The sequence below is a fragment of the Hemitrygon akajei genome, chromosome 16, assembly GCF_048418815.1.
Source record: "Hemitrygon akajei chromosome 16, sHemAka1.3, whole genome shotgun sequence".
Lineage (NCBI taxonomy): Eukaryota > Metazoa > Chordata > Chondrichthyes > Myliobatiformes > Dasyatidae > Hemitrygon > Hemitrygon akajei.
Genome location: NC_133139.1, coordinates 63,531,108 through 63,776,763, shown reverse-complemented (window position 1 = coordinate 63,776,763; position 245,656 = coordinate 63,531,108). Strand labels below are relative to the sequence as shown.

At 41.0% G+C, this 245,656-nt stretch overlaps 1 protein-coding gene across 7 annotated transcripts; it reads right to left on the bottom strand.

The window, feature by feature from the left end:
• Window positions 1-23,203: 23,203 nt before the first annotated feature.
• dock6 (dedicator of cytokinesis 6) lies at window positions 23,204-232,732 on the bottom strand. Of its 7 annotated transcripts, XM_073069028.1 has the most exons (50): window positions 232,545-232,732; window positions 189,084-189,174; window positions 186,421-186,596; window positions 185,206-185,274; window positions 182,820-182,949; window positions 180,134-180,346; window positions 175,646-175,731; window positions 169,660-169,726; window positions 167,626-167,775; window positions 167,372-167,452; window positions 165,843-165,999; window positions 163,934-164,058; window positions 163,684-163,777; window positions 162,081-162,243; window positions 146,117-146,234; window positions 141,238-141,308; window positions 137,527-137,665; window positions 133,762-133,863; window positions 131,522-131,608; window positions 127,075-127,306; window positions 125,773-125,937; window positions 112,813-112,988; window positions 108,594-108,698; window positions 106,710-106,799; window positions 105,208-105,303; window positions 102,892-103,032; window positions 102,174-102,287; window positions 97,925-98,095; window positions 93,195-93,334; window positions 90,370-90,539; window positions 89,005-89,159; window positions 86,412-86,594; window positions 82,500-82,626; window positions 81,769-81,853; window positions 80,061-80,157; window positions 79,075-79,209; window positions 77,701-77,853; window positions 73,934-74,092; window positions 72,334-72,434; window positions 72,036-72,228; window positions 65,813-65,956; window positions 64,487-64,618; window positions 58,569-58,583; window positions 50,284-50,409; window positions 45,042-45,131; window positions 41,231-41,467; window positions 38,175-38,318; window positions 30,285-30,391; window positions 29,368-29,535; window positions 23,204-26,977 (listed from the first exon to the last, which is right to left on the bottom strand). In XM_073069028.1, the coding sequence occupies exons 1-50, from the start codon at window positions 232,589-232,591 to the stop codon at window positions 26,935-26,937; spliced, it is 6,360 nt and encodes a 2,119-aa protein (XP_072925129.1). In that variant the 5' UTR covers window positions 232,592-232,732; the 3' UTR covers window positions 23,204-26,934. The 7 variants fall into 7 exon arrangements, 6 of the variants coding, with proteins under 6 accessions (XP_072925129.1, XP_072925130.1, XP_072925131.1 ...); XM_073069029.1 differs by lacking the exon at window positions 58,569-58,583 and having other exon boundaries at window positions 50,284-50,418; XM_073069030.1 differs by lacking the exon at window positions 58,569-58,583.
• Window positions 232,733-245,656: the final 12,924 nt, after the last annotated feature.

Here is a 245,656-nt window from a genome sequence, read left to right as displayed (position 1 = left end):
GTCAATCTAGCACTGTGTTGTTTGTTATCCACAAGCCACCCCAATCAAAATAACCCAAAATAGCAGCAAAAAAGGAGTGACCAGAAACAAATTGTAACGTGAACTAGAGAGTCCAATCCACAAACGGCATCGATTAAAACTTGCCCAAGACCCATGAGTCCAGCACAATCCTCCAGCAGAACAGAGCAAGAGGGAGAGAGACCATTCTAAAGCAGCGAGTGAGAGGCTGGTAGACAGTGCTGAACACTTGCTCACCATCTGCTCTCACCTTGATGATTTAAATCTTCCTTGAGGCTTTAATTGGCAACATTGAGAAGAAATGGAATTAATCAGGGCTTACGCCCCATCTCCAGGCTTCTTGGTCCGAGGCTGCACACTTTGCTTGAACTCCCTCAGTGAATACCTCTGAGACAGCAAAGTGCCAGATTGCTTAATTGGTCTAAAACTACACCACCAAAATGTAGATCAAGGGCTCCAACAGTAGCAGAACCACATTTAAAAGAAAAAGAAGATGTAAAAGAAGTAGTTCAGTGAATCTTCTGGAGGATGTTGCCCTTGGATTGTGTAATCCACTGGCATCATCTTCTTCCGGAAATCTGCCAATCATGTATCAGCAGTTCAATGCATAAAAGCACGCAGACATGGTCAAGAGGTTCAGTTATTCAGACCAAACATCAGAATGGGGAAGAAACGTGATCTAAGCTGTTTTGACCATGAATAACTGTTAGTGCCACACAGTGGTTTGAGTATCTCAGCACCTACAGGTCTCCTGGGATTTTCACACATAACAGACTCTGGAGCAGGGGTTCCCAACCTGGGGTGCCAGCACCCCCAGGGGGTGCGAGATGGAATTTCAGGAGGTGCGACAAGAGTGGCTTGTGTGCTTGAGTGACAAGTCACGAGTCATCACTCAGCCAGCTGCCAGTGTGCCTTGAGAAGTGGTAGTAACATTTGTCCCAAGCACACTCCAGTCTCCCGCTGCCCGAGTCGAGAGAGACGTAAACTCACTCCAGTCTCCCGCTGCCCGAGTTGAGAGAGACGTAAACTCACTCCAGTCTCCCGCTGCCCGAGTCAGCATTGAGGATTCTCATCAGTGTTACCTGGGAGTTACACCTCAGAGTTGAGGAGTCTCATCAATTTACTGTTAACAATTTTTTCTGAATAAATTAGAATCTAATTGCTCAATTTATATTTGCATTTTATGCACTGAGTTAAAAGCTTGTTTTTTTTTAAAGTTAATTTTGTTCACCTGCAGTATTGTATGTGGTTCAAAAATTAGAAATTAGACTTCTTCATCTTCAAAAGTGATATTACTTTTGTAGGGGGTGCGAACGTTAATCAAACATTTCCTAGGGGTGTGGGGCATAGAAAAGGTTGGGAACCACTGCTCTAGAGTTTACAGAAAATGGAGTAAAAAACCAATGAGCAGCAGTTCTGTGGGTCCCTGAGAGAAGTCCTTGTTAATGAGAGAGGTCAGAGGAGAATCGCCAGACTGTTTCAAGCCAACAGGAAGGTGGCAGTAACTCACGCATTACAACAGTGGTGAGCAGAAGAGCATTTCTGAATGCACAACACATTGAACCTTGAAGTGGATGGGCTCCAGAAGCAGAAGACCACAAACATACACTCAATGGCCACTTTATTAAGTTTAGGAGATACCTGATAAAATGCCACAGAGTCTCTACCTTGACTATAATCAATAATTGCACTCCCTGAACTCTCTGAAATGGAAACACCAAGTGTTACAGACCTCAGAGAGAAGTTCCTCCTCATTTCCCTCTTAACTGGGTGGTGGCCCTTATCTTGAAACTGTCTCCTGGTTCCAGATACTCACCCTCCGTCAGGAAAACACCTTCTGAACTTCCTCCTGTAAATCCACCTCAATACCTATAATGCTTCAATAAGATCACCTCTCATCTTTCAAAATTCAAAAGAAAGCACAAAAGTTGAAGAGCAAAGTCAGCAAGTCCAAAAGGCAAGGCCTGAAGGTCAAGCCTGTGAGTTTGGGCCCGGGATTGGAGGTTGGATTCTGAGAGTCTGGGTCCGAGGACAGGAGACCTGGAGGAGGTCTGTCTAGGGATCAGAAGCCTGTCTGTCTGTGTGTGAGGATGTGGGTGGGTGGAATGGTGAGAAAAGGGATTGTTCTGTTGATATTGACTTGTTTTGTTTGTTCTTGTTCTTGCTGCTGTTTGTGTTGTTCTGCTGAACATGGTGAGCATGTTACATTGGTGCTGGAATGGGTAGTGACATTCGCAGGTTCTTTGGGTGTGCCAGTTGCTAACACACATAAAGCATTTAACTGTACATTTTGATGTATAGTAATGTAAAAAATTAATCTGAATACCAGCTCAACCTTCTTTCATTCTACAACAGCTTCTATTGTGTAATAAAACTAATGAATCTTCTTGATACAATGTGCAATGCATGTATTTCTCCTTAAATGTGAGATTAAAAAGTTTCCACATGTAGTCTCACAAAGTACCTTGTAAGTTTAATCATAACTTTCCTACCTTTATACTCACACCATTGCAATAAGTCAACATTGTTCAATGTCCAATGCAAGTACCTCTCCTTAAACATGAGATTGAAACTGTTCCAGATGTATGTGGTCTTACAAGTGCCCTGTAACTTTTATTATAACTTTCCTACATTTATACTCACACCATTGCAATAAGCCAACGTTCTATTAACCTTAATATCTTGCTGTATCTGCATGCCAGTCTTTTGTTCATGTATTCGAAACACCAAATTCACTTAGAACGTAACATTTTGTAGCCTTCCTCCACTTAAGTTAAAATAATTTGTTTTTCACTCATGCTTCCAGCGCTGAAAACTTCATGTTTTAAGACTCCAAATCAGGTTTATTATTACTGACTTGGATGATGTGAAATTTGTTATTTTGCAGCAGCAGTACAGTGCAAAGGCAAAACATTGCTATAAATTACCAAAGTAAATAAATTGTGCAAAGTAAAAAGAAAAAATGAGGTAACATTCAGGAGTTCATAAACTGTTCGGAAATTGGATGGCAGAGAAAAGAAGCTGTTCCTGAATCATTAAGTGTATGCCTTCAAGCTCCTGTACCTCCTCCCTGATGGTGATAATGAGAGGAGGCATGTCCCAGTTGGTGAGAGTTATTAGTGATGGACGGCACCTTCTCGAAGCATCACTTCTTGATGGTATCCCCTATTGTGGGGAGTGTTGTGCCCATGGTGGAGCTAGCTGAGTCTAAACCCTCTGAAGCCTCTTGCATTGAAGACTCATACCAGGCTGTGATGCAAGCGGTCAAAATATTGTACATCCATAGAAACTTGTACGAGTCTCAGGTGGCATACCAAATCTCCTCAAACTCCCAACAACGTCGAGCTGCTGGCATGCCTTCTTTGTGATAGTATCCTTCAATATACCATATTATGCCTTGCCTATCAACTTCTTGCTCTGGTTGTGGGAGAAAAAGATAGAGGGGATGGGAGATGCTAGTTTTTGGCTGGGTAGTGTTTGGCCAGGGGCAATGATGACGTAATACATGCAATGCCTTGTCACTGACGGCTGGCTGTAGATGAACAAGTGTTACGTACCCGTGACACGTGACAGTGGTACCCTTGTCACGTGACTGGGGTTGAAGTTATACTGGACTTGAGGTAATGGTCTTGTGATGGTGGAGTGATGTCATTTTCCCGCCAGTAGAGGTCATGTGACAGGTTTTTTTTTACAGGGTATACAGGTGGGGCAGTTCGTGGCGGGATTTGCCAAGCTGACTTCATGTCCCTGCGTGATTTAATGTGATGACGCAGTTTAGTTAAAAAATGAAGTTTTATATAATGCCTAAAGTTTAAAAGGTCATTGCCAACAGTTTCTTTGCTGGTGGAGAGTGAAGATAAGAATTTGGAAGTTAAAAATCGAGGAGAATCGATTTTTGACGGTGGATTGGTTTCGACCTTATTTGATCCTCACTCGGAAGGATTTCGTTGACTGTTCTCGTGTTAATCTCCGCTGGGATAGCGGGAGATTGAGAATAGTGTGGAAGGAAGGTCAGTGCCTTTAAGCCGTTATATTCCATAAAATTCTTCGTGGGAAAGTTCGACGCCGGGGAGATCGAAGGACAACGACGTGGAAGAGAATTTAAATCGCTTTAAAAAGTCTCTCCTTTTAAATGGACTGTGAGCTTTTGAACTTTCGGCATACCGCTTTAAAGAACTGTTTTTTTTTCAATACCACTTTAAGAACTGTTTGAACTGCAACGCTGTTAAGAACTGTGAATCTGCCGCACAGCAGCTGAATTCCGGTTAAGCTAATGTTTGTTTACTTTTGGGGGGTTTGTTTTCAGTGTTTAATAAACGTGTTATTTGTTATAAAAACCTTGTCTAACTCATATATATTTATTGTTGCCTGAATACGTAACACAAGAAATAATGCTTAAAAAAGCACAGCAATGTTTACAGCACAAATTAAACATAGCTATCTTGGATGTGTCAACATACTACCCAGCTCAAATTTTGCAGGACTAAACCAGGTTGTTTAGAAATACTCCCAGCGCTTTACAGAACACAGGTTGCTCATTGTAGGGTAGGCTGAGTTCAGAATTAGGCTTTCTTGGAAAATGCAAAGCAACATCTCTCCAGGATTATACTTGGGACAGGTTACTCAGTTGACAAGAAAATGAAGGGGTGATAATAGTTGGAACTCACGATCATGATGACCATTTAGCCAGGAATGATCCAGAATGGCAAGCACGTAAACTTCACTCAAACAAAGCAAAGCAAGAGACATTTCAAAACAACATTCTTGCCACCTACACAAGCTGAAAGAATGTAGAGGCATTGTTTCTGATGCATCATCGACTGAGACTACTAAAGTGGAAGCAGAAACTTCCGTGGGAAGCAAAATAATTACGTTCATAGTAAACTTATTATCAAAGTACATATATGTAAACATATACAACCCTGAAATTCAATGAAAGACTGCACAAAAAAGGGCAGACAACCATACGCAAAAGACAAAAAGCTGCAAATACAAAAAGAAAAAAAGAAATAATAATTCTGTAAAGTTCTAATGTTCTAATAATTATTTTTTAAACATATAAACATGAACTTGGGACTGGATAAGCACAGAACATTAAACAAAAAGGAAGGTGCAATTGAACAGCTAATAAAATACAAAATAGAGCAGCAGGGTACAATACAACCGATGGATGAATATGAAACACGTAAGCATCAGGGATATCAGCAAAGAAATAGATCATAGTGCGATAAAGGGAAAACTTTTGACAGAATTTACTTAAAGGCTTAAGAAAATGTGCCAAACAGAGCCCAATAGTAAAAATACAACAAATGCAATAAACATTTTCATTATACCCATATTAATGCATTCTTTTGGCATAATATCTTGGTCTGAAACCAATCTGGAAAATTTAGAAAGAAAAATGAGAACTGAAATTACAGGTTTTAGAAAACACTGTGTACACTCAAACGCACTTGGATTAACAATACCTAGGAAAGAAGGAGGAAGAGGAATTACAGACTTTAAAAAATTTACAGACTGGTCAGATCAGATTTCTGAGGATATATTTTCGTCAATGAAAACAGGATTCAGCACTCCACGTGAGCATATGCAACTCTAAGTATACATGACTAAACTTAAATAAAAGTACAACCCAGAGGCATGATGAAATTATCACTATAGATGAAGAGGTTAACCAGTGGAAGAGCACGACTCCTCATGGAAGACATCCTCATGGTCTGAGCAGACTAGATGTCGACAAGGAAGCCTCGAGCACCTGATCTCAGAGTTGGAGACGCTTCCCAGAAATGGAAGGGTTCCTTGTGGCAATACAGGACCAGGTGATTAACAGAGCAAAATAAATCAAAACTACATAATAGAAGACCAACAAGACGATAAATGCAGGATATACCAAGTGAAGCCAGAAACTTTCCAACACATTACAGGATCCTGCAGCAGTTTAACTCAATCTGATTACTTACACAGGCACAGTTAAGTGGCAAACATCACTCACTAAAATCTTGCTTTACAATACAAACTTATAAAGGACACCATAGCTTACTATATGTACAAGTCTACCATATGTCCAGTTTTAGAGTCAGAGTCCTATAAATTATGACATATTTGTTGTTACAGACAAGTCAATCCATAATGGATTGATTATGGATATAATATTACAGGATAAACATGTAGGATCAACTTACTTAAAAGATATACCCATAAACATACAGAAATCAATCAGTGACAAGCACCAGAAATATGTTGAATTAAAAGAGGAAATTGAAAGACTATGGAACATGATCAGGGTATACGTTGTCCCAATAGTAGTATCTACAATTGGTATCATCTCAAAGTCACTACACAATAGCATTAAACCATTAAGCCTATGCAGCAATATTTATGTAAATCTCCAGAAAACTACAATACTAAACACCACCAGAATAGTTTGAAAGTTCGTAGCAATTGAGAAATTAGTGCACTTGGTTATGCCTGTACCCCAGATTTTACCAGCTGGAGCTGAGAATTTTTTTTTTAAATAATTGGAAAGGGTACAGAGGAGATTTACCAGAATGCTGCCTGGTTTAGAGAGTATGGATTATGATCAGAGATTAACGGAGCTAGGGCTTTACTCTCTGGAGAGGAGGATGAGGTATACAAGATATTAAGAGGAATAGATAGAGTGGACAGCCAACACCTCTTCCCCAGGGCACCACTGCTCAATACAAGAGGATATGGCTTTAAGGTAAGGGGTGGGAAGTTCAAGGGGGATATTAAAGGAAGGTTTTTTTACTCAGAGAGTATTTGGTGCACGGAACACACTGCCTGAGTCAGTGGTGGAGGTAGATAAACTAGTGAAATTTAAGAGACTACTAGACAGGTATATGGAGGAATTTAATGTAGGAGGTTATATGGGAGGCAGGGTTTAAGGGTCAGCACAACATTGTGGGCCAAAGAGCCTGTACTGTGCTGTATTGTTCTATGTTCTAATAAATAAATTAGCAATAAATATTTTGATTTTAAAATAAAAGTCCTTGAAAGAGTCTTTAGGTTGTGAGGACAGTTCAGTGATGGAGCAAGTGAAGTTGAGTGAAGTTATCCCCTCAGTTCAAGAACCTGATGGCTGAGGGGCAATAACTATTCCTGAACCTAGTGCTGTGGGTCCTGAGACACCTGTAGCTTCTTCCTGATGGCAGCAGTGAGAAGAGAGAATGACCTGGGTGGTGGGGTTCCAGATGATGGATACTTCCTTCCTGCGACAGCGCTCTGTGTAGATGTGCTCAGTGGTGGGGAGGGTTTTACCCATGACGGACTGAGCTGTATGCACTGCTTCTTGTAGGATTTTTAGTTCGAGGGCATTGGAGTTTACATTCAAGGGCACTGTGATGCAGCCAGTCAATATACACACCACCACATATCTATAGAAGTTTTGCAAACTTTTAGATGTCATGCCGAATCTTCACAAACTTCTAAGGAAGTAGAGGCACTACCATGCTTTCTTTGTAATAGCACTTAGGTGCTGGGCCCAGGACATGTCCTCTGAAATGATAACACTGAGGAATTTAAAGTTGCTGACCCTCTCCACTTCTGGCACCCCAGTGAGGACTGGCTCATGGACCACCGATCTCATCCTCCTGAAGTCAGTACTCAGCTCCTTGGTTTTGCTGACATTGAGTAACGGATTGTTTCTGTGGCACCACTCAGCCAGATTTTCAATCTCCCTCCTATATGCTGATTCAGCCAATGACGGTGGCATTGTTGGCAAACTTAAATATGGTATTGGTCCTGTGTTTAGCCACATAGTCAGAAGTATAAAGCAAATAAAGTAGATGGCAAAGCACACAGCCTTGTAGTGCATTTAGACAATAGGTTCAGGAGTAGGCCATTTGGCCCCTTGAGCCAGCACGGCCATTCAATGTGATCATGGCTGATCATCCACAATCAGTTCCCCGTTACTGCCTTCTCCCTATATCCCTTGACTCCGCTATCTTTAAGAGCTCTATCTAACTCTTTCTTGAAAGTATCCAGAGAATTGGCCCCCACTGAGGTAGAGCATTCCATAGATGCACAACTCTGAGTGAAAAAGTTTTTCCTCAACTCTGTTCTAAATGGCCTACCCCTTATTCTTAAACTGTGGCCTCTGGTTCTGGACTCCCCCAACATCGGGAGCATGTTTCCTGCCTCCAGTGTGTCCAATCCCTTAATAATCTTATATGTTTCAATCAGATCCCCTCTCATTCTTCTAAATTCCAGTGTATACAAGCCCAGTCGCTCCAATCTTTCAACATATGACAGTCCCGCCATCCCAGGAATCAACCTCGTGAACCTACGCTGCACTCCCTCAATAGCAAGAATGTCCTTCCTCAAAGTTGGAGACCAAAACTGAACACAGTACTCCAGGTGTGGTCTCACCAGGGCCCTGTACGACTGCAGAAGGACCTCTTTGCTCCTATACTCAACTCCCCTTGTTATGAAGGCCAACATGCCATTAGCTTTCTTCACTGCCTGCTGTACCTGCATGCTTACTTTTAGTGACTGATGAACAAGGACACCTAGATCTCGTTGTATTTTCCCTTTTCCTAACTTGACACTATTCAGATAGTAATCTGCCTTCCTGTTCTTGACACCAAAGTGGATAACCTCACATTTATCCACATTAAACTGCATCTGCCATGCATCTGCCCACTCACACATCCTGTCCAAGTCACCCTGCATTCTCCTAACATCCTCCTTATATTTCACACTGCCACCCAGCTTTGTGTCATCTGCAAATTTGCTAATGTTACTTTTAATCCCTTAATCTAAATCATTAATGTATATTGTAAATAGCTGCGGTCCCAGCAGCGAGCATTGTGGTACCCCACTAGTCACTGCCTGCCATTCTGAAAAGGACCTGTTAATCCCTACTCTTTGTTTCCTGTCTGCCAACCAATTTTCTATCCATGTTGGTACCCTACCCCCAATACCACGTGCTCTAATTTTGCCCACTAATCTCCCATGTGGGACCTTATCAAAGGCTTTCTGAAAGTCCAGGTACCCTACATCCACTGGCTCTCCCTTGTCCATTTTCATAGTTACATCCTCAAAAAATTCCAGAAGATCAGTCAAGCATGATTTCCCCTTCGTAAATCCATGCTGACTCTGTTATTGATCCTGTTATTGCTATCCAAATGTGCCATTATTTCATCTTTTATAATTGACTCCAGCATCTTCCCCACCACTGATGTCAGGCTAACTGGTCTATAATTTCCTGTTTTCTCTCTCCTTCCTTTCTTAAAAAGTGGGATAACATTAGCTATCCTCCAATCCTCAGGAACTGATCCTGAATCTATAGAACATTGGAAAATGATTACCAATGTGTCTACAATTTCTAGAGCCACCTCCTTAAGTACCCTGGGATGCAGACCATCAGGCCCTGGGGATTTATCAGCCTTCAGTCCCATCAGTCTACCCAACACCATTTTCTGCCTAATGTGAATTTCCTTCAGCTCCTCCGTTACCCCAGGTCCTCTGGCCACTATTACATCTGAGAGATTGCCTGTGTCTTCCCTTGTGAAGACAGATCCAAAGTACCCATTCAACTTGTCTGCCATTTCCTTGTTCCCCATAATAAATTCACCTGTTTCTGCCTTCAAGGGCCCAACTTTGGTCTTAACTTATTTTTTCCTCTTTACATACCTAAAGCAGCTTTTATATTCTTGGCTAGCTTACCTTCGAACCTCATCTTTTCTCCCCATATTGCCTTTTTAGTAATCTTCTGTTGCTCTTTAAAAGTTTCCCAATCCTCTGGCTTCCCACTCATCTTTGCTATGTTATACTTCTCTTTTATTTTTATACTGTCCTTGACTTCCCTTGTCAGCCACGGTCGCCCCCCTACTCCCCTGAGAATCTTTCTTCCTCTTTGGAATGAACTGATCCTGCACCTTCTGAGTTATTTGTGCTGATGGAGATCTTGGTGGAGATATTGTTGTCAATCGAACTGACTGGAGTCTGTAAGTGAGGAAACAGAGGATCCAATTGCACAAGGAGGCACTGAGGCCAAGGTCATGAAGCTTATTCATTGGTTTTGAGGGGATGCTAGAATTGAATGCTGAGCTGTAGTCGATAAAGAAGATCCTGATGTAGATAGATAGATAGATACTTTATTCATCCCCATGGGGAAATTCAACTTTTTTTCCAATGTCCCATACACTTGTTGTAGCAAAACTAATTACATACAATACTTAACTCAGTAAAAAAAATATGATATGCATCTAAATCACTATCTCAAAAAGCATTAATAATAGCTTTTAAAAAGTTCTTAAGTCCTGGCGGTAGAATTGTAAAGCCTAATGGCATTGGGGAGTATTGACCTCTTCATCCTGTCTGAGGAGCATTGCATCGATAGTAACCTGTCGCTGAAACTGCTTCTCTGTCTCTGGATGGTGCTATGTAGAGGATGTTCAGAGTTTTCCACAATTGACCGTAGCCTACTCAGCGCCCTTCGCTCAGCTACCGATGTTAAACCCTCCAGTACTTTGCCCACGACAGAGCCCGCCTTCCTTACCAGCTTATTAAGACGTGAGGCGTCCCTCTTCTTAATGCTTCCTCCCCAACACGCCACCACAAAGAAGAGGGCGCACTCCACAACTGACCTATAGAACATCTTCAGCATCTCACTACAGACATTGAATGATGCCAACCTTCTTAGGAAGTACAGTCGACTCTGTGCCTTCCTGCACAAGGCATCTGTGTTGGCAGTCCAGTCTAGCTTCTCGTCTAACTGTACTCCCAGATACTTGTAGGTCTTAACCTGCTCCACACATTCTCCATTAATGATCACTGGCTCCATATGAGGCCTAGATCTCCTAAAGTCCACCACCATCTCCTTGTTCTTGGTGATATTGAGACGCAGGTAGTTTGAGTTGCACCATATCACAAAGTCCTGTATCAGTTTCCTATACTCCTCCTCCTGTCCATTCCTGACACACCCCACTATGGCCATGTCATCAGCGAACTTCTGCACATGGCAGGACTCCAAGTTATATTGGAAGTCTGATGTGTACAGGGTGAACAGGACCGGAGAGAGTATGGTTCCCTGCGGCGCCCCTGTGCTGCTGACCACCGTGTCAGACCTACAGTCTCCCAACCGCACATACTGAGGTCTATCTGTCAAGTAGTCCACTATCCAATCCACCATGTGAGAGTCTACTCCCATCTCCGTTAGTTTGTGCCTTAAGATCTTGGGCTGGATGGTGTTAAAGGCACTAGAGAAGTCAAGGAATGTAATCCTCACAGCACAACTGACCCCCTCTAGGTGATGTGTGCATCTTTATTGACCAGATGTTTCAGGATTGAGTGAAGAGCCAATGAAATGGCATTTGTAGACCTATTGTGCCGATATGCAAATTGGAGTGGATCCAAGTCGCTCCTCAGACAGGAGTTGATATGCTTCATCTCCAACCTCTCAAAACATTTAATCACTGTGGAGGTAATTGCTACTGCATGATAGACGGTGAGACAGGTTACCATGTTCTTCTTAGGCACCAGTATAACTGAAGCCTGCCTGAAGCAGGTGGATCCCTCAGACTGCCAAAGCTAGAGATTTAAGACATTGGGGAACATTCCAACCAGCTGATCAGCACAGTCCTTTTGTTCTTGGCCAGGAACCCCATCTGAACTGAATGCTTTCTGTAAGTGCACTATCCTTAAGGATGCTCTCCAATCTGCTTCAGAGACTGAATTCACAACCTCCTCTTTGGAGGCTGTGGGATTTCTTGATGGTTCTGCCATATTTTGACAGTCAAAGTGAGCACAGAAAGCAAAGCTCTGTTATCACCTATATCACTTGATTTCATTTTGTAAGAGGTGATAGCATTCAAGCCCTGCCACAGCTGTGGAGCATCCTTCAGTACTTCGTTTAGTCCGGAATTGCCACATCATTTGGACGCCTTTCCAGAGATTGTACTTGGACCTCTTGCAACTTTCTTGGTTGCCATTATTGAATGCCTCTAATACTGTCCTCAGCAGATTGAGGATCTCATGGTTCATCCAGGGCTTCTGGTTGGGGAAGATTCTGAATGATTTTGTGGTGACACACCCATCTACACATTTTTTTAAAGTGGTATGACCAAAAGTTGTAAGTATTAAAGAACTATTCAGAAACAGAGAGCATTTCCAAAGTCCATGATACCAACACTAGGTACTCATCAGGAACCATTATGTCTGGCTCCACCTTCACCAACCTTCCAGCTTCAGAATGTCTCAGCACAATCTGCTTTTCGATATGAACTTGATTTTACCCCAAAGCTAATGGATAACCCATCAAGTGGCAAGGTTAAAATATTTGCTTGGCTGGTTGCAATTAGATCTCTGTCCCTCCTCAACCTTAGCCGATGCTCTTAACATAGATAGAGACCATATGTAATAATTATTTTATTTAGAGATAGAGCACGATAACGTGCCTTTCCAGCCCAATGAGCCTGCACCGACAATTACACAGGACCAATTAACCTACTAACTTATGCATCTTTGGAATGTGGGAGGAAACTAGAGCACTGGAAAAAGCCCACACAGTCACAGGGAGGACATACAAACTCCTTACAGACAGCAGCGAAATTGAACCTGGGTTGCTGGTGCTGTAATAGCCTTACTCTAATCATTACACTACCGTGCCATGGATGAGATACATTTGCAAAGGCAAGCAAAGCATCCAGTTGAGTCGTACATTCATGAAACTCTTCCCCAACAGCAGAGCTATCCTTGACCTGTTACCCTCTGTCCTTTTCTATCAATAACAGGCTGCAGGTCTAAGCTCCACAAGTGCGACATGGAAACAAGCACCAGACTGAAATAACTGGAGACACTCTATATTGAATGCATAACTAACAGACGTCACCAAACTCTTCAGACTCTGCCTGGCATCCAACTGCACCATGTAACCATGGTCTGAACTGCAGCACTACATTACATATATTACTTATATGCTGATGCATACCTCAAAAGTGTGAAGACACACCTCCAGTAATCGTGTTCACATTTATTTTTTGCATATGTAATGGATGTGTGCAGCTGTCAGAAATCTTTACCTTGCCACTGTACACTGCTACACTTTCTTTGCTACTTTCCCATGCTTCCACCTCGTACGTGACTGGTTTTGGTTATGTATCCCAACAGTCTTCCTTTTCAATACATTGCAGCTAAAGCAGTACCAGTTCTACCCGACACATTCAACATGGCCAGTTTCCCAACACTCTGTATTCAGCTTACAATCGTCCCTCATCTCCCATTTCTCCTTTGGTCCTGTTCTGCCTGAACTCTGCAGATTCATTGCAGCTTGGATTCTCTGCTTCTCCCTGAGTTACTTTGTTCATTCCCATTTTCTTTCCAAATGCTTCAGCCCTGTTTTCAGGGACATCAGCCAAACCACTTGGCCTTCTACCCACTTTCTTCAGGATCCTGCATAACTTCTCTAAACTGAGTTTAATTTTCCACTCCTGATACAATGCCCAACATCCAATACCTTCCCGTCTTTTCAGTTCATACAGAAATGTTACTAAAATGGTCCTACTGATACAGAAAAGGAAATTGGTCTCATCTTATAAACACATGAGATTCCGCAGATGATTTACCCCCTTGTTCCAGGAATGTATGCTGTAAGGTCTGGGAGCATCTATGGACGGGTACAGGCAGTCAATGTTTTGGACCAAGACCCTTCATCAGGACTGGAAAGGAAGACAGAAGCCTTTCCCTCTCTTCTTATTTTGTCATCTTCCTCTTCCTTCCCAGTCCTAATGAAGGGTCTTGGCCTGTGGAGTGGACTGTCTATTTCCCTCATAGATGTTGCCTAACCTGCTGAGTTCCTTCAGCATTTTGTGTTAGTCTCCCCTTAGTCTCATTGCATTAAGTAATAGACAAACACTCTTTTACTGGGTATTTAATCACCTTCAGGCCTCTCACTGTAGATCGGGGTCACCAACCTTTTTTTCACCGTGGACCAGTTTAATATTGACAATATTCTTGCGGACCGGCCGATGGGGGGGGGGGGGGGGGGGGTGGTGGTGGTGTTAATCACGACCGGAATGCAGCAATACTCGAAGGCGGTTCCTTATGTTCAGTCTATTCCGCAATTTAGTGTTCGTGGCTTTCCGCACTTTCTTCTGTCCCGCTTGCTCACGTTATTTTTCTGCTCAAAAAAAATCAACGGGTTTGTCTTGTGCGGGGTGCTTAGACTCAAGGTCCCGAAGCCGTTTTGAGGGCTTCATTGCCTCATTAGACAGCCTCCCGCCCGCCCGCCGTCAGCCCCATGGGTGGGGTGAGAGGACAAGTTCAGGGCCGAAGGTCCGCGTACCGGGTTCACGGCGGTCGCAGTCCGGACAGAGCGACTGACCGAGCGAGGAGTGTGACAGGGCCCGCGCCCGCCCCGCTTGTAGGATCTATCGGCCGACAAAAGTTTCTTTCAGTAGCTCGCAGTGAGGTAGCTGCTCTGCTACTTACAAAACGCTGAGCCCGAATTGGGTCGTCTGCGAATATTTTAGCACCGGATTCCCCACAAACATTCGGTGTGGTAAACAGGTTCAGAGGCGGCGCCCATCAGCAACGGCACTTCCCGCCGGCCGCGCGAGGCCAACCAGTGATCCCTGGTGCGAGGGTATCACTGCGGTTAGGCGACTGATGACTGCACGTGGGTTCAAGTTCAACGGTGGGCATGGCAGGGAATGAGGAAAGGTGCCGCTGACTCATATCGTTTCATATTGCCAAATCATATCATTTCCTCGCGGCCTGGTCGTGTGGACCAATCAAAAATCTAAACTGCGCAGTGGGGTACAGGACACAGTGCCGAATTTTCATTGTCATTCTATGCCTGTAGGAGTGGGAACTTGTGCCTTCTCCAATATAACTGATCGGCTAATTGGCTCTTTGCCCAAACTGCACTCGGCACTTTGGCATAGGCAGCCCATTTTCCCAGCCTTTGTGGTTTACTAGTTTGGGGTTTTCTATGCTTCTCTGAGTGGTGTTTTCATCTCTTTCTTGCATAGAGGCTGGCTGCCCAGATCCTGAGCTGTCTCCCACACATGCTGGAAACTGAGTGGTGCACATTCACTTCTCAGAGGGTAGAAAGTTTGATTACAATGGGTTAGTTTGAGTGAGCTACGGCTTTTCTCTTTGAAGCAAAGGAGGATGAGAGGTGACTTGATGGAGGTGTACGAGATGATAAATGACATAGATAGAGTGGATAGCCAGAGACTTTTTCCCCTAGGGTGGAAATGGCTAATATAGGACATAATTTCAAGGGGTTTACAGGAAAGTATAGGAGGGAAGTCAGAGATAACTCTTTACACAGAGAATAGTAGGTGCATGGAACGTGGGTGGGGGTAGAGGCACCATTAGTGGCATTTAAGAAACTCTTAAGTAGGCACATGGATGATAGAAAAATTGAGGCTTATGTAGTTGGGTATGGTTAAATTGATCTGAAGAGTACAACACTGTGGACCAAAAGGCCTGCACTGTGCTGTAATGTTCCATGTTTGATTTTATTTTTGTAAAGGATTGAATCTCAGTTCAACCAGAGACCCACTTACCCAACTTTATCTGGTGGAAGACCACCCACTTACTGGAATTCTCAATTCAAGTAAGTTGTGATTTCAGAACTTGAATACATTCAACTGAAATCAATCAATTTTGGACACTAAAATCATCAGGGATCTTTGGGAAGGGCAGCAGAGAAGAGCAAAGGAAAATGATTGGACAAGATCATTTTGGGATTCTGGGATTTTCACACACAAGTTTCTAGAACAGGGGTTCTCAACCTGGCATCCATAGACTCCTTGCTAACTGGTATTGGTCCATGACACAGAGTTTAGAGAGTAATGCAAAAAAAAACCCCCAAAAAATCCAGTGAGTGGCAGTTCTGTGGGCAAAAATGCCTTGTTAATGATGGAGGTCAGAGGAGAATGGCAAGCCTAGTTCATCCTGACAGGAAGGTTACAATAATGCAAATAACCATGTGTTAGAACAGTGGTGTGCTGAAGAGCATCTCTGAACATATGACACGTTGAACCTAGAAGTAGATGGACTACAGCAGCAGAAGACCATGAGCTCACACGCTGTGCCACTTTATTAGGTACAGGAGGTATCTAATAAAGTGGCTACTGAATGCATGCCTGCCAGATTCCAGGTACAAAATGTCTGTGTGTATCACAGAAACTTCTTTATCAGATTGGAAATGTGTCAATATTTTACACTTTAGGTAAATTGATATTTTGAGACATCCCCCAAGCACAGGGAGGGTTCAGGGATCTTGTGGTTCGTATTTCGTTTACTTTTATGGTCCATAATTGAGTTAATATCCCATAAATCAGTATCTTCTGGGTAGTTTGACCGTTGCTATGATTTCCTACCCTGTGTCTAACTTTCTCTTTCTACTGTTTTATTGCACTATGATCACAAAATCAAAAATCCCCAGCAAATAACCAAGTCAGATATAATGGAGTTGTTGTATCAGTGCCTTTGAAACACATCTAACATACTCCACCCAATAATACAGTGCACCAGAGGAGAGGATTAAGCACCTTCCGTTCAGGCTCCTCCTCCCATCTCATGAAAATGTGCATTTGTATCATTTAATGATAAAGTATTGAGGTGCTGTTTCACATTTTGGCCAGAATGCTACCAAATTGCCTAGTTAGTTACTTTGCTCAGGTCATGGCTGTGTATTCTGAAATGTTGATTCCTGGAATTTGAAGCTGCTCACTCTTTCCACCTGGGCCCTTCATTGAACCCAACCTAAGTGGCTGCAGCAGGGTCATTTTCAATAATTCAGAAGCAGCTGTTTTCACAGCACCATACTTTTGAATAGTCTATCAACACTACCTTGCTATTTCTTTCACTTTCCATTAATTATTTATTTTTAAAATTTATATTGCTCTATTATCTAGCTGCAAAGCAACAAATTTCACATCGTCTAAGTCTCACACCATCAAGTTCAGGGACAGTTAATGCCCTACAACCACCAGGCTCCTAAACAAGTCTAGATAACTTCACTCACCTCAACTATGAACTGATTCTACAACCTACGGATTCAGTTTCAAAGACTTGATAACTCACGTCCTCAATATTTATTTATTTATTTATTTACATAATTTGTCTTTTCCACATTAGTTGTTTGTCTGTCTTTGTTTTTCATTGACTCTGTTGTTTCTTTGTATCTACTCTGAATGCTAACAAGAAAATGAATCTCAGGGTAGTTATATGGTGTCATATATGTACGTTGATAATACATTTACCTTGAAATTAGTGATAATAAGAAGTGATTTAATGCCCTTCCTTTCTCCCCAGTGACCACTCCCTTCGCAAATGGCCCTACTCTCTCTCTCTACACTCATGACTGTGTGGCTAGGCCCAAATACCATCTGTAAGTTTGCCACAGACATCACTGGTGTTGGCAGAATCAGATGGTGATAAGGCTGATGGTGTCGCAAAAACAACCTTGCACTCAATATCATTAAGACCAAGGAATTAATTGTGTACTTCAGGGAGGGGAAGTCAGGCTTTGCAAAGAGCCAGCAATACCAGGATAGATTAAATAGTTTCCTGATTTGTTGTAAAGTCTTATGACTTGAAAGAGGCTCTGAGGCATCTGAGGCTCTGTTCATACTTGCCAAGTTCCATGTAACGAAATGACTACTTCATAGAGAACCTAGTGATATCCCAGCATCAAGCATGGAAATGGTAAAAAAATTGGTAGAAACTATGGCCATTGTAATGCACCAATCATTTTGCTCATAGCAATATCCAGAACCTACAATGAGGTCCCTCTTGGTGAGATTTTGGAACAGATTACAAATAAAGGCAACATCCTGACGTGGAGAATGAACACATCCTCAATGATCAGGTAAACCAAACGTTACTGACCCTTCAATAAAATGCACCATGTTTCAGGTTGAAAACTATAACACCTTGTTAGAACTAGAATACCATGTCAAATCGGGTGTAGTGAAGTTTTAACAGTCTTTCACAGTCTTCCTGTGGCGATGTGACAGATTGAGCAGTGGAAAGCTTAAACAGTCATATGGTGTAGAGTTAAAGCTGTAACACACCATTAACTGCTGGTAAATTTTGAAGAGCTTTAACTACGACATTGCCAAATACTACAGCATTGTAACAATGACAGACTGAGTTAGGCAATTAGTGCCATGTCAGATGGACCATTTCTGTACTGTTAACATATCATCCAAAACAGTAATAATAAATTGTCAAAAATTCTTAACATTTGGCCCAATTTCCATGATAGAATGCTGTTCAGAATTGTTGGCATTTCTCCCCCAAGAGTCCAGAATTTTGAGACTTATGCAAATACAGAGATAATGAACATTCTGACAGGTGCTCACCACACAGTGCAAAATTTGCAGGTCCCTAGCACTTATGTAAGGACATCTGTCCATTGAAATTCAGCCAGCTTGTAAATGGTGCACAGCCAGCAAAACCATTTTTTAAGACCATAAGACATAGGAGCAGAATTAGACCATTCAGCTCATCAGGTCTGCTCTGCCATTTCATTATGGCTGATCCTGGATTCCATTCAACCCCGTACACCTGCTGTCTCCCATATCCCTTGATGCCCCGACCAATTAGGACTCTATCAACTTCTGCTTTGAATATACCCATGGACTTGGCCTCCACTGTATTCTGTGACAAAGCATCCCACAGATACACCACTCTTTGGCTAAAAAAAGTTACTCCTTACTTATATTCTAAAAAGTTGCTCCTCAATTTTAAGGCTGTGTCCTCCAGTGCTGGATACCCCACCAGAGGAAACATCCTCTCCACATCCACCTTATCTAGTCCTTTCAATATTTGGTAGGTTTTAATGAAATCCCTACACATTCTTCTAAATTCCTGAGAGTACAGGCCCAAAGCTGCCAAACACTCCTCATATATTAACACCTTCCTTCCCAGAATCATCCCTGTGAACCTCTTCTGGACTCTCTCCAATGACAATACATTCTTTCTGAGATAAGGGGCCCAAAACTGTTGATAATACTCCAAGTGCAGCTTGACTACTGTCTTATAAAGCTTCAGCATTATCTCCTTGTTTTTATATTCTATTCCCCTTAATGGCAACATTGCATTTGCCTTCTTTACCACAGGTACAACCTGTGAATTAACCTTCAGGGAGTATTGCACGAGGACTCCTAAGTCCCTCTGCACCTCCGATGTTTGAATTTTCTCTCCATTTAGATAACAGTCTGCACTATTGTTCTTTTTACCAAAATGCTTTATCATAAATTTCCCAACACTGTAGTCCATCTGCCACTTTTTTGCCCATACTTCTAATTTGTCTAAGTCCTGCTGCAATCACAATGCTTCCTCAGCACTACCTACCCCTCCACCCATCTTCATATCATTCACAAACTTTACCACAAAACTATCAATTCCTTTATCCAAATCATTGACAGACAATGTGAAAAGTAGCGGTCTCAATACTGACTCCTGAGGAAAACCACTATTCACTGGCAGCCAACCAGAAAAGGCCCCATTTATTCCCACTCGCTGTCTCCTCCCTGTCAGCCATTCCTCTATCCATGTCAGTATATTTCCAGTAACACCATAGGACTTTATCTCGTTAAGCAGTCTCAAGTGAGGAACCTTATCAAATGTCTTCTGAAAATCTCAGTAAATAACATCACTGGCCGCTCCTTTGTCCACTCTGCTTGTTACTTTCTTGAAGAATTCTAACAGATGTGTCAGGCAAGATTTCCCTTTATAAGAACCATGCTGAATTTGGCTTATTTTACCATTCATCTCCAAGTACCCCAAAACCTTGTCCTTAATAACGGACTCCCAACACTTTCCCAACCACTGAGGTTAGGCTGACTGGCCTATAAATTCCTCTCTTTTGTCTTCCTCCCTTCTTAAAGAATGGAGTGACATTTGCAATTTTCCAGTCCTCTCTGAGACCATGCCAGAATCAAGTGATTCTTAAAAGATCATGACCAGTGCATGTATTCAGCACCTGGGCCTAGAGAAAGTGGTTGATACAGCTCAGTCCATTACAGGCAAAGCCCTCCCCAGCACGGTGCACACTTACATGGAGTGCTGCCACAAGAAAGCAGAATTCAGGTATGGGTCCCAGTTATGCCTGCCTTTTTGTTGGCTTTGTGAAACATTCCATGTTCCAAGTCTATATGGGTATCCATCCCCCTCTTTTCCTTCGCTACATTGACGACTGCATTGGTGCTGCCTCCTGCACGCGTGCTGAGCTCGTTGACTTCATTAACTTTGCCTCCAACTTTCACCCTGCCCTCAAATTTACCTGGTCCATTTCCGACACTTCCCTCCCCTTTTTTGATCTTTCTGTCTCCTATCTACTATAAGCCTACAGACTCTCACAGCTACCTGGACTATTCCTCTTCCCACCCTGTCTCTTGCAAAAATGCTATCCCCTTCTCACAATTCCTCCATCTCCGCCGCATCTGCTCTCAGGATGAGGCTTTTCATTCCAGGACGAAGGAGATGTCTTCCTTTTTTAAACAAAGGGGCTTCCCTTCGTCCACCATCAACTCTGCTCTCAAACGCATCTCTCCCATTTCCCGCTCATCTGCCCTCACCCCATTCGGGATAGGGTTCCCCTTGTCCTTACTTACCACCCCACCAGCCTCCAGGTCCAACGTATAATTCTCCGTAACTTCCGCCACCTCCAACGGGATCCCACTACCACACATCTTTCCCTCCCTCCTCTTTCTGCTTTTCGCAGGGATCGCTCCCTACGCGACTCCCTTGTCCACTTGTCCCCCCCATCCCTTCCCACCGATCTCCCTCCTGGCACTTATCCTTGCAAGCAGAACAAGTGCTACACCTGCCCTTACACTTCTTCCCTCACCACCATTCAGGGCCCCAGACAGTCCTTCCAGGTGAGGCGACACTTCACCTGTGAGTCGGCTGGTGTGGTATACTGTGTCCGGTGCTCCCAGTGTGGCCTTTTATATATTGGTGAGACCCAACGCAGACTGGGAGACTGTTTTGCTGAACACCTACGCTCGGTTCGCCAGAAAAAGCAGGATCTCCCAGTGGCCACATCCCATTCCCATTCTGATATGTTTATCCATGACCTCCTCTACTGTCAAAATGAATCCAAACTCAGGTTGGAGGAACAACACCTTACGTACAGGCTGGGTAGCCTCCAACCTGATGGCATGAACATTGACTTCTCTAACTTCCATTAATGCCCCTCCTCCCCTTCTTACCCCATCCCTGACATATTTAGTTGTTTTTTTTTCTCTCTCTCTCCTCATCACTCTGCCTGTTCTCCATCTCCCTCTGGTGCTCCCTTCTTCCCCCTTTCTTTCTCCCTAGGCCTCCCGTCCCATGATCCTTTCCCTTCTCCAGCTCTGTATCACTTTCGCCAATCACCTTTCCAGCTCTTAGCTTCATCCCACCCTCTCCGGTCTTCTTCTATCATTTCGCATTTCTCCCTCCTCCCACTACTTTCAAATCTCTTACTATCTTTCCTTTCGATTAGTCCTGACGAAGGGTCTCGGCCTGAATCGTCGACAGTGCTTCTCCCTGTAGATGCTGCCTGGCCTGCTGTGTCCCACCAGCATTTTGTGTGTGTTGTTGTTTGAATTTCCAGCATCTGCAGATTTCCTCGTGTTAGCAGAATTCATCATCAGAGACATCCACCATCCGTGCTATGCTCTCTTCTCATTACTACCATCAGATCCTTTTCCAAAAACTCTGAGGGGAAGTTAGCTCTCGCAATCCTCTCTTGAAAAAATTAGCAGCCACGAAATGGGGAGCTAATGCTCACACACTTAGATCACTGCCCTAGCACTCTGCTATGCATCTGCAGAATACTGTGCACCTGTGTGGGGCAGATCAGCCCATGCGATGAAAATAGACCTGTTGCTTAACGAAGCCTGTCAAGTAATCACGGGCACACTGCGCCCCACACCCACTAAGATCATTTACAGACTTGCTCCCCCAGAGATCCGGACACACTACAATAAAAATTGAAAAAGGTAAACAGAACTTGGATCCATGGCACCCATTACAGCATCATGTGCCAAGTTCCAAACGCCTAAAATTGAGGAAAAGCTTTGCTATAGTGGAGGAACTACCGCACAGAACATCCCCCCAAACATACAGGATTGACTTCTGGTAACAAACAGAAGCCAGAACCCCACTAGACAATACAGTGCAAGACCCCGCAGAAATGTTGCCAGACGGGGCACTGCTTGACAGACGGAAGTGGTGCACTCTCAACAGAGCGAGAGCGGGAGTTTGTAGGTCGGGAGACAATATGGTGAAGTGGGGTTTAAAGACCAGTGAATCCTGTGAGTGTGGTGAAAGGGTGCAGAACATTGAACATGTTCTGTGCAACTGCCCACTCTCACCTGATTTAGCTGACACTGACCTGCTCAACATCAACCAAACAACACTAGAGTGGCTGGCTGACTGGTGTGACAAGCTATGATGATGACCATCAAATAGGAGGTACAGGAACACTGGATCCCTCTGAACTGCATGGGTGTGTGGCCCTACAACAACTGAAATAATCCTGCGCACATTGCATTTGCTGCTGCTCAGCTGGAATTTTTCTTTTATATCATGCTTTATTAAAGTGCTGTGCAGTTTTCAGGCCATATAAAAATTTCCAGGCCAGAGCAATGGTTGGACCATGCAGCTGAAAAAAAAAGAAATAATGTTGTACAGAAGCCTGAGATCCTGCACCAGTAGGTTCAAGAATAGTTGTTCGTCAATCTGTCAGTATAGTTTTCATAAATCCTATTTATTATTCTCTAAATGACTGCAAGAAATTGATTTTCAAGGTAGTATATGGTTATATACAGTTTGATAATAAATTTACTTTGACTTGGGTCTGGTCTGGTATAGTGTGTGTGTGTATGTCAAACCCAAGGAACAATACACTGCATAGAGATGTTTAAAGTAAATGCTGAAATTGGGGCAAAATCTTTCAAAGATAAAAATCTCTATTTTTTTTAAAAGTTTACTCTGGTTATACTGAAACAGGAACTTGCTGCTTGCATTGAAAAGCTGACATTATGTAGTGTGGGTAAGCTGAATGCAGACAGCCTTGTTTTTCAGGGTGATTTCCAGGGATGAGACCTGGCAGACGGGCCATCGATCACTGTTTGCAGCTGAAATATTCAATATTTTTGACTGCGAATTATTAGTTTAGTGATCAGTAAAGCATGGGAAAAATCAAGAGTGACAGAATTGGTTGGTCTTTTTATTGACAACATAGATTATTACAAGTTGAAAAGGCAAAAATCATTTCAAAGACATGGTACGACATCCTTCACACTTTCAAATCCATTCCAAACCCTTTACCACAACAAACAAAAAGTGCAAAGGTAATCCAGGAAAAACAGAGTCAACAAATAAGCCTAAGTTAAGCAGGCTGGTTAACACATAGAACTCGAGAACTCCCAGCGATTGGTGCTTTGGAGATGGCCAACAGGTTCATTCCATTTTGACTGAGAATGCTTGTGTTCCATGGCACGAACACATTACCAACAGTGCAGAATAAAAACAATCTGCTGTAAACAAGGAGTTCTGTCCAATAAACAACTTTCATTCAATTAAAAATAAATCATGAATATTAAGGATAAATCCTCAGTCCAGCTATAGTGTCTTTGTCAGTGGGAAGGCTGCTTTCTTCTTCCTCATGACTGGTTGATAATACAGTGAATAGATATGTATGTACAACTGAGAGATGCTGTAATGAATGGATGCTCCTGTATCCCAATTAAAACAGAAAAAGATGTAAGTTGACTGGGAAATGGTTTCACTATTTATTACCTGGTCTAGAATAATGCCCCCCGTGTAAGGTTTCTTTACGAGCCTTATGTGAACGATGCCATATTGTGCACATCACTCTTGTTCATCGACCTGTAAATGCATTCATTGAATTTTCTTATTCCACAGTTTCAGTGGTTGCATTAGTCAATGTTGCATTTGTGATAGTGTTGCTGACAACTTTGTTACGTTATTATGTACAAGTAAGTTTAATATAAAGAGAATTTTAAAAAACAAATTTATAATATGGATCTTGTTCTTCTGAATACTAGTTGTACTTCTGGACTGCCAGCTTTTCTAAAACACACCAATATGGCCATCATTATGGTTTATCTGATCCGTGTCTACTTGCTGCACAATTAAAGAAATGCGAAACAATCGAGCTTTTCAGAGCCTCTCGATTATCTCTTTCAAAGTCTAACCAGCATGACGGACTGGCCCTAAACTCAGTGCACTCTGAACAATGCTATTGTATAATCCTGTACTGCTGTGATTTATGTGATATGGATCTAAATCCTTCCTCCCCAGTATTTTGTGGCACTCTAATATAGGCCATACATTTTCTGAGTGTGTGCCTGCGTATAAGGGTATGCATCTATGTATGCGTGTAGAACAACAGAATCAGCAGTGATCGTCCTACCACTACCACTCTCGGTGGAAATGTACACTAGAGAAAAGATAATTCTGCTGATGTTCTGGAGAGGTACAAACAAAAATACCGCTATCAACTTGACTGCTTGGTCATTGTGAACACAGCACACATAGACTTTCCTTCCTGTTTTTGGAGGCTGGATATGGAAAGTACATCTCTACATGTCTGGAAAATCTTTGGGAGCCCCAGCCTAACAAATAACCAAATAAAACCCTTGGCTACTGGAATTTTTAGTGTTTTACCCACTCAATCTTAAATAATCATGCTCTGTGTAAAATATCCCATTAAATCTTTAAATAATCTGAATAAATAATAAATCATATAAAAAAGAAAAAAGATTACAATTGCCTATTTTTGAAATGACACAGCAGGATTAGGTTTCAAATCACACATGACAGCAATAACAAAAGGTTGTACTTTAGAGACAAAGGCAATCGGGACTCAACAGAAAGGTGGTGGGTTTACCCAGCACTGCCTCTGTCCTGATTCTGATTAGAAGAAGCAAGAGTAAAAGGTAAAAATCTGGGCATATACCTTATGTCAGGACTTATTTTTTTTAAACGAACATTGAAGTCAAGAGGAGAAAGGAGAGCAGTGGAATTTGTTCACTTTTAACAATGATAATTACAGATATAAAAGGCTAGATCAATGTGAATAAAGATTCACATTGGGCTTGTCATAAAATATGGTAATGGATTAAGGGTTAAACTTAAAATGGATTTAATAAAGAGTAATGTATCTGCTTGGAGCAACACAAAATGCTGGAGGAACTCAGGTCAGGCAGTATCAATGTAGGGAATATATAGTCGACATTTCGTGCAACCCTTCAGTATGTCAGCCCGAAATGTTGACCGTTTAATCTCCTCCATAAAAGCTACCTGACCTGCTGAGCTTTTCCAGTGTTTTGTGTGTTGATTTGGATTTCCAGCATCTGTAGAATCTCTTGTGTTTAGCACTTGTTTGGAATTACTTACGTCTGTGCAGAGATGCTTCTACAAGGACTTAGGTAGGTAGATATGTTATTGCAGTACAGCTTTCATTGTATATAGTTGTTTCATATTCTATTTAGAGTCATTATTTTGTCAGCTAAGCCCCAAAACAGAAATTAACATTTAACAGTTGTTATTGTTAAGACCATCAAGCTTTTCATAAAAATTATTTGTCAGAAACATTAAGCATAAGATCACTATGCTGATCAGCCCTCTAACACTGCACTTGGTCATTCCCTTTCTGAAGTGACAATTTAGATAAAACCAAAGTTCATAAAGAACACAGACAACTATTATGGTATGTTTTTACACCTCTAGACATTTTCTATCTTCCTTCAGGAGTAACTTTTCCTTTTAAATGAAGCTGCAGCTTGGTCACCACAACCTCTTCTCACCAGATGGTCTGACAAGTGGTGACACTATTTACCTTTCAACAGGCAGATCTTCTGGATTCTTGTGTCAACTAGGGTTGCAAAGTGAAAGACTGAATTGATAATGTCAAACTCTCTCATATCACTTGGTGCTATATTAACAGTTATGCTATCTGAGTGACTGTTACATCACTAAATAAACTTCTATGTAAAGTAGTGCAAGAAATGAGCAGAAAGGAAATAAACCTCTTCATTAGGAGATATCCATAATGACATAACTCTTTAAGGGGCTGCATTAAACCTCTGCAACTCATAATTACTGTAGAAGAATTAACATTTGGAATGATAGTGGTTCTTAAAAGGTTATTAATACACAAAATATAAGCATAATTGAAAAAGTAATCCAGCAATAAATTATAAGCAGATATTGGATGACTTAAGGCAGTGATTGGTTGGCACCAGAGTGGTCCAGTTGGTTTTCAAGCTATTGGTATTTGATTCTGTAAAAGCATTGATGGAGGGTATTTGAAGGATCATGCTGTCATCTTAAACCGGTGCCAAAGTGCATCCTTCCTGAATTTCAAAAGATACATTCATGATAAGAAAACAAAATTCTGAAAAATTAGTAACCACCTCTTTACAGCTTACCATATGTAAAACCTTAATGGTTGCTCTTGGTGGTTTTAGTATGAGAGTGCACCATATAATACTGTACAGGGCACAAGTGCATTAGACAAGGACATCAAATTAGACAACAGCCCATGTCAGGTTCTAGATGCAGACACAAGGCATTAGAACAATTTTGTTTTAAATACCCTGGTTACTAAAATATCATGGAGTGATGCCATGATCACAGAAAAAAATCTCACACAAATCTAGCAGTCAGACTCACACAGAGCTATGATTCTAATTTTGAAAATAGTCTCCTGTGACAGGATCAGGGAGGTGAAGAAGCAGTTATAAGCAGCCTGGATTCCGTAGACAACTGCCTTAAATTGAATGGGCCCTGAAGAGGAGGCTTTAAAAAGAGGAAACTCTGTATCCTCTGGCCTTGATCCTTCCACATTCATCCTTCATACCAGTTCCTTCATCTTTGAGAGCAAATTTAAAAAATGACTCCACCAGTTCTTTAGATTTCCACTTTACGTAAGCTTGATCTGCTGAAGGAATTACTGAAATAAAACAAAAGCAAAAGTTAAGGGCTGTGGAAATGATTAAAGATAAGCTTTATTCATCATGTTACAAACTTGCAGGTTTCGTTTACTGTGGACTCTCACTTTAAAAGAGCTCTTCAGTGAGGCAGGACTATAATGTTGTTCACTGACTGACTTGCAGCTTGTTTACCTTTAAAACAAGGACACAGACAGTCACAGTCAGAAGTAAGAAGAGAGAGAGAGAGAGAGAGAGAGAGAGCGAACCTGGAAAAGGTAGCAGCTTCAGCATGTCGAAGCTGGGGATTTGGAACTCTGCTATATCCACAAGGGTGGGTTGATTATCCATCCAGTGCACATCGAATGTGTGGCTTTCACTTCGTATAAACCATAGGAGTGGATTTAGAAAAGTCCCGTGGGACCACTCGAAGTTAACCCTTGCCTAGGTATGTTATGTGGTAACTCCTTGAAGATGACATCCCTGAGACAGATCACTTTGGTGGTAATTCATGTGTGGATTTGGAATGGCTTGACAGAGGATCTTCAACCAATGATATTTATTAATTACCATCACGGAACCTGTGGCATTTGACATAATTGCCTTCTCTCTACGTTTTACCTTGGATTACAAATATCTCTCTCCCATCATTTATTCCGTGGATGAACTGAACTTTCATGCTTTACCATCTCAACACTCTAAGCCTTGTTCCCCCAAGCTCAATAGTTTGGGAGTTATATTTACACACACATAACACAGTTAAATTTTGTTTATCTTGGTTAAGTTGCTATATTATAAGTAGATACTAATAAAGATAGTGGTTTTAACATCAACACCAGACTCCAAAGTGTGAACTCTATTGCTGCTGGTTCGTTTCTAAATTGTTACAGTTTGTAACAGTCACAAGCACATCGAAACGTACAGTGAAATTCACTGTTTGTGTCAGGGCACCTGACAAGTTACAAATGTATGGGCACTACCTGAACACCTGTACAGTGCAAAGAAGTCAGCATTTTTGGGATAAATTCCAGGTCAGAGAGTACTTAACAAAGACAGTGTCGCTAGTTGACTGTAGTTGAGAATCATGTTAGTGTAGTGGTTAGTGCATTGCTCTACAGTGCCAATGATGCAGGGTTCAATACAGTCTGAAAATGAGCTGGGGGCCAGCTTACAAGTGTCACCATGTATCCAGCATCAATATATCATGCCCACAATTTACTCACTTTGATTAATTTCTACACCTTTGGAATGTGGGAGAAAACCGGAGAGCACTTGTCGGAAACCCACAGTCACAGACTTACAGACATGCCAGGAATTGAACTTCTACAGCAGCTCAAGTGATCTGACAATAAGATACAATCTAAATACTGAACATCTTACAAAGACAAGAAATGTTAGGAAGAGTTATTGAGGTCTCTTCATCAATCAGTAAGACCGTGGTGAAATTATTCTGCTCTCTGTGAAGCAGCAGCCAACAAAGGTGGGAACAGACGGGCCAGTGTGAGGGGAAGAGGAGCTGGCAAGAGAGGAACAAAGGATGCCAATGGAGATCTCGAGAAAGTAGGAAAAGGCCAGGGTACATTTGGTGGAAGGAGCAGGTTATAGGGGAGGTAAAGATTTGAGGAAGAGTGAGGGGTTGGTAGTCTGTGATTACATTCGAGAAGAGGGGTGGAGTGAACTGTTGGGTAATGTGTGGGATGGGGTTAATTAACAGTTTAGGGTTCAGAAAGTGGTCAATGGTAGTTGATCAATGGGATGTAAGCAAGCTAGGTGAAATGGGAATATCAGGTAAGGGGGTGAAATGATTGGGTAAGGGAGTGAGGGGATTGAGTGAGTAGACAGGGGGAGTGTGTAGGAAGGGTTGGGGGTTTTGTGAGCAGTGCAGGATAGGGCTGTGAGTGAGTGTGGGGAGGGATGGGGGTGTGGGTGAGCAGTGGGGGGAGGTCAGCAAATGAGAAGTGATGGGAGAGGGTGGGAGTTGTGAGTAATGTTGAAGTGAGGAGTGGGAGTGAGCAGTATATGGGGTGAGGACATTGAGCAAGTAAATTTGGCAAGTCGACGGGTCTTGAAATACGGGAGTCGTTTTTCAGAACTAGAGGAATTTTAAAAAACATTTCCCAGAACTGTGAGGAGGAGGGTGCACATTGAACGGGAGGAAGGCAGAAGTGACAGTGGGGAGGAATCACTAAAACATTTGTGGATGGGGGAGGAAGTAAAACAAGTGAGTAGAGAACAAGAGGAAAGGGAGTCTGGATTTTAAAGTTAAGTATTTGACCTGTACTTGAGAGTCATGGAGAGAGTGTGTGGTTACAAAATTGACATATGGGTTGAGTGAAACTGGAATTTCAGAATAAGAACAGAATTTCAATTTAGTCAATGAGGCCCTGCCCTTATTCCAGAGAAGATGCCTTACCGGTGACTTGTATTGGGAATAAGGGTCTTGTACAGCTGGGGAATTTTCCTGTTGATCATGGGTTGCAGTGACTCTTTCAGTCGGTGATAGTTACGCTCCAGCTCTCTGTGGTATTCCTTCTGGTCTGCTCCAATCAGGGTCTTGTTCTTGCGCAAGGCGTCATCACATCTACAGGCAAACACTATTTATTGAAATACACTCATATTTAACTCTTCATTACTATGCAATTAACTTTCAAGGCAGCAAGTGCAGTTTGATGTTAGCTGCAGCAAGATACTGGGAAAATTTGATTCTCGACCTGCACTTCTTTATTTGTTACTTATTTAGAGGTACAGAGAGGAACAGGTCCTACAGGCCCAACACACCGTGCCGCCCAGCAACCCATCTATTTAACATTAGCCTAATCACAGGGCAATTTGCAATAAACAAATTAACATACTAACCAATATGTCTTTGGACTGTGGAAGGAAACCAGAGTACCCAAAGGAAACTCACACGGTCATGGGGAGAACGTACAAACTCCTTACAGACAGTACCAGAAATGAACTCTAATCTCTGATACCCTGAGCTGTAATAGGACAGAACTAACCGTAATGCTACTGTGGGTCTTGTCAGGTGTGTTCTTGATATGGTGGTCTACATTTTACTTATGTCAAATAGAGGTCTATCGTTCCTCAGACTGACATAATACTGGCCAATACCAAACTGGCAGCCACTACTTTCCTAAAAAAAAAATACTGACCAATGAGATGCTGAGTCATAACTGTGCAGCATGAGAAGCTCGTATCTGCTACAGGACAGCTGATATTACAAGGAGTTTAAGTTTAAAGGGGCTACATCTGGTGCTTTCACAGTTACGAGATGAATAATAGTGCAGAGCTAGTCAGCACAGCTTAGACACAAAGAGTCTGACGTACCGTTTCATGAAGTCTTTGAAGCAGAGTCGCAGCTTGTTGTGATGTCGGAAGAGTTTGGGGTCATCTGGAATGTCTGCCAGGAAAACTTGGGCCACTTCCAAAGGTCCCTGTGAGAGTTACAAAGCAAAACCAGCATTATTTCAATCACACATCTGTTACAACTCTACAATCACAGGGATTGTTCATTATTTTTTAACCATGAAGTGGTTTAACAATGCTGTAACTCAAAGGTGAAGAGGTATAAGAGGTTGGAAGTAAACTCTTAAGATACACAATTTCTACTCAACTGTCCTAACAAAGCACTAGTTCTTACTGAAAATGGTCACATGGATACCAGCAGCTCCCGCAGCATAGAACAGTGATCTGTACCTGATAAAAGTGGCTTATGCTTATAGTCTTCTGTTGCTGTAGCTCATCTGCTTCAATGTTTGACATGTTGTACATTCAGAGATGCTCTTCTGCACACCACTGTTGCAACATGTTGTTATTTGAGTTACTGTCGCCTTCCTGTCAGCTTGAACCAGTCTGGCCATTCTCCTCTGAGCTCTCTCAACAACAAGGCACTGCTGCTCACTGCATGTTTTTAGTTACTTGCACTATTCTCTGTAAACTCTAGAGACAGTCGTGTGTGAAAATCCCAGGAGATCAGCAGTTTCTGAGACAAGTCAAACCACCCTGACTGGCACCAACAATCATTTAACGGTCAATGTCACTTTGATCATATTTTTTCCCCACTCTGATGTTTGGTCTGGACAATAACTGAACTTCCTGACCCTGCCTGCACGCTTTTATGCATTGAGTTGTTGTCACGTGATTAGATATTTGCATTAAAGCGCAAGTACCTAATAAAGTGGCCACTGAGTGTATAAGTGAGACGTTCTGATTGCCAGGGTATCACCACTACGTGCAAATCTGTGCCCGTCCATGATCTACACTGGATAGCAGCAGAAACCCTCTTTACCCTCCCTCCCATGTTATTGAATCCTACCTGCCCCATCTTCAAGGTCAATTATAAAAGGGCTGCCATTGACCAGTTTGAGATTAAACAACTGAGCAGAGGACAGGAAGCAGACGGGAATGTTTCTGGAATGCTCAGTACCTCCTTCCACAATGTGATTTAGACCATAACCATAAGACACAGGAGCAGATTTAGGCCATTTGGCCCATTGAGTCTGCTCTGCCATTCAATTATGGCTGACTTATTTTCACCTCTCAACATCAATCTCCTGCCTTCTCCCCATAACCTTTGATGTCCTTACTAATTCGACTTCACCAGCCTCTGTCTAAGGAAATGGACCTCCTTCTACTCTAAGGCTGTGCCATTCAGTTGTAGACTCTCCCACTATTGGAGATATCCTCTGCACACATCATTATTCATGCTTAATCTTTTAAGGGCCAACAGTTCTATTAAAAGTTGTACTTCAACGCATAGGTTACACATAAGGCTCAGGAGCCTGAAGACCCACACCCAATGCTTTAGGAACAGCTTCTTCCCATTTGCCCTCAGATTTCTGAATGAACACTAGCTCACTATTCCTCTTTTACACTACTTATTTCTTTTTGTAACTTAATGATATTTATGCCTTGACACAAAACAACACATTTCATAACATAATAATTCTCAAGTTTGGCAAGAAAGTCATACATTTTATTTTACTCATTTTTATTTAGAGGTGACAGGTTCTTTTTGGCCCAACAAGCCTGTACCTCCCCAATTACACCCATGTGACCAGTTAACCTACTTTCCCATAGGTCTTTGGAATGTAGGAGGAAACCAGAGCACCAGGAGGAAACCCACATTGTCACGGGGAGAATGTACAAACTTGTTACCGACAGCAGAATTGAACCTGGGTCGCTGGCACTGGCACAGCGCTACACTAGCCGCTGCAGTATCGTGCTGCCCCCATAGAACATTTAACCTGTCACGTGGCCAGAAGCCCCAGATGCAGAACTAATCCAATATACATCGGAAGTGGATGATAGAGACAATATCCCAGTTGGTTCTAATTGCACAGCTGGAGGATTGTGTAAATCAGGTTGCCCAATACCTTGGGAGGTGGAGGCCCAAAAGTAGGGTCTAGGACAAAGAGGTGACAGGAACATTAACAGGGGCAAGAGGTGTAAACAGAAAGCGCAAGCTTCAGTTTGCCAGCAGAAAGCAGCAAGGCTCAGCCAGGCAGCAGGAATTACCCTGGACCCTTGATGCGTAATACTTTACCGTACCATTGACATGGTTTCAATTCCCATCTCTGTCTGTAAGGAGTTTCTACGTTTCCCCCTTGACTATGTGGGTTTCCTCCGGGTGCTTTGGTTTTCACCCACATTCCAAAGACATTCAGGTTAACATTGGCAAGTTGTGGGCATTGGCAGTATAAAGATACTTGTGGGCTGCCCTCAGCACATCCCTGGACTGTGTTGGTCACTAACACAGATGACACATTTTATTGTACGTTTTGAAGTTTCGATGAACATGCGATCTTCTCAGAGGATCATCACCTTATTGTTTAAACTGATTATTGACTTCAGGAGGAGGAAACCAGAGGCCCATGAGTCAGTCCTCATTAGGACATCAGAGATGGAGAGGGCCGGCAACTTTAAAATTCTTCAGCATCATCATTTCAGAAGATCTGTCCTGGGTCTAGCATGTAAGTAGCATTACAAAGAAAGCACACAGCATCTCTACTTTCTTAGAAGTTTGCAAATATTTGGCATGTTATCTAAAGCTCTGACAAACTTCTATCGATGTGACAGTGGAGACTGTATAGACTGATTAAATCATGGCTTGGTATGGAAGTAGCAATGCCCCTGAATAGAAAAGCTTACAAAAATTAGTGGATACAACCCAATCCATCATGGGTAAAGCCCCTAGGGATGTCACAGGAGAGCAGCATCCATCATCACAGACCCCACCACTCAGGCCATGTTCTCTTCTCGCTGCTACCATCAGGAAAGAGGTACAGGAACAATACCACCAGGTTCAGTAACAGTTTTTAACTCCTCAACCATTAGGCTTATGAACCAGAGGGGATAACTTCAGAATCAGGTTTGTTGTGAAATTTGTTAACATAGCAGCAGTACAATGCAATACACGATAATATAGAAAAAAAAAGTAAATCAATTTCAGTAAGTATATATACAGTGGCATGCAAAAGTTTGGGCACCCCTGGTCAAAATTTCTGTTGCTGTGAATAGCTAAGTGAGTAAAAGATGACCTGATTTCCAAAAGGCATAAAATTAAAGATGACACATTTCTTTCATATTTTAAGCAAGATTACTTTTTTATTTCCATCTTTTACAGTTTCAAAATACCAAAATGGAAAAGGGCCTGAAGCAAAAGTTTGGGCACTCTGCATGGTCACACCCCCTTTGGCAAGTATCACAGCTTGTAAACGCTTTCTGTAGCCAGCTAAGAGTCTTTTAATTCTTGTTTGGGGGATTTTCACCCATCCTTCCTTGCAAAAGGCTTCTAGTTCTGTGAGATTCTTGGGTTGTCTTGCATGCACTGCTCTTTTGAGGTCTATCCACAGATTTTCGATAATGTTTATGTCAGGGGACTGTGAGGGCCATGGCAAAACCTTCAGCTTGCACCTCTTGAGGTAGCCATTGTGGATTTTGAGGAATGTTTAGGATCATTATCCTGTTGCAGAAGCCATCCTCTTTTCATCTTCAGTTTTTTTTTTACAGATGGTGTGATGTTTGCTTCCAAAATTTGCTGGTATTTAATTGAATTCATTCTTCCCTCTACCAGTGAAATGTTCCCCATGCCACTGGCTGCAACACAAGCCCAAAGCATGATCGATCCACCCGTGTTTAATAGTTGGAGAAGTGTTCTTTTCATGAAATTCTGCACCCATTTTTCTCCAAACATACCTTTGTTCATTGTGGCCAAAAAGTTCTATCTTAACTTCACCAGTCTACAGGACTTGTTTCCAAAATGCATTGGGCTTGTTTAGATGTTCCTTTGCAAACTTCTGACGCTGAACTTTTAGGTGAGGACGCAGGAAAGGTTTTCTTCTGATGACTCTTCCATGAAGGTCATATTTGTGTGTCGCTGCACAATAGAACAGTGCACCACCACTCCAGAGTCTGCTAAATTTTCCTGAAGGTCTTTTGCAGTCAAACAGGGGTTTTGATTTGCCTTTCTAGCAATCTATGAGCAGTTCTCTCAGAAAGTTTTCTTGGTCTTCCAGACCTCAACTTGACCTCCATCGTTCCTGTTAACTGCCATTTCTTAATTACATTATGAACTGAGAAAACGGCTACCTGAAAACGCTTTGCTATCTTCTTATAGCCTTCTCCTGCTTTGTGGGCATCATTTATTTTAATTTTTAGAGTGCTAGGCAGCTGCTTAGAGGAGCCCATGGCTGCTGATTGTTGGGACAAGGTTTGAGGAGTTAGGGTATTTATAAAGCTTTGAAATTTGCATCACCTGGCCTTTCCTAACAACGACTATGAACAAGCCACAGCCCGAACAAGCTAATTAAGGTCTGAGACCTTGGTGAAAGTTATCTGAGAGCTCAAATCTCTTGGGGTGCCCAAACTTTTGCATGGTGCTCCTTTCCTTTTTTTCACTCTAAAATTGTACAAAACAAAAATAATACACTAATCTTGCTTAAAATGTTGAAACGTATGTTTCATCTTTAACTTGATGATTTTTGGAGATCAATTCATCTTCTACTCACTTAATTATTCACAGTAACAGAAATTTTGACCAGGGGTGCCCAAACTTTTGCATGCCACTGTATATGTATGTTACATAGTGTAAAAATTGTGCAAAAACAGAAGTAGTATATATATATTTTTTTTTAAATGGGTTCAATGTCCATTTAGGAATTGTATGGCAGAGAGGAAGAAGCTGTTCCTGAATTGCTAGTGTGCGCCTTCAGGCTTCTGTATCTCCTTCCTGAGGCACTGCTCCTTGAAGATGTCTTGGATACTATGGAGGCTAGTACCCAAGATGGAGCTGACAAATTTTACAACTCTCTGCAGCTTCTTTTGGTCCTGTGCAGTAGCACCCCACCCCATACAAGATAATGCTCTGCATGCTCTCCACAGTACATATATAGTAGTTTGAGTGCTTTAGGTGACAAACAGAATCTCTTCAAAGCCCTAATAAAATATAGCTGCTGTCTTGTCTTCTTTATAGCTGCATTGATATGTTGGGGTGAGGTTAGATATTAGAAGATATCTCAGAGATATTAACACCTAGGAACTTGACCTCACTCTCTCCACCTCTGACCTTTCTAAGGATTGGTTTGTGTTTACTCGTCTTACCCTTCCTGAAGTCCACAATCAGCTCTTTTGTCTTACTGACAACTGAGTGCAAGATTGTTGCTGCGACACCACTCAACTAGCTGGTATATCTCATTCATGTACACCCTTTCATTCCCATCTGAGATTCTACCAACAATGGTTGTATCATCAGCAAATTTATACATGGCATTTACTCACCCCAAAACTGAACTGTTGCCACAACCTATGGGCTCCCTTTTAAAGACTCCATGTCACAATTTCAATATTTATTGGTTATTTATGAATGATTATTATTTAGCTTTTTTGTATTTACATATTTTGTTGTTTTTCGCACATTGATTGTTTGTTACTGATTCCATGGCATTTCTTTATATTTACTGTGAATGCCCACAGGAACATGAATCTCAGGGTTGTATATGGTGATATACATGTACTTTGATAATAAATTTATTTTGAACTTTGATCCCATGGCAGTAACATCAAGGTGTTTCAAACAAGATCTCAATGGTGGAGCTGGCAGAAAACGTAATCAGTGAAGGCAGAGGAAGGCTGCAGCAGTGAAGTCATCTTGCTGAAAATATGAAGAGGGTAAGGGGTACGTGTAGAAGGGGTGGGCGAGGGGTAAGTGTAGCAAAATATGTAGACAGGACCAGGGAGAGGATACGTCATTGGGGAAGTGTAGGAGGACAGGGAAGAGGTAGCTAAAATAAGATGCCAGACAGCATGTGGCAACCACAAAGAAGAGGAACCTTGCGACTACAAGACAATGTGTTCGGCAAAGTATTTTGAGCTATATACCTATTTCGAGTGTTTTGCTTGCATCTATACTTATTCCAAGTACTTCGCTTGCGTCTATGCTCATTCCGAGTATTTCGCGTGCTTAACTATGCGATAGCCAATCAATCGTTGAATTTGAATCAGTAACCATATTTGCGAATGTGGTGCCCCGTTTTTGGGTATAAGTATGACCTTTGTAAACCGACAAATTGGGAGCTGGCTACCTTACGCCCGAAGTGCATGGGGCAACTGAGCAGGTTAATAATTTCAGGTTAACACTGCAAGCCGTGCCACTGGAACCTGACCCCAATCTGTCAAGGACAGTGTGGTGGTTGCCCATACATCAGCCTCTCCATGTTAAACAAAGTGACACATAGGCATTCTACATTAAGGGAATAACCCCTTAGGTGAACATTGTATTCAACTCTAGTGATGATACTACCACCAATGATCACACGTTTGGTAAGTAAAGCTAATCTTTTAATCTTTTGAATCTTGAAGGTAGGAGCAGATAAACAAGAGGATTAAACATACAGAGCTGAGATTATTATAATAATGAAACTTCACATATTGTTAGAAACTTCTAGGTAAAAGAGTAATTGTTCTGTAGCCAGTTTATGTACAAAGTTTGTAGCTTAAAGTAGCACCACGAGTGGTTTAGGCAGTGTCAGTCATGTTTCCATCAACCAGAAGTCCTTGAGTCAGTCCTCATCTTTTAGTGATATTTTTGTTTCAATATATGTTTGATAATAATCAGATGAAAAATATTATCACTATCCCTACAACTGACTTTTATGGCTATCCAGCGTATGGTATGAAGCAGAGTTAGAAAAACAAATGATCTTCCACTCACATCAAATTCACAAATCAAACTCAGCCAGGTCATGGCTGCAGGGAGCTTCTAAATTAAGGAATTTCAGCAATTCTCAGATGTCATCTCTAATTTATACTGCTGTAGGACCTGATATAAACTCTCACTGAAAGTGCATAGGAATAATATTTGCTCATGGCAATTATTTATGAATAAACGTTCATGATGATGTATATTTGGAGACTGGCATATGTGAATTCAGGCATGTATGTTGAGTAACTGGTTTACAAGGATCATTCACAACTTGTGAAAAGGAGAAAGAGACTGCATTAATGTGGCAAATGTGGATGCGGTTGAATGATTACATGGTGAATCAACTGGGTTGCCCATATGCAGAGCACCCCTTTCTTTTTGCTTGAGTTTTTGAATGTGCATGTTTTTCATCTCGGTGGGCCCAGTTTGTAGCTCACGCACTGTAAGTTGCCCAGCATATACAGAAGATTAATGTGATTCAATAAATACATTTAATCCTACTACTCCATTGTCAATTTTGCTCTGTGCATGAGTAACAAATGCCGCTAAGCTACGGGCAGTTTCCTTCAGCTCCTTGGCAGTTTCCATGTAAAACACATTACATGCACGTCGTACCTACAGCACGTTTACAGTGCCAAGAAAACACAAATCTGCTCACCACTGAAAAATGCTCTCCAGCACTTACTGTTAGCCACACTGCAGAAACTGCCAGAAGTTAATGAGCACACAAATTTTATCCAAAAAAGGGAAAAAAGAACAGTCTAGCCCAACAGAAAGAATTTGCATTTAATAGGCAAGAATATAAACAATTTACTCAAATGTAAGGAGGACACTTTAAAGTGGAGGTTGATAGGTACTTAACGAGTAAGGGTGCCATGGGTTACTGGGAGAAGGCAGGAGAATGGGATTGAGAGGGAAAATAAATCAGCCATGATCGAATGGCAGAGCAGACTTGATAGCCGAATGGCCTTATTCTGCTCTTATGTTTTATGGTATTATGGACACAGACACTTTACCTGGTTGACTGTAGTTCCCACACTTCCCTGAAGGACCATTTGCAACATCTTTGCATCAGCCGGATCCTGGTGCGTGGCAAAAGCCAACTCCTGGGTCTTCTTTTGCATGTCCTCGATCGCGACTTCAATTGGAATTAATATAATCTGAAAATGAGAGAAAAGTACATGGAATTTAAGAACATTTATCACATCCTTTGTCTGGAAAGGTGCTTTAATCATGTCTTATACATGCATCCTCAATTACAACCTCAGTCTTCAAGTGCAGGGTTTGGAAACCCTTTACCTTGACAGGTATCACACACAAGATTGCTGGAGGAACTCAGCAGGTCAGGCAGCATCCATGGAAAGGATAAAGAGATGTCGTTTTGGGCTAAAACCCTTCATCAGGAAGTCGACTCTATTCCTTCCCATAGGTGCTGCCTGACCTCCAGAAATGATACTGGTTACCTCTTCATCCCTTTGTCACTTCCATTTATCATATCCTAGCTTCTGGTGCTATTCCCACTCTCCCCTTTTCAGCCTGCCTACTGCCACCATCCATAAGTCATAGGAGCAGAGTAAGACCTGGAGGCATCCCTGTCCTCCCCAGGATCCACCTATTGCCTGCCGTCTCTTGCCACCTTTCTATCCATCTCTTATACTACTCATCTTCTCTCTATCTTTCAGTCCAGATGAAGGGCCTCAACCTGAAATGCTGACTGTCCATTTCCCTCTATAGATGCTGCTTGACCTGATGAGTTCCTTCAGCATTTTGTGTGTTGCTCCGGATTCCTGCAACTTCAATTCCTTGGTCTCTATCGTGATGCTCAGTGAGACCCCATCATTAGTTCTTGAGTTGCACCACTGACCAGAGACTTAGACATGTAAAGAGCACGGATATCCTGAGGTATTTCACATGATGTCCCAGAGCCTTTTCATTACCTACAAGGTAGAGATTAGCTTTACTTGTTACAGGTACATCAAAAAATACAGTGAAATGCATCATTTGCGTCAATGACTGACACAGTCGAAGGGTGTGTTGGGGTAGCCCGCAAGTGTCACTTTCCTATTGGTGTCAGCATAGCATGCCCACAACTCATCAAGCCTAACCTGTCTGTCTTTGGAATGTGGCAGGAAACCGGAGAACCCGGAGAAAACCCATGCTCCTGTGCCACCCTATAGGTCAGGAATGCAGTGGAACTCTCTCTACTTGTCTGAATGAGTGCAGCTCCTGTTGTTCCCAAGAAACATGTTTGAGCCAGGGTAGCAGATGGAGTTCAAATCACTGTTAGAGATGAAGTGAGTGATTTGGAGAGAAGTCGATGGAGAAGAGTTTTGATGCTTGCCCACCTAACCCAGGTGAGAGGTTGGATCGCACCAAGTGCCAATTCAATTGGATGAGATTGTAAATGGCTTTGGGCTGAGCAGCGCAAGTGTATTGGGGCTCCGGGATCCAGGTCCTAGAACGTGACACTACTCGGCGCTTGTAAAACTTAAACATCGGTCCAGATAGACTGGAAGCAGAGTGTCAGGTACACAGGTTAGGGCCGGGCTGATTTCACTCACTCTCCCATGAATGTTTATTCCTTTCTCTGAGCTGCAGAGGTTGTGAACTGATCCAGGAGCTGAGTGTTTCTGCCTGCTGGAATGATAAACTGGGGACAGCCTTTGGGCCTGCTCTGGATGCCTCAGGAGCTGATCTGGGACTCTGTCTGGTTCGCGATGCTGTTGGCTTGCTTCTATTGTTTACTTGATGTGTATGTGTTTTTTTTCCCCCTCTCCCTTTTTCCGAGCAGTGGTTTTTGTTTTTTTTATTGGGTTATTTGGGTTTCTTGCTTTGTGGCTGCCTGTAAGCACACAAATTTCACAGTGTATAATTTCTACATTTTTTGATAATAAATGTGCTTTGAATCGGGTGGGGTTAAGAAGTTGACTTGTTTGGCACCTCCTCATTTTCATTCCTCCCATCACTGGCTGCAATGTGTACCATCTACAAAATGCATAGTAGTTCCCAGTCTTGATTACCTCTATAGAACATCCCAACCACGAAAAAGGACGACATGCAGATGCACGGGAATGCCACCTCCTGAAATCGCTCTTCAAGTCTCATATATAGCAGATCTGTCACTGCTGCTGAGATCAATTGGAGAAGTACGGTAATGTAGCAGCTAGCGCCATCGATCTGGGTTCAATTCCTGCAGCTGTATGTGAGGAACTTGTACGTTCTCCCTGTGACTATGTGGGTTTCCTCCATGTGCTCCTGTTTCCTCCCACATACCTAAGGCGTATTGGTTTGGGTAAGTTGTGGACAAGCTCTATTGGTGCCGGAAGCATGGCAGCACTTGTGGGCTGCCCCCAAAACATCCTTGGACTGTGTTGGTCATTGATACAAATGATGCATTTCACTATGTGTCGATGTACAATTTTTAATTTCTGGAACTCACGATCCATTGTTGCTGCCTTTTTAAGAATGATTGCAACAGTTCAAAAAGGTATTTCAACACCATCTTCCCAAGGGTTATGAAGGATAGGCAGTAAGCAAATATGTAAAAAACAGAAGAGGCAGTTTCTAAACACAGTTAAGAAAACTGCCATCAATATGTAGGTTGATGTTCAATGAAGATGCATTGTTAGCTTATGTAGATTTTGTTTCACCTTGCTAATTTTAGAATTATAACATGACATCACTGGATATAACTGAGAACCTGGTCTTACTCTTCAGCAACACCTAGGGCAAGGCAAAAGAGTGATCCTGAGTCAGTTTGAGGAGCAGAGAGCTAAAGGGAAAGCACAGCGGACAACAATTCCATGACACCCTACACGTGCAGCAACTGTGGCAGAGCCTACCGTTCCAGGATCGGCCTCGATGGCCACAGTCGACACTGCTCGACAAACCAGTGACTACCAGAAGTGCAGTACCCATGGTCGACCACGACCGACAGAGGCCACAACAACGTCTTACAATTATTAAATAACATGCTTCAGGATCCTTACAAGATTACCAAGCCAAAGATGAGATAACACAGCAAACCTATTCAGAGCTGTGACTGAAATCCTTCTTGAAACAAGATTCTTACCTCTTCCTTGTTCATGACATTGATCCTGGTTTTGATGTAGGGGAAGGCGTGTGAAGTTGTGAGAATCGTCTTTCGTTTGTATTGCTCATGCAAGTCTCCGTGGGCACGGCCATCCAATGTGAAGGGTGTGCAGTACATGAAGCAGCGCAAGTTATAATTCTTGTCAAAGTACGTGATGCGGTCTTTCATTTCATAGGTGTCAAAGAATGGCTCAACGTATGTGATTTGTATGTATGCCTGGAAAGAAAAATGGACACTTTCTAATGCTTACAAATTTAACAGGTTAAAATGAAGGAAGGGGAAGTAGAGGGAAAACACAGCGGTTCTGCAGTGGAAAGGGTGAGCAGATTCAAATCTTTGGGCATCAACATCTCTGAAGATCTATCCTGGGCCCAACATATTGATGTTATTGCAAAGGTGGCACACAACTGGATATATTTTATTAGAAGTTTGAGGAGATTTGGTGTGTCACCAAAGTCAAGCAAATTTCTACAGATGTACCATGGAAAGTATTCTGACTGGTTGCATCACCAATGGTATGGAGGCACACAGGATTGGAAAAAGCTGCAGAGGGTTACAAACTTAGCCAGCTCCATAATGGCACTACCCTCCCCACCATCAAGGACATCTTCAATAAGCAATACCTCAAGGAGGCAGCAACCATCATTAAGGACCCTCACCATCCAAGGACATGCCCTCTTCTCATTGCCACCATCAGAGAAGAGATACAGGAGTCTTAAGGCACACACTTAAAGTTTCAGGAGCTTCTTCCACTCTGTCATCAGATTTCTGAACGAACCATGAACACTATCTCATCTTTTGGCCTCTTTTTGCATTATTTATTTTTCATATTTATTATCCTAACTTACAGTAAATCTTTATGCATTGCACAGAACTGCTGCTGCAAAACAACAAATTTGATAAATTATGTCACTGATAATAATAAACCTGATCCCTGATTCTGATGAAGATGAGGGAATTATAAAATTTAAACCTAGCTGAATCAAGCTTAGCAATTTGTGTCCGTGCTTCAGATGAGCATCACCATAGGTTCCCTCATCACATTCTTCCACTTCCAATCTCTGTTCATGCTAGTAGCTCTGGCAGCGAATGCCACAGTCTCTCAATGTCCTTTTCCTGTTTCCGAAGTCACCTGCATTTCATTATCTATCGATTTCAGCTCATCAACTACCTTGTTCCATCTATTCCTTCACAAGAAGGAGGCCATCCATAGAGTAATATAACATAGAAACAGGCCCTTCGGCCCAACTCCTGCATGATGCCCACTGACCTACTGTCATTCATCTTTCAAGATCTTCTCTGTCATTTATCGATATCACAGTTGATCTTCTCGGCACTAGTCTGTAGCACTAAATGCATGTCCCTTGATTTGCTTGATATAAAATAATATGATGACCTTGGTTCTTAATGAACTCAATGACAGAGCCTCCACAGGCTTATGAGTTGAAGAATTCCCCAGATTCTTCTGCTGAATTAAGAAATTTTCTCCTCACCTTAGTCTGAAACACACTACCATGTTAATCTCACTCTTGCTTCTTGATTCCTTAGCCAGAGAAAACATTCTCCCATATCCAACCTGTGAGATGCTGCAAAAATGTTTTCAGTTCTTCTGATCCGTAGAGAATACAAGCCTAGTTCTATTCAACGTCGCTTCGTGTACAAACCTGCCATCCTAGCCCCAGTCTGGTGAACCTTCACTACATTTGCTCGATGGTAAGGACAATTAATCCTGCATAGGGAGACCCAAACTGCACACAGTACTCCAGTTGTGGCCTTGTCAAGGCAGTTTATAATTGCAGTCTAGTTTCCTTATTCCTGTAATCAAATTCTCACACTAATTACCTCTAGTCATGTCCCTTCTGCAGTGTTTCCCCTTCTACTGTCTTAATATTCTTCATGAGGTGTGGAGCACACAAGTGCTTCACCTGTGATCCTCCTCAGTTTTTGCAACAACACACTGCAACTTTTGTAAACTCTGGTTAACACAGTGAAAAGCAGTGGCCCCAGAACAGAATCCTGTTGAACACCATAACCCACTTCCAACCAACTTCGCCTTCAAAGAAATTTTTGTTTAGCTTGCTACCACTGCCCTTCTTCCACACCTTTTAACCCTCTACAACAGTTACACTGTGGCGTCTTGCTAAAGGGCTTTTTAAATACCGTATTCAGCACACACTTCATTGTATATGGTATCATTAGGCATACAATGGATGAACTTCCCTTTCTGTATGTATGTAGTTGTAAAGTTTTAAGTATTCTTGACAATTTTAACTCAGCCTCTACTGAATATTGGAGCAATTGTGAAATTTTGAGGTATGGAACAATACAAGCTTCACATATAGGTGACAGGGAAAAATAAGCTGCATCATAAATGTTACACATGAACTCTCTTAGCATTGACAGAATGACAAAGAGCTACTGCCAAAATGGAGCTCCAGTTCAGGGAATGGAACTTTAATGCATGTCAGTCTAATATTGTTAAATTGTTGATTGGCTTTAAGAGACAAGAAAGGGGGATTTTCACCAGAGGAGCAATATAAAATAAGACTGAATAACTTTAATGTAGTCTCCAGCATAATAGCTTGTGCAATGCCTCACAGCACCAGTAATTAGGATTCAATTCTTGCCTGTTCTCCCCGTGACTGTGTCGGTTTCCTCCAGTTGCTCCCGTTTCCTCCCACATTCCAAAGATGTATGGGTTGGGGTTAGCAGATTGTGGATGTGCACTGGAAGCATGGCTACACTTGTGGGCTGTCCCCAGAACATCTTTGTATTTCATTTTGCATTTTAATGTATAGTACATGTGACAACTAAAGCTAATCTTAATTTTTAATTATATAGGTCAACCATAGTTATGTAATCTGTGCCCAACAAGACCTAAAGATGTGCTGTGTTTGGGCATCAAAATAGTAGTTGACTTAGGCTCAGTTTTCCATGTTTCAACTGCTTTCAGGTCAGGCTTCAATTTTATATCTGAGCACATCTCCCGTCCATTGCACGATGCTTGCTTTGGTACAGAATGACCATTTTCATAGAAAGTGGCAAGCATGGAAAATCTCAGATTGGTACACCCACGGGACTACAGAGAATGGAATAAAAGCACGTGGTTGCAGTAAGGCGGGAGCTTACCAAGGTACATTTGTTTTGGATGTAGCTAATGGTGATAGTGTTGAAAAAAATTTTCAACTAGACTACCTGAATAATAACTGCTCAAATCCTGTGTACCAGACTCAGTCATCCAGCACAGAAAGATGTCCAAGACAATGAGAGGCTTAGATCGAGTGTAGAAAAGGCGAATACGAGGGGGCATAATTTTAAGGTGATTGGAGGAAAGTATAAGGGGGTTGCAAGAGGTAAGTAGTTTTCATCTCCCCCCCCCCCCACTGAGGGGTGGGTGCTTGGAATGTGCTACCCTGGGTGGTGGTTGGAGCTGACATGAGGGACATTTAAGAAATTCTTAGTTGGGCATATTGAGATTGATCTGAGTATATTGAGTAGGTTACAAGATCAGCACAACATAGTGGGTTGAAGGCCTTGTACTGTGCTAGAGTGTTCTATGTTCTACAGTTTGTTCGATGAAACAGGCCGACTGTTCTGCCTATCTACACTAATCTCATTTGCCCACGTTACCTCTGTATCCTTCCATGTACATAGGATACCCTGTGCCAAAGGTATCCATCTATACCTTGCCTATTTAAGGTGAACTAAGTTGTTAACCTGGGTAAAGTACTTTGGTATTAACTATTCACATTTTCATGGTGGGTAGTTTTATCTTCTAAGTTGCTGTTACCTTGTTAGGATCCAGTTTAGCTTTGTCGACTGGATTAGAATCTTTGATAATCTCAGCGGCCTCTTCCCCAAACCGATCCCGGTAGAACTCCTATCACAATACAGAACAATTTTAATTACAGGGAACAAGAACAAAATATAGAACCCATTTAATCACAGCACCCATAGCTGTGAAAATTCCCTACTTTCATCTAGTTCCTTTGAATTTCATGTTTCACTCTGCCTCTAGTGTGCTCAAGAACTTGCTTAAAGTTTTCTCATCATGTCTCTGTTACTTCTCTTGCCAATAATATTATTTGGTATCAACTCTTTACGAATGGGAGTAAGTGTTTCTCTCTCTCACCCCTCCCACCCCCCCCCCCCCCCACTTTCTCTATCCTTCCCTGAATTTAAACATTTCTATCAGACACCCCTGTAATCTCTTTAGTTCCAAGACAACAACCCCATGTCCCTGCTTCTTCGGTCTATCCACATTACTGAAGTACTCCATCAAAACATTATTTCCATAAATTTCTTCTGCTTGTTCTTGTATCCTTCCCTGAAACTTTCAAGTGATGTACTTGATGTCCTTAGGTCTTCGGTCTTGCAGCCTTTTTAGAATTTTTGCACTCTAATTTATCTTGTCTCTTCCCATTCTTCCAGCAAAATGGAACACTTTGCATTTCTTACCATCAAGATTCATCTGACATCCATTTGCCCATTTCACCATACAGTGCCTATAAAAAGTATTCACCCCCCGTTAGGTTTCATGTTTTATTGTTTTACAACATTGAATCACAGTGAATTTAACTTAGCTTTTTTGACACTGATCAACAGATAAGACTCTTTCAAGTCAAAGTGAAAACAAATTTCGACAAATCGGTCTAAATTTATTACAGTTATTAAACACAAAATAACTGTATGCATAATCACTCACCCCCTTCAAGTCAGTATTTAGTAGATACACCTTTGACAGCAATTACAGCCTTGAGTCTGTGTGGATAGGTCTCTATCAGGTTTGCACATCTGGACATTGCAATTTCCCCCCATTCTTCTTTACAAAACTGCTCAAGCTCTTTCAGATTGCATGGGACCGTGAGTGAACATGCCTTTACAAGTCCAGCCACAAATTCTCAATTAGATTGAAGTCTGGACTCTGACCTGGCCACTCCAGGACATTAACTTTGTTGTTTTTAAGCAAATCTTGTGTAGCTTTGGTTTTGTGCTTGGGGTCATCGCCTTGCTGGAAAACAAATAGTCTCCCAAATAGCAGTTCTCTTGCAGACTGCATCAGGCTTTCCTCCAGGATTTCCTTGTATTTTGCTGCAATCATTTTACCCCCTACATTCACAATCCTTCCAAGGCCTGCTGCTGTGATGCAGCCACCACCATGGCTCATGGTGTGCTTTTGTAATTTATTTTTTTATTGAAGTTCATCATCAAACAAACATTTCCATAAGATGTATTTCAGACATTGTACATATATATCATATAATCATATATATCACAAATTTCCACAAAGTATTTATCTGAGGTATACACTTATAGAAAAGAGTGGAAAGAAAAGACAAGCCAAAGGAAAGAACTATGTACAAATAGGGAGTGATCTTTTTTTTTACAACAGATTCATTGATTTGTGAGAATAAAATCAGGCCTATGAGGCATTATGTAGTTAAACCATTTTCCCAGTATGAATCAAATTGTTCCAGACTAACAGATGCTGTTATCTTCTCCATTTTGTAAATGTCCATTGTAATTTCCATCCATGTATTTAAAGTTGGGCTCTCCTGTGATAACCATTTCCTAGTAAGAGTCTTTTTACCAGGAATATTCATTAAATATTTATCTCGTTTCAACTATTCTTGGGGTATATATCCAAAATATATGGTCTTACTCTCTAAGGGTATTTCACATTTAAAGATGTCTTGTAGGGCATTGTGTATCCCCCTCCAATAGTTTTTGATAATAGGGCAGTCCCAAAAAATATGATAATGATTTGCATTTTGATTTCCACAATTCCTCCAGCAAACAGGGAGGTTACTATCATAATGGGATTTCTGAGAGGGTGTAAAAAAAAATCTTATCAAGTTTTTCCATCCAAACTCCCTCCATTTCTGTGAACTGGTACACTTCCATTGAGACCTCCATATTGTCGTCCATTCTTCCTCAGATATAATTATCTCTCCTTCCTTCTCCCATTTTGTTTTAATTTATGAAGTCAAATGTGTTTTAAGATTTGACAACCCCTTATACATGCTTGAAATGATTCTACTATCATTATCTGAATTATATGCTTTTCTAAAGAGCTCTATCAAGCATGTACTTGCCTTGGTTACATTTTAAAGCATCTTATTAACATATTGTCGCATCTGTAAATACCGATAAAAATCTTGTTTTTCTAATAAGTGTTTCTCTTTACGCATTTCAAAACTGAACAGTATTCCTTCTTTCATTATGTTGCAAAGAACTGTTATTCCTTTAGCTGTACAGTCCTTAAATCTAGCATCCAATTTATTTGGTGTAAAATCCGAGTCATATGCACACCATTTAAGAATTGCAATATCTCCCTCTAGATTATATTCTTTTATAGTAGTTTTCCATATTTTAAGAGTCAATTTCACCCATGGGTTATCAATAGTATTTATGTACCTTTGCAGGTTGTTATCAGCCAAAATTGCTTGTATGGGGATGGGAAGTACCCGCTCCTCAATGTTTTTCCATTGAGCGTCATATGATGGGTTGCACCAACATATCACAGCCCTCAACTGTGCTGCAAAATAATAATCTCTAAGAGAATGTAGGCCCCATCCCCCCTTTTCCTTTGCTAATTGCAAAGTTTTGAGACGAACTCTAGGCCTTTTACCCTGCCAAATATACCTTGATAGCAAAAAAAAACACAAAATGCTGGCAGAACTCAGCAGGCCAGACAGCATCTATGGGAGAAGGTAGTGACGACGTTTCGGGCCGAAACCCTTCATCAGGAGTAAAGTAACATGGGATGGTCGAGGGGGGATGAGAAGTGGGGGGAGGGATAAAGTAGAGAGCTAGGCTGGAGGGAAATGGGCTGGGGGAAGGTGGAGAATTATGGGAAATAAAAGAGAAAGAAAGGTAGGGCTGGAGGGAAAAAAGAGAGAGAAAGAGAACCAGACTAAAATAATAGATAGGGATAGGGGTGAGGCAGGGGTATCAACGGAGGTCTGTGAATTGAATGTTCATGCTGGCAGGTAGGAGATAAGGTATTGCTCCATCGACCTGTGGGTGGCCTCATCTTGACGGTAGAGGAAGCCATGGACAGACATGTCGGAGTGGGAGTGGTCTGTGGAACTGACGTGTGTGGCCACAGGGAGATCCCGCTACTGCTGGAGGACTGAGCGCCGGTGTTCGGCAAAACGGGCTCCCAGTCTGTGGCGGGTATCCCCAATGTATAAATGGCCACATCGGGAGCACCGGTTACAGTATATCGCCCCAGTTTTCTCGCAGGTGAAGTGGTGCCTCACCTGAAAGGACTGTCTGGGGCCTAGGATGGTGGTGAGGGAAGAAGTGTGGGGGCAGGTGTAGCACTTCTTCCGTTTGTAGGGATGAGTGCCCGGAGGGAGGTCGGTGGAGAGGGATAGGGGGGATGAATGGACAAGGGAGTCGTGTAGGGAGCGATCCCTGCGGAAAGCCGAGAGTGGGGGGGAGGGGAAGATGTAGCTGGTGGTGGGATCACGTAGGAGGTGGCGGAAGTTACGGAGGAAACCTTGTTTCCATTCATTGAATTGATTTTGATTAATCTCTATTGGTAGGGTCTGAAACAGATATAACAGTCTGGGCAGTATATTCATTTTAATAGACTCAATCCTTGAACTGAGACTGAAAAAAGGAATCAGGTTCTATCTTGCCACATCTTCCTTCATTTTTTTATATAAAGGCTGATAATTACATTCTGATAATTTTGCCAAATCTTTTGGCATAATGATGCCCAAATATTTGAAAGACTCTGTGTGCCATGCCCAGAGGTATCGACTTTCAATTTCCCTTGGTGGGCTATAGTAATATGAAAGTAATTGGGTTTTATCTATGTTGATCTTGTATCCTGATAATTGACCATATTGTTCAAAGGATTGCATCAATTTAGGTAGAGTATGTTGGTTGCCCTAGATAGATCAAAATGTCATCCGCTTAACATGGTGTGCTTTTGATGATGTGTAGTGCTTGGCTTCAGCCTGAGCATACAGTCTGATGGCCAGAAAGCTCAATTTTGGATCCATTAGACCATAGAACTTTCTTCCAGTTAACTTCAGTCTCCGATACGCTTCTGCTTGTTCTTGAATCCTTCCTAGAAACTTCCACGTGAGTTTATTTTCAACAGTAGCTTTCTCTTTGCTATTCTCTGATAAAGCTGCGACTGGTGAAGCACCCGGCCAACAGTTGTTGTATGTGCAGTCTCTCCCATCACAGCCACTGAAGCTTGTAACTCCTCCAGAGTTGTCATAGGTCTCTTGGTGGCCTTCCTCACTGGTCCTCTTCTTGCACGGTCACTCAGTTTTTGAAGACGGCCTGCTCTAGGCAGATTTACAGCTGTGCCATATTCTTTCCATTTCTTGATAATTGACTTAACTGTACTCCAAGGGATATTCAGTAACTTGGAAATAGTCTTGTATCCATCTCCTGACTTGTGCTTTTTTATAATCTTTTCGTGGAGTTGCTCAGAGAGCTCTTTTGTATTCATGGTGTCGTTTTAGCCACAATACTGACTCACCAGCAGTTGGACCTTCCAGATACAGGTCTATTTTTACTACAATCAATTGAAATACCTTGACTGCACACAAGTGATCTTCATTTAACTAATTATGTGACTTCTAAAACCAATTGACTCCTCCAGTGATAATTTGGTTGTTATATTAAAGGGGGTCAATACTTCTGCAGTCTATTATTTAGCGTTTTATATTTGTAATTAACTTAGATCTCACTTTATAGAGATCTGTTATCACTTTGACATGAAAGTCTTTTTCTGTTGATCAGTGTCAAATAAAACCAAATTAAATCCAATGTGATTCAATGTTGTAAAATAATAAAAATGAAAACTTACAAAGCAGGAGTGGGTGTGAATACTTTTTATAGGCACTCTATATCTTCAAGTCTACTACTATCTTCTCTTCTGATTTCTACACCTTCAAATGTTGCATCGTCTGCAGATCTGAGAGCTGTACATGCAAGCCCACGTCTTTAAGAAAAGGAAATTTGCCTAGCTCTGATTCTTGAGAGCTGGCAAACTGACTTACCTCAAGACGATATGAAATCTCTGCCAACTTGGTGATTGAGGGCTCCTTATAGACAAACTCTTGTTCGTCCAAATCTCCAAATTTACAACCATAGAAACCCACTCGGAAATAAGTCCCAAACATCCTCTTTGAATTCTGCAGAAATGTTTCAGGAAAGTGCGTTAACAAATGCAGCAGCAACTCATTTGATCTTCCATCTAACCTCAAATGGCCTTTTATTTTAAAATGGTTAGTTAAAAAGTAAAGTGGTTTATAAAATATCCCTGGATTGACTAGTTCGGCATAATATACAAAATCAGAGCAAAAATGAATACAGATAGCAATTTATCATTAAGGTATTATTTTTGATTACACCTCTGACATTTTTTGAAGGACACCATTAAGTTTATCCATCCTTGTTGAAATACTCTCATCTCAGATTAACTGGTGCATGCATTAAATCATTCACATAACTCTTCTCCTTTAGAAGGGAGTCACCTAATGACAGCATGGTATTTTTGAACTTCTCATACCAGTCTGTGAGGTTTTTCCCAATTTCACCAAATTTGTAGCTGTTTTATAATGTCTGGGATCTAGCACTGAGACTGAAGTCATCAAGTCTGAGATAGGTCATTCATTTGACTCTAAGGAAAATAATTTTTGACATAAATAGACACCACACCAAGGAAACTACAAGAAAAACATCAGTAGCTCATACCACCTATTTAGAATATCAACACATGACAAGGTGAGGCCAAATCACATCCAGGGAATGCACAAAAATATTTTTATCCCATGAAGGATTAATGGGATTGAGATAAATTGAGTTGTGGTAGAAATTAAAAGAAAAAGGAAAGACAGTCCTGGTTAAAGCCACGCACTAAGATTGAACATGGAAGCTAAAAGGTAGAGAGTGGGCTAGGGAAGTGGAATCCTGTCCAATTTGAAAGGCAAGGTTTCAGTTGACTAACTTTGATGAATATTCTACCTGGAAGCTGGTAAAATTGATGAGAAACAATTTGGGGCTGGTGAGAAACAGCCCCAAGAGGCGTCAGCTCAGGTGCTATAGGAACAGTTCTCGCAGCTAGTGGGTGTTGTGATGGTAGATTTTGTGTGACAGCAAGTTTCCCTTTGAAATCAGGACTGAACTTCTGCTTTTATAATATTGATAATTGTTATAAAGTTTATGTTGTAAATACATGCAAGTTTTTATGTATTTATGCACATTTTATTCTATATCTGTCCTTTAACCTCCAACTTTTATTTTTTATATAATTCTTCAGTCTTTATAATGGTTATTTTTTGTAGCATGTCGGCCCCTGACCAACAGAGCACAGCAAATTCCTAGTACATGTAAATGTATATGGCAAATCAAGTTGATCCTTGATCCTCTTCCTTGCCCATAAGAAGTGCTAAAGGAATTGACCTCAGTGCAGCTTAATGAATTAGTCATCCACCTTTGGTTTTGATTCTGATCTGTACTTCAATTTAAAATGCCCATGTTGTCATTAGGTTGTATCTTTGAAGGTTAATTATGCCCTACTTTACATTTATAGGCAAATCTATGACAAGAATGTGAAGTGAAATTCAGTTTCAAATATGAAGTATCAGATACAGTGCTTTGTAAAAGTATTCACTCCCCAACCTTTAGATCACATAAATGGGTATTGCAACTCATTTAGATCAAGATTAGACAAATTTCAGTTGTATTCTGTATATATACCTTGACAATAAAATGATCCTTTGAATTTAACTGACAATTTTTATTTGTGAATCACATGCTTCTTTTTTCCATAATAGAGCCAAAAAAACAGAGAAAATTGTAAATTCAAAAACTGACATGTCAGCAGTTCAAAAATATTCATCCCCCTTTACTCAGTACTTAGTTGAACCACCTACTTAGTTGAACGCAGCTACTATAGTCAGTAATCTTTTTGGATAAGATTCTATTAGCTTTGCATTACATGATGGAGCAAGATTTGACAATTGCTCCTTGCAAAATTCCTCAAGCTGTATCAGCTTTGTTGGGAAACAGCAATGGGCAGCAATCATGAACGTCCTGCTAGAGATGTTCGATCAGGTTAAGGTCAGGACCCTGACTGGGTCACTCAAGGACATCAATTTTTTTCATTTGAAGCCACTCAGTGGTGGTCCTGGCCATGTGCTTTGGGTCGTTGTCCTGCTAAATGATGAACGTCCTCCCCAGTTTAAGCTTTCTGGCAGAGGCTAGCAGGTTTTTATCCAGGATCTCTCTATATTTAGCAGCATTTATCTTCTCATCAATCCTGACGAGGTTTCCAGTCCCTGCTGCTGAAAAGCATCCCCACAGCATGATGCTATTTCCACCATACTTTACAGTAGGTCTGGTGTTACCTGGCTGAAGTGCACGATTAGATTTACAACACATGTACTGCTGAGCATTAAGGCCAAAAATTTCCACTTTAGTCTCACCCAACCACAAGACCTTCTTTCACACCTTTTCAGTATTTTCTAAAAGATGCTTTGCGAAGTCTTTACGCGAGTACGGATATGCTTTTTTTTTTAAAGCCAGGGCTTCTTCCTTGCCACTCTTCCATAAACACCCTTTTTGTGCAAGGCCTTGCACAAGAGATGGTGGAGCTGTGAACTTCATCTCCAGTTGCAGCCACTGACTTCTGCAGCTCACTCAGAGTGACTGTTGGTGTCACAGTAGCCTCTCATACAAGTGCTATTCTTTTCTGGCGATTAAATTTAGACGGGCAGTCTGACCTAGGCGGTGTGGCTGTGGTTTCATGTTTTTGTTCCACCTTTTCATGATGGACTGCACTGAGCTCCAAGGTATGCTCAGTGCCTTAGAGATGGTCTTGTACCCTTCCCCAGATTTGTGCTTCTCTATTATCATTTCCCTGACTTTTCTTGAATGCTCTTTTGGCTTCATTTTGGTTTGCACTATTGAAAATCTACCATATTGTTGGACCCTACAGAAAGAGGGAGTATTTATTATGAATTCATTGAGAACAGGCAATCCTCCAATTTTCTACGTCAACAAATTGGGTGAGTTGGTAATGTAATACATTAGTGCAGTAATTACAAAGGAAATGAATAGTTTTTCAGCCTCACAATTTTGGTTTTTAATTTTTAGTAAATTGTTGACATGTTTTGGAATTTTTCTTTTGATTTGACATGATTGACATTTTTTTGTAGATTAGCCCAAAAATGCTCCTTCAATATATTTTATATTTAGAAACTGAGACAATAAAATGTGAAAACAGTTGTGGGGGTTGAATACTTTTTCCAAGGCATTTTAAGGCTTCCTTATTTAACACACCTTACTATTGTCAGGTCATTGGCTGCAGTCTATCATCACTGCAGGACTTGTTTGTGTCCAGAACAAAGACACAGTAAGAAAATTTATTGTAGACACACCCATCCGGGATAATGCTTTTCACAAAAGCTCCCTTCTTGAAAGTGTTGTACCGCTATTAAAACAAAACCTCACGCCATCTTAAAAGTTTCTTCCACCGAGCAGTTAATCTAGTCAAGAATTCTAGTTAGCACCCCCCACAGCCCTCTATTACCTCAGTCACTGTAAATAGTTTAAACCACTTTTTATAATGCTGTTTACATTGTAAATACACGATGGATTTATGTATTTGTGCACAAATGTACTTTAATTTCTTCATTTATTTTTTAAAAATAATTCTTTATTTTTACTGTTCTACCATTGAATGTTGGTGTTTTTTGTTGCATTTTCTGCCAACAAACCATAGCAAACTGCTAATACATGTAAATATACAGTATATGGCAAATAAAATTATCCTTGATCCATCAACACCTGAACTTTACTGTGTTATTTGCCGATCCAACAGGGCAAATCATACGTGCATCAAATGACAGCTTTTGACTATGGGAGAGACTGACTCGAGCTGGAGACAACTATCAACTGACTTTATGTCACAGGACACATAAGAATGCAGACTTTCATCACATCTTGGGAGGACTTCAAATCAAGTTCCAGAGATGAAAACATATTTAACACAACAGTGGAGGGGGAGGGGGCTTCCCTTCCAAATTTCTTTATTTCTACTCCATCAAAAGGAAAACCCACTTTACCAGATCTAAGATCAGATACCACACTCTTGTACTTTTGAAAATTTATCAATTCTCATGGAACTGGAAGTTGAAGCAATTGGCAGAAACATTTATAAGTGTAAGGTTATTTTAAGTAATTTTCAGTGCAAATTATAAAAAAACACTGTAAATTAATAATAAAATATAGCAACTTACCGCAAGGTGCAGTGAGGGGGACAGTGTGATCAGCAGCAAGCGGAATAAAGGAGAAAGCAGACAGAGAGGATCATCAACTGATAGACTAAACACCAATCACTGTTACATCTAAAGGTTACAGGAGGTCTCCTATGACACTAAGGTGTTCTACTGCTGCCAAAATGGAAAGTGTGAACTAATCATCAACAACTCAGCTATAATATGGTCACATACTTCATTTAAATTTATTTTCCTGACAACCCACCCTAAAATGTGCCTCAACATATTCCACTAGATATTGAATGAATAGATGACTAAATCCCAACCAAGTGTACATACACTCAGTGGCCACTTTATTAGGTACACTTGTATATATGCTCCTTAATACAAATATCTAATCAGCCAATCATGTAGCAGCAATTTAATACATAAAAGCATGCAGACATGGTCAAGAGATTCAATCATTTTTCAGACCAAACAACAGAATGGGAGAAAAAATGTGATTTAAGTCACTTTGACTGTTGTCTGATTGTTGGTACTAAATGGGGCAGTTTACATATCTCAGAAACTTTCACACACAACGGTCTCTAGAGTTAACAAAGAATGGTGCAATAAACAAACAAAATAAAAACCCAGTGAGCAATAGTTCTGCGAAAATGCCTTGTTAAGGAGAGTGGTCATAGGAGAATGGTCAGACTGGTTCAAGTTCAACAATGGTGTGCAGAAAAGCATCCCTGAACACACACCATGTTGAACCTTGAAGCGGATGGGCTACAGCATCAGAAGACCACACTGGGTTCCACTTCTGTGCCTAGTAAAGCAGCCACTGAGTGTAGTTCATTCCAGTTTGGGAAATTAGACTATGCTATTTTGACAGATGGCAAATAAAACGAAATAGACAAATATCCATAAAATATTAGATATAAAAATGTACGGCTCAAAATGAAGAGCATCTCCAAATCTTAAATATCCTTTGAACCATTTAGCAGATGATAATCATATTCCATCAACTTTAAACAGCAGTTGATGGAGGGTGGGTTAGGGATGAGTTAGTGGCTTTATTAAAGCAAGCACCATCTCTCCTTTTGTTTTAAAGTTCTGTTCTGACATAAAACCTGCCAGTTTACTTCAATACACTGGAAAGGAAAAAAAAAGCCAGTACAATAAAAACAGGAATTACTCAGCAGTCAGACAGTATATGCGGGAAGAAGAACAGACCTAATTAGTCAGAATTCCTCAACAATCTGCAGGTTACTCATCACTGCATCTGACTGCTGCAGATTAACGTGTTTTGCAACTTAAGCATAACAGTTTTTATGCAGATCCATTATGATGGCAGATGCTGGAATCTGGTGCAACAAGCAAGTTGCTGGGCGAACTCGGTGAGTTGAGCATCATCTGTGGGGGTGAAGGGGGAACTGTATCTTTGTTTAGTCCACAACCCCTTACAATAATAATCATGTGACAATCTTTCCTATATCAATTTAAATTGCATATTTGCTCCATTCTTAGTGAAGTTGAAATTTTGTTTGGTGTTTGCGATCAGATTTAATAAGTACAATAAAGAAAATTCAGCACAGACTTCTCTGTATGACTCCCACTATATTAACATTATCAGATATTCTGCAAACACAAAATGTGCATGCCTTGATGGAAGTTATTTGGTTATAATATGACTTGAGTGTCAAAATAATGAATTGTGATTCATTGGGAAACAATCAATCAACAAAACAGAATAACCAAGGAACTATCAGGTAACGCAGTATTAACAGCCTTCAGGCAGCCTTCTGGATTGAGTTATTCTCTAAAGAACACTGAAGCCCTCTCTTTAAGAATCCTTAATGAGGGCTTATTTTCCCCCAGAAAGAAAGTGGCTGGGCAATTAAATGAAAAGGCTTAATTTCCAAAAAGGCTTGGGAATTCCCATTATTCTTGATCCTAGCTATCCTCACTAATCTGAGAGTTGGGGTAGTGAAGCCAGCAGAGGTTCCTGGATCAGTTTGCACAAATAGCTCCCTTTTCTTTTTGCAAAGCTGTAGATATTCTCAACACTTAGACAGGAAACCTGAAAGACAAGACACACAACTTTCTAGGAATACCCAGATGCAAAGAATATCTGTGAGCTAAGGCTCAAACTCATTCTTTTGCACAGTCTCCAACCTCCTCGCCCCTTTCAATTATTCCAAAGTAGATTCATTTATTTTCTTTTGGCTACAGTAGCATGACTTGGGAAAGTACACACTCCAAAGCAGGAAACACATGCAGGAGGAGCAGCAGATAGCAGTTCTAAACTACCACATTATGAAGACACATATGTAGAGTAATCAGTTAGTGTGCAGTTTATTTGGTGACCTTAGGCACATTATTGATGAATACAGGAGGAACACACATTACTTTCCAGGATGGAGTGAAGAGAATGGGATTCTCATCTATCACCTAACTGGAAGTTGAAGCTCAGTATTGAACAACATGAAAAATGCAAAACGATAAGAGGCATAGATCGAATGGATAACCAGAGACTTTTTCCCAGTGTGGAAAGTACTAATATGAGAAGAAGTAATTTTAAGGTGATTAAAGGAAAGTATAGGGGATGTCAGAGGTAATTTCTATACAGAGTGTGTTGGGCATGAGGAACACCTTGGCAGGGTGTGGCAGACATATTAGGGGCAATTAAGAAATTCTAGATAGGCACATGGATAATAGAAAAACGGAGACTGTAGGATGGAAAGGTTGGACTGATCTTAGAGTACGTTAAAAGGTCAGCACAATATCGTGGGTTGAAGTGCTTGTATTGTGCTGTGATGTTCTATGTTCTTTTGAGAAACCCACACTCCCAGATTTGCAAAGTCAAGAAGTGGCTCTGCATGGATCATTATTGGGCTAGTTGGAGTGGTTGCGTGTGATGAATGAAATGATCTATACTTAAGTATTACTGGGGTCTGCACTATTGATTCTGCTTCCTTGGGCCAAAGAAGAGAAAAATCTGCTTAAGTCACCATTCCTGCATACTAGCTTTCAGAACCCCTTATGCACGGAGATGGCAAATAAGAGCAGCATAGAGGCTTGGCTCCCATTTTGTTGCAGATGGACTGCTGACAATTGCTTTCCAATTTTAAATGCGAAGCATGGCAGTATGGGGTAGGAACTAGGATGTTAGGAACAATGATGCAGTGCAAGAGCAGACAAATTAACAACCGCCCAAGAGCAGAAATTCTACTGAACACAGTGGTGAGTGGCATGTGGCATAGTCATTAGCGTAACACTTTACCGCGTCAGCAGTTCATTTCCCACCACTGTCTGTATGGAGTTTGTCCATACATTCTCCCCATTCTGCATGGGTTTCTTCCAGGTGGTTCAGTTTCCTCTCACATTCCAAAGATATACAGGTTAGTAAGTTGTGGGCATGCAATGTTGGTGCCAAAGGAAGGTGACCCTTGCAGGCTGCCCCCAGCACATATTCAGACTATGTAGGACGCTAATGCAAAACAATACATTTCACTGTATGGTTCAATGCACATGTGACAAATAAAGCTGATCTTTATCTTTTTTATCTTTACAAAACAATATATGAAGAGGGATGGTAGTGCAGTGCTTAGCGTTAATGTTATTACAGCGCCAGCAACCTGGGTTAAATTCCACTGCTGTATGTAAGGAGTTTGCACATTCTCCTTACATACAGCAAACTGTATGGGTTTCTTCTGGGTGTTCCGGTTTCCTTCCACATTCCAAAGACATATGGGCTAGTAGGTTTATTATTCACATGGGTGTAAATGGACAGCATGGGCTCACTGGCCAGAAGGGCTTGTATCTCTACACAAGCAAAATGGAACCAAACTTTGTAAATAAGCTTTCATTCCTCCCTCCCACTCGACAACAGATGGCTGCCTGAAGTGACGCTCAATGTTGACACTCAAGAGTTAGCTGATGAAACATTAGTGACAACATGGGAATATTTCCCAGCCAGGGTGTGCGCTGTCTCCTCACATCACACAGCCAGTGACATGCAAAAGCTCTATCATTGTACAAAAAAATCCAATCCACACCAAGTCCATGCAGCCTACCTCCCAGCCAGAACTCTGTACGAAGACAGTAAGGGGGTAAGGGGAGAGATAAAGCAAAAAGAGAGACAAAATTCACCAATGAACGCTCAAACAGATCCATGGCTGAATACACAGTTTTGAGCTGTACAGAATCATTGCGGTGACAGTGCGATCAGTATGTTTGTTTTCAAGGCCGTGACTTATAAAGTGATTCTGGTATACAGGAGTGGCAGTATCCCAAATTTAACAAACAACACTACAGAAATGTACACACCAATCACCCAGAGTGAGTGGTACATGTCAGTCAGAAACATAATGAGGACAAAACATCAGTCAGACTCACAGGGAGATACAAATTGTCAGCACCACAGTGAGAGGTACTATTAGTCAGCATTGTGATGGGGGATATACATCTGTCAGCATCACAGTGAGGGAATACACAGTTAAATATACAGACACAGTCAGGGATACAGTTAGTCAGTGTCATGGTGGGGGGGGATATGCCTGTTAATATCATAGTAATGAGTATACCAGTAAGACAAAGTGATGTGGTACATAGTTGGTTTCACATTGAGGGGTACATGGCAATCAGCCTCATGAAAAGGTGTGCACATCAGTCAGGGTCAGTCAGTCCACATCACAGTGCAAAGTACACATCAATGTTAAATGTAAGGGGGATTAATTAACATCTCTGGTAAGGAAAGAGAAGAATTTAAGTTGCTTACTGTAGTTTCTATATATACACCCTAAGATCCTATATTTATATTATATACGTACACCCTGAAATTCATCTGTGGGAAGACAAATCTCAGGGTTGTATACTGCATATATACTTTGATAATAAATGTAATTTGAATCGCACAAGGTTGCACTATGAAGCTCTGCATTTTTCCCTTCATCAACAGAAAATGAGAAAGCCCCAAGTGAGAACACTACCTGTAATTGTTGAGTCAATCCCCCATATAATCTTCATACCTGTGTGCCTGATGCTAAAGCAAGCACAAAGATTATAAACTCTGTTCTAAGGAACTCCTATATCTGCATCTTTTTGATATTGTCATTTCTAAGCTTTGAGTGAAATGCACTATGGGAAGAGGATGTAAAATGGTAAAGGCTGGGCAGTGGTGCATGTCCAGGTGAAGCTTGAATAGGGTTAATAGCAGCTAATCCCTCATCTCAGTATAAAGGGTGGTGACAAACATCCAGCCACACCACATAGACATTAAAGTTCTTAAACTATAGATTGAGATAACAGGAACTCTACAGTCAGTATATCATAATGGAAGCTCTCAGCAAAGCTTCCCCAGAGACATACTAAACTACACTTTTCTCCTCACCCACTGGAGTTAATCACCATTTTTGGAACTATTTGGGAAAGAGAGCAAACTCCAATTGTGGAGGCAAAATTTTTTGGGCCAGACCGCACTGATTGCTAGCCACTTTGTAGTAAACCACTGGCTAGATTCAGCCGGTGCATTCGAGATCTGTGCCATGGACATGTGGGGGCAACCCAGGCTGAGGGGCCAGTTACAAAGCATATCCGTCAGCCACACCTGGCATATCTAGAATGGCCTCATACATTCAAATCAGGCCACTGAACTTCACTGTGAAGTAAGGTGTTTCTTTCCTTCCATCTTTATTTTAAATAGTATTAACATTTTAATTAATTTAAATTGTTCTTTTAAGTAATTTTCAGTTTTTAAAAATATTTAAATTTTATTGAAATGTTTCTAAATATTTTGTCACTAGAGACCTTTTGCAAAACTAAAATGCTTTCTGATAGAATAAGCAAGGACTCAGGTCATCGACAGCCATGAGACCATGAAGAGTGGTCTTGAGCTAGTGTGGGGATGACCAAGAGATGTGGTTCAGATCTAGCCTATTGAGAATATTATTAATCACAAATTCTTAAATACTTCCCCTCACAAAACTTTTGCTTCGTTTTGATTTTAAAATTCAGCATAGGATAAGTACAGCATAAAAACAGTACTGAACTTTAAAGTCAGTTCCTATTGTGTTTGAAGGGTATCAAGTACCAAGCTGGGCTGCACGTTTTTGCAAACTTCTGCTGTGGCCCACAGAACAAATATTTTTCCCTTGTTAAAAATTAGCCAGTAGTCACCTACTTGCACCATGCACTTTTAACACACAGCCATTACTCGAACGAATAAGATTTATGATCCACAACAGATGGCAACCCCATGAAATTGGGATACTTTTTCAAGTGTGCCTCATGTGAGAATGAGCTTCACAGTTAAAATGGGTTTGATCATTGAGATTTAAATCAGATGTAAAGTGATGGAGCTGAAAATTTTAAAGAAATGTTGTAGTTCTGCTCTCATCTCCACTTCTTCATTCAGTTTGAGCTGCACTTAAATCCAACAACACTACGAGAAAAGTAAAGCATATCAACCACCTCTCAAATTAACGTTTCAGGAACTGACTTAAAGAATTTTTTTATAGATGCATTTATTGATACCAGTGAAACTGATTGTGATGCAACAGTCAATTTAAAACATGAAAGAAGGTATGTCTGCACCACCATGTGGCATGATTTGGGATATACAAGCACTGAACTCCAGCTTTTTAAATCTGCTCATAATTTTGCATGATTAAATTTTTTTACACACTGCTTGACTTTCAGTTAAAGGGCAGAAAGGTACTGTATCTCTCGTTGCTGGCTCTACCAAAACTGTAATTGAATCCATTTAGCTCAATCTGAATCTGCAACAGTCCCGGTTATTTAAGTTTGTCTTCTTTTGCATATTGGTCAGTCTTTCTGTGTAGTTTTTCATTGATTCCTACTGCATTTCTTGGTTCTACGTGAATGCCCACAAGAAAATGAATCTCAGGGTGACAGCTACGTACTTCGATGATAGATTTTGTTTGAACTTTGAGTTGAACATCCTGCTCCTTAGGCAATCCCTGGTGGTCGAGATGACTGGCTCCCACCAGGATCTGTAGCTTCGAAGTGGCTGATGTAGGAACTGTGCACTTTTCCACTGTAGTACTTTGGAGAAACGGCAGGAGATGCAGGTGTTTGTAAGGTGATGCATTCCTTCTGTTATGCACTGGGCTACTGTGTATTTCTAACACATGGAATCAAGGTCACATTGCCTTCCCTATTGCTTTTTTCTCACTTTAAGCAGTCATGGGCTTGGGCATTCCCCCAGGAGTAAGTGGGGATATTGCATTTATATTGAGGTCTGATGCCATATTTGAACCTTTGCCTCGGATGGTCTGGTAATCTCTTGCTGTGACAGAGCTCAGAACACTATTTTAGGAGTCTGATATCAAGCGAGTGAATGATGTGACTTGCCAAGCATAACTAATTGTAATTAAGGCCTTGGTGTCAGAGATGTGAGCCTGAAAGAGGACACCAGGTTCGGTCTGCTTCACTTCCTTGTGGAGGCGGCAGTGTTGAAATCTTTTTAATTCCTTTAAGCAATATAAACCTTGAAAAGGCTCACCACTGCTTGAAGACTGAATTTTCTTCATTTATTTTTATTTTTCATTTAGAGATATAGCACGTTAATAGGCCATTCTAACCCAACGAACCCACGCTGCCCAATTACATCTATGTGACCAATGCATACATCTTTGGAATGTGGGAGGAAACTGAAGCTGTTACAGGGAGGTTGTACAAACCCCTTACATACAGCAGTGGAATTGAACCCAGGCTGATGGCAAGGTAATAATGTTCCGTTGCTGTGCTGCCCAGAATTTTGTGCTGGGTTTGAGGTTCTGACCTTCAAACACCATCTCCTAAGTTAAACAAAGGCAATGGCTCACCAAAAGTGACAGTAAGTTTCGGCACTGCTATCGTCTTCGCTGAGAGATGGCTGCTCCCCAGATATGGGAATTGGTCCACAGTTTCCTGTGAAAGTTTACGATCAAAGGGTTGTGTCGAACAATGGGGAGGGGGAGCAATTCGGTCAAGGCTTCTGCAGATGCTGAGTGCAGGGCCCATCTTCAATAAATCAACTAATGACTTTGACATTTGACGCCTGAACACGCATATCCATGTATCGTCAGTGTACCATAGCTCACCTCCAGGGAGACGATCACTTTGGAGAAAGGCTGCATTTTCCATTGAATAGCTTCTTATTTGGGCTGTAGATTAACTCTGCTCCAGAGGAAAGATTGTTGGAGGCAAAATGCAGCACAGTAACAAAATGGTGTTGGACACTGGGCTTCATTGAAACTCTGTCCATTGGTGAGGATGTAGTGTCTGGTCTGACTTATTACACTACTATCATGGCAGAGTCATTGCTGCAGAGGAACTTAACTTCCATACCTTTCTCTTAGTGGGATTAGGACTTACGGATTTGGGCCATAGATGGCCTTGATAGCAGTGAGAAACCTGCATACGTTCTTGGTGTCTCCCACATTCCTGCCATCTGTTCTCTATGTCAGAGATTCTTTTCCTTGACCTCGACTTGCAGGGAGCCATAGCATTGTTTCACCTCTCATGACATGACGAAGTTTCCAAACCAGAAATATTTTGCACTGTCTTTAATTAACTTCTTGATCTCCTGGTCATTGTCATCAAAGCAGTCTTGGCTTTACAAACAACTGCTAGAAGAACTCAGTGGGTCGAGCAGCATAAGCGAAGGGGAAAGGAATGGTTGACATTTTTGGTTGAAATCCTGCATTGGGACAATGTCTCCAGTCCTGGTTATTCTTGGAGTGATACCAACAATCTCAACATAGCTGCCAATTTTAGTTGAACAGGATCCAAAGTTGACAGGAGAACCTGAGGTACTGAATACTAGTTAACTACATAAGGAGCTTGAGAGTTTCCATCATTAAATTTATTGCAGCATGTTTCTTTTGATGCTGGTGTTTTTGGGCCAGATTGATGGAGATAACAGAGGGAATATGGGTATATTTAAAGTGGAGGTTGATAGGTACTTAATTAGTAATGGTATCAAAGGTTATGGGGAAAAGCAGGAGTATGGGGCTGAGAGGCTTGATAAATCAGCAATGACTGAAAAGCAGAGCAGAATGGATGGGCTGAATGGCCTAATTCTGTTCCTTTGTTTTATCGTCTTATGAAATAGGAGCAATCAGTTCAGCAGTTACTAATAGTTGCAGCAAAGGTGACACCTCACCCAGACAATGCTAACAGGCCTGGACCATAAATATCACCATGATATCTTATGCCCATCTCTCCAAAAAAAAGTGTTTTAGCTAAGACAGAGTGTTCTCCAAGCATTTTCTCAGAGAAGGACCCTGCTGGAATTAATCTTTCTGATAGTCTCCTTATTAGAATGCTGCATCTTTTTCCCATTAGTGATGTGGCCCAGGTTTCTTTACCCCTTAAGGTTGGAGTGGAAGTTCTTCCTTCCCACAGCTGTGGCTTTCGTCCAGATCTTTCTGTCTTCTGTGCTGCTAATGCATGGATGTTCAGGCACTGAACTTGAATTCTCTTGCTATACCTCTCTCTTTCCCTTTGAAATGCTTCTTAAAACATACATCTCATTACCTGGTTTAATATAAAACAATTGTTTGCTAATATCTTACTGTTTCAGAATCACTGTTGTGGTTAAATTCTCTATGCTGAAAACTTTTTAACTTGGGCAGGGAAACCATATTATTTTGAATCTCAAATATACAGGCTAGTGTTGACCAATGTGATTGAGGAAGAGAGATATGGGTAAGTGACAAAGGGATATGTGAAGCCCTTTCTCCAAGAGTGTGTGTGTGTGTGGATAAAGAGGGAAGTTTCACATACAAAACACTGCAGTCAACTCAATAGCATTACAGACCAATCCTGTCTTATTTTATAGTATGAGGGGCAATGGAAGTGATAGAAAATGGTTAGGAAGAATATCTTAACTTCCCACCCCAACCCCTAACTCTAAAAATATTCAGCAAATGAATTTCATGCATACTCCAATTACTAAAAAGTCAGTTACTAAGTTGAAGTTCAATACCTGATTAGAGATTTTATTGAAGGCATCTTGTAGTTTTCCATGGATTGTTGCCAGTTTCTTATTGTCTCGGTTGGCTTCATGAATTGGGATCAGGATTTTGTAGACTTCATTAACAGCTTCATACATCCCAGCCTGCCGAGGTCAGAAAGAAAATCAGGTACTGGACGTTGGGACTGAGCAGCAGGACAAAGATTCTTTTTCACCTGTGAACTCATTATGAGTATTATAAAGGCTAATCCTGTCTCATTCTTAAAAACCCAAAATTCCTAGCCGGGGTCTAAATGAAGAAAAAGTCTGTGTTAGAAACAGTCCATCAAGTTACATTAGCTCTACATTTCTACACCATAGTCCTATGGAGTGGTACTCTATGTTAAGAAAGTAATAGTTCTGCAAGGAGACTTCCCTTCATAATTGATCTTTTTAATCTCAGAACATTACAGCACATTACAGGCATTTCAGCTCAAAATGTTGTGCTGACCCTTTAACCTACTCTATGATCAGTTTAACCCTTCCCACCTATATATTCTTCCATTTTTCTAATATCCATGTGCCTATCAAAGTTTGTTTTAAAGGTTCCTGACGTATCTGCTTCATACATTGCCCCTGACAATGTGCTCCATGCACCCACCCCTCTCTGTGCAAAAAATTTACCTCTCACATCTCCCCCCATATTTTCCTCCAATCACCTTAAAATTATGCCCCTGGTATTCGTCATTTCTACCCTGGGAAAGACTCGGGCTGTCCGTTCAATCTATGCTTCTTATCATTTTGTACACCTTTATCAAGTCACTTCACATCCTCATTTGCTCCAGGTCTTACCTCACTCATTCTACCCTCATAAGACATGCTCTCTAATCCAGACAGCGTCCTGGTAAATCTCCACTGTGCCCTCTCTAAAGATGCCACATCCTTCCTATAATGAGACAACCAGAATTGAACACAATATTCCAAGTGTAGTCTAACCAGGGTTTTACAGAGCTGAAACATTACCTCGCGGCTCTTGAACTCAGTCCTCCAAGTAATCAAACTTGAAATCTAGGCTGGGAGCTTAGATAAGGTGACTCTGTGGGTTTGTGAGGCTTGAAAGGTTCAGAAGGAACAATAAATGGTTGCACCCAAGAAAAAGTACTCCCTTCCTCTCTAAGGTATAATCAGATTAGGTGGGAGAATAGGAGGTACGGAGGGAGAGGGGATGAACAGAAGATCGTGAAAGGAAGAGAAAAAGAGAGCGTGCAACAGCAAAAAAGAGACATATTCACAAAATGAACAGGATGGGTTTAGTTTAGAGTCACAAAGCAGAGGAGAAAATGGGCCATATTAATGTACCATTGTAAAAGATGCTGCTGCCTGCTCCAGCAATCCCACCAGGCCAGCTTCCGTGAAATATTTCCCAGCACAAATTCCTTCTTCATCCGGAGAAAGAACATCATCTGATACAGCCGATTCCTCAAGAACATTTGATGATATATTCTTTATGGAGAAAAGTGCACAGAATTAAAAACACAGGTTCCTGTCTTGGCTGAATTTATTGGTTAAGCATGAAGTAAATGGAGACACAAGCCTGCAGATGCTGGAACCTTAAGCAATAAACAAACGCTGGGGGAACTCAGCAGGTCAGGCAGTATGTTAGACATCCAGCACAGTAACAGCCTCTTCTGGCCCATGAGCCCATGCCATCCAATTACATCCATGTAACCAATTCATCTCCTAACCAATACATCTTTGTAACGTGGGAGGAAATCGGAACAATTGGAGGAAACCCATGTAGTCACGGGGAGAATGTACTGTACAGCATTACACAAACCACTATGCAATCATGCTGCCCTTGTGGGGAAAAATGAACAGATGACATTTTGTCAATGCAGAAGGGTCTTCACCAGTTCATAATGAAGGGTCTCAGCCTGAAATGTTGACTGCACATTTCCATCCACATATGCTGCCTCACCTGCTAATTCACTTCAGCAGCTTGTTTTTTAGGGCAACAGATTTTCAAATTCTGCTATAGTTCCTCTGTTTTCTTTCTTCACAAATTACTTCAGCCCTAGAATCTTGAGCATTGTCAAATTCAATTCTTGCACTGCCAACCATAGTGTTTTCCATAAGACATAGGAGCAGAATTATGCCATTTGGCCCATTCTCCTGTCTTCTCCCTGTAAACTTTGATGCTCTTCCTATTCAAGAACCTATCAACCACTGCTTTAAATATACTCAATCACTTGGCCTCCATAGTCGTCTGTGGCAATGAGTTCCACAGATTCATTTCCCTTTCTCTGTTTTAAATGGACACCCCTATTCTGAAGAAGTGCCCTCAGGTCCCAGACTTATCCACTATAGGAAACATCCTCTGCACATTTCCAATCTGTAAAATTCCTTCTGCACACTCTCTGATTCCTCAATACTACCTGTCCTTCACCTATCTTTGTATTGTCCGCAAACTTGATCACAAAGCCATCAATTCCAACATCCAAATCATTGACATATATCATGAAAAGAAGTGGCCCCAAAACAAAGCCCAGTGGAATATCACTAGGCACCAGCTGCCAACCAGAAAATGCTCCCTTTATTACCATTCGCTGCCTCCTGCCAATCAACACTGCTTTATCCATGCTAGTATCTTTCATCTAATACCTTGGGCTTTTAACTTGTGAAGCAACCTCATTTGTGGCATCTTGACAAAGTCATTCTGAAAATCGAAGTATACAACATCAATTAATTCTCCCTTGTCCATCCTGCTAGTTACTTCAAAGAATTCCAACAGATCTGTTTGGCCAGATTTTCTCTTGAGGAAACCATGCTGACTACAGCATATTTTATTATGTACCTCCAAGTACCCTGAAATCACATCCTTAACAATCAACTCCAACTTCTTCCCAACCACTGAAGTTAGGTTAACTGAACTATAATTTCCTTTCTTCTGCCTCTCCTCCTTGTTGAAGAGTGGTGTGACATTTTCAATTTTCCAGTCTTCTGGAACCATTCCAGAATCTAGTGATCCTTGAAAGATCATTACTAATGCCTCCACAATCTCTTCAACCACCTCTTTCAGAATTCTGGGATGTACGATATCTGGTCCAGACGATTTATCTACCTTCAGACCTTTTGTTTCCCAAGATTTTTTCCTTAGTAATGTTAACTTCACAGACTGCCTGAACCCTGACACCTGAAACTTTCACCATTCTGCTACATTCAGTTCGTCTGCCATTTCCTTGTCTTCTATTGCCACGTCACTTCACTTTTTACCAACAGAGCAATGCCACCCCCTCTGCCTTCCTGCCTATCCTTTCAATACAATGTGTATCTTTGAACATTAAGCTCCCAACTATAATCTTTTTTCAGCCATGATTCAGTGATGCCTACAACATCATACATGCCAATCTGTAACTGTGCTGCAAGTTCATCTACCTTATTCTGTATACTGCACGCATTCAAATAACACCTTCAGTCCTGATTTCACTCTTTTCAATTTTGTCCATCTTTTTTAGAACCATAGAACATTACAGCACAGAAACAGGCCTTTTGGCCCTTCTTGGCTGTGCCGAACCATTTTTCTGCCTAGTCCCACTGACCTGCACCTGGACCATATCCCTCCATACACCTCTCATCCATGTACCTGTCCAAGTTTTTCTTAAATGTTAAAAGTGAGCCTGCATTTACCACTTCATCTGGCAGCTAATTCCACACTCCCACCACTCTCTGTGTGAAGAAGCCCCCACTAATGTTCCCTTTAAACTTACCCCCCCTTCACGTTTAAGCCATGTCCTCTGGTGTTTTTCTCTCCTAGCCTCAGTGGAAAAAGCCTGCTTGCATTCATTCTATCTATACCCATCATAATTTTATATACCTCTATCAAATCTCCCCTCATTCTTCTACACGCAAGGGAATTTCAACTCATCCTATTGACGGTGATTTTACCCAACTGTCAGCCTCTCTTTGCTAGGAGTCTCACTTCATAATGTGTCTGTTTGTAAACAAACTGCCTCATCTTCAGTACTATCACTCCAGTTCCCAGCCCCCTGCCAAATTAGTTTAAACCCACCCAAACAACTCCAGCCAACCTGCCTGCAAGGATTTTGGACCCCCTTGGGTTCAGGTGTAACCAGTCCCTTTTGTACAGGTCACATCTTCCCCAGAAGAGATCCCAATGATCCATAAATCTGAACTCCTGCCTCCTGCACCAGTTCCTCAGCCACGCATTCACCTGCCAAATCATCCTATTCTTAGCCTCACTGGCACGTGGTACAGGCAGCAATGCAGAGATTACTCTCCTGGAGGTCCTGTTTCTCAGCTTTCTACCTATCTCCCTATAACCTCTCTTCAGGACCTCCTCACCTTGTCTACCTATGTCATTGGTATTGGGCTTGATTCTTTTTGCATTATATGTCAATAATTTGGATGATGGAATTGATGGCTTTGTTGCAAAGTTTGCAGATGATATGAAGATACATGGAGGGGCAGGTAGTTTTGAGGAAGTAGAGTGGCTACAGAAGGACTTGACAGATTAGGAGAATGGACAAAGAAGTGGCAGATGGAATACAGTGTCTGGAAGTGTATGGTCATACATTGTGGTAGAAGAAATGAAAGGGTTGAATATAACGGAGAGAAAATACAAAAAATCTGTGTCGCAAGGGGATTTGAGAGTTCCTGTGCATGACTCACTGAAGGTTAACTTGTAGGTAGAGTCAGTGGTGAGGAAGACAAATGTGATGTTAGAATTCATTTCAAGTGGACTAGAATATAAAAGCCAGGATGTAATGTTGAGGCTTTATAAAACACTGGTGAGGCCTCACTTTGGAGTATTGTGAGCAGTTTTGGACCCTTATCTTAGAAAGGATGTGCTGACACTGGAAAGGATTCAGAGGAGGTTCACAAAAATAATTATAGGTTTGAATGGCTTGTCTCATGAAAAGGAGATGAGAAGGAATTTCTTAGCCAGTGTGGTGAACCTGTGGAATTCATACCTTAAGTATACATACAGACATGGCCTCAACATCTACCTGTGGCAGAGAGTGACAGATTCTTGATTGGTCATAGTATGAAAGGATACGGGGAGGGAAGCAGGATATTGGGGCTGAGAGGAAAATTGAATCAGCCATGATGAAATGGTGGAGCAGACTTGATGGGCCAAATGGCTTAATTCTGCTCCTATATCTTATGGTTTTATTGTGGGCTGAAAGGCCTGTTCCTGGTCTGTACTGTTCTATGTCAGAATGGGAATGGAAAGTCTAATTGAAATAGGTACCACTGGGAGATCCTGCCTTTTTGCGGCAGAACTTTCACTGTTTATTCGCCCGCATTGATGCTGCCTGACTTGATGAGTGCCTCCAACATTTTGGGTGTGTTGCTCAAGTTTTTCAGTATCTGTAGAATCTCTTGTGTTTATATAATTGGAAGTGATTCATGCTGGTGGTTTATTCATGACTCTTTCACAAAGGTTCACAGTTGCACCAAATTTTCAACAGCTGAGTAGGCAGATCAGACTCTTTTATCCAAAAGTATACATAACTTCTCAGTGATGACTAAAGCACTCTACTGTCAATATCACAGTCAGTTCCTCTTTTGATCAAAGATTCTCAGCAGACGGGATGAATCTTCAAGTGGGCATAGTAACTGAATTTCAGGTCAACAACATTTTGTCAGACCATGCAGTTCTGTTGAAAAATAATCATTCTAACACACTGTCTTCCCTATCAGATGTAACCTGACCAACAGTGTTTCCCAACATCTACTGTTTTCTTACACGGTTTGCTCATTGCTGTACAGCATCAGCGACCACTAATCTGGGTTCAATTCCCACTGTTGTCTACTTTCTCCTCGTGACCTTGTGAGTTTCCTCCGGGTACTCCAACTTCCTCCCACATTCCAAAGACATACAGTACAATTAATGCTAGTTAAGTTGTGGGCATACTATGTTGGCACCAGAAGTGTGGCAACACGTATGGGCTGCTCCCAGCACATCCTTGGACTGTATTGGTCATTGATTCAAAAAGACATTTCACCGTACGTTTTGATGTACTGTACCTATAAAAAAAGTATTTTCCCCCCATCCCTGGAAATTTTCATGCTTTATTGCTTTACAACACTGAATCACAGTGGATTTAATTTGCCTATTTTATTGACACTGATCAACAGAAAGACTCTTTCATGTCAAAGTCAAATCTTTACAAAGTGATCTAAATTAATTACAAATATAAAACACAAAATAATTAATGGCATAATTACTCAGCCCTTCAAGTCAATATTTAGTATTTAGACGGTGCACCTTTGGTAGCAATTATAGCCTTCAGTCTGTGTGGATAGGTCTCTATTAGCTTTGCATATCTGAATACTGCAATTTTTCTCGATTCTTCTTTACAAAACTGCTCAAGCTCTGTCAGATTGCATGGGATCATGACTGAACAGCCCTTTTCAAGTCCAACCACAAATTCTAAATTGGATTGAGGTCTGGACTCTTAACTTGACCACTCCAAGACATTAACTTTATTGGTTTCAAGCCATTCTGCTGTAGCTTTGGCTTTATATTTGCGGTCACTGTCTTGCTGGAAAACAAATCTTCTCCCAAGTTGCAGTTCTCTTGCAGACTGTATCAGGCTTTCCTCCAGGATTTCTACTTTGCTGCATTCATTTCAGGACCTTCCCCAATCTTCCAGGACCTGCTACAGTGAATCATCTCCACTGCATCATGTGAGTTGAGTTCATAGTCACCCACATGCCTTCTGGCAAACTCTAGCTGAGATTTCATGTGAGTTTATTTTCAACAGTAGCTTTCTCTTTGCCACTCTCCCATAAAGCTGCAATTGGTGAAGCACCTGGGCAACAGTTGTATGTGAAGTCTCTCCCATCTCAGCCACTGAAGCTTGTAACTCCTCCAGAGTTGTCATTGGTCTCTTGGTGGCCTCCCTCACTAGTCTCCTTCTTGCACAGTCACTCAGATTTTTTTTATGGTCTGCTCTAGGCAGATTCATTGCTGTGACATATTCTTTCCATTTCTTAATGATTGACTTAACTGTACTCCAAGGGATATTCAGTGACTTGGAAATATTCTTGAATCCATCTCCTGACTTGTGCTTTTCAACATCAGAGTTGCTTGGAGTGCTCTTTTGCCTTCATGGTGTAGATTTTGCCAGGATACTGACTCACCAGCAGTTGGACCTTCTACATACAGGTGTATTCGTACTGCAGTCAATTGAAACACCTTGACTGCATTGAGGTCTCCAAAAACAGATACCCATTTAACTAATTATGTGACTTTTAAAACCAATTGGCTGCACCGGTGATGATTCGGTGTGTCATATTAAAGAGGGGTGGTGAAAAGTTACGCAATCAATTATTTTGTGTTTTATATTTGTAATTAATTTTGATCACTCTGCTTTGACTTTGATAAGAAGAGCCTTTTACTGCTGATCAGTGTCAAAAAGCCAAATTAATTCCAGTGTGATTCAGTGTTGCACAACAATGAAGTATGCAAACTTCCAAGGGGGTGAATACTTTTTAAAGGCACTGTACATGTTACAAATAAAGCTAATCTTTATCTGAAACTTTGCCCACTTACCTGAAAAGTGACACAACCCACGGGCAAGTACCGGCAATCTTCCAGCATGTTGAGGTACTCAGCCACCAGTGCTGCAGAGTGTACCAGGCACTGAGCTGCCTCAGCATGGTTGGCCCGTTCTGAGTGCTTCCCTGCCATGTTCTGCAACCAGGTCAAGCGCAAATCTGGTGACGTCTGGTAACCCTTGGCAATTCTATTAGATTAAGGCATGGTGTTAGCATAACCAGATATGTTTGGGCTTAGATAACACAAAAACACAGGACACAGGGTGTGAAAAGGGATATAAAAGTGTCCTGACCTGTACATCAGATCCATCAACATTTCGGGATCCTCCTGGTGCTCCTTCATTTTCACTGTGTCCGTGAGGATCATGTGCAGATTGAACACCAGGTCTTGGACCTGGACATGAAAAGAACAGTACGTCAAAACACATGCACACTTGTTCAAATAATCCCCCAAAAAGAAAACAAATGCAAAGGTGATTTTGGACCTTCTTCCATTAAAAAAAATATGCATGTCTTAAATATGCAGTCAAGAGACTCATTTGGCTGTGAATTAGTACTCTGTCATCACCTCAAATTAGCTTTCAATGCTGAGTTCCAGACTGTTAAATACATATTCTGTTCACTCCACTTAAGGGACACACAAGAATTCACTGAATCAGTGAAATCTCAACATAGCAAATCACTATTCAGATAAGAAAAATAATGGATTTTTGAAAATATTATCTACCAGAACCAGACTTGGGTTTCTTATTACTGATATGTCATGCATTTTGTTGTTCTGTGGCAGTAGTAGTGTATTACGCAAAATAGGCCATAAAATAATGTCAAGAAATATGTGTAAAAAAATAGTGAGGTCCATGTGTCTGTCAATCTCCGGTCTTTTCAGAAATAAGATAGAAATGTGATGGCAGGGTGGAGGGGGTAGGGGGGTGGTGGTGGGGAGAGAAGGAGGATATATTTTCTCTTCTCTCTCCCATTCGACAGAAGATACAAAAGCCTGAAAGCACATACTGCCATGTTCAGGACAGCTTCTATCCCACTGCTATCAGATTCTTAAACAGACCTCACACTCCACCACATTATGACCTTGCATTTTATCGTTTACCTGCACAGCATTTTTTTCAGTAGGGTTTACACTTTATTCTGCATTGTTATTGTTTCACCTTATTCTGGTTCAATGTTCTATGCAATGATTTGATCTGTTAAACAGCAGGACAAGCTTTTCTCTGATCTGGATACATGTGACAATAAAAAAAAATTCCAAAACCAGAAAATAATGGAAGAGCATATTCATAGTTCTTAATAAACATTTCAGAGGAGAATACAGAGCACTAATAAAATGTAGGCTCAGAGAAGAAATATAAGTTATGAATTCAAGCAAGGCAATCACAAGCTAAAAACTAGGGTCAGGGTGTTCTTCACAAAAGAGTGAGTAATACTTGGTATAAAAATAAATGGTTCATAGCAGCAGAAAGGGTAATAGAGCACTGTCTCTCTCTGTGTTGTCTCTGCCTCCCCATCTCTGCTTCTTCCTCTCTGTCTGACCCCCCACCAACCTCTCTGTCCATCTCTGCCTCTGTCTCTTCCTCCACCCACCTCTCTCTCTGTTCCTCCCTCCATCTCCCTTCCCCCCCCATATCCTTGTTTCCCTCCCTGTCCCTTACCTTCAATGGAAGTGCCAAAAATGGGTTAAAATGCTCTCTTAACCAAATTTGCTTTCTTCTTAATTTTGGAAGTGTCAAAATTAGCATTGTGTATAAGTAACTTTTGTACTGGTCCTCAGACATTTGGCAGGAGAGGTGCTCAGCAATGTTTGTTGTTTCTCAGGCATTAATGACAACTTCTGCAATGTTTCATTACAGAGCTGGCCCAGAACAGGTCAAAGTGTTTTACCTGTTCAGGAAAGGTGGTTTCTCGTAGTTCCAGGTCTTCCTCGGCATATGTCAGGATTGTTTTCAGCGAGCGCCGGAGGTATTCTTCATTGAAGTTTTGGGAAGTCCCCACCAGTGAGGACAGTGACATGGTGACTTGCATTTTCACTCGGGCAAAATTCTTAAAAGAAAGCAAAATGCTTGGTTCAGTTTCTCTAATGTGAAGATAAGTATTCAGTTTGTAAGACAAACTCCCAGTAAGTATTAAGCTACAGTGGGTGCACATACTGTACAATCACTAGGAGTGGATATCAGGTTAGTTTCTTCTGTTAGCTCTACGGTTTTGGGGATATTTTTCTGTTCTTACCAGAACAATGGTCTCTGCTGTAGAATAAACATTGCATAAGAGCTCATCGCAGCCTCTGCATGATAAAACAGTGTGATAATATGCCATCAGTGGAGACAGTGCGGTTACCAGTAAACTAGCTGCAAGTGCTGAGTTTATTCTAGGATATCACTGATTTCTCTATAGACCAATGGGACTCCAAGGTTCAAATCAAAACTCTCACTTGATCCAAAGTGATAAATTATTTTGTTTAATGACTCTAGCTTCACTAGGAATCAGAGAAATTCTCTTTAAACGCATTGCATTATCACATCACCCACTCATTTTTGGCTCATCATTGCAAAGGGGAGATGAGGTTAGATAAAAGGCAGCGAAGGTCTTGCTGTCTCCTCAGTAATGATTTAAATATATAATCTATATAGAAAAGCAAAAAAAAAAAAGACATATGACAGAATTTGATACAAACACAGGAAATATTGGAAATAGTTTGCAGATCAGGCAGCATATGCAGTGAGAAAAACAGAGTTAGTGTTTCAGATTAACACACACACACAAAATGCTGGGGGAGCCCAGCAGGTCAGGCAGCATCATGGAGAGGAATAAACAGTTGACTTTTCGATTCAACAGCCTTCATCAGCCCCGGTCCAAAACATCAATTGTTTATTCCCAGGCCAGGTCTTCTGAAATGATAACTCTGCGGAATTTCAAGTTGCTGACCCTCTCCACCTCTGACCCCCCAGTGAAGACAGGCTCATGGACCTCTGGTTTCCTCCTCCTTGCTGAGATTGAGTGAGAGGTCGCTGTTGTGGCATCACTCAACCAGATTTTCAATCTCTCTCCTATATGCTGATTTGTCACCACCTTTGATTCGGCCTACGACAATGGCGTTGTCAGCAAACTTAAATACAGCATTGGAGCTATACTTAGCCACACAGTCATAAGTGTAGAGCAAGTAGAGCAGGAGCCTAAGCCTTGTGGTGCAACTGTGCTGACGGAGACTGCGGAGATGTTGTTGCCAATCCAAACTAACTGGGGTCTGCAAGTCAGGAAATTGGGATCCAATTGCACAAGAAGCTGTAGTTGATAAAGAGCACCCTGATATATGCATCTTTGAGGTCCAGATGATCCAGAGTTGAACAATGAAAAATAATAATGAAAAATAAGATGGCAAAGGAATTAACCAGGTATTTTGCACTATGGAAGAAATAAGTAACATTCCAAAAACAGAAGCTGGAAACTGAAAGGGAACAACCTTGGGAAAAACTGGGAAAACAAAAGAAAAACTTGGGAGCAATATCCAGAGTGAGCAAGAAATCCAAGCCAGTTAGCATAACACTGTCAGAGAGAAATCATTAGAAACTATTATTAAAGATATGATGGCAGGACACCTAGAAAAAATAAGATAATCAGGCCAAGTTAACATGGTTTTTAAAAAGAAAATCATATTTGGTTGATTGATTGATTGGAATTTTTCAAAGGTGTAATGTGTGCTGCACAAAAAGGGGAGTCAGCTCATGCACTAAGGTTACTGTGGGAAATGAAAGCTCAGGTTGTAGGAGATAATATATTAGTGGGTGGCCAACAGGAATCAGTGCTGGTCCCCAACATGTTGCAATTTATATAAATGACTTCCATGAAGGCATAGAAGATATGTATGGTTGTTAATTTCCCCATCAGCTCAGATATATGGGGGGGGGGGGGGTGAGGGGGAAATGTAGTTTAAAGGTCATAAGGAAGCTTAAAAAAGTGAAGATATAGAGAGGTTAGAGTGGGCAAGGTCTGACAAATGGAGCATGATATTGGACGTTGTAAAATTGTTCATTCAAATTCAGAATTATGTTTATTATTGCTGACAGAGTGTTGTGAAATTTGTTGTTTTGCAGCAGCAATACAGTGCAATACATTAAAAGTTACAATATAACAAAAAATAAGTAGTGCAAAGAGAGCAAAAAAGTGAGGAAGCATTCATGGTCTATTCAGAAAACTGATGGTAGAGCAGAAGCTGTTCCTAAAATAGTGAATGTGCATCTTCAGGCTCCTGTATCTCTTCACTGATGGTAGCAGTGAGAAGAAGACATGTCCTGGGTGGTGAGGGTCCTTACTGATGGATGGCATTTTCTTGAGGCACTGGCTGTTAAAAGATGGGAGGGAAAATGTTTAAAAAAGCATAACATCTAAATGGTGAGAGATTCCAGCTCAGGTGCAGAAAAATATGGATATACTACTGCATGAGTTACAGAAGCCTAGGATGCAGGTTCAGTAACTATTTAAGAATGCTAATAGATATGATTATTTATTGCTAGTGAACTGAAGACAGAGTGGAGTGGTTAGATAGCAAACAGGAGGAAATCTGCAGATGCTGGAAATTCAAACAACAACACACACAAAATGCTGGTGGAACACAGCAGGCCAGGCAGCATCTATAAGGAGAAGCACTGTCGACGTTTCGGGCTGAGACCCATCGTCAGGACTTCGAAGGGTCTCGGCCCGAAACGTCGACAGTGCTTCTCCTTATAGATGCTGCCTGGCCTGCTGTGTTCCATCAGCATTTTGTGTGGGAGTGGTTAGATGTTAATTTTATAGGGTACTGGTGACACCACATCTGGAACACTGTATATTGCAATGGTCTTTTTATTTAAGAAAGGGTAGACGCGTTGAGAACAGTTCAGAGATCGTTTACTAGACTAAACTCTGGAATGAGTGGCTTATCTCATGAGGAAAGCTTGAACAGGTAAGGCTTGTATCTGTTGGGAGAATAGAGTGAGAGGGATTTAACTGAAATATATAAGATATAGAGGGATCGAGAAATATGAATGAAAAGATTATGTTTCTCCTTGCTGAAAAATATACACTCAATGGCCAAGTTATTAAGTGGTTTTCTGCTGTTGTAGTCCACCCACTTCAAGGTTTGATGTGTTGTGCACTCAGTGACCCTCTTCTGCACACCACTGTTATAAGGCATGGTTATTTGAGTTACTGTCACCTTCCTGTTGGCTTGAACCAGTCTGGCCATTCTCCTCTGACCTCTCTCATTAACAAGGTGGCTGCGCCCACAGAACTGCCACTCACTGGATGTTTTTTTTTTGTTTTCCACACCATTCCCTGAAAACTCTAAAGACTTGTGTGTGAAAATCCCTGGAGATCAGCAGTTTCTTGAGATACTCAAACCACCCTGTGTGTCATTAACAATCATTCCATGGTCAAAGTCACTTAGATCATATTTCTTCCCCATTCTGATGTTTAGTCTGAACAACAACTGAACCTCTTGACCATGGCTGCATGCTTTTATGCAATGAGTTGTTGCAGATGATTGGTTGATTAAATATTTACATTAACGTGCAAGTGTACTGGTGTACATAATAAAGTGGCTATTGTGTGTATTTGGATTACTACTGATGTACTGCTCTTACATGTTCAACATTGAAATTAACTGATATACTTACATTGCCAATCTCGAAATTCTGCCTCATGAGGAGGTAGAGTGAAGCACTAGCATGTGATCGGATGGTTCCCACGCTGCTGCTGCAGTGACGCAGGAGTCTCAAGCACAGATCAGCACAAAGCTCGGTGTCTTCCTCAAACAACATTTCTGGAAACTGCACAAACACATTCAGAAAGCAGGGCAAAGAGGTCGCCTCAACACATTCTGATCGACTTGCGTTAGATTGGTGTGTAGAATTATTATTTTCCTTGTATTTTTCTTGTTGTTTAATTTTCCTACGCTTGTTTGTATTTTTCGATAATCACCTATACTGTATATATGTTCAATGAATTTTCCAGTAATGGTACTTCAGTATATTTCTTGAAAATTCATAGTTTTCAGTAGCAGGTGTCATGTCACTTGAATCTGGCTATTCTATAGGTTAATTGTTATCACCGGAATTTTGTTATCTTTAGTCTGAGAAAAAGATGACCACAACTGCTTTTTCCTTTATATTTTCTTTGTTCTCTTTAGTTCCACTTTTTTGTTTGAGTTCTGCTCTCGTAACGTTTAATAAAAGATTCAATATTATTTATTGTTATTTTTCAGTACACAAGCAGAAAGGAGAATGAAATGATTGTAATTCCTGATTTAATGCAGCATTAAGAACAACAAGCATAAAGAACACAAATGAAAAAAACACAATAAATATAAAAGCAATTCTATATAAAACTATGTCAAAGAAGTAACTATTGTATTTATAGACTGATTGTATGTACATGAAGTGACATTAGGTGATATGTATATAGGGGTGGTGGGGTGGGGCTGTTGATCAGTCTGACAGCTGGGGGTTAGTAACTGTTTTTGAGCCTAGTAGTCCTGGTGTGGATGCTGCAAAGCCTCTTCCCTGATGGGTGGGTGGTATTCTTCATGATTTTGCTTGTCTTTTTCTGGCAGCTTTCTGTGTCTATGTCTTTGATGGCAGGTAGGCTGGTCACAAAAGTATTAGGATCTAGTGCTTGCAACTACAAAATGTTTTAATGCTGGAGTGGGAGATTAATATCACTGAACTTCAGTGAAAATATTTTACTTGTGCATTTTAAATATGTATCCCCAAAATAATAAGCTTTTATGAGCTTTTTAATAAGTTTTTATTAACAATTTAGGATTATAATACTGAATTCACAGTGCTTCAATGTATAAAGAACAAATGTATGACAGAGGGTTGCACAGTGGCATGATTACCTATTGGATGAAACTTACTTTGGAACCTGAAGCTCGATCAGAGGTTTCCCAGGCACTAGTTGTATGTGGTCCCACTGGATCCTGAAATACTAGCCAAGACCTAACTTCAAACTTAGATACAAGGTTAATGAAAGTGGGCCATGCTGCTTACCTTGAAAACGAGGGCCCGTTGGGTAGCAAAGCAGTGTTGTAGGAAGAGGGCACTCTGGTTGCAGCCCATGCCATGTAAAATGACTTTCAACACTCCAGTTAACACACTTTCTTTGGATTCTGTCACCATGACTGTCTATAAAATGTAAAACATACAATCAATGTGAAAGCAATGCTCAAAATTCTGGAGAAACAGGCTAGTGGATGCTCATTCTCCTCCCCCAGCTTCTTATTCTGGTTTCTTCCCCCTTCATTTCCAATACTGATGAAGAGTCTCAGGCCAAAATGTGAACTGTTTATTCCCTCCATAAATGCTGCCTGACCTGCTGAATTCCTCCAGCATATGTGTGTGTTGCTCTGGATTTTGGCAGAATCTTTTGTACGTATTTAATCAACATGAGACACCGTCTAAATTAAAATTAGATAGTATCATCCAAACCATGATTTTTTTCATTTATTTACATTCAGTTGTAATTGTTTTTATGTAGTTCATTCACATATTATCTAACAATTCCTTATCCCCTTCTCATTAACCCAGCTTATTGCATTTGGTTTTAATAAATTCTTTTGATTCATTCCAGTTCATACCCTTACAGGCATCAAGCATGGCTCCAATCTCAGGTGCTTTACAGCTAAATCTAAAACACCCAAGTTCTTTAACCAACAGTCCAGCTGATTCCCTGCAAACTACAATGCATTTTATCCTAAACTCTAACTGCTTTTGAACTTCAGCATATTTTGGAAACTGCACGGCAGATATACTAATTATTTTCTTTTCAACAGTGAAATGCTGTAACTCCAACATTGTTTACTTTCAGTTAAGACATGATGACTGATCAGGACATTATAAGACATGAATCAATGGCTGTTATTTGCTTTATGTTACTCTCATGTAACTGGTGCATCTCAGGCTCTTAATCTGACAATCACAGAAGCTAATTGTGGCAAAACTAACCACTTGCTTGGACACAAGATTTAATGCTTTACCTGCACGATGATTTCAAGTGTGTCCAAAATCACAAGGTTAGCTTCAGTAACCAGGTTCCCATCCACTAAGGCATCATGTTCCATTTCAGACTTTGTCCTAAAGAATGTGGGGGAGAGAGAGAGAGGGGGGAAGTGTAGAGGGGGGGGGGGGGAGAGAGAAAAAAGAAAATTTACAGCCCATGGTACAGTTGGGTAATTCAGGCATATTAGTATGGAAACTAAGAAAACATACTGCTTTGCAAGCCTACTCTTGCTGTTTCCCCATATCCCTTAATGTACATACTCCCAAAGTAACCATCTTCCTTTACATATGGGCCAAGAAAAGCATAGGTTGGGGAAAACACTGAAGCAGTGGATCCCCAATAGATGACCTATTACTGAGATAAAGAAATTGATAAGCTTTGTATTTTTTTCTGTTGGAGTCAAAGGTCATGGCTGGTAGTAAAACGCTGGCACGTAGATTTTGCTTGCACACAAAAGTAACTTGCCTGTAGTGGAAGAGTTATGGTACAGGCCAGCAAGGCTTCATTGCATCCACATAAGATGAAACCAGTTACTTCATTAGTGAGCCTGGTAAGTTCAAGCCTGTGCATGTTGGACTTAGAATTAGCACAAGCAAATAGGGAAACTATACTGTATGGGATCATTTTTCATACATCTTAAAAATACACACAAGAAATGGAGAGAATACAGAAAAAGAAACAAAAATTCTGATGTGGAAGGGAACTGTTGGACCTGGTGATCCAGAGGTTCATCATCAGTCAAGAATGATGCATAAAACTTGGTGGCTATTGGCGTTTTATTAAAAGTTACAAGAACAACTCTTTCTACACTCACCACAGTGTGGCTAGGCACAGCTCAAACCCCATCTATAAATTTTCTGACGACACAACTATTAAGAACCCCATCACCCAAGACACACCCTAAACGTTTTAGGAACAGCTTCTTCCCCTCCGCCATCAATCTTCTTTTCGGACAATGAACCCATGACTTATTTTCCCTCTCTTTTTGCACTACTTATTATACACACACACTTCTTATATTGTAGTTTTCTTTATTATGTATTGCAATGTACTGCTGCCACAAAAAAAATTCAAGACATATGCCAGTAATATTAAATCTGATTCTGATTCCAAAGAAAGAAAGAAAAAGAACAAAGAAGTTGTGGTTGTCTTATACTAAAAACTAGTTCACACAGATAAATGAGATTCTATTGATAGGATGCAACCTATGAAACCATCAGGTTCAGTGGCGTGGCATAGGCTGCAGAGAAACTTCTAGAAAAAGGCAGAATTACCTATAACCCAATTACTGTAAGTTCACTGAACAATTACACACATATAGGTGATTATATAAAAATTGTAAGCAAGCATAGGAAAGACAACTACAAGAAAAAATAACAATTCTACACCCTAATCCAACAGAACCATGGCCAATGTTTCATAGATGATACCTGATCCCCTCATTTTCTGTTTTTGTTTCTGATTTTGAGCACCTGCACTTTGCATTTTCATTGGAGATACAGAAGTTGTTGAGCGAGATAATGAGAAAGTAATCAGGGAATTGGAAGGTCAAGGACCTTGGGGGTTTACTTATAAAGTTATGTGCTTGTTCTGCCTTCCATTTATTGTTAGTAATTACTATTCCCTTTTCCCTCTATCATTCTTCTTCATTATTCAAAAGCTTCACTGTCGAAATAGGCACTTACTTGTCAACCTTATCTGTATTTTGCCTCCAGTGAGTGATGTTCTTCCTCCAACGGACATTCTCTTGGCTTCCATATGGGCTTCTCTCTACATCAGGTTGGAAAATAAATGATTTGGACCAGTTACAACAGAGTCCTCTCTCTATTAATCAGGAATTGAACAGATTCAACTTGTTTGAAACGGGGGGGGGGGGGGGGGGGTTATGAATTAACTGTAACAGTTATGGTCATGTTTTATTTTCATCCATTCCACCAGTTTAAGTAACTTCAGGAAATAAAAGGCCACAGAGTATTTTCTACAACTTTGACTCTGATCCCTGGCTCTACAGAGTCTACAAATTTGGGCTCTGTTGGAACTGGTAGGGACTTGATAGTCTCTTCCAAGTTCCTTAATGACATTGCATGCAATGAAAGCTGCTGTCCATGACTTTGATAACAAACACCAATCCAATTAATGCTCGGTGAATAAAGACAATGAAGGGTACATTTCCAGTTTCAAATCATAATATAAACTGACACCAATCTGCATTCATGTGGTACCAATGTACATCCAGCTTCAACACCTTCTTTCCATTAGTTTTCGGTAGTTAAGCAATTCAGTATCAGCATGATGGGTATGGGATAAGCAGGCATTGACCATTTCTGGAAGTGGATGAGTGCATGCATTAAATGAACAACCTCACAGTTCAGCCCCATTCTACAAGGTGTAGACATAGAAATTGCTTTTGCCATACCTCGACTGCGCCGTACCATCTCCTGCCGTGCACCTACGGTGCCAAGAATGGCCTCTTCCAGCCGAGCTTTCATGTCTTGAGATTTCTTAAATGTCAAGCTATTAATCCGTTCAAAAGCTTTTTTACCCTGAAACCAACAAATCAATCATCTCATGAAAACCTTAATAGCAACTGTAAGGCTTCCTTAATTCCTGGTTTATTCTTGCCTTATTTAATTTGAAGAACTGGAGGAACAAGGGGACAACAAGAGGGCAACAGCGTGATTATTAGCTATTGTAAGATGCTCAATTTTGCTTTTAGGTTTTCAAAAAGTTTTACAATCACATGATTAAATACAGTGGATTCCAGTTCTTTGGGATACATTGGGACCAGTACGTTTTGTCCCAATTAAGCTACTGTATCAATTAGCCAAAGCTTCTTGGAAATATTTATAAAAAAGACAAACTACTGTTAACTGAGTATCGAATTATGTATTTAAATGAAAAATTGAATAAATTAGAACACTCTCAAAGCAACTAAAACTGTGTACCTGATCCTAATAGTTATCAATGGAGGAATTAAATCAGAGACTTTTTCTTTTGATTGACAGTAAATGAACAAAATCAGTGTAGATAGTGGACTGCCATCAAATAGTGCTTTCAATGATTGCATCCACAAATATTCATTTTAATTGTAACATTCAATTTGATTGTCGATATTTTCAAATTTTTTGTCATTCCTACCTTGTTGAAGCAGTGAAACGATTTCATTTTCACTCCCGGCCATTTCTGGCATTCTTGGAACCGAATGCCCGAATGCTTGGAACCACAATGTGCAAAACAATTCTGAATTGTTTTATTGTTTATTACTCGCCAACTATCAGTCACAAAAATCACTGCTTTTTGAAAATAAATATGCAAGAGATAGCAACTGTTCTAAGCACAGTGTAGTGTCTGATGACCACAAAACATGCATGCTATTAATTCTAGTTAGAAACTGTTCAGCTACAGTCTCCTGTCCCAATTAAGCAGCATAGTGTTCCAAACAAAGGGAAACCTGGCTATTTTCTCTATTTGTTTGTGCTTTAAGATATGTTGCAAATAAATGTCTGCCTCAATTAACCAACAGCTCAATTAACCAGAATTCATTGTATTTGGAATCAAGCTTAGATCAGGATCAATAAGCTATTGACAGAAGTGAAATTAAAAGTTCACAAATATTACACCAAATTAAGTCAACAAAATTCATTTTATAGCTTTGCCAATAGAAATTACATCAATCAACTTTAGAAGGCTGGGATCTCAGTCATGTTTAATCAAAAATACCAATGGAAACTCCAAATACTGTGCTGACTAATGACAGTTATAACTGATAAGGTCTCACTGGTGATCCATGTTACAGGGACTGTGTTCCTAGATAATGGTCTCTAATGTGAAATCAAACTGAGCATGGGTCAGAAAATGTGAGCTGAAAAAACAATAGTGTTATTGTGAGTAGTTTTGGGCCTTTATTTAAGGAAGGATGTGCTGGCATTGGAGAAGGTCCAGAGGGGGTTCACGAGAATAATCCTGGGAATAAAAGAGTTAAAATATGAGGTGTGTTTGATGGCTCTGGGCCTATAGTAGCTGGCATTTAGAAGAATGGGGGGGTGGTGAATCTCATCAGAACCTATCAAATATTGAAAGGGCTAGATAGACTGGATATGGGGAGGATGTTCTCTATATTGGGAGAGTCTAGGATCAGAGGGCATAGCCTCAGAACACAAGGCTGTCCCTTTAGAATATAGATAAAGAAGAAATTCTTCAGGCAGATGGAGTGTCAATCTGTAGAATTCATTGCCAAAGATGGCTTTAGAGGGCAAGTCATTGGGTATATTTAAAAGGGGAGGTTGTTGGGTTCTTGATTAGTAAGGGCATTATAAGTTACGGGGAGAAGGCAGGAGAATGAGGTTGAGAGGGATAATAAATCAGCCATGATGTAATGGTGGAGCAGATTCAATGGGTCGAATGGCCTAATTCTGCTCCTATGTCTTATGGTCTTTATTTTTTGTCAAATACCTTTCATGAAAGTGCATTTTATTCAGTATCACAGATTTTCCAATAGCAATTTGTGAATTCTGTAAGGGTGAATTTCTGTTACTTGAACTGCTGTAACAGGGAAGGGTCATCTGTATTTAATATAGATTACTGAATATAAAACTTTAGAATGAGAATCAGGTTTATTATCACTGGCATGTCATGAAATTTCTGTTGCTTTGCGGCTGCAGTACAGTGTAATATATGAAATATGCAATAAATGACAAAGAAATAAATACCAAAATTAAATTAGCGCAAATAGAGAACAGAAATAGTGAGTTAGTGCTCATGGGCTCCACAATGTTTGTTGGTATTTGAAAATGGGGGATCACAGCGTCTTCTTTGGGGTGTCAACCAAAGCTATTATTGTCCTTTTTAAACGTACTTTTTTACAATTGTAAGACCCTGCTGGACATTAAGTACTGAAGGTCTACTTGGTGCAGATTGTGTTGCTGTCTGCGCCAGAGAAGCGTTGAGGGAGTTGGTGTGCTAAGAAGGTGTGCAGTCCAACAGTGAGTGATCGTTTTAATTGCTTTTACAAGACCCTGTTGAACATTGTCAATGTGGAATACTGCAAGCCCAGTTTATTGACCTGTTAAAGGATGGCGGGAGAGCTGCATGGCTTCCGTCGTAACAAGGACTAGGCTTCAATTTACGGTACCGTCCATGTACAGCCGCCCAAGAGGGAGGTGTTGGAGTTGGTGTGCTGCGGTGTCAAAGCTGGAATCAGTGCTGACCCCAGTGTTCGCTTAGCAGAAGACAAGAGGTATTGCTGTTGACTGTAGATTTCTGCAACATTCATGGACACAAGGGTTGGACTATACTTTTCTTGTGTGACTATTTTTTTGATATCTTATTTGTGCTTGTACCTTAAATGCTCTTGCTATCTTATATGTGCTATATGTGCCTTGTGCTGTATGTGACTGTGGATAACTGCATGTTGCACCTTGGCCCTGGAGTAATGTTGCTTTGCTTGGCTGTATTCATGGGTATTCATGTATGATTAAATGACAATTAAACTTGAACTTTTGTGTGATCTCTTCCCTCCCCATCATAATAATACCACTTATACATTCTTTCTTGAAGACTCATACACAGCTGCTTGTGTTGCTTTTTCATCGGAGACACCATATTGTGGAAATTGCAGCAAAGCAAGGGTTAAAATGGTGCGCTAACAGAATAGAGCACACTTTGTACTGCTTTACTACTTCTTGAAGTTCACTAAGACAACAGTCAAGATAATAAGCTGACAGAGCCAGTGTGCAGACATAGTGCAGTCACCCAGGCCGAACATGCCCCATTGAAAGTCTAACTCTTATACAGTCTTTCTGTTCAAGCCTGGGAACCAAGGTCACTGAGCATAAAGATGCAAATGAAGGATCCCAGGCAACCCTTACTGTTGAACAGCTATTTTACTAATTTTCAAGTATTATTAACCTTTAACATATAGATTTAAATGCGTTTAACACTTGAAAAATGTATTATGATTGGTACTTAAATATGCAAATGATGGGATTCTGAAGTGCACAAAGTTTCTGTTGAATTAATATTTGAATACAACTATCACTGTATAAAATTAGCAATTCTTTGTTCAAACATCAGACGAGTTTGTTGACAACTGCTCTGAAATTTGCTCTCCTGATGCACAAGTAAATGAAGTGTGACTGAGGAAGTCCAGTTAAACAGAAATGCAAATTAGAGAATTTCCAGCCTCTTACTCAGCAAGACTCCCAGGGGCAAAGAACAAATACACCACCACAACTTTATGGATCACCAATCACACCTGCCAATTAAAAGTGGCTACTGAAAGTGACTTGTAAGAACAGACACTCCTGTCCCTGGAACTCATCGAGTTTACCTTGTATTCGAAGCACGATATGCATAGGTATAAGAGGTCTAATAGACGGTTCAGCTGGAATACTGAGAGGTCTGTGAACCATTTCTGCAGGATCTCCTCGTCTGCATTCTTCAGGACCCAGAGGAAACAGATGAGAAGGATGCGACTTGACTCTGCCGATAGTGTGGCATATTGCCGGCTGGGCTGCAAAGGCACAGAATCTGCATTACAATATAACCACATTCAGGAGAAATGTCTGCAGCTGGACAACAAGGTGGCCCACAGAGCTGAATGAATCAGTTTCTCTAAGTGATTACTACCGTAGATTCCGGACTACAGAGCGCACCTGATTAAAAGCCGCAGGCTCTAATTTTAGAAATAAAATCAATTTTTTAATTGTAAAGGCCGCACCGGATTTTAGGCCGCACCGCTACTTTTAAATATACATACGTATCGGTAACACAAATTACGTTGCATATACTTTTTTACTGAACAGCACGAACAACATTCCAATATCTCCTAGCGACTGGTAAAAATATATATACTGCAGCCTACCAGGAAAAGTTATTGATCGACTTTAACTTAAAAGCAGCGTTTTCGCTCGGGTCTGACGCGCTTGCGTAACGCGATCGGGTCTAATCGGGTCTGACGCGCTTGCGTAACGCGATCGGGTCTAATCGGGTCTGACGCGCTTGCGTAACGCGATCGGGTCTAATCGGGTCTGACGCGCTTGCGTAATGCGATCGGGTCTAATCAGGTCTGACGCGCTTGCGTAACGCGATTGGGTCTAATCAGGTCTGACGCGCTCGGGTCTTGCTTTTCTTCGAGTATTTTCCATGTTGATGAGGGTGAGTACAAATGACTGATTTACAATAATTTAATTGTGAAAGTGCGCTTGATTTATCGTACAATTTCATTGGACCTCTGTGAACTACTCATCAATTTTATTGGTCTACTGTTACGAGGCAAAATGTTTACGAGGCGGCATGAAAAAAAACCATGTATTAGCCGCTCTGGATTATAGGCCGCAGAGTTCAAAGCTGTTCAAAATGTGGGAAAAAAGTAGCGGCTTATAATCCGGAATCTACGGTAATTACTAAACAAAACCCATGTAATCTGGATAAAACTAAAAAACTGTTATTTAAAATAATTTTCTCACCTCTAAGTAGAAATAAGTGGCACAAACTACAATCATTGTATGGTTTGGCAGCACAGCAAGTTAGTTAGACAATGTTTTTATTGACACAATTTGTCAAGATATGTAAAGGGCACAAAACAATATAAATAAGGTGACTTATTTGGTAATGCATCTAGAAAACCAACTTAAAAAATCCAGCTAGCCATCAATTGATTTTGATTTAACTTCACTCTTCTGTAAGTCCATTCCATTTGCTAAATACTAAGGAAATTCCTACTATAGTTGAAAACTTATTTTAAAGGCTTACCAAAGAAGAGCCTTTACCTTTTTTCTAGAATAATTCAAGGAAATTATTAAAATCACTGTCATAGGGAGTTGATCGAGTAGCCTGTAGGTAACTTCAGCAGGAGAATGACACTTGGAGAGAATAAAAAGTGCATGGGCAGAGGAAGTGAAATTTGATGATTTTTTTTCCAATGTATTTATTTATAATTTGTACTTCCACATTTTTAAAACAGTCCCTAGCATGTATTTGTTGCCGAAGCAGGGCAAACTTGACCTTGATGCTAAATGCCTGGTCCAATTTACTAGAAAAACAAGTCACTGATATCCCAAGGTTGGGCAGAAGTACCAGAGCTATATCTATGGTAATGACCCAGTATTCACTCAAAGATATTATAGAACACAGAACATTATACCACAGTATAGGCCCTTGGGCCCACGATGTTGTGCTGACCTTTTAACCGAATCCAACATCAATCTGACATAGCCCTCCATTATTCTATCATCCTTGTGCCCATCCAAAAGTTTCTTAAATGTCCCCAATGTATCTGCTACCACCACCACCCATGGCATTGCTTTCCACTCACCACCTACTCTCTGGGTGTAAAAAACCTACCTTTCTTATTCCCCCATATTTTCCTTCAATCACTTATCTGCCTTATTAGCCATCTCTGCCCTGGAATAAAGGTGTGGCTGTCCACTCTATCAATGCCTCTTATTCCCCACCCCCAGACTTCTGAATGGACAACGAACCCATGAACACTTTCTCAGTATTTTTCCCCTCTCTTTTTGTACTAATTTAATATATACTTTTAAAAATTAATAGTTTTTATTACTATGTTTTGCAATGTACTGCTGCCACATAACAACAAATTTCACAATCTATGCCTGTGGTATTAAACCTGATTCCGATATTTCCAACAGTGGGGGAGTCTAGGATCAGAGGGCACAGCCTCAGACTACAAGAAATTTCCTTTAGAACTGAGATGAGAAGGAATTTCTTTAGCCAGATGGTGAATCTGTAGAACTGGCTATCCAGATAACTAAGGGATCACACAGTTTATTATTTCCTTGCATTTATCTATCATAAAAATGGCAGTCCTCTGTTATGAATTAACTGATTAAAACAAACAAATAAACCAATAAGCATATTGCTGAACAAACTCATTCTGTCATCACCATTTGGTATCCTACCACAACAGGGAGCTGGAAAGGGGCGTTTCTGTTTGGATGGGGCACAGGTGACCCTGCTATTGCCATGGCAATGGTCTGGCTGATCATGCTGCTGTTCTCGTTGTCCACTTCGTCCATCATTGAAGCTGTCAGGCGTCCCTTCTGGTTGCCATTTTCTGTTGAGGAACAGAAGCAGCAAGTACTTGTGATGAGATAAAGTCGATTCTTCCAGTGGTCACAGTACACTTCCTGTCATATTACCACAGCATTCAGGGATTACTCGGATCACATTTATGGTTAAGAATCACAATTTCTGACATTGTAATACCTCAAACTACTTACAAGAATGCCTATCCCCACGTTTGAATCACATTTCTACAGTTTGTTGTACTTCTTCCTCTGAAACTCTATTGTCTTTGCCCCTCATCTCCCTCCTTCACAAGCTTGTTTCAAATGCCAGTGAATTGTTCATCATATGTCTGAAGGCCGGTTTCAAATTCTCCCAGTGCCTTGACTTTCTCGAATTCTCTAAACTCCTCCAGCTCCACAGTCCTCTGACATCTATGCTGCTTTGATTCTAAATTCTTGACTGTGAACCAGGGCCTAAATTCTGAAATTATATTCCTAGATCTTTCAAGGGTTCTTCTTCCTCAAGGCATTCGCTAAAATCTATCTCTGGCCAATCTTTACTTCTCTTGATATGTCAGTGTCAAATACTTGGTAATATTGCTGCAAGTAGTCTCAGGCTGTTTCACAGAACTATATTGTTCATGCTATAAATGAATAGCACAGTAGCATTGCCAAAGCTATATAGCACCAGAAGTTATGGATAAATTCCTGCCGCTGTCCTCAGGGAATTTGTACTTTCTTCCCGTGACCATGTGGGTTTCCGCTGGGTGCTCCAGTTTCCTCCCACATACTAAAGATCAAGATCCAAGTTTATTTGTCACAAGTATGTTGAAACATTCAGTGAAATACACTGATTGCGTTAATGACTAAGACACCCAGAGTGTGTTGGGGGTTAACTTCAAGTGATGCTATACAATCCGTTACCAACATAGCATGTCCAATGTAACACAGTTGTGGGCTTGCTATGCTGGTGCTGGAAGCAGCGTGGCACTTGCAGGCTCCCTCTAGCACATCCTCAGACTGTGTTGGTCGTTGACACAAATGACAAATTTCACTGTATGTTTCAATGTACACATGAAAAATAAAGTTAATCTTTTAATCTGCAATTGTCGCTTCTGCTCTAAGCATTGTGTTCACTTTCAGTAAACGAGTGGGACATGAAATCCTCAGCACTGTGCTTCAACATACTGAATCTTGAACTATGGTTATGTCTAAGCAACTTGACAAAAGAACACAAGTTTGTGCTCATTTCCTTACCCGTGAAGTCATACAGCTGAGGCAGGGTGTCCATCACGATGCCAATTAGAGGAAAATAGAGCTTTGCAACATGAGCTTTTACCTCACAATCAGTGTACCGAGGATCTGCGTCATGACTACACAATAGGTTGTGGATTGCACCAATTGCCTTCTTGTGTAGAAAGAATAAGCTGGGGGATAAAATCATACACACATGCACAAAAGGGTCAAAGTTCAAATTCAAAGTAAATTTATTATCAAAATACGTACATGTCACCATATACTCCCTTGAGAATCATTTTCTTACAGGCATTCACAGTAGACAGAAATATAATAGTATCAATGAAAAACTACACAGAAAGAAACGCGCAAAAGACAAACTTCATATTTTAAAAAAAGTAGGTATATAAATCATACCGAGAATATGAGTTGTAGAGTCTTTGAGAGGGAGTCCCTCTGAAGGGGAGAGGCTGGGAGGGGATGGATGGGTGTGGGTGGAAGGGACATACTTATTCATTGTGGGATCAGTTTAAAGTTGAGGTGAGTGAAGTTATCCACACTAATTCAGGAGCTTGATAGTTGACGGGTAATAACTGTTCCTAAATCTGGGTTATGGGACCAGTTTCTTATACCTACTTCCCAATGGCAGTAGCGAGAAGAGAGCAAGCGCTAAATGCTGAGAGCTCTGAATGGAGGAAAACCTACCTCAAGACTTTAATAGGTAATTGACAAAGACTTGCAGAGGCTCTCTATAAAGGAGGGCTTGGGGGAAGAAGGGGGGAGGGGGGAGGGGGAGAGGGAGAGGGCGCGTGCGCACCAATGGTATGTCAAATTATCGGATATACAAGTAGTCTTTGGGGTGCTACAAGTCTGTCTTTAATTGATGCTTTGCTGCACGCTTGAGTACTTGGTGAGGGGTGCTGATGCTTTTTATGCTGGGGGGTATCATCGCTTTGCTGTTTATGTGTGGGTGGAGGGAGCTGGGGGGGCTTTGGGGTTCTAACTTTTAACTGTCATTTATTCTTTGGGACATTCCTGTTTTCGTGGATGGTTGCTAAGAAAAAGAAATTCAGGATGTATATTGTATACATTTCTCTCACATTAAAAGTACCTTGAAACCTTTGAAGTGCTTTGAGAATTAAGCTGGGAATGAAAAGGTTGATGTATGAGAAGCATTTGATGGCTCTGGGCCTGTACTCACTGGAGTTTAGAACAATGAGGGGGATCTCATTGAAAACTACCGAACATTATAAGGCCTAGATAGATAGAGTGGACGTGGAGAAGATTCCACGTCTGTGATCTTCCCTACTGGGAGACCACAGTCTATGAAATCCGAAATATCTTCTCATGCTGACAATCAACACCAGCTCACCTTAAAGATATATGCTTATCTACCACTTTACTCTCTCTACACCCACGACTGCGTGGCTAGGCATCGTTCATACACCATCTACAAATTTGCCGATGACACAACTACTGCTGGTAGCATTTCAGATGGTAATGAGGAGGTGTACAGGAGTGAGATAGATCAGCTGATTGAGTGGTATCACAGCAACAACCTTGCTCTCAACATCCAAGGAATTGACTGGGGACTTCACGAAGGGAAATTTGAGCGAGTACACACCAGTTCTCATCAAGGGATCAGAAGTGGAAATGGTGAGTAGTTTCAAGTTTCTGGGAGTCAGTATCTCTGAGGATCTAACCTGGACCAAACATATTGATGCAATTATAAAGGCAGCACAACAGTGGCTATATTTCATTAGGAATTTAAGGAAAATTGATAAGTCACCAAAGACTTGCAAATTTCTACAGATGTACCGTAGACAGCATTCTAACTCATCAGCATCTGATATGGAGAGGACACTGCACAGGATTGGAAAAAGCTGCAGAAAGTTGTAAACTCTGCCAACTCCATCATGGGTACTAGCCACTCCAGCATCCAGGACACCTTCAAATGCCAGGTCTCAAAAAGGCAGCATTCAGCATTAAGAACTCCCATCACCCAGGAAATGCCCTCTTCTCATTGCTATCATCAAGGTGGTTGTACAGGAACCTGAAGACACACACTCAACGTTTCTTCATCTTCCTCCCCATCACCATCAGATTTCTGAATGGACAATGAACCCATGAACACTTTCTCAGTATTTTTCCCCTCTCTTTTTGTACTAATTTAATATATACTTCATTTTTAAATTAATAGTTTTTTATTACTATGTTTTGCAATGTACTGCTGCCACATAACAACAAATTTCACAATCTATGCCTGTGATATTAAACCTGATTCTGATATTTCCAACAGTGGGAGAGTCTAGGATCAGAAGTCACAGCCTCAGACTTCAAGGAATTTCCTTTAGAACTGAGATGAGAAGGAATTTCTTTGGCCAGATGGTGAATCTGTGGAATTCATTGCCACAGATGGCTGTGGAGGATGAGTCATTGGGTATATTTAAAGTGGAGATTGATAGTTTCTTCATTAGTAAGGGTGTCAAAGGCTACGGGGAGAAGGCAGGAGAATGGGCTTGAGACAGAAAATAAATCAGCCATTATCAAATGGTGGAGCAAACTCGATGGGCTAAATACCCTAATTCTGTTCTTATGTCTTACGGAGGTGCACAAAGACAAGCCTTGATCCAATCCTGCCCTCACTGCTGCTGGACAATGAGTTGGGAACCGCATCCTGAACTATATTTTGACCTTTACTTGCAAATAATCCTAACCATCTAACCACAAATGAATAAACATCACCAACAACAAGGGCTGAAAAGGGACACCAGAGTGAGTCTGTATCTCTGCATAATTAACACTTGTTTCACTGTTTTCAGTAACTGATAATTTGGTGCTTTTACCCTTCGACATCCGGTTCCAGAATCAAGGCTAGCTCCATCAATAGCAACCCAACCAGGAAGTGCTGCTGTCGAAAAGGCACCGACATCTCAAACATGTTGGCTATCTTCTGATCCTGAACAAGTGTGGAAAAGCCAGAACTCTGAAAAATAAAGCACAGTGCCTTTGTCAGCAGCAAATTAAGAGTTCACAAACCCTCATTGTTTCAATGCCAATTTCTCGGATTTATTTAATTATTCAGAGATACAATGCAGAACAAGCCCTTCTGGCCGCAGAAGAATTTACAATAATCAATTAACGTATTAACTGGTACATCTTTGGACTGTGGGAGGAAACTAGAGCACTTGGAGGTTCACTTATATAAAAATCGTGTGCTCAACAATTCCAAGAAACGTTGCAATTGGCATTTCTGAAAAAAATTACTACATAGTTCACCACCATCAGGCGTGAAGACTGTAAGACATGAGAGCAGATTCAGGCTATTCAGCCTATCAAGTCTGCTTGGCCACTCCATCGTGGCTGAGTTATTATTCCCCTCAACTTTATTCTCCTGCTTTCAACATGCTACCTTTGAAACTCTTGACTAATCAAGAAACTATCCACCTCCACTTTAAATATACCCAATGACCTGGCCTCTACAACTGTCTGTGGCAATGAATTCCACAGATTTTACCACCCTATGACTAAAGAAATTCCCCTTCATCTCTGTTCTAAATGGATATCCATCTATTCTGAGGCTGTGCCTTCTGGTCCTAGACTCCCTAACTATAGGAAACATCCTCTCCCCCTAACTAGGTATTTTAGCATTCAATAGGTTTCAATGAGATCTTGCTCTCCCCTCATTCTTCTAAACTGCAGTGAATACAGGCCCAGAGCCATCAAACGCTCCCCACACATTAACACTTTAATTTCCAGAATAATTTTCATGAACCTTGTCTTGACCCTTTCCAATGCCAGCACACTAGTGCTGTTGCATGAATGAAATCACCGGAGAAAATTACTGGTAGACACAAAGCAGCTTCTTTATTCAACTAAACAAGGCATCATATGGACATGCTTTCGGTCAAAAGGTCTGCTGGCCCAATGTGGGGCTTGATATTTTATGTACCATACATCAAAGGACAACTCCATATTTACAATGTATGGACAATGATTTCTTTGAAACCACATACAACCTTCACACGATTCGCATCCATACCACAGAGGTCCAAATGAATTTTAATCAGTACTGACTAGTCTGAGATTCACAGCTTTTAGGAAACCATTGTTCAAACCTGCACTCCACATAAAATCCACAGTACATATTGAAAGACAGAAGGCTGGTACACAAAGTAATTTGTTAAATGTAAGTGGCCTAAACCCTTAAATCACTCAAACCACTTGCGTAGCAGTTGGCACAATGCTTCATAGTACCAGTGACCCTGGTACAATTCCCACTGCTGTTTGTAAGGAGTTTGTACATTCTCCGTGTCTGCGTGGCTCCCACAGTCGAAAGACATTGGTAGGTTAATTAGTCATTGTAAATTGTCCCTTAATTAGGTTAAGGTTAAACCATGGGCAGTGTGGTTTGAAGGGGCTGGGAGGGGACGGCTGGCTGGAAGGAGGAGGGAGAGTGTCAGCATTGCATATGATCAAAATCAACGCTAACATTGCATTTACCACCAACTCAACTTGTAATTTAACTTTTAGGAAATACTGCACAAGGACCGCTAAATCCCTTTGCACTTCTGATTTTTGAATTCTCTCCCCATTTATAAAATAGTCTACATCTTTATTCCTTTCACCAAAATACATGGCCGTAAACTTCCCTATACTATTTTCCAACTGCCACTTCAATGCCTATTCTCCTAATCCTAAATCCTTCAATGGGCTCTCTGTTTCCTTGACACTACCTGCCCCTCCACTATTCTTCATATCGTTCATAAACTCGGCAACAAAGCTGTCAGTTTGGTCATCCAAATCAATGACATATAAAGTAAAAAAGAGCCGTACCCAACAGCAACCCTTGCAGAACACCACTAGTCACCAGCAGACAACCAGAAAAGCTCCCTTTATATCCACTCAGGAGGTAAAATCAGCAGTACAAACACTAGAGCTCACAACCCAGGTAGTGTTGCCCTTAGATCAGCTTCTGAAAGTAAGACAAGGATCAGACAATATTCAATTGACACTTTGCACGACTAAATTAAAATCAAATCTCATACCAACCTTTCAGGTCAGGCAACATCCATGGAAGGGAATGAAGGAAGGAGGATAAAGGAAGAATAAGGTGGAGTTCATTGAAGAGAGCAGCAAAACTTATTCTGCCTCCTGCCCACTTTCCAGTCCAGATGAAGGGTCTTGGCCCAAAACATCGACTCTTTATTCCCTTGCATAGATACCGTCTGACCTGCTGAATTCCTCCAGTCATTTGTATGTATTGTTCTGAATTTTCAGCATCTGCAGAATCTCTTATTCATCATACCTACCTTTAACTTCTGGGCTAATTATTTGCCTGAGAGCCCAAAAAAAAAGCCATTTCAAAATAAAAGTCTAACGGCCAATTTCAATTCTGTCCCAAGCATCTAGGTTTGAGGTAAAATAAATTCAAACAGTATGGCTGCTTTTAAATGGTCCAAGCTACAATATCTTGCACGGCAGGGCACAGTAACATAGCAGTTAATGTAACACTATTACAGTGCCAGCAACCCAGGTTCAATTCTGCCGCTCTCTGTAGGGAGTTTGTAAATTCTCCTTATGTTTGCATGGGTTCTCCTGGGTACTACTCTGGTTTCCTCCTATAAGTTAAAGGTGTAGGTGTTAGGATTAGTAAATTGTAGACATGCTATGCTGGTGCTGGAAGTATGACAATGCTTGTGGGCTGTGACCTCCCCCCCCCCCCCCACCCCGCCAGCACATCCTCAGACTGTGTTGGTCATTTACACAAATGCTGTATTTCACTGTACGTTTGATGTACATGTGACAAATAAAATAAATCTTATCTCTTTAAAGTGACCCCCACAACTGGAGCAATATGTATTTGTCAAACTATACCCAACATGAACTAGATCAGTGATGCATAAATTGTAATCAACTAATAAATGTGGTGATTTGGATTGGCTTGTAGAACAGTTTCCAATGGATTATTGTATTTAATGCCAAAGACTGCGTGCTTAGTAAATAGGCCTCCACCCAACCTGCTCCAAACACTGCAGGGACTGGAAAGTTATAAACACAAGAGATTCTGCAGATGCTGGAAATCCAAAGTAACACACACAAAAACACAAAAAATGCTGAAGGAACCAAGCAGGCCTATTGCATGCATTTCGTGGGTGTTGCTCAAGATTTCCAGCACCTGCAGAATTTCTTACGCTCTGGCCTGCAGATTACTGTTTCTCCACCAGGAATGGCTCACCAAATCCTAAAATGCGGGCATTTCCAGTGATGTTCCTAGCAGTTGAACTGAGGAATCAAGGGCACTAAAGACAGATGGGTTGGAATACATTGTCAGAAAAATGAGGAGGGAACTGTAAAGGAAAGACCTTCTTCTAAAAGCAGGGCAGAATGATTAGCTTGAGAAGAAAGTTATATTTTAAAGAAATTATAAAATTACTTTAAAAACCATGAGCCCCTTACTACCAATGTCCTTCCCCTCAACATTTTCCTAAATCACTTTGAGGTATATTCAGTGCCAAAGCCATTGGTGGTGGCACTTTGTCCCAGAGTGTCCAAAAATAATAACAGAATAACTGCATTATAGTCAAATAGAATTACAGCTCAGAAACAGGCCCTTTGGCCTATCTAATCAGTGCTGAACTATTATTCTACCTAGCCCCATGAACATGTATCTGGACCATTGCCCTCCATAACCCTCCCATTCATGTACTTATCCCCTTCATGTTCCTTAAATATTTTACCTTTCACCCTCAATCCATGACCTCTAGTTTGTCTCACCCAGCTTCAGTGGAAAAAGCCTGCTTCCATTAGCACTATCTATAACCTTCACAATTTTTTAATATCTCCATCAACTGACCCTTGATTTTCCTACACTCCAAGTCCTAATTGTTCAACTTTTCCCTATAACTCAGGTCCTCAAGTCCCGGCAACATCCTTGAAAATTTTCTCTGTAAAATTTATATTGAAATTTACAGATCATTGTTCCTGTGCTGACTCTTTGAAAGCTTCACTTCATTAGCTGTGACCTCTTGCCCCTTCCCTACAAGAGGTGCAAGTTTTACCTCTTTTATCCAATTTCTCTCTGAAATGGAGGATGGGGGGGGGGACTGGAACTAGAGGTCATGGATTAAAGATAAAAATGAAATATTAAAGAGGAACACAATGGGGAACTTTGTCACTCAGAGGGTGGCGAGAGTGGGTAACGAGCAGCCAGTGACAGAGGTGAATATGGGTTTGATTTCAACAATTAAGAGAGATTTGAATAAGTACATGGTCGGGAGAGGTATGGAGAGCTACGGTCCAGTTGCAGGTCAATGAGATTAGGCAGAATAACAGCACAGATGGGTTGCCTGACCTGTTTCTGTACATAGTGCTCTATGATTCTATGAACGCTGTCCTTCAACTGGCTTCCACCATGCTTTCTAGCAGCGATCTCTGGACTGTAATAACTTGCTGCATCGAATATATGCTCACTTTGCATCTAGATTTCACTCCACTTGCTTGACATTGGTATTTAAACATCTGTCATTGTCACTCTGCAGCACAGTTTCAATGAGTGCAACAGAAATATGCTTACCTGGGAGGTAGCTGAGGAGACTGAAGGGGATGGGGACGCAGGGGGTGAAAGAGTGCTGCATGGAAGGTTCAGAGTGATGTAGTGTTCATGGCTGCAGATAATGCGAATGAAATCCAGCCTTAGAGCTATGAGGGCATTTGGGTTCTGCGCTGTCTGCAGTTTATTGCTGACCTATGGATAAGAGAAAACACAGAGTGCGTGAAAACAAACCACGAACAACATCAATTATTCACAAGTTTAAAACCTTCCATCAGAATCAGGTTTATTACCACTGAAATATCATGAAATTTGTGTTGTGGTAGCAATACAATATATAAAAATTGCTATATGTAGAAAATTACTAAGTAGTGCAAAGAGCAATATACTAAGATAGTATTCATGGATCATTCAGAAAGCCGATGACAGAGAAGAACTGTACTAAAATAAAAATAAAGAGTGCATTTTCAGGCTCCTATACCTTTACCCTGATGGTACGAATGAGAAGACAGCATATCCTGGATGGTGAGGATCCTTCATGATTGGTGCCAACTTCTTTAAGCATCACCTTTTGAATAGCCTAATTTTGCTCCTATGTCTTCTGGCCTTATGTACTGAGTGTTGGGGAGGATAGTGCCCATGATGGAACTGGTAGAACTTACATAGTTATTGTAGTGGAATTAAATAGCTAACAAAGGGTGAAGAACTTAAGCCAGAATCAGTAAGAGAAGATGAAGAACTAAAGTAAGAAGTCAGTAAGAGGTTCAACATCTGGCCTGCACCATTTGTAGAAAGGCAAGTGCAAAATGAAGGTTCTGTGAAATGGACTGACAGATTCTACATTTATGGAGAGACATAAAGGGAAATTATTCTGCAATGAATGGGTCTCAGGCAGTGAGTATTTGCAAATAAAGTGGATTCCGGTTAACTGGGAGACATCAGGAAATGGACAGGAAAGGAATGGAGGGTTATGGGCTGAGTGCGGGCCAGTGGGACTAGGTGAGTGTAAGTGTCGGCACGGACTAAAAGGGCCGAGATGGCCTGTTTCCGTGCTGTAATTGTTATATGGTTATCAGGACCAGTACATTTTGGCGCAATTAAACAGCTACCCCAATTAGCTAAAGTTGCATGGAAATAATTAAAAAGGTATAAAAAACAAAACTACTGCTTAACTGAATAACAACTTGTATATTTAAATGAAATACAGAATAAATTACGACACTACCAATACTGCTACAGTACTATAAAATGATGTATTTGTTTGCAAGAGTTATTAATGGAGGAATTCATTCAGTGTATGTTGCTATGTTCTTAAGAGGAACAAAATCAGTGCAGATACCCAAAGTAATTTTTCAGTTAGTGTCAAATCTTTCCATGGCACCTTGGCAAGGGTTTGGAATTTTATAAAGTCAAAATAAAAAACAAAATTATTAATAATCTCTGCTTTTTGAATTGGTGTCCATTGGACAAAATGGCTAACATAAGTCAAGCACACAACTGACACTACTTAAAACTGCTTGTTCTATGCACAATGTAGGGTCTAACAGTCACACAAGTGCACTTGACTGATGCCATTTAGAAACTGTTCAGTAACAGTTTCAGTCCCAATTAAGTCAAGGGTATCCTGGCTATTTTCTCAATTTTTTTTAAGAATTGTTCTCAAGAAGTGGCTACCCCAGTTAAGCAGAATCCACTACAATTTAATAATGATCAATATTTAATAATTGATAATAGCTTTGGGGATCTTGTGATGTTGTCTCCAACACTGGCAATCCAAGCCAGGAACTCCTCCCTCTGTCATCATTGGGAAGAAAATTTAAAAATTACAGGTGATGAACTCAGAAAGAACAATACTTTGTATTTATATATCTTGTAAAAAATATCGCAAGGCTCCTCATAAGCATACGGTCAAAACAAAACAACTAAGCCACAGAGAGTGATATTCAGTCTCTCATGGCCCCTCCATTGTTCTATGGGATCAGAGCTGATATACATATATACACAAGAAATTCTGCAGATGCTGGAAATCCAAAGCAATATACACAAAATGCTGGAGGAACTCATCAGGTCAGACAACATTTATGGAATAACAAACAGATGATGCTTCAGGCTGAGACCCTTCATCAAGATTGGAAAGGAAGGGGAAAGACATCAGAATAAAAAGGTGGGGAAGGGGAAGAAGGATAGCTCGATCTCCGCAAAGGTCATCTCCATGGTGCTGAGGTTATGAAGACTACCCCAGCTACTGTGCTCCATGCCCATTAATATGATGAACTGATAAGTGAGGTTTTGGGCCTACTCTGGGCTGCTCCGGGGTTCGGATCTGAATCAATTTTGGGTTGGAATGCTTTTATTCACTTCAATTGTTTGCATGATTTGTATTTTTTTCTTTCTTGCTTAGTCTTTTATTTTTTATTCTTTTTTTCTTTTAATTGGGTTCTTTCAGCTTTCTTGCTCTTGTGGTTATCTGTGAGAAAGCAAATCTCAACAATTTATACATTCTTTGATAACAAAAGAATCGTGATTCTTCTTTATAGGTGAAACCAGGTGGGTGGGAAAGACAAATGGCTGGAGAACAAGGAATTTGATAGGGGAGGAGGGTGGACCACGGAAGAAAGGGAAGGAAGGAGGGACACCAGAGCAAGATATATATATAAAACCAGAAGGAAATATCAATAATCATGCCATCAGGTTAGAGGCTACCCAAACTGAATATAAGGTGTAGCTCCTCCACCCTAAGGGTAGACTCATCTTGGCATATTGGACTGACGTGTTGGAATGGGAATGGGAATTAAAATGCTTGGCCACCAGGAAGTTACACTTTTGGCAGATGGAGTGGAGGTTCTTGAAGAAGCGGTTCCCCCAATTTACATCTGGTCTCACCAATATACAGGAGGCCACTGCATTGGGAGTACTGGATAAAATAGATGACCATAGCAGGTTCACAGGTGAAGTGCTGCCTCACCTGGAAGCACTGTTTTGGGCACTGAATGGAGGTGTGAAAGGGCAGGTGTAGCACTTTGCCTGCTTGCAAGGATATGTGCCAGGAGGGACAAGTGGACAAAGGAATCACAGAGGGAGTAATCCTTGTGGAAACTGGAGAGTGGGAGGGATGTAACGATGTGTTAGGTGGTAGGATCCTTGTGGAGATGGCAGAAGATGCAGAGAATGATGTGTTGGATGTTGAGGCTCATGGGGTGGTAGGTGAAGACAAGTGGAACTCTATCCCTGTTAAAGTGGTGGGAAGATGGGATGAGTTCAGATGTCCAGGAAATGGAAGAGATGTGGGTGAGGGCAGCATCAATGGTGGAGGAAGGGAAACCCCGTTCTTTGAAGGAGGACATCTCTGATGTTCTGGAAAGCAAAGGCTCAACCTGGGAACAGATGAAGTTGTGACAAAGAAACTGAGAAAAGGGAATAGTATCTTTACAAGAGACAGGGTGGAAAGAAGTATTCTACCTCAGTGACACTTTCCTCAACCATGCCATTGATTCCTCTATCCAAAAATCTATCAGCTTCTGCCTTGAATATACACAGCAAATAAGCTTCTACAGCTCCCCTGCTTAGAGAACTCTAAAAGTTCACCAAACACTGGATGAACAATTCTTTTCTCATTACTGTACTGCCTTGAACAGCTGTTCCCTTATTCTGAAACTGTGACCTCAGTATTACCTTCATTTCTACCTCGTCATGACCCAAAATAATTGTGCACATTCATTTTCAAGAGAGTATTGTCTATTTAGTACCTCTCTGCACAACAAACCCACTATGCCAGGAATCAATTTGATGATCAGTCATTGCCATCTCTCTAATGCTAGTATTAATGCTAGGGGCAGCATAGTAATGGAGCAGTGTGCATCACACCTTGTCAATCCAGCAACACAGGTTCAATTCCTCCTGCTGTCTGTAAGGAGTTTGTACATTCTCTCCATTCCAAAGATCTGGCCTTGACATCTGAAGCAAACTATGATGGCATGTCGAAATTTGAGAATGGTCAATAAGTCAGAATTGGAAGAATGTTGATTTCTTGGAGAACTATGTGGTTGGGAGACATTAGTGATGGGAGGGGCAAAGAAAAGGAAGTACTTGAAGAACAAGATGAGAGCTTAAAAGTGAAAAAGTACCAAGAGCCAAGGTAGGTCAGCAAACTCTGAGTTAGTCAGCCAAGAGAGACCCTAGGATCACAGAGAGATAACCTTATTGCTACTGGGGTAAAATTTGCATTCTTTTGGACTTCCACCACTTCAGGTCTCCAGAATACCCAGTAAAATACCTGTTTGTAGTACGTGCGAATGAGACTGAAAATATATCCTCGATCCATCAGGGAGAGCAAATCATTGAGAAAGAACGCCAAGCTGGTATTCAGCCGCTCCACCAACTCAATGTCCTGAAAAGATGCACATAAACATAAGACGAAATATCATAAATACTGAAACTGTTAGGACAAAAACAACCTCAAAACATCCAAAGCATTCACAATGTAAAGCGCTGCATTCCGAAGTTAACAGAACCAGTTTTAACAGGCCCAGCTAATACGTGGTGGCATGGTAGCGTAGCAATTAATGCAATTGCTTTACAGCACCAGCAACCACCAGTCAGGGTTCAATTCCTGCCACTGTCTGCGAGGAGTTTGTATGTTCTCCCTGTGTCCTCCAGGTGCTCCAGCTTCCCCCCACATTCCAAAGAGGTATGGTTAGGGTTAATAAGTTGTAGTCATGCTACATCAGTGCTGGAAGCATGATGGCACTTGCAGGCTGCCCCCAGCACATCCTCAGACTATGTTGGCCATTGGCGCAAAACAATACATTTCATTGTTTCTTTCGATGTAAATGTAACAAATAAAGCTAATCTTTTTAAAAATTGAATACTGAGATTACACTGTCTGAGCAGTGCTGTAACCTGTAGAGTGACTAATAAGAAAGCCATTCACATCTCATCCTGGAGTTATCTTCTGAAATTATTAAGTGAAATAAACAATAAACAAATTTTACCTTCTGAAACCTGCTGACAATGTCAGCAGTGATCATGCTGACTAAAGCTGTTATATCATCTACAAATCTCTCTGGGAATCTCAGTTTCCGTGTGGTCTCAAGCTTGTCTGAAAGATGGAGATGATGGCCCATACTTTTCACCTGTTTTAAAACAAGTATCACAAAATCACCTCATTACAGGATGCATTTTCAGAAACACAAAGTCAAACTGAAGGAAGGAGTAATTATACAAGTTCTAGTTTATTGTCATATGCACAAGTGTGGTGAGGTACAAGTACAATGGAAAACTTGCTAACAGCAGGCATAATGATTCAGACAACACACAGGCTATAAGTTATGCATCAACTGATTATAATTAATTGATACATACTAATTGATGAGCAACCACAATACATTATATTCTAAGTGGCAAATGGGGACTCGGCCTCTTCATTTTCCACACAGAAAGCTGTAAGTATCAGCCAGACAATAGGTATAACAGATAAGTTTTAATATATGAATGAATGGGAATATCAAATGGTTGACATGTCATAACAATAACCTTTCCCTCAATGTCAACAAAAGAACTAGCCACTGACTTCAGAAAAGTGTTGTGGGGAGGGCAGGGTTGATAGGGTTGAGAATTTCAGGTTCCTAGGTATAAATATTACCACTAGCCTCTCCTGGTCCAATCACAGCCAACACCTCTACTTCCTCAGGAGGCAAAAGGAATTTGGCATGTCCCTGTAACTCTTACCAATTTTTGTCACTGCACAATAGAAAGCATTTTATCTGGATGGATAATAACTTGGTACAGTAACTACTCTGCATGTGACCACAGGAAATGGCAGAGTATGGACGCAGCTCGGCACAGCAAGGGAAGCAGCTCCTTTCTATGGACTCTGGACCTCTCACTACTTCAGTAAAACATCCAGCATAATCAAAGGCCTCACCCATCCTGAACAATCCCTCTTCTCCCCTCTCCCATTAGGGAGAAGATAAGAAAGCTTGAAAGCACATACCACCAGGCTCAAAGACAACTTCTATCCCACTATTATCACTCTTGGATGGACCTCTCATATGACAAGATGGACTCCTGTCCTCACAATCTACTTTGTTATGATCTTGTGCTTTATACTGCACATTTTTGGTAGCCTTTACACTTTATTCTGAATTGTTATTGTTTTATCTTATTCTAATTCAATGCATTGTGTAATGATCTGATATGTATAAACAGTATGCAAGAATACAAACATAAAAATTTCAGCATCACAAAATGGTGTCACATAGTTCAGACAAAAATTTCACTGAAACTGTACCTCACCCACGTGAACTCTGTCCTATTTATGTGCCTGCTGCTCTGTTATCCAGTTTGCAATGCCCAGTTGGCAGCCTATCACAGTGGGTCCCATCTCTCAGCCAACATCAACACATGTATGTACTTGTCAGAAGGGAACATCAAGAACAGAAACCAGACCTGGCTTATTCCTTCTCTTGTTCAGCAAAGGCTCAGGTCACATTGGAAAAGGGTACAGGAAATTTCAGTATTTCTTATCTAACTTCCCTTCGACTGCAACTTAGTGTCACATTCTGTAGGCAGTTAACTGTACTCTCCACAGGGATAAAGCACTGTGGCCCATTGGGAGTATTTTTCTGAATTTTATTTGTCCTTCCTGTTATCTTTCATACACCGATGCAACGTGCCATTGTCAGTGTAATTGGGTCTTGTAGCAATAACAGTCCAGATGTAATGGATTACCATGCCCATCAGTAACTGTGGCCTTGCAAACTCCCTGGGTAATGGGCATTGTATCAGCTACAGACCATGTGAACTGGGGCACAATATCTACCTGTGGCATTCCCTGAGTAATGGTATGCTGTCAGTCAGTGATTGTCCCTATGTATGTTAATTAGTGTCAGGGAATAATAAGCAATCAGGCAAACATGATAAAATTGGAAATGAAGAACAAAAGTACAAAAGACGTACACCATATCTGTCACTATTAAAACCAAAATGACAAGTTACACCCAATGTGTTGAGAACTGTGCCTCAACTCAAAAGCTGCAGCATCTATTTTTTACTTTTCATCAGATGTTAAAAGAATTGCTGTACAAATTCTGTTTTTAGAACAAGTGGGATGTTAATAAATGACAATAAATCTGTCTAAAAGACTGCAATTCCCTTATTAAATAGGCTGTTTTTAAAAAAAAAACACTCTTTAATGTCCTTGAAAAGATCTAGAGACGTCAGGACTTGAGTCATAGCTTCGATGCCCCCACTTTGAACTAATTGAGGGAAGAGGTAAGAGCAAGTGTTGACTCATCAACTTCACTTACCATCAACTGGAAGAAAAACCAGGCCTGCTGCAAGGCTGACTCCCTCACACTGCTGGTGCTTACCACCCACTGCAAGGCCAACTCCTCATGGAGAAGCTGCATAACACAAACGACAGTCACTAAAATGCACATTTGAAGAAATTTAAAATATCTAAAATTACTTTTAAAAATAACACATATGCTACACTTTAGTACCAACCCTTGGGTGTCCCTGCTGTAATTTTAAGATGAGAGCTACTAAGTACCTTGTGAGGCCCCCTGTTGATTGGGGTTGACCATGGATATTGAATCCTGTCTGTCTATGTGATATGCAAGCCAGGGCAGTACAATATGGAAAGCAAGCTGTTACCCATGCAGCACACTCCCCCCCTTTATGCAACTGATAAATCCAAAGGAACAGTAGAGACCGATGAAGTCTGGCACTAGTGGTGTCGCAGGAGAGGTCAGTCTGTGTTGTACTCAAAGTTGGACTGCCTTGGGGACTCTAGCTCTGGATTTTTCCTCTGTTTACTCCAGAAGCCTTCCCCGCGAATGGGTATAGCTGCAAAGTAGTGGAGGTTTGTGATCAGTTTTCCTTTTCCAAGATGAGCTGCCAGCCATGGCTGACGAGCCCCATCTGCTCAGAGCAACAGGTTTTAAGGCACCAATAACTTGCCTTTGCCCCTTCTCTTGTCAGTAGAAACAGTTTTGTCCGACTTAGTAGCTAAGCCACACGTGAAGGCCAGGAGCTGGGACTTGGTTGTGAGAGGCTATTTGCAACACACAACATTGGGAGCATTTACTGGATAGTGGGAGCTTATCCCCACTACCTCCCCTGGCTATGACAACCTTAAGGAACCCTTAATACGTACAATAATGGGTGTCATGGCAGTGTAGTGGCTAGCACAACGTTTTATAGTGCCAGAATAAAGAATCTATTGGGTTATATGGTGGAAATGTGGTACTCATATTCAGAGAGCAACAGATATCCTGCTAGGAGAGTGTAAGACTCTCAGTGCTGGGATTAATGTTTTAGTTCTGACAGAATATTTTAAGTTTGATCTCCAGAAAAACGGAGTGCCAGATGGTGGCTTTGTTGCATATTTGTAACTGATCAAGTGCAACCTTTGATGGGATTTTAGTGATATCCTCAAGGTCCTCAGAAGCGTTTAGAGACGACAAAAGCTTTGTGTAGGATCATGGTCAGTGGAAAATTGGGAAAACTGAGACCAAGTGGTCAGGAGTGTTTTGCTACCAGAGGCTCTTTGTCCATCAAGTGATAATAACCATTGTCTTGTGCAAATTCAAATATCAGACCACCTCATCAATGGTCATTTCATATTGTGCTAATGAATCACCTCCTTCACAAAGCACAGAAAACATTTAGACAATCATTTCATTAAATCTAAAAGAAACCAATGGCTAAGTATTCAGACTATACTTCACCATCACCATCGTTGCTTCACCATGCACTGAAAATTTTATTTTCCTAGTTTAATGCAAACTGTTTGTTTTACTTCTACCTTTTTGGTTGAAAATCTTGGCTGACTGTGCTGTAAATGAGTGAAGCCGTCCAAAAATGAGGACATGCGGTTGGGACTCCGCTCAGTTGCCTGTGAAATGAGGGACAGGAGCAAGATGGTGTAGAGCAGATATTAGTGGATGGGGGAAAAAAATGAGATGGTGAGTATAAGATAAACAGTCAGTATGAAACAAGAAAGAGGGATGAAGTTAACCAAGGTACATTATACTGGGCCTTCAAGCTGATTTAATACCAACAGAAGCCACTTCAGAACCAATGAACTGATTTCATGAGGAAGATGTACAGATTTTCCATCTGCGTGTTCCCACTTTGTGTATATATTAAACATTATATGGGTTTAATAGCAAAGAAATGGACCATGTGACTATTCAATGCTATGATTATCCTCTGCAAGAACCTCTTCTCAACCTATTTTTCTAAATCTACTTGACCTGCCAAGCACATCTTCCTGCTCTGTATTATGCAGCAACTACATTCTGTTTGTGTTCTCAGCCTGTAACTGCTCCCATTTTCTCACTGATCAGATTACCTCGTTTAGTTTATTTGCAATGTCATTCCAGTTTTACCTTATCAGAGAACAAGTCACTCCCCCTATCAGCTTCTGTTTTTCTTTGATCTGAAACATTAACTCACTTTATCTTCTCACAGATGAGCTCTGATCTACTGGGCATTTCCAGCAGTTTCTGTTTTTATTTTAGATTTCCGGCATTTGCAGGCTTTCTGATTTTCATGTTTTTCTCATTCTTTCTCACTTGCACTTAGCATCCTCTTAAATTCATTGTGCTAACCATTTCAACTATTCTACGGGTAGCAAGTTGCACATTCTCAGCAAGTCCTTAGATAAAGAATTTTTTCTGAATTTTGTATTACATTCATGACATCTCATTTTGGATTCTCCCAGAAGAAAAAGTATTTTTTCTGAGTTTTATTAAATAAATCAACTTCCAATTTTAAAGATATCATTTAAGGCTCCCTTTACATTTTTATTTGTACATTCTTTCTAGATATGCATATTCTCTCCAATCTGATAAGTATTTTATCTGAATTTCCCCTCTATGCCTCCATTTTTTGTGAAATGGAAACCACAATAGCGAATACTTCATATGATCTAACCAAGGTTCAACTATTACCATATAAATAAATACCAACACTGTTACTGAGTTTGTAATAATTGAAAGTCATCATAGGATACCTCAGCCAAGTACAGAGTTGCATAAGCTCACAAAAAAGAATGATATACTCTCAGCTGCAGGGACAAGAAGACCCACTATAGCTTTATATAGGTCACTGCTCTGGTGCTCTCACACTAACCATTCTCCACTCAGCAGTAATGTAACTGGGGATGCTACAAGCCTGTTAACATCTCAGTTTTTGCTTCAAATTAGCAAATGTTTGGCCGCGTCTCACCCGATTCAGCAGTACACATTGCATTCAGAAATACAGCGACTGCAAAACTGGGTTGTATATTCTCTCATTCTAACCAAGTAGCAGTGGACTGGGTGAGCATCCAGTTTCTCAAGCAATGCCAAACCTAGATCATGATCCTGCTTAGGTTTGTATATTAGAGTAATTGGATAATTGATACAATGCTGAGATGAGATTAGTGTGTGTGGAGCTGTACCAGATTGGCCTCAATTTGGTGAGCAGAAGGCTTAGGTTTGGAATTAAGAGCATTCTTTCCTTGCATCTGCTGCCCCCATCACCTATCAGTGGAAGAGAGAGAATGAAGATAAATGATTCAGGTGTGATTTTGGACTGCACTGGCTTGTCCTGGTGGAAAATGGCAAAATGAGAAAGCAATCGATGTGTAGATTGGTGACGATGCTTTGATGAATGTTTTAAGACGAAAACACCAGTTCTGCACCTGCTTGAGATCACAGCTTGAATTGGGATGGTTTCTCCGCAAGACAGCCTTTGGCCCACCGGGAGCGTAAGCAGAATTAACCCAGGAGTGTGAGCGATCGATCCCCTGGCAGGTAAAGGAGGCAGGACAAGGAGGAAACACAAAGTGAAAACAAGAGTCCAGCTATAATACAATCATTCACTGTGAGAACAAAGAGCTGCAGCTGGGATATCACGATAAACCCCTTCATGGATGTACTTAAACTACTGTTTAACTTTGATTTACTTTGACACTTTCTTCTGAACTAACTTGCAAAACATGATGAAAACTGGTTCTGCACTAATCTAAGGACCATAATGCTGGGTGCATAGTGTTAGAGCCTTGCCAAAGCTATGTATTTGTAATGGATATTTATCTATTTAGGAGGTGTATACGCTGGAATGGGTAAAACCATTGAGGCAAGCAGGCCTATTCCTTGACACAGCTCAGTCCCACTTAACTGCCCTCAGCCCAGTTTTCTTTGTACAAACTCTAATTATCTCCTATCCACTTAACCTGTCCAGAATGTTTACCTTTTACAAGTTTAACATACTCCAAATTTTGATTTCCCTTCATAATTTTTAACCTGTACTAAAGGGCCAAATTCAGTCGTACAGCATAGAAATGGGCCCTTCAGTCTACTTGTCCGCATTGACTGTGATGCAGGGTCTTTGATCTGAAACATTAACTCACGTTCTCTTCTCATACTTGCACACTGAGCTGCTCAGTATCTCCAGTATTTTCTGTTTTTATTTTAGATTTGCGGCATCTGCAGTCTTTTGAATTTTTATGTTCTCATTTTTTCTCATCCTCTCAAATCAATTTGTACTAATCACCTCAACTATTCCATGGGCAGCATTAATTCAATTTATCTTCTCACAGCTGTAGTCTGAGCTGCATAGTATTTTCTTTTCTTTGTTAATTCCATTGTTTTGTATTATGTCCATATCCTTCTCTGCCTTTCCTATCCAAATACTTGTCCAAATTTATCTTGAATATTTTAAATTCATCTACCTCTACCACATCCCTTGGCAGCTTGCTCCATAAAATTACCATCCTCTGTTTGAAAGACTTGCCCCCCCCCGCCCCCCCATTCTGGGATGTGTATATTTAATTATAATCCTTAATCTGTCTCAATATATTAGTTCCCTTCTTATTAAAGATAGGCCATTATAGGTCTTCAATAATTAGCCACAAAATGAAGTAACCTCAATATGACTGGCATAGAGACTGCAATCCACAAAGCAAGAAACACTGTTTAGGTTCCTGAATCTGTCAAGTTAATTTACAAGGAAAAGTTAACATATACTGTGAAGTGGAATAATAATTAGGATTACCAAGAAGATTGGACTGGAAAGATTTAATGAGCAAAGTGGCTTTTCTTTCTACTTGTATGCCTCGACATACTCAAGTTAAAATGAAAGCTTTAAGTTTATTTTAACATAATGTTCACCTTTGCTCTGCTTCTAATCTACCTCCCTACAATTGTAAAAACGTTTCTTAGCAACCTTGACATTCTACGTTTTCCTCCCAAATGCCTTCCCATCTTAAAAGATTGAACTTGTTCTCAATTTTTCTTGGCAGCCTTGTAGGATTATCTGTTCTACTTTCCAAACACTGCTTTAAAAAAAAACAGAATCCATATATCTTATGAAAATAGAAGTGCTTCTCAAAAAGGAGAAAGATAAAAGAAGGCCATGGTTAGAAGAGTTTTTTAAGGTTGCTCATATCTAAAGAAAACACAATTGGCTTCGTGGACTGAGTGCACTGCTTTTGATATCATAAAGCACTAATGAGTAATTTTTCTTCCTCACCTGCAAATGAACTCCTGTTGCTTATTTCAGAAGCACAATATAAAAATAAATCAAATGTTGTACATCACGAAGGGTAAAGTATTATCGTGATATCCCCCATTCCCAAGGCGGCCAGTGCCCACTATCCCATGCTTGGACAGGCATGCAAACCCACCTGGGCACTCAGAAACTATTTAGACTGTCAGAAAAAAAGAAAAGCCTTATCACCCTTTATCATCAGCAATTATATCTTTTCATCAGGATTAAACATAATGCACCATGTTGAATATCAGCAAATGAGGGACAGAAATGTTAGAATTAGGCATTATTCTCGGACCTTATTACAAAACTAAGATACTGCTCATAAGGAATTTTCCCTTTGAAAATCTCTAATCAAGTGTAGTCTTAAAAACAAGCACACTGCAGAGGGCAATGGCTCTTCTCAATTAAATCAAAAAATTAATATCTGGCCTGCAACACTGGAGAAGATGAGCACAAACACAGTCCTTCTCTCACCTCATTACTGCCTTTCAATCCTTTAAAATAGTGGGTTAACATAACATCAAGACAGAAATGCAGCTGCAGACCACAACTTTACAACATTTTGTTTTCAATCCACCCCAATAAGCAGAACGTGCAATATCACAATCAAAGTAATCTCCTGTCAGTCACTGAAAATGTAAAGTACGTGAGAAAAGCTGTCAATGATTGGTTCAAATCACTTTTAACTTCAAGACCAATCTGATAAACATATACCAATATAATTTTGAATTATCATTATCCAGTTTATTAATTTCTCCATTACCCCAACATATTTTGCTTTTTGATGTTGAAAGATGTTTTGTCACTTATTTCTAAATATCAGATACACATGACTTAATTAATGGAAACCAATGCCACAGATTCCTGAAGAACTCAAGACAATTATTGCATAAAATGTTGGTTTTCATTACCTTCCTCTAATCATTTCCAGGATTTTTATTAGTGTAAAACATGACCACGAGTTCCAAGATCAAATTGAAATAGAGGTTATTTGCTAGACTTCAACACCCAACAAGTCAGCTAAAGACATGCCAATCTTATCTTTTCAACTATCATAACACTATTAGACCATTCAGCCCATAGAATCTGCTCTGCCATTTAATCATGGCTGATTTCTTTTCCCTCTCAAATTCACTCTCCTGTCTTCTCCCCTTTGGTTAATGGCTTTATAAATAGATAATCTGAAATAAGCAAGCCTCTTCATAACCAATCCCTACTTTCCAGATTAAAATGGAAAAGTTACAGAGTATTCAAAGTCTTAAGGTACTATAATCAAAATACCACCTGGAGCATTTTGCACAATAATAAAATGTCTACCACAAAGCAATGACTCTCCCCTTTAGCTGCACTTTGACCCAAAGCTGATCCAAAAAAAATCAAGCAAAAACATTACATTTGCATCAAATAGATTGAAAAAAATTACCTTATTTTTCTTTACCCCACAAAATAGGGGAAGTTACAAAACTTCCACAATAATGATCTCTGAAGCACCCAAAAAGAAGAGATCACCATGTTATATTCCTGGCAGGACTGCCTTACAATAAAGTAGAACAAACCCTAAAAAAGGGCTAATGTTTATCTTTCTGTAAACACTTTTACAGTGAATAATACTACTTTAAAGTTTTTCAACAGAGTTTCAGGACCTGTATCCCTGCGGTCAAATTATAAATAGTACTGCACAAACAAATCTTTGTTCAAATTTATATTGTATTACAATTCAATATTAAACCTTTTTTCCCATTTGTTTGACAATCAAAACCGAAGCTTTAACTTCAATAAAAGAACTAAAAACACTCATGGGATTCTCTGGCTTGAAAACCCAAATGTAAATTAGCCCACCAAGTTTGCTATGCGTTCCTACATTCGACCCAGAGAACTCGTCCTATCACTTTCCCCACAGACCAATGAAACAATCAAGCATCTAGGTCCTGCCTCCAGTCAGTGACACCATGGTCTTTAATCCTGTGAATCAGATACGCCCTGTCAAATCCAAAGTCTGTTGTACTGGAATGCATTCCATCTCCTCTACAGCACTGCAATGGTGTCCCTAATTATGATAACATTTAAATGGATTGACAAAACATGTCCAACAATGAGGACCCTGCACAAAGCAATTTTGATGATAAGTCTTTTCCGTTACCAGAAATTTAATTTGCAAGAAACAAAGCAATTCTCGTACAGGATGCATTTAAAATCAGAGGCTTACAGGAACTTGGCAAATCTATGTAATCTGTTAAATACTGGAGTAGGCTCACCTGGCAAAAACAGTGATGTTGTACCAAAAACAAACGTTCACAGGCCAACACACTGATATCTGTATCAGTATGATTCAACATTTAAAAAGGGTTCCAATTATTAGGACTTACTTTGCAACCCATGATCTTTTTCACCTCATCATCTGGAGTTGTAGGCGTTGTGGCAAGATCTGGATTGCTGTTGCTGATACTCTTTGAGCGAGACAGGTTTAGACTGGTTGGCCTGGTAGCGGCACGAGACAAAGTGGCATACTGAATGGGACCTGCATACGACGGACTGCTTGACCCTACAGTTGTATAAAATAGTAACAAGTAAGTGACAGACCAATCATTGCATTTGTCTAGTATATTGGTGAAAATTCAATGTAGAAAAAGTTCAGATTAACTTTACAAAATGTAATTCACCATAACTTCATCCATGGATGATACTGAGTGCAAACTTATGTCAGCGCTCCTATATACAGCAATGGAGAAGCACAACCATCCTTTGAATGAACTGTTCAATGCAAGCCAGGCTTGACCTCATTGACAGAGTTAAAATATTGTAATACAGAAGTAAGGACATGAATATCTGAAATACTCACCATCCATGGAGGTAAAAACAGAGTGCTTCAGGTCAATTACTTTTTATAGATAGATAGATAGATACTTTATTGGTCCCAAATGAAATTAGTGTCACAGCAGCATTACAAGTGTACAGACATATAAATATTAAAAAAGTAGTAAGACAGGATAAAAAATAAGTTACCTCAAACAGTCCAACAGGATGGGGGGTCATCACTTCCCTGGCTATAGGTTGACTCATTATAGAGCCTAATGGCTGAGGGTAAGAATAATCTCATATAGCGCTCTTTGGAACAGTGCAGTTGTCTTAGTCTATTACTAAAAGTGCTCCTCTGTTCAGCCATGATGGCATGCAGAGGGTGAGAAAAATTGTCCAGAATTATCTGTAGGGTCCATTGTTCTACCACAGCCTCCGGTATGTCCAGCTTGACTCCTATGACAGAGCCAGCCTTTCTAATCAGTTTATTGAGCCTGCTGGCATCACCCACGTTGATGCCATTGCCCCAGCACACCACCGCAAAGAAGATTGTACTGGTGACAACAAACTGATAGAACATGTGAGGGAGAGGCCTGTGTACTCCAAAGGACCTCAGTTTCCTCAGAAAGTAGAGGCGACTCTGGTCTTTCTTCCTAAAGTCCATCACCATCTCCTTTGTCTTACTGATGTTGAGGTGCAGATGATTCAGCTTGCACTTTTTGACAAAGTTCTCCACCAGGGCCCTGTATTCATCCTCCTATTCTTCCTTTTTACACTCAACTACTGCTGAGTCATCAGAGAATTTCTGCAAATGACATGACTCAGTGTTGTACCTAAAGACCAAGGTCAACAGCATAAACAGGAAGGGAGCCAATACACAGCTCTGTGAGGTCCCAGTGCCGGTTATAACCATGTGTGACACACAGCTCTGAAGCCGCTCAAACTGTGGTCTGGTAGTCAGGCTGTCCATTATCCAGGATAAAATGGAAGTGCCAACCTGAATTAAACAGAGCTTTTTCCCCCAGCAATGAGGGCTGTATGATATTGAAGGCACCTGAGAAATTAAAAAAACATGATTCTCACAGTGCTGCCCTGCTTATCCAAATGGGAGTAGCCTCTGTTCACTAGATAGACAACAGCATTGTCGTTTCCAATGTGCTCCTGGTTGGCAAACTGCAGGGGATCATCAGTCTTTCTATAGGTGCTACCTGCCTGTTAGATTGCTCCAGATTTTTTTTCTGATTTGCTGCATCTACAGTATTTTTTAGACCATAAGACATAGAATCAGAATCCTTTATTATCGCCAAGTATGAGGACACATACAGGGAATTTGATGCCAGTTTCCCTGAGCTCTCTCTGTACAGAATTAAAAGCAAACAAAAACAATAGTGCAAATAATCATAAACTATATACAATGAGGTCCACCTCATTAAATGTACAGGTGGACTTGATTTATAATAGACTAAAATTCAAGTGTTCATAAGACTGATGGCATATGGAAAGAAACTGTTCTTGTACCTATTTGTCCTGGTATACAGTGATCTAAAGCGCCTACCAGAAGGAAGGAGTTGGAACAGGTGATGTCCAGGGTGTGATGGGTCTACAATAATGCTGCTTGCTCGCTTCCTGACTCTAGATGCATATAAGTCCTGGATCCAGGGCAGCTTCACACCAATAATCCTTTCCGCAGCCCTGACGGTTCTTTGGAGTCTATTCTTGTCTTGTTTGGTAGCTGACCCAAACCGGACAGTGATGGATGAACAGAGAACAGACTGGATTATTCCTGAATAGAATTGAATCAGCAGCTCCTGAGGCAGGTTGTACTTCCTGAGTTGACGTAGGAAATACAACCACTGCTGAGCTTTTTTGATAAGAGTGTCCGTGTTGGGTGTCCACTTCAGGTCCTGGGAGATTGTGACACCCAGAAATCAGAAGGTCTCCACAGCAGACACACCACTGTTGAGTACAGTGAGTGGGGGGAGTATTGGGGGGGCTCCTCCTGAAGTCCACTGTCATCTCCACAGTCTTGAGCGTATTTAGCTCCAGATTGTTCTGACCACACCAGAGGGCCAGCCGTTCCACCTCCCGTCTGTATGCAGACTCGTCACCGTCTCGGATAAGGCCAATGACAGTTGTGTCATCTGCAAACTTCAGGAGTTTAACAGATGGATCCTGTGAGGTGCAGTCATTAGTGTAAAGGGAGAAGAGCAGTGGGGAGAGCACACATCCCTGGGGACATCGGTACTGATTGTCCGGGTGCTAGAGATGATGCTCCCCAGCCTCACTTGCTGCACCCTGTCAGTCAGGAAGCTTGTGATCCACTGACAGATGGCGGGAGTGATGGTGTTAAACGCCGAGCTGAAGTCAACAAACAGGACCCTCACAGAAGTTCCTGGGTTGTCGGGGTGTTGTAGAATGTAATGCAGTCCCATGTTGACTGCATCATCCACTGACCTATTTGCCCGATAAGCAAACTGCAGGGGGCCTATGATGTCCTTCAGGTGAGCCAACACTAGTCTCTCAAAGGACTTCATGACCACAGATGTCAAAGCAACAGGCCTGTAGTCATTTAGTCCCTTGATAGTGGGTTTCGTAGGGACTGGAATGATAATGGAGCGCTTGAAGCAATGAGGGACTTCACACAGCTCCAGTGATCTATTGAAGATCCGTGTGTAGATGGGGGCCAGCTGATCAGCGCAGGTCTTCAGGCAGGAGGGCGACACACCGTCTGGGCCTGGCGCTTTCCTGGTCTTCTGCCTCCGGAACAGCTGACTCACCTCCCTCTCACAGATCCTAAGTGCAGGTACAAGGGAGTTGAAGTGAAGGGGGCTAGGGGGAACAGTTTTTGTAATGTGGGGTGAGAAAGCGGATACTAAGATGTCAGGGTGATGGATGATGGGGGTTGCAGGCAGGTCTGTATTTTGGCTGGGGGGAATGAAGGTGTCGAATCTACAATAAAACTTGTTCAGATCGTCAGCCAGTTGATGGCTCTCCACAACCTGAGGGAATGGTTTCTTGTAGTTGGTGATCTCTTGGAGCCCCTTCCACACTGACACTGGGTCGTTGTCTGAAAACTTGTTTTGCAGTTTTCCAATGTAGCGCTTCTTCGCTGCCTTAATCTCCCTTGTCAATGTATTCCTGGCTCGTTTGTACAGAATCCTGTCCCCTTTTCTGTACGCCTCCTCCTTCTCCCGACGAAGCTGCCTAAGTTGTGATGTGAACCAGGGCTTGTTGTTATTGAATGCGCAAAAGGTTTTTGTTGGAATGCACATGTCTTCACAAAAACTGATGTATGAGGTCACGGTGTCAGACAGATCATGAAGATCTGTAGCTGCAGCCTCAAAGACACTCCAATCCGTGCAGTCAAAACAGGCATGAAGTTCCAGCTTTGACTTGTTGGTCCATCTCCTGACAGCAGGCTTAACCAATCTTAGTTTCTGCCTGTATGCCAGGAGAAGGTGAACCAGGCAGTGGTCGGAGAGACCCAAGGCTGCCCGTGTAACAGAGGGATATGCATCCTTTATTGTCGTGTGGCAGTGGTCCAGTATGTTAGTGTCTTTGTTGGGACACTTAATACGTTGTCTAAATTTTGGCAATTCGTGGCTGAGATTTGCCCTGTCAAAATCACCGAGAACAAAGAGCAAGGAGTCTGGATGTTTATTCTCTACTTCAGTTATCTGGTCAGCCAGGTGTTGTAGCGCCTCCTTGACGCAGTCCTGAGGTGGAATGTAGACGCTGACCAGAATAAATAGGAGCAGAACTAGACTGTTCAGCCCATCAAATCTGCTTTGCCATTCCATCATGGCTGATTTATTACCCTCTCAACCCTATTCTCCTGCCTTCTCCTCATAACCTTTGATGCCCTTACTAATCAAGAACCTATCAATCTCTGGTTTAAATATACTCAATAACTTGGCCTCCAGACATCAGTAGCAATGAATTCCACAGATTCACCACCTCTGGCTACAAAAATTTCTTCTCGTCTCTGTTCTAAAGGAACATCCTTCTACTCTGTGGCTATGCCCTCCGGTCCTAGAGTCCCTCACTATAGGAAGCTCCATGTCCACTCTATTTGGGCCTTTCTCAATATTCAATGTGTTTCAATGAAGACCCCCCTCCCCCCATTTTCCTAAATTCCAGGCAGTCCTAGCTCGGAGCCATCAAATGCTCCTCATATGTTAATTCTTTCATTCCCAGGATCATTCTTGTGAACCTCCTCTGAACTCTTTCGAATGCTAATACATCTCTTCTTAGATAGAGATTCATATTTTACCAAGTACCTTCAACTCCAGAATATAGGTGTGGAGCCTATCCCAATTCTCCAAATCAAACAGAAACAAAAGACTTGCAGTTTCCAAACATCTTTTGGAAACCCCTCAAACAATTTCCCCAAACCATTTCAGAGCAATTAGACATAGGTTAAAAAAAAGGGCTTTCTAATTTCCCATAACTTTAAAGATAAAGATTGGCTTAAAGATTTATTTGTCATGTACACCTTGAAAATCAAATCATGCAGTGAAATGTGTCCATTGTGTCATTGAGGATTGTGCTGGGAGCAGCCCACAAGTGTCGCCACACTTCAGGCGCTAACATAGAATACCTACAATTTACTAATCCTAACCATATATTGAATGCGTGAGGAAACAGGAGCACCCCAAGGAAACCCACACAGTCATGGGGGGAAATTACAAACTCCTTGCAGGTAGTGGCGGGAATTGAACCACAAATAGTGCTTGCTAACACTATTGTGACAAACTTTACAAATGCAAGTATTATCTATTAAAGACTGCTGATTTGCTGAGATATCAGAGTAAAGTATTGATTTTCACACAAATGACTGAATTTTGGAACTTCTTAGTGGAAAAGCAGTTGAGTAGCACATAGATACTGGCCCAAGGAATTAAATCAAAACAATTGTTGCCAACCTGGCAAGATACCAAAAAATAAATTGTAATACAGTGACACACACAAAATGCTGGAGGAACTCAGTAGGCCAAGGAACATCTATGGAAAAGAGTACAGTCGATGTTTCCGGCCGAGGAATGGAGGGAAAAGTCCTTGTGTCCTCTTCTATCAGACTTTGCCTTCTCCAGCCCTGTATCTCTTTCACCAATCAACTACCCAGCTCTCTACTTCATCCCTCCCCCTTCATGTTTCACCTTGTGTTTCTCTCTCCCCTCCCCCTCCCACCTTTTGAATCTACTCCTCAGCTTTTTTTCTCCAGTCCTGCCAAAGGGTCTCGGCCCAAAATGTCGATTGTACTCTTTCCCATAGATGTTGCCTGGTTTACTGAATTCCTCCAGCATTCTGTGTGTGTTGCTTGGATTTCCAGCATCTGCATATTTTCTCTTGTTTGTGACTGGAGTAATACAGTGAAGACTATATTGGCAAAGATCATCTATTTAGGATACTGTAGGTAACAATAAGGTGGAATTAATCTGCATTGGTAGGATTGGATGAGGAAACAAATAGTGGCCAGAAAAAAATAATCTCTGACCAACCTTGGATTAAACAAAAAAGTTTGGCAGCCTGGCACCTCTGGCGATACACCATAACTACAATAATCAGTCAGAGTACCTATCCAGATTGCATCAGTCTGGATTGTGCATTCAACAGCTGAAGTGTAATGGAATACTGGAGTGTTGAAAGAAGTGCCTCTTAAAATAAGGTCTGGTCTTGTTGTTTAATAAAACAGTTGAAGCAGACCTTGCTCTTAACTTTGCAGAGCTTGATGAGTTTTTCCATCCCAACTTACTTTCAAGGAGAAAGACAGCACACTATAAAAAAATCACATAGCTATAGTAACACTTTATTCAGTATGCTATGATAACTATAAACTTCAATTCTCAGATATCCAAAGCAGGATGTTTCTACAATGTGACCAGTGAATAATGACAGATGTCCAAGAGTAGTTGAAGGCTCCACAATCTGACAAAAATTGAGATGATGACACAAATCATAGAAATGCTGTAGCTATGTTGCTGACAGATAAAACTACTGTCTTGAATGCAAGGAGTGCATTTATTTGGCTGAAGACTGACAGATAACACTTTTGTCAACTGGCATTGAGCTGTGAAACACCTCTATTTACAGAATAAAAACTAGAACATTGTGTAACTTGCTGGTGAATCATCATGTGCTGAAGTTACCAGCAAAAGGTAACTTTTTATGTAACTGAATTGCAAGAAAAGGATTAATAGCCATCTTTTAGAGACTGAGTGTTCTTTAAGAAGATTAAAATGGTTGAATGTGGATCGTTTGGGCACTCAAGAAAAGGGATCCTGAGCATGGAAGTCCGAGTAAATTTATCAAAGTAGGTATGTCACAATGAGATTCATTTTCTTGTGGGCATTCACAGTAGATACAAATAAATAAATAGAATCAATGGAAAAACTACACACCAACAAAGATCGAAAATACTAATTTGCAAAAGACAAACTGCAAGTACAAAAAAAATCAAATCATAATTACTAAATTAATAATACTGAGAACATGAATTGTAGAGTCCTCGAAATTGAGTCCATTGACTGTGGAATCAGTTCAGAGATGAGGTGAGTGAAGTTATCCTTTGGCTCAGGAACCTGATGGTTGTAGGGTAATAACTGTTTGCAATCCTAGTGGTGTGGGACCCAAGGCTCCTGTACCTCCTTCCTGGTGGCAGCAGCTATAAGAGAGCATGGCCTGGATGGTGGGGTGGGGGGGGGTCCTTGATGGATGCTGCTTTCCTGCGGCAGCGCTACTTGTAGATGTGCTCAGTGGAAGGGAGGGCTTTTCCTGTGATGGACTGGGCTCTACCTTTTGTAGGCTATTAGTATTGTTTGTAGTTAGATCACTTTTGTTATAGCACAGTAGGTTTGCTGCTTAATCCAACCTTTAGTAAAGCTCTTCACTGCTAGCTTGCATTGTAAGTTAAATTTGTCTAGGTAAAAGTTATAACCAGTGTAAATGACATTTAAATTGATCAAATAGTCGTATACAAGTGTTAAGGACTCACTCTTACTAGTTAATGTTTTCATGTTTCCTTTCTGATAGTATATTCCGGTATTAGTTGAAGAAAACAAACATTGAGCAGATAGTTTCACTAACAAGCACAGGATAAACAGTGATCTAAAATACCACAAATGTTTAACAAACCCTCGGCATTGCACCACATTTTCAAACTAATATAACTACAGATGTAACAGCAGCAAAAAAAAATCATATGTTAAATGTGTTGAACTGGTCTCAGCTCCTATTGACAGCAATATGTGAACAAAGCAGCAATAGCTGAATATAATTTAGGATCTATGAACCAGTTAGAGAAAAAAAATTTGGATTGACTCTCTGACCCTGTCTTGATGCCAGACAGGGTGTGTGCTGCCTTTATGGCAGTTATTTAGTTTATAATATTTTCGCTTAGTAATTCATTTGTTAGCATTTTTTAGTTAAAGTTAGGATTGTTTAAGTAAATTCATATGTCTGTAATATATCACGGCTGTGATGACGTCACATCCGGTTTCGCCGCGTCTTGTGGGAAAATACCAGTTTGGGATAAACGCAAGGGTGGAGGGGCGCTCACATGTGGCAGTTCAGCGCGAGTAAGGTTGTTCTCTACGCACCAGAGACACAGTGAAAGCAACGCTGTAAGTCATGAGATAATCGATATGTTGAATTAAAATGTTAACGCTGATTCTGTTAAAAGTGACGACGGTCGATAAGGTTTATGTTTTCGTTAGTTAAAGAGTCGGGATAGTTTGTGTTGAAGTGTATTTAAAGCAGTCAATGGAGCAGGTAGATTCTGACCGTATGCTGCACTTTAATGTAATGTAGTTATTGTAGTTTTACCTTTGCAAGTATTCACGATGTAAATGTGATATTTAGAAGGAAACAAACACTGTACCAATCTTGTATTGTTTTATCAACAGTTTTCACCATACGTTAATGTGAAGAGTGAACAGTAAATGGTTAATCTTACTGCGACCTTACATTGACTACGGTTTACCTCGACGTTTAATTCGGGTTCCGTTACACCCGAGCGAGAACGTTACAGTGAAAAAGCGGCATTATCAGGTGTTTCAAGTGCAGCAATGACAACTCGGTCCAGCATCAAGTCGTTGCCATCCTGCGACAGGGGCAGTAGGGCATCAAGTAAGGCCACCCAAGCAAGAGCTAAAGCAGAAGTCGCCAATGTGCGAGCGCGCTTTGCCAAACGAGAAGTAGAAATAAAAATGGAAGCGGCTGCCAGAGAAGCCGAAAACAAGAGGAAAGAGGCTGCCAGAGAAGCCGAAAACCAGTTGGAAAGAAAAAGGGTAGAGGCAAAGTTAGAAGTGCTGAAGCTAGAACGAGAAGCAGAAGCTGCCAGGGTGGAAGCAGAGTTAATAGAAGATGCTGAAGAAATGCATGATCCGGTTGACAGAAAATCTACTTCAGAAAAGATCAGGTTGGAACGCACAAGAGACTATGTCCAATCTCAAATAAACTGGAAGACTTGTTCTTCCGCTCCACACCCATTTGATAACGTCCCACTTCATGAGGAGTCTCAGAGAGGCCCGACCGCTCACATCCATCCGAGGAAATCAATTTACGCGTGCAACTCCGCGACAAATCCAGGAATGAAAGGGCTCACGACAAGTACTTCTCGACACCAAACTTACCAGATTTGGGGAGAAGAGAGGCAAAGACCGAGTCCAGAACAGCAAATTCCATAACAGATGTACACCTTCAGTCATATACCCGCAGACATGTTTCCTCAGCCCACATGCCACTTGCAGTCGAACCCGTAGCACGGTATTTAGCACAACGGGATCTCGTCACTTCAGGACTATACCAGTTCGACAATAAACCTGAAAATTACCGTGCATGGCACTCCACATTCACCAACGCTATCGACGGAGTCCAGCTCAGAGCAACCCAGAAGTTGGATCTTATGGCGAAATGGCTGGGAAAAGAATCATGCGAACAGGTGAGACGCATCTGTTCAGTGTACATCAACAAACCCGAGCTAGCATTGAAGAAAGCATGGGAGAGACTTCAGGAGGGCTATGGGGCCCCTGAAATTATTGAAGCGGCGCTATGCCAACGTTTGGGAAATTTTCCTAAGGTGTCAGCCAAGGACCACACTAAGCTAAGAGAACTCGGAGATTTACTCATGGAGATTCAAAGCGCCAAAGAAGATGGCTACTCAGCTGGTCTAGTATACCTAGATACTCCAACCGGGATTAGACAAATCGTGGACAAACTTCCATTTGGGCTGCAGGACAGGTGGTTGTCCGTTGCCTCAGAGTACAAGGAAGATCGCAGAGGTCGATTTCCTCCCTTTGAGTATTTCACTAGGTTTGTGTGCAAGGAGGCGAAGAAGCGAAATGATCCTAGCCTCAGGTCCAGGAAGCAGTACAACTTACACCAAGCCAGATAAATCCTCTTCGAATAATTTCAACATTAATAAACCAGTCTCAGCACTTAAGACTGAAGTCTTTACAACTAACAACGACCCTAGCAAGAATTGTCCATTGCATAACAAACCCCACCCCCTCAAAAGATGCAGAACGTTTAGGGAAAAACCCCTTGAAGAGAGGATGGCTCTTCTCAAGGAGAAAAGAATATGTTTTAAATGCTGTTCCTCAACCTCTCACTTTGCTAGAGAGTGTACTATCGCCGTGAAGTGCCCGGAATGTAATAGCACTAATCACGATGGGGCCATGCATCCCGGCCTGTTACCGCGAACCGACAACGCTCCTTCACCCCCACAACAGGAGGGCAGGGAGGGAGAAGCTCACTCCAGGACAACTGTTGTCAGCTCGAGCTGTACAGAAGTTTGCGGTCAAGCTCAGTCAAGCCGTTCTTGTTCAAAGATCTGTCTCACTAAGGTGTACCCTAAGGGAGCCAAAGACAAGGCCATCAAAGCCTATGTAATTCTGGATGATCAGAGCAATCGCTCGCTAGTCAGTCCAGAGTTCTTTAACTTGTTCAACATTGAGAGTGAGCAGTTCCCATACTACCTTAGAACTTGCTCAGGCAACAAGGAAACTTACGGAAGGAGGGCTGAAGGCTTCCATATCGAGTCCCTGGATGGTAAAGTCGTCATCTGTCTCCCTCCACTCTTAGAGTGCAATGAAATCTTGAACAACCGCACTGAGATCCCGACGCCAAGTGCGGTGCTACACCAGCCACATCTCCACCACATCGCCAAACACATCCCAGAACTGGATCCAAGAGCAGAAATACTCCTGCTATTAGGGAGAGATGTTCTCCGGGTACACAAGGTTAAGCAGCAGGTCAATGGACCACACAACGCCCCTTTTGCGCAACGCCTGGATCTGGGCTGGGTGGTGATAGGAGAGGTGTGCCCTGGCAACATACACAAATCGACGGTTAACACACTCAAGACCAATGTGCTAGAGAGTAGCCGCCATTCGATTCTTCAACCCCGCACAAGTTCCATGTGTGTCCAGGAAGCACAACAAGGCTTTAACAAGCGCAAAGTAACTGACGAGGCGCTGGGTCAGTCAGTCTTCGCTCAAACAGAGCATGATAATAAACTTGCTCCATCGGCTCAAGACACCATCTTCTTAAAAACAGAGGACACCAAGGTCTCCAGAGATGAAGCAAATAATTGGGTTGCCCCACTATCTTCCAGAGAACCACACCAGCGACTGCCAAACAACAAAGAGCAGGCAGTCAAGCGGTTCACGCCCTTGCAAAAAACCCTGAAAAGGAAACCTGAGATGCAGCAACGCACCCGATCGACCCACGAGGTACTGTGCACACTAATGGCAGAGGTCACAGCCATTATAAATGCACGACCACTCCTACCTGTGTCTTCTGACCCGGAAAACCCCTTCATACTCTCGCCGTCAATGCTCCTTACGCAGAAGGCAGGAGCTGCCCCTCCACCAGGGGACTTCTCTGATAAGGATTTGTACACAAAGCAATGGAGACAGGAATATCTACCTTTGTTGCAACACAGACAAAAGTGGACAGAACCCCGCAGGAACCTTCAAGTTGGAGATTTAGTCCTGCTCAGGGACAAGCAAATCGCCCGCAACTGCTGGCCAATGGCCAGAATCACTGCCACATTCCCTAGTAGGGATGGACATGTCAGGAAAGTCGAGTTGAAAACTACCGACCAAGGCGATGTGAAAATTTACCAAAGGCCAGTTACAGAAGTCATTCTACTTCTACCTAATGACTGATTTAGAGACTGAAGTTTTGTATTATGTCCATTGTGACCTTACGAAGGTCAAGCGGGGAGTGTGCTGCCTTTATGGCAGTTATTTAGTTTATAATATTTTCGCTTAGTAATTCATTTGTTAGCATTTTTTAGTTAAAGTTAGGATTGTTTAAGTAAATTCATTTGTCTGTAATATATCGCGGCTGTGATGACGTCACATCCAGTTTCGCCGAGTCTTGTGGGAAAATACCGGTTTGGGATAAATGCAAGGGTGGGGGGTGCTCACATGTGGCAGTTCAGCGCGAGTAAGGTTGTTCTCTACGCACCAGAGACACAGTGAAAGCAACGCTGTAAGTCATGAGATAATCGATATGTTGAATTAAAATGTTAACGCTGATTCTGTTAAAAGTAACGACGGTCGATAAGGTTTATGTTTTCATTAGTTAAAGAGTCGGGATAGTTTGTGTTGAAGTGTATTTAAAGCAGTCAATGGAGCAGGTAGATTCTGACCGTATGCTGCACTTTAATGTAATGTAGTTATTGTAGTTTTACCTTTGCAAGTATTCACGATGTAAATGTGATATTTAGAAGGAAACAAACACTATACCAATCTTGTATTGTTTTATCAACAGTTTTCACCATACGTTAATGTGAAGAGTGAACAGTAAATGGTTAATCTTACTGCGACCTTGTTTTCATTGACTACGGTTTACCTCGACGTTTAATTCGGGTTCCGTTACACCCGAGCGAGAACATTACAGGGTGGTTTTGAGTATCTCAGAAACAGCTGAGTTCCTGGGATTTTCATATACAACAGTCTCTAGTTAAGGGTTTATATCCAGTGAGCGGCAATTCTGTGGGTAAAACTGCATTATTAATGAGAAAGGTCAGAGCAGAATGCCCAGATTGTTTCAAGCTGACAGGAAGGCAATAGTAACTCAGATAATCACATGGTACAAGTGGTGTACAGAAGAACCTCTCTGAATGTACACCACGTTGAACTTTAGCAGCAAAAGACAACAAACATACTACACTTAGGAGGTACATAATAAAGTGGCCACTGAGTGTATGCCTTGCTGAGACAAGGTTTGTCCAAATTCCTCTTCAACACTGTAATTGTATGTGATACCACCACCTTACCAGGTAGTGTATTTTCGATATCAATGACTTTCTATGTAAAAAAAAACTTATCCCTTAGATCCCCACTAAAATTCAAATTTAATTGGAATATATAGTTGAGTCCTCATCTCAAAGTCAAGCAGCCTTACTGATTGTTAAATTTCTATTATAAATTCCTAGCCCATATTTAATAATAGGTTATTCAAAGAGCTTTACATTAAGTTTCACCTGGGCTAAATACAGCATTCAAATTTATACATACCAGGGACCTGAGGACCGTGGTCAGCGTCTGGAAGGTGAAACATATAGTATATATAGGATGCCAGCAGGTTGTTGTGTCCATGTTGGTCCAGATTTCCTTCCAGGTTTTTGTGGATCTGACTGACAAGCTGAGCCATTGCTTCAAAAGCAGCTCGACCCAGATTGACTGAAATACAAAAATTCAGAGATTTTATCCTTATTCTGGTTTCTTGTGAATTAGATTAAGCTTTCAGAGTCATAGAATTATGGAACACTACAGCACAGAAAAAGCACCTCTGGCCCATCTAGGCCATGGTGAACTATTATTCTGCCTTGTCCCATCTACCTGCAACTGGGCCTCTATACCCCCTTCTAGTTACGCATCTATCCAAATCTCTTAAATATTGAGACTGAACCCACATCCACCATTTCCGCTGGCAGCTTATTCCACACTCTCACCACCGAGTGAAAAAGTTCCCTCTCAGGTCCCCCTTAAACATTTCACCCTTCACTACCACTAGATCCAGTATTTTGTAACAACAGGGCAAAGTATTAATACGCCAATTTAAGATTCCCCTGCCCTGACTTTTACAGACAACTTATTAACATGCTTGCTTTAAAAATACTCAAGATGGTGCACTGATATCCCTCAAGTGACAGACTATGTTAAAGACTGGAGTACACAAAAAACAATCATAAAAAAAGAACATGGTACTGCAAGTAGTGGTATCAAAAGTTCCATCATTCAGGTAGATTTAGGGTTCTGCAGCACAGTTCAAGAGCCTGATGGTTGCAGGAAAGAAGCTAGGATTCTGAACCTAGTGGTGAGGGACTTTAGGCTTTTGTATCTCCTGCCCAATGGTAACAGCCAGCAAGTGTTGAAAGAACAATAGCCATTCCCTTGAGAATTTCCACAAAGAAAATTCCTTAGTTGAAAAAATATGACCTCTGATCATCTCCTCCATTTATAACTATTTTCCAGAAATGCAAATGAGATAGACTATTTCAACAATCAATTCTCATCTGCTACCAATTGCTATTGCATTCCTAAAAGTCATTTTGCATCAGTACTTAAATGGCAAAATACTTAAGAGATATTTTTTGTCGAAGAATAAATAGAGAGCAGCAATGGTTTGCTTTAAATAGTAGCAATGAACAATCTACTGGAAGAAATTAGGGGTCGAGCAACATCTGTTGTGGGAAAAGACTACCAACATTTTGGGTCGTAACTGTACATCAGGGCTCCAGCATCTGCAGTCCTTTGTATTATCTGCTTTAGGTAATCCATAGCCTCAGTGAATTTGGAGAGAAAGCCTGTTCATACCTATTTGCCCACTGATAACTGGAGGTCGCACAATTAGGAGGATGAGTTTGTTGAGGACATGGTGGACAAATCGAAGAAGTGGCTCCATCTTTGCTGACCGCAGGTTATTTATACTGGCTTTCAGTTCTGCCTCCACATTGTTTTCTGTGATGATCACGTCCTTCAGTCGAAAAGGGAATGAATATTCTTCTAGTACGTGCACTAGAGTGAAAAACTTATCCAGAAATTGGTCCTAAGGATTAAAAGCAGAACTAGCGATTAATCAAGAAATGTGAACATATCTCCAAATGACTACTCATTCGCACCAAGTCAGTTTGTCCTTTTATTCCAAATTCACAGCAATTTTCTTTCAATCATAAAGACCTTTTGATTCAAAGCAACACACACAAAATGCTGGAGGAACTCAGCAGTCAGGCAGCATCAATGAAGAGGAATAAACAGTCGACATTTCAGGCGGAGACCCTTCATTGTGCTGGGAAAAGAAGGGGGAAGAAGCCAGAATGTAGTGGTGGGGGAAGCGGAAAGTAGTGCAAGCTATCAAGTGCTAGGTGAGACCAGGTGCGGGGGAAGGTGGGTAGGTGGGGAAGAGGGGATGAAGTGAGAAGTTGGGAGGTGAGAGGTGTAGGAGGTAAAGGGCTAAAGAGGGAGGAAGCTGATAAGAAAGGAATGGATTGTGAGAGAAAGAGGAGGAGGAGTGCCACCAGAGGTAGGTGATATACAGGTGAGAAAAAGGGGCAAGAGGACAGGCAGAATGGGGAATGGAAAACAAGAGAAAGGGGAGGGGGAAGAAATTACCAGAAGTTAGAGAAATTGATGTTCATGCCATCAGGTTGGAAGCTAGCCAGACAGAATATGACATGTTTCGCCTCCAACATGAGAATGGTGTCATCTCGGCAGTAGAGGAGACCATCGGCTAATAGAACCATAGAACACCACAGCACAGTACAGGACCTTCAGCCCTCCATGTTGTGCTGACCCATATAATCCTTAAAAAAACAAGTTTTAGCCTCCACCACCATCCCTGGCAAGTCATTCCAGGAACTCACAACCCTCTGTGTAAAAAACTTACCCCTGATATCTCCCCTAAACTTCCCTCCCTTCATTTTGTACATAAGCCCTCTGGTGTTTGTTATTGGTGCCCTGGGAAACAGGTACTGACTATTCACACTATCTATGCCTTTCATAATCTTGTAGACCTCTATCAAGTCCCTTCTCATTCTTCTACGCTCCAAAGAGAAAAGTCCCAGCTCTGTTAACCTTGCTTCATATGACTTGTTCTCCAATCCAGGCAACATCCTGGTAAATCACCTCTGCACCCTCTTCATAGCTTCCACATCTTTCCTATAATGAGGTGACCAGAATTGAACACAATACTCTAAGTGCGGTCTCACCAGAGATTTGTAGAGTTGCAACATGACCTCTCTACTCTTGAACTCAATCTCCCTGTTAATGAAGCCTAGCATCCCATTGGCCTTCTTAACTGCCCTATCAACCTGTGCAGCGACCTTGAGGGATGTAGGGATTTGAACCCCAAAGTCCCTTTGTTCATCCACACTCTTAACTGACCATTAATCCTGTACTCAGTCTTCTGGCTTGTCCTTCCAAAGTGCATCACCTCACATTTGTCCGGATTGAACTCCATCTGCCATTTTTTTGCCCAACTCTGCAGCCTGTCTATATCCTCTTGTAACCTTCGACCACCTATAGCTCCATCCATAACTCCTCCAATCTTCGTGTCATCTGCAAACTTACTCACCCATCCTTCCGCCTCTACATCCAGGTCATTTATAAAAATCACAAATAGCAGGGGTCCCAGGACAGATCTCTGCGGCATTCCACTAGTCATCGACCTCCAGGCAGAATACTTTCCTTCCACAACTACCCTCTGCTTTCTTCCTTTAAGCCAATTTTTTATCCAAACAGCCAAGGTTCCACTTATCCCATGCCTCATGACTTTCTGGATGAGTCTCTCATGAGGGACCTTGTCAAATGCTTTGCTGAAGTCCATGTAGACCACATCCACTGCCCTACCCTAATCAATTTCTTTTGTTACCTCTTCAAAAAACTCAATCAAAAAACTAATGTGTTGGAATGGGAATAGAAAGGAGAATTAAAAAGGGTGGCCACCAAGAAAGGCTGCCTTTTGTGGTGAACAGAGCTAAGACGTTCGATAAATCAGTCTCCAAACTACATTGGGTTTCACCGATGTAGAGGAGGCTTCATCGGGAGTACTAGATGACTTCAAGGCCAACTAGAGATAGATAATTGATACTCATGAGTGTAAAAAGAAACCTATAAAAGATAGGAAGGCTGAGCCCTTTGCAAACAGCATTAGAGAGAACGCCAGAGTTCCAATTCACATTCATTTACACAAAGGAATGCTGTTGAGTATAAATTCAGAATAATTCTAGATTCTTGTACATTTCCCTTATTTATAAGAATGATGCAGCTCAGGAGCAACTCATTAGGTTTATATATTTTATTTACTTAGATATACAGCATGGACTAAGCCCTTTGAACCACGCCCAGCAACCCCATCTAATCACAGGACTATTTTCAAAGACCAATTAACCTACCTGGTATGTCTTTAGACTGTGGGAGGAAACTGGAGCACCCAGGGAGAACCAAGGCATTCCACAGGGAGGACATACAGAGATTTCTTATAGAATGGTGCCGGAATTGAACTTCAAACTCTGGAACATACCAAGCTGTAACAGCATCTCACTAACCTTATTCATTCCTCTAACAAGGTTTTCCAGGTGCTTATTCAATTTCCTTTCAAGAAGATATACCGAAACAGTTTTAACTATCATTTCACCAATAAACAAACACAAGAGATCCTGCAGATGCGGGAAATCCACAGCAACACACACAAAATGCTGGAGGAACAAAGCATGTCACCAGCATTTACGGAAATCAGTAAATAGTCATTCTTTTAGGATAAGGCCCTTCATCAGGACTGGAAAGGAAGGGGGAAGATGTCAGAATAAGGTGGTGGGAGGAAGGAAGGAAAGAATGACAAGCTTGAAGATGATAGGTGGAGCCAGGTGTTTGGGGGGCAGGGAATGAAGATCTATTTCAGCAATACATTACAGACTGTAACGAATTACTAATGTTTTTGGTAATTATCCCTGGTAGAACTAGTTACCTACATTTTGAATCCCTACCTTTTGGAATGAAGTTCAAAGTAAATTTATTGTCAAAGTCCAAATATTTCACTATATACTATCTTGAGATTTATTTTCTGGCAGGCATTCACAGTGGATGCAAAGGAATCAGTGAAAAACTACAAACCTCCAATGTGCAAAAGAAGGCAATCTGTGCAAATACAACAAAATAGATAGATAAATAAATAAATAAACAACCAAACAACACTGAGAACATGAGTTGTAGAGTCCTTGAAAGTGAGTCCATAGGTTGTGTTCAGCGATCAGTTCACAGCTGAGATGAGTGAAGTTATCTACTCTGGTTCAGAAGCCTGATGGCTGTAGGATAATAACTGTTACTGAACCTGGTGGTGTGGACCCAAGGTTCCTGTACCTCCTTCCCAAAGGCAGCAGTGATAAGAGAACATGGCCTGTTTAGTAGGCCATCCAGGTTCATGATGATGGATGTTGCCACCACATTGGCAGTTTGGCAATCTGCTGGTACCTCTCCAAAATTAAACAAATTTTAGAATATTATAACTAATACAGTCGCCATTTCTGTAGCCACATCTATCATTTCCAGGGTCTTCTCAGCCTTTAGCACTGCCAGTTTGGCTAATACTACTTCTCTATATTGGTACTTCAGTTAACCCCTGTTATTTTTCACATTGTTATTGAGTGAGTCTTGTTGGAATATGTATGTATGGATGAGACAACTAAAATCTACATAAATGCCCAAGTAATTTGTTGGCACTGAGGAATCTGTATTTTGTTCTTGGAAACATTTACCACATTTTAAAATGAACCTCAAAAAAAAAGGAGCCGAAATTATCCCAAGAAGCAGATTGCATCTCTCCATTCAGTCCAGCGTTTAGATTTCTGGGATGTTTGCACACTCAACCCAAATATTTGGAGAGGAGATTATTCTGAGTTTGCTCTGTTACAAGATTCAGCTGGAAGTTCAGGGGTGACGGAAGCTATAAAGCTGTACTGACTCTGAGTGGTCTGCATGAATTATACACTCCTATAGTACAAAGATTGTAATCTTCGTTTAAAGTCCTTTATGACTGGACTGCCTTAAAAGTCTTCAATAAAAATGTTGTAAAGAGAGGATCGGCGCTTGAGAAGCTATCCTACCATTCTCCTAAAATTTACAATTGCTTGCATTTGCAAATTGTCAAGTCAGTTTTTTTTAGCTGAAAATTTCTGAGTAAAATGTTTCTTCTGAATGGGAGCCAAGTTTTGACAGAGTGGTTTGAGAACTCTCCGAGTGCAGGTTCAGCTAAGCAAGATGCATGTACCTGGGAATGGACTGATGACACGGCCAATATTTCCACATTAAACACTCCTTTGTGGTTGTCGACCCACTTCATTCCTGGCAGTTGGACCTTTGCAAACATGGATTAAGAGTAAAACTTTATATATAAATAAACACACACAAACATATATGTACCATTGTAAGAAAACCTTCAGCAAAGGAGCTATCATGATACAAGACTATGGCTTATCACTAATAGCCTTGACAATTTGGGACATACTAATTGCTATTACCAACCACATTCCAGTAATAATTACTAACACTGAGTGGTAACTTTATTAGGTACCTCTTATACCTCAAAGTGTCCACTAAATGTATGCTGTGGTCTTCTGTTGCTGCAACCCATCACTTCAAGGATCGACGTGTCGTGCATTCGAAGATGATCTTCTGCACACCACTGCTGCAACATGTGGTTATCAGTTACTGTCACCTTGAACCAACCCAGCCATTCTCTTCTGACTTCTCTCATTAACCCACGTTTGCCCACAGAACTGCCGCTCACTGAATCTTTTTTGTTTTTCGCACCATTCTCTGTAAAAACTGCAGACTGTTGCGCATTAATATCCCAGGAGATCAGCAGTTTCCAAGATACTCAAACCACCCCGTCTGGCACAAACAATCATTCCATTGTTAGAGTCACTTAGATCACATTTCTTCCCCATCCTGATGCTTGGTCTGAACAACAACTGAACCTCTTCTCTTGACCACATCTGCATGCTGACCACATCTGAGTTGATGCCATATTATTGGCTGATTGGGTATTTGCATTAAGGAGCAAATGCACAGGTGTACCTAATAAAGTGGCCACTGAGTGTACATATTTCACAATTCTCTGTAAATCAAACTCTCAGGAGGACAATGTTCGCTAGGAAGGAGCTATCTCAACAAGCAACTTCCTTTAAAACAAATCTGTGTGCATTTAAAGAATGAAATGCACTTCCTCTCTATCACAACTGTTTGTCTTCCTCCCATTGAAAAAGAACAAAATGCCAATGTCAGCTGGCGAAGTTATCGCTAAGCCTACAGCAAGTCTTCTAATACAGTGCAACATAAAGTCACCTGGTAGAAGAAGTAAAAATTTAAGAATGACAAAACAATTGATCAAGTTTAACAATCATTCGCAAAAATATTTGTGTTTCATAAACAGCATCTATAAGACTAATAACATGAAAGCAGTCTTTCAGAAAAATATGCACAGTTACAGAGTATAGCAGTGCTGTAAAACAGCAGATTTGGAAACAGAGATATAAGTTTTAGAATGGTCACCTGTTAACCATTTGCAGTTTAATCATTTTATTTTACACACTGTTGGACAAGTTCCTAACTACAAAGTAAAACAGCTTTAAGGATCAACAACACACACAAAATGCTAGTGGAACACAGCAGGCCAGGCAGCATCTATAGGAGAAGTACTGTCAACGTTTTGGGCCGAGACCCTTCGTCAGGACGAAGGGTCTCGGCCCGAAACGTCAACAGTACTTCTCCTATAGATGCTGCCTGGCCTGCTGTGTTCCACCAGCATTTTGTGTGTGTTGTTGTTTGAATTTCCAGTATCTGCAGATTTCCTCGTGTTTGCAGCTTTAAGGATGCTTATTTCATTCCTTACTCAAGAGTTAATTGCCACAGACCGCTGTAGAAACCAAGTCATTTAAAGCAGGGGTTGAAAGGTTCTTGATTAGTAAGGGCGTTAAAGGTTATGGGGAAAAGGGGTTGAGAGGGATAATAAGTCAGCCATGATGGAATGGTGGAGCAGGTTCGATGGGCTGAATGGCCTAATTCTGCTACTATGTTTTATGGTCTAAGAATTGAAAATTCAATTTTATTTTTTCCATCCCAATACTATGAACTTAATTTCATTTTAAAGCTGTAGGTTCAAAACATGTTAACCAAAATTGTGGTTTCATTAAAATTCCCTAATATGGTTTCATGCTAATTTTTATTGTGGACAAACAGCCAATTGCCAACCAAGATCTACAAGGCTGTGGACTGCTGAAGGTAACAAGGGGTGACCAGCTAAACCAGACAATAGTGATTAGATAACATCAAGCTTACATTTAAAGACACAGATGTATAGGAGGAATGGTAGACTGAGATTGGGAGAGTTTGAGAAGAAAAGTAAGAGTCAGTGCAAAAAGTTAATATTTTGATACGAAGTGCAGTATGAGGAGAAAGCAGTTAAACTACCCAGAGAGATGAAGTATTGAAGCATTTAACCATACTTACATCAGGAGTAAGGACTGAGTAACTGGGAGGTGGCCTGTCCACTGACACTGGAAGGCTGAAAGGTCCTGTTCGAAGGCGGCCATGTTGCATCAGAGGGATCCACTAAATAAGCGAGTTACAGAGTTTGAAATTAGAGAGCATACCAATAACAACAGCACGGGGCATCTGCTCTTCAGTTCAAGTTTTCTTGCAGCACCATTGCAAACAAATTATGAGCAACATTGGGACAAATAGCAGGGCTAAACGAAATTGTCTGAAATCCACAATAACACAATAATTTAAATGTATTTCTTCCCTCACAGATGTTAGGAAAAATTAGCCCTTGCTTCAATGAGAACTGACAAATAAATCAGTTCCCCATTTACAATAACAGTGTAGAGTTAATACATGCTTTCCTGAAGTCAGGTTTTGGATTGAGGTGTAAAATTAGTTACTTTTCTTGCAGTTGGACTTTTTTATGCTTGTAATTGTTATATGCACATAATTGCTCAGTGAGTTGTTACAGATGCCTCTGTATTCTTCTGAAGACTCCTTGGTTTCACTGGCAGATGTCATGCTACTTGAACCTAGGTATCTCATTGGTTAACTGTGACCAACGGAATTTCTGTTACCTCTAGTCTGGCATGAGAAGACTATACCACTTCTTTAGTCTGCTGATCTTTTGTTTGTCTCTGGCCATGTTTCTCCCCTATCCATCTTTGTTTTTGCAAAATTTAAGAAAATAATCAAAAGCAACAAGCTTTATGCCTCATTTTTGACTTGTGAAGACCATTTGCATCACTGAGCATCAGCATCCAACACAAGTAAATTCCTAGATCTAACGTAGTTGGTCATCTCATTGCCACAAATGGGAACATGTTTATTCTCACAGTGATTTACGTAGCAAGTAATGAAGATTCCAAGCTAACAGCTGCTGAAAAACAGGTACTTTTCTCCAAATACCCAAACAAAACCTTTTTTAACATGGAACTGTGAACACACAGCAGGGAATAAGTTCTTGAATCAGAACATATTGCTCATCTACTTGACTTCCCTTCTGAGTGACAATAACAGGTACAAGAGTACAGTTCAGAATAATTGATGACAAACAGCTTGGCTAGTCAACTGCCATCTCTTGTAATTATTCATTATAGTTAAATTGCAACCTGAAACAAGTTCACCCTCTTGCTTAGTTTATCAGGATCTATCTGTACTTGATGTGCATCTTTCAATCCATCCACTGATGCATGCAGGGCAAAGTTGTGAGGAAGTTCTATTTTAAACAGAAGCGCTAAAGTATCAGGCCATTGTGATGGCAACTGTTTATTAAATTTAAGTACAGCAAAACTCCAGTAATCCGTTATCCAATATCACATTTGCTCAATATCGGAAATCCCGATCTGGTGAAAGGGAGCAATGAAGCAAATGCATGCATCTGTCCAATTTGATGCTTCTTGAAAGCAACTATTCATAATCTGTGATTTCAACAATTCCAGTCCATTCCCCATGGACCCTGTTCCCACACTTCCAACCCATTTGCCAGGAATTCAATTTCCACATTCTCCATCCAATCACTGGGGTCTCATCTGCACTCTTTCAGTCCATTTCCTGGGTTCCTGGTTCTCCACACTCCCAGTCCACTCCCCATGGACCTGGTCCTACACTCCAAGTCTGTTCATTGGGGACCCAGTTCCCAGATTCCCCATCCAATCATAGTCATAGAAAACTATAATACAGAAACAGGCCCCTTGTCCCATCTATTCTGGGCAAACCATTTAAACGATGGGAGTACACTGACCTGTACTAGGACCGTAGTCCCCCATACCCCTCCCATCTATGAACTTATCCAAACTTCTCATGAACAGTGAAATCAAAACAGAATCAACAAATTCATTTGTAAGGCCAGTGATGTTGTGGGGGTGGAAATGGATTCTCTGATGGTGGTGTCTGAAAAGAGGATGCTGTCCAAGTTGCGTGCCATCTTGGACAATGTCTCCCATCCACTCCATTATGTACTGGTTAGGCACAGGAGTACATTCATTCCACCGAGATGCAACACTGAGCGTCATAGGAAGTCATTCTTGTCTGCGGCCATCAAACTTTACAACTCCTCCCTCGGAGTGTCAGACACCCTGAGCCAATAGGCTGGTCCTGGACTAATTTCCACTTGGCATAATTTACTTATCATTATTTAATTATTTATGGTTTTATTTTGCTATATTTCTACGCTATTCTTGGTTGGTGCGACTGTAACAAAACCCAATTTCCCTCGGGATCAATAAAGTATGTCTGTCTGTCAAAATCACATCCTCCAGTTGCAGTGGCAGCTCATTCCACTTTATCACCACCCTGAGTGAAGTTTCCCCTCACATTCCCCTTAACCATTTCATCTTTTGCCTTTAACCCATGATCTCAAATTGTTGTCTCCCCAACCTCAGTAGAAAAAGCCTGCTTGCATTTACCTTATCTATGCACCTCATAATTTTGTATACCTCTATTAAATCTCCCTTCAATATTCCATGATTTAGGAAGTATGTCTATTCAATCTTTCTTTACAACACACGAAGGTCTTCCAGTCCCAGCCACATTCTTGTAAACTTTTTCTGTACTCGTTCAATCTTATTTACATCTTTCCTGTAGGTAGTCCAAAACTGCATATCTTCCATATTAGGGCTCATCAACATTTTATACAACTTCAACATAACATCCCAACCCTTGTACTCAGTACTTTGATCTAGGAAGGCCACTGTGTCAAAAGCATTTTTTATAACCTTATTTACACGTGACACTACTTTCAATTAATTACGGACCTGTATTCCCAGATGCCTTTGTTCTACTGCTCACCATGTAAGTCCTAAGCTGGTTGATCTTCTCAAAGTGCAACAACTCACACTTATCTGCATTAAATTCCATCTCTCATTTTTCAGCTCATTCAGATCCTGCTGCAAGCTTTGATAGTTTTTCTCGCCGTCCATTACATCCCCAATCTTGGTGTCATCCACGAATTTACTGATCCAGTTAACCACATTATCATCCAGCTCATTGATATAGATGACAAACAACAATTGAGGGCCTGGTTTCCATACACCCTATCCAATGATACTCCTTATCCATTTGCCAGGGCTCAGATTCACACACTCCCTATCCAATCCTTGAGAATCTGCTTCTCATAAACACAAGAGATTCTGCAGATGCTGGAAATCTTAAGGAATACACAGAAAATGCCAGAGAAACACAGCAGGTCAGGAAGTATCTGTGTTGAGGAATAAACATTCAATGTTTCAGGCTGAAACCTTTCATCAGGAACTGCTTCTCATGCTCTCTTCTCACTCATGGTGGGGGGGGGGGGTGCAATGGATCGTACTTTTTTCCTTGTAAAAACCAGCATTGATAATGATATTGCATACTTTGTTGAGACCACTACTTTTTGACATGCATTATCATTACAAATAATTGATGGACCCATCTCTACAGTGTTATCATTTAACACCAAGTAAAAGCTTGATAAATGACATAAAATCCCCCCAGCAGGTCCAAGACTATTTGGTTAGTGGAATGTATCAATATTCAGTGTTTTTGAAATGTGTCCAAAAGGAAGTTTACTTTGGAGATATTTCCAAAAAGTAAACAATTCCAATCTACCAATTAAAATACTAAACACCACCCAATATTTAGTCAACATTAGAAACCTAACTAGGGCCTTAAGCATTATATCAGATTGAAAAGCTCCCTTTGGAGTCCTGCCTTACATTTCATTGACCAATTTAATGTTTCCCAGTCACTTACTGTGTAGCCCACAGGAGTCTCCAGTGAATAACTGGGTTTCTGCTGGCAGCTGATGTGGTAGAAGGTGAAGAGCAGGTGATGATTGTCTGTCAAATTGGCTGGAATTTTCATTTTAATTTCCTCATAAAACTCAGGAGATCTGTAATAATCACATAATATGTCAGTTTTTATCAGATACTCTGGTAAATGAGCACATCTACAAAGAGCACTACCACAAGAAAGCAGCATCCATCATCAAAGACCCCTACCATATAAGCCATGCTCTCTTCTAGGCGCTACTATCAGGAAGAAGGTACAGGAGCCTTGGGTCCCACACCACCAGGTTCAGAAACATTTATTATCATTCAACAATCTGGCTTCTGAACCGGTATGGATAACTTCACTCAACGCAGCACGGAATTGATCATTAAACACAATCTATGGATTCACTTTCAGGGACTCTACAACTCATGTTCTTGGTATTATTTATTATTACTGCTTGTTTATTTTTGTGTTTACACAATTTATTAGTGTTTGTGTGTAGTTTTCATTGATTCTATTGATTTCTTTGTTCTACTGTGAATGTCTGCATGAAAATGAATCTCCGGGTAGTATACAGTGACATATACATATTTTGATAATAAAATTACTTTGAACTTTGAAAGACTAATTATGGTTTCATCACTCACTTTCACCCTCTTAGTTTGAAAAATGCCTTTTCATACCAGCTACTTCTTATGAAGGAGGCACATAATCTTTTATTAAACAATGGGTGAATGCAATCATCTCTGTGATCAGAGCAACACTGCACTCACATAGTTAACTCACTGCCTGTTAAGCTAGAGAGATAAAACCATAAAGAATAGAAACAAGAGTAGGCATATTGCCCCTTGAACTTGATGCAAGATTCAATAAGATCATTGAGCTAGATATTTGCCTCTACCTCATGTTTGCTAAGCTAACTTTCTATATGGCCGCTGACATTTGAAAGGTCACAAACAGTTGCAAATAAACCTTTAACTATATTGCTCTGTTTAACTTCTGGCTGTAAATGGAAACCAGTCCTTAGTTCTTAAGATGTAAATGGAAAGCAGCTTGAAGTTAAAAAAAGCACCCTTTGCAAATTACCTCAGTATTTTGAAGGCACGCTGTCTGTAAAAAAACACGACACCTGCTTTATTATTGCTCAAGAGTAGAGTATAAGACAATGAATTGTTTAATTTGGGTTGTTTCAAAGTTGCTTGTTCAAGGGAGCTTGCAGAACCAGATGGATAACATTATTTAGCAAAGCAATAATTGAAGTGTTTATAGTTGGAAGTTATATGCACTCAGAAGTTAGCTCTGCACCATTAATGATAGCTAGCCAAAATCTATGTCACCAAAAATGCTTTAAAGCCTTTTGTGTTAAAAGGATATATGAGGAAATATCACACGCTTGTGAAGTCACTCAAGTGGGAGAAAGGGGGTACAAATGTAGGGAGCAGTTTAGCTTATGCTTATGCTTATGAAGAGGTCAATACTCCCCAATGCCATTAGGCTTTACAATTCAACCGCCAGGAGTAAATTATGTTAAAGTGCCGGGGTTGATTGTATTTAATGTATTTAAGTAAACTACTTAAGAACTTTTTAAAAGCTATTATTAATGCTTTTTGAGAGAGTGATTTAGATGCATATCATATTTTTACTGAGTTAAGTATTGTATGTAATTAGTTTTGCTACAACAAGTGTATGGGACATTGGAAAAATGTTGAATTTCCCCATGGGGATGAATAAAGTATCTATCTATCTATCTATCTATTGGGAATGGGCTAAAGAGCATCAAGAAACAAGGAAGAACTAGAATCCATTCCTTGAGCTTTGGTGTTTGTCTGCATCTATGTCTTTTTAGCTTATAGGATTTGTACCTGCATTTTGGAAATACTTAATCCTTTATATTTGAGAAATGTTTTGTGCTTTGAAAATGGTTTTTTACAAATCATTTGAAATTGGGATATTTTAAGATAGAAATTCTTGAGTTTTATACATGTTTTAAGAGTGCTGTGCAGATTTAAAATGTATCACTGTAAATAAATGAACTGTATTTTAAATTGGTTTGTTAGCTGGAAGTATCTTCACTTAGAAGGGAGAGGGAAACAAAACTCAAATAGTGGGTATTGGTAGCTAAACTCGCTGTGGAGAATAAACAGGGAAGTAAACTAGTCTTTGAAGTTTGGGTAGTTACAGTATAATCTCCCTTTAGTGAGAGTACTATTTAGTATGTCCAATAGGGCTTAAAGTCTTTCTTTCAGTTTAGAGCTTCATAGTCAGCAAACTCAATACATCATGGCTAATCCAATATCCAATTTCCATATTCATTTTCCTGGAAATGGCCAGAATCCTTGACTACCCTACTGATTACAAATCTATCTCAGCTATGAATACATTCAGGGATTCTGTGGCAACAACTTTAAAAGACTCACAATCCTTGGAGATGAAATTCTTTCTCATCTCAGTCTTATCCTGAGATTATGCCCTCTCGTTCTCAATTCTCTAACAAGGAGAAGTATTGTCTGAGCGTTTAGTCTATACTCTAAGAAACTTCAATGTTGAAATAAAATTGCCTCTTGTTCTTCTAAATCCCAATAGCTGCCACACTTCTGGTGCCAACATTGCATGCCCACAACTGAACTAATCCTAACTGCATGTCTTTGGGATGTGGCAGCAAACTGTAAACCAGTAGGAAGCCCATGCAGTCAGGGGGAGACCTACAAACCCCTCACAGGCGGTAGGAATCTAACGCCAAACTTACAGCTGGCACTGTAATAGCATTACATGAACGGGGGGGGGGGGGGGGGTTATCCGAATAATCCTTTTCTGAACTATCTTGAAATAATATCTTTCTTTTAATAAGGGGACCAAATCTTTTTGTAGCTTTTTTGACCTGATTGCACTGATGTCCTGTATAGTTGTAGCAAGATTTACCTGCTTTTATAGTTCACCATCTTAAAATAAAGGCCAGAATTGCATGAGCATTCCTGTTTACCTGCAGCTAGCTTTCTGTGCTTCATGAACAGGGACACGATACTCACTTGAGCTAGAGCTTTCTGTAGTTTTTCTCTACTGTAACAATCATCTTCAATTATTTTGCCCTACCACCCATCTTTGTAACATCTGCAAATGCCAACCATGAATACATGTTGTAAATAGCTCTAGACCCACAACTGATCCTTGTGACACTCTGAACTAGTGCCCAACCTGAAAATTATACTCTCATCCCTATTCACTACTTCCTGTGAGCTAGCCAGCCCACTATCCATTACAATGCAGGTCAGGCAGCATCAATGGAGGGAAATGAGCAATCAACATTTCAGGCTGAGACCTCTCATCAGATCCTGATGAAAGATCTCAATCAAAAACATTGACTGTACATTTCCCTCCAAAGATAAGTCAGACATGTTGAGTTCATCCAGTACTCAACATGTGTGTGCTTTTCAAGATTTCCAGCATCTGTGGAATCTCATGTTTATCAATTATAATCTATTACCTCCAAGTATCATGAACTAATCTTGCAAACTAACCACATCGATTGGGGCGACACAGTAATGCTATTATCGTGTTAGTGACCCGGGTTCAATTACACTACTCTATGTAAGGGGTTTGTGTATTCTCCCCAGGACTCATAATAACAAGCGGATGCAAAAAACATCTGCACAGCCCCTAAAAGCCTGGTAAGACTTAAGTTTTGGCACTTACTTGTTGTGATACACCACAGCAGAATATGCTTCTCTTGAAAATTCAGCACAGCTGGACTTCCCAAAAATAACCTGCATTTGTACAAAAGACAGAAACAAATTATTAGGTAGCAGCGGGCAGCAGAAGCACACCAGCTGACTGAAAAATAACATTTAAAATTCAAGTAATCAATTATGGCCTTGCAACTGAAAGAAACATAAAATTAAGCGGACATAAAACTGGAAAGCTGCACAAACGGATTCAGGTAAATGCATGAAAGCTTTTAAAAATAAAGCTGCCTTAAGTGGAATGAAGAAGTTAGGACAGGATACTCAAAGCCAACATTAAACAATGAAGAAAAGGAAGGATGAGAAACAAGACCTTGAACTTGAAGCTCATACATTTCCCAACACTGGATTCCATCTGTCAATTCTTTGTCTGGTGTCCTAATCTGTCCAAGTTCCTCTGTAGCCTCTCTACTTCCTCAAAATACCTGCTCCTCCATCTCTCTTCGTATCTCCTGCAGACTTGGCCACAAAGCCATCAATTCTTTAACAAGTCATGGACATGTAACATAAAAGAGACGGTTTGCAACGCAGACCCCTGTGGAACACCGTTAGTCATCGGCAACCAATTAGAAAAGGCTCCCTTTATTGCCACTCTTTGCATCCTGCCAATCAGCCAATACTTTATCCATGCTGGTAACTTTCTTGTAATACCATGGGTTCTTAACTTGTGAAGCAGTCTCGTGTGTAGTGCCACGTAAAAGGCCGTCTGAAAATCCAAGTACATAACTACCACCAATTCTCTTTTGTGTATCTTGCTTGTTATTCCTTCAAAGAATTCCAACATACTTGTCAGGCAAGATTTTCCCATAAGTATGCTGACTGCAGCCTGTTTTATCATGTGCCTCCAAGTACCCCGAAACCAAATCCTAAACAATCAACTCCAACATCTTCCAAACCACTGAGGTCAGACTAACTAGCCTTTAATTTCCTTTCTTCTGCCTCTCTCCCTTCTTGAAGAGTGACGTTTTCCATTCTTTTGCAATTTTCCATTCCTCTGGACCCATGACAGAATAAATTGATTCTTGAACTATCAATTCAAGATGATGTATAAGATGATGAGAGTCATTGATCATGTGGAGTCAGAGGCTTTTTCCCAGGGCCGAAATGGCTAGCACAAGAAGGCTTTTAAGGTGCTTAGAAGTAGGTACGAAGGAGATATCAGGGGTAATTTTTTTTTTCTACGCAGAGAGTAGTGAGTGCGTGGAAAAGGTTGCTGGCAACGGTGGTGAAGGCGGATACGATAGGGTCTTTTAAGAGACTCCTGGACAGGTACATGGAGCTCAGAAAAGTAGAGGGCTGTGGGTAACCCTAGGTAATTTCTAAGGTAAGGACATGTTCGGCACAGCGTTATGGGCCAAAGAGCATGTATTGTGCTGTAGGTTTTCTATGTTTCTATCATTATTAATGCCTTCACAAACACTTCAACCACCTCTTTCAGAACCTTAGGGTGTGTATGATCTGGTCCAGGTAAGTTATCTACCTTTAGACCTTTTAGTTGCCCAAGAACTTTCTCCCTAGTAATGGCAGCTTCACTCTGCCCCTGGACATTCTCAAGCCTTTGCCATACTGCTAGTGTCTTCCACAGGCTTCTGCAAAATACTTATTCTGTTCGTCCATCATTTCCTTGTCTCCCGTTAATACCTCTCCAGCTTCATTTTCCAGCTGTCCAATACCTACTCCCACCTTTCTTTTACACTTTATGTATCTAAAGAAGCTTTTGATAGTCTCTTTAATATTGTTGGCTAGCTTACCTTCGTATTCCATCTTTTCCTTCTTTATGATTTTTAGTTGCCTTCTGTTGAGTTTTTAAAGCTTCACTAACCTCATTTATTTTTGCTCTATTATATGCCCTCTCTTTGGCTTTTATGTTGGCTTTTCTTCAAGAGGTGACATCCAAAACTGAAGACCCTTGCCATTTTTGAACATGTCCTCTTCTCATTATTCCCATCAGAAGGTACAAGAGCCTGAAGACCCACACTCAACTATTCAGAAGCAGCTTCTTCCCTCCATGATCAGATTTCTCCATAGTCCATACATCCATGTAACTACTATGTTGCTCCTTCTTATTTTTGTAATTTATCGTTATTTATCTTTACACTATACTGATTCCGCAAAACAACTAATTTCACATCATTTACATCAGTAATAACAAATCTGATTCTGACTCTTGACTACAGATGCTGGGAACTGGAACAATAGGAAAACAATCCGCTGGAGGGATTCAGAGCATGAAGCAACAGTTGTGGAAGGCAAGAAATAGTCAATGTTTGACTAACAAGTCTCTTTCCCATTCTGATGAAAGTTTTCAACCTGAAATATTAACTGTTTCTCTTTCCACACATGCTGCCTGCCCTGCTTAGTTTCTGTGCACATTTTATGTTAATAAAAGAAATGATCTTGAAGGAGATAGAAACTGAAAAAAGATGTAGTTACGCTGTGAGGAAGACTGAGTTTGGGGTCTGAGTTACAATATAACCACCTTCTCATTAGAAAACTTGTGTGTGAACCTTGACCATAGTCTGGTTTAGACTTGGGTCTAAGGCTTGGTCGAGACTTGCTGCTCGAACACAAGACAGTAAATGGGAAGAATAAACCTTTAGCTGTACAAAGATTCTTAGTTTCATTACGGACATCAATTGGAGACAAATACCAAAGAAAACATCTTGCAACATCTGAGCTAGTTTACTATTTCAACAGTGAAATGGAGAATATTAAGTGTAATGTGTTAACTAATATACATGATGTCTCAAAACAGATGCATCTACAGTTCAATATCCTGTGGGAGTAAAAGTTCTTGCAATCTTCTCAAGTATCAATGATTACACTAAGTAATTTTGGTTCTACAGCAAGTACAGTACGTACTGCTCTGTTAAGTACTTACTCTGCAAAAATATACAAAATAATTGAAAATTAGTTATGTAACTCTTAGTATCAAAAATGCAAAGGGCTGAAATCTGTGTGAAAGAAGTGTGTTAACTCTCACTAACAGTGCAAAATTCACAGACTTTGTCAGTAAATAAATCTCTTCCCAAAGCTCAACTTTGATAAGGTCTAACCCATTTCTGGCTACCACAGAAACCGTCATCTGGAAGAACTTCTTAACTAATTAGCATCTCAGAAAATATGAAGTTTCTCAAACATCTGGCTTCCAGCACCTCTCCCCAGAGCAACATTTCTAGCCTTTACTTTGACCATAGACCATAAGATATAGGAGCAGAATTAGGCCACTTAGTCCATTGAGTCTCCTCCACCATTTAATTGTGGCTGATTTATTATCCCACTAACCCAATTCTCCTGTCTTCTCTGTTATCCTTGATGCCCTTACTAATCAAGAACGTATCAACATCTACTTTAAATATACCCAAAGACTTGGCCTTCACAGACAACTGTGGCAATGAATTCTACAGATTCACCATCCTCTGGCAAAAGAAATTCCTCCTTATCTCTGTTCTAAAAGGACATCTTCGTATCCTAAAGTGACCTTCTGTTCCTAGAGTCTCCCACTATAGGAAAGATCTCTCCACGTCCACTCTATCTAGGCTGTTTGACATTTGATAAGTTTCAATGAGATTCCCCTCCCCCCCCCCGCCATTCTTTTGAACTCTAGTGAGTGAAGCCCAGAATCATCAAATACTCCTCATACCCTTTCATTCCGGAGATTATTCTCATGAACCTTTGCTGGACCCTCTCCAATGCCAGCACATTTTTTCTTAGATCAGGCCCAGTCTAGTCGATTTCTGGCAACAACAGAAACCGGAAAGGCTTCTGAACTAAATAGTGTATAGGAAGATAGGTGGTTTCTCATTTAGTACCTCTGGCTTCCTACACCTCTCCCCACTGCAATGTTTCTGGTCTTAATTTTGATGTTATGTTTATTCCTTTTCAAAATCTGTTTCCTCCTCTTCTATGTGAAGAACCGAATTTCTCACACTCCTTTTCTTCCCTGTTTTCAAATGATAATTTTATTACACTGTCGTATGTATATTCTTCCCTAGCACCTTAAAGCTTTGGCAGTACTAAAGATGCTTTGTTCTGCATTGAGCCCTATCCCCATTACCCTGTTGTGTTGGAATGTAAAGATTCTCTAACAACACACACAAAAAAACTGAAGGAACTCAGATCAGGCAGCATAAATGGAAAGGAATAAAAGTCGACACTTTGAGCCGAAACTCTTCATTAGGTCTGGAAAAGAAGGGGGAAGAAGCCAGAATAAGAAGGTGGGGGGAGGGGGAGGAGTATAATCTGGCAGGTGATAGGTGAAGCAAATTGAGAGGGAAGGTAGGTGTGTGGGATAGGGGGATAAGGTGAGAGGCTGGAAGGTGATGGGGTGGGGAGAAGGGTAAAGGGCTAAAGAAAAAGGAATCTGACGGAGAGAAGAGCGGACCATGGGAGAAAGGTGAGGCATCGATGGAGGCAACAGGTTGCACTTAAGATTCTATAACATTCAATATTTTATGTGCAATTAATGGCAACAGAAATTGAATCAATAGAACTGGCTCACTTCCTGCCTTGTTAAATATCTCCTGATATTATGATAGTACTACAGAGTTAATGAATCTCACAAGTAATCCTGGATATTTGCAAGGCAAAAGGTTAAAGAACCAAGTTTTTTCTTTAAAACCTTCTTTCAATCCACCCCAAAACTAAAGCTTAACATCAAGCCTGATCTTTTTTTCCATGCTGATAATCTCATATACTGCCTTCACTTGCGACTTCTCAATAATGAATACGAATCACATTGCTTTTTCTCAATATATGTTTTGACAGTAGGTATGTGCAATCATATGTTTACATAATAGAGTTGCAAAACATTGATGCAAGATGCTTTTTACCGCCATTGCACTATTGGCATCCTCTCCTGCCATGAACTGGACTTTCACGGCAATATTTCGCACAGACCCTTGACGGCTGCTGAAATTCAAGCTCTGTGGGTAGACGTATACCAGGTTCCTAAAGACAATAATGAAAGTGGGTTAGGACAGACAACGCACAAAGTAATGCCACATACCAGACTTTGTGAATGGTTATTTCAGTTAGAGATACAGCACACTAACAAGTACTGCTGAAGAGGATGGTGAATCGGGAGCACTGGTTACAACAGACAACCCCAACAGATTCACAGGTGAAGTGATGCCTCACCTGGACATACTGTTTGGGACCCAAAATGGAAGTAAAGGAGGAGGTGAATTAGCAGGTGTTGCATTTCTGTTGCTTGTCAGGATGGAGATTAGTGGGGAGGGGCAAACATAGAAACATAGAAAATATGTGCAGGAGTAGGCCATTCAGCCCTTTGAGCCTGCACCACCATTCAGTATGATCATGGCTGATCATCCAACTCATAACCCTGTACCTGCTTTCTCACCATATCCCCTGATTCCTTTAGCCACAAGGGGACTAGGGTATCACGGAGGGGCCAATCTCTGATGAAGGCGGAGATTAGGGGGGTAAAAATGTGCTCTGAAGATGGCAGAAGCTATGAAGAATGATGTGTTGAATATGGAAACTCATGTAGTTAGTGAGGACAAAAGAAACGGTCTCTGTTAAGGCAGTACGAAGATGGGATGAGTGCAGATGTCTGGGAAATGGAAGAGATGTGGGTGAGGGCAGCATCAATGGTGGAGGAAGGGAAACCCCGTTCTTTGAAGGAGGACAGCTCTGTTGTCCTGCAAAGGAAAGCCTCATCCTGGGAACAGATGCGGTGGAGGCAAAGGAACTGAGAAAAGGAAATAGCATTTCTACAGGAGACAGGGTTTTTATAAAAGACATCAGTAGACAGTTTGTCTTCCAGAGATGAAGACAGAGAAACTGATAAAGGGGATAGAGGTGTCAAGAAACGGATCAAGTGAATTTAAGGGCATGGTGGAAGCAGAAAACAAAGTTGATGAAATTGACGACCTCAGCAGGGTGCATGAAGCAGCATCAATGCCATCGTCAATGAAGTGCAGGAAGAGTTGGGGAGCATTATCAGGGAAGGCTTGGAACATGGACTGTTCTAGGTAGCTATCAAAAAGACAGGCATAGCTGGGGATTATGCAAGTGCCCACTGTTACCCCTTGGGTTTAGAGAAAGTGGGAGGAGCTGAAGGAGAAATTGTTGAGGGTGAAAACCAGCTCTGCCAGATAGAGGAGGGTGGTGGTGGGGGGGAACTGATTGGGTATTTTGCTGGGAAAGAGGTGGAGATCTTTAATACCTTCTTGATGGGGTTAGAGGGTATCGGGACTGGACATCCAATGAGAAAATGAGACATTCAAGGCCAGGGAATTGAAAGTTATTGAGGAGACCAAGAACACGTGGTGTCGCAGATGTAGGTGAGAAGGGACTGAACCAAGGGAGATAGAATGGAAATGTGACATGCAAACAAGAGTTCATTGGGGCAGGAACAGGCAGACACAAAGACAGAGATCTAGACAGTCTGGTTTGTAGATCTTGGGTAGGAGGTAGAGTTGAGCATTGCAGGGTAAAGAATCTATGAGCATGGTGGCAGTGGGTGGGAGTACCAGAGCTGATGAGGTTAGTGATGGTGTCAAAGACAATTTTCTGATGGTCCAGAGTGAGGTCCTTTCAAAGGATAAGTAAGAGGAGGTGTCTGACAGTAGGGCAAATCAGACTACCACACTACAACAGTACCCCCCTTTGTCTGAGGATTTAATGGTAAGGTTGGGAATGGTGCAGTGAGAGTGGAGGCAGTGTGTCAGAGAGGGTAATGTTCAAAGAGTAGAGAGGGTAACGTTCAAAGAGTAGAGAGGAGTGCTGAAATCAAGCTGGTTGATGTCTCATTGGCAATTAGAGATGAAAAGACCCAGAAGAAGAAGGGAACCAGAGCTGGGTGTCCAAGAGAAGAAGGTTAGAAACAGGACAAGGGGTCATCGGTGCAGGATGGGAAATCTTTGCCAAAGAAGTAGGCTCAGAGACGGAAGCAACAGAAGAGGAACTCAGCGTCATTGCGGGCATGGAACTCAGAGGTGCAGGTGAGAGGAGACAATGGTAAGGCCCTTGCTGAGAACAGAGTGTTCTGCCTGAGAGAGAAGGTCAGAGGGAATGGTGAACACACAGCAGGGAATAGAATTGGGATCAGAGGGAGAGGAGGGTTGGTGGTGTCAGAGGAGTAGGATCGGTTTGGGTGCGCAGGGAAGGAAAGGTGAGAAGAAGATGAAGGCACTGATGATCCAAGAGGTGACAAAAGAGCCTAAAAGACCTGGAGTTGGAGTGGTGATGGAGGAAGGGGACACTGGGGGGCCCCAGCAACAGCGAGGAAGGTCTCGGCCTGGAGATGGATTGGCCATAAAATGTGGTCTGATCTTCATCTAAGTCACAATCATAGACAAACACAATCTGCCCAAACTAATAAAACACAAACAATTGCATTTTTCATGTCTTTATTTAACACATTGTTGAACCATTCACAGTGCAGGCTGGAAAAAGTACGTGAACCCTCATACTTAACACACAAAAAATGCTAGAGGAACTCAGCAGGCCAGGCAGAATCTATGGAAAAAAGTACAGTCAATGTTTCAGGCCCAACCTTTTAGCTGGACTTGTATTTAATAACTGGTAGAATTAACTTTACAGCAATAACCTCCACCAAACGTTTCCTGTAGCTGCTGATCAGATTTACACAATGGCAAGGAGGGATTTTAGACCATTCCTCCATACAAAACTCTTTCAGTTCATCAATATTTTGGGATCCCTTGCATGAACAGCCTTTTTTAGGTCAAGCCACAGCATCGCAATTGGGTTGAGGTCTGGACTCTGACTTGTCCATTCCAAACACAAATTTTCTTCTTTTTAAACCATTCTGTGGTTGATTTGGTCTTATATTTTCGATCATTGTCTTGTTGCATCATCCAACTTCTATTAAGCTTCAGGTGATGGAATGCTACCGATATTCTCTTGTAAAATGTCTTGATGCAATTTTGAATTCTTTGTTTCCTCAATGATTGCAAGTTGTTCAGTCTCCGAGGCAGCAAAACAGCCCCACACCATGATGCTCCTTCCACCATGCTTCACAGTTGGGATGAGGTTTTGGTGTTGGTGTGCAGTGCCCTTTTTGATCCAAACATTTCAATGTGCATTTCCGCAAAAAAGTTCAACTTTTGTCTCCTCTGTCCACAGAACATTGTCCCAGAAGCGTTGTGGAACATCCAGGTAGTCTTTTGCAAACTTGAGATGTTCAGCAATTTCTCTTTTCGGAGAGCAGTGGTTTCTTCCATGGTGTCCTTCCATGAACATCATTCTCTTTCAGTGTTTTTCTTATAGTGGACACATGAACAGTGACTTTAGTAAGTTCTAGAGATTTCTGCAGGCTTTTTGCTTTTACCCTTGGGTTCTTTTTCACCTCCTTCAGCATTCATTAATTGAATGCTTTTGAAGAAGGCATTACCCCAGAGGTTCACATAATTTTTTGAACCCAAACTGTGATTGTTTAAATAGTGTAATTAGTATTGACAAGAAGTACAATTGTGTGTGTTTGTGTGTTATTAGTTTAGACAGATTGTGTTTGTCTATTATTGTGACTTAGATCAAGATCAGACCACATTTTATGAGTAATTAATGCAGAAAACCAGGTAATTGCAAAAGGTTCACAAACTTTTTCTTGCATCTGTATGTGAACACCGATTCTAACATGAATGGTGTTACACATGGCCCTAGTATACATACAGTGTGATCCTAAATCCTCTGCATTATGAAAAAACTTACAAACATAGCCATTGAACACACCCCTTAAAAGGTAAAATCCCAGGGATTTTCAACAAGTATTGTCATTTATTACCATACCCCCTTTGAAAATGTGATGCATTGTGAGAGGTGGTTAAATGAACAGAAAGGCATTTTTTAATGTAGTTTTTTCAGTACATTAGTGTCTATCACCTGATAAATATTCAATCCCCATTGGGTTAAATGCACTCATTCACTATAATTAAAGTTAATAATCCTTAACGATTATCTTGGAAAATCATGGAAGTTTGTATTGCTCTGCACAGGAACAGAAATACTTGAAAGCAGACGTTTTTTTCTACTGCTGTGTGCGGTATATTAGGTTAATGCTCAAAAAGCCTGTACTGCATTTGTTCCAACAGCTGTCATTGTTCAAAATGCCTGAAGGGCTTCAGACTACATGTACTGAATTCAAAAGAGTCTCTGGGCATCACATTAACCCAGATTTATACATTTCTGCAAAAAAAAATGAAAAGCACACACAAAACAGATGGAATTCTATAAAGTGGAGCCTCTGCACACCTGGACACATGCACCCAAAAAAAAATGAAGTTGCTGGAATCAACATAATTGAGATTTTTATCTTGCAACTTATTTTAAGCTTTTGAATTTTTTTTTATATGTACCATTTATCGACTGTGAAATCTGTCAATTTGTGCAAGGAACCAAGCTTATATTGTATAGCTCTGGAAAGAAGTGAATGTACATCCACTACAGTTCTCTGTGTTGTTCAAGACAAAAAAATATCAAAGTTTAGCTTAAGCTTAAGGGTTTCTGCGGATGCTGGAAATCCAGAGGAACACACACAATATGCTTGAGGAACTCAGCAGGTCAGCCAGCACCTACTGACCTGCTGAGTTCCTCCTACATTTTGTGTATGTTGCTCAAAGGATAGCTGTATTTCTCAAATGTACCGTACATTGAAGCAAAATGTGTCATTTTGCCTTAGTGACCAACAGAGTCAGAAGATGGTGCTGGGGAAAGCTTGCAAGTGTCGCCATGCTTCTGGCACCAACACTGCATGTCCATAACTCACTGACCATGTGTCTTCAGAATGTGGGAAGAAACTGAAGCACCCAGAGTAAACTCACATGGTACAGGGAGAACACACAAAACAGTGGCAGGAAATTAATTCCAATTGGTGATCTCTGGTGCTGTAAAGTGACTGCGCTAACCGCTATACTACCGTGCCACCCAATTACACCAATTAACATTTGCTGACAATTGTTGTCTTAAATCATGTTTTCAGGGTAATGGCCAAATCTGCCTTGAAAATTCAGAACAATGTGTTAATTAAGTATCCCATTATAGATCATTTTACTTGCAAATCAGCAAATAAAGTCAGAAAATTTAGAGTTGTGAATCCCCAAACTGTGATACAACATGTTATCTCTCAGCTGTTTTGCAAAGTGGCCACCCAGTATTACCTCTACTGTTAGAATCAGGTTTAATATCACCTGCATATGTTGTGAAATTTTTTGTTATGTGGCAGCAGTACATTGTAATACACAATAAAAAATCTATAAATTACAATAAAAATATATACTGTATAAAAATTACATTAATTGAGTAACAGAACATAGAAAACCTACAGCACAATACAGGCCCTTCAGCCCACAAAGTTGTGCCGAACATGTCTCTACCTTAGAAATTACTAAGGTTACCCATAGCCCTTTTTTAATGCAAAAAGAGAGCAAAGAAAATGTGATGTAGGGTACATGCGTTCATTATCTATTCAGATATCTGATGGCGGAGGGGAAGAAGCTGTTCCTGAAATGTTGAGTGTGCGTCTTCCAGCTCCTGTACCTCCTCCTTGATGGTAGCAATGAGAAGAGGACATTTCCTGGGTGACTGGATCCCTGAATGACAGATGCCGTCTTTTTGAGGTATTACCTTTTGAAGGTGTCCCTGATGCTAGAGAGGCTATTGCCCATAACGGAACTGGAAAATTTACAACTTTCCGCAGCTTTTTCCAATCCTGTATAGTGGCCCCTCCGTACTGGACTCTGATGCAACCAGTTGGAACACTCTCCACGGTGCATCTGTAAAAAGTTGTGACTCTTTGGTGACATTGAGTGGTTTCACAACAACAGTTGTTGTTGTGACACCACTCAACCAGCTGATCCATCTTGCACATGTATGCCTCATTACTACCATCTGAAATTTTACCAACAATAGTTGCGTCATTGGCAAATTTATTGATGGTGTTTGAGCTATGCCTAGTCACAGAGTCCTGGATGTCAAAACAATAGATCCATGGGCAAAGTACACATCCTTAAGATCTTCCAGTGTTGATGGAGGAGATATTACTCCTTACCTGCATTGACTGTGATCTCCCAGTGAGGAAATCAAGGATCTAGTTGCTGACGGAGGTACAGCGGTCCAGGCTTTGGAGCTTGTTCATTAGAACTAATGGTACAATTATGTTGTACACTGAGCTGTACTCAATAAACAACAGCCTGATGTAGGCATTGCTATTGTCCAGGTGATCCAAAACCAAGTGGAGAGCCAGTGACATTGCTATAGATCTATTGTGAAACAGGCAAATTGCAACTTAGGCAGGAGTTGTTTCTAGTCATGATCAACCTCTCAAAGCACTTCATCACAGTAGATGTGAGTGCAACTGGGTGGTAGTTATTGGGACAGCTCACCGTGCTCTTCTTAGGCACTGGTACGATTGTTACCCTTTAGAAGCAGGTGGGAACCTTTATGCAGCAGTGAGAGACTGAAAATATCCTTGAACACTCCCACTAGCTGGTTGGCACATGTTTTCAGAGCCCTACCAGGTATACCATCAAGGATGTCAGAAAGATGTCCTGACGTTGGCCTCCAAGAAAGAGATCATAGGATCACCAGGTGCAGCAGGGATTCACACAGGTGTACATTCATTCTGCTTTTCAAAGCATGCATAAAAGGCGTAGAGCTCATCTGGGAAAGAAGCATTGCAGCCATTCATGACATTATGTTTCACAAGCCCTGCCAGAGCTGATCTGCTTCAGATTCAGTCTCTAACTTCAAGCAAAATTAATTTTTTGCTCTTAGAACAGCCTTCTATAGGTCATACCTGGACTACATATACAGGTTTCCCCCGCTATTCGAAGGTAGAGCGTTCCTATGAAATGGTTCGTAAGCCGGAATGTCGTAAAGTGAAGAAGCAATTACCATTTATTTTTATGGGAAAAATTTCTGAGCGTTCGCAGACCCAAAAAATAACCTACCAAATCATGCCAAATAACACATAAAACCTAAAATAACAGTAACATATAGTAACAGCAGGAATGATCTGATAAATACACAGCCTATATAATGTAGGAATACTTTTCTACAATTATTGCAGCACTGTCCACTGCAGCGAAAATTTCACGCAAGTGCTCTCAGCAGCACTCACAGCAAAAAACACACAGTGCAAGTGCTCCTGGCAGAAACACACGGCGCAAAGCGCTCCCGGCAGAAACACACGGCGCAAAGCGCTCCCGGCAGAAACACACGGTGCAAAGCGCTCCCGGCAGAAACACACGGTGCAAAGTGCTCCCGGCAGAAACACACGGCGCAAAGCGCTCCCGGCAGAAACACACGGTGCAAAGTGCTCCCGGCAGAAACACACGGCGCAAAGCGCTCCCGGCAGAAACACACGGTGCAAAGTGCTCCCGGCAGAAACACACGGTGCAAAGTGCTCCCGGCAGAAACACACACTGCAAAGTGCTCCCGGCAGAAACACACACTGCAAAGTGCTCCCGGCAGAAACACACGGCGCAAAGCGCTCCCGGCAGAAACACACGGTGCAAAGTGCTCCCGGCAGAAACACACGACGCAAAGTGCTCCCGGCAGAAACACACGACGCAAAGTGCTCCCGGCAGAAACACACGGCGCAAAGCGCTCCCGGCAGAAACACACGGTGCAAAGTGCTCCCGGCAGAAACACACGACGCAAAGTGCTCCCGGCAGAAACACACGGTGCAAAGTGCTCCCGGCAGAAACACACGGTGCAAAGTGCTCCCGGCAGAAACACACGACGCAAAGTGCTCCCGGCAGAAACACACGGTGCAAAGTGCTCCCGGCAGAAACACACGGTGCAAAGCGCTCCCGGCAGAAACACACGACGCAAAGCGCTCCCGGCAGAAACACACGGTGCAAAGCGCTCCCGGCAGAAACACACGGTGCAAAGTGCTCCCGGCAGAAACACACGACGCAAAGTGCTCCCGGCAGAAACACACGGTGCAAAGTGCTCCCGGCAGAAACACACGGTGCAAAGTGCTCCCGGCAGAAACACACGGTGCAAAGTGCTCCCGGCAGAAACACACGGTGCAAAGTGCTCCCGGCAGAAACACACGGTGCAAAGTGCTCCCGGCAGAAACACACGATGCAAAGTGCTCCCGGCAGAAACACACGGTGCAAAGTGCTCCCGGCAGAAACACACGGTGCAAAGTGCTCCCGGCAGAAACACACGGTGCAAAGTGCTCCCGGCAGAAACACACGACGCAAAGCGCTCCCGGCAGAAACACACGGTGCAAAGCGCTCCCGGCAGAAACACACGGTGCAAAGTGCTCCCGGCAGAAACACACGGTGCAAAGTGCTCCCGGCAGAAACACACGGTGCAAAGTGCTCCCGGCAGAAACACACGACGCAAAGCGCTCCCGGCAGAAACACACGGTGCAAAGTGCTCCCGGCAGAAACACACGGTGCAAAGTGCTCCCGGCAGAAACACACGGTGCAAAGCGCTCCCGGCAGAAACACACGACGCAAAGCGCTCCCGGCAGAAACACACGGTGCAAAGTGCTCCCGGCAGAAACACACGGTGCAAAGTGCTCCGGGCAGAAACACACGACGCAAAGTGCTCCCGGCAGAAACACACTGCAAAGTGCTCCCGGCAGAAACACACGACGCAAAGCGCTCCCGGCAGAAACACACGACGCAAAGTGCTCCCGGCAGAAACACACGACGCAAAGTGCTCCCGGCAGAAACACACGACGCAAAGCGCTCCCGGCAGAAACACACGGTGCAAAGTGCTCCCGGCAGAAACACACGGTGCAAAGTGCTCCCGGCAGAAACACACGGTGCAAAGCGCTCCCGGCAGAAACACACGGTGCAAAGCGCTCCCGGCAGAAACACACGGTGCAAAGTGCTCCCGGCAGAAACACACGACGCAAAGTGCTCCCGGCAGAAACACACGGTGCAAAGCGCTCCCGGCAGAAACACACGACGCAAAGCGCTCCCGGCAGAAACACACGGTGCAAAGCGCTCCCGGCAGAAACACACGGTGCAAAGTGCTCCCGGCAGAAACACACGGTGCAAAGTGCTCCCGGCAGAAACACACGGTGCAAAGTGCTCCCGGCAGAAACACACGGTGCAAAGCGCTCCCGGCAGAAACACACGGTGCAAAGTGCTCCCGGCAGAAACACTTTTTCCAGTAACCTTTAAGCTATGAAGCTACCGAATAACACATAAAAATATACAGCCTCTATTAAGTAGAAATAATGTACACCCTGTGTAGTTTCACTTACCGGAATCGGGAGGACAGTGCGGACAGTGATAATGGTGTGTTAGGCTGAGTCGTCGGAGGTTGGGGTGGTGGGAGGTAGAGGACACTGGGGTGTCATCTCATCGTTGTCTGTTTCCATCAGGGCAGGAAGGTCACCTTCTTCTATGTCTGCCTGCCTCAATAGCAAAGGTCGAGTTTCGTCCTCTGCTGTGGCTGATGTGGAAGGCTTGAAAAACGACAGTATGCTTGACTGCTTAGCCTCGCGCATTATTCTATCATACAGTTCTTTGTAAGCACTCAAACCATCCTGCAAACCTGCCCTAAACCTACGTACCCTTTCAAAATTAAAGTCATACTTTTCTGCAATCATTGCAGCGTTGTCAATCGCAGCGAAAATCTCACGCAATTGCTCCACGTTCAGTTCCTGGACATCTTCATTTTCGGGCCGTTCACTACTGCGTTCCGCTTCAATTGTTATCCTACCTCTTCATCAGCTCTTCATCTGTCAGTTCTTGGTCATGGGATGCTAAAACTTCTTCAACATCATCTTTGTCAACTTCCATAAACCCTTAGCCAAACTCACTATGTCCTTACTTCATTCACCACGATCGAAACGCTTTATTATGTCTAGTCTTACGCTAAGTGTAATATCTTTACGCGCTCTTTTAGGTTTTTCCGATACCTTAGAACTCACCTTGCTAGCGGATGCACAAAATAAATCGACATAAAGCACAGATGCTCACAGGCACGTGTTTAAGCAATGCTGGCTAGAATGCAGTTCCGAGGGAGGAGCTAGTCTGCTCGGCGCGCGCTGCCTTTTATCGTAACAGTGAAAACACCTTCTGTAAGCAAAAACAGGTAACTAATGTAGGTCTTTCGTAACAGCGAGTTGACGTAAAGCGAATGTTCGAAAAACGGGGGACACCTGTCCCTCTGGATTGCTGGTCTTCAAAGCCTCAGATCTATCCTTCAGCAGATTATGAGTCTCCTGGTTATCCACGGTTTTTGGTTTGGGTATGCCTGGTATGTTCTCGAAGGCACGTTCTCATTCACACAGGTTGTGATGAAGTCAGTGACAACTGTGGCATACTCATTCAGAATCAAAGATGAATCCCAGTAAATAGTCCAGTCCACCAACTCAAAGCAGTTCTTTAGGTGCTCCTTCACCTCCCTTGATTATACCTTCTTAGTCCTCACCATTGGTGCTAGGGTCTTTTGTCTCTGCCTATACACCAAGGGTAGACGTACAGCCAGATGATCGGACTTTACAAAATGTGGGCATCGATGGCACGGCAACACACACAAGATAGTCCTGACGAAGGGTCTCGGCCCGAAACGTCGACAGTGCTTCTCCTTATAGATGCTGCCTGGCCTGCTGTGTTCCACCAGCAATTTGTGTGTGTTGTTTGAATTTCCAGCATCTGCAGATTTCCTCGTATTTGATCAATGGCATGGTAAGCTTTTGATAGTGGCATACCAGTGGTCAAGTGTATCGGCTCCTCTAGTTCCACAGGTGATATGCTGGTGGTAGCTGTTTTGAAACTTCTTCAAGCTGGCCTGTTTGAAATCCCCCACAATGATAGGGAAGGCATCAGGGTGTGCTGTTTCGTGACTGCTGATCACTGTGCCCAGCTCCTGCAAGTGTCTGCTGATGTTCGCCAGAAGTAGAATGTACACCGCTACTAGGATGATGGTGGAAACCTCTCTCAGCAGATAAAATGGAGAACAGTTGATCACTAGATGTTCTAGGTTGAATGAGCGGGATTGAGACAGAACCACCACATATGCGCACCATGATGAGTTCACCATAAAGCATACTCTACCTCCTCTGCCTTTAAAATAGTTGTCTTGTCCTTTTGACAGATAGTGAAACCATCGAGTTGCAGGCTGTGTCCAAAATGGCAAGGGTGAACCATGTTTCCATGAAGCAAAGTGCACGTCCATCTGGTACTGCAACCTTGCTCTGAGGCCTTCAATTTTATTTTCCAGAGATTGTACATTCACTAGCAAGATAGTTGGGAATGGGGTCTAAGAGCTCTGCATTTCAAATGTATCTGCAGACTGGCTTGCCCTCTGTGCTTCCTTTTTCTTAAAGGGGAATTGCACTCACAACCTGAGTCTGCAGTCTTTGAGTATCAATAGATTAAATATTTTAAATTTCCTAAAACAATGTTGCTTACTGAAGTACCCATGGCTGTGACTGTGAATTCCAGCTGTAGTAGTCCTAAACAGGAAAATTTAATGATTCCCAGCAGAGCTGCATGCTAAGAGTTGCCACTTGTCAGCACCATTTTGTTACTTGTGAATTGTCCAGGTTTACATATTAATAGGCCACTAAACTTGTCACAGCTAGTTACACTCAATAATATCATATTTTTTTACTGAGTTAAGTATTGTATGTAATTAGTTTTGTTACAGCAAGTATATGGGACATTGGAAAAAAAGTTGAATTTCCCCATGGGGATGAATAAAGTATCTATCTATCTATCTATCAATTTTAACTCTTGCGTCATGTACACAAGTTAACTCTAAATGACCAAATATCCATCACTATAATTCCATTTCTTCTTTCTGAATTGTCTGTCACTAGTGCTGACCAATGTCAGTGTGATCTGTGAGCAAAATACAGCTGAAAGATTTTAGGAGGTAGGTTAGTGAGTGAGGCATAATCCAGCAAGACCTGGCATATGAGCTCAATGGACATGATAAAAATTCAGCAAGAACACAGAATTGTTTGAAATGAAGTTGCATATCAATGTGATGCCACTAGAGCATAGGTGTCAAACACAAGGCCCGCGGGCCATATCCGGCCCGCGAGATCATTTTAGATAGATCTATTATTTTAATTATTAATGGCCCGGCGATATGAAGCGCTGATAACACACAAACTACAGATCCCATAATGCAGCGCAACAGCTGCTGATAGGCTACCCGGGAACATTCCCGCGTCAAGCGTCTGTTGCTGTATACAACGCTATTCTGAAGTCAAAGCTAACCCCTAACAACGGCGAAGAGAAAAGTTGATTCTGAAAAAAGAGTCTTTCAAAACTGATGGGTTGCTGAGTATAGTTTGTGAGATAGCCACTGATTTAAGAACACTGTTGATTGAAAGAAGCAACCCATTTATTGCATACTCGCTTGCTGTGGATGAAAGTGCTGATATGACGGACACTGCACAGCTGGCTATCTTCATCTGAGGAGTGGACTCCAATTTGTGCGTTACAGAGGAAATATTGAACATTAAATCGATGCACGGGACAACGACAGGAAAATACATTTTTGAAAATGTATGTCAAAGTGTAACCGACATGAAATTGCCCTGGGACAAACTTATTGGACTTACAACAGATGGAGCACCGGCGATGTGCGGTGAAAAAAGTGGACTAGTGGGAAGGATGCGGGTAAAGATGCAGGAGGAGAACTGTACTGGTGAGTTAACAACATATCACTGCATCATACACCAAGAAACGCTATGTGGTAAAGTCCTAAAGATGGAACATGTAATGAGCACTGTAACACAAGCCGTAAACTTTATCCGAGCTAAAGGTTTAAATCACTGGCAATTTCAGTCTTTTATGCGGGAAATAGATTCAGAGTTTGCCGACATTCCTTATCATACAGAGGTGCGTTGGCTGAGTCGGGGAAAAGTTCTCAATAGAGTTTTTAAGCTCAACAAGGAAATCTGTCAGTTCATGGACAGTAAAGGAAAAGACTCCACAGTTTTGCGGGATGAAAAATGGAAATGTGAGTTGGCGTTTCTGGCTGACATAACAACACACCTCAGCGTCTTAAACCTTCAGCTCCAGCGACGTGACCGCATGATCACTGACATGTATGATGCAGTGACGGCATTTCAAGTGAATCTGCTCTTATGCGAGACACAAATGCACCAGTGCAACTTGCCTCATTTTCCCTGTTGCCAAGTAATGTTGAAACAGGTCGGCGCAATGATGTTCCCAAATGCGCACTTTGCTGATAAACTGAGCGCACTTCGCACTGAGTTCGCACGGCACTTTGGTGACTTTGAAGCACAAAAAATTAATTTTGAGATGCTTCGCAACCCATTTGCCGTCGACGTGGAAACTGCACCTGTACAGATTCAGATGGAGCTGATAGAGCTGCAGTGTAATGGGACACTAAAGGCAAAGTACGACACTGCAGGGCCCGTACAGTTTATTTGGTCCATTCCTGAAGCAATGTCTCAGCTCCGTCTACATGCGGCTCGAACCTTGTGCATGTTTGGTAGCAAATATCTGTGTGAGAAGCTTTTCTCAGTGATGAAGATTAACAGAACATCACACAGGAGTCGTCTCACTGATGAACACCTGCAGTCCATCCTGAGAATCTCCACAACAAAGAACCTTACACCAAACCTAAACGAACTTATTGCCAAGAAAAGATGCCAAACATCCAGCTCTGACAAAACGGCATAAGAGCAAAGAAAACTGAGTGTTTTGATTTGTTGTTGTTTTAACTTTTGCTGAAAAGCACAAATTTTATTTATATTTTCAGGGTTTTTTTGCAGCATGCTCATATTTCTAACTTGTATAATACTGACAGGAGATATTTTTATGGAGAGCAAAATATTTAAGTTATTTAAAGTTTTAGTTTATTTTTTCTGAAATAATATTCCTGTCTGTTTTTATTCATATTTATGTTCAAAAAATGTATAGTTTTAGTGTGTTCAATAAATGTTTATCCTGTTCGGCCCGCGACCTAAAGTGTGCTTTGAGTTTTGGCCCCATGTGCAATTGAGTTCGACACCTCTGCAGAGGGTCCTCAATCCAGACCTCCAAGGACACCTAGTGGCCAAACTCCAGTAGTACCATATTAGAACACAGACTATAAAACATAGGAGCAGAATTAGGCCATTCTGCCCATCGATTCTACTGCACCATATAATCATGGCCAATGTTTTTTCAAAGCCATTTTTCTGCCTTCTCCCTATAATCCTCAGTCCTTTTAACAACCAAGAACCTATCAAAATCTAGCTTAACAGAGACAAGAAATTCTGCAGAAGCTGTAAGTCTTGAGGAACCCACAAAAAAAGCTGGAGGAAGTCAGCAGGTTAATGGAAGGAAATGAACAGATGACACTTCGGCCCAAGACAATTTATCAGGCTGAAAGTCGATGTTGTTCAAACTCTGTCTTACAGACACCTAATAATGACTTGGCCTCCACTGTCCTCTGTGGCACTGAATTCCAAAGTTTCACTGCCCCTTGGCTGAAGAAATTCCTCTTCATCTCAGTTTTAATGGAACATCCTTTGATTCTGAGGCTGTGCCATCAGATCCTAGACTCTCCTGCTGATGGAAACATCCTCTCCACGTTCACTCTACGCAGGCCTTTCTTACATTTCAATGTGATTTCACCCCACCCACCCCCTGAATTCCATCAAGTACAAACCCAGAACCATCAACCACTCCTGCACTCTATCTACACAGAGCATCAGACAATTGTTCTCACATGTAGCTGGCTGCATGTCCATTTTGCTCAGTTAAGAAGTGAGTTAGATGGTCATGGGTTCAAGAGTTACTTTAGAATTTGCGGTACAAAATTCAGATAGATTTCAGCAATAAATAATCAATGAGTTGAGCTGCAGCTGAGGAGGGGGGAGGACCTGTTGATATTTCAGGTCAAAATCTTGCATCAGGACCAAGACAGGAGAGAGAAATAACCAGTATAAAGAGAAGGACAGTGGTGGGAAAGGAGCCAGAGTTGATAGGAGATTTCACTACAGAAAAAAAAGACTTGTATTTAATAAAGGACCTTTCAAAGCTTCAGAATGTCCATATAATTTATTTCTTTTAAGTGTGGATCCAATTTGTGCATGGTAAATTCCTAGAGTGATTAGATAAGATTTATTTTTCCAAAAAATGGCATTGAAGGATAAATACTGACCTCTGAAAATCTTGCACCAATATGTTAACCCTATCTTGCTCCACATGCATACTGCCCTGCTGAGCATTTGCAGCATTTATTATTTCTATTATAAACACTGGACGTCATGAGGGGATAGTCTCCAACCCTTCAAAATAACGCTAGAGGATTTTCATGTGCCAAACAGCAACAGGCATCAACTGAAAGGCAGAGGGAGTGCTACAAAACAGACACAATGTTAAATCAAGCTCTCAGCTCTCCTCTCAAATGGAGCAAAAGGAAGGGATCCTCCACCTATCACTGAGTGTATATGCAACACCACTAATAACAATACCCGTTCAAGTTGCTTTTGGGACTTGAACAGACACAAATATCCAGGTAGTATTTTAAAAAATGGTTAGAATTCAAAAATAATATTTCATTGGCAGTTAAATATTTTATAAATAAAGCTGAAGAAGAAAAATGCTTTAAGCATTTATATTACAGAGGGGGGAGTTTTGTTTAATAGATTGTCTTACAGATCTTTAGGATATTCTTAAATACTTTATGACCACTGAATTACCTGTGATTTGTTCTACAGAAGAGAAACACAATAGGTTAGTTGTATTCAGTAAGGTCCACTGCACAACACAAGATCATCAAGATTCTTCTCCTACATGCTCCATTACAATAGGAATGACACAAACCAACTCTCAAGTTAATATGAATAAGACTTATTATCACCTGTATGTAGTGTATGGGACATAAACCTCTCTTGCTGGAAACTCCAGGATCTCTTTAGTTGGGCGAACTCGTGGATCTGGGTATGGTTTGACGTGTAGCAGCTCGGGAGAGAGACAGTAGTGTGGACTTTCAGGAGCAGGGGATATATCAATCTTTAGTTGAGCTACAAACAGAGTAGAATTATTTCATATGAATGTGGGGGGGGGGAAAATCACAATTTTTTTCACATGCAAATTCTAAAAACAATGATTATACACTCAATGGTCATTTTATTCATCCGTACACCAGCTCATTAAATAGCTAATCAGCTCATCATGTGACAGCAACTCAATACATAAAAGCATGCAGACATGGTCAAGAGGTTCAGCTGTTTTTCAGACCAAACATCAGAATGGAGAATAAATATACTCCAAGTGACTTTGACTGTGGAATGATTGTTGGTGCCAGACGGACTGGTTTGAGTATCTCAGAAGTTGATCCTGACATTCCAACAAAAATTTCCAATCCAAGCCAAACATTTTAGAGGTTGAAGGAAAATGTCAAATATGTTATACTCTACTTTAGTTTCCTATGAGTGTATGGGGTGCCCAGGAAGGGGCAGCACCACTGGTGAAAGGACTTACGTCCATTCTGGAGCAGCTCACTCACCTTTGGTTCCCTCTGGACACTTAACTCTGACCTGTAGCTTTTTGCATGAGACAGTGGCCACACCCTGGTACATTGCTTCAACAGGCAGGCTAATTCTGGTGAGAGTAGATGGCAGGCCTTGTACCCTGGTGAAAGGGACATGCCTGTCCTAGCATGCAAAGTCAGTTCTGGCAGGCTGGGTAAATGAGATTAATAGTAAAATCCAGCAGCCAAGAAGGCGGTTCTGCAACAGTTCACGGAGAACAAAGGGTATGAAAAGGCACAGAAGTCATGGTCATCCACTGCAACCAAGTTAGACCCCAGTTGTGATGACTCATACCACTAAAGCCGGCTTCCAAGGTCGAGAGTGTGGAACTGCCCCAGTGCTATAGCTTTCTCACTTTAAAAACTCTCCTGCATAGGTTTCTACGTTTAGTTCACATCATCTGTACCAACTGCATATTTCCAGAAACAACAGACTATTTAACTATCAATCAATCTCCTATTGATTTCAAAAGGATTTGATGGACGGGACAAATAACTACTCACAGCCAATATGCTGGTAGACCATTTATTTACTCTCAGAATGCAATCTATTCAACCTTATGTTGCCACCTCTCCACTTCCAAAAACTGCAAGATTCATTCAGTAAGCAATGATATGTAAATTGCCCAGGAAAGGTTACATCTTGGAAATTTACCAGTGTGGTTTGTACATATAAGTATCTAAACACTATTTTAGCTTATTTCGCAAGGATGATATTTAGTGTTAGATATTTGTACCCACAGAGTTTGGATAGGTTGTACAGCAAATTCATTACTTCAAATGTAAACACAGTCAAACCGGTACTGGGCATAGCTATATAATAATACTAGGATCAGCAAAAGAGGAAAACAGCAAATGTGCATTTCTTCATTATAGAAAGCCAGAATAGTCACTTATTACACCTTCTGATGCTTCAGAGTTGGTAAGTTACCTGTCACTGGGCGCAGTCTCCTCAGAACAGAAGAGGGTCTCCTCATGTCTGCTAGAAACTTGTACAAGTCTTCGTCACTTAAACGGTCCCCTTCCTGATGAAACAAGGAGAGTGGTACATCAAACCCTGAGCTTGAGAATGCTTCATTGTTAGACAACGTTTGAAATGCATAACTATCTTGGAATCTAGCCACCGAACACAATAAGGAATATTTCTTTTGTGCGTTGCTTACTTTAACTTGATTAGTTACCTGTTTGAAGAAGTTTGTGACGGTCAGAGTAGCTGGCCGAAAGTTGGTATAGTTGCAGGCATCATCTCCAAGGCTCATCCTTTCAAATGTCCTCTTCTTCCGGTCTGTCCATGTACCCTTTCTCTCTAGAAACAATACAAGAGTAAAATGACCATGTCTTCTATGGCTCGCAACCAATTTGCTCCAATTATCAAATGTAAAATGATAACAATCATTTAAAATAACAATCATAATAAAATGATAACAAGCCTGTGTCAGTGCTTTAGTTAGAGCTCTCAAATGTCTTTACAAGTAGAGTTTATTTTTAGATACAACATTTTAGCGTCCGCTCTAATTCCCATTTTAATGAAGCAGTTCCTGCTTTTTTGAACTACCTTGCAGGAAGGTATGAGGAGGAATTTCTGTATCCGGAGGCTGGTGAAATCAGTGAAAATCATTGCCACATGCAACTGTGGAGGCCAAGTCATTGGGTATATTTAAAGTGGAGATCGATAGGCTCTTGATTATCAAAGGTGTCAAAAGTTATGGGGAAAAAGCAGAATAGGGTTGAGAGTGAAAATCAAATAATCGACCATAATTAAATGGCTTTGCAAACTTGACAGGCTGAATTCTTCTCTTATGTCTTATGATGGTCCCATATCACAACAACTTTGCTGCTTTGGATTTATGGATGGAAGAAGCTGTCACATCAATTCACAGAACCTACTGTAGAATATGAATACTAAACTGATGTAAGTCCATCTATCTTATTGGTCTGTACTGGAGAAGCAATAGTCACATTTCAACTAAATCATTCAGCCTCTGCTGACCAGAGAACATAACTCAAGCAAGTTTTTGGGAAACTAAGAGAAAATGGTAATCCCAGAAATAATTATTGTGTTCAAATTATTCCAGTGCCCTCGCCATCCCTCTCACTTTAATCTCCTTGAAATATTTTGAGATCTTTAGATTATTCCATTTCCAACCTCTTGCAATCTAATTTTATTTTTCTCTCTAGTAACAACCCTTCCTTAAGCAGTCCATTCTTGAAGGGTCTTGGCCCGAAACATCCACTGTACTTTTTTCCATAGATGCTGCCTGGCCTGTTGAGTTTCTCCAGCATTTTGTGTGTGTTGCTCGAAGCAATGAGATTCTTTTCTTGAACTATCCTGCTGGATTCATTTCTGTCTCCTTCTGACATCCCTTAATATTATTTCCTTACATTGCAAATCAGAATTTATTAAGTTCTAGACTGTTTATGAATTAAACCAGCACTATCTAAGTTAGATTTAGCCTAGATAGAATGAATGACGTAATGATCCAACAGTAATTCTCCCCAAGAGGAGTTGCAAACTTAGATTCGGACAAGACCCTAACACATTTTTCTGCTGCTTTGTGTCAAATCATTGAACCATCTTAGTTAATTAAAAAAAGTTGAAGGTGCAATATAAAATGCAAAATATAGCTAAAAAGTCTGTTTCTTCTGTAAGACATTGCTGATCTGATCATAAGACATAGGAACAGAACTAGACCATTCAGCTCATCGACTCAGCACTGCCAATCCATCATGCCTGACTATTCCTCTCAAACTCATTCTCCTGCCTTCTTACCATAACTTTTGACACCCTTACTAATCAAGAACTCATCAACATCTGCTTTAAATAGGCCCAATGACTTGGCTTCCACAGCTGTCTTTGGCAATGAATTCCATAGATTCAGTACCCTCTAGCTAAAGAACCTCCTCCTTATCTCTATTCTGAAGGGATGTCCTTCTATTCTGAGGCTGTGCCTTCTGGCCCTCACATCCACTCTATCTAGGTGTTTTAATATTTGATAGGTTCCAACAACATTCCCCCCTCCCACATTTTCTAAAATCCAGGGATGTAATAAGCATCAAAGTACACTTATTTGAGAGCAAGCATTCTCTCACCACTTTCTGAGTCAGAGGAGTCACGTTCCAGGCTCCCGGCACTGTTCACTATGTTCATGAGGTGGATAGCAGTCCATGCAAAGGGCATCCGAAACTTGCCCAATCTGTTGCAGAAGAGCTCTGCTTGATTCTTCAGTTTTTCTACCTTCTCCTTGTGCTGAGGACAGTAATGTAAACAAGGAAAACAACATTCATAAATCTTTTTCTCAATCTGCACAGTGACAGCGAGAGAAGGAAGATCAAGGGGAAAAGAAAGCCAGGGATGAAGAAATGAACTTGCATAAGTGACAGAGTGAGATAAGTGATTATTTCACATAGCAGCATATTCTTGGAAGTATCTCACTTACACATCTGTTACATGCACAACAATTTTCACAAAAAGGATTCAGATAAATGTCAGCAAATAAATAAAATGGCAGCAGTGTAGCAGTTAGCATAATCACTTTACACCTCCAGCAATCACTGAGCGGGCTTTAATTCCAGCAGCTGTCTGTATGGAATTTGTACGTTCTCCCTGTGAACGCATGGGTTTCCTCTGAGTGCTCCCATTTCCTCCCACATTTCAAGGACATATAATTAGAGCTTGGGTTTCTGAGTTCTGGGCATGCATGTTGGTGCTGGAAATGTGGTGATACTTGTGGACTGCCTCCAGCACAATCCTTGGTCATTTGAATTGACACAAATGATAAATTTCACTGTATGTTTCAAAGTACGTGCAACAAATAAAGCTTATCTTTATAATCTCTTTGACTGCTTATTCTGCTTCTAGGTAATAGCTATAGAAGAATATTGACCAGGACACTGAAAGAACTTCCTGCTCCCTGTGGATAATATCATAGAATCTTTAATATTCAGATAAACTGTTGGACCAGATTGGTGAGAAGTCAATGTCTAACAATGCACTCCCTTTCACTCTCTGCTTTCCACAGGAATTGCTCCCTTCATGATTCCTTTGTCCATTCGTCCCTCCTGGCACATATCCCTGCAAGTGACAGAATTCCTACTCCCTCACCTCCATTCAAGGCCCAAATAGTCCCAACCAGTGAGGCAACACTTCACCTGTGAATCTATTGTATCCAGTGCTCCCTAAGTGGCCTCCTTTACATGCTGAAACTGGGGTCTCCGCATTGTCTAAAGGGACTCTGTTCTAAATGGATTTCTTTGTGTTCTGAAGCTGTGTTCTCTGGTCCTAGACTAATAGAAACATCTTCTCCATGTCCACTCTGTCTAATAAGAGAGAGAGTAGACCCTCTCCAAAGCCACCACATCCTTTCTTAGGTAAGGGACCCCAAAACCATTCATTATACCCCAACTGTGGTTTGACCAGTGCCTTATAAAGCCTCTGCATTACATCCTTGCTTTTATATTCTAGTCTCTTTAAAATGAAAGTTTACTTTGCATTTGCCTTCCTTACTACCAACTCAACCTGCAAGTTAATCTTTAGGGAATTCCCCATTAGGACTTCTAAGTCCCTTTGCACCTCTGATTTCTGAATTTACTGTCCGTTTAGAAAATAATTCCCTCCTCACCTTAGTAGAATCAGATTCCTTCATAACCATGTAGGGTTCAGCGCATTCCCCAATGTCACCCTGCTGCAGAACTTTTTCAAGCTGTATTGGAAAGAAAGATTGTGCACTAAATGAAGATTGTTCTATGCTAAATACACTAAATTTAGCAATGACAATGAGCATGAATATTTGTTAATGATCAGTAATAACAAGTTCAAATCCAAATCCAAAAAGGGGTTAATAAATGATACTTCACAGGGAAATTTAGTTCTTACCTTAATTACCAGGAATATGTCAGTGGAAGGATAAGTGATAGAGAAGATGCTAGACCTGGCCAATGTTGAGATGGCAGCATGGGGATTATGAGGGCGGAGAAGGGCTTTCATTTGATCAGAATTCAAATCAAAGTAGAAGTTTTCTGAGATCTACAGTAAATGGCAGGAATAATAACATTAGTTTAATCAAAACAATTTGACAGCTGATATCTAAACCTAGAGCATACTTGGAACTGGAATTGGAGTTGGTTTATTATTGTCACATGTACCAAGCTACAGTGAAATGCTTATCTTCTACAGGTAGTACAAAGTGAAAAAATATCAATGCATAATCAAGTGCAACAGTTACAGAGAAAATGTAGTACATGTAGATAATAAGGAGGAGGATCGCAATGAGGTCAATTGCTAGGTTAAGAGTCCATCTTATTGTGCTACGGAAACATTCAAAAGATTTATAAGAGTGGGACAGAAACAATCCTTGAGCCTGGTGGTATCTAATTTTTATTTGGAGATTTTAAAATGTGTTTCCATATAACAATAGGAACAATTTTTGTTACTATTACAATTGGGATATGGGATGCAATGGTGTAAAATTCCTGATCTAAACTCAGATCTATGATGACAACTGCATCACATAATTCCTCTGGGAATCTGATGTTATGAATGTTACATATACAGTTTCCACATTTGGCTGGACATTGACATCTGCCAGGCTTGTTTATAGTAAGCTTTTGCAGCAGCATGATGCACAACTGGTTAGTCTCCAGTGTGACCAAGATTTTAAGTCAGAACTTCATGGGTTCAAGTCCCATCCCAGAAAATAGAGCTCAAAAATTGAAACTGACAATCAAAACTGAGAGAGACTGCTTTGCTGGAGGCACTGATAATAAACCAAGGGAGAGGCTGTCTGCATTCACAGGTGAAGTAAGCAATCCCACAATATTTTGAAAAGTGACTGATACAGCAATATTTAATCCTTCAACCAACATCTAAAAATAGATTAGTTGGTGATCATCCCATTGCTAGAGATGACAACTTGCAATGGCTGCTCAATCTCCTAACATAGCAATGGCAATGGGCTTAATTGACTGGAAAGCATAAGGCACATCCTTAGAATGTGAAGATCTCAAGTCTCTTTTTATTTTTACCCTGTTAAGCAGCACTCTGCACTGAAGGAGTAGAATAAATAAATCCAGTGTAAAGTGCCTAGTTGCTAATGGCAAAGCAGTAACGGCGGATATGAAGGGAATAGGTTTAGGTGGACAAAATGAGAAAGAATGATCAATATCCACTTGAAAAACCATTTGTTTGCCAACTAAAGAGGATTGGCGATATTGCACTGACAATTAGTGATAGTACAGTTCCCCTTCTTGCAAATACAAGCATCCTATCCAGATGCATCACACCTTCTTTCGGGAACAGTTCTACCCATGTCCGCAAAAAACTCCAGAGATTTGTGGACACATCTCAACACATGATAGAAACATGCCTCCCCACCATGGTCTATTACTACACTTCTTGCTGCCTCAATTAAGCAGCTAATATAATCAAAGGCTCTTCCCACCCTGGACATTCGCTCTTCTCCTCTCTCTAATCTAGCAGAAAATACAAAAGCCTGAAAGCAAGGACAGCTTCTATCCAGCTGTTATAAGACTATAGAAGTCCCTAGTGCGATATTAGAGACTCCTGGCCTCACATCATGGTCTTGCACCTTATTTTCTACCTACACTGCACTTTCTCTATAACCATAACATTTTATTCTACACTCTGATAGTACATGCACCCTTGTACTATATCAATACACTGTTGTAATAAAATTAATCTGTTTAGATGGCAGGCAAAACAAAGTTTTCACTGTCCTTCAGTACATAATAATAAACTTATTGAGCAAAGTTTATTTATATACTTATAGATCTTTGCCACTGCGGTTTTTCTCTCAATCCCATAAGCTTCCTCCAAGACCAGAATGACATTTATATTGATGCAAAAACGTAACTATATATACATGGAAGGATTTTATTTTCAGTCACCAACCTTTCTCTTTTCCTTCACGTCGTACAAAGCAAGAACTCCAAATATTGGCTCAATTTCGATTTCAAACCTTTGAAAAAAGAGCAGAAGACAGAAATGCACTTCGGTAGTAGAAATAAATGTGCAAACTATTTTCTAAACAGGGAGAAAATCCAGGAATCTGAGATGCAGAAGGACTTGGGAGTCCTTGTGCAGAACACCCTAAAGGTTAACTTGCAGGTTGAGTCAGTGGTGAAGAAGGCAAATGCCATGTTAGCATTCATTTCAAGAGGTCTAGAATACAAGAGCAAGGATGTGATGCTGACGCTTTATAAGGCACTGGTGAGGCCTCACTTTGAGCCCCTTATCTTAGAAAAGATGTGCTGGCATTGGAGAGGGTCCAGAGAAGGTTCACAAGGATGACTCCAGGAATGAAAGGGTTATCATACGAGAAATGTTTGATGGCTCTGGGTCTGTACTCGCTGGAATTCAGAGGGATGAGGGAGGATCTCATTGAAACCTTTCGAATTTTGAAAGGCCTAGGCAGAGTAGATGTGGAAAAGCTGTTTCCCATGGTGAGAGAGTCTAGGACAAGAGGGCACAGCCCACAGCCTCAGGATAGAGGGGTGACCTTTCAAAACCGAGATGCGGAGAAATTTCTTTAGCCAAAGGGTGGTGAACTTGTGGAACTTGTTGCCACGTGCAGCTGTGGAGGCTAGGTTGTTGGGTGTATTAAAAGCAAAGATTGATAGGCTCTTGATTGGACATGGCATCAAATGTTACGGGTAGAACGCTGGGAACTGGGGTTGAGGAAGAGATTAAAAAAAAGATCAGCCATGGTGGAGCATGGTGGAGCAGACTCAATGGGCCAGATGGCCTAGTTCTGCTCCTATGTCTTATGGTCTTAAATCAGAGGAAGGAATAAGATCTTTTCTTACAGCATACAGATCTATCGTGGTATTTTAGAATACCGGTTATCTGAGAAAGCAAGTGAGAGCGTACAGCAAATGAGTAAGAGCCAGATGAAACATCAACAAACCAACAATACATTGAAGACAATGTACCATGTTGTGACTCCATTGTATAACATGTTGTTATCCTGAACAAAAGACAAAACATTCTTCACCGCTTACAGTTAAGTATGCTAACTGGATTCTTACAAAACTTACAAACCATGCAATTCTGATTGCAGACTGCAATCTATTCAATCTCAACTCAAAAAGAATCTGATTCCTGCCCTTCCATAACTACCCGCCAAATCCACTGCTTCTCACTGACCCAGGTAAAGAGGGCTTTGAGCAATCTCATTCTGAGTTTTGGAGTGTTCGAAATTCAACGTTGGCTAATATTTGCTAGCAATCCCATCCCAAATGGAAAAGAGAATTATCACTGGCTGTTCTTCTGAGAATAGGTATTAGCCATAACCTTAAAATAGATAGAAACATTAACATTCACCTCAGCTAATCTACAACTTTCCAGAGAGTAGCACATAAAATGCTGGAGGAACTCAGCTGGCCAGGCTTCTTCCGTAGCTGGCCGGCTGAGTTTCTCCAGCATTGTGTGTGTGTTGTTCGGATTTCCAGCATCTGCAGATTTTTTTTCTGTTTGTGCTTTCCAGAGAAATTGACTATAGGCACCAAAAATTGAAACCCATTTATCTTTAAATCCTTCAACCCAGTAAGCTCTGCAGTGACCAAGGGAAACAAAGAGCTTTACTGGAAACTGTGCAAGAGAATGGCAATACTAAAAGGAAGAACAAGTAATAGTAGGAATGCTTGACCAATGCAGGGGAAAGGGAGGGTAATTATTCATACACTCCAAAGTAGCTTATATGAGTTAAAAAAACAACTTATCAGGACTGCAAATCATTTACAATCCAGCAGCTTCAGCAAGTAGGTGCATGCATGTTGGACAAGGATGTGACTGGGTTCAGCCACAACTATTCACACTCAAAGTTCAAAGTAAATTTATTATCAAAGCAGGTATATGTCACTATATACTACCCTGAGATTCATTTTCAGGCATTCCAGTAAGATGGTAGTGTGCTTGGACGCAGTGGCCATTCCGACTCCAATGGAAGGTGTACTTGTTCATCTTATACATCTTATTTTACGAATGCAAGTCACTACTGCATACTAAGAACTTCAAGTATTGCAGGACTAGCCCATCAGCAAGTAACTCAATGGCACTGGAGTTGGACTTGCATACCATTGTTGTGTTGTCACTTGGACCTGTCATCTACTGGTGGGTGGTGTGCAGTGCAAGTGATTATCTTGGACATGTTTATTGTGATCACAAGACTCTATTGGGTATTGGTAACATAGAATACTTCAAGTCTGGTTCACTGGTTTATTAGAAAGACCAACAACGGGGGAGCTGCTTTGCCTCTGTTGTGGCGAGGACTAGGTCCAGGGCGCAGAGTAGCCTGTTGCAGCAGACCAGGGGAGGGGTGTGTCAGAGCCTCTGTGGGGCATGCTGGAATCCATATCTGGGTTGGGGGCTGGCCCTCCGTCGTTGCTGCCCCCGTGTTTGCTCGGTGGAAGAACAAGATGGACCAGCACAACTTACAGTTAATCCTACAGTCACGCCACTCAGGGATCTGTGTTATATTATTTTTTCTTTGTGACTGTTATGTTCTAGCTGATGTGGTTTGTTATCTTATTTCTAATTACTAAATCTCACTGCTTACTTGCAGGTTCACAGCTGTTGTTGATTACTTAGTATTGTATTTTTAAGCAGTCAGCAGGTCGGCTATTTCATATTGTTTGTACATTTCATTTAGACACTAGTAATTAGAAGCACTTTGTTAGGTCGAAGGAATTTCAATCAATATTTGAATTTACTTTTCATGAAAACACCGAAAAGTACTGTCTTTTTACATGAGCTCCTTGCATACTGTAACACATTGGTGAATAATAAAACCTTCAAACTGCAACTATGCTAGGACTGGAGTTTATCTATCTGCCTAGCTTAGGAAATCGGGGACCTCTCAAGTGAGGGCACACTAGTGACTGTATGCTTTTCCGAAATCGTAACATTTGTGCTCTGTGCTGTGAGCAATGTGTTTTGCACCTTGATCACTGTTTTGTTTGGCTATAATCACAAACGGTTGAATGATAATTAAACAAGAACAAAGAAATACGATATAATCAGTGAAAAACTACAGAAAAAGACTGACAAGCAACCAAGGTGCAAAAGAAAACAAACTGTGCAAATACAATTAAAAAAAGATTTGGTTGGTTGGTTGGTTGAATATCTATCTATCTAGATAGATCTAGACTGAGAACCTGAGTTGCAGAGTCCTTGAAAGTGAGTCCTTACATTGTGGAATCAGTTCAGTTGATGTGAGTAAAGTTATCCCCTCTGGTTCAGGAGCCTGATGGTTGAGGGGAAATAACTGTTCCTGAACCTGATGATATGGGACTTCAGGCTCCTGTAACAGCAGAAGAAAGACAGCTTGCCATGGATAGTGGCAATGCTCTTAACAAACAGCCTGCAGATACCCATGGCCGAGTTCACAGAGGAATTGCTCATACATGTTTATTCGTAACATAAAGCAGAAGCTTTAGATGAACAAAGCAAAGAGTTAAAACATGAAGCATGCAGCTTCTGCTATATACTATCATTGGGGAAAAAAGAAAATAAATTATAAATTGAACTCGGGATGAAGTAGTGTCGCATTTCAGGAGGTCAAGTGTAAAGTGACAGTATACTGTTAATGGCTTGACCCTTAACATTTACATGTAGTGAGATCTTGGGGCCTAAGTCTTAAGCTCTCTGAAAGTAGCGACATAGGTGAATGGAGTGGTAAAGAAGGCATATGATATGCTTGCCTTTATTACTTAAAAATCGAATTCCAAGAGTCAGGAAGTTATGTTGCAGCTTTATAAAACTCTAGTTAGGCTGCATCCATATTAAAGGAAGAACGTCAAGGCTTTGGGAAGGGTGCAGAAAATGTTCAGCACCTGTATTAGAGGACATGTGTAATAAGGAAAGTTGGACAAATTTGGATTGTTTTCTCTGGAGTTGTGGAGACTGAGTGAAGACCTGATAAAGGTTTACAAGATTATGAGAGACATAGATAGAGTGGACAGCCAGCATCCTTTTCTCAGGTTTGAAAAGTCAAATACCAGAGGGTGTGGGTGTGTGTGTATATATACACATACATACATATACACACACACAGAGTTAATAAGTCCTTACTTAATAAAGGTGTCAAAGGTTACAGGGAGAAAGCGGAATAATGGGATTGAGTGGGAATAATAAATCAGCCATAATCGAATGCTGGAGAAAATAATTCTGCTAATATGTTTTATGTTCTTATGGGTGACTGGGATGTTGGTAGAGGCAAATATGATCGTGGCATTCAAGATAGAGACATGGATGTGCAGGAAATGGAAGGATATGGGCTTTGTGTTGACAGAAGGTACTAGTTTAGTTGACATTTGATTACTAACCTGGGATTTTTATCAATTTAACCGAGAATTTTTATTTGTAAATCGCATGCTTTTTTTCACAGTAGAACCCCAATAACAGGGAAAATCATAAAACCAAAAAAAAAACAAAATTCAAAAGTTGAAATGTCAATCGTTCTAAAGTATTCATCCCCCTTTGCTCAGCTCCTGGTTGGACCACCTCTCACAGCTATTACAGCCAATAATCCTCATCAATAAGTCTCTATTAGCTTTTCATCACGTGATGAAGCAAGATTTGCCCACTCCTCTTTGTAAAATTGCTCAAGCAGCGCCAGGTTAGTTGGGGAGCGGTGGTGGACAGCAATCTTGAGGTCTTGCCAGAGATGATTAATTAAGGTTAGGACTCTGACTGGACCACTCAAGGACACTGATCTTCTTCATTTGAAGACATGATTGTTCTGACAGTGTGCACCAGATCATTGCCCTGCTGATCCTCCCCAGTTTAAGCTCCCTGCATATAGGAACTCTCTGTATATAGCGGCATTCATCTTCCCATCAATCCTGACCAGATTTGCAGTCCCTGCTGCTGAAAAGTACATCCATAACATGATGCTACATCCACCATAGTTACAGTAGGGACGTTACCTAGCTGAAGTGCACTATTAGATTTATGCCACACATACTGCTTAGTGGTAAGGCTAAAAATTTCCACTTTTGTCTCATATAATCAAAAGCTTTCTTCCACAACTTTACAGTATACCCCTTTTGTGCAATGCCTTAAAGATTGTGAAGCCATGAACTTCATCTCCAATTCCAGCCACTGACTTCTGCAGCTCACTCAGAGTGACTGTTGGTACCACAGTAGCCTCTCTTACAAGTACAATTCTTCTCCAGCGACCAATTTAGAGGAGCTGTCTGACCTAGGCAGTGTGGCTCTGGTTTCATATTTTTTTCCACTTTTTCACGATGGCCTGCACTGAGGTATGTTCAATGCCCTTGAGATGGTCCTGTACCCTTCCCCAGATTTGTGCTTCTCTATGATCATTCCCCTGACTTGCTTTGAATGCTCTTTTGGCTTCATTTTGGGTTGGTCTGTAGAAAATCTATCATACTGTTGTATCTTACAGAGAAATTGTATTTATTCTTTTGAATTCATTGAAAACAGGCGATCCTTCAATTTTCTATATCAACAAACTGGATGAGTTGGTAAGGTAATATACAGTATTAATGAGGAAAGTTACCACAGTAATTACAAAGGGGTTGAATACATTTTCAACCTCACAATTTTGGTTTTTAATTTTTAGTAAATTGCTAACAGGTTTTGGAACTTTTGTCTTGATTTGACACGATGCACAATGTTTTGTAGATCAGCTCAAAAAATCCTACTTCAATATATATTTAGAAAATTAGACAGTAAAATTTGAGAATAGTTATGGTGGCTGAATACTTTTTCAAGACATTTTGGAAGTGTGCTACAGAAAACATTTCTTCAACTTGAGCTTTACCCAAGCCTGTGATTTCATTATCCATAGTTCTACTTTCTGTTCAACACAACATGGGGAGATGTTGTATGTTCTTAGGTAGTATTTACTTACTTCAGAGACAGACATTTTACAAGAATTCTTTGCCCAAAATGTTCTTTAGGGACTTCAGGAATACAAGATCGTTCTACAGCTTCATCCTGCCAGTGCAAAAAAAAACACACAATCAGCTCTGGAATTCTGTAAGCTTATGTGTTGCTGTTTTTTATAAATTAATAGAGATTAATGTGGCAACCAAATCTATTCTTTCATGATGCTAAAATCATTTGCTTGTTCCTATTTGCAAGTTCTGTTTCGATGTTAAAGTCTGCCTCCCCTCTCTGGACTGACCATACTTCTCTTTGTCTCAATAAAACAGAATTATCAAAGATACCACCCACCCTGGATATCCTCTTTTCTCCCCTCTCACATCAGGCCTAAAAGCACGTACCACCAGGCTCAAGGACAGCTATTCCTAAATCTATTAAATGTTTCTCAAGTACAATAAAATGGACTCTTGACCTCATAAAATATCTCAGAATGTGCTTGCACCTTATTGTTTATCTGCACTGTACTTTCTCTGTAGCTGTAACACTTTATTCTGTATTCACCTTGTTCTGCCTCAATGCACTGTGCAATGTGCTATGAAGAGTGTGTAAGACAAGTCTTTCACTGTATCATGGTACCCATGACAACAATAAAACAATTCAATTCTGGCACTGGCCATTAATAAAATAAAGAGTCTAGAAGTTTTCCAGAAGGCAAGGGTTCAGACTTGGGATACCTGCTGTTAAACTTATTCTGTTAATGCTTGAATAGCTAACCTTCAGGAGGACCACAACCTTGTTATAGGGTTTGGATGCTTGTATGCCTAAATGACCCAGAGAGCTGTGTTGCCTGGAGTTAGAGTCTTGTGCTTTGGCTCTTGGTAGGGTCACCCATGCCAAACAGGTGAAAGGGTAGAAGACAGACTAAGAATAGTCTACCAAACTAAGAATGGTTTGGAGGTTCAGCTCAGGGCTAACAACCCTGACTGAACAAAAAACAATTATTAGGGAAATAGCAATGAAGAATCCTTCTCTTCAGACAGAGATGGAGGACCTTCATTGCTGCCCTAAACGCCAGCGGTGTAATGGAAGTAAGTTAGAAAGCTAAGGGAGAGGCATGTTCCTGGTTTGATACTTACTGCTCCTATATCAACAAATGCAATATTGCTTCAGAGGAGAAGCATAAGGACACAGGATATGGCTAGCACTATACTACTTTTCTGTCAACATCCAAGATGACATTAGATTCAGAATCAGAATCAAATATAATATCACTGGCATGTGTCATGAAATTTGTTGTTATGCGGCAGAATACTTGGATCTCTGCATCTTTTTGAGTAAACTTCCAATTAAGGACATATTAGAACCCAGACCAACTGTTACAATGCAATACCAGAAAGTTTTTTGACTCAGTCAATATGAAAGCTGAAGGGAAATTAACATAAGAACAAAGAGTAGGTCATTTAATGCATTGAGACTATTTTCCATTAAATTAAAGCTGATTGGTAATTAACCAATGCTTTTTCCTTCTATATTTCTTTACATCCTTACTTATTATTCTCAGCCCCTAAGTGTAATTAACCCAGCAAACACTATTTGTCAGAGTTCTGGATTTCCTTTGTGTGAGAAAGTGCTTGCTGAATTCATTAATAAAGAGCCACTTTAAAATTATGGTCCTTTGTTCTTCCTTCCAGTCCTAATTTCTATCTACGTATCTTTTAAATATTTAAAGGATAAAGATAAGGTTATTTGCCACATGTACGGTGAAACGTACAGTGAAATGCATCAATGACTAACCCAGTCTGAAGACGTGCTGGGAACAGCACATGAAAGTCACCATGCTTACAGTGCCTAAATGGCATGCCCACAAGTCACTAACCCTAACAATACATTTTTTGGTACGTGGGAGGAAACCATGTAGTCATGAAGTAAACGTACATTCCCACAGTGGTGGGAGTTGAGCCCCAATCAGCGAACCCTGGTGCTGTAACAGTGTTATGCTAACCGTTACACTACCATTCTGCCCCTCTATAATTCAGCATCTCTATCAAACCATTCCTTAACCTTTCAGTTTGATACATAATAACATACTTATTTACCTAATACTTTTGGATATCTATTGCACAGTATTCTCATTCAAAATCAAATCCAGGTATAACAGTACCTCCCCATACATTGAAGAAACTCAAAGCAGAGGTAATGTCACTCAAAAAACATACAAGTGCTGTGAGGAAGATAGAACCAACATGGAAACCAGCGCTGGGCACAACATTCCAGGATACCAACATCACCAAGACAAACCATTACTATAACGTCTGCTGCATCCAACTTTCACTGGTGATGAAGAAAGGACAGAGTTTACTGAATTGTGCCTTTTCTGCTTTGTGTCAAAAAGCCTTGAGTTTTATAGAAAGTACCAGTCTTCTTTTAAGTGACTATGATTTCAGGGTTAGTATTCAGGTTTTAAAATATAAATCGTGTACATCATTTGGCCATACTGTAATAACTCTCTGCTACCACAGCATTCATCAATGGAGAGAAATGGTTGAACAGATACATTTCAGTATATTTTAAGTCAAATTTATCAGCAGTCTGTTGGAGGAAGTTAGCAGGTTGAACAGTGTCTGTGGGACAAAAGGAACTGTTGTCATTTCAGGTTGAAACCCTGCTTAAGGTTAAGTCTCCGATGCAAGGTTTTAGCCAAAATGTCTTCTCACATTTGCTTTCCTCTCACAGATGCTGCTCAACACATTGAGTTCCTCCTGCAGACTGTTTGCTACTCCAGTTTGCTACTCTGCAATTTCTCGTGTCTCCATTCTAATTTCCTAATTTGATCAGGTGTACACATGGATTGCATCGATGGACTTCCTGGAAGTGTTAAAGTGTGGGTAATTACACTGCAGGACTAATGCTTTGCTGCACTATTTCCTGAGCACGTCTAGAATTCTGCTAATCTCTTCAATGTTTCCATACCTTAAGTTCCACTGGAGTTGGCCATCTCAGTCTCATGATGAATCATATGGTTTTGGCGGATTAGCATATGCCACATGTAAACAGGAAGCGACTCGTGCTGTGAGATTAGGTGGAAGGTAAAAGGGACAGGACACATTTTCCTAACAGACAAAGTCGTAGCTCTTTTTCTATGGAGACACGAGATGACAGGTGCTGGAATCTGGAGCAACACAAAGAATTCTGGAGAAGCACAGCAGGTCAGGTATTATCTAAAAAAGGATATGAATAGTTGACGTTTCAGGTCAAGGCTCTTCATTTGGATCAGAATGAAGGGCCCAGATGAAGATCTTGTCCTGAAACATACACCATCTATTTCCCTCCATAGATGCTGCCTGACCCACTGAATTTCTCCAGCACTTGTGTAGCTCAGTATATTAAACAATAAACTTGGCAATGCAGACTATTATTGTGATTAAAATAGATTGCATCAGGCACTTCTCATTGAATAGGATCATTTTATTTGGACAACTATTCCCAAATGGGAAGGACAACAAATAAAGCTGTAAATGGCAGGCTCCAAGTAACTTTGATTCTGCGTTGGGAGTTACTGATCATAGCTTTAGTGACCAGAGATCAAAGGAATAGTTAGATCACTTTGTATTTGAATAATACAAACATGGTAAAAATAGTCTTCTTAAATGGTGCATTCTTGCTGCTTGTAAGTGTGCACATGCACACCCATATGCTCATGTCCATGTAGGCGGATGCACATGTGCAGATTAATGCACAGACTTGGTGGTGGGCTTCAGAGATGCACTAAATAAATAGCAATTACTACATTGCTCACTAGGTGGCACCAAAGCTCCCAATATTCAGTTATCTCTCAACTGAATTAATTTCTTGAGATTACATGCAGCAAGACAAAAAATGCTGAAGGAACTCAGCAGGTCAGGCAGCATTTTGGTGGGAAATGGATAGCTGGCGTTTAGGGTTAAGACCCTGCATCTGGACTCATTTCTATTCTGATTCATCCCAGATGAAGGGTGTTGGACTGAAACGTTGACTGGTCATTTCAAGTTCAATTTCAAATGTATTGTCATTCAACATGTAGACCTCCAAAAGAAACAACATTCCTACAGACCAAGGTGCACAATACAGTACATATAACTCACACACAATGTATAAAGTAATATTACCATAAATAAATTAATAATAAAAAATATTCCAGAAGATTGACATTTAGCACAAGTTTCCCTCCATGGATTCTGCCTGATCTGCTGAGATCCTCTGGCATTCTGTGGTTGTTGCTCTGGATTTTCAGCATCTGCAGAATCACTCGACTTCCTACTTTCCTTTACCCCTTCAAACATTTGCTCCAATCCTCTATGAAAGCTAAGCCAAATCTACTTGTACCTCTCTATTGATTTTTATTGCTATTTACTGATTGTAGAGTTCCAAAGACATGAAGACAAGCAAATACTAAGTAACATGTTCATGGTTACATAGGTGCTTTTACATTACCATTTCCCTTCCCACTTTTCTCCACTCACAGAAAGTATTTTACCTCATCTGGTGGCGGGAAGAGTGCCAGCAATTCCCGGTGTCGGTTTTCCTTCCTCTGCTCCCCATTACGCTTGTCCACTTCATCAATTACTGTACGATCCAGAAGGCTGGGCAGGAGGGAATCAGCAGCAGAATTCTTCAGGTCAAAGATACTGGAAGCCCAGCTCCCTCTTGGAGTGTCATCTAAAGACACTGACCTCCGCTTCAGATCATCCTACCAAAGAACAAAGAGGCAGTTGTTTGCAGCTTTTCTTAGGGCATATTGCTCAGACCCTGCGAGAGTCACAAGACCCTTCCAATCATAGGAGACAGATGGGCAAAGCAAAAAGCAAATCAGCATGTGAGAAAATGTTAACATTAGAAGCATTCATTCTAATTGGGATGAATTGTAACACAGGAGGTTATTTGCACCAAATGGTGTCCCTGGCCATGTTCTTAGATCCTGTGCAGAAGAGCTGGTGGGAATATTTGCAAACATTTTCAACCTCTCCCTGCTTCAAGCTGTGGTTCCCTCCTGCTTTAAGAAGACCACTATTATCCCAGTGCCCAAGAAAACAAGATCATGTGTCATAATAATGACCATCCAGTGGCTCTCTTATCATGAATGCTTCGAGATGCTGGTCATGGCACATTTCTACTGCAGCTTTCCAGAGGACCTTGACCCACTGCAATTTGTCTAATGCCAAAGCAGTTCTATGACAGACACCATCTCTCTTGCCTTACAAAAAGGCTGGATGAACTCAGCAGGTCGGGCAGCATCCGTTGAAAGAAGCAGTCAACGTTTCAGGTCGAGGCCCTTTGTCAGGACTAAAGAAGGAGGGGGCAGGGGCCCTATAAAGAAGGTGGGGGGAGGGTGGAAAACCATATGTTCATATGAACATCGAATTCTCCAACTTCCGGTAATTCCCTCCCTCTCCCTTCCCCCATCCCACCTTCACTCTGTCTCCTCTTCTAGCTGCCTATCACGTCTCATGACTCTGCCTTCTACTACTTATAGTGCTTTCCCCTTAGATTCTTTCTTCACTTCTCCTGCCTATCCCCTCTCTGCTTCCCTTCCTCTCCCCCACCCCTTGATCTTTCCTCTGATTGGTTTTCCACCCTCCCCCCACCTTCTTTATAGGGCCCCTGTCCCCTCCTTCTTTAGTCCTGACAAAGGGCCTCGACCTGAAACGTTGACTGCTTCTTTCAACGGATGCTGCCCGACCTGCTGAGTTCATCCAGCCTTTTTGTACGTCTTGATTTGACCACAGCATCTGCAGTGTACTTTGTGTTCTCCCTCTTGCCTTACACTTATTCCTAGAGCATCTGGATAGCAAAGACACCTACATCAGATGATTGCTTATTGACTACAGTTCTGATTAAAATAACATTGTGTCAAGAACTCACTATACTCTAGTCAATACCTCCCTCTGTAACTCAATCCTAAACCACAATCAGTAAGGTCAAGCTGCAACACCTCTGCCACAGTAATTCTAACTCTGGTGCTCCACAAGGATGTGTCCTCAGCCCCCTGCTCTACACCCTGCGCACTCATGACTGCGTGGCAGATTCTGCTCTAACTCCATCTACAAGTTTGCAAATAACTTGTGATGGGCAACATCTCAAATAACAATGACTTGGAGTACAGGAAGGAGATAAAGAGCTTAGTGACAGGGTGCAGGACAACAACTAATGTCCACAAAACAGCTGGTCATTGTCTTCAGAAAGTAGGGCGGTGCACATGCTCCTGTCTATATCAATGGTGTTGAGGTTGAGAGGGTTGCGATCTTCAAGTTCCTATTTGTGAACATCACCAATAGCTTGTCCTGGTCCATTCACATTGATGTCATGGCCAAGAGGGTTATTGATGCTTCTGCTTCCTCAGGAGGCTCAAGAAATTCGGCATGTCCCTGTCAACTCTTGACATCTTTTATTAATGCACCATGGATTCTGTCTAAATACATTATGGCATGGTGTGACAAATACTCAGCACATGATCACAAGAAACTGTAGAGAATTGTGGATAAAGTGCAGTGCATCACAGGAACCAGCCTCCCCTCCATGGACTCTGTTTATACTTCTTACTGCCTCAGTAAAGCAGACAGCATAATCGACATTGGACCTTCTTTCTTTGCCCCTCTCCCATTGGACAGCAGATACCACAGCCAGGCTTAAAGACCACTTCTATTCACCATTATCAAACTTGCATGACAAGACGGACTCTTGACTTCACAATCTATCTCATTATGATCTTGCACTTTATTGTTCACCTGAATTCCACTTTTTCAGTTGCTATTACAATTTACTCTGTATCGTTATTATTTTACTTTATTCTACCTCGTGCCACGATCTGATCTGTATGAACAGTATGCAAGATAAGCTTTTTACTGTATCTTGATACGTGAGAATCCCAATACCATTCTTCCATGACTAATTCTTTGACTTAACTATCTAATTAATTTCAGTGCCATGCTCTTTCTCTATAGCCTTGCACATTTTCTACCATGTATCTGTTTTGTTTTTGAAACTTGTACTTCAAATATCAACATTATTCATTTTCTTTATTGACAAATGATACTAGACTTGCACATTTTACATCTTACATCAGAACAGTCTGTACAAGAATCTAAAACATTTTTGTGACTGTGATGAAGATATGAATTTTTCCCATTTGATAGTTAGAACATCGAAGCAACATTAACACCAACCTGATCATCTTGGGTTCCTCGGTCATCAACAACCTCATCAGACTCAAAGATCTGCTTGGGTAGGCCCCGTTGTCTCTCACGCTGCTTCTCTGATGTGTTGCCGTTAAATGCAGTGCTCATTTTTTGATACCTTTTCCAAATATAAATCAAAAACAGGCTAACAGTGAGCATGAGATGTAGAACTACCCAAGGTGACATTCAGAACCAATGTTCCCTCTAATTTGTAACAAATTGTGTGCACAAAAATCTTGTGCTGTGCAATTTTTTGCCCTGTGACAACATGCGCACACTGCATTTCTTCAATAAAAACATTATAAATAAGCCAATTCTAAAATCTGCAGACAAATCATCACAAACTCCACATTTTCAACACTGTCTGCATCAGAAACTGGAAAAGGAAATGTGATTGTATATGTTCATGAAATATACTTAACATACCAACAAGGTAGAGGGTGACAACCTTTTGTGCGCAGTTTAAATTCCTTTGTGCGCTAGTAGCAAAAGATGTGTGCACGCACACCTTGGAGGGAACATTTTTCAGAACCCCCATCTTATTCACATGTACATCAAGGGCCATGTTCTGTATGTTTTTATAATGAGTCAATGACCCTTTCTCAACTGAGATTTTACTTCTGGGTGGAAGTTAGTAGGCTTTAGCAGTATCAATAAGAGAGGAGTAGTGGTTCAACTGCATAAAAGTTCTAATAGACAATAGTTCACAATATCAGCAAAGAGCCCTCCCACTTACATTTCAATTTGCAGAACAAAGCTCCAATCACAGCTTGAAAACCATTCCCAAAAGGTAACAAGATTATCAACCACCATTTAAATATCAAACTTTGGTTAGGATGCAGTTGGAATATTGTGTGCATTTCTGGTTGCCCCATTATAGGACGTGTGTGGAAGCTTTGGAAAGGGTGCTGAAGAGGTTTACCAGGATGCTGCCTGGATGAAAGAGTATGAGCTATAAGGAGAGGTTGGACAAACTTGGGTTGCTTTCCTTAGACTTGAGTTTGGGGCCAGACCTGCCAGATCGTCAAAAAAAATGTTTTTCTTTCTTGTGAGTCTGGAAGAGAGATTTTCACAGTCTTTTGTTGGGGAGCGATGGGGAGAGAGGACATGAATAGAGAGAGTTGGAAGACCACCAGACGGAGTGGACTGAGGAGCAAGAGTCCGAGGGCCGGCTCCGCTTGGAGGTCGATGGGAACAAATGAATGAACAGTGAGCTCCAACAATGCGCAATAGACTTTTTCCTTAAAATGGGCCCTTTTACTTTTTTATTTTCTTTATTAACCCTCTATCCAGATTAAGATTTATGAAGTTCAATCATTTAATTGCATATGGTGTATTGTCTGATATTTTGTGGTGCGGATTTGTAACCAAGCAACACATCACGCAGCATCCACACAAATGAGATTTCTTGGTTTGGCGGGGCCGGAAGTTGTTTTCCCCTAGACAAACACGTGCTGGCTGAGCCTGAGTGTTACATAAGTAATTGGGTTACCTCTTTATTTATTATTAACACCTTTTTTTTCTCTGCTACATTATGTATTGCATTGAACTGCTGCTGCTAAGTTAACAAATTTCACGTCACATGCTGGTAATAAAAAACTTGATTCTGATTCTGAAGGTGAATCAGTGACCTGACATCTGTGAGTCCAATAGAGGCTAGAGATCCGGAAGTGGCTTGTTCTGGAAGTCAATCGTTACAGACTGTCCTATTGTGTTGGAATAAAACATACCCTTTTCCCTTTGTCAAAAAACCCGGAACCTGGAATTTACACTGTCCTGGAATCTGTGCATGGAAGTGGGTGGGTGTGTGAGAGAGAGGGAAAAAAGGGGCTTGTTTTACTATTGTTATCTTGTTGCTATTGTTGTTGCTTCTGTTGTTTAGCTGAACTTCGTGGGCATGTGATGTTGGCGCTAGGATGTGTGGCAACACTTGTAGGTTAGCCCCAGCACATCCTTAGGTTGTGTTGGCTATTATTGCAAATGACATATTTCGCTGTATGTTTCAATGTATATGTGATAAATAAATGAACCTGAATAGCAAAGATCTTAGTTCTTAAATTAATATCTATTCAAGTTATAGTTTGTAATCATGTATATTTTAAATTGATAACATACAGTGAAATCAGTAATCCCAATCCTTGAACTATTAAAGCTCCTTTTGTTCTGAGATTCCAGGTAGTCATTTGAGTATTGCATCTTTTGCCACTCTACACCTGTCCAAATCTCACTCTGCTCTCCTCAAAGTAAATGTTAAGTGGTTAGCCAGCCGGTTTCCTCAGTTATGTCCCACAGCTGCAATATATCACTCTGAGGTAAAACAAACAGACTGCAACAAATGAGCAGAAAAATGTATGATAAATCAGAAGAAACCCACTTTCTGTGAACAATGACCCAATCTTCGGTGTAGATCTGTATGGCATCTCTTACTTGAGGGTCCATTCCCCTGTAAAGAAAAAAATGATAATAATTCATGAAAATTCAATAGTCCTATTATGCTGAATAAAACAAAACCTTTTTTCTTTGTAAAAAGACAATCCACTGCTTTACACATCTAGTTGAACCTAAAATTCTTAAGTTTTCTCTCATCAGGTGTTTTAATCAGAAGCCAAGTGACCTGTAATCAAGAAGACATTTAATTTTTCAGATGTCTTCTTGATCAGCAATCCTGATGAAGGGTCTTGGCCCAAAATGTCAACTGTGTACTCCTCTCCATAGATGATGCCTGACCTGCGAATTCCTCCAACATTTTGTATGTGCTACTCCTGATTTTACTCGGCATCTGCAGAATTGCTTGTGTATTTGATTTTCATCCTGGATTTTCAGATCAGAACAGTGAAACAATTATACATAATTTAACTAACATGACTTGTTGAAATTGCAAGTCCCATCCTGGAAGGAATCAGATCTTGTAGTGCTATCATACAAGTTTGTTATTTCAATAATCAGTTGCTTTTACATAGCAATTAACATCCTACGATATCTTACAGGAGCATTGACAATCAAAACTTCACTCTTAGCAACAAGGACAAACAATCAAAAGCCTGATCAAGGAAGCAAGTTTGAAAGAAAATTTTGAAGGAGTATGAAGATCAGCTGCCAATAATGGAAAATGAAACATACGAGTTCAAAATAAATTCATTATCAAAGTACAGATATGTCACCATATATTACTTTAAGATTCATTTTCTTGCAGGCATTCATAGGAAAACAAAGAAATACAAAAGTATCAATGAAAAGCTAGACAGAAAGCCAAATCTTCTTTAAACAAAATTGAAAAAAAGTACTAAAGCATTAAAGTTTGTGAGGTCAGAGAAGGTTATAGTTAGAGTAGGGAAACATGTGCCAAACTGCTAGTGTGTTGAGACTGAGAGGCTCGCTACAAAGATGAGAATGATCCTAACCATCTGGTTCACCATATTTCAGCTGGGCTCCTGCTGTTGACTGATCAAATGCCAAGGAGAACAGGTATAGAAATATCTGTGCCCCTGTGCCTCCAGACCGAGGAAAGAGGACCTCCAATAGATAAAGAGTAGATTTAGTTTTATGTTATAACTGTACAACCCAGGCTTTTACACAAGAAAATACTCACACTTCTTCTGGGACTCCGGGCTCGACCGTTCGACATTCTCGCGGTTCGTAAACCACCTCAATATCATCTACAGGAAACTCCAGGAGTTCCCTGAGTGGACCTGGTTCTGGAGCGGGGGGATGTGTGGTCAGGTATTCCTCAAAGTCCACAGGCTCTACCACTTCAGAAAGAGGTACCTGAAAGTGAGGTAGAATAAACCACTGAGGAAGGAAGTACAACTGTAGTGTGTGAAATTTCCATTTTATCCACTTGTTATAATAGAAAATATAATCTGAAAAAGGTTCCATATCAACTTTCATTGTTAATATCCAATGGAATTGAAAAGACTTGTATGTTAGTAGAGATGATCAGCGACAAAAGAAAAATACAATGCTCCTCATATCATTTATAACTGCCTCTAATTACAGCATCTGCAAAATGGAAAAAATTATGCATTTTTTAAATTTCTAAGTTTGTGACAGTAAAGTATGCAGGTTACACTAAACTTGATAAGATATTGTAGTTGAATAGATGAAAATTTATTCTACATTTAGCCTGTACTGTGTTTGAACTAGTGATCTTTGACGATATTGTGAGGATACTTTACTTTCTTTAATCTGTTCGGTATGTGTTTTGGGAATGTACTGTAATAGAAGCTTTTTCTCTATTTAACCCATGCTTTACCTCAAATAAAAACAGAAACACAAATAGCATACTCAGAAAAAGGCAGCATCTGTGGAAAGAGGAAAAAAGGTTAAAGTACTCGATGCTTCCTGACATAGTAAGTAATTCTAGCAATTTGTGTTTTTTATTTCAGATTTCCAGCACCTCCAACTTTTTCCCACCATTGTTCTTAACCTACCCTGATAAAAACAACACTGAAGCAAAATTTCCATTGACAACATCACTGAAAACAGAGTTCACCATGACATAAAAACAATGAGATGTCTGAAGAAGTGTTCCTTTTTTGAAGAACTCCCTTTCATCAGTTGTTTAAGCACAAAAAAGAAAAATAACATGTTTTCTTTAGAAAGACAAAGTTACTGTTAAAGGCTCATCTCATTGGTAAAACTTCAGGCACTTCAGGAATAACAGACAAGTACTAATTGGCAGGATGCAGCTAGTATAGCATACCCTAGGGATCTTTTCGACCTCACCCTAAATGACACCATCATTCAACTAATCTCAATGTCCACAAACCTGACTACCTTGACAGATAATGACATAGGTCCATGCTGTTAATGAACCACATTCCACAACAATTGGATTAAGGTCCTTACATTTGTTCAAATGGGTTGATTAGGTGAAAAATAAAGAACGTTGGCTCTCCTATAGAAAACAATCAGCCCATTACTTAGTGAAATGATACAAGACTGCAATAGGACAACAGGGATGTGCCACAAAAGCTCATTGTCTCAAGCTTGTTATTTCCTGCCATTATTAAATTGAGAAACTCCAAGCTAATGATAGCTAATGATAATGAATTCTTGCCTCTGCCATCAGGAAGAGGGTAAGGAGCCACAAGACTCATACCACCAGGTTCAGGCACAGTTCCTCAACCATCAGGCTCTTGTACAAGAGGGGATAACATCACCTTCACTTGTCCCATCACTGAACTGTACCCACAACCTAGAGACTCATTTTCAAGGACTCTTCATCTCATGTTTTTGATATTTATTGCTTATTTATTATTATTGTTATTATTTCAATGTTTTTTCTTTCTTGTTGTATTTGCATATCTTGTAGTCTTCTGTACAGTGGCTGTCCGCCCTATTGATGTGGTCTTTCATTGATTCTATTATGGATATTGGATTTACTGAGTATACACGCAAGAAAATGAATCTCCAGGTTGTATATGGTGACATATATGTACTTTGATAATACATGTACTTTGAACTTTGTAAAAGAGCCCACAAGTCCCAAAGGCATGATTCTTGGGTCATGATGGAATGTAGCAACATTATATTTTACTCCAAGACAAATGGAGCACTGCTGAAATTAAAACAACATAACAAACTGGTGGGTATCACTACTTGATACTGAGCTTTTATCTTTGGGGTCTGGAGTCAACCCAAGCCAAAAAAATTCCTACAAAAATAAATCCTATCTCTGCACTGGTAATGAAGTTATTAAGGGATGTGAGTTTGACTGGGCATGTTACTTCTGGACAAAAGCCAGAAGAACCAAACTGACTCTTCAATCAATATTATCAATCTCACTCATTTAACTGTGTTGGTACTTTACCAAGTCAGTTGATGATGGGTTTTGTGATGCAGGAAAGCTTCAAAAAGGGAAAATACCTTGGAAGGAATAATAGAAAATAAATAACTGGATGCAACACATGAAAAAGCAGTTCAACCAAACTAGGCTTAAACAAGTGCTCTGTTTTGATCAGAGTTATTAATATATTGTTTTACAAAAGTCAATCATTAGAGAGTCTCTTAACCCACATGAGCACTTGCATATCAACAGCTGAAGATTCAGCAAGGCTCCAAATTAAGTTGGAGGGATTTTATTTCTTGTTCTTAAACAGTATCACTGTGCTTACTGTTACATTATCCTGTTAGTACATCTCTTGATTAACTACCTCCAATGTTTCTTTTTCCATGGCAACAATCTCTTGCCCTAGCATCAGTCTGCTTTAGCCTTGTTTCATAACCCTGTTGAAACAGCTGTGCACTTACCAACTGATGGGAGCCGCTGCGTTTCTTAGACAGCTGCGGCGAGCTGCTATATTGGCCGGAAACTTGTTTTCTGACTTCAGATGCCACAGTCCTGCAAAACGAACAGCAACTTATTTAAAATGAATTTTACAATGAGAAATCTGACAACAGCCAATGCAGTAAGATCAGTGAGCCAGTGATGGCAGACCATTTGAAGGTTATCCAGAAAAATTATGACACAGTAGCCAGAGAGGAATTCTTTGTAACAATCTCTTCATCCTTTTACTTTAATGGTCAAACAATTCAGCACTGCTAAAAACCAATTGAACAAGACATTTGTTTGGGTCAGAGTAGTAATTCAATGCGGTGTCTCATCTTACAGTAATTAAGATGTACAAGGAAGTGCAATAGTTAATGACTATTTCCTAAAGCTGTTCTTGACACAACTTTGTGAGAAACATAATCACTGGCATAGACAAGTAGCTGTGCAGTGAATGTTAGAGAGTTCTCAGCTCAGCATTTCTCCAGATAAACAGATAACAGGTACTCACTACATTTACAAACATCAAACATTCTCTTGTGTGCAGGAGACAAATTAAAAAAATCAAGGACACCAATGACACTAGTGATTGACTTCAGCTTGTTTATTACAGATCTTAAATCTTTTAAATATATTATATAAAATATTTCACCATCAGTTTGAATGGAGTAGGTAATTATTCAGCAGCTTGTCACCTCTTCAAAATGGCTGATGGCTTCATGTAGCCAGTGGCTATACGTAGTTCATTAGGAGTTTGAGGCAATTTAGTATGACACCAAAGATTCCAGCAACTTTCTGTAAATGCACCATTTACAGAAAGTTCTGACAGGCTGCAGCATCATTTGATGTGGAGGCACCAACACACAGGATTGGAAAAAGGTGCAGAGGGTTATAAATAGCCAGCTCCATCATGGGCACTAACTTCCCCATCATTGTGGACATCTTCAAAAGGTGATGCCTCAAAAGAGTGGTATCCATCATTTAGGACCCTCACCACCCAACACATGCCCTGTTCCATCAGAGAGGTGTAGAAGCCTGAATACATACACTCAGCATTTTAGGTACAGCTTTTCCTCTCTGCCATCTGATTTCTGAATGGAGCATGAAACCCACTTTCTCACTTAACTCACTTTCTGTTCTCTTTTTGGACTACTTACCGTATTTTTATTCAATATATATTTCTCATTGCAACTTAATAGTATTTTTCAATACATGCTCTACTGCTGCTGCAAAACAACAAATTTTGCAACACAGGTTAGAGATCATAAGCCTGATTCTGATTCCACTAAGACAATCATAATGTTATAGAATGATTATAAAACAAATTATTTAGATAAAATTGAACAAGCTCTTAACCTTGCCTAATTGCTATCTTGGAAATTCTCACATTGCTGTTCGGACTTCTCAGTCAGCAGCTTGCCAGGATCCCTGCTGGATTTGATTTAGCACAGGGATAGCTCTCCATCTCACTCATGCCTCAGCTTGTCGAGCTGCAATTCAGCTTCAGGTCCAGACTAGCTCTTGGAAAGAGTTCATGTTTACACACCCCTGACCCACATAATTCCACATTTGTTATGGAATCTCTCAGTTATAGGAAAGATGTCATTAAGGTGGAAACAGTGCAGAAGAGATTCACAATGATTCTACTGGCACTGGAGTGCTCAGGTTACCGCATGACTGGAAAAGCTGGGAATTATTTCCCCTGGAGCACAGGGATCTGAGGGGTGATCTTACAGAGGTATATTCAACCATAAAGGACAGAGATAAGATGAATGGTCACTGTCATTTTCCCAGGGTAGGGGAGTCTAGAACTAGAGGGCATAGATTTAAGGTAACAGGGGAGATATTTGAAGGGGGCCTGAGGGGCAGCTTTTCCCACACAGGAAGGGTGGGTATGTAGAAGAAGCTGCTAGAAGTAGTGGCAGAGACAGGTATAATAGTTAGAAGATATTTAGACAGGTACATAGGCAGGAAAGGTTCAGAGTGATGTGGGCTACACAGGCAAACAGGATTAGCTCAGGTTGACAACTTGATTGGCATGGATGAGTTGGACTGAAGGGCCTATTTCTGTCCTATATAATTCGATGATTATATGACTATGAATCTAAATCCAATCAAATGCTCAGCAAAATCCAATAAATGCACTTTGCAAGTTAGGGATTAGGAACTGGCGGCCACTTCAAACAGCAGAGGTACCATGCAGAGCATTCTGATTACATCACCATCTGACATGGAGGAGCCACTGCACAGCATCAGTAAAAGCCTGAAGTTGCAAACTTGGCCAGCTCCATAATGAACACTCAACTTTCCAGCACAAAGGACATCTTCAAAAGATGATGCCTCAAAAAAGAGGCATCCATCATTAAGGACCCCCATCACCCAGGACATGCCCTCTTCTTATTGCTACTATCAAGGAGGAAGTATAGGAGCCTGAAGGCACATACTCAGCATTTTAGGAACAGCTTCTTCCCCTCTGTCATCAGATTTCTGAATGGACAATGAACCCATATTATCTCACTATTTTTTTCTTTTTTGCTCTCCTTTTACACTGCTTTATAATTATATATCTTACCGTACTGTATAGTTTTTTATTATTCTGCATTGCACTGTACTGCTGCCACGAAACAAATTTCACAGCATATGTCAATGATAATCTGATTGTACAGTACAATAACATCTAACTATATTTCAGTACCCAAGTATTAAACACAAGGTAAGGCCACCATTATTAATGACTAAGCCACTTTGCTCAATACTTCTAACCCGTATCTTATCATCCTCAGACAGCCTGGGTATTTAACATTGGTTATATTACAGAGGGTAAAACTCTCTTCAAACCTTCAGGCAGTTACTACAGCAATCAGGGTTTGGGTTTTAATGGCAATCAATAATGTGGCTTAATAAATGAGGAAACAATAATTTACTATGATCCTTGACCAATTAATAAATGTGCATTGACCAACCTGAAATAGCTAAGTACGATCGAGGTCTGGTGTACAAGTGTAGTACTTATTTATTATAATTTGTTTTTTTATTATTGCACAGATTGTCTTCTTATGCACACTGGTTGTTTGTCAGTCTTTGTGTGTAGTTTTTCATTGATTCTATTTTTTTTTTAATCTACTGTGAATGCCTACAAGAAAATGAATCTCAGCACAGTATAGTACCTGTATTTTTATAATAAATTTACTTACAAGTGCCAGTTATGAGGCTGCTTGATTCTGTCCATAAAAACTATATTCTAAAGGGAACAGCTCAAACAAATTTCACCATTTTGTAGCAAGAAGTTCAAACAATGAAGCTTCCTCATTTCACAGCTGCTGATTAAAACAATTTAATGGTCCAATCAACTCACAGACGTTCTCATATGTTCTGACTACTTGCCTAAGTGTACTAACCTCAAATACTACAATAATTGCACCACAAACCACTTCAGAGACAATTCAGAAACACAAGAGATGCTGCTGATCTTGAGCATCAACCACAAAGTGCTGGAGGAACTCAGCAGATCAGGAAATATCTATGGGGGGGAATACACAATTGACATTTCAAGCTGAGAACTTTCAAGGGGTGTTCACGGGTCTGTAGTCGTTAGCACAAGCTGCAAGGTCGGTGTTTGATTCCCAACCTGCCTGTAGAGAGTTTGTACATTCGCCCTGTGACCACATGGGTTTCCTCCGGGTGCTCCGGTTTCCTCCCACATTCCAAAGATTTGTGATTTGTGATTAGTTCAGATTAGTGATTTGTGGGCATGTTGTGTTGGCACCGGAGGCGTGGCGAGAATTGCAGGCTGCCCAACACAATCCCTAGTGGTTTGATTTGACACAAATGACACATTTTACTGTATGTTTTGATGTACATGTGACAAGTAAGGGTAACCTTTACAATTTTATGGTCACATATTTGCAGCTGATTCTGGTCATGATGACTCTGTCATTGAGTTCATCCACTTTAGCCCAGCTGGTAAAGATAACTCAAGACCATACATGTCCACAGGAAAAAACTGAATGAATGCACTATTCCATAAAATCATCACCTTTCTTTTACGCTGGTTTTAAGTATGGATATTTGGAGCAAGAAGGCTGTGAGTGAACGGCTGATTTTGGGAACAAAGGCAGTTTTTACTACACGGGGTAAAGGAGAGGCAAGACTGCGCAGGTGCTTGACATTAGCCAGTAGAGCGCGAAAGGTTTAAAAAGACCGCCATATACAGCGGGCAGCGGAGTGAGAAGCAGCAGAGTGATAGGGCTTTCGCTCAACAGGATCATGCGGTAACGGGACAAGGCGAGGTAGATTTACCTGTGTTAATTGTGGAAAGGAGGAAGTATGTGTGTGAGGCCAGTTTTCTGTGCTCAGTGTCAGATGTGGGAGGTCTTGGATTCTCCAGGTCTCTCGGACAGCCATATCTGCACCCAGTGTGTCGAGCTGCAGCTCCTAAGGGACCGAGTTAGGGAACTGGAGATGCAGCTCAATGACCTTCGCCTGGTCAGGGAGAGCAAGGAGGTGATAGAAAGGAGTTATAGGCAGGTGGTCACACTGGGGCCACGGGAGACAGACAAGTGGGTCACAGTCAGGAGAGGGAAGGGGAAGAGTCAGTTACAAGGGAGTACCCCTGTGGCTGTACCTCTTGACAATAAGTACTCCTGTTTGAGTACTGTTGTGTGTGGGGGGGGTGGGGGGGTACAGCCTGCCTGGTGAAGCAACAGTGGCCATGCCCCTGGCACAGAGTCTGTCCCTGTGGCTCAGAAGGGTAGGAAAAGGAAGAAGAAGGCAGTAGTAACAGGAGACTCTATAGTTAGGGGGTCAGACAGGCGATTCTGTGGACACAGGAAAGAAATTCGGATGGTAGTTTGCCTCCCAGGTGCCAGGGTCCAGGATGTTTCAGATCGCGTCCAAGATATCCTGCAGTGGGAGAGAGAACAGCCAGAGGTCGTGGTACATATTGGTACCAATGACATAGGTAGGAAAAGGGAAGAGGTCCTGAAAAAAGACTACCGGGAGTTAGGAAGGAAGTTGAGAAACAGGACTGCAAAGGTAGTAATCTCCAGATTACTGACCGTGTCATGTGACAGTGAGTAGAGGAATAGAGTGGGGTGGAGAATAAATGCGTGGCTGAGGGATTGGAACAGGAGGCAGGGATTCAGATTTCTGGATCGCTGGGACCTCTTTTGGGGCAGGTGTGACCTGTACAAAAAGGATGAGTTGCACTTGAATCCCAGGGGGACCAATATCCTGGTGGGGAGGTTTGCTAAGGCTACTGGGAAGAGTTTAAACTAGAATTGTTGGTGGGAGGGAACTGAACTGAAGAGACTGGGGAAGAGGCGGCTGGCTCACAAATACAGAAAGCTAGGAGACAGTGTGTGAGGGAGGATAGGCAGGTGATAGAGAAGGGACACACTCAGACCGAAAGTTTGAGATGTGTCTATTTTAACGCAATGAGTGTTGTGAACAAAGTGGATGAACTTAGAGCGTGGATCATTACTTGGAGCTATGATGTGGTGGCCATTACAGAGACTTGGATGGCTCAGGGACAAGAATGATTACTTCAAGTGCTGGGTTTTAGATGTTTCAGAAAGGACAGGGTGGGAGGCGAAAGAGGTGGGGGCGTGGCACTGCTGATCAGAGATAGTGTCTCAGCTGCAGAAAAGGTGGACCCCATGGAGGGATTGTCTAGAGTCTTTGTGGGTGGAGATTAGGAACAAGAAGGGGTCAATAACTTTACTGGGTGTTTTTAATAGGCCGCCCAATAGTAACGGAGATATCGCGGAGCAGATAGGGAAACAGACCCTGGAAAGGTATGATAATAACAGAGTTGTCGTGATTTTAAATTTCCCAAATATTGATTGGCATCTCCCTAGAACAAGGGGTTTAGATGGGGTGGAGTTTGTTAGGTGTGTTCTGGAAGGTTTCTTAACACAATATGTAGATAAGCCTATGAGAGGAGAGGTTGTACTTGATTTGGTATTGGGAAATGAACCTGGTCAAATGTCAGATCTCTCAGTGGGAGAGTATTTTGGAGACAGTGATCACAATTTTATCTCCTTTACCATAGCATTGGAGAAGGATAGGAACAGACAAGTTAAGAAAGTGTTTAATTGGGGTAAGGGAAAAGCTTGAGCGTGTAGGTATTAAGAAAGAGGATGTGCTGGAGCTTTTGGAAAGCATAAAGTTGGATAAGTCACCGGGACTGAATGAGATGTACTCCAGGCTACTGTGGGAGGCGAGGGAGGAGATTGCTGAGCCTCTGGTGATGATCTTTGCATCATCAATGGGGACAGGAGAGGTTCCGGAGGATTGGAGGGTTGCGAATGTTGTTACTTTATTCAAGAAAGGGAGTAGAGATAGCCCAGGAAATTATAGACCAGTGAGTCTTATGTCAGTGGTTGGTAAGTTGATGGAGAAGATCCTGAGAGGCAGGATTTATGAACATTTGGAGAGATATAATATGATTAGGAATAGTCAGGATGGCTTTGTCAAGGGCAGGTCCTGCCTTACGAGCCTGATTGAATTTTGAGAGGATGTGACTAGACACATTGATGAAGGAAGAACAGTAGATGTAGTGCATATGGATTTCAGCAAGGCATTTGATAAGGTACCCCATGCAAGCCTTATTGAGAAAGTAAGGAGGCATGGGATCCAAAGGGACATTGCTTTGTGGATCCAGAACTGGCTTGCCCACAGAAGGCAAAGAGTGGTTGTAGACAGGTCATATTCTGCATGGAGGTCGGTCATCAGTGGAGTGCCTCAGGGATCTGTTCTGGGACCCTTACTCCGTGACTTTTATAAATGACCTGGATGAGGAAGTGCAGGGATGGGTTAGTAAGCTTGCTGATGATACAAAGGTTGGAGGTGTTGTGGATAACGTGGAGGCCTGTCCGAGGTTACAGCGGGTCATTGATAGGATGCAAAACTTGGCTGAGAAGTGGCAGATGGAGTTCGACCCAGATAAGAGTGAAGTGGTTCATTTTGGTAGGTCAAATATGATGGCAGAATATGGTATTAATGGTAAGACTCTTGGCAGTGTGGAGGATGAGAGGGATCTTGGGGTCCAAGTCCATAGGACGCTCAAAGCAGCTGAGCAGGTTGACTCTGTGGTTAAGAAGGCGTACAGTGTATTGGCCTTCATCAATCATGGAATTGAATTTAGGAGCCGAGAGGTAATGTTGCAGCGATATAGGACCCTGGTCAGGCCCCACTTGGAGTACTGTGCTCAGTTCTGGTTGCCTCACTACAGGAAGGATGTGGAAGCCATAGAAAGGATGCAGGCGAGATTTACAAGCATGCCTTATGAGAATAGGTTGAGTGAACTCAGCCTTTTCTTCTTGGAGCAACAGAGGATGAGAGGTGACCTGATAGAGGTGCGTAAGATGAGAGGCATTGATCATGTAGATAGTCAGAGGCTTTTTCCCAGAGCTGAAATGGTTGCCACAAGAGGACACAGGTTTAAGGTGCTGAGGAGTAGGTACAGAGGAGATGTTAGGGGTTAAGTTTTTTTTACACAGAGAGTGGTGAGTGTGTGGAATGGGCTGCCAGCAACGGTGGTGGAGGTGGATACGATAGGGTCTTTTAAGAAACTTTTGGATAGGTACTGGAGCTTAGAAAAATAGAGGGCTATGGGTAAGCCTAGTAATTTCTAAGGTAGGGACATGTTCGGGACAACTTTGTGGGCTGATGGGCCTGTAGTGCGCTGTAGGTTTTCTATGTTTCTATGATATTTAAACATTAGCTTTGAATAACACCTGAGTATTTACGAATTTAAAATCTTCTATTCAATTTTACTTCTGTACAATTTGTATTACACAAAATGTAGCATAAGGATTTTAGAGGATACTACCAAAGCAAATTCTTAGGAATGGTCAGAACTGTAATTTTTAGCTGAAGAATACAATGTCATTTGATACTGTATAATCAATATTTGTTTTTGAGCGTCAATAAAATCTTGCCAGTAGTAATAAATTCTGATGCCAAGGTCAAACATACATTTCCAATTGAAACATCAGCAAAGATTCTTTTCCCCATACTCCTGTCATAAGTAGAGTACACAGAACATGTACACGGAACTGTACAACAAAGGAACAAGACCAAAGGAACATTACGGTGCTGACCGTAATGGCAATCTAAACTAATCCCAAATATAAGAGATTCGGCAGATGCTGGAAATCCAAAATAACACACATATAATGCTGGAGGAATATTTCTCTCATGTCTCTCATAATTTCATATACTTCTAACAGGGAGCCCCTCAAGTCTCCAATGTTCCAGAGAAAATTGTCCAAGTTTGACCAACCTCTCTTTATATCTAATACTAATTCAGGCAATATTCAAGATTCAAAATTGTTGAATATCCAGTACACAAGTGTAAAGGAGACAAAATAATTGTTATTCCAGACCTGAAGGAGCACAAAAAGCACAATAATAATAAAAAAAACACAATAAATATAGATACATGATAGCTAACATAAGATAGCTTATATACACAGACTGACTGTATGTCCATAAAGTGATGTCAGACACAGGTGTATCTGTACATAAGGTGACTGACAGGTGAGTGGAGGTGTTGATTAGCCTTACTGCTTGGGAAAGGTAACTGTTTTTGAGTCTGGTGGTCCTAGCTTGGATGCTATGTAGTCTCCTTCCTGATGCGAGTGGGGCAAACAGTCCACATTTATCATAAGAAAGGAGAAGCCATCATCAGGGAGCCCCACCACCCAGGCCATCCTCTCTTTTCACTGTTGCTGCCAACAGGAAGAAGATACAAGAGCCTCAGAACTCACATCACCAGGTTCAGGAACAGTCATTACCTCTCAACCATCAGGTTCTTGAACCAGAAGGGAGAACTTCACTTGCCCTATCACTGAACTGTTCTCACAACCTGTGGACTCACTTTCAAGGACTCTTCACCTCATGTTCTTGATATTTATTGCTTATTTTTATTATTATTATTACTTATTTTATTTTCTTTTTGTTGTATTTGCACAGTTGCTGTCTTTTGCACACTGATTGTTCACCCTGTTGGTCCAGTCTCATTGATTCTATTTTAGTTATCAGATTTATTGAGCATATCCACAAGACAATAAATCTCAAGGTTGTAAATGGTGACATAAATGTACTTTGATAGTAAATTTACTTTGAATTTTAATCAGTGGGGTGTGTGGGATCATTCATTATGGATACTGGCCCTTTTTCAGTACCTTTCTGTATACATACATGTCCTAGATGGCACAGGGTGATACATTTTTGGAGTTTTGGGGAGCCTTCCTGTTCCTTTTCATTGTCGTGCAGTTTCCTTACCATGCAGCAATGCAGCTCGCTAGGGTGCTCTCTGCTGCACATCTGTAGTAGGAATGTGCATCCCGAATATAAATGTGCATCCCGAATATAAATGTGCATAGTCCCAACTCCTCTTCAGCCTCCTCAGAAAGTAGAGACATTGTTGAGCCTTCCTGACTGTGTAGGATGTGTTCTGGGACCATGAGAGGTTGTGCAAGATGTGCTCTCCCACTGCTGCACTGCCGATGTAAAGACTATGTGTCCTGGTGCACAATATTATTAGATCTGGGGAGTTGGAAGAATGCTAAAGCACGACTTGAGACTTTTCATTCAGAATCTTGCAAGTTTTTTTTACTTCAGTCCTGAAGCTATGATGTATATTGATTGGGATTTGCCCTCAAGACTATGTTCTCATATTTCAAAGTGCCATTCCTCATCTGAGGGCAAAAACTACTTCCTTAAAACTGTACCACAAACTAACCCACCAGTTTTCTTGAACTTTTATAATACAATTGAAATATTATTCAGGTTGATCAGAAACTGAACTTTTAACTTTTGCCCTCTTTTTTCATTTGTTCCTTTCCTTTTTACCATCAAGTGTGATTATTGCTTTGTTCTGAGTTCAATCCCCACTACAGATGCTCCAGCCCAAAATCAATACTGTCACACCAGTGAAACGGCGCAATGCCTTTAAGACAAGAGATCACACCAAATTCTTTTCATATCTGTCAGCAGGATGTACAGCTTGTGTTCCTACAGCAGAGCATATAAGAACTGGTGATGCAACCTTCTGTTCTTATGCATCAAAAATCTGGAATACTCTACTGACCAAGGAATGCCAGGCAAATACTGTGGAACGTCTCAAAACAGTTTGAAAAAACTACTTTTTACATATGGCCTACTTATAGGATTATTTAATGCCTATTGATGTTGATTATATTTATATATTTGAGTACATACAATTACAATTGTCTTTAGTTATCAATTTTAATTTTGTCTCATATTTTATGAATATATGAAATTATCTTTACAATCTATATAAAGCATTTTGAGTCTTAATCTTAACTTATGAAAGGTGCTATATATATATATAAAGTTAGTATTATTATTATTATAATAAACTAATCCCCTCTCCCTTTTTCTCTATGCAGTTAGGGACGGGAGAAGGCATCCAGTACCACAACAGATTTAACTTAACTTCTAAAACTTTGCTACCACATGTTTTTTTTCAGTTAGAGATACAGCACAGTAACAGTCCCTTCAGGCACCACTCATGTGGCCAAGTTTTTGTATATCAAAATAAATATTATTCAAAATTAAAATCTATTAACCTACTAACCAGTATGTCTTTTGAATGCAAGACGAAACCAGAGCACCCAGAGAAACACATGTGGTACAAAATTGAACCTGGGTTGGTGACACTGTAACAGCGTTACGCCAGCTGTTACACTACTGGGTTGCCCCAACCCACGCCATTAAGATGACTAGAAGCAATGATCAGACTATAATAATTAATACACTCTAATGAACTGCAATGCATTTTATCAATAGCCACCAGTAAAGAAAGGACTAACACTTATATAAAGGGGGAGGGGAGGGGAGGAGGTGGAGGGAGGGGGAGAGAACAAGAACAAAAGAGCCTGCACTTACAATGTCTATTTTACAATCTCAAGCTTTTGTAATGCACTTTCTGGGCAATGAAGCAATTATTTAACCAAACTTTCCTAAATCTAATACAATGGTTCTGATACCATCAAAATTGGATCTGACAGGAACATAGAAACTCCGTACTCTTACACTTTTCCCAATCCACACTTGCCAGACCCTTTTCGAAACCATCAAAATTGTCCTTTCTCCAGTTAGAATCTCAACCCAAGGATCAGACCTATCCTTCGCCACAATTATCTTGAATCTAATGGGATTACGATCACTTGAGAATCAGCCACGACGGAATAGTGGAGCAGTCTCGATGTGCCAAATGGCCTAATTCTGTTCCTATGCCTTACCGTCTATAGTTTAATGCAAGAAATGCAGTAATGAAATATTTCTGTCTGTAATTAGAAAACTACAGAATTACCCAGGGCACAGAAGAGATCCTGAATCATTCCAATTGTACAACTGTCTCTTTAGGGTCTCATAAGAACAGGCAGGAGCTCAGGTTAAAGTCTCATTTGAAAGGCTAGCATCTTCCACAGTGATGAAAGACAATCCGAAAATATCCAACCAAAGGTATTTTACTATACAGTCGTTTGGCTTGAAAGGAATTAGAGCAACTTTCATGGCTATTTGAATTTAACAAGGTTTCTCTTCTCCCCAGACAAATCACAGTAAAATGTAAGTAATTGATAAATGCGATTGGATTGTGACACATTATAACTTTTCAGTATTGACTGTGACTGCTGGGGTGGAATTTGTTAAATGCGGCCAGGAAGAGTTTTCAAAGAGGAAAGTAGAAGTTCCTACAAGAGGGAAATGTGCATCCTCAGACTCCCATACCTCCTCCCTGATGCTGATAACGAGAAGAAGGCATATCCTGGATAGTGAAAGTCCCCAGTGATTGTGAAATGGCACAGCAGCATACGGGTTAGCACCACACTTTACTGCAACCAACTGTAAGATCAGGGGGTGTGATTCTCAGCACTGTCCGTACTTCTCTACAAATAATTTCTGTGACTGTATGGGCTGCCCAGAGTGCTCCAGTTTCCTCACACATTCCAAAGATGCACGAATAGTTGTGGGTGTGTGTCACACCATCGCTTTTGGTATGGATCTTGTGCCATTATGAAGGTGTGGATTTTTAAAACCAGACAGCAGGCTGCAATACCACATTCAGTGCAAAGGTTCTTATGGTGTACCAGAGGTGAAAAACTTTTAGAAAAAAATGCAAGAATGTGGCAAAATAACAAAAATGTAGATATATATAACATCAGACCTTTAGGGCTACAGCTCCAAAACATCAGTCTGAAGTAATATATCTCACTTACCACACCCTCTCTCCCCTCACTTACACCAAAATGAGCCTTTTAAGTAAGGAACACACACAAAATGCTGGTGGAACGCAGCAGGCCAGGCAGCATCTATAGTTAGAAACATAACCGACATTTCGGGTCGAGACCCTTCGTCAGGACTTACCTTTTAAGTAAGGATCTCCTTACTCTAGGAGAAAAGGGATAGTCTATTTTTGGGGAATGGGGAATTTCGGGAGTTGTTACCATGAGCCTGAACAATTACACAGAAACCAAAACACAGGATTTTCACACCTTTCGACACAATCACAAATGTCCACAAATACATTCATTAAGATCAAATTGACATTGTGCAACAAAATCAATCAACAACTAACCATTTTCCAGGAACCAGCACTGTTCCCCAATCCCAAAATGAGCTCTTCCACTGAGCCCGCCCAGAGCATGTGCCACCACAAATAGGCACCTTTTTTAAAGCCACCCCACCCTCAGTCAGATGCACTCCCTGAAACTGGAAGCAACAACAAACCGGATGCATCAAAGAATGCATTGTCCTGGAGTGTGCTAGTACAAACAAAAGTGTCCATGCTGCACATTAGCTAGTGTGTGCACCCGATAAACATCACATCAGCACTGTCAGACAGGGATAAAGAGAATTACAGGGTTATGGGGGGGGAAGGGGGGAGTGGAAGAATTACTTGTGATGGATCTGCTCTGATGGTGCCAAAAGCACTTGTGGGCTACCCAACACAATCCTTGCTGATTTGACTTGATGCAAATGACTTATTTCACGGTATGTTTAAATCTACGTGACAAATAAAGCTAATCTTTCTTTCTAATATGTTGAGGTTTTTTCTACTCTCACCTGCTATATTTATGATTAACTGAAACTACAAACCCAAACTGGAAGAAACATTCCAGAATATAAAAGGTAAAGAACTTGCTCAATTTTCAGGCTGCTATAAAAAAATATCAATTGTAATCGTTGGAATCAGCATCCAGAACCAGAACTAATATGTCGCTTGCCAAAACCTGTGTAATCACATTACATCATATGTGAAGCAATATCAGTGGAACAATAGTGCAATGAATAGTCTAAAGTATTACTGTTCCTGACTCAAAAAGGTGGGGGGGGGGGATGTCAGACAAAACCGATGATCCATGGGAAATTGGGAAATTCAAGATTATCCTTAACTTCTACACTTATTTATGGTGAAGCACAATTCTGGGTCACTAATTCATTGTCTTGTTGGTTAGTTTTGCAACAGGAACTGATTCATTGTCAGGCAAGAACCGAAGTTTGGGGAATGCTTTTCCACAAAATTTTCTTAGTGCTTCCAAACTTTTTAAAATAAAATCTAACAATCAAATTGTGAGAAAAACAAATGCAGATTTGGTATCACTCCAATGAAATCCCAAGTGTAATATGTGACAAGCCAAGCAAAAATCTGGCTCAATCTCAGCATTCAGTGGCTCCTTACCAACATATTCTTAACATGAATAAGATGGGAACGAAAACATCACTGCCTTCAGAAAATTAATTAGTCTTAGGCCCTTTTTTTGTATGTTAGATCAGTATTCATGATCACTGTTCAAACTGCCTGTGTGATAGGAATAAATTTTATACTAGAATTCCCACAAGTACCTCTGGAATATTCACTTTTATCAGCTGAATTGCTTAGTCTTTACAGGAGGGAGGAAAGAACCTTAACTGTCCTGAACAACAAGTCATAGTCCTGATGAAGAGTTTCGACCCGAACCGTTGACTGCTTCTTTCAACGGATGCTGCCCGACCTGCTGAGTTCATCCAGCTTTTTTGTACGTCTTGAAGTCATAGTAGTAATTGGTTCTGATTGGTATCCATTGTTATTAAAGTCTCACACAGGCATTCTCCATTAAGGGAATCTATCATAACTCTTAGTTATGTGGATCCTAGATCAGCCTCCACAACCATCTGAGGACTCATGCTTTGGAGAACATCATACTCAACGCGAGTGATCATACTACTACTACATTTTGTTTATATTCACAATCTCATATCTCTGCTCTGTTCATAAATCAGTCATTCTGATCAAACTGTGAGGTGACAATGAGTGTCACTGGTTACTAAACCGGCATGGATGACTGCACACATCTCAGTCTGAACTGATTCCACAACCTATGGACTGACTTTCACTTTCATGGTCACTGTATTATTTATTTATTTAGTATTTGCAGAGATTGTCATCTTATGCACAATGGCTGTGTGTCAGTCTTTGTATATAGATTTTCATCGAAACTATTGCATTTCTCTGTTCTACTGTGAATGCCTGCAAGAAAATTAATCTCAGGGCAGTATATGGTGAGATATATGTATTTTGCTGTTGAATTTACTTAATCACTGAAGAGTTGACAGTTGAACATAATCCTATACTTGCCAGCACGCAAACAACAGCAGGCCCAACAATAGCAATTAAAATTAGAAACCTTGGCTGATTTCCAAATTCTAAGAACACTAAGCTCAAAGTCTTTTAAAGAACTAGGATTTACGAGTAAACTTGGGACTTTCCTGGGCACGTGGTTTAATTCTATACTGAGCAGGATGCTTCATTGAGCAGCAAAGAATGTTTAGGTCCAACCTATAAATGAAAATATGGCAATGAATAGGTTAATCTTGGGAAAATCCTGGACATCTGTCCACACAGCAGGATTGTAGACAATGTGTTTGTTCAGTCAAGTTATTGTCAGGAAATCATTGCCCACTTCCTGCCATTCAAATCACTTGTTATCACAGTCAACATCTGCAATCACATCTTTATTTAATTCTCTGTATGTTTCTCCCTTAGAGTGAATCCATGGCTTCCACTCTGGCCAAAAACACAAAGAGACAGTGAAGGCAGGAGCAGAGCCTTCTTAATCACTGAAATTACTGTTGATTACATGAGGAAAAGATCTTAAATGATGTCAGAAACTATTATCTCATGAAAAATGGACCAAGTTTGTACATCAACTAAATCTAATAGATTCCTTTAATTTTCCACCTTTAGAGTTTTAAATTTCATATAACTTTTCATAGATTTCATTTATTTTTCATAAATAAGCTTCTCTGTAGAAATCCAACTTGCACAAAAGATTCTACAGTAATACACACAAAATGATGGAGTAACTCAGCAGGTCAGGCACAATTTTGGAGGGGAATAACCAGTTGACAGTTTGGGCCAGGATTGAGACCATATATTCCCCTCTATCAATGCTGCCTGACCTGCTACGTTCCTCCAGCATTTTGTACAGGAAGAACAAAGTCTGCAGAAGTGATGCTCTTTGTGCTTATGAACCTGGAACGTCTTCCTGCAAGGAATCTGTAAAGGAAGTCTTTGAAAGGGCAGGGGTGCAATTCTAGAAAGGGCATGAGTTCACTGTCCAAATGCCTATTGAGAATGCAGGAAAATGCCTGCCCCTGTTTCTATGAGCTGAAGGAAAAGTGGATGAACTTCTTCTCCTAGAATATGAAGTTTGCTGGAAACTCCCTAATACAGCAGAGAGCAGCAATTTATGTGCAAGATCAGCAGTATTACCTGCACTTCTCCTGACAGTGACTGTGACCTTGACTCCATAGGCAAAAGAGTCAAAGGACTCATGAAGTTAAGTTTGAAGCCAGAGTTTTCAGTGAGGACAAAGAGCTCATTTCAAGTCTTGGCCCTTTAAGTAGCACATTTTAGGGGAGATGGGGCTATTCCATGAATAGATAGTTTTTCAGACCGATGATGATGAAACTCTTCGTGCAGAACCATTTTGTGTGTTGTTCGAAAGCTTATATCATTAGGAAGGGAAGAGAGGGGAGGGAAATTAATGCCAGGTATCTGCATATTGTTTGTAAACACGTTGCAATATGCATCTCACTTGTATTTTGTATATTTCTTTAAATCAAAGCTATAACTTTTGAAGTCCAATGGATTTCTAAAGAGAAGCTTATTTAAATCTATCAGAAGTCATATATAACTTAAAACTCCAAAGGTGAAAAATTAAAGGAATTTACCTGAAGATTTAGTTAATGTGCAAATTTTGCTATGTAATTTTCTTGCGATAACAGTTTCTATCATTTCTCCTCACGTACTCGACAGAAATTTCAATGATAAAGAAGGCTCTGATCCTATCTCAACTGTAACCAGACGTGAGAGATGTAAAACCAGAAAAGTTTTAGAACACTGTTTCAACCAGATCAAATGTTAGTCAGTAATAAAAAACAATCTTATAGAATCACCGATCAGAGTGCTTCACTCCACAGTCAACACACACAATTAAAGGTGCATTTTAGATCCCATTCCCTAGTGTATAAACCTGGAATGTCTTCCTGCAAGGAATCTGTAAAGGAAGTCTTTGAAAGGGCAGGGGTGCAATTCTAGAAAGGGCATGAGTTCACTGTCCAAATGAACAGCTCTTTCTTCTCCAGCACACAGATTATGTCAGAGAAAATGTTTTGGTCTGACAAGTTATCTCCAACTCTGTAGTAACATGAGAAGATGATTTTTACGATTAGTTCCAATTTTATCGGATAGCCCAGCTGGAACTGTAGACATATGGGGGAGATCTTCAATGAATTCTTTACATCTATATTTACTCAGGAGACAGATACAGAGTCTATAGAAGTGAGGCAAAGCAACATCAACTTCATGGACCCTGTACAGATTACAGACGAGAAGGTATTTACTACCCTGAGGCAATTCAGGGTGGATAAATCCACAGGGCCTGAGAATGTGTTCCCTCACACCTTATAGGAGGCAAGTGTCAAGTCAAGTCAAGTTGCTTTTATTGTCATTTCAACCATAACTGCTGGTACAGTACACAGTAAAAACGAGACGTTTTTCAAGACCATGGTGCTACATGAACAATACAAAAACTACAGTGAACTACGTAAACCAACACAAACACTACACTAGATTACAGACCTACCCAGGACTGCATAAAGTACACAGAACAGTGCAGGCATTACAATAAATAATAAAGAAGACAATAGGCACAGCAGAGGGCAGTAGGTTGGTAGTCCGATGGCTTGGGGGAAAATCTGTTACATAAATAAACAGCTGAATGGCGGCACTTGGCATTCTGCCCGTTTTTGTACTCCCGCTGAGTATTTCGTTGCCACAGATGTAGTCCAATTTAATGTCCATTGGAGAGCAGAATGGACGGGAGAGCCGGCGGGCTAGGACTTGCTTTTTTCCTGGCACGGACTCCTGCCCGCTCGCCTCGCTACCGTTTCCTCGCACACCGCTTACGACATCCCCACTTCCAGCCACCGGCATCAGGCGACTCCGAGGACTGCAGGCCTGATTCTGTCAGCAAGCAGACATTGGAGAGCAGAATGGATGGGAGAGCCGGCCGGCTAGGGCTTGCTTTTTTCCTGGCACGGACTCCTGCCCGCTCGCCTCGCTACCGCTTCCTCGCACACCGCTTACGACATCCCCACCTCCAGCCACCGGCATCAGGCAACTCCAAGGACTGCAGGGCTGATTCCATCAGCAAGCCGAGGTCGCACAATCTAACCAGCAGATTTTCATGAAGGTTTGTTTTTGGGCGAACGCTGTATTGTAGCAGTAACTGGTGATGGTAGATAGTCACTCTGTTATCCATTGCCCTAAACCCTAATTGTGCCTTAAAATTAAATTTAATTTAAATTTAAATTTAAATTTTAAAAAAAAGGCCACTGCTGCTGTGTGCCGTGCCGCCTACAGAAATTGCTGGGGCCCTAGCAGAGATATTTAAAACATTCTTAGTGACAGGAGAGGTACTAGATGATTGGAGGATAGCCAATCTTGTTCTGCTGTTTAAAAAAGGCTCTGAACGTAAACCAGGAAATTGTAGGCCAGTGAGTCTGACATCAGCAGTGGGAAAGTTATTGGAAAGTATTGTAATGGACCGGATACAGTAAACTTGGGGAATGGCGTCATGAAGAAGCTGCCAATTGATCTACTGCATGATCCTGCCCCTCCTTTCCCTCTGCCTTCACACTGATGGCAAACTGACACATCGTCCTCACGCCTGGGGCAGGAACGCTCTCCCACTTCTCATCCCTGACCAATTCCTCATGCGCCCGTTGGGACAAAGCATCAGCATCAATGTTCCTGCTTCCCGGCCAGTACTTCAGGCTGAAATTATAGGCAGACAACGCCGCCAACCACCGATGGCCTGTGGCATTCAGTTTCGCCGAGGTCAGGATATAAGTTAGGGGGTTGTTGTCCAATTTCACCTCAAACCTGGCCCCATAGAGGCAGTCACTCAGCTTATCTACCACCGCCCATTTCAACGCCAGAAATTCCAACTTGTGCATGGGATAGTTTTTCTCGGAGGGCAACAGACTCCGGCTGATAAACACAATGGGCATCAACCTGGTGCCCTGATCCTTGTACAGAACGCCCCCTAAACCCTCTCGGCTACCATCCCTCTGCAGCACATACAACAATCGGGGGTCCACAAAAGCCAGCACCGGCACCTGGGTCAGTAGCTCCTTCAGTGACTGGAAAGGCCTCTTCACATTTCACATCCAATGGAATCAATCCTGAACATAGCCCCCACAATTGTAACTCTCGCTTCGGCTAGCGACTTAATATAGGGGATGATAGCCTCCGGCCCAGCCAAAATTAAGAAATCTCATTTGAGTGGATGCTGCGTGACGTGCTCCCCGTTACAAATCAGTTCCATGAAATAACAAACAGTACACGTTATGTGATTAAAAGACTGAGCTTTATAATTCTTAACCTGACTATATGGTTAGTAAAGGAAACAAAAAATGAAAATGAGCCCATTCTCATGATACAGTCTAATGCACAATGTTGGAGCTCACTGATAAGGCCGTTCGTCCACCGTTTGGACCGTCGCTCCAAGTCCACTCCGTCCCAGGTCTACCAACTCTCTCCATTCACGTCTTCTCTCCCTGGCAAAAGACCATGAATTCCCAGCTCCCAAACACAAAAATGAACATCATCCCGCTCACTAGCTAGCATGCCGTTATCTCTAGTCATAACCCAAATGTTGCTGCTACAGAAAAGCCATTACATTAGCAGAGAAACCTTACAGCGTGTTATAGCAGCATAAGACAGCAAGGTCAAATTTGGACTACTGTGTGCAGTTTTGGTCACCTGCCTACAAGAAAGATGTAAGCAAGGTTTAAAAAGTACAGGGTAAATTCACAAGGATGTTGCTGGGTCTGGAAGACCTGAGTTGTAAGGAAAGATTGAACAGGTTAGGACTGTATTCTTTAGAACACAGAAGATTGAGAGGAGATTTGACAGAAGTATACAAAATTATGAGGGGTATAGATAGGGTAAATGCAAGCAGGCTTTTTCCACTGAGGCTGGGTGGGACTACAACTAGAGGTCATGAGTTAAAGGTGAAAAGTTTAAGAGGAACACGAGGGGAAACTTCTTCAATCTGAGGTTTGTGAGAGTGTGGAATGAGCTACCAGCACAAGTGGTGCATACAAGCTCGATTTTAATGTTTAAGATAAGTTTGGATAGGTACATGGATAGTAGGGATATGGAGGGCTATGGCCTCGGTGCAGGTCGATGTGAGTAGGCAGTTTAAATGGTTTTGGCATGGACTAGATGGACCAAAAGACTTGTTTCTGTGCTGACTCTATGATTCTATTCTTGAAACTGAAGCTACTCAAATCACTTGTCTCACTGAAATAGCGACAATTGATGGTCTTGGTTAAATAGCCTTTCATAATAACAAGTTTTAACACATCGGAATTATTTGTCCAAATAAATGTTCCAGTGGTTTAAGACTATAAAATATGCATACGTGGATTCAGGTTTACTGAAACATTTTGGCCCCAGTTAAGCCAACGTTTCCTGTAAATAGTTAAAAAGATATATTTTAAAAAATAAAATGATTAACAAATTTTGTAACTATATCAAATACAGAACAAATTAGAACACTGCCAATACTACTGCAGTATTATAATACTGTGTACTGCTTCCTAGCAGGTCAGGCAGCACCTATGGAAATGAGTAAACTGTTGACTTTTCGGGCTCACATCCTTCTTCATGGCCCGAAGAAAGGGCTCAGACTGAAATGTCAACTGTTTACTCATTTCCATGGATTCTGCCTGACCTGTTGAGTTCCTCCAGCATTTTGTATGTGCTCCATTGAATTTCCAGCATCTGCAGAATTTCTGGTGTTTATTATTAGTTCCTAATAGTTATTGATGGAGGAATTCATCCAGTATATGCTGCTCTTTTCATTGAATGTAAATGAACAAAATCAGCATTGACACCTAGTGTGGATAATAGACTGCCTTCAGACAATGCTTTTGACAACTGCATCCTCCAAATCTTCATTTTCATTGTAACATTCAAGATTATTGTTGACACCTTCAAATTCTTCATGGTTCCTAACCTGTTGAAGTAGCAAAGTTGTTTCATTTTCAGTCCTGGCCGTTTCTGGCATTTATTTATTGAAATATAGCCCATCAAACCATGCTGCCCAGCAACCCCCAACTTAACCCCAGCTGATCCACAGGACAAGTTACAATGACCAATTAACCTACCAACTGAAAAGTCTTTTGGCTATGGGAAGAAAACTCAGAGGAAAACTATACGGTCATGGGGAAAACATACAAACTCCTTATAGACAGCAGCAGGAATTAAACCTGGATTGCTGGTACTGTAAAGTGTTGTACTAATCAAGTCAAGTCACTTTTATTGTCATTCTGACCGAATTGCTGATACAGTACATAGTAAAAATGAGACAACATTTTTCAGGACCATGGCACATGACACAGTACAAAAACTAGACTGAACTACATAAAAAAACAACACAGAGAGGAAAAAAACAACTACACTAGACTACAGACCTACCCAGGACTGCATAAAGTGCACAAAACCATGCAGGCATTACAATAAATAATAAACAGGACAATAGGGCAATCATAACATCACCATGCCACCCCATCTCATAACCTGAATGCTTGAAACCGCAGTGAGCAAAACCATTCTAAACTGTCTTACTGCTTATTTCTCCCCAACTATCAGTGACAAAAATCATTGCTTTTTGAACATAAACCCATGAAACTCATTTAAACTATTTAAAAACTGTTCATTCTAAGCACAATGTAGTGTCTAACAGCCACAACAGCATGCGAACGATGCTACTTAGAAGTCTCCTGTCCAATTAAGCAGCATAGTGTGCCAAAAGGGAATCCCAGTAATTTTCTTGAATAGATTTTGTTGTTTAAGAGTTGTCCAAGATAAGCAGCTACCCTGATTCACCGATGACCCAATTAACCAGGATCCATTTTATTTGCTGGTTTTATGGTTTGAAATATATCTCATCAATGTACAGAAAGATTAAATTAAAAAAGCAAAAAACTATGTATTATATTAAGATAAAAATCAGATGTTAGGTAGGTTATTGAAACCTATCAAATATTGTATTGAAAGGCCTAATGGACATGAGAGGATGCTTCCAATAATGGGGGAAGTCAAGGCTAAGAGGGCACAGCCTTGGAATAGAAGGACAACCCTTTAGAACAGAGATGAAGAGGTATTTCTTTAACCAGAGGGCAGCAAATCCATGGAATTCATTGCCATTGATGGCTGTGGGAGACAAGTCGGCAGATATATTTAAAGCGAAGGTTGATAGTTTTTGTGATTAGTATAGGCATCAAAAGTTACAAGGCAAAGGCAGGAGAATAAAGTTGAAAGGGGTAATATGTCAGCCATGATGAAATGTCAGAAAAGACTCGATTGGCTTAATTCTGCTTCTTTTGTCTTATGGTCTTGATGTATGAGGTAGAGATGGTCTTTGGCAAGTTTCAACAGGACACATTAAAAGGTTACAGCTCCAACGATATTGTGGGGTTGACTTGCATGAATTTGAAACAACCTGCATTCTACTTCAGCAGTATGCAAATTACAGTAGTTTCCGGTAACCTGCTCTAAACTGTCAGAATTACTTAAGCCAATTTATTACATAGCCCAATCTATGAATTTAAGATTGAATAATAAAGAGGCAAGCGAGCCAGCTATGGTCAGTAACAAAGAATGCTGACGAATTTTAGAAGCCAATTAAGATGGTGTAACAGATGAAACTGCAAATCACAATAAAACAGTTTACACTAATTATAAAATATTACTGAACTCTGAGGACATGTTGAAGAAATCACATCATGGGGAAGACATGGGGGAGCTGAGTGGTCTCTGTGGTAGCAAGGACTGGGCCTCAAGCTGTGGTGTCACCTGCTTGCAGCCACCCAGGAGAGAAGTGTTGGAGTCAGTGGGCTTCACAGGATGCAGACTAGCACAGCATCCAAGCTGGAGTCAGTGCTCTACCCAGGGTTCACTCATATTGTGCTCAATTGCAGGTTGCTGCGACATTCATGGACTCAGGGCCTTGGGCTATGCATTTTTTGTGTCTGTATTTTACTGACATGTGTGATACTAGCATGGAGTAGATTGATCCCACCGCTATCCCCAAATCTAAAACTTCCTGATGGACTGAGCTGAGGCCTTCCTTTTTCCTTCAGCATTTTCAGGAAGACTGGGTCATCTCTCCCTGGATTATCCAATCCTCATATGATTGATATTTACGTTCTGCATAATCCATGGAACATCAGCTCTCTGAACCACTGACATTATCAGATCCGGGGGCGGGGGGGGGGGGGGGTGAAGAAGAGAGATCGTAAAGTAGCTATAGTGCTTGTAGCTGCTGTGATGTCACAGAGGACTTGCTTTGTATGCCAACAACCAGGTCACCTAACAAGGAACTGCTGGAATAGACATGGAAGGGTAAGGGAAGTTATTTGTTACAGCTGGCAGTGTCCTGAAAAGAGAGGAAGGTGTGAGAATCACTCACCGTAGCAGGCAGAATTGACAGCAGTGCCCTCTCTTTCTGATTTGACTGCTGACCAGATTATAGAGCTTTTGAGGTCAAGCATCCAGATCAGATAAATGGCTTGCGGCAAACTCTTATTGCCTTTGATGGTCATCTGCACATGTATACAAGTGGTTTATTGGGGGCTGGTAATTTGAAATGTTCATGGATACGGGGTCATCAGTATTGATATCTAATCTACCCTTGCACACGACTGGAGAGGCGATTTGCATTATCAGTAAAGGAGGTGAAACAGTGAGGGCAGAGAGAAGTCAGTCTCAGGTACTTGAGATTGAGGGAGTGCAGCTTCCTGTAGATTTCTGAGTGTGCCCAATGAAGGTATTACCCTGGGGATAGACACACTGAGTAAAGCAGGCATGCTATAATTGACTTAGAAAACAGAGGACAAGACAGGCATTGTGAACATGTGCAACCCACAGAGCAGCTAGCACAGTCCACAGAGGGACAACAGCCCTAAGCAGGGAGGGGGGGGGGGGGGAGAGAGCAATGTGTGGAAATCATGTCAGGAAGTCCCAAGAGTAGGGGCCAAGCACAGCCAACAGTTATTAAAAGTAATACAGCTGCCTGCAGAGGTAGCAGTGATTAAAGAAAAGGGTCACCAGAAAGGATATAGTATGGAGCAGAAAAGGAATGAGTAGGCAGATATCAGTACAAGGAGGGCAGTGGAAGAACAAGGGGCAACAAAAATTACAGGAAGCAACTACAAATAATAATTTATTAAGACCACATGGAGAATTGAAGGATCATTGTAATCGAGTGAATGCACTGAGGGGCTGAGCAAAACAGCAACAAGTTGTTGCTTATCAGAGACAGCCAGAAGGGGAGGAGATAGTCCTCCCACAGCGGGGTAAGGGAGCTGCCTGAAAATACAGGTTTCGCTCCCAGGTGGATAGGACCACAGGTGGTGCTCCAGACGAATGACGACTGTATTTGTGTACAGATCCAGCAAGGTAGAAACATTGAACTCAAGTTAAACCATACGATTCACCTTCCTATCCCCGTCGCGAACAAGCGTACTCAGTAACAGTGCTATTGCACAGAACCTAAGTAATGAACACAAACTGGCTGCATTATTTCTGACCACATCTGACAGAAGCAGACCCACTACAAATGCTCTAATGCTCTCGTGTCTTCTGCATTTACAAGCCATGATCAGCGTAACAGTAACTGTACTCTGTAATACAGGGTGGCTCCTGAAGGTAGATAATTAGTTGAATATATCAAAATAGAAAGATACTGGGGAAAACAGATGGAAATGGATCCAAGTTACAGCAGAGACATCAATATGCTTGCAATCTTATTTGTGCTGTGTGTGAATGTTGGTACTGTGTTTTGCACCTTGGCACTGGAGTAACTCTGTTTTGTTTGGCTGTATTCATGGGTATTCATGTATGGTTGAATGACAATTAAATTTGAACATGAACTTGAATCTCATACACTTGTTTGCTTGCTCGTGCTTTTGAAGTGTAATGCGCTGTAAGGTTTCACTACTAATGTAATGGCCTCTCTGCAATGTTTCTCTACTAATGTAATGGTTTCTCTGTAGCAGCAATGTTTGGGTTATGATTAGAGTTAACGGGGGCTTTGGAATGTGTGCCATCCAATGAGAGGCATGTTGTTTCTTTCTTGTGGGTCTGAAAGAAGGGATTCGCAGTCTTTTGTTTGGCGGAAGATGGAGAGAGAGCATGCCAGAACGGGGAAGTCATAGTCTGTAGGATGGAGTGGACTGGAATGGGGCCAGGAGTCGAGACCCAGTGGTGGGGGGGGGGGGGGGGGAATTGATAGAGAACGAACAAACGGGAAAACCATGAGCTCCAATGTTGCGCATTATATTGTTTCATGAGAATAGGCCCTTTTTCTTCTTTTTCTTTACTAACCCTATAGTCAAATTAAGAATTATAAAGCTCAATTGTTTAATTGCATATTGTGTACTGTTTGTTATTTCGCGATACTGATTCGTAACAGGGGAACACATCACACAGCATCCACCCAAACAAGATTTCTCAAGTTTGGCCGGGCTGGAGGCTGTCTCCCCCTAGAGAAAGCTGCTAGCTGAACCTCACAGTTATAGAAGTCATTGTGTAGTCATGAAATAGCAGGGCACTATCATGTTCAATGTGCCAGGGCAGCCTTTGATCAACTGAGGAAAGAAAGTATTTGAAAATCAAGACCTCAAGCATGGCAGTGTTCTATTTTATTGAGCATGGCTCTACTTTAAGTTCCATTGCACTGGTGAGCTCCAGGCAGGCAGAAAACAAGGATGTGCTCAAACTTTTCTTGAAGAAATACAACGTTCTAATAATTGTTGTGAACTTCTGTCTATGACCACTCAGACAGGATGAGAAACATCCAAGATGAAAATTTAAGGTCACGAACTGGGAACATGCAGAAGCCCTGCAAGAAGGTCAGAGGGACTATGTCATTGCACAACAAATAACTATTAAAGAATCAAGCTTATTTACCATGGTTACATTGTAAACATACAGTGAAATGCATTGATTATGTTATCAACCAACACATCTGATGATGTACTGGGGCAAAGCCTGCAACTGTCTCCACACATTCCACCACCAAGACGGCATTTTTTAAAATCAAAATATACTTTATTCAAAAATAAAATTATATACAATAAACCATTCAAGACGGCATGCCTTCAATGCTCATCAGAATAACACAGAATGCAAAAAACAACAGCAAAACAAGCCCTGTTCCTCCTTCCCATCCACCCACACTTGCACATACACAGTCCTCTAATGCAAAACAGGCCATCTTCTGCAGCCTCCAGCAGACTGATTCGGACTTATGACATCAGGCATTGGGCTTACAACTACCCCACAGAGATCCTGCCTGCCCCATCAGCCTCCTCTGTCTGGCCCTATTTATGGTGTATATGGAGTTCCAAATTGGTCTCATTAGCAACCTCAGAAACCACAAACCAGAGTGGGAGCAAGCCATTCTCAAACTCAGGAGACTGACAAAGAAGAATCTTCATGTTTTTTGAAGCCATTGAACATTGATTGCATGGTTCCTTACAGAATGAACTGATTAATGGTTAACTTTGCTGCAAATCACGAGTGGCAAAGAGTTGGGGCTGCTTCCAAGGATATGGTTCAGAGAATTGCACTGCAGTGTGGTGGGGCGGCACAGTAGTGTAGTAGTTACCACAACACTTTGCAGTAAGAGTGACCCAGGTTCAGTTTCTACCAACGTCTGTAAGAAGTTTGTATATTCTCCTCATGACAGCATGGGTTTCCTCTGGGTCTTCCGGTTTCCTCCCACAGTCCAAAGATGTACCAGTTGGTAAATTAATTGGTTGTAAATTCTCCCATGGTTAGGTCAGGGAATTGTTGGGCGGCGCAGTTCAAAGGGTCAAAAGGGCCTATTCTGTACTGTATTGCAATTAATGTTTTAAAAAAAATAATTGGTTATGAACTTGGGTGAAGGATTGCCACTTATTTTGCCAGCTGTAATGTTGTGTTTATTACTCTTTAAGGAGGCCAATGCATGGTTAGCTGTGCTGATGGGAGAAATGCTGATTGTTTGCTAAAAACTGAGCCATTCTGACACTATTTCCTACACTTTATCCATAAGAGTGAATCACATTCTTTCTAACTGTATTGTGTCAGATATGTGTTTAAACATATCTGTCCTTTCAAGTTCAAGTTGCTTTTTATTGTTGTTTTGACCATAACTGTAGGTACAGTACACAGTAAAAATGAGACGACGTTTTTCAGGACCATGGTGTCACATGAACAATACAAAAACTACACTGAACTACATAAACCAACACATAAACTACACTAGACTACAGACCTACCCAGGACTGCAGAAAGTACACAGAACAGTGCAGGCATTACAATAAACAAGACAATAGGCACAGCAGAGGGCAGTAGGTTGGTAGTCCAATGGCTTGTGGGAAAAACTGTTACATAAATAATCAGCTGAATGGCGGCGTCCGGGATTCCGTCCGTTTCTGTACTCACGCTGAGTACTTCGTTGCCACAGATGTAGTCCAATTTAATGTCCATTTGAGAGCAGAATGGACGGGAGAGCCAGCTGGCTAGGACTTGCTTTTTTCCTGGCACGGACTCCTGCCCACTCGCCTCACTTCCACTTCCTCACATTGATCCTATTATTGTTATTATTCTATTACGGTTTTATTGAGTGTACCCACCAGAAGATGAATCTCAGGGTTGTATATGGTGACATATACATACTTGGATAACAAATTTACTTTAAACTTTGGAGGAGACAGAAACCATTGCTCATGCACAGTTAAGAGTTGCTTGACAAATAGTTATGCAATTTAGTGGATATAATGTCATACATTGCAGTATTTTAGATAATTGCAAGGGTTTGAAAATTGCAATGGCCATTCAGAGGTTGGTAAATTTTAGACTTCAGCTCAAAGACTGACTTCATTTCTTTTTATAAAAAATAATTGCAACTGCTTATATAAATATAACACCAGATTTCTGAATCCACAAAACGGAACATGTGGAATACATACACCCTGAAGCGTTGCACATTAAATGCAAAGTGTGCATCATATTTCCAAATGACTTGTTACAAATATCACATCTGTTAAAAAAACATACAATCAACAATTAGAAAGCAGGAATCAAAACTAATTAAGTCTGGACAATTATTGGAAAAGAGAACCTTATCAGATTAAATGACTCAAAAATATCATTTCAGTTCCACAATTTCAAGAATTAACTTTAGCATTAAATTTGACAATTTGTATGGTGTTTTTCCTGATTAGTTGCAAATTGTAAGTGAAGCCTGAGCTTGATACAACAAAAAGGATTAATTAGCACCTTGTTTGTGAGAACAATGAAATAACTACATCTGCATTTAGCTCCATCACATTGGCAGGTTCGCTTACATCCCCAGACACTAGAATCAGCACCTAGCAATGTTGTAGAGTCAGTATTACAGCATAGATACAGTCCCTTCAGCCCAACCAGTTTATGCTGATCATTCTGTCCACCCAGCTAGTCCCAATTTCCTGAGTCAGCCCATATTCCTCCCTGCACTTTCTTAAATCTCTTCTCTCTTCAGTTGTCCATCGGAATCCGATGACGACATCCACTCCTTTAACGGTGAGATCTTTGATGACTATACAGTCCTATCCTGGACCCACAAGTTCTAATGCAGGTGGGACATGTATATGTGGTAGTGGTGGTAATGACGGCAACCATGGCTGCATTTCTCCTGGCTCTCTTCTGTTGTCTTCTAGTTGTTCTTTCCATCTCCAGAATACGAACCCCGTCCCTACACAGCTGTCGCCAAGTGTTACGGTCAGCAGCAACATCTTCCAGGTCCTCAGGTCTGATCTTGCACTTCCTTAAAGCATTCTTCATCTGATCCTTATAGCGCTTCTTCGGCCCTATAACACTGCGGGCTAGCTGACATGGGGGCATCCTTATCATGTGCCCCAGCCACTGCAGCTGATGCTGGGTGATCATGGTCTCAATACTCCTGCAGTTGGCCTTTACAAGTATTTCAGTGCGAGGCACCCGCTCGCACCAAGTAATTCCCAGGATGCACCGAAGGCAGCTTATGTGGAAGCGCTCCAAGGACTTGATGTGGTGGCTGTAGACAGCCATAAAGGAGGGTGGTGACACAGACAGCTTAGTATACAGCGACCTTTGTGGTGGGACGAAGGCTCCTGTTCTGAAAGACTCTACGCTGAAGTCTCCCAAAGGCAGCTGATGCCTGTTTAATGTGGCTCTGGATGTCGCTGTCAATGCCGCTATCCTCAGAGAGAATGCTCCCCAGATATTTGTAAGATGCCACTACTGACAGCTTTTCATCACCAACAGTGAAGGCAGGTAGGGTGGGTGGGACAGTAGCACTCCATTGGCAAATACAGGTACGGGTATTTCTTAAATACAGGTCCGGTGTCAACCACTTCCTCTGGTAACTCTTTCCACAGACACACCTCTCTGCATGAAAAAGTTGCCCCTCAGGTCCCTTTTAAGCTTTCCCCTCTCACCCCCTAGTTTTATCCATGTACCCCACCTATGACTCTTCCTACCCTGTGGAAAAGACAGTTAGCATTCATCTCATTTACACCTCTCATATTTTTAAACACTTCAAAAAAGGTCACCCCTTATCTTACAATATTTCCAAGAAATAAAAATGATCTAAACAATGTTTTGAAACAACCATACCAAAAGGGAATGCGTTCAACCATCTAAAGAAATTCAGAGACAGAGAAGAAACACTAAACTAAAACAGACTTGGCATTCTGATGAGAAGAGTCATTAAACTGAAAAGTTAACTGTTTTTCCTTCATGGATGCTACTTGATCTGCTGAACATTTGTTTTTAAACTTCATCTCCTCTATTCCCTGTCTTCCAACATCTCTTTCAGTATATTTTTACATTGGTGCACACTGTAATACCCCTCTACCACAGTAAGAACATATATATGCTTTCAAAATGCTTGGGACAGGAAGTTTTTCAGATTTTGGAATATATAATGAGATAGCTTGGGATCGCTGTCATTTCCTTCTCCGAATTTATGTGCTAACATAAATAAGTAGTGTCTAACACTTGCTCATCGCATGTATTTAACTGTAAAAATTATTACATACCATTAATACAATGAAAATATAAATATGTGCAAGGTAACAAAAGCAGCACAGAAACATCGGGAGAATGAATACGTGAATCAGCTGATGGACAACGACAACAACAACAACAGCAGGCTTTCAGTTTCTACAACGCCATGTTTTGGTTTAAAGGTTACAGTACACTATATTTGTATATTACTTTTTTTTAGGCTTGTCTAAGATATAAAAACAATCATTGTAGACTTGTTCTGGTGTTACATTTTCATCAGTGACAATCTCCACAAACCCATCAATGAATTTCTTTGCTGCATTGTGATTAATGAACGCTTGATCTTTAAAATTCACAAACACCTTCAATTTTCAGTTCATCACGACAGAACTTCATTTCACAATCTGCACACCGTTAAGCGGCATAAGTTCACATTAACACTGATGAAGCCATTCAATAGATCATCATCGATATCTTCCATTTTTCACTTTATGTAGTGTTTTCCTATTTTTCATTAACTTCTGTTCATGTGAGGTCACATCTCAGAAATGTCTGTGATGCACATAAATCTGTACACCACCTGGAAACCTTCCCAGCGCCTTGTGGAATTTTCTATTTGTGATGTCATGTTAGTGCTCTAAAAAATTTTGAATTTAAGGTTCTCAGATTTTTGAATTTTGGATGAGGGGTAATCAACCAGTACATTATTTCACTTCCAGGACCAATCTCAACCTGCAACCCCTCTGAGGATTGCTTCCATACTTCGCAAACATCCATCTATTCATTACTTCCCCATGACCCTAGCTCATTTCATCTTCCTCCTCCGCTCCTCCACACAGACGCAATATGCACATTCATGTATCTTCACAGAAAATATTAATAGTTGCTTATTAACCTCATAGTGATTACATTTCAAAGGTACACCATTGGATACAATGCATTTTGGAATTTAGCAAAGGATCTGAAAAGTACCATGTAAATGTAAAACTTGTTTTTCTTTTACTAACTTACACTGTCTCAAAGTCATAGTAAATTTGTTACCGAAGTATCATATGTTACCATATACTACCCTGAGATTAATTTTCATGCATTTACAAGAAAATAAAGAAATACAATGGAACTTAAAGACCAATGTGCAAAAGTCAGCAAACAATGCAAATACAAAAAACAAGGTAGTAGTAATAATAAATAAATAACGCTGAGAACATGAGTTGTAGAGTCCCTGAAAGTGGAGTCCATATTAAGAGCCACTGGCTAACCTCTAGCAGTTCAAAAGTACATTTCAAAAGTACACCATTGGACACAATGCATTCTGGAATGTAACAAGGTTGTAAAATGTGTCATGTAAATACAAACCTTAACTTTTGTTTAAACTAATTCACACCTATTCTTTCTATAGCTCATTACACTGAGGTATAAAGGAAGACTCCATGAGGAATCCCATGCAGTACAACCCAGAATCAAACTGACAGCCTGCACAGGGATTAAATGCCTTGGGAAAAGTCAGTGTACCTGTGCTAACAGAAAATCTGCAAAAAAAAATGCACATGTCGGCTGTAAAATGACAACACGTGCAGAATCACATGATTTTGTGTTAAAATAGCAAGTATGCTCTCATTCTGCCAATTTGCAAGTTTTAATTTCTCCCCTCATCCACCACAATTCTAATGAGTGTGTCTGTCCTGTGTGTTGCTCTGGATAGTTAAAATGATAGGTGCCAGAAATTAATCTGGAACAGAATGGCAAACTTTTTACTTCGGATATTGATGCTGTTGACACAATAGTGTTGCTGATTTTCCAAAGACAGGGATATATTCACACCTAAAGTACTACTGCCACCACTATCCCGGGTCACAAATGGACAAGTCACCATGGACCAAAGATCAAAAAAAGAATGTCGTCGATTTGCAGTGCTTAGTTAATTAAACCGAATTAGTGGAAAATAGTCTACTTCTATGGCTGGCTGGTGGCGTAGTGGCATCAGTGCTGGACTTCGGAGTGAAGGCTCCAGAGTTCAAATCCAGCCAGCTCGCTTTCCATTCGTGCTGGGTTGAGTGTCGAGCTAGCAACTTGGCCTCAAAAACAAGAAAGCCTGCTAAAAAAAACGCCGTCACGACAGCGTCCCAATGACTCCACTCAGAGTTAAGGGCAAAGGAAGGAGCCTATTTCTATGCATTCAATAAACTTTTTAAAATAAAATGAGAGTGACGAGAATATCTTTATCAGTTAAAGCACAGATACTAATACTACAAATTAAAAGTTCTGATAAATAAAAATTGGACTTAACCTAATTTTTGCAATACTGTGGATTTTGGTTAATTAGGACCAGTAATATTTTGGCCCAATTAGCTGAAGTTTCATCAAAATAGTTAAAAACGACAAACTACTTTTTAACTAAGTACACATTATGTATTTAAATGGAATACAGAACATATTAGAACACACCAATACTGCTACAGTACTATAAAACTGTATTGGTTCCTAATAATTATTGACGGAGGAATTTGTCCAGTGTACACTGCTATGATATTTTGATTGACTGTAGAACAAAATCAGTGCAGACACCTAGTACAGATAAGAGACTGCCTTCATACAATATTTTTGATGACTGCTTCCTCCAAATCTTCATTTTCATTGTAACATTCAAGATGATTGTTGATACCTTTAAATTCTTCATAGTTTCTAATTTGCTGAAGTAGCAAAAATTGTTTCATCTTCACTCCTGGCCATTACTGGCATTTCCAAGCCTAAATGCTTGAAATCACAGCGAGCAAAACAGTTCTAAGTTGTCTTATTGCTTATTTCTCATCAACTACCAGTGACAAAAATCACTGATTTTCAAACACAAGCACATGCAACTGACACTATTCAAAAACTGCTCGCTCTAAGTATGGTCTAATGGCCACATGTACACACAACTGACAATAGTTAGAAACGGTTTGGCAAGTCTCCTGTCCCAATTAAACAGTATCGTGTCAAAAATAAATGAAAGGAATCCCAACTATTTTCTTAATTTTTCTGTTTAAGAGGTGTCCCAAATAAGTGGTTGCCCCGATTAACTGATGGCCCAAATAACCAGAATTCACTGTATATTTCTCCTAGAGGAAAGATATTATTAAGATTGAAAGAGTACTGAGAAAACTTACAAGGAAGAAGGAACTCAGGATTAGAGAACTTGAGTGATTGGGAAAGGTTGAATAGGTTAGGGCTTTACTCTCAGGAGTGCAGGAGAATGATGGAAAATTTCATAGTTATATAGATTAATGAGGAGTATAATTAGGGTAAATGTAAGCAGGCTTTTTCCTCTGAGTTTGGGTGAGACTAGAACTGGAGATCATAGGTTAAGGCTGAAAGGTGAAATATTTGAGGGGAACTCCTTTACGCAGAAGGTGGAATGAGTTGCCAACAGAAGTGATGGTTAGGGCTCTATTTCAACACAAGAGAGATTTTAAGAGACATGGATGCAAGGGGTACGAGGGCTATGGTCATCAATGTCAATCGATGAGACTAGGCAGCTTGCTGTGGACTAGATGGGCTGAAGAGCCTGTTTCTATGCTGTAGTACTCTCTGACTCTTCTAGGCTCATAAATTTCCTTGAAGCTTTGTCAAATACGAAACATTAAAAATAATGTATGTCCACATTATTTACTAACGAACACAGCCACGACTAGACAGGATAGAAGAATAGACCATTTATTCTCAATAATCATTTTTTTTTGCACGAATTATCAATTATTTATTCATTTAATTAACCAATGTAAAAACAGCAAAATGGGAATTTAATTATTTACACATAGAACACAGCTTGGAAATGAGCAGGCAGTGGTCTCATTTGGAATCATGTGCCATTCAACTCTGATAATCCTACACCCTTGGAATGACCAGTGCCAAACCTACAGATTTTCCAGACTGTTGAATATTTTTGTATGCAAAAATTAGTTTTATTTCACTTCTTTTTACATGTTCCATCATGGCATAATAAATTTTCAAATCAATTTCATGAATTTGAAGGGAGCAGGAAACATACTCTAGCCTCTGGCAGTAGCCGCAATTCTACCCGCACTCCTGACACCGAGCACTCTAGACACCGTTCCTGGCACCAGCCGCACAATTCACTCGGACCCTTGGCTCTGGAAGTGCACCCTGCTTATACTCTGGATCTCCAGCTTATACTATGGATGAATGAATGAATGAACTGGATGCCAGAACGTTAGGATTACCAAACAATGAAATGCTGAATTATTGGAATTTTACCAAAATGTTTACTACTGGGGTTAAATTTATTCGATATAATTGTTAGGGCAGCATAAAATTGACATTTGTAGTCCTTCCGCTCCACCTTCTTAGTCTAGCTTCATCTCCCTTTTTTCCCAGTCCTAATGAAGGGTCTCAGCCCAAAACCTCAATTGGTTATTTCCCTCCATAGATGCTGCCTGCCCTGCTGAGTTTTTCCAGCATTTTGCAGGACACTTTGCATAAAATTGCAAGACCCAGAGAACACCCTCAGGGTCTTTTTGCAAACTTAAAGGCTTTACCATGGATATTTAAGGAGTAAAGGCTGATGTGTATAAATCCCACAATTATTATGGATGAAAGAGGTCACTCACGCATTTGATAGATGCCCAATCGAGAGTATCCTAAGTGGTTGCATCACAGCTTGGTATGGAAACACCAGTGCCAGAAAAGGAAGTCTACACAAAGTGGTGGATCTTGACTCTCCCAACTCTCCCAACTCTCCCAGCTCTCCCAACCAATCAGCACATTTACATGGAGCACTACCATAAGAGAGCAGCATACAACATAAAGAACCCTCACCATGCTCTCTTCTTTCTCCATTGAGCAAGATACAGAAGTCCTAGGTCCTGAACTACCAAGTTCAGGATCAATTATTACCTTACAACCATTAGGTTCCAGAACCAGCGTGGATAACTTCATTTACCATGACTGAACTGATTCCACAACCTACAGACTCACTTTCAAGGACTCTGCAACTCATGTTCTCAGTATTATTTTATTTATTTACACAATCTGTCTTGCTTATTGGCTGTTTGTAAGTCTTGATTTATGTATAGCTTTTCTATAGTGTTTCTTTATTTTCCTGTAAATGCCTGCAAGAAAATTAATCTCAAGGTAGTACAATGGTAGCATATCTATACTTGGATAATAAATTTACATACTTTGACAAAAATTTGGAACTACCATGCACCTCCTATTGAATCATCTTTTAGAAGTGAGGCACCATTTTTGCTTCCGCTAATCTTATCTATTCTCCCTTCATTAAGGAGGTATGACTGAGACATTAAGACCTTAGCCCTGCTCCTGTACTACTTGGAGTTCAAATTATTTTGCTGAGGAGTGCAAATAGTTACATAACGTAAGTTCAACAGCCTCAGTTCAAGCTACAGAGCAAATGCAGAGAGGATGTAACCATTCAAAGCCATAGTAGAAACAAAACAGATGAATTGTTAGTCATTGACCCGCAGTTGAAATGTGGCAGTTTTATTTGAGACAAAAAAGAGTTGGTGTTTCCTTAAGTCTAACTTCCACAATTTCTGAGCAGCTTTTGTTTCCGGAATTTTTTTTTCCATGAGACTGTAAGACATAGGAGCAAAATTAGTGCATTTGGTTACCTTTGGCACCATTACTAATTAAGAACCTATCAACCTTTGCTTTAAGTATACCCAATGATGGCCTCCACAGCCCATCGTGTCAAGGATTTCCACGTGTTCACCAGCCTCTTCATTCTCTAAATCAACCATGGCAAAAAACAGAGGACATTTTATGGATATGGACTTACTGACTAGCTCCAGGAACAAAGTTGAAACAACTTGCTCTTGCCTAACTACTACCTGCATTTATATTTATCAATACAGTGTGGAACAGGACATTCCAGCCCCACAAGCTGCACCACCCAGCAACCTACCTGTTTAACACTAATCATAAGACAATTCACAATGACCAATTAAGCTACTAGAACATTAATAGTGTGCTACATCAAGATGTTTAGGGCATACACCAAAATCTTGATCAAAGTAGTAGGTTTCAAGATTTTCAAAGAAAGAGAGTGAGATAAAGGTTTAAGGGGCAAATTCCTAGAGCAAAGTGTCCAACTGTGGAGCAAGTAAATTTGGAAATGAGCTGGAGAAGGGCAAACATAATGATTGTAAGGTTGAACATTACAGAGAATGGGAGGATTGGAGCAAGTAAAAAATAGGAAAATCCAATTAATGTCTTTAGAAAAACAAAGGTGAGAAGGGGTTAAGGGAAGCAGATACAGTGTGCGAGTTAATAATAATAATAATAAAAGGAAAGAGACCAACTCCTCTGAGCTGAGGAAGCACATGCTCCTGAGAAGATACAATGCATCCTGCTTAGGTCAACTGTTATTTCCTTCACAACCAGAAGTGAGAAATAGGGAATACACACAAATAACACAAGGATATGATTTAGAACTGTGCTAAAGTGTGCACAGTTGGCTTGGCCAGTCACTTGCTACCAGAAGAAACTGGCTAATTTCTGCTGGAGTCAAGAGGAAGCAGCTTCTCTGCTGCAGTTGTGGTTTCCCTAACTGAGAACAGTTAGACACTGGTGGTGACCTCTCCCTCCTTTGGACTCTGTAGATACCTGTATGTGTAATGCCCTCCCAGTTGGTGTTTGCTGGCAATGTATTTTATCTCTACTAGTGTACTGCCTTCAGGATGACACACAGTTCTCTAGGGGAAGCATCTGCAAGAGTTACATGGTTGCCTTCTCCATCGGTGGAAGGAAAATACGGGCTACAAGAGAAGCCATACAAAGAGAGGGCTCATGAGTGCAGTGGTGATCCCAACTGGGCTGAGCTTCCACCTCAGCTAGATTTACTCATTCAACTCAGTTACCAAAACCCTCTTCAGAACCCAGACCAGCACAACACAAGCCAATGTTTGGAAATACCCTCTGTGCCATTCCACAATGCATGGAGGTACTTCCAGTACAGACTGCTTCTGCACACTCTTATGCTCTCTAGCTTGTGTCTGCCTTCTGGACCTGCCACGGGGATCCATTTTGCCATCTGTTAGTCAGTGGGTGGAGTGGGAGATGAGATTCTTGAGAGGCGATTCCTCTGGCTAAGACTCATCCTTCACACTTGGGGTAGAGAATGTTGCACAGAGCAATGCCATGCAACAGGTTTTTATTTTGGATCACAGACTCACTTGGAAAATATCCTCATTAGTCTGCTCCTATGCATAGAACACGGTGGCTATTCACAGGTCCAGCCACTGTGCTTTTGAGGGTTCACCAAGCCAATTGCCTGGCACTCATTTGAAGATAGATACATGCCTGGGTGTCCCTACAGAGAGAGCATGTGATGTCCACTGGCTCTGGAGACATACTGGACAACTGAGATGACAGCGGCTGGAGCACATCCTGGAGAAGATTGGCACCGTTTCAGCTTAATGTTTATTTTCTCAATAGCAAACTGAGAGTAATAATATTGGAAATGCATTAATAAATAATTTATCAGAAAAAGATGATATTCGCCATACTCCTTTACAGCTCACTACAGCCCCGGATCCTTTGCTCTCTTTGAACTGACCATACCCTGTTTCCACACTCCCCATCAATATTTAGAGATTTTTAAAATAAAAATCACGTAATATTTAAAAACAATATTAAAAATTGCATTTGGTGTATTGATTGGAATAATATCGAACAACCCTGAAAATCTGCTGAATTAAGAGTTTTACCGTACGGATCAAGCATTCTGTATTCAAAATAAAACTGCTGACAAAATTTTAAATATAAATTTGAGCAATCAATGGGAAATATATTCTTGTTGACCCCTCACAAGGGGGTGGGGATGCATAGCTGAACAGCAGGCTATGTTAAGAATACAGAAGCTCTCATCTACTGACCAGAAAGACTATCCCCAAATCACTCAACATCAATGCACAACCAAATGGCTGGACCAAAAGTTATCTTCGCTTCCCCAAGACTCACTCTTCACCATTCACAAATCTGATTCTGTGCTGTTGCAATAAAATAACTAGAGGTGTTTGTGACAATTAAACATAGTTATAAAATTACACTGATAATGAAAAATGCATTGTAGTGTCAGGCAACTTTTGAAAACAACTACTTGTTTTTACATACCAGTAGTTCCAAATATAGCAAATTGATCATACAATCAGACAAAAACTGGATGGAATAAAGAGATAACAAAAGATTTATTGACAGATAATTTTAAAGATAAGAAACAGAGCGCTATAGAAGGGTAATTTCTGGAGCAGGCTGTTACTGTTGGCGCAAAAGGAGGGATGGGGGCAGAGTTGGAGAAGAGATCTCAGAGTGATATTCAACTAGAACTAATTAGAAATAAGGTGGGTTAAGGGGACATGGACTGCAGATGGGCTAAACCAGAGGAGAGTTGGAGATTGCTACAGAGGTACTTGTTGGAAGATCAGTTCAGAGTACAATAAAACACTGAAATTGCAACTTCATCATCATAGCTTGTCACACCAGTCAGCCAGCCACTCTAGTGTTGTTTGGTTGATGTTGAGCAGGTCAGTGTCAGTTAAATCAGGTGAGAGTGGGCAGTTGTGCAGAATGTGTTCAATGTTCTGCACCCTTTCACCCACTCACAGGATTCGCTGGTCTTTAAACCCCACTTCACCATTTTGTCTCCCGTCCTACAAACTCCCGCTCTGTTGAGAGTGCACCACTTCCGTCCATCAAGCAGTGCCTCATCTGGCAACATTTCTGCGGGGTCTTGCACTGTATTGTTTGGTGGGGTTCTGGCTTCTGTTTGTTACCAGAAGTCAATCCTGTATGTTTGGGGGGATGTTCCGTGCGGTAGTTCCTCCACTATAGCAAAGCTTTTCCTCAATTTTAGGCAGTTGGAAACTGGCATATGATGGTGTAGTGGGTACCGCGGATCTGAGTTCTGTTTACCTTTTTCAATTTTTGTTGTAGTGAGTCTTTGGGTCTCTGGGGGAGCAATGCCTGCAAGTCTGTAAATGATGTTAGTGGGTGTGGGGCGCAGTGTGCCCGTGATCATTCATCAGGCTTCGTTAAACAACGGGTCTATTTTCTTCGCATGGGCTGATCTGCCCCACAGGTGCACAGTATTCTGCAGATGCATAGCAGAGTGCTAGGGCAGTGATCTAAGTGTGTGAGCATTAGCTCCCCATTTTGTGCCTGCTAATTTTTTTAAGAGAGAAGTGCAAGAGTCAACTTTCCCTCGGAGCTTTTGGATGTGGGCGGCAAATGAGAGCGTCCTATCCAGTGTCACACCAGGTAAACTGGAGTCAGATAGTGTTGGAGCTCCTTCTCACACCATTTCCTTTGACCAAGTGATCCAGTGGGTGGTAAAAGGAAATTACAACTAACCTGATTCAACCTGTCATTGGGTAGATTTAAAGCAGAGGTTGATAGCTAGAATTCTATGTATCTTAGAACACCATGCTTGCAAATTAAGTCAAAGTATAGCATATAAATGAAAAACATGAAAAGTCACATAAAGATCTCTGGATTACTCGAGTTATAAAGATCTCCGGATTATTCCATAGATAACAGGTAGCAGGACAAAAAAAACATTCGTAGTACATAGCAATGACTGAACAGGCCCATATGAAATGGGCTGAGGTAACATCACTTGAGTCAACAATGGACACATGACATGAAAGAAGTTTGCTGTAAGCGACTGTGACAAAATGATGTAGTACCATTATCACAAGGTCCATTAAAAGTGAATCATTCAACATTATTTTGCTAATGTCTCTCAAAAGTCAAATTTATTCTGAAGAATGCTATGCAGGCTCTAGAATCTCAACTAAAACCATCATTATTTACATTGGTTTCTATCATTACAGGACTTTAATATTGCTGCATTAAGCAAGCATGTTGCATATTCAACTTTATTAATAGTGTAGGTAGTTTTTTAAAAATCTGTCTGCACTTTAATTCCTGCAAATGAGGCAAAAATTAACAATGCAATTGAATGTGTTCAAGTATAACTGAATTACATTATACTCAGTGGCCACTTTATTAGGTACACCTTCTTGTTAATCCAAGCATCTGATCAGCCAATCATGTGGCAGCACCTCACTGCGTGAAAACATGCAAACATGGTCAAGAGGTTCAGCTGTTGTTTAAACCAAACACCAGAACGGGAAAGAAACGTGATCCAAGTGACTTTGAACATGGAATGATTGTTGATGCCAGATGGGGTGGTTTGAGCTTCTCAGAAAAAAGCTAATTTCCTGGGATTTTCATATCCAACAGCGTTGAGCTTACATAGAATGGTGCAAAGAACAAAAGATCCAGCCAGCGGCAGTTCAGTAGGAGAGAAGTCAGAAGAGAATGGCCGGATTGGTTTAAGGAGACAGTAACTCAAATAACCACACTGAACACGAGAGCCCCCCAGGTCTGTGCGCTCAGCCCACTGTTGTTCACTCTGCTGACCCATGACTGCAGCAACACACAGCTCAAACCACATCATCAAGTTCGCCGATGACACGACCGTGGTGGGTCTCATCAGCAAGAATGATGAGTCAGCTTACAGAGAGGAGGGGCAGCAGCTAACCGACAGGTGCAGAGCCAACAACCTGTCTCCGAATGTGAACAAAAGAGATGGTTGTTGACTTCAGGAGGGCACGGAGCAACCACTCTCTGCTGAACACCGATGGCTTTTCCATAGAGATTATTAAGAGCATCAAATTTCTTGGTGTTCACCCAGTGGAGAATCTCACCTGGTCCCTCAACACCAGCTCCATAGCAAAGAAAGCCCAGCAGTGTCTCTACTTTCTGCGAAGGCTGAGGAAAATCCATCTCCCACCCCCCTCCCCCCCCCATCTTCACCACATTCTACAGGGGTTGTATTGAGAGCATCCTGAGCAGCTGCATCACTGCCCGGTTTGGAAATTGCATCATCTCGGATCGCAAGACCCTGCAGCAGATAGCGAGGTCAGCTGAGAAGATCATTGGGGTCTCTCTTCCCACCATTACAGACATTTACACCACATGCTGCATCCGCAAAGCAATCAGAATTATGAAGGACCCCACGCACCCCTCATACAATCTCTTCTCCCTCCTGCCATCTGGCAAAAGGCACCGAAGCATTCGGGCTCTCACGACCAGACGATGTAACAGTTTCTTCCCCCAAGCCATCAGACTCCTCAATACCCAGAGTCTGGTGTGACAGCAACTTATCGCCCTCTACTGCGCCTATTGTCTTGATTATTATTTATTGTAACACCTGCACTGTTTTGTGCACTTTATGCAGTCTGTAGTCTAGTGTAGTGTTTGTGTTGTTTTACGTAGTTCAGTGTAGTTTTTGTATTGTTTCATGTAGCACCATGGTCCTGAAAAACATCGTCTCGTTTTTACCGTGTACTGTACCAGCACTTATGGTCGAAATGACAATAAAAAGTGACTTGACTTGAAAACACTAGTGAACTGATGAGCATCTCTGAATGCACAATACTTTGTACCTTGAAGTGGATAGGCTACAGCAGCAGAATACCACTTTGGGTTCCACTCCTGTACCAAGAAAAGCCGCCAAGGAGTTTATGGAACAGCTAAGCAGATAAAATATTTGTAACAACTCAGAAGTGGGTTCCAACATTGCAAAGGATATCAGCTTTCTTTTAAATATAGCAGTTAATATATTAAAACAGGAACAAATTAAAACCAACTTTGATTCCATTACAAGTAAGGAAACATTAGGATAGATGATCAAAAGTCAGATTTTTTTAAAAAAGTTGTGTTTTCAGCTAAATCAAGAAGCTCCTACAGTGCAGTGATGAGTATCAGGGGTTCACAAGAGGCTAGAATTACAGGCAGAGGTAATGCAGGACATGAGGCTCATAGAAGCCATCCATATAAGCTGCAGTTCTACATCTGAAAAAAAAACTGCCAATCTCTCTTTGCAGAGCAACACAATGAGGCTCAGAGCGGAATCCGAATAAAGAGCATCACATAAAGTCAGATATAATAAACAGGTGATATATTTCACTCTATAACCAAGCTTAAAATCTCTTTAAATGTTACAAGGATTCAAGCACTTTGTAATCAAGCTTAAAATCTCTTTAAATATTACAAGGATGCAAGCACTTTGCGGTATCTGATTCATACTAGACCTAACATGATCAATTTCAACTATCAACAACTAACTAAAACTTGGAAATTCATTAACCTACTTCATTGTTAGCATCAGGTAATATCAAAACTTCTGGAAGTAATCTCTTTACTTCAACAGAAAGATGCCTGGACAAAAGCAAGGAAGCTTAAACAGACCGCACAATATTTTGGTTAATCAATTTTTTTCTCTAGTGCTGCTGCAATTAAAATAACATTTATAGATACATCATAAAGCTAAAACATTTGTAATGAACATAATTAAATGATAGCCAATTTTTTAATGTCTTCCTCAATTTAATACGCATTAAACCCACTATTTCCCTTGGTGTTTGCTATGACAGAGTCAACATGAGCCACATCAACTAAAATGATTCACAATCATATCCTAAATTTGCTTTAAAAAAAAGTAGTCTAGAAGCCTAATTATCACTCAGAAATACAGGTGGAATTAATCAGTATTTCAGTTGACACGTGTCATATTCATTTGTAGAGGGTCTAAATGGAAATAGTCCCAATCATTAATTGGATATCTGATTTGCCAGTCACATTAACAAAAATGGAAGCTACTCATAGGATAGCCAGAATATTGTTCACTGTAGAGTACAAAAAAAGTTGAAAAGAGATTTTGATCCAGGTGTACAAGATCATGAGTGGTTGAGATGCGACTAAAAAGCAGAAAAGCTGCATAAGATTCAGAAATTTGGGTACAGAGGCTCAAAATGCAAGAGAAAAGTTTTTCTTTACTAAGAGGAAAATTATGACCTGGAACTCACTGCCTCTAAAGCTAGTGAAAAGTCAATCAAGGTATTAAAAACAATTTAGTTAGGGTGAGGAAATGATTTCAGGGGATACAAGAAGCAAAATAAGACAGCTGTACAAGATCTAAAGGCCAAATGGCCTCTTCCTGAGTTGTTATGATTCTAAGAGGTGACAAGAACCTTGGAGCGACCCCCAGAGCCTCAGAATAAGGTGCTGGGAAGAAGACGGAGGGAAAGAATAGTGATGACAAGTGAAGGGGGGGAAGAGAAAATCTGAAGGAAGTCAAAGTAAAATTTTAATCGAAGTGCGTATATTGAAATTTACCTTGAAATTTATTTTCTTGCAGGCATTTACAGGGAAATAAAATATAATGTAGAATTTGTGGAAAAACTACACATAAACAAAGACTGAGTTAAACCTGTATCACCTGTGCTAAACTAAAATTCAGGCATGCTAACGAGGCTGAGGATTGTAGGCGTCTCTTTTTCTTTGTCGCCGAGTTCTCGGGACCTGTGCCGGTACCGGGCTGGGTGAGCACCGGGAACGGCTGTAAACAAAGCGACGGGGTTGCTGCCCTGCGCGCCTCGTCCCCGGCAGCCGGAGTCAGGAAACGGTGCGGGCTCCGGTGTTCCGCCGGCCGCTCAGGTACAGACAACCGCTCACACCTGAGGTGGCCCGGGCCCGGTCCCCGCTGCTTCCCCCCATTGTTTTCCGCTCCTGGGGTAAATTTCGGGATTCCTCTGACTGAATTGAAACTCCCGCAGTTTAACTCCTCTTTTCCTCTCCACCCTACGTGACCAGGTGCCGGGGCTTCCCAAGCCGGAGTAAAGTTGCCGCCCAAAAAAGACCTCCGAAACTTCCCTCCCCGCGGTCAGAGGCAACTTACCGGTTAATTTTCTGAGCGAATGCGCGGCGTTCGGTTGAAGTGGCCATGGTACCGCCGACAGGAACCAGAGCGGCGGCTCCAGCCCTCTTCGCACTTCGGCAATCTTCGGAATGATTCGGCGAGCCGGGAAGGGGTCGGCTCGAACCTCGGTCGTCTCCGGGAGCTGAGACGGTACTCTCGATCGGCAGTCTTCGGGATGTGGAGTAGCAGGAGGGATCGGTAATCTCCGGGAGTCGGGGAGTGCTGTCAGGATCGGCAATTTCCGGGAAGTGGGATGGTTGTAGGGATCGGCAGTCGGGAATGACTGTAGGGGTTGGCAATCTTCGGAAATTAGCTACCCAGTTTTACAGATTATTTTTTTTAAATAGAAAAATAAAAAGCTTCCACGTAAATTTAAAAAAAAGGAAATTTGAGTGAAGACTCTCTCCATTGGAGCAATTGATCTTTATTTCAGCTGAAATTTATTCTGTGCTTGGAGAAAACTTTTTAGAATTGTTGCAAACTTTATTTATGACTTTATGGAACCATATACACTATAGAGAAAGGAAGATTATTTAGGCCTTCTCCGGATACAAGGTGGGAAAATTGACCATCTGAGGGATGACTCCTTCCAGTGCAATGATTAAGGTGTTCTCTGTTTAAGTAGCCCTAGTTGGTAAGGATAACTAGTCGGGCTTCTTGCAAAGAAATGGCATGACTTAGTCCAAATTTTTATGTGTTATTAAAAGTTTGAATAGGGACAATACAGAATGCATGCTTGGCTAAAGCACAAAAATATATATTTAAAAACTAGCAAGATTGCTATCAGTAACTCCAATAGAATACTGTAAATTCATTTGAAGACAGTAGGTGCTGGAATCTAGAGCAACACAAAATGGTGGAGGGACTGTGGCCAATTAGCATCTATGGAGAGAAGTGAGCGGTTGGTGTTTCAGGTTGAGACTCTTCATGTATTCTCTATACATACAATGAGGAGCTTTCTTTCATGGAGAAATTGATGTCAGGTAATTTCTTTTGCACAGAGAGAGGTAGGTACACTGAACATGCTGCCAGGAGTGGTGGTAGAGGCAGATATGTTAGGAGCATCTAATAAACTCTTAGATAGACATGTGGATGATAGAAAAATGGTGGGTTATGTAGGAAGAAAGAGTTAGACTGGTTTTAGCATGCATTATAAAGTCAGCACAACATTGTGGGATGAAGGGCCTGTACTATGCTATAATGTTCAATGAGAGTAGTTAGGCTCAACAGGTGCATTTAAGTGTAAAAAAGGAAAAGAGATTATACTGAGAGTTTGATGAAGAAAGATTTTGAGGTACATTATCAACAATTAAGTGGAATGATTGAGACAAATGTCTTGCCCACATTGCATTTGAACTGGACTGGCAAGAACACAAAGGAGTTTGAGAAGATTTGATGTGTCAGTATGTAATAATAAACCAGATTCTGAATGGTGTTAGAATGTTTTGATGAGGTGCTGGAGAGGTTCATGGGGGAAATGTGGACAATGTGGTGTGCTGCTGGAAGGCTTTTCTACAAAGTTAAATCATGCAGCATAGGAGAGACACAGACCGCACAGATACAAAAACCGGTAAAGTAACAGCCAAAAATGATTTTTTACTGGACTGGGAGAAGATGAATGATGGTGTTGCCCAGAAACTGGTTTTGAGACTTTTGTTTTTTGCTTTGTTCCGGACTTTGGGGGCACATCACATTTTCTAAATCTGTTTTATTATCACTGATATATGTCATGTAATTTATTGTTCTGAGGGCAGCATTGCAGTGCAATACATAAATATACTATAAATTACAGTAAGTAATGTATATTTTTACACTCTCTTTTTGCTCTACACACACATACATACGTAGCTATAAATGGAGCAAAATACCGATGTAGTGCTGATGGGTACATGCCACATTCAGAAACCTGATTGCGGAGGGAAAGAAGCTGTTCCTAAAATGTTCTGGGGAAGAATTTCGGACCGAAACATTCACTGATTATTCCTGTCTATAGATAATACCTGAACTGCTGATTTCCTTCAGCAATTGGCGTATGTTACTCTGGATTTTCAACACCTCCAGAGTCTAGTGTTCCTAAAACATTGAGTATGTTTTCTCAGGCTCCTTTATCTCCTTCCTAACGGTAGCATTGAGAACAGGGTGCATTCTACCTGTTGGGGGTCGTTAGTGATGGATGCCTCCATTTTATGGCATTACCTTTTAAAGATGTCTCAATGCTGGAGAGGCTAGTGCCCATGATGGTGCTGAATATGGTTGTGATTCACAGCAGTGGTGTAGTGGTATCAGCATTGGACTTTGGGGTGAGTGATACCAGGTTCAAATCCCTCTGGCTCCTTGCACGCGTTCCATCCATTCTGGGCTGAGTGTGAAGCTAGCAACTTGGCTTTGTAAAAAACAAAACAAAAATGCTAAAGAAATGAGGAATAACATCACAGCATTGCGAATTTCGATGAAGAAGATAGTGATAGTTTACAGCAGGATATGGACAGGCCTGTGGAAAGTGCAGATGCAGAAGAAGTTTAATGTACAGAGAGGTTCTGGAGGATTGGATGGTTGCAGATGATATTTCATTATTCAAGAAAGGGAGTAGAGATAGCCCAGGAAATTATAGACCAGTGAGTCTTACTTCAGTGGTTGGTAAGTTGATGGAAAAAATCCTGAGAGGCAGGATTATGAACATTTGGAGAGGTATAATATGATTAGGAATGGCTTTGTCAAAGGCAGGTTGTGCCTTACGAGACTGATTGAATTTTTTGAGGATGTGACTAAACACATTGATGAAGGAAGAGCAGTAGATGTAGTGCATATGGATTTTAGCAAGACATTTGACAAGGTACCCCATGCAAGGCTTATTGGGAAAGTAAAGAGGCATGCGATCCAAGGGGACATTGCTTTGTGGATCCAGGATTGGCTTGCCCACAGAAAGCAGAGAGTGGTTGTAGATGGGTCATATTCTGCAGGGATGTTGATGACTGGTGGTGTGCCTCAGGGATCTGTTCTGGGTCCCCTTCTCTTCATGATTTTTATAAATGACCTGGATGAGGAAGTGGAATGATGGGTTAGTAAATTTGCTGATGACACAAAGGTTGGAGGTGTTGTGGATAGTGTTGAGGCCTGTCAGAGGTTACAGCCGGACATTGATAGGATGAAAAACTGGGCTGAGAAGTGGCAGATGGAGTTCAACCCAGATAAGTGTGAAGTGGTTCATTTTGGTAGGTCAAATATGATGGCAGAATATAGTATTAATGGTAAGACTCGTGGCAATGTGGAGGATCAGAGAGATCTTGGGGTCTGAGTCCATATAACACACAAAGCTGCTTTCAGATTGACTCTGCGGTTAAGAAAGCATACGGTGCATTGGCCTTCATCAATAGTGGGATTAAGTTTAAGAGCTGAGAAGTAACGTTACAGCTATATAGGACCCTAGTCAGACCCCACTTGAAGTACTGTGCTCAGTTCTGGTCACCTCACTACAGGAAGGATGAGGAAGCCATAGAAAGGGTGCAGAAGAGATTTACAAGGATGTTGCCTGGATTGAGGAGAATGCCTTATAAGAATAGGTTGAGTGAACTCGGCCTTTTCTCCTTGGAGCGACAGAGGATGAGATGTGACCTGATAGAGGTGTACAAGATGATGAGAGGCATTGATCATGTGGATAGTCAGAGGCTTTTTCCCAGGGCTGAAATGGCTAACACAAGAGGGCACAGTTTTAAGATGCTTGGAAGTAGGTACAGAGGAGATGTCAGGTGTAAGATGTTTTACGCAAAGAGAGGTGAGTGCGTGGAATGGGCTGCCAGCGATGGTAGTGGAGGTGGATACGGTAGGGTCTTTTAAGAGACTCCTGGACAGGTACATGGAGCTTAGAAAAATAGAGGGCTATGGGTAATTTCTAATGTGTGTTTGGCACAGCTTTGCGGGCTGAAGGGCCTGTATTGAGCTGTAGGTTTTCTATGTTTCTATATCTATGTAATTATAAGGGGATGCATTTATTAAGGATAAATGAGAAAAGATTTTAAAATAAGATAATGAGATTAGCTAAACAGTGAAATGCTTCTTTTGCATCAATGACCAACACACTCCAAGGATGTACTGGTGGGGCAAATAGGACCTGCACCACGTCAGAATTGAAGGATGTCCCTTTCAAATTGTGATGAGGAGGTATTTCTTTAGAGGGTGAATCTGTGGAATTCATTGCCACAGAATGCGGTGGAGGCCAAGGTCAGTGGGTATATTTAAAGCAGAGGCTGATAGATTCTTGATTAATGAGAGTTATGGGGAGAAGGCAGGAGAATGGGGTTGAGAGGGTTAATAAATCAGCCATGATGGAATGGCGGAGCAGACTCGATGGGTGAACATCCCATTTCTGCTCCTATGTTTTATGGTCTAATTTGGGACCTTTTACATTTTTTAGAAATTAGAGATACAACATGGTAACAAGCCGTTCCATCCCAATGATGAGAGTCCTGCTCAATTACACCCATGTGAGCAATTAACCCACTAACTCATTGGTCTATGGAACGTGCAAGGAAATCGGAGCAACTGGAGGAAACCTAGCTGATCACAGGAAGAATGTACAAGCTCTTTACAGACCCTGGTGGGAATTGACCCCAGGTTGCTGGCATAGTCATAGTAAACACAAAGTACACTGCAGATGCTGTGGTCATAGTGTTATGCTAACCAGTATGCTGCCATGCCACCCTGTGATGAAGTACAAAAGCAGGAAAATCACGCTGAACCTTTTGGAAGCGTTGACTTGGCCTCAGCAGGAGTATTGTGTTCTGTTCTGTTTTCCACACAACAGAAAGGATGTTGGAGACAGAGTTTTGGGATGAGAGACACATGTACGGATTAGAGAGGCTGAGACTGCTTTAAAGAAAAGGCTCCTGGGGATAATTGACAGAAATATATGAAATCATGAGGGGTCTCCAATAGAGCAGCTAGTGGAAGGTTGTTCTCTTCGGCGAAGGGAGCAACAGTTGGAGGTCACAGTTATGAAATGAAGAAGGAAGAGAATTAAGAATGATGTGTGTAAAACCAGTCTTGGTGAATGTGCAGTTGGAGTTTAGAATGTAGCATCTGCAGGTGCATGGAAGCAGGTTACAGTGGGAGGGAACTGGATCAGCTTTGTAAAATGTAAAGCAAAAGTATTCACTCAGTGGCCACTTTGAGATACACCTGTACTTACTCCTGCTCGTTAATGCAAACGTCTAATCAGCTAATCATGTGTAACCAACATGGTCTCCACATGAGCACACTGATCTTTGAACTTTATACATAAACGTAGTCTATGAGTACTTTTCAGTGACTGGGTCTGAGGTCACAGGGAAACACAGAGTGAGCTAATAATGTAAAGGGTCAAAATTCAGTGGCCTTTACTAGGTACACCTGTACACCTGCTTGTTAATACAAATATCTAATCAGCCAATCATGTGGCAGCAACTAAATGCATAAAAACACGCAGACATGGTCAAGAGGTTCAGTTGTTGTTCAGACCAAACATCAGGATGGGGATGAAATGTGATCTAAGTGACTGACCGTGGGATGATTGTTGGTGCCAGATGGGGTGGTTTGATTATCTCAGAAACTGATGATCTCCTGGGATTTTCATGCTCAGCAGTCTCTAGAGTTTACAGACGATGGTGGGAAAAACAAAAAAGATCCAGTGAGCGGCAATTCTGTAGGTGAAAACTCCTTGTTGACGAGAGAGGTCAGAGGAAAATGGTCAGACTAGTTCAAGCTGATAGGAAGGCAACAGTAACTCAAATAACCACATGTTACAAGAGTGGTGTGCAGAAGGGCATTACTGATCATATAGTACGTCACACCTTGAAGCAAATGAGCTACAGCAGCAGAAGACCATAAACATACAGTACTCTCAGTGGCTGCTTTGTTAGGTTCCTCCTATACCCACTGAGTATTTATATCACAGCCAGAACAAACAAATTGTATTTCTAGATGAGTTGGTCTGAATTTATACTCAACAATAAAATTATTTTCTTTATGTTCAAATCGTGTAATAAGTCAGGACAGTAAATCATAAACACAAGAGATTCTTCAGATGCTGGAAATCCAGATCAATGTACACAAAATGCCAGAGGAACGCAGCAGGTCTGGCAGCATCTATGGAGGAGAATAAACAGTGGAGACTTTGGGCCAAGACCCTTCACCTTGGCAGTACTTACTCAAGATTTCCGGCTTCTGTATGTAGTATTTTCTTATGTACTTTTCCAAAATTAAACATTATTTTGGGAATCATTCTCTTTATTTATTATTAGTGCCAACCATGGCTCAGTGGGTGGCACCTTTATGTAGCCAGGTTCTCTGTTCGATTTCTGCTCCAGAGGTTTGTGTGTGCGCTGAGAGAGTGCTTTAGAGATCTTCCCTGTTGATTTGAGGCTGCCAACTGTACTGTTAAACAAGAGGAGAACATTCTTCCTAATTCCTGATCCATAATTCATAGAGCAATACAGCATGGATATGGGCCATTCGGCCCAACCAGTCCATGCTGACTTCAGTGTCCATCCACTTAGTTCCAGTTGGCTGTGTTTGTCCCAATAGCCTCAACAGAGAAAATTTATAAACATTAATTTATAAGCATTCTGCGGATGCTGCAAATCTCGAGCAACACACACAAAATGCTGGAGGAACTCAAAAAGTCAGGCTGCATCTGTGGAGGGCAGTAAGCAGTCCATGCTTTGGGCTGAGACCCTATGAAATTTATATTCTGCTTATTGTGATATCAGTATTTGTGGAATTGGCGAGTAATTTACAAAGTTGCAAACAACAATGACATATTGAAGGTACACCATTAACTGTAAAACACTTCAGAATGTCCTGAGGTTACATAAACACAATTCTTTTTCTTTTTGAACTTAAAGTTATAAGAATATAGGTAATTGGGTATAACTCAATAAATTCTTTTTCTAACTTTATACACACATGAACTGGAGAAATGGTTTGTGAATAAGAGTTGTTTGAATCTTGGTCTCCCGTTTAAACTTAATAGTAAAAAAAGTGAGCTAGGCAATCGATGTCAGAGGTTCAACTGATCGTGGACATGGTTATTGTTGGGTGGAGACTACAGTAAAATCGTTATCAGTCACTGAAATGTGGCTCCCAGTAAGAGAAGCAATAGTGGTGACACAGTTCAGTGAATAGCAAGTGGGCAGAAGAGATAATGTCAATGGACACTGACTAGTGGGAAAACTCAGGAGTAATGTTCAAAGCACTTGCCGGTGAAAAGCATAAAGTGTTCAGTTATTGCCCTCTAGTGGTTCAGTCGGCTCATATCTCTGGTTTTCTCATAGACCAAAAGCACACTGACAGAACCGACTTTATCAGAATCAGAATCAGATTTATTACCAATGACACATGTCGTGAAATTTGTTGTTTTGTGACAGCAGTACAGTGTAATACATACGATATATTATAAATTGCAATAAGAAAACTGATGTTTGGTCTGAACAACAACTTAACCTCTTGACAATGCTTTATGTTCTGACGTAATTACATAAAATGTAATTAATTGCTTCCACATTATTGACGAAATATATATATAGTGCTAAAACAGAGCAAATAAAATGAGGTAGTTGTCATGAGTTCATTGGCCATTCAGATATCTGATGGCCAAGGGGAAGATGCTGTTCCTAAAATTTGATCGTGTGCCTCCTGTACCTCCTCCCTGATGGTAGTGAAAGAGAAGAGGGCACGTTTCCGGATGATGGAGGCCACATTTTTTAGGCATTCCCTTTTGTAGATATTCCCAGGAGAATGCCACGGGGACCGGTTACTAGCACTGAGCATGAGTCTGTGGTGCAGAAGGGAAAGAGGGAGAAAAGGGGAGCGGTAGTGATAGGGGACTCAATAGTCAGAGGAACGAGCAAGAGATACTGTGGATGTGAATGAGTCACAGGTGCCAGGGTCAGGGACTTTGTGGATCGCATGCAAAGCATTTTGGAGGGGGAAGGAGAGTAGCCAGATGTCTTGGTACATAATGGTACCAATGACATAAGAAGGAAAAGCAAAGAGGTCTGAAGAGAGAATTTAGAGAGCAAGGCAGAAGGCCAAGAACCAAGACCTCCTGGGTAGTAATTTTTGGATTACTGCCTATGCCACGCTCCTGTGAGGGTAGAAACAGGATGATTTGGCAGATAAATGCATGGCTGAGAATCTGGGGCAGGGAGCAGGGCTTCAGGTTCGTGGATCATTGGGATCTCTATTGGAGGAGGTATGACCTGTTCAAAAGTGTTGGGTTGCACCTGAACCCAATGGAGATCAGTATTCTTGTGGGCAGGGTTGTTAGAGCTTTTGGGGAGGGTTTAAACTAATTTGGCTGGGGGTTGGAAACCAGAGTGAAGGAGCTCAGTATAGGACGAATGTTAAAAAAGCAAAGATATTGTGCAGTCAGACTGTCAGGAAGCGCAGGCAGATGATAGGACAAAATTGCAGCCAGCAGGATGCATTAGGAATGCAGAATCAAAAAGAGTAGCAAATACTCAAAGTGTTATATCTCAATGCATAGATTATAGGAAATAAGGTGGATAATTTTGTTGCACTTTTACAGATTATCAGGAATGATGTAATGGCTGAAGGATGGTTGGAGTTGGGAGCTGAATGTCCAAGGTTACACGTTGTTATCAGAGGGATAGGAAGGTAGGCAGACGGGGTGGCATGACTCCGCTGGTAAAGAATGGCATCAAATCAGTAGAAAGATGTGATATAGAATCAGAAAATGTTGGATCCTTGTGGGTTGAGTGAAGAAAGTGCAAAGGAAAAAGGACCCCGATGGCAGTTATATACAAACCTCCCAACAGTAGGGGGGATGTGGACCACAGATTATAATGGAAAATAAAAAAGGTGGTCAAAAGGGCAATGTTATGGTAGTCATGGAAGATTTTAACATACAGGTCGATTGGGAAAACCAGGTTTGTAATGGGTCTCAAGACAGTGAGTTTGTTGAATGCCTAAGAGATGCTTTTTAGAGTGTTATGACCCCAGCCCCCCTCCTTCCTGAGAATCGCAAGATCGCTATTAATTCGGGTCTGGGACCCAGGAAATGAGAGAGAGACACCTGTGTGGATTGCGACTCTATGCTACATGCCAGCGATCAGGGCTGCGAGCACACCCTCAGGCAATGTGGGGTGGGGATCGCATCACCCCACCTTGATTGACATCTACAACTCTGCAAGTCAGGATAAAAAGGGGACTGCAGGAGGCAGTACCCCAGCGACGCACCAGAAGGAGACACCATCGCTCATCGCTCCTGTGATGACGGGAAGCTATTCGGGAGCCACGTGTGGTTCGGTTCCCCTAGCCTAGAAAGCGAGTGGCAGATAACACCGAAAAGGACTTCGAACTGACAACGGGGAACCCACGTTCCCGATTCAACGATTTGAGTCCAAAAGGCTGGCAAGTTTATTTTCTCACCAAAAATTCTCTCTCTCTCCAACACGTGAAACCCAGCGGTCCCAAAAAGGCTAAAAGCCTGCATGAACTCCAGAGACTTTGATATTTCCATCGGACAATATTTTTACCCCTAGACAAATGATAGAGCTACTTCTTATTGTTGATTATTACTATACCCGCGCTTTAGATTGAGTATTGACGACGTATATTATCTGAATGTTTGTATTAACCTTACTTTTGTGCCCCTTTATAAATAAAAACGTTTAAAAATAGTACCATCAGACTTCAGCAGACCTCTCTATCTTTGCTGGTAAGTGACCCAGTTAAGGGGTTCATAACAAGAGCAATTTGTCATTGAGCCTAGTAGGGGATTAGTTATACTGAATTGGGTATATTGCAATGAAGCAGATGTGATTAGGGAGCTTAAGGTAAAATAACCCTTAGGAGGCTGTGATCACAATATGATTGAGTTCAACTTGAAATTTGATAGGGAGAAAGTAAAGTCTGACATAGCAGTATTTCGGTGGAGCAAAGGAAATTACAGTGGTATGAGAGAGGAGTTGACCAAAGTAAATTGGAAGGAGATACTGGCAGGGATGACAGCAGAGCAGCAATGGTGTGAGTTTCTGGGAAAATGAGGAAGGTGAAAAGACATGTGGATTCCAAAAACAAAGAAATACTCTAATGGCAAAATGGTACAACAGTAGTTGACAAGGGAAGTCAAATCTAATGTAAAGGGACATACAACAAAGCAAATATTAGTGGGAAGATAGAGGACTGAGAAGCTTTTAAAAATCTAATGAGAGCAACTGTTGGGAGGAAAAAGATGAAATATGAAAGCAAGCTAGCAAGCAATATCAAAGTGGATAGTAAAAGATTTATTAAGAATGTGAAAAATAAAAGAGATTTGAGAGTGGATATAGGACTGCTGGAAAATGAGGCCACAGAAATAATAATGGGGACAAGGAAATGGCAGATGAACTAAATAAGTATTTTGTATCAGTCTTCACTGTGGAAGACACTAGCAGTGTACCAGATGTTGAGGGATGAAGGAAGAGAAGAGAGTGCAATTACTATTATAAGGAAGAAGGTGCTCAAAAAACTGAAAGACCTTAGGATTGTTAGAGGGGCCGGTACTGTTGAGAAAACAGGTAGGCTGCAGAGGACTTATACAGATTAGGAGAATGGGTAAGAAAGTGACAAATGAAATACCATGTTGGAAAACGCGTGGTCATGCACTTTGGTAGTAGAAATAAAAGTGTAGACTATTTTCTAAGTGGTGAGAAAATCCAAAACCCTGAGATGCAAAGGGTTTGAGAGTCCTTGTGCAGAACACCCTAAAGGTTAACTTGCAGGTTGAGTTGGTGGTGAGGAAGGCAAATGCCATGTTAGCATTCACTTCAAGGGGTCTAGAATACAAGAGTAGGGATGTGATGCTAAGGCCTTATAAGGCACTGGTGAGGCCTCACCTTGTGTATTGTGAACAGTTTTCTCCTCATCTTAGAAAAGATGTGCTGGCATTGACAAGGATTCAGAGGAGGTTCACAAGGATGATTCCAGGATGAAAAGGTTATCATACAAGGAATATTTGATGGCTGTGGGTCTGTACTCACTGGAATTTTGAAGGATGAGAGGGGAATCTCATTGAAATCTTTCAAACGTTATTTTTTATTGTAACTTTATTTTATGTATTAAACTGTACTGCTGCCACAGAACAACAAATTTCACAACAAATGTCAGTGTAATTCAGTGTAACTTGGTTGTAATTCTTGAACTGTCCTATAAAGCCCTAACCATTACATTGCACTATTAATTTTCCACTCTCTCAACTTGCACTTGCGTTTCTATTGTCATGTAGGTCATGTGTAATTTGTTACCTGCAGTATGTTGGCTTATGTTTAGCATATCTGTAATGAACTGTGCTGCTACTGCAAAAATATAATTTTCACAGCCTTTATACCCTGTGTATGAGCACCTCACAGCAATAAACTTGAAGTTTCATTCAATGAGAATGAATGACGTCCACTCATTGGGGACCTCCCATGAACCAGTAAATTTCTAATCAACAGATTCTTTCCTTCTGTCTCTGTACCCAACTCAAAACTATCCATCCCACCTCTTGGTGCCTCACTCCACCTGTAGTCTGCTCCATTCAGAGCATGGTGTGTGATTCTTTCTCAGTCATCCACTGATCTCTAAAGGACACATTATCTTCTTTGTAATCATCCCAAAGTTTGTGCAGTGCCTGTCCCTTGAGATTCAGAGTACCATTTCTTGGGAAACCATACATGGAGTGGAATTCATTCAATTTGAGAAGCCACCCTGTACTTTTCTTCCTCATCAAAATTCCCATGAATGAATGCCAGAACCATTTATTGAAGTACGTCATACCAAAGGCGCTCTAGTATGATTGAATACTTAAGCAGCGATTCAGATTCATCTATTTATCACATGCACATCAAAACATACAGTGAAATGTATTGCCTGCTTTTACTATCAATGCAGTCTAAGGATGTTGTGGGGCCATCCCACAGGAACCGTCGCGTGTTCCAGCATCAACATCGCATGCCCACCATGTCCAGCAAAACAACACAAGCAACAGCAACACCACGAATACATGTGGACTCATTGAACAGGAGTACAGCGGGGAAACCATGGAGGATAGAGAGGAGGGAGAGGACCTCATATACTTGTCAACTTGTCTTGCTATTCTTACACAAAAACATTTTTATCAACTTTGATATCTGAGACCTAAGTTTGCATTTTTTTAATATGTTCTGTGTATCTCGTTCATATTTCTCAGCTATTGAAGACTCTGTCGCTGTTGTAACAAATAAAGGAACTTGTCAGTTATACTTATTATTGAAAGCCCTTTCTTTGTATGTATCACTTCACAAAATTAGATTAAAAATGTCCAACTGTGCATACTATTTCAATTATTCATGACTAGTAACTTCTTAAGACCAATTTAAAGCAGAACTGCTCAGCCCAACCCAGGACATTCACCTAGATTAGTCTTAATCTTGTTTGCACAGTTTGAATATATCTAACTCCCTCCCAAAACTAAAGACCAGTGGATATAGGAGCAGAATTTAGCTATTTGGCCCATCAAGTCTATTCTGTCAATTTTTCAAGGCTAATATTTTATCCTCTCACCCCATTCTCCTGTCTTCTCCCTGTAACCTTTGACACCTCTATGAATCAAGAAGCTATCAAGTCTGCATCTTGTAAGAAGTGCCTGTAGCATTATAATGTTTGTGTTTAACTTGTATCATAAATGCACCTAAATGTCAATCTCCTGGAATATATTTTATTATTTGTTAATATTACTTTATCTGGTGTATGTGGGTTATACGTACTGTGTTGTGCGCCTTGGTCTGCATGTTTTTCAACAATAAACTTGGTGTACCCAATGATAGTCTTCACAGACATCTGTGGAAATGAATTCCTCAGATTTACCTCCCTTGGCTAAAGATATTGCTCGTCATCTCTGTTCTAATGGGATGTCCTTGTATTCTGAGGCTGGTCCAAGGCTCCTACACTACAGGAAGCATCTGATCCACGTCCACTCTATCTAGGTCTTTCAATATTCAATAGGTTTCGATGAGATCCCCTGTCATTCTTCTAAACTCCAGTGAGTACAGGCCCAGAGCCATCAAATGCTCCTCATACATTAACCTTTCATT

Coding starts and splice junctions, on each gene's coding strand:
- dock6 (XM_073069028.1), bottom strand. CDS start 232,591: ATGGCCACTTCAACCGAACGCCGCGCATTCGCTCAGAAAATTAACCG. Junction 169,727..175,645: donor GTAAAATGTCTGTCTCTGAA/GTAAGTAAATAC, acceptor CTTTTTTCAAAG/GTTTGAAATCGAAATTGAGC. Junction 80,158..81,768: donor AATACAGATAAGGTTGACAA/GTAAGTGCCTAT, acceptor CACATTCTTTAG/GACAAAGTCTGAAATGGAAC.